Source organism: Punica granatum, chromosome 3, assembly GCF_007655135.1.
Source record: "Punica granatum isolate Tunisia-2019 chromosome 3, ASM765513v2, whole genome shotgun sequence".
NCBI classification, from domain to species: domain Eukaryota; kingdom Viridiplantae; phylum Streptophyta; class Magnoliopsida; order Myrtales; family Lythraceae; genus Punica; species Punica granatum.
Window position 1 is genome coordinate 32888781 of NC_045129.1, and position 273795 is coordinate 33162575.

At 38.5% G+C, this 273795-nt stretch overlaps 39 protein-coding genes, 1 long non-coding RNA gene, 2 other non-coding genes and 1 pseudogene across 69 annotated transcripts in view; 21 read left to right on the forward strand and 22 right to left on the reverse strand.

Annotated features, from left to right (window-relative positions):
- Positions 1-5035: 5035 nt before the first annotated feature.
- On the forward strand, positions 5036-8851 carry LOC116198646 (transcription factor GAMYB-like). Of its 2 annotated transcripts, none has more exons than XM_031528843.1 (4): positions 5036-5483; positions 5780-6145; positions 7037-8078; positions 8187-8851. In XM_031528843.1, the coding sequence occupies exons 2-4, from the start codon at positions 5789-5791 to the stop codon at positions 8321-8323; spliced, it is 1536 nt and encodes a 511-aa protein (XP_031384703.1). In that variant the 5' UTR covers positions 5036-5483; positions 5780-5788; the 3' UTR covers positions 8324-8851. The 2 variants fall into 2 exon arrangements, with proteins under 2 accessions (XP_031384703.1, XP_031384702.1); XM_031528842.1 differs by having other exon boundaries at positions 5036-5417.
- Positions 8852-12907: 4056 nt separating this feature from the next.
- LOC116200990 (E3 ubiquitin-protein ligase RZF1-like) lies at positions 12908-15113 on the forward strand. Its single transcript, XM_031532033.1, has 2 exons — positions 12908-13064; positions 13793-15113. Exon 2 carries the CDS (start codon positions 13853-13855, stop codon positions 14861-14863), a length of 1011 nt encoding a protein of 336 aa, XP_031387893.1. The 5' UTR covers positions 12908-13064; positions 13793-13852; the 3' UTR covers positions 14864-15113.
- An 11253-nt stretch (positions 15114-26366) lies between these two features.
- Positions 26367-30761, reverse strand: LOC116200774 (tyrosine-specific transport protein). 2 transcript variants are annotated; one of them, XR_004155735.1, is made up of 15 exons: positions 30278-30761; positions 30136-30176; positions 29639-29731; positions 29478-29552; positions 29225-29274; positions 29052-29141; positions 28903-28959; positions 28502-28571; positions 28236-28337; positions 28088-28140; positions 27783-27933; positions 27567-27651; positions 27333-27467; positions 26995-27237; positions 26367-26892 (listed from the first exon to the last, which is right to left on the reverse strand). XR_004155735.1 is itself a non-coding variant. In XM_031531673.1 (14 exons), the coding sequence occupies exons 1-14, from the start codon at positions 30744-30746 to the stop codon at positions 27050-27052; spliced, it is 1659 nt and encodes a 552-aa protein (XP_031387533.1). In that variant the 5' UTR covers positions 30747-30761; the 3' UTR covers positions 26375-27049. The 2 variants fall into 2 exon arrangements, 1 of the variants encoding a protein (XP_031387533.1); XM_031531673.1 differs by having other exon boundaries at positions 26375-27237.
- A 7-nt stretch (positions 30762-30768) lies between these two features.
- On the forward strand, positions 30769-36641 carry LOC116200773 (protein DGS1, mitochondrial). Of its 3 annotated transcripts, none has more exons than XM_031531671.1 (14): positions 30771-31078; positions 31532-31646; positions 31728-31931; positions 32132-32269; positions 32416-32565; positions 32975-33169; positions 33979-34079; positions 34279-34368; positions 34498-34570; positions 34661-34689; positions 34795-34918; positions 35291-35401; positions 35948-36048; positions 36163-36641. In XM_031531671.1, exons 1-14 carry the CDS (start codon positions 30855-30857, stop codon positions 36281-36283), a joined length of 1776 nt encoding a protein of 591 aa, XP_031387531.1. In that variant the 5' UTR covers positions 30771-30854; the 3' UTR covers positions 36284-36641. The 3 variants fall into 3 exon arrangements, 2 of the variants coding, with proteins under 2 accessions (XP_031387531.1, XP_031387532.1); XM_031531672.1 differs by having other exon boundaries at positions 31535-31646; XR_004155734.1 differs by lacking the exon at positions 36163-36641 and having other exon boundaries at positions 30769-31078; positions 35278-35401.
- A 1564-nt stretch (positions 36642-38205) lies between these two features.
- LOC116201756 (translation initiation factor eIF-2B subunit gamma) lies at positions 38206-42184 on the reverse strand. Of its 2 annotated transcripts, XM_031533149.1 has the most exons (13): positions 42020-42182; positions 41786-41881; positions 41303-41380; positions 41105-41185; positions 40801-41017; positions 40663-40721; positions 40277-40326; positions 40081-40168; positions 39733-39993; positions 39524-39616; positions 39245-39349; positions 38973-39089; positions 38206-38891 (listed from the first exon to the last, which is right to left on the reverse strand). In XM_031533149.1, the coding sequence occupies exons 1-13, from the start codon at positions 42083-42085 to the stop codon at positions 38820-38822; spliced, it is 1383 nt and encodes a 460-aa protein (XP_031389009.1). In that variant the 5' UTR covers positions 42086-42182; the 3' UTR covers positions 38206-38819. The 2 variants fall into 2 exon arrangements, with proteins under 2 accessions (XP_031389009.1, XP_031389011.1); XM_031533151.1 differs by lacking the exon at positions 39733-39993 and having other exon boundaries at positions 42020-42184.
- A 91-nt stretch (positions 42185-42275) lies between these two features.
- TRNAA-UGC lies at positions 42276-42348 on the forward strand. Its single transcript has one exon. It is a non-coding gene; the product is annotated as a tRNA-Ala (tRNA).
- Positions 42349-42953: 605 nt separating this feature from the next.
- On the reverse strand, positions 42954-48117 carry LOC116202080 (stomatal closure-related actin-binding protein 1-like). Of its 2 annotated transcripts, none has more exons than XM_031533599.1 (13): positions 47893-48117; positions 46989-47278; positions 46539-46667; positions 46213-46305; positions 45833-45973; positions 45662-45730; positions 45411-45494; positions 45135-45318; positions 44382-44498; positions 44150-44208; positions 43754-43888; positions 43468-43617; positions 42954-43350 (listed from the first exon to the last, which is right to left on the reverse strand). In XM_031533599.1, the coding sequence occupies exons 2-13, from the start codon at positions 47262-47264 to the stop codon at positions 43303-43305; spliced, it is 1485 nt and encodes a 494-aa protein (XP_031389459.1). In that variant the 5' UTR covers positions 47265-47278; positions 47893-48117; the 3' UTR covers positions 42954-43302. The 2 variants fall into 2 exon arrangements, with proteins under 2 accessions (XP_031389459.1, XP_031389458.1); XM_031533598.1 differs by having other exon boundaries at positions 46989-47283.
- A 1002-nt stretch (positions 48118-49119) lies between these two features.
- Positions 49120-52342, forward strand: LOC116201428. Its single transcript, XM_031532668.1, has 3 exons — positions 49120-50010; positions 50734-50897; positions 51000-52342. Exons 1-3 carry the CDS (start codon positions 49398-49400, stop codon positions 52092-52094), a joined length of 1872 nt encoding a protein of 623 aa, XP_031388528.1. The 5' UTR covers positions 49120-49397; the 3' UTR covers positions 52095-52342.
- A 4518-nt stretch (positions 52343-56860) lies between these two features.
- Positions 56861-59969, forward strand: LOC116200005 (tubulin beta-4 chain-like). 2 transcript variants are annotated; one of them, XM_031530646.1, is made up of 4 exons: positions 56861-57017; positions 57724-58125; positions 58330-58599; positions 59064-59969. In XM_031530646.1, exons 2-4 carry the CDS (start codon positions 57732-57734, stop codon positions 59738-59740), a joined length of 1341 nt encoding a protein of 446 aa, XP_031386506.1. In that variant the 5' UTR covers positions 56861-57017; positions 57724-57731; the 3' UTR covers positions 59741-59969. The 2 variants fall into 2 exon arrangements, with proteins under 2 accessions (XP_031386506.1, XP_031386507.1); XM_031530647.1 differs by having other exon boundaries at positions 56879-57017; positions 57719-58125.
- Positions 59970-61929: 1960 nt separating this feature from the next.
- On the forward strand, positions 61930-63679 carry LOC116201054 (blue copper protein). The gene is made up of 2 exons (XM_031532128.1): positions 61930-62303; positions 63061-63679. Exons 1-2 carry the CDS (start codon positions 62108-62110, stop codon positions 63555-63557), a joined length of 693 nt encoding a protein of 230 aa, XP_031387988.1. The 5' UTR covers positions 61930-62107; the 3' UTR covers positions 63558-63679.
- Positions 63680-63798: 119 nt separating this feature from the next.
- On the reverse strand, positions 63799-65802 carry LOC116201055. The gene is made up of 4 exons (XM_031532129.1): positions 65546-65802; positions 64917-64987; positions 64728-64814; positions 63799-64431 (listed from the first exon to the last, which is right to left on the reverse strand). The coding sequence occupies exons 1-4, from the start codon at positions 65646-65648 to the stop codon at positions 64159-64161; spliced, it is 534 nt and encodes a 177-aa protein (XP_031387989.1). The 5' UTR covers positions 65649-65802; the 3' UTR covers positions 63799-64158.
- An 8027-nt stretch (positions 65803-73829) lies between these two features.
- Positions 73830-75356, reverse strand: LOC116198684 (10 kDa chaperonin, mitochondrial-like). Its single transcript, XM_031528908.1, has 3 exons — positions 75142-75356; positions 74798-74937; positions 73830-74125 (listed from the first exon to the last, which is right to left on the reverse strand). Exons 1-3 carry the CDS (start codon positions 75244-75246, stop codon positions 74077-74079), a joined length of 294 nt encoding a protein of 97 aa, XP_031384768.1. The 5' UTR covers positions 75247-75356; the 3' UTR covers positions 73830-74076.
- Positions 75357-81644: 6288 nt separating this feature from the next.
- LOC116201419 (hydroxymethylglutaryl-CoA lyase, mitochondrial) lies at positions 81645-86975 on the reverse strand. Of its 2 annotated transcripts, none has more exons than XM_031532660.1 (9): positions 86777-86975; positions 83818-84001; positions 83522-83729; positions 83242-83421; positions 83051-83131; positions 82791-82954; positions 82567-82703; positions 82196-82311; positions 81645-82105 (listed from the first exon to the last, which is right to left on the reverse strand). In XM_031532660.1, exons 2-9 carry the CDS (start codon positions 83985-83987, stop codon positions 81857-81859), a joined length of 1305 nt encoding a protein of 434 aa, XP_031388520.1. In that variant the 5' UTR covers positions 83988-84001; positions 86777-86975; the 3' UTR covers positions 81645-81856. The 2 variants fall into 2 exon arrangements, with proteins under 2 accessions (XP_031388520.1, XP_031388521.1); XM_031532661.1 differs by lacking the exon at positions 86777-86975 and adding an exon at positions 84693-84750 and having other exon boundaries at positions 81754-82105.
- Positions 86976-90213: 3238 nt separating this feature from the next.
- Positions 90214-93111, reverse strand: LOC116200975 (Holliday junction resolvase MOC1, chloroplastic-like). Its single transcript, XM_031532005.1, has 6 exons — positions 92482-93111; positions 92188-92293; positions 91711-91763; positions 91013-91144; positions 90850-90922; positions 90214-90660 (listed from the first exon to the last, which is right to left on the reverse strand). The coding sequence occupies exons 1-6, from the start codon at positions 92911-92913 to the stop codon at positions 90578-90580; spliced, it is 879 nt and encodes a 292-aa protein (XP_031387865.1). The 5' UTR covers positions 92914-93111; the 3' UTR covers positions 90214-90577.
- A 648-nt stretch (positions 93112-93759) lies between these two features.
- On the forward strand, positions 93760-95249 carry LOC116200974. 2 transcript variants are annotated; one of them, XM_031532003.1, is made up of 2 exons: positions 93760-94887; positions 95039-95249. In XM_031532003.1, the coding sequence occupies exons 1-2, from the start codon at positions 93995-93997 to the stop codon at positions 95106-95108; spliced, it is 963 nt and encodes a 320-aa protein (XP_031387863.1). In that variant the 5' UTR covers positions 93760-93994; the 3' UTR covers positions 95109-95249. The 2 variants fall into 2 exon arrangements, with proteins under 2 accessions (XP_031387863.1, XP_031387864.1); XM_031532004.1 differs by having other exon boundaries at positions 93767-94934.
- LOC116200973 (F-box protein At2g32560-like) lies at positions 94973-96937 on the reverse strand. The gene is made up of 5 exons (XM_031532002.1): positions 96218-96937; positions 95880-95959; positions 95597-95775; positions 95428-95502; positions 94973-95339 (listed from the first exon to the last, which is right to left on the reverse strand). Exons 1-5 carry the CDS (start codon positions 96737-96739, stop codon positions 95149-95151), a joined length of 1047 nt encoding a protein of 348 aa, XP_031387862.1. The 5' UTR covers positions 96740-96937; the 3' UTR covers positions 94973-95148.
- Positions 96938-102269: 5332 nt separating this feature from the next.
- Positions 102270-103621, reverse strand: LOC116201897. The gene is made up of 2 exons (XR_004155962.1): positions 103075-103621; positions 102270-102628 (listed from the first exon to the last, which is right to left on the reverse strand). It is a non-coding gene; the product is annotated as an uncharacterized LOC116201897 (long non-coding RNA).
- Positions 103622-108919: 5298 nt separating this feature from the next.
- LOC116201542 (splicing factor 3B subunit 6-like protein) lies at positions 108920-109624 on the forward strand. Its single transcript, XM_031532802.1, has one exon. The coding sequence runs from the start codon at positions 109050-109052 to the stop codon at positions 109422-109424; it is 375 nt and encodes a 124-aa protein (XP_031388662.1). The 5' UTR covers positions 108920-109049; the 3' UTR covers positions 109425-109624.
- A 3532-nt stretch (positions 109625-113156) lies between these two features.
- On the reverse strand, positions 113157-121875 carry LOC116200281 (flavonoid 3',5'-hydroxylase 2-like). Of its 2 annotated transcripts, XM_031531119.1 has the most exons (5): positions 121588-121875; positions 114924-115322; positions 114602-114817; positions 114173-114502; positions 113351-113983 (listed from the first exon to the last, which is right to left on the reverse strand). In XM_031531119.1, the coding sequence occupies exons 2-5, from the start codon at positions 115269-115271 to the stop codon at positions 113351-113353; spliced, it is 1527 nt and encodes a 508-aa protein (XP_031386979.1). In that variant the 5' UTR covers positions 115272-115322; positions 121588-121875. The 2 variants fall into 2 exon arrangements, with proteins under 2 accessions (XP_031386978.1, XP_031386979.1); XM_031531118.1 differs by lacking the exon at positions 121588-121875 and having other exon boundaries at positions 113157-113983; positions 114924-115372.
- An 11929-nt stretch (positions 121876-133804) lies between these two features.
- On the reverse strand, positions 133805-136588 carry LOC116199009 (calcium-dependent protein kinase 34-like). Its single transcript, XM_031529293.1, has 8 exons — positions 135758-136588; positions 135534-135677; positions 135290-135442; positions 135093-135208; positions 134840-135007; positions 134593-134720; positions 134330-134429; positions 133805-134138 (listed from the first exon to the last, which is right to left on the reverse strand). Exons 1-8 carry the CDS (start codon positions 136410-136412, stop codon positions 134043-134045), a joined length of 1560 nt encoding a protein of 519 aa, XP_031385153.1. The 5' UTR covers positions 136413-136588; the 3' UTR covers positions 133805-134042.
- A 1191-nt stretch (positions 136589-137779) lies between these two features.
- On the forward strand, positions 137780-140274 carry LOC116201879 (pentatricopeptide repeat-containing protein At1g62350). The gene is made up of 2 exons (XM_031533322.1): positions 137780-138272; positions 139307-140274. Exons 1-2 carry the CDS (start codon positions 137898-137900, stop codon positions 139724-139726), a joined length of 795 nt encoding a protein of 264 aa, XP_031389182.1. The 5' UTR covers positions 137780-137897; the 3' UTR covers positions 139727-140274.
- Positions 140275-144599: 4325 nt separating this feature from the next.
- Positions 144600-154930, forward strand: LOC116200011 (rho GTPase-activating protein 7). Of its 3 annotated transcripts, none has more exons than XM_031530656.1 (22): positions 144601-145329; positions 146446-146482; positions 146784-146860; positions 147472-147542; positions 147648-147726; positions 147882-148026; positions 148159-148278; positions 148917-148994; positions 149128-149183; positions 149275-149344; positions 149441-149528; positions 149885-150128; positions 150304-150522; positions 150858-151199; positions 151418-151467; positions 151586-151646; positions 151735-151818; positions 152682-152795; positions 152882-153051; positions 153356-153425; positions 153845-154039; positions 154139-154280. In XM_031530656.1, exons 1-22 carry the CDS (start codon positions 145276-145278, stop codon positions 154178-154180), a joined length of 2466 nt encoding a protein of 821 aa, XP_031386516.1. In that variant the 5' UTR covers positions 144601-145275; the 3' UTR covers positions 154181-154280. The 3 variants fall into 3 exon arrangements, 2 of the variants coding, with proteins under 2 accessions (XP_031386516.1, XP_031386515.1); XM_031530655.1 differs by having other exon boundaries at positions 144604-145329; positions 154229-154930; XR_004155642.1 differs by lacking the exon at positions 154139-154280 and having other exon boundaries at positions 144600-145329; positions 152882-153055; positions 153845-154030.
- A 2288-nt stretch (positions 154931-157218) lies between these two features.
- On the forward strand, positions 157219-159172 carry LOC116201857. 2 transcript variants are annotated; one of them, XM_031533291.1, is made up of 3 exons: positions 157219-157409; positions 157898-158606; positions 158726-159172. In XM_031533291.1, exons 2-3 carry the CDS (start codon positions 158012-158014, stop codon positions 158851-158853), a joined length of 723 nt encoding a protein of 240 aa, XP_031389151.1. In that variant the 5' UTR covers positions 157219-157409; positions 157898-158011; the 3' UTR covers positions 158854-159172. The 2 variants fall into 2 exon arrangements, with proteins under 2 accessions (XP_031389151.1, XP_031389150.1); XM_031533290.1 differs by having other exon boundaries at positions 157220-157409; positions 157930-158606.
- A 6435-nt stretch (positions 159173-165607) lies between these two features.
- Positions 165608-171593, forward strand: LOC116199386 (protein SMG7). Of its 4 annotated transcripts, none has more exons than XM_031529721.1 (8): positions 165608-165792; positions 166591-166707; positions 166791-167381; positions 167508-167630; positions 167908-168122; positions 168205-170163; positions 170257-170397; positions 170968-171593. In XM_031529721.1, exons 2-6 carry the CDS (start codon positions 166642-166644, stop codon positions 170138-170140), a joined length of 2931 nt encoding a protein of 976 aa, XP_031385581.1. In that variant the 5' UTR covers positions 165608-165792; positions 166591-166641; the 3' UTR covers positions 170141-170163; positions 170257-170397; positions 170968-171593. The 4 variants fall into 4 exon arrangements, with proteins under 4 accessions (XP_031385581.1, XP_031385580.1, XP_031385578.1 ...); XM_031529720.1 differs by having other exon boundaries at positions 165609-165792; positions 166575-166707; positions 170266-170397; XM_031529718.1 differs by having other exon boundaries at positions 165609-165792; positions 170266-170397.
- A 1843-nt stretch (positions 171594-173436) lies between these two features.
- Positions 173437-175308, reverse strand: LOC116201643. The gene has a single exon (XM_031532933.1). The coding sequence runs from the start codon at positions 174972-174974 to the stop codon at positions 173682-173684; it is 1293 nt and encodes a 430-aa protein (XP_031388793.1). The 5' UTR covers positions 174975-175308; the 3' UTR covers positions 173437-173681.
- Positions 175309-183004: 7696 nt separating this feature from the next.
- On the reverse strand, positions 183005-187773 carry LOC116201651 (plant intracellular Ras-group-related LRR protein 5-like). Of its 3 annotated transcripts, XM_031532952.1 has the most exons (6): positions 187088-187773; positions 186821-186872; positions 185617-186286; positions 185118-185417; positions 184878-185016; positions 183005-183444 (listed from the first exon to the last, which is right to left on the reverse strand). In XM_031532952.1, the coding sequence occupies exons 4-6, from the start codon at positions 185397-185399 to the stop codon at positions 183020-183022; spliced, it is 846 nt and encodes a 281-aa protein (XP_031388812.1). In that variant the 5' UTR covers positions 185400-185417; positions 185617-186286; positions 186821-186872; positions 187088-187773; the 3' UTR covers positions 183005-183019. The 3 variants fall into 3 exon arrangements, with proteins under 3 accessions (XP_031388812.1, XP_031388813.1, XP_031388811.1); XM_031532953.1 differs by lacking the exon at positions 186821-186872; XM_031532951.1 differs by having other exon boundaries at positions 185617-186872.
- A 3485-nt stretch (positions 187774-191258) lies between these two features.
- On the forward strand, positions 191259-193234 carry LOC116200545 (annotated as a pseudogene).
- Positions 193235-194012: 778 nt separating this feature from the next.
- Positions 194013-194552, forward strand: LOC116200546. The gene has a single exon (XM_031531385.1). The coding sequence runs from the start codon at positions 194013-194015 to the stop codon at positions 194550-194552; it is 540 nt and encodes a 179-aa protein (XP_031387245.1).
- A 7017-nt stretch (positions 194553-201569) lies between these two features.
- On the reverse strand, positions 201570-203458 carry LOC116200824 (geraniol 8-hydroxylase-like). Its single transcript, XM_031531740.1, has 3 exons — positions 202938-203458; positions 202367-202795; positions 201570-202297 (listed from the first exon to the last, which is right to left on the reverse strand). Exons 1-3 carry the CDS (start codon positions 203403-203405, stop codon positions 201686-201688), a joined length of 1509 nt encoding a protein of 502 aa, XP_031387600.1. The 5' UTR covers positions 203406-203458; the 3' UTR covers positions 201570-201685.
- A 5135-nt stretch (positions 203459-208593) lies between these two features.
- LOC116201636 lies at positions 208594-210895 on the reverse strand. Its single transcript, XM_031532925.1, has 4 exons — positions 210587-210895; positions 210179-210306; positions 209825-209929; positions 208594-209418 (listed from the first exon to the last, which is right to left on the reverse strand). Exons 1-4 carry the CDS (start codon positions 210662-210664, stop codon positions 208968-208970), a joined length of 762 nt encoding a protein of 253 aa, XP_031388785.1. The 5' UTR covers positions 210665-210895; the 3' UTR covers positions 208594-208967.
- Positions 210896-212014: 1119 nt separating this feature from the next.
- On the forward strand, positions 212015-213719 carry LOC116199562 (ankyrin repeat-containing protein P16F5.05c). Its single transcript, XM_031529958.1, has 6 exons — positions 212015-212175; positions 212285-212372; positions 212790-212854; positions 212971-213039; positions 213234-213283; positions 213427-213719. The coding sequence occupies exons 1-6, from the start codon at positions 212101-212103 to the stop codon at positions 213536-213538; spliced, it is 459 nt and encodes a 152-aa protein (XP_031385818.1). The 5' UTR covers positions 212015-212100; the 3' UTR covers positions 213539-213719.
- A 47-nt stretch (positions 213720-213766) lies between these two features.
- Positions 213767-219913, reverse strand: LOC116199561 (pentatricopeptide repeat-containing protein At5g01110). Of its 2 annotated transcripts, XM_031529957.1 has the most exons (4): positions 217401-219913; positions 217050-217301; positions 216398-216516; positions 213767-214672 (listed from the first exon to the last, which is right to left on the reverse strand). In XM_031529957.1, the coding sequence occupies exon 1, from the start codon at positions 219789-219791 to the stop codon at positions 217578-217580; it is 2214 nt and encodes a 737-aa protein (XP_031385817.1). In that variant the 5' UTR covers positions 219792-219913; the 3' UTR covers positions 213767-214672; positions 216398-216516; positions 217050-217301; positions 217401-217577. The 2 variants fall into 2 exon arrangements, with proteins under 2 accessions (XP_031385817.1, XP_031385816.1); XM_031529956.1 differs by having other exon boundaries at positions 216398-217301.
- Positions 213985-214671, reverse strand: LOC116200547. The gene has a single exon (XM_031531386.1). It carries the CDS (start codon positions 214669-214671, stop codon positions 213985-213987), a length of 687 nt encoding a protein of 228 aa, XP_031387246.1.
- Positions 219914-222413: 2500 nt separating the features above from the next.
- LOC116201648 (PH, RCC1 and FYVE domains-containing protein 1-like) lies at positions 222414-231537 on the reverse strand. Its single transcript, XM_031532939.1, has 9 exons — positions 230950-231537; positions 229982-230068; positions 229621-229710; positions 229117-229197; positions 228746-228940; positions 226520-228655; positions 226073-226219; positions 223581-223948; positions 222414-222976 (listed from the first exon to the last, which is right to left on the reverse strand). The coding sequence occupies exons 1-9, from the start codon at positions 231019-231021 to the stop codon at positions 222853-222855; spliced, it is 3300 nt and encodes a 1099-aa protein (XP_031388799.1). The 5' UTR covers positions 231022-231537; the 3' UTR covers positions 222414-222852.
- Positions 231538-234168: 2631 nt separating this feature from the next.
- LOC116201649 lies at positions 234169-238983 on the reverse strand. 4 transcript variants are annotated; one of them, XM_031532943.1, is made up of 9 exons: positions 238590-238982; positions 237552-237659; positions 237127-237435; positions 236776-237042; positions 236069-236142; positions 235231-235635; positions 235060-235146; positions 234843-234938; positions 234169-234659 (listed from the first exon to the last, which is right to left on the reverse strand). In XM_031532943.1, exons 1-8 carry the CDS (start codon positions 238594-238596, stop codon positions 234870-234872), a joined length of 1326 nt encoding a protein of 441 aa, XP_031388803.1. In that variant the 5' UTR covers positions 238597-238982; the 3' UTR covers positions 234169-234659; positions 234843-234869. The 4 variants fall into 4 exon arrangements, with proteins under 4 accessions (XP_031388803.1, XP_031388802.1, XP_031388800.1 ...); XM_031532942.1 differs by having other exon boundaries at positions 234169-234710; positions 236776-237435; positions 238590-238983; XM_031532940.1 differs by having other exon boundaries at positions 236776-237435.
- Positions 238984-244898: 5915 nt separating this feature from the next.
- LOC116201438 (integrator complex subunit 3-like) lies at positions 244899-248644 on the forward strand. 3 transcript variants are annotated; one of them, XM_031532682.1, is made up of 4 exons: positions 244899-245118; positions 245242-248026; positions 248153-248229; positions 248316-248644. In XM_031532682.1, the coding sequence occupies exons 1-2, from the start codon at positions 244978-244980 to the stop codon at positions 247894-247896; spliced, it is 2796 nt and encodes a 931-aa protein (XP_031388542.1). In that variant the 5' UTR covers positions 244899-244977; the 3' UTR covers positions 247897-248026; positions 248153-248229; positions 248316-248644. The 3 variants fall into 3 exon arrangements, with proteins under 3 accessions (XP_031388542.1, XP_031388540.1, XP_031388541.1); XM_031532680.1 differs by having other exon boundaries at positions 244900-248026; XM_031532681.1 differs by having other exon boundaries at positions 244900-247933.
- Positions 248645-248818: 174 nt separating this feature from the next.
- Positions 248819-251203, forward strand: LOC116201440 (annexin D8). Its single transcript, XM_031532686.1, has 6 exons — positions 248819-249460; positions 249544-249689; positions 249797-250015; positions 250129-250341; positions 250520-250603; positions 250734-251203. The coding sequence occupies exons 1-6, from the start codon at positions 249388-249390 to the stop codon at positions 250941-250943; spliced, it is 945 nt and encodes a 314-aa protein (XP_031388546.1). The 5' UTR covers positions 248819-249387; the 3' UTR covers positions 250944-251203.
- TRNAR-ACG lies at positions 248924-248996 on the reverse strand. Its single transcript has one exon. It is a non-coding gene; the product is annotated as a tRNA-Arg (tRNA).
- Positions 251204-253688: 2485 nt separating the features above from the next.
- On the forward strand, positions 253689-257515 carry LOC116201439. 2 transcript variants are annotated; one of them, XM_031532683.1, is made up of 4 exons: positions 253689-254517; positions 255774-255940; positions 256021-256221; positions 256576-257515. In XM_031532683.1, exons 1-4 carry the CDS (start codon positions 253932-253934, stop codon positions 257287-257289), a joined length of 1668 nt encoding a protein of 555 aa, XP_031388543.1. In that variant the 5' UTR covers positions 253689-253931; the 3' UTR covers positions 257290-257515. The 2 variants fall into 2 exon arrangements, with proteins under 2 accessions (XP_031388543.1, XP_031388545.1); XM_031532685.1 differs by having other exon boundaries at positions 255849-255940.
- A 54-nt stretch (positions 257516-257569) lies between these two features.
- On the reverse strand, positions 257570-259293 carry LOC116201441 (mitochondrial fission 1 protein A-like). Its single transcript, XM_031532687.1, has 5 exons — positions 259121-259293; positions 258418-258556; positions 258216-258337; positions 257900-257963; positions 257570-257806 (listed from the first exon to the last, which is right to left on the reverse strand). The coding sequence occupies exons 1-5, from the start codon at positions 259211-259213 to the stop codon at positions 257721-257723; spliced, it is 504 nt and encodes a 167-aa protein (XP_031388547.1). The 5' UTR covers positions 259214-259293; the 3' UTR covers positions 257570-257720.
- Positions 259294-261372: 2079 nt separating this feature from the next.
- Positions 261373-264891, forward strand: LOC116198607 (protein TIC 62, chloroplastic). 3 transcript variants are annotated; one of them, XM_031528794.1, is made up of 9 exons: positions 261373-261718; positions 262098-262210; positions 262358-262411; positions 262590-262674; positions 263081-263186; positions 263280-263366; positions 263511-263608; positions 263696-263805; positions 264097-264520. In XM_031528794.1, exons 1-9 carry the CDS (start codon positions 261430-261432, stop codon positions 264154-264156), a joined length of 1002 nt encoding a protein of 333 aa, XP_031384654.1. In that variant the 5' UTR covers positions 261373-261429; the 3' UTR covers positions 264157-264520. The 3 variants fall into 3 exon arrangements, with proteins under 3 accessions (XP_031384654.1, XP_031384653.1, XP_031384655.1); XM_031528793.1 differs by lacking the exon at positions 264097-264520 and adding an exon at positions 264570-264891 and having other exon boundaries at positions 261374-261718; XM_031528795.1 differs by lacking the exon at positions 264097-264520 and adding an exon at positions 264570-264891 and having other exon boundaries at positions 261476-261718; positions 262103-262210.
- Positions 264892-266480: 1589 nt separating this feature from the next.
- Positions 266481-269524, reverse strand: LOC116201512. Its single transcript, XM_031532774.1, has 4 exons — positions 269234-269524; positions 268922-269131; positions 267474-267813; positions 266481-267258 (listed from the first exon to the last, which is right to left on the reverse strand). The coding sequence occupies exons 3-4, from the start codon at positions 267786-267788 to the stop codon at positions 266671-266673; spliced, it is 903 nt and encodes a 300-aa protein (XP_031388634.1). The 5' UTR covers positions 267789-267813; positions 268922-269131; positions 269234-269524; the 3' UTR covers positions 266481-266670.
- A 1707-nt stretch (positions 269525-271231) lies between these two features.
- LOC116199749 (serine--glyoxylate aminotransferase) overlaps positions 271232-273795 on the forward strand; it is a 3812-nt gene continuing 1248 nt past the window's right edge. The window contains exons 1-4 of the mRNA XM_031530225.1: positions 271232-271394; positions 272199-272447; positions 272910-273194; positions 273280-273646. Coding sequence (XP_031386085.1) covers positions 272243-272447; positions 272910-273194; positions 273280-273646 — 857 coding nt within the window. The 5' untranslated portion in view covers positions 271232-271394; positions 272199-272242. The remainder of the gene's footprint in view (positions 271395-272198; positions 272448-272909; positions 273195-273279; positions 273647-273795) is intronic.

Sequence of the window (273795 nt, forward strand, 5' to 3'; positions counted from 1 at the left end):
GTCAATGCACTTCGTGTAAAGATCTAAAATATCGAAGTGTAAATTTAACATGTGACCTTGTAAAATTCTAACTTAGTTTAGCTCTGGGAGTGGTTCGATTTGAGATCTTGAGTGGACGATCGGTTCTCTTGGCCATCCCGGCGTAACATCAGCAGGGGCCACTGCCTCTCATGGTAATATTACCAGTCCGGCCCCGTCTCTCCTTTGCATGCTTTTGTTTCCAAATTTGAACTAGCTTGGAGGAGTAATGATGGAAAATTGATGCTTAATTTCCATGCATAAGTTTATGTTCACATTCAAGATTATTATTATTATTATTATTATTATTATTATTATTATTATTTTAAATATGCAAAAAAGATATTATTTTTTTGAAAATATATAAATGTTTTAAAAATAAAGATGAAAATTTTAAAAAATGAAATTGAGCTCCAAGTTCCACAAATCTATATTTATTTATTTTTAATATTAAAATAAAAATTAAAAAATAAAGAAAACTCATAAAATCAATAAAATAATGAACAATTCCACAAATTTATAACTATATATTTCTAAAATTCAAAGTTTTATTATTTAGAAAAAGTTCAAAAGATCAAGAAAATTCTATTCAGAAACAAAATGTTTTCGGACCATTTGGCATGATCCACTTTTATCCTGCTTTCATATATATACAGATAGGAACTTAGACATATTATATTGCAAAGACATTAACCATGATAAAATAACTATTCTAGCAGAACTTGTGTCCAACGAGTTGAACCGTACTAAAATTTTATAGATGTTGGTGTGTACAAGTTCTGTTAGAATGATTATTTTGACACGATTATTGTTTTTGTAGTATAATATTTCTAAGTTCTCATATTACTTAATGTGATAACAAATATAGACACTTTTTTATTTGCAAATGACAAACTTGTAACTATTCTAACACTCATTTTCTATTAATTTTTTTTAACATTCAAATCCACATACATATATATAAGTCCCTAATTTAAACTTATAATTATTTAAAGAAGTCATATTTTAGTAGATGTGATTTTTGTAAGAAGCCATATTTTGGTAGATGAGGAAATAAAGCAGACTATGTGATTTTTTAAAGTTATTGATATTTTGGTAAATGAGGGAAAATTTATTGATATTTTGATAGTTGAGGAAAAAAAACAAACTTTGTAATTTTTTGGGTTAAAAAATTTGTGGCATCTCATCCACGTAGGCAACTGTCTGCCACATCAATGCCCTTAACGATCACGTCAGCAGTTTTGACGGCCCAATTAAAAGATTCGTAGATTAGAAAAACGGAGGCAAACGTTGTGATTTTTTTATGCTAAAATTTTAAAAAATTGGTAGATCAAGAAATTTCATGAAAATAATTGATTTTTCAAGCTGTTTCCCCAAGAGATATATCTCTAAGTAGTATTTTAATTTCAAAAATTGAAAATTATGTCTTCCTAATTTTCTATTGCATTAATTCAAGAGTATTTATTGAGTAGCATTTATTGGTACTCAAGTAAATTTTACCTATATATACAGAAAGATTATTTTTGAGCGATCAATGTCAAAATGTTATTGGCACATGTTTAAAAATACCGAAGCATCATCATCCACTATTGTCTCGAGAATTTAAAGTTAATTCGATGCATCGGATTGTTCGAATTGGTGATTGATCTAATTACATCATACTAGTCTTTATTACCTGTGAGTTGTATGGGTAATTTTTATGAAATTTCATTTAATATTTTGGATTCAAAAGTAACAATACACTCCTTAATATTTTCGAATGTAATTAAACTTTTTGGGTTTCAAAATAAAGTAAATTCATGTAAATCATGGTCCAAAGTATAAATAAATATGTTATAATTAATTTTATGCACTTGGAGAATTTTTGTTTCACATAACATGAAAATTGTTTTTCATACTAAATTTTGTAACTTAAACTTAGAACGGAGATTTGTAATATCAAAGTCTCATTTCAATATTTATGCATGGATAATTTTTTATGAAATTTCTTTGAAAATTTTGCATTCAAAAGTAAGATTACAATCATTTACATTTTCGAATGTAATTATACATTTTGGGTTCATATAAAGTAAATTTATGTAAATTATGGTCCAAAAAATACATATATATGTTATAATTAAATTTATGCGCTTGGAGAATTATTTGTTTCATATAGTATGAACACTATCTTTCATACTGTCTTTTTTATATAAACTCAGAACGGAAATTTGTAACATCAAAGTCTAATTATATACTAATATTTTTTATATAAATTTTTAGTTCAATTATAAACTCTAAAGTCATCTATCACTTCAAAATTAATTTTTTATAAAATATTATTTTTTGGAGTCCTTATAAAAAATATGATTCTTATTTTAACCCGTGTTCACATAGAGTAAATGTCTTGTGTAGAATTTGGCCAAAATATATATGATATTAAATTTCTTTTGATTTAATTAAAATTATTTCAAAAATTAAAGGAATTTTTACCTAAAATGACTCATGGTTTACCCGTTTTGTCAAATCTATCATATGTTTTTTTTGTCAGATATATCCAATGATTTACTTTTTGCATCAAATCTATTCCGGCGTTATCTTTTCCGTCGACATCTAATAGTCATGCTGACGTTGCACGTGGAGAGATAGTGGGCCCCACTTGCCATGCGAGCGCCACATCAGCACGGCCATTAGATGTCGACGGCAAAGATAACGGCGAGATAAATTTGAAGTAAAATGTAAACCATGGGATATAGCTGATAAAAAAAGCATAAAATAGATTTGACAAAACGTGTAAATCATATGTCATTTTAGGTAAAAATTCTAAAATTAAATTAAAATTTTAGATGGTTTGAGTTTACCATTTCGCCCCTACTTATTGCATGGGATACAACTTTATATATATATATATATAATCTTTCCATATATATATATATATATATAGACAACTTTACCATATTAGAATATCAAAATGTCAACATACTTCCTATCCAAGAAAAGAAAATGTCAACGCACTTCATGTAAAGATCTAAAATATCAAAGTGTAAATTTAACATGTGACCTTGTAAAAATCCGATTTGATTTTATGCACTAGATGTATTAAATTGTGATCGTTCGCTAGATTATCTAAAAAAATAATATAAATATTTGGATACAAGTGCCTTCCAGAATATTCTACATATCTACAAATATCCGGATATATCAACTCTCTTAATTCGATAAAATAAATAAATCATAATCACTGTTAAATAATTTGAAATTTTGCAAACTAGAGAAATACCGAATGTGAATCCAAAACACTCGAAAGATCCAAATCCTTGCCATTATCGAAATTCAATTACAATCATGATTTGAGCTTTAATTGATCATTTAAATCTGAATTACAATTTCCGAATAAAATTTGACATCTTTTTTTATTATCTTTATTATCTTAGGATCTTCAGTTCTTTGATCCTATCGTGAATAACAAATGCAGTGTAAGATTTTTTGATAATGAATAAATGAAGTCTACAGGCCAGAAAGAAAAAGGAAAAAGAAAATAAATGAAGTCTTCTTATTGCCAAAAGAAAAAATTGAACTTTGAACTTTGACCGACTTAGACCAGGAGCCGAATTGAAACACGAACATAAGTTTGGGTACCTCGGCGTGAAAAACCAATCCCAGGGACCCACCCACCTGATAATCAGTCATCGCTTTATTTCTTGGTCAGCTCAGCCCCTCCTGATAATCGGTCATCGCTTTATTTCCTTTCTGTTTGAAAAATTTACATAATTATTATTCCTGGGCTATTTTAAATAGTTATTGACAGTTAGATTAATGTATTTCAATGTCAAAACATTATTTTTACATGTTTAAAAATATCAAAGCATATCGTCCAATATGTCGTCATTTTGGTTCAACTGATTTTTAGAACTTGTGATCATTCAAATTAGAATATATTATATAATCAATAGCTAATCAGAGTATCTAAATGTGAACATACTGCATGTATATATCTAAATGTATATCCAACCGTAATTTTAACACATCTCGAATTCTGACTTGATTCAATGAACTACATATATTAAATCGTGATCATTTGATTTCTTAATTAACTAAAAAATAATAAAAATATTTGATAGATACAAGTGCCTTCTAGAAAATTCCACGGTTCTACAAATATCCGCATGTATTAGTCCGCGTAATTCTTCAATCAAATCACAACGAGAATCTAGATAAAAAAAATTAAGTAAAGAGAAGCATCTCATCCTTATTGTTAAGTAAGTTAAACTTCTACAAACTCGAGGAATACCGAATGCGGATCCAAAATAATCGAAATATTCAATTCATCTTTATTATCGAAATTCAATACCCGCTACCATGATTTGGGTTTAAGTTGATCATTTATGTATGAGTTACTTAACTCGAATTGCAATTTGACCCATTTCTTTGATATTTTACAGGATTTTCCATGCTTTAATGTTCGAATCGTGGACAATTCTCAAGTCATGCTCTTCGAGATTTCCTGATAATGATTAAATGAAGTCTTCTTACGGCCAAAAAGGGCAAAAAAAAAAAGTTGAAGTTTGAACCGACTCGGACCAGGGACTGAATTGAAACACTAACATAAGTTTGGGTATTCAGGCGTGAAAAGCCAAACCTCAGGGACCGACTCACCTGCTTTACTTGGTCATCTCAGCTCTTCCTGATAATCAGTCATAGCTTGACTCGGTGAAAGCAACCGAGTCCGTACCCCCTCCACGTACGACGAAATCCGACCACTCAGGAGACGACGCGTGTCCCACCCAGCGGCCGCGGCTCCAACGGCTCTCCCTCCCTTCCCCCCCCTCCGGGGCGCGTGGCCTCCACGGGCACCCGCATTAATGAGGAACCCCCATTAGCACTTAATCACTTCCCTAAATGCGCTTAGCGCAGATCAAATCCCAGTCAAAAAATCCCAAGCCGCAGTGTGGGCCCCATCGCACCCCCGGGCCCACCACCCCCATTTTCCCTTCCCTTCTCCTCCCCCCTCCTCCCTTCCCTTCATATATCTTCTGTTCTCCTCTTTGTTTGAGTTCTCAGCTGCTCAGTGAAAGGGGGAGAGAGAGAGAGAGAGAGAGAGCAGAGAATAAAGATGGCGAGATCTTCTCCTCCAAAGATTTCCCGAATCCGCTCTTGTAGATAATCTGTACATACATCTCTCTCTGTGTAGATATATATAACTTACGGCTGCTACTTACGGAGTCCACCTGCTGCTCTGCTAATGCCCTTGGGTGAGGTTTTGAGTTTTGAGTTGAGATTTGGAGGGGGGGTTGAGTGCTGCTGAATGATATCATCGCTTCCGCGGGGGTCGACTGATATGTTTGAGGAGCTCTGGGAGTGGTTCGATTTGAGAGATCTCGAGTGGACGATCGGTTCTCTCGTACTGGACTCTGCCTCTCATGGTAATATTTCCAGTCCGGCCGGTGCAATGCAGCTTCAGCATGCCACTGTTTCCAAACATGAACTAGGTTGGAGGAGTAATGATGGAAAATTGATGCTTAATTTCCATGCATATCTTTATGTTCACATTCAAGATTATTATTATTATTATTTTAAATATAAAAAAAGAGATTATATTTTTAAATATATATATATATATATATCTTTTAAATAGAAAGATGAAATTAAAAAAAAAAAAAAGAAATTGAGCTCCAAGTTTTACATGCACAGTAGAAAACGGCATGGCCAGAGTCAAACCGAAGCCGAAATGGGGTAAGATGAATTTCGGGATAAGATGAATTTTCTTCTTTAATGTGTGGTGCAGTTGAATGAGATGAGAAGAATGAAAGATGAGGGTGAGGACAAAAGAATCCGCAAGCAGCGGAAGAGCTCGTCGTCTAGCGATGAAGGTAGCGACGGGGGTGTCGGTGGGGTGGTCCTCAAGAAAGGACCTTGGACTACAGCGGAAGACCAGATCCTGGCCGAGTATGTCACCAAGCACGGCGAGGGCAACTGGAACGCTATCCAGAAGCACACCGGACTCTCTAGGTGCGGGAAGAGCTGCCGCTTACGGTGGGCGAATCACCTCAGGCCTGACTTGAAGAAAGGCCCTTTTACTCCGGAGGAAGAGCGGCTTATTGCTGAAATGCACGCGAAGATGGGGAACAAATGGGCTCGTATGGCCATGGAGGTTCGTTGCTTTATACTTATCTTCGACATAAGTATTGCTTTAATCTTGTTTTCCATTCTCTAGTTTCGGATTTTAGTCCTATGCTGAAGCCTAGAAGTATTGGTCTTGAATACACAATGCTGTGATATCAATGTGGAGACGCACACAGATAACGAAGAACAATTCATAAGACCGAAAGGGAAATCTTGTTGATCAACTTTTGTTTCAACGATGCAATCCCAATCCCGAGCCAAGCCCTTATATTCTTGATCCACCATTGCGTGGAAATCATGTTGATCGACTTTTGTTTCTCCTATGCGAACCCAATCCCGAGCCAAGCCCTTAGTTCTTGATCCACCAATGCATTGTTACCCAATTCATACCCATCATCACAAAAGCCACTACCCAGAGCTCCCGCACCCAAGAACGATAGAGGTGAAATTTTTTTGATGAATAAGAGGAATCAAGACGAAGAAGAAAGCAGTTTTCGTATCAAACTTAAACTCTTCCGACGAAAGTAACATTTTAGCTTCTTTTCTCATAAAAAGAAAAAAGAAAAAGCAATGATGAATAATGATTGAGCTGAACAGATTCTTCTTCTGATTTGCAGAAAAAGCTCTGGTTAACAGAGACCTTACAATGAAAATTGTTTTACATTGCAACAACATGACTTCAATCCAACCAGTTATCGGGATTTGGAAACGGGTTGAGTGATGCCTGACCCTGTAGGCTGTACTTTGTCTTGGATCTGTTTTAGATAAGCTCTGCATTAATGCTTCTGCAAGATCATTATGTTAATGCATTACACGTTTTCTCTTCTACCGCCTTTAAGCTTTTGACGAAGTTATGTCATTTTTGCCTTTCACTTTCCTACTGAAAAACTCATACATGACAAATTTTTTCCTGCCTTAGTTGCCTGGACGAACCGATAATGAGATAAAGAATTACTGGAACACAAGAACCAAACGACTCCAGCGAGCTGGGATGCCTTTATACCCTTCTGACTTGTGCCTTCAGTTATCAGCTGAAAGCCAAGAAGGTCAGAACATGGTTATCTTTCCTACGGGTGGCAAAAACCATCCTGATTTATTTCAGGCAGACAATGTCAGGATCATCCCAGATGTGGGTTTCAAAGGTCTCGAACTCGGTAACCGAGGCTTCTCATCTTATCTGTCTACCTTGTTTCCAAGAGAAGCGGTTGGCTTCACGAACTGCAGCACTCCAATCCAAGCAAGTCATCCAAGACAAGCGGTTGGCTTCATGAACTACAGCAACTCGTTCCAAGCAAGTCATCTACCGAAACACCCTCCAGAATGGGAGACCCCATACCCTGTATTCAACAGCAATGGCTTCCCTCCTTTTGGTGAATCTTGCAGCGAATCTTATGACAGAAACTATGAAGCTTTTACCTTTTCATCGTCATCATCCTCTTATGTGGATGATCTCGAAATGAATAATCAATTGCTTCCAGATGTTCCTTTGGGCAGCCATGCCTATATAAATGGCAATCCTTCTTCTTCGGAGCCACTGTCATGGGCAACGAAGATGGAGCTCCCTTCACTCCAATATCTTTCGGAAACTCAAGTAGACAATCCCTGGGGTCAACTTATGACCCCGCCTCTGACTCCTCGTGAATCAGAAAATGTACTAATCTACTCTCCCCTGACTGAGCAAACTCATAGAGATTATCCTTCACCGCGAAGCAGTGGTTTACTAGAAGCAGTTGTTCATGAGAGCCGTGCTTCAAAGAAGTCTGAAGGAAGTTTTTCAAGAACTTGGAATGTTTCTAACTTCGAAGGATCTACCTCGCCTCCGGATCATACTATTACACCATGGGATGCTCAAAATGTCCGGAATCCTCCTTTGAGTAGCCGTGCTGCATCACTAACAAATGGGTACTATCTCATGAACAGAAGCGCCTTGCAAGAGCCAAAAAATGCTGACACTATGCTCGGTAAGATTGAGATCAAGTCTGCATTGTCTTATTTGATGGTTTTACTGAATCTGGGAAGCAAAGTAGCCAATTTACTCATTGCAGCTTTCCTTTATTTGTCTTGCACAGGACATCAGGTTATGCCCAAAGCAGGCGGGAAGTCCTTGGCCAATTACGGTCCAAATGAAGAGATGATGAATCATCTTAGTGCTACAAGCCCCGATGCTTTCCTCGACATGGCTGGGCTGAGCGGTCCGTATGCATAGGAGCAAAATGCCATAAAAGAAGCTCTAAGGGTGCTTCTTGGTGAAGATTTCAAGCAAGATCACGAGCAAGTAATTGGTGTAAGTAATCAGAGAAACTAGTCCAGTGACATGATCTTTATTCCTTTCGTCCTGCAGCCTCTTTAGACAGTTAGTTTAAGAACTAGCCAGTAGTTTCGGTAGTTCTCGGTTAGGTGCTTTATAGTCTGCATAGCTTCTAGTTATTGTCTGTTCAGTTCATCGGCATATCTGCTGTCCGGGGCCTGTTCATATGTTTTAGGCTATAAATTGGCATGAGAATGCAATGTTTTTTTCCGGTTGCGCCATGTTATTACGTTCATACTAAGAAGCTGCTATTCGATCTTTGGAATCATCTGTGTTACAATGTACCATTGCTCGGACATAATCAAGGACCGACTTGCGCATCAGATTTGTGTGCGTTGACTCGTGAAAAGTGCGGTTGGACGCTGGATGGAAGTTGATCTATTGATTTGTGTCATAATGATATGAAGACAAGGATTCTGGGGCTCATATCGTTTTATCGCAAGGACCGCAACTTTTCGCGGGTTCGATTAATGATATGCATTAACTTCTTATGGAGAAGAAGAGGTGAAGTTAATATGTTTTTTTACTACCCTAACAAACAAGTCAATGTGCATTATTCAAGTACGTCAGCTGAATTTAAGATGCGAAGTTATTTATTTGGGTGAAAATATGGGGCAGAAGCCCAAATGCATTAAAAAAATTAACGAATATGAAGGTGAGCATGGTGATCCCTATAATGTCCACACAAAAAAAAAATTAACGAGTACAAAGGCGAGGCGTGATGGCCTCTATAATATCTAAAAAAGAACAAGATCGAGCTCATGCGGGTAGGCGCTAAGTATATGGGAGTGTCAGCGCATATTCCGTTAGTCAATGCGCATATTTATTACCTTCCCTATAAACATGTTCTACCAAGACTGTACAATTCCAAGGAGTAAAGCTTGAATATCTCTAACGATGGCATCATTGGCGCTACCCTGCTCTCTGTTCGAACAAATAAAGAAAAAGACAACCTCAGAATCGACTTCGAGTACTACCTTCCTGGCTCCCAAGTCCCACGCTAACTCGAGTCCCGTCTTAACCGCCTAAAGTTTTGCAAGGATTGACGTGGCAATCCTTATATTTTCTGCGAAGCCCCCTAACCATTTGCCATTCTGGTCATGGATTAGGCCACCTGCACCCGCTAAGCCAGGATTGCCTTTAGCTGCACCGTCTGTATTTGCCTTTATCCAACCAACGTCCGGACTACTCCAATCAACTAACTTCCACTCTCAACATCCCTGTGAGCGACTATTAGATACATCAGAGTTCGAGCAAATAAAATTCTTCACCACCTTAAATATAGCTCCCACAGGTTCGTAAGGATATGTGAATCCTAGCTCGAATAACGACTTGTTGCGCCAATTCCAAGAAAAGCAACAAGTTACAGCAAATATAAGAGCCCACGAGATGTCATCCGGCACCGGAACCGAGCAGGAAGGGTTACTGATCAGCCATCATTCCCTTTCATCTGTAAAGAACGACTGCCTCATGTTAAGAGGAATAAGATGCTCCATATCAGATTCACGCGAAGACAGTCTCGTAGCACATGCATTACCGTTTCCATCTCACATTCGCATATTATCGCAGAAACCTGAGCCTCCGAGCCTTCTCTGTAGACGCATCTCATTGGTGAGTAATCTTCCATGTCGTGAAAGCCAAAGAAAATTCCGCACTCACTGCGGACCTTACCATTTCCAAATATGATTCCAAATGGCACTTGTATGCAATTCATCCTCTCGCACCAGAAGCGTGTATGTAGACTTCACCGAAAACTCTCCATCGACCTTAGCTTCCAAAAAGGCCGGTCAGGCCCTCGATTCGTTGCTGGCGGCGGCAAAGAAGAAATATGTAAGAGTGTTTGCTGAGGAATCAGATGGGCAAACAACTTCCATTTCCATCCTGTCTCGTGGTCTGCATACACACTAAATGAAGCATTCCTCCTTTCATCGGCAATCTGTCCAGTAGCATGCTCATCTAGTGAACCATGGTGGGACACCCAATTGCCTCTCCAAAAAGCGTGTCTTTTTTTTTTTTTCCCGATTATAAGGGAGAATCATGAGCTTAATACATTGAAATATAAAAATTTAAATATCTAATAAAGGGGCACGGATGATCCCACTGGTATCGGACCTGAAACATTTTGATCACTAAGTAAGAGGTGCGAGATTTATATATATATATATGTGTGTGTGTGTATCTATGCAAAATACTTTTGTATAAGTTTTCATCTATATCTTGAATTGAAGGCCTCGCTACTGACTAATGACAAGGCCTGCTACCTTTTCTCTGCGTTCTTTTTCTTTTCAAAACTTTCTTATATTTAGTATAAAAATCTTTTTAACTCTCTTCAAGGTCCTCTATCTGCTTCAATATATAAGTGGAAAATGGAGATGATGAAGAGTCTCTCACACTATACTAGGTAAGAAAACTGCGTGTCGCATGGAGTAACATCGAATACATTTATTTGAAAAATCGAATAACTCAATAAATTTACATTATTTGAAAATTTGACAAATGCAAAATATAATATGTATATATATATCAGTAAGAATTTGGAAAATTTTGAACATATATATAGGATAAATAACCAACTCATAAATTTGAAATTTACTAATATTTTGAAAAGTATTTAAAAAATCATAAACTTGAGATTTATTAATAAATAATTCGTGGTTTGTAGTACTTGCATCATTGCATTATTGTTTTCTTAATATCAACTTTCGAGAGTATTTTCATAATTTTTTCCTTATTTGGTGAACAAAAACAAAAGTGAAGAACTTAACTTTCAAGTTGTGTGTTACTTAGTACTTCTTACTAATGATGAAGTGATAAACTCAATTAAAGAATCCCACAAATTATTTATGTAGACATCATATCTGTCATAATATTATTTAAATTTTAAAAGAAATGGAAAATTGAACATTTAAAAATCTTCCAAGTTTCACATAGAAAGGTTATTGGAAAAACATGTTCAACATAACAATTTTCAAAGGAAATAATTTTATATTTATTTGTAAAAATTAAAAGTTTGAGAAATTTCTAAATAGAGGCTCGCACATGTTTAAAATATTTATATAAAATTTAAATTAAATATTTATGGTAGGCATATACATCTTATAGATTATGTTTATTTATTAAATAATTCCAATTTCAAAATGTATTTTATAGATTACATAACATATCATCAAGTATATTTCTTTGCAAATGAAAATTTCAAGTAAAAAAAATGGGTAAATATCTTATATATAATCATCTTATCAGATTATATTTTTTTGAAAATTTTAAATTTGGAAAATTATCACATCTTATGAAATATATTTATTTGTAAAATAAAATTTCAAATAATTATTAAAATAGAAAAAAATAAATAAGAAGAAAACTCCAAATAGTTGTTTAAGTATGAGATCATTAGGTAGCCGTCTCATCTCTGCGTGTATATATATGTATGTTTGTATGCATATTTATATAAAGAAAAGAAGGGAATTGTTGTAATTGGAATCGTCGACGATCATTGAAGTTATTGACGACTCTAATTAAGGGAGTTGTGGCCGTCAATAAGGCCTCCATCTCTAACCCCTTTTCCCTTTCACTTTCACCGTGTATATATATATATATATATATAATTCGTGTGTATTGGGGTTTCATCAAAGGCTACTCGACTAGGCTATGATGGCTGTTGGCAAGGCCCCACTATTGGTTTCAAGAATTTTTTATTAAAAAATTCTCTCAAGCCATTCGATCAACCTTTATGAGTCATGTGGCATCTCACATCAACATATCTTATTAAAATTTGTGGAAAAAAAGTGACATTATGCTAAAATTGATTTCAAATAGGTAGTTGTTGAATTTCATGAAAAAATTTGGATTTATTTTTTCTGGTTATTCACCTAACTTGTATAAGATCGATTTATTTCATTAATGAAGGATTATTTTACAAAATAAATTTTCTTGGATTTCTTTATCTCCAATTGAAACCTTTTGACGATTTTGACCGTCAAGTAATGAAATCGCACTCCCCAAGCTATGATAGCCATTTTTAGTTTTAAGTCCAAAGAAAGATTCATCAATGCTACAATTAGTATTTTACATATATTTATATAAAAATTATATACGCCCAATTTTGGAGGATGATGTGCCGAAAATTATCCTTCAATTGGTTAGATATAATAATGGTAATAATAATACTTATATTGGATGAGAAAATCTCAATCTTGTTTCTATTTAAATATAGATTATTGTGAAAGAAATGTGCATTCGAAACTCAAATAGTTCTTAAATTCTTAAGCACGTTAAAAGACAGAAAATAAATATGTAATTGAAAATAAATCAAAAAGAAAAGAGAAAGGTTTCGTTCAAAAAAAAATCCTGCTATAAAATCTTCATCATTTTTCTCCGGTAAAAAAAAAGGGAAAAAAATTCCTGACATCATAATTGCTCTTTTTTAGGTAATTCCTAATTAATTATGTACTGATTGGTCGAAATAAGCAAAAAAAAAAAATTTTAAAAAACCACGAAAATGAAAAAGACGTCTACTTCAACTTCAAAGCCTCTCTCACCTTCCACCATCAGTCCGACAGTCAGCTTCCTTCTTTTCTAGGGTTACGATTCCATGATTTGAAGGAATCGTCTCCCCTTATCCTCTTCCACTCCACTCTCGGTAAGCTCTCCTGTTCGATTCCTCCTAGATTCTTTCTATTCTATTCTATTCTATGAATCTCTAGTCGATTGGAGCTGCGAACGGCGATTACCATTTCTTCGTTCGGTGTCTTCTTGTTGCTTGATTATTGGATGGATTCAAAAGTTGCATCGGATTTAGTTCGGTCTAATTTCACGATTTTTCTTGGATAATTCGATGTTTGTTGCTGGAAAGATGTGGCTTTCTCGACCTTGATTGTGCGATTTAGTATCGGTTGATTAATGTTCTTCCAACTGATAATTGTTTTATCAATCCCAAAATTACGCATAATTGTTTCGTCCGTGTGATTTCTAGAGATTAGTTAAACCCATGGAGCTCAAGTTCTGGGCCGTTTTCTTGTTTTGTCGATCGGGTTGAATTTTTGTTTGCTTGAGGAACCGTGTGATCAAGCAAGTATTATCAGCTGCTTGAAGATATTGGTTTTTTCCTTATTATCAGTTGCTTATAGTATTATTGCATATTGTGATATCAGCAATACCTCGTGGCACAGGGCTGACTTTGATCTTTTTTTAATCCTAATCCCATCTTGGTTTTTTGGGTTCTCGCCAATTCCGTTCCAGTAAATGCTTATTTCTAGTACTAGTTTTGGCTCATTGCTACGAAACTGTGATGAGTCGGTTTGTCAGTCTCGTAATTGTTTAGTCCGTCATTTATTTTGATGTGATTGAGCTTCTTTCCCTCTGCTACAGAAAAGAGAGACAGTTTTATTTCGGTGTTTGGGCTGATCTATCCAAAAGGAAGGAATAAGGATGCATAATGGAGCGGAGACGCACTGGTGCTATCAGTGCAATCAGTCATTCGGGCTCCGAGGTCAAGAAGTAATTTGTCCCTACTGCCATGGAGGCTTTGTTCAAGAACTAAGTGAGATGCAGGGCTTTGCATCAGAAGAAGATGCTTTCATGACTAATCAGAGAGATCTCCCTCCCCGGGTGCCCCGGATATTCGATGCTATGTATGCTCTAATGGGGGAAAACGGCCTTAATGGGAGAAGCAGACTGATGCAGTTTGTTGACCTGTTGACGAGAGAGGAAATGGCTGGAAGAAATCCTAATTTTGATGTGCGAGGACGGTCGGGATTGGTCCCGGACCGCGGATGGGAAGACGAGCTTTCTCCAAGTTCCTACTTCGTTTACCAGGGGCCGGTCTCTGGTTCAGCATTTCCTCGCAGCGGAATGGAAAGAGTGCCGAGGCATGTTGACCTGGAAGAGTATTTCACGGGCATGGGGCTGCAAGAACTGATTGAACAGCTCTCACTGAATGACCGCAGGGGGCCACCCCCGGCCCCACGATCTGCGATTAATGCAATGCCTACAATTAGGATCACGCGGGCCCACATTCAGTCTGACTCACAGTGCCCTGTATGCAAGGAGGAGTTCGAGATCGACTCAGAAGCAAAGATGATGCCCTGCCACCATATATATCATTCCGACTGCATCATTCCTTGGCTGGTCCAGCACAACTCCTGTCCTGTTTGCCGATACGAGATGCCTGCTCAAGGAACTGTATCTGAACTCAATCCTGGAACTGGCCAAGGGATCCAGAGCCCTAGCGGTCAGAACAGAGGCACTAGCAATGGAGGTGGAAGAGAAAGCGGCCATCAGAATCCGGGTAGGAGGACTCGCTTCCCCAGGTGGCCTTTCCGTCCATCGGGCTCCAACAGCAACCAACAACGCACTGAGTCGGGAGGGAGTGGTGGGTCTCCAAGCATTCACGAACCGAATCATGAGATGAATTACAGTGGCTGGCCTTTCGATTACTGAGGCGGGCCGTTCCGTGCTCTGTCAGTATAGGGGTTGAATAACAATATCGGTATAGTGTTTTCATACAAGTTGTTTAGGTTTCTTATGTTCTGCTTCGGGTTTTCATTGGACTTTCAGGCGACAGTCTCTTATTTTCTGCATGATGGATATGTTATGTCTTATGTATCTCTATGCTCTGCAAAACCTTTTTGGGGTGAAACTGGTCCAACAAATTTGGTCAGACAGCAATGCAGTTGCAAGTTTAAAAGTTCGTTTGAGAATGCGGTAGTAGGTCCCAAACCGAAGGTTAATTCTTATAAATCTATATATATAGATATATAGTAAAAAGAGTGCTAGTTTCATTTATTTGAGGTGGACAGTGGACTTCAGCAGAAACAAGCTTCTGGTATGATCTGAATATGGTATCCGGAAACTATGCCCACTTATTCTCCATGATTTGTGTGAAATCTCTCCTGATAGTGTAGATCATGCAATGGGAAGAATTAACAAGTGCGAGCTGGTCTATGGACTCGGTATTGGCCGAGCCAACTATGAGATGGCCAGATAGGCAGGGGAGCTCGGGGACTGATGGGGTCCTTCCCCAGCGCCAGAGCTGCCATTGAGGGTCCTCCAATACCCATAACAGTGCTCTCCATCTCTGAGGGACGGATTGTAATGGACCTTGGCATCTTGTCCATCGAATTTTGTGAGCTTAAATCGACCGTCGATCGGGTCTGAGTCGTGAATGTAATGATGGAAAGGGAGCTTCACGCTTGGAACAGATTCTCTTTCGTGGAAGTAATGAAGGGAAAGGATCTTCATCGGCCTCCAATTTGGAATATCTCTCGTTATATATGAAAGTTCTTGCAAAATCTAGACATCAATAATTCTGTTTGTTTGCTAGATATATATAAACATGAATAAATTAGGTCGAACTTTCTTTGTGAAATCTATATTTATATGTTTTAAAAATTTTAAAAATAAAAAAGGAAAGAATTCTTTTCAAAAGGCATCGTAAAAAATTGAGAAAACAATGAATGACTTACAAATCTATATGTATGCATTTTAAAAAATCTAAAAATTGTTCTTTTAAAGCTATAAAATCCGTTTTGAGGCCTTTTGAAACCAAATCACTTACATATACATATATATATATATCTTAATAAATCAAAACCAAATCATAAATAATATTATTTTGTGAAATTATTACTCATTTTATCCAATACCATTTTTTGCAAATCAATTATGTTCATGTTCTTCATATTTCTTCTTCCGATCGATTGAATTATGACTCTAGATCACAACCAAACTTTATGACTATAATGAAAAAGAGTTTACTATACTCCATACAAGCTCTCCGTACTTCATTACTCCCTGATAGAAGTAAGATATGTGATGGTGGCGCTTTGTAACGGATTTGTAACAATAAAGTTTCTTTAAGTCGTGTAGAAAATTACAAATATTTTCCTCGCAAAACGCCGGTTAATGCAAAAGAGAACTTTCGGAAGCCCTGAGATATTAAAAAAAATAAAATAAAACAGAAAAATACGAAACGGGTGCAGGAAGAGAAGCACGGAGATATTAAAATAATTTTCGGAAGCCATCGAAAAATAGTTTAGGGGTAAAAATGCTCACAACCTAAAGTACAGGGGTGCCTTGGAAAAATAGCTCATAATTCATAACATAAAATGAATAAACAGATCAAATCTCATCCAAATCTTCATAATCACCTACATCCTGTCCGGGACAAACATAGCATTCTTTCACACTTCGCAGCAACCAAGCAACCAAGCATTCTTTCGCAGAAACCAAGTAGCAGTCAACAGATTAAGCAACTTAGCATTCAACAAGCAACAGAACAAGGAAAGAAAACATCAATTCTGCCAATGCTTATGAGGCGCTACGGAACCTCCATCGTGCGAGCGCGTTTACGGAAAGTGGAAATCGAAGCAGAACAGTTTCGAGTGAATGGGTATTGGTAGCTTTCGAGATAGAGTCTTTACGGTTACAGTAGCAAGTGGAGAACAGATCTGGAAAATGTTGACAAAACATTTTCGCACCGAGCCGTTCGCATTCAACACTCGGTTAGTAAGTGCGAAGGAAAAATAGATTAGATTGGAAGGGATGGACGGCCCCTACCGAAGGAAAAATATCGATCGGTGTTGCGGTGCTACCGGAGGGATGGACGGCCTCGATCGAAGCTCGGAAGTGCAGAGAAAGTAACTGCAAGGATGCAAGCTCGGACAAGCTAGCTTCTCGGAAGAAGCAGGTGGTGGACTGTCGATTGAAGCTCGTAGAAGCAAGCAGGTGGATTGAAGATTTCGTCGAAGATTAGGGGTAATGGTCGAAACCTTCGAAGGTTCGACTGGAAGGATGAAGGAGGGGAGAAATTACGGTTCATCTGATTGGAAAGAAGGAAGAAAGGGCGGGCGGGAGAGGGCTTTCGGGTCTGGGCTTCGGCCCGCTTTTCGGGCCTGGGCTTGGGCCGAATCTGGCCTGAACGTAGAATCGCAGAATCGGGCCAATTCTTCGATTCAGTGCGCGATTCGGTCACGATTCCACAATCACGACTCACCTAGCAGAATCGAAATCGATGACTCCCCCTTAAATCGTAGAATCGTACGATTCTACGATTTGAATCGCGATTCTGACAATCATGATAGCAGTGATGGATAGAAGAGATCCATTGCTTAGTATAATAAAATATAAATCCTAATAGCTAATAAAGGAACATGAGTAGTCTTATTATAAATATTATATCTGAAATCTCTTAAGACCATGTTTGGTTTCAGAGTTAGATTTTAACTTAACTTAACTATAAACTTTTTAGAATTAAATAATAGTCCCACAATTTTTTCATTTTTAGAAACATGCCCCAGTTTCTCTCTCTCCTCTCTATCACCGTACTGTTCATCTTCTTCCTCTCTCCATCACCGCATTGTTCATCGACGCCGCATCTCCTCCGCCGCCATGGCAGCCTACTCTTTCCTTCTCCATAGAAACCTCAAATTTCGGCAAAACTCCCCATATCCCACAATCGCGTGCGCTTAACCCATCCGTTGAAACATCTATGTGCAGGATGAAAATGGCGATCAATGCCACGGAACCGAAGCCCTTGAGAATGGCGAGATCGTCATCCTCGAGAAATTCGAAATCTTCATCCCTGGGAATCAATTTCACGAGCATCAACTTCGCCGATTACAATTCCAGTTAGTACAATTACTCCTCAAAAGATTCCCGCTCAACCCAGCCTTCTCTCTCCCGCCTCAAGGACCAGCTCTTGTCGATAAACCCCAACATCTACCACTTCTCTGAGATTCGCGCCGCCACCGACGGCCTCTCCGCCCGACGGTTCTCCTCTGCGTGGATTCGAAGCCTAATCGAAGCTCTGGTGTCCGTGTCCATCTCCAATGCCTCGAACCAAAGCCTAATCGAAGCCTTACTGATATGATTTGAGGTAGAGAGGGCTTCGATTAAAGGAACATGTCAGTCATTGAGCTCGATCTAACTTCAATTGACAGAGCATGTCAGTAATTGATTTTGATCTAGCTCCGATGAGCAGTGCGGTGATGGAGAGAGAGGAAGAAGATGAACAGTGCGGTATGGAGAGGAGAGAGGTGAGCTAGGGCATGTTTCTGAAAATGAAAAAATTGTGGGACTATTATTTAATTTTAAAAAGTTTATGGTTAAGTTAAGTTAAAATCTAACTTTGAAACCAAACAGGGTGTTAATTATCAAGTGAGAGCATGCACTATTACACAACATCCTTTTTGATCTCATTCTTTTACCTTTTCCTGCACGTGGCCCACTTTTCTCCCCTTCGCATGTCCTTTTTGAACCTTTCTCATGTAGTTTTTCTAACTTGAATTTTGTTATTAAATTATTTGCATATGAAAATTCTATGAGCACACGACTGGCATGCATGATCTAGTACTACATAAAAGCGGACTTTGTGTCCCTCATTAGTTACTTTTAACTTGATTTTACCTTATTTTCCACCATATTAATAACTACATTGAGTGAAAATAAAATAGAATGATAAATGTATAATTAAAATTGTAAAACCTATATAAAATAATAAAAATCGGAGCGACGCACCGGAATGTGTTACATAGAACGAAGTATGTCTCTCATTGTGATATCTTGCGTGTCACCACCAATCAGGATATCACAATTGGTACCATATTATATTGTCACGTTGACTCTAAAAGCCGAAAACACTTAAACATATGAAAAGTCACATTATCATATATCTAAAATTATTCATAATAAATTGAATTTGATTATTGTGGACATAATCGTGTTCCAAAGAAAGAATCCATATTTGGGCTCTACAATCTCCAACATGGAGGAAAATTTGAAGAGGAAAGTTTTTTTATGACTTGTAGAAACCAAAATTACATTGTAATCATAAGACTCCTCATTCTCTAGAGGTAAGTAAAAATATTATATATAGATTAGAGGGAGATGATTTTATATTAAGTAAAGACCAAAATTTTAGTTTAGACAATCGATTGAACTATCTGCAAAATAGAATCTTGTAATATATGAAATATTTGGTATATTGTTAATTCTTATTTTTTTTATTTGATGTACAAAATAAAATATATTCATTGGAGATTTTTTTTTGAATTAGAGGAGAATTGATATATTCTTCCAATGGGTTAAATACTAGTTTGATCACTCAACTAATCAAGGTGAAAGATTGTATCGACAAAATGTTATAGATATATAAGTACCCATGCATATAAAAAATATTATTTCGTGGTTGTTTATATACAAATGATAGGGTTTCAACGAATTATGGAAGAACTCATATTTTGCTTGTACTCTTCCTCTTCTGCCCACCGTGAAGGTGCCCCAGAATAGTGAATTAAGGTCTCAATTAGTATCTTAATAGTCCTCCATAAACGGGTCTCTTTTTTTTTTTTGTATGAGCAAAGACATAGATATACCGATTGGCTTAACTAGGAATCCAGGTGAAATCAAAATGGTCTTGGCTATCAGCCCAGGCATTGATCTATATATATAAGCAAGATATGAAGTGGGCCGTGCCTGATGGCCTTGGAACATTCCGTTTCTGAATGAAATTTTTTCGATTTTTTGAGTTTTGAAAATTTTAAATTATCTTTGATTATAAAATTAGCAATAAAATCTTCTGAAATAATATTTCATTAAAAAATCGAAAATGCCATAAAATCTTTTGGATACTATAGTGATACCCAATTGAAGACAATATGAATTTCCTAAATGAATTTTCTATGTTTACAAATTTTTTTAATTTTCGGAATTATTTTTAATAAAAAATATTTTTTAAAAGATATCTCATCATAAAATCTAATATCTTGATTTCTTTAATTTTTATAATTTATATATTATTTATGTTGCGTTTGATTTCATAGTAGGATTTTAAAATCAGATTTTGATTTTGAAAAATAGTGGTATAAATGGGGCACACCATTTGACTTTGTATGAGTTATGTTGTTTTATTGTGGAAAAAAATGGTATAAATGGGGCCCACTCTTTGACTTTGTATGAGTTATTTTATTTTGTAGTGGGTAGAGTTAAGTTAGAATTGTTATTCTAAAATAACACTCACAAACTAAACAAGGCATTAATAATCTTGAATTTTCAAATATGAAAGTAAATATTTCATCCCATATGGCCTTAGAACTCTCCATTTTTTAATGAAATTTTCTTTATTTTTGAGTTTTTTAAAATTTTAAATTATACTTAATTATAAATTTAGCAACAAAATCTTATGAAATAATGTTTCATTTAATCAAACAAAAAATGCCATAATTTTTTTTGCATAATACAGTGATTTCCGTTGAATGCAATATGAATTTTCTAAATGGAACTTTCTAGTTTTCTAATTTTTTTATTTTCGGAATATTTTTAATTAAAAATATTTTTAAAAGATATCTCATCATAAAATACGATTTTTTTTTAATTTACTATATATTATTTAATAGTTTTGAATTTTTTAAATAAAAAATAATATTTCATCACATAAATATTAACATCAAAATAAATAAATATTATTATATATTCATGCATAATATAGATAATACAAATATATTAATATATGGTTATGTGGACAACTTTTAGTATATATAATAAGAAAAAGTATATATGAATTATATTGTTTTATAGATATCTATTTTTTAAAAATAGATTAGATAATATTATATAGATTTATATGGAATTTTCTAGATTCAAAATTATTTTTTAATAAAAAAATATTTTTATAAAGATATCTCATCGAAATATCCCATTTCTTGATTTCTCTAATTTTTATAATCTTTATAACATAATGTATTTGAAATAAATGAGAAGATTTTATTATATGTATAGATATTATCTAATAATCTCGAATTTTTTAAAAATAAAAATTAATATTCCATAAATGAATTTTAGCACCAAAATAAGTATATATATTAGTATATATTCATCATGCATAATATAAAATATGTTAATATATGGTTATGTGGATAACCTTTAGTATATATAATAAAAAAATTATATATGCATTATATGTTTTTATAGATATCTTAAAAATAGATTAGATAATATATATATATATATAAATTATATTTTCTTTTCAAAAAACAAATTATATTCGCTCACCGGAACAAAGAAAACAAATCAGATTATATTTTATCTATATTATATATGATAGTTATACATATGAATTATTACATAGAGCCTATTCAGCTCTTAAAGAATACGTTTACAACTACACACGAGCTCGTCAAGTTATATCTCTCTCTAAATGTAAGTGAGTTGATTAAATTTATACTTTGATTTTTCTCTCATTTTTATCAAAAAATTTCATTCTTTTATTTTTCTCTAGTTTTTGCTTTTTCATATTCTTTTTCAAGATTGCATGGTGATGTGAGTTTCAAGATATTGCTACTCATATATACAAACTCTTAGAAAGTAAGTTCTTCTACAACTAAACGCGAATGTTGTTTATTTATTTTATTATTTTTGTTTCACTTTTGATTCTCCAAGCAATTTTTCATTTTAATTTTTAATTTTTTTCAAATTAGTGGAACCATCCCGTGCAACGCACGAGCTTCACAACTAGTTTTATATATAATAAAAAATTTCTAATCTATCGAGTACGCTTATTGGGGTATTTGGCTTCGTTTGGTTTTTTGGATAATAATCCAACTTTACCCAACTCAACTCTATTCTTCCACAAACTCAATATTATAATCATTATTCTTTTTTTTTCTTTGATTTAATAATAATTATACTTTCCTTAATAATTTTTATAATCAATCTTCTAATAATGAATTTTTTTATCTACTTTCACATCTATATATACATGCATATATATTTTTACATATTAATATGTTTTTCAATACTTGCAGTCATTGCACGAAATCAAGAACCAAATGCAAGCTTAATAATCTATATATAGTTGGAACAATAGCAAAGTAAAAAGAAATTAATGCACGAATCTATGCAATCTTAGTATGCCTTTCTAATACTGATAATCTGATATACGAAGATACGAAGATTAGAAAGAATTTTCGGTAGATTATATAAGAGGAAATAAATTGTGACGAAGGAAAAGGATATTGATGCATTAATTTGTGTGATCGTAATATGCCTTCCTAAATCAATTGATACCTACATACAATATTGGGAAGATTTTTTGGTAGATCATGATGGAGGAAAATTGTCCATTCATCGCCGTTGAAAAGGAATATTTAATGTTATATCAATTGGAACAATTACAAAGGAAAAGGTAAATTAGTAAGTGAACATAATAAATTAAGAAAGAAATCGAAAAAAAGCTGTGCCATTGAGAAGGAAAAGGAATTTAATTGACGATTTGTGCTCAAGGTTCATTGGACACTCTTATGACCGGAAAAAATTAACGATTTGCACGACTATATAAACAAACAGAGAAAGAATAAATACTTCCAAAGAAAGAATAAATACTTCCAATGATGCTGATTAATTTAATGGCTGAATTACTCCACGTTTTCACTTCATCGACATCTTCTTCTCCCTTAAAAGTACTCTATAGACTTTCTTCATCTTCATATTTCAACTCCTGATCTTCGTCGTCATCGTTGTTATTGTTCTTCTTTATATATCTAAAGTGGTAATAACTTAATTGTCATCGATCACTTGCCGGGTGAGTATGAGAAAATCTCCATCCGCCGTACACCCGATATACGAAAGCGAGGATTGTAATGCTTCCGATTTCAATGCCAAGGTGGCCTTTGTTGAGGTAATGATATGATCAAAACTATTTTTGATACTTATAGTTCATTTCCTTTAACATATCCATGCATCGTGCTTGAACATTTTGTTGTTTCAATTTGTGCTTTTGGTCATAGCTCTTGAATGAAGCTAGGCAACACATGATCAGGTCTTACCGTGTCGCTTCCTCCCCGAACAATAGAGAACATGGAGAACTATATATCCGCAAGAAGTCGTGGAAGAGTTCTCTATTCTCATGCTTGAAATCTGCAAAGAAGAGCAACTCTCGAGTTCAGCCTGCAATATCAGTGAACAGCATTCGGGAACTTGAGGTAGTGGCCCGCGGCCGGCCAACAGCACCAGCCCCGCTTTCGGGTCTATTCATTAACGCAAGGAGATCAGAGAATCAGTCCCAATACTTGACCCCATATGGACCCATGTACTTCGTAACCTAGTGTGTGGAGTGAGCTCTGAGCATAGGACTGTTGGAGGACTTATTAGCTTCAGAGGTCGTGAATCATTCTTGTGCCGAGACAATGCTTTTTATGAATAGACTCCGGCAAATAAAGTCACACATTGATTAGGAAAATGCTATTCGATGAAAGCTTTGCCATCGAAAAAAAGAAAGGAGATAATCGACGACAAGTGATATTCTGATGTGGTTTTTTTCTTTCTTAAATATACAGCTTGCTCAATTTATGACGGCAAAATATCATCTAGTATGGGACTGATTGCATCTCCTTGGGCGAAAATAACACAATCATTACCTTTTTATATTTATTTTTTCAAATTCTCACTCATATTTTTTTCTTATTTATTATTATAATTGATTTTTTAATACTAAATTTTTTTAATTATTCAGTACTTTTTTTTTCAATTTAATAACACAATCATTACTTTTTTATCTTTTTATTTAAATTATCTCACATACTTTTCTCAGTTATTTTCGTCTTCATCTCATCAAATCAAACAAAATAAAATTAAATCAAATTTGACTTTGTTACCAAACGCTACATAATACCTTGTTTGGATTCATAGAGATAGAGAAAAATGAGGCAAATGGAGCAGATGGGCAAAATCGATTATATGTATTTAAAGTAGACTCTTGCTAACGAGAGCTCTCCGCTCATTCTACGAGAGTTTATCGTTGGCCTTCCCCTTAGCTCGTGATGAGTCGTTCCTTCACGTTCCCTATACACATGTATCATTCGGATAGTCATTCAAAGTGATTTTGAAATATATTCTCCAATGTACCTAGATAAGAGTTCGTTGAATTAATTTTTTTTAAAATTTCCATGTGAATAGTAAAAAAACACTGACTAAATAAAGGAGAGAAAAGAGATGGAATAAAGATTGGATCAATTATTCATGCATGCATTCCTCCGAGGCATGAATGACCCCAGACTATTTTCCTAGAATTTTCAGTCACGAGGTGATTGGGTGAGTCATATATGTTGCTTCTCGCTTAATTATTAATACGTTCATTTTAATCTGTGTTAAAATTTCTCGACTCTTATCTATTTAATGCAATCGAGAGTTGACGTGTAATAGTTAGTGCGAAGTATGCACTTACAGAAAACAAGTTATACGTTCTAATTTCAACACATTTTGAAAAACTAAATTTACGAAATATTAATTGAAAAGTAAAAATGCAAGGCCATGTGCAATGCTCGAGTTAAAAGACTAGTTTCCATACAAATCCTCCTCTTCCCTTCTGTTCTCTTTCAATCATATTCCATAACTCAAACAAAAAGATAAAATCGATCGGTTTCCTCAGAGGTTGTACCCGTGCTTGCACGGGAGCACCCATACTTCTGTACTTTTTTAATTTACATTATGAAATCGCTAGTATATAAGTAAAATTTACTTTAATAGTAATAAATGCTACTCAATAAATGCTCTTGATTTAATGCAATTGAAATATAGAAAAAAAATTACCCTGTCGAAAAAATATAGAAAAAATTAACCAATAAAAAAAATATAGAAAAAATTAATTTGAAATTTTTTTAAATTAAAATGCTACTTAAAAATATATCACATATGTAAAATTAACTACTTTTTACGGTAAATGCTATCAAGAAATGTAACAATCATACTTAATTTTGTGAACAATAAATAATTTTATAAACAAATATCAGAATAGATGTAGAATATTTTATATCCGAAAATCATTAGTTAATCATATGTCTATATTATCACAAGGACACCAATTATATAAATTTACTAGCACATCAAAAAATAAAATTTATCATGTGAAAATAAGGATTTTGATTGCAATATTTCAAGAAATGTGCAAAATTAACTATGTATATCTAAATGTGATGTCTTCAATATATATTTGTATTACATTAACAATACTCAGCATGAGTCGAATAAAATACTTAGTACTTAGGGGTTGTTTGGAAATTGAGTTGAGTCATTCACTATGTATGTGCGCGCGCGCGCGAGTATATATATATATATATATATTTATTTAATTAGGTTGTAATAATAAGGTGGAGGGAAAAAATAAAAAAAAAGTAATGATTGTGTTGTTGAATTATGATAAAAAGTAATAAATAGTTGAGAGAAAGTAATTATTGTGTTGTTGAATTGTGGAAAAAGAAATGAATAGTAGTTAAGATAAAAGAAATTGAAGAAAAAAGAAAAAGTAATAATTGTGTTGTTGAATTGAAGATAAATGGAATAAAGTAAATAGAGTTGAATTCCAAAATCAAACGAAGCCTTACTTTTACGAAGGATTTTCAAAAAAAGAAAAAGAAAAAACACATAAGACTCTAATTCTACGAATGTAGGAGCTACAGTAGGTTGCTTCTTAGCACCCCCCCACAAAGTACAATTCGAACCAAGAAAGGTACAATTAACAGCTGTGGATCTTCTAGTAAGCTTGCAGTCGGCTCAATCAGCATCAACATAGGCATGCATACAAGTCAAGAGAACTCCGAGCCAAAAATGCGAAGTGCCAGATCTAAAGTCCCATGTACAAAGCGGAGAATGCGTTTCCCCATTTGATAGTGAGCTCATTGGAGCATTATGCATATGTTGGTAAACAACATCCACAGTGAAAGAGAGATCTGACAGAGTCAATGTAAATTAAGTACGAAAAAGCTTCTACTATATATGCTCTGAAAATGGGATGGATCATCAAAGGCTATCACCTCCTCTCCGCGGCGCAAGGAAGTCATGGCCTCATCGGAGTAGCAAAGGGTTTACAACATATCACTCGTGAAAGCTCGAAAGGAATATTTCTTCTAAGAAAGAAACAACCTATCTTGTGAGCGGTCAGCTTCAATGCCAAGAAAGAAATGGAGCGGTCCAAGATCCTTCATTAGAATCGCCCAACTACGAGTAGCAATGCGACACTTTAAGACCGAATTTGAGTGCCCATAAGTATGATATCATCCATGTACAGGAGTAATAGAATGGTATGATTATCCTGACGATAACTAACAAGAACAGATCCGAGACACTCGAAGTGAATTAAGCCATGCATAATTGATAAGAAAGGCACTAAATTTGTCAAACCAAGCACGAGGGGCTTGCCTATGTCCGTATAACGCACGCTTAAGTAAATAAATAATCATGGTGAGGCCAGGATCGGATGGAGATGTCTTGGGAGGCTGCTCCATATAAACGGCGAGAGCGAGATCACCATGTAAGAACACGCTTACATCCAACTGCCAAATCGGCCAGCTACGGAACAGTGGCAACAGTGAGAACAAGATGAATCATTCCCTGCTGGACAACCAAACTCAACGTCTCTGGAAAATCAACGTCCGCTTCTTGATGAAAGACTTTAGCCACAAGGCGTACCTAGAGCAAGCCTATTTTGGGTCGTCATAGGCCAAAAATAAGATTCAGTATAGGCACTTCTTTTGGTAGGGATTATACGAAATCCCAGAGTTGAGATTTCATTCAATTCGTACCATTGGTATGTGCTCCACTTTGGTTACAGAACAGGTTCCACACTATCACAAGTGTCTACGTGCGGCTGAAGTTCTCCAATAGTTCTGACAAAATCACGAATCCTGACCCTCCTATCAATACTGCAAGGGTCGTCCTTCCGCCTGGAACTAGCTTGGGTAGTCTAAAGGATGAAGAAGTAGATGAACTCGAATACTGATCTGACCACGACATTGCAGCTGGGAGGATCCCGAACAGCACTAGCACTGACATGAACATGGAAACACAAGCGTTCGTGTCATATGCAAGGTCATATATTAGAATGGAAACTTGGAAGAAGTCTTGCTCGTCGTCGTCTCACCTCCATATGTTCCTGCAAAATCCAAAGCTTTGAAAAAAATTTCGGGGTCGAGCAATGCAAGAATTAGAGGCGGAACCAGAGTTAAGACGTATGGGAGAGGCCGATTCTGATCCTGCCCTGATGGGAGTTTCAGCACTGCAGGTTCAAAAACAACAGGTTGCTTGGTTCTTTCAGTAGCTATGTTGCAAAAGGAGTGAGGATTTTCGGTGATTGGGAAGAAAGATGGTTACTTACAGTCGGCCAAGAAGTCAGAGAGGCCGAGAACGAAGCCAATGTAAGATGTTGCAATTGCTAGGAGGGAAAATGCCTCAACAATAGGCTGTAACATTAAAAAAGGGAAGAAAAAAAATATAATGAAAGACCGATGACTCAGAGGCCCTTCTCATAAGGTGGATACAGTGTATGGGGACTTCTGGTCGACTGGAGAGAAGTTGCTCAGATAAGACTTACCCCGACAGTTCCATTGCTAGCTCTCAGTTGCTGTAACGGGTCGATGGTCTTATCTGCATCCATGTTGAAATCTGTTATGGTTCCTAAAATTACACCATTCCATATGAGGAACAATGCCAGAGGTATAGCCGTTCCAAGAATGATCGAAGTCCTGCAAATAACAGACTTGATGTTATACAAAAAAAAAAGTAGAATAGATACTATATAATCAACATTTCACCAGCAATCTTTTGGAATCTCTTATACAATTAAAAAAAAATTCACTGAAAATCTAGAAGTACGTCCAACGTTATAACATACGTCACCTTACTTTTGACAGGTCTCCTTCCAGGTTCGTACAAAGAACAGGTACTACATTCTGATAGAACCGAAAGGCGGGTTATTATGACAATTCCATCTTCATTCACAAGGGAGGTCTTAATTTTAATGCAGAAAACTATTCGTTCATCTTGCCTGATAAACAAATGAAAGAGCAATCACGGGTATGCTCATCGGAACCGCTTCAAAGTTGGCTTTCAGAAGAGACTCCCAGTGAATATCTCCGCTTGCAACTGCCTAAGAAAAAACATGCTTGTTTACTGCAATACCCAGAAAAGGAAAATTCTACATCAAAAGCATCACTTGCAAACACAACAAGAACTGGAAGGTTGTTTTGGACAGTATTTCTGGTTCTACGGTGATGTATCAAAAATCACAAGGCAAAAGAAGCTTGAACATACCACGAGTGCCGCAAAAAAAATGATGATGCCAAGCACTAAAACTCCATTCACAGCCCCAATTACCCGCTGGCTACAAAACAGGATGATTCAAGTCGCTTCACTTTCACCGTAGAGGAATCAGGTCAGGAAGGTAATACAAATTCTGGTATCAGTTCTATCAAATACAAGGCAGACAGATATCGAAGTTTGATCAGATCTCTGCTGGATGCTGCAGAGACTACTGAACAATGATCGCAAGTTTCTCACTTATTAGAGCAATTGGAAATGATTAATTTCATGTGGGAACTCCATTCAACTGGTAAAGAAGAATGAAAGCACATAGGACGTTCTTGACTCGAGTTGTTCCTTATAGATCACAAGAAAGCTAATTTATCAAAGTAGAGACATGAAGCAACAAAAACCTGCCAAAGTAGCAGATCCCTCCCATTACCACCGAGAACAGGGCTGCGCTCCCCCATCTGAAATCACAATACTGCCCATCAGAACCTATCAGCATGCAGAATCTTGTAATCAAGAAAGAGATGAAATGCCAGAGAGAAATGAGCTGTACAGTGGAATGCCGAGAGCATTCGTCAAGATATCTGAAGAACGAGCCACATAAGCGACAAGGAGGGCATAATGAATAAAAATATACGACCAACTGCGAGAAAGCAAATGCATGTCAATAAAAAGAAAGTATACTTTACTCCATGAGTAATCTAAGAACATGAATGTATTATCTACCAGGCAATTTGCACTCCGACTTCCCCCAATGTTCTCCTGGCCATTGATACCTGAAAACCCGATGCCATAACACGGTATCACCTTTCAATAAACAGTGCCATCGGACTAAGAACGGAAGTTCTCATCCTTGTATTACTCAACTCATAGTGAAAAGAGAGGGGCTATCCAATGGGGAAAAGGCAATGAAACCGATCCTTAAGAAAGTTAATCTCCATTTAAGTGCTATATTCACAATGTTGAGTAGATTAATTACCAGTGACACACCGCCCGAACCCAGTTCACACATGGTGTTCACGTTTACTTCTGCGATCAACAAGCCCGTTGCTACCTGTATAAAGTGCGAAAGGGAAAATGATTTGATGGTTTGGTGAACTTAAAGAGGCTAAAGGAACATATAAAAGATGCACTAACTACCATAAAGACCCAGCAGATGATACATGTAACTGCAGAGGCCAGAAACCCAGATTCTTGTGTCACTGCAGGAATAGCGAGAATCCCTGCTCCGACCTGTGAAATTTTCACTAGAAATCAACGACAGTAGGTTACACTGGAACATGAGCCGACGATACTTCCGAATGATCCAAAGAAGTACAAAAGACAGGAACCTATACATTAGTAAAGCGTAGACTGAGCAGGTCCATTTTTCCAACTGATCATCAAATGATGGTAAAATAAAAACTTCGGCAGTGCCAAGATGAGATCCTTTTGACGAAGAGCAATCACTTTAGCATAATGCACTCGTGATGGCAATTCATGCCAAAGCTGACTCATTTCGAATGTGGAGAAATTGAATCATACATGTAAAAGCTTATCCTCAGGAAAGTTTCTGGTCATGTTCATGAGCCGAAAAAATTTATACAAGAACATGTTTTCATTGCGTAAGCAGGAAGATCCTCCGTTCCGATCATTACCGTAGTGCCGGCAACGAGAAAAATTGCACTTGACAGGCTCCCTGAAAATAACAGAGGAAGGAAAAAAAAAATTTACATCAAGATCAGAATTTTATTGGATTTTGGGCTATGGTACAGAGTTTTACTGCATTTGCTTCTTTACCGGGTTCTCTCTTCAGGGTGGCTTGATTAACATTAGAGAACAGCCTCTCCACCTCGAGCTCCTCCGCGGACTGTCTAGGGGATGAAGAGCATCTAACTGGTTCCAAGTATCCCTGCCGGAGAGGTCTGCAGGGTCCGAAGACTCTGGACACTCTCGAAGCTGGAGGAAGAACGGGCGAGAAATGCCGGCACCTGGGTGGGGTTGGTACAGAGGGAAGAACTCGAGGAGGATGTGCAGGGGAAGAAGAAACCGCCATTGCTGGAGCTTCCAACTCCTCAGCTGAAGAGGCGCCAATGGCGGGATCAGTGATGGTGGTTGATGAGGATAATGTGGGGTCCACTCGTTCTTGGATCGGATTTCCGTGGGCTTGTTCTTGGGCCTGGGCCTGAGGAAATGTTGGGCTTCCATGTCGGTTTCGGATCGATTCGACCCGATATAACCGGATCCACAGAGGACAAGTTCCGTCCATGGGGCCCTTCGCTGGCCGACTTCTTCTTCTTCCTACTCCTACTCGGCCAGTCCGCCATTGAAGAGAGCTCAAAAATCCGTCGCTGAGTAGGAGAGAAGAGGACCGTCAATGGAGCCACCGGAAGCAGGACCCGAATCCAAGGACTTCGGAGCTCTGATCTCTCTCTACTCCAGCTACGTGTGGAACAGGCTCTTCGGTTCCCCTCCTCCTTCGGATTCCGGCTTCCTCGCCAAATTCTCGCAGTTCTACCGCCGGAAACCTCACCCGCAACCTCGAAGGCGCACTCCGTGCTTGCCTCTCCCTCTGCCTTCCAACTCGCTGGACTCGTCGACGTAAGAGCTCGATACCGCAATGTTCATGCTTAGCTATGTCGGTATCCTACGGTTCCACTGGTTTTGCTTGTGTTTTTCAGCCCTCGTATCCGCACATTGTTAATTTGGTATCCGATTTAGTATGCTCATTATAGCAGTTAACTGATATATATCTGGAATGGCAAAGTATGGTCCGGCAGCCATGACTTTACTATATCATTATATCCCGGAAACAATTCGAATGTACTTATTTTGAAGATATATTGCTTGTGCACGCATATCCTCGACTGGATGTCAGTTTATGTTGACACAGGGCTCATGAAAGTCATAGCTTATAAATTGCAGCAGGTTCACCGAGCTATGTAGCCTTAGAAAGGCTGACCGATATTATCGGCAGTGACTGCTGAAGTTTCAATTGTTAATATTCTGGGGGATTTCTACATAAATACTTATAGAATTGTCGGATTTGGACAGCAGTTTTAAAGACACATCTAGGATTTACAATGCCTTGGAGGATATTATGTTGCACGTCTACTCAAATTTGCATGATATTCAGAAGAATTTGCAATTTTGGGAATCTAGGGCTGAGGTTAGTGATTTGCATTTTCTTTTTTTTGAGTCCATTGCGATCATTGTTGATGAAATTTATTCTTGTTTCTCATGAGTGTAGGGTTCTAATGCTCGTAAAGCACGTTTCATGCTTTTCGAGAGAGGGCCACGGGCTTTTATAGATAGTTCAATTAAGTTGGTTAAGGACTCGGTCAGAGAGGGTTATTCCATCCAGCAGCTTTGCCATTCGGCATCATCCCATATATCCCAGAGGATAACCATCTTAAACGGCTTGAGATGCGCACTTGCTACTTTTTTAGCCCAGGTTCTGCATATTACTCAATTGCTTTTTTTGTTCACTGATATTGCTTATCATGTTTTGCCTAGTTTTCTATTAAGCTCGTATATTTTTCAAGTAGCATTGTAGTTTTAATGTCTATGCCAGCAAATGTTGGAATGGCCGAACTTTCCTGAATCATATGCCGGGATGTTGTGAATGATTATTTAGTTTCTTGGTGCATGTAGGTCTACATTGAAGTTGATAGATCAGTAGAAGAGTTGGCTAAAGACCCAAGAAAGTCATTGCCGTTGTTACTTGTATCTATGAACGAGTTGTTCTTAAATTTGGAGACATCTATTGGTAATTTGAACGCATTTTATCAGGTAGTAAGCTCATCTCCTTAACCACGCATATTTAACCTACATATTCCTTTCTTTGTCCCCACTCCTGTTTGCGGCTCTTAGCGGATACAATTGGTTATAATTATACTCTAAAATTTAAAATGCTGTTGGATATCTTGACAATGCAGAGTAATTTTCCTGATGGTGAAAGGTTACATGATCCACTTATATTTGAGAGATTGCCGGTAGTAAATCAGTGGACGGACTCTGAAGTTGATGATGCCATTAGCATGATCTGCGAAAATCTACACAAACTCGACTCTTACCTATCTTCAATTGTAAGTCCAGTTCTACGGCTTTCTTTTTTATGTCGTGTAATTATCGCCTAGTTCATGATAGCTGTTGGTGACCTTATAGTACTCTGTAAATTGTTTTTCCAATATCATATGGATGTATATTTGCACATATAAATAAAATAAAATTTAGTATGTTGCTGATGAAAAAGTTGTTTTTTCTCTATGGATTATGGATGATTTATTATGTTTTCTTTTCTCTTGGAATGATAAATATGGGTAACAGAAAAGTTATATGATATCCACGATCTTCACCAACTTAGTATTTGTTTAGATACCGAGCTTTTGTAATAAACTTTTGTGGTTGGTTGGATTTTATTTCAGAGTCTGATTTTTTTATTTTGGCTTTGCTTGCTGATTGTTTCTTGACTTGATTTTTGCCTTTCTTTCATAGGTGGCCAAATATAAAAAACCTCAAAAAATTACTCAATACTGGATCCACTACTCATGTGGAGCAGTTGGGATAGCCGTTTGCTCCATGTGGCTGATCAAGCACAGCAGTTTGATGGGAAGCCCTGATATTGGTAATTGGATTCAGACAGCAAGTAACTCCACAGTCAATTTTTTCAATGATCATGTAGAACAACCGGTATTGTCTAATTTGCCTTTCTCAATCTGTTATTGTACGAGATGAAATTGAATTTCCTTTCTGCTTTGTGTTTTCATGAGTGTTATTACCCTAACATAGTTCAAAGCCTTTAGATGTGGAGATTTCAAGACCCATATGTAATGGCATTAAAGAACCAAATATCTTGCAAGTAAAAAATGCATGCATGTATTGGAGGGTGAGGAAATTCAGTAAATGTTTTTTACCTTATGAACAGACACAATCAATCTGTGAATTAGATTTTTCATGAAGAACTTCTAAACTTGTATTTGCCTTCTAGAGGGTCAGATAACTTTTTTTTTTTTTATATATGATTCATAAACCACTAAAGAGTTACCAGTATGCTATTTGCTACTCTGTAACAACTATCTACTCTCCTAGAGACTAAAATATTCAGTATAAGTTTTTCCCCAAAATAAGGTATTTTCCTATTAAGAAATGATGCCTAAGATAATTTGTGACTAGCCAAATATTTTTCACTGCGATATTCTCTCAACATTTACTGGTTGCTTATAGATGTCTCTTTTCAGCTAGTTGGATTTATAATTAAACTGTTTTTTTTTTTTAAATCGAACTTGAATTGAACTGCTGCTTATCGGCATCACCAACAAGGTTGCGCATGCACATGTTTTCAATCTCTCTTGCTCTCTCATGCACATAAAGAATTGGCCCACGTGCATGTACTTTTCTACAAAATCCTGACCTCCATGATATCCACTAGTCATTAGGTTCTCCAGATTACTGTATGGGGATCTATGTTTGAGGCGTGGCCTGATATTATGCGCCAATAGCTTCTGGATATCAGGGATGAACTATTTGAGACCTTCAGGAAGAGACACAAGGGCGTCATGGAGCTTGAAGAAGTACAGTTGACAGCAAATTCTCTCCACAGGTCAGGCTTTCTCACTAGTCATGTGTCTTTATGCTTTAAGGGGTGGTAGTAATTTGAAGATTTTAAATGTGTTTGATAATTAAGGGTGCATGATTGTATTTGGGAATCTCTCTCTTTTAGAATGTTGATTCTTCCGTAGACAGTGTTATGGAACTTTCCATGTTGCTTTCTATTATAACACAGGTATTCTTTTTAGCAGAATGTTGCTAGCTTTCAGTGAGCAGACAAAAGGCCAGAAGTTCCCAGAGAATGCATCTGACCAGGAAATGCTTGAAATTGTGATGGCTAGGTATGAGTCTCTTTTTTTACCTATTACTTGTGCAGGATTTATGTAGTTTAGTAGTGCTCTTCTATAGTTTTATCTCTTTATTGATGTCTATCAAATTTGGCTACAATTTTGATTGTTTCTCAAGTGCAGATATGAGAAGGAACTCACTCATCCTATACAGAATCTTCTTAGTGGAGAGCTTGCCCGTGCATTGCTCATTCAAGTACTGCACAATATCTTGCCCGTGCTTTGCCCATAGCCTGTTCTTTTATTCTGTGATGTTGATATGCTAATGAGTTATATGGTATTACAGGTTCAGAAACTTAAGCTTGACATTGAAACGTGAGTTCTTTAGCAGTTCTGAAGTCTTATCTTTTCAATCAATTTTCTGTTAAATTATTAATTAATTGTTTGCTTTAATGATTGTTGTGTGTTTATGGTGAACAGCGCAATGCTTGAGCTTAATCAGATCCTAAGAGCAAATGAAATCAACTTTGCCATTCTGGCAGCCTTACCAGCATTCTTCCTCTCTCTTCTTCTCCTCATGGTAATACGAGCATGGCTTAAACAGGTAAGAAGTTTGTTGCTGTTTGATATTGTTGACTGAGTTCTGTAACATTCAGAAGAGCGGGTACTTTCGTTACTGAATATGAAAGGTCGCCTTCTTTCTTAGAGATTAGGTGAGATTTCGGTAAAGCAGAGGTAGTTTAGTTTAAATATATGTTCCAATGATCTTCACAACCTTTTCTTTTCCCGGGCTAGCTTAATTGTACAAGCTTTGAATTCGTCACGACTCTTTTGTCCAACATTCTGCCCTAATGCAAGAGGAACTTCGGGCCCTTACTTATTACATTGGTGTTTTCCTTTCGATTTTCTGATGGTTCTGGTTTGCATCTGATATCTTTCGAATATAGTGCTGAGCTTCACTAGATTCCATCCACAGGATACGAAAGCTGAAGGGAGAGGAAGAGTAGCCCGTATTCAAAGAAGGTTGCTCATTGTGGAGATCGAGAGACGGATTATGCAATATCAGACTTATCTTGACCAAGGATCCGTATGAAATTCATTCCATTCCCTTCTCTCTTTTAATTTACTTCCCTCTTTTTCTTGGACATGTCAGACGGATTGCAGTGGTTTTTTCCTGAAAATGGACCACCTTTATGCATTTTTACCTTTACTCTTTAGGCTTATATATGAATGTTGCTGCTCTATTCTCACCTGTGAAATAAGGAAACCGTCTTGGTGGAAAGATGGAAAATGAATGTTCTTCTCCTTCTCCCTTGCCTTTCCTTAGGGCTGAGAACTGGAACCTTAGACTGTGAAGTGCATAATCCATACGTATAATTCGACAAACCGAATTAGAATTCCTGCTTTTCTACCCCTCGCCTCCTTTGTCAATATTTTAGAATTGAGAGTTTTGAAAAAATCATGATGATCGTCTTAGACAGCTCTCTCTTTTGGTTCTTTCAGTTCTTTTCCTTGTGCCATTGTGATAAAAATCAGCATAAGCCAGACTTTATATCTGCGTACAGCATTTTGCTTCTTGTATTCTGTTGCTCTAATCTGTTTTATAATATGCTCGTTGGTTGCATTTCCACAGGTAGCTGATGCTGAATGCACGTATGGGTTGATGTTGTACAGTCTGGACCGCTTATACTGTGCCGTCGAGAGGCATGCAAAAGCAACAGGAGAATGGGAGTGGTTCGTTTGTTTACATCGGCACCCTCTGATTGAATTTGATTGTCCTTTGTGTGCATATCCTTTTATTTTGGGCTTTCTGTGATTTTCAAATGTGGAGGACTTCTCGACTTGCAGGTTGAGACTGGACCTCATCGATCTGGCGAAGCCTAAACTTCAGACTCCAGATAAGTTCAGGGTCACCTCTCGCCTGGAGCAAGTATACGACTGCTTGCTCCCTGTACCCAAAAGCCATTAACTCATTTCAATGACCCCGGCTTCTTTGGTAGCTGTAAATCTATCGCGGCATTGGATTGGATTGTCCAAAACTTTTTCTGAGCTTTTGAGCCGATCGTCGTCTTTCATACGAACATGAAATAATATAAAATCTTCGAATACGAAGAGGGGGAAGCAGTGCATTGATGAACTTGTACAAAACTGATCTCTTCTTGGCAACTGTAAAAATTTTGTTTGGCGTGCATCTTGCGGCACATTGGTCTGCTTGGCATGTTGTCTTCGGAAATTCTCCTTTTGGATGTTCAGACTCTGCTTAGTGCAAGGGGGAATTATCACTTTTATCATTAGTGACACCGTGATGATGACAACATTAATTTTTATTTCGGTCCGTTGGTCATGACGAAATGCGAAGATCATGTCTTAAGTGTGTCTCCTAAGGAGTCATATTCAGTCCTAACGCACTTGTTATATGGAACACGATGAAATACAAACTATTACATATAACAGAAGGATACGTTCCTTTTCTTCCAGTTGCATAGGTCTACTAGGGAATATAGGGAGGAGAAATAAAGGGATACAAGTTGAGTCAATAGTGAAAAATCGATTCCAGAACCTCTTTGTTGGAGGTTAGGAGAGTGTCACAGCACTTTTCAGGCCTACTTAATTTGGAACAGCCCATCCAACACCTTTTGGGCTGCACTGACGAGGCCCTGAGCAGGTCCATCTTCCTTATTTCGTGAAAGTCGACTACAGCATTAACTTGCCCATCCGAAATCTGACATTACTTTTCTGTTCTTTTCTTTTTCAATGACATTTGATTGAAACTTTGTATATACCATCTCGGTGTATTGATCTCACATTATATTCTCTTAAACGGAGAACATATATATATATATATATATTTTTATTTATTATTATTTTTTTTATAAGTAATGTGATTCATATATAAAAAAATGCGATTACACTAGTTTTGGATACCCTTGAAAGGTACATAGTGGGTGAAAACTTGACAATGAGCCATATTGGCCCAAGTCATGAGCTAGGATATTGTTTGATTTAGGGATCCAGGAGCAAATCCAATCCGTAAAGTAATTGAAAGACATAATAATATCCGAAACTATATCTCTAATCTCCTACGGCAAATTTTGTGGGTGTAAAATGACATCGACCAATAGCAATGCGTCGTAGCGCAGTCATATTTTCTTTGATCCCCTTTCAACAACAATGTTTAGGGCGAGAAGGGCTGCCTGGACCTCTGTTTGGATTGGACTTGCCTCATTTGAGATTTGGAACCAAGATAGTGTTGGTGACTAGTTCGGAAAATGTAATACTCCCGATAGGCATGATATGACCATATTCTAGGATGCATCTGTACTGATGATGGTCCAATCAGGTACCGATGATGGTCCAGTCGGGTCCAGGCAAAGAAAATACCCTCCGTATGTGCCCCTTTAGCATTTATCTGCATACTACTATGACTATGAGCACGATAGAGCTTTCACCGCGAAAGAGCCTCAAATAAGATCACAGGAGACGATCGGGAACTTTTCTGATCACTTTGAGAACTCCTCCAATCATTTTAAGCAATAGTTACTTGTAGGTTTGATATATTAGTAGACGCACTGAGAGCAACCGTGACCCACCATTCGTAGTGATTTTAGATATCGTATTATTCAAGTAAATGGTTACTTTAGTTGTCACGCTAGGTGAGTCGCTCTACCGAGCCACTCGAAACAAAATAGGATCGTACGGGGAATATTTAGCAAAGTTGTTTTAAAACCCAAGTGAAAGCTGCTGAACAACAAGGGGAAAGGCAGCAACTTCATGGCAAAAGTGGCTCAACAGTATAATGCACCAAGTAGCTTTTAAAAAGGTCACATGTCACCGCGATTCGCACGAATCAATCCACATTCAACGCGATTCGATCAAATCAACCCAAGCACATGCAGAAAAAGAATCTCCCGTCATATATTATTGAAACCCAGATAGCAATAAAGACAGTATTCCTGCTCATAAAGCAGAATCGATCAAACAGAAATTTCCCCAAGAATCTCACGAACTGGAAAAGGCAAAGGATTCCTCTGGAATCAAAGAGACATTCCAAGGACCCCTCAATATTGCATGCCAAGATTCAATCAGTTCCCCACTAACCCCGACATTAATCTACTGTGCGAGAAGCAAGATCACCAATCACGAAGAACTATTTGATCACGAGTACCTCAAAACAAGATCAATTTATAATACCATACTTTCTTCCACAAAATTGATGCTGATTCAGCTCCCCCTCTCTAGTCTATAGAATCATTCCGCGCAGCCTCAACCCCTCGAAACAGCATGATACCCTAACTAAATTGAAAACAAATTAAATGAGGAACAGGAAATATACACTCACAGTACCACGGCATTTCCATTTGCCACAGGGCAGGTGTAAGTTCGACTTTGCCTTCGCTGTCAGCAGCAATCACAAAATCTTATCTCAATTGGAGCATGGCAGACGCATCTAGAATATCTCCCTGCAAAATTTACCCCAAGTCTCTTCCCTCCCTGTAATTCTCTGGTCATTTCTCCTTCTTCGCTAAGGACTCGCCTCTATACTCGCTGCCAGCAGTAACAACATAACTGGCTCCAACCTGGAAGCAAATGAGATAGTGATTATCGATCCCTCAAAGAAGACGTGATTGCATGTGTCTTTAACTAGCAAATTAGGATACCTGACAGTCTTTCAGTGTTACACGCTCTTGAAGCTGTACATTGCTGCAGACAACAGAACCTTGTACTGAACAACCATCTCCAATTGTCACATGGTCCATAACTACTGAATTAACAATCTGCAGTTGAAATTAACAAAGCAGGATAAGCTTAACATAATCTAGACAAAAGTGTTATGACTTGTTTCCACACTTAAAATATTATTTATAATATTCAAAAGTTATATCCATAACAAAACCAATCTTTAGGATCAAACTTCAGAAAATCTCCGCACCTTCACGCTAGACCCTATCCGACAGTGACGGCCGATAACTGATCGCTTCACACTGCATTTGTCTCCCATTTGCGAACCTTCCCCGAGCAAACAATGGGGTCCCACCTGTAGCAATAATACTATTAACTAACTAACAACCAAGTTTGCCTTGATTCAATACCATTCTCCCAGCCCTCAGCAAATGAATGCTTTTAAACTTCCAGATTCAAAAGGGCAGAGTTTGTTGCTGCTAGAGGAGCTTATGCACTAAATCACAAGTGTTCAGAAGTGCTGACTCACTGTAGTTTTAGATCCAAGCTCTGCCGAAGGATGAATGAGATTATTGTGAGCAGAGAAAGAGTAGCCTGAGAGATGATTAGCTTCTCCTGTTACCTGACATGTATGCAAACTTACATAAAAAATCAAATAAACAAGAGCACTTAAAGAAAGATCACAGCAGGAAGTATATGAATAAAAATGGCAAAAGACTATAAACTGTAGAGGCCCACATCTCGATTAATGTCGCTGAATGCTTGAATGGAGTTTAGGCGTGCGCAATACTTATTGTTGTTTGCAATGTAAACACAACACTTATGTGTTCTTCGAGCTGAGGCAGAACCATCAGGACCAAAGGCATATAGCTCATGAAAGCTTCTGTTTGATGCATTAGCCAGAATCTGTGACTGCGTTATTCGTTTGCTCTGGGAGTTAACTTTGTCATTTCCATTCTCTTCTACTTGAGGTGCACCATTTGATAATACCTCTGATTTCTAGCATTCATCGCTTTATATGTCAGCTTTGGGTAAAAATGCTGTAAATAATGAATGCTAATCTATGCCAGAAATGTCCAAACTGACCAGCTGGCTCCGGACAAGATAGGGCAGTACATCCTTCTTTATGCTTTGGAATGTCTCCTTCTGATCTAAGACTTCTAGTAGGACAGACCTGGGAGAAATTAAATACAAAATAAGCAGCAAAATAAAAGTCGACAAGCAATATCATTTTCATAAAGAAGAGGACGGTCAGGGTGGTGGTCACAGAGCAGAGATTAACCTTTTGATTGCATATAAATGAGCGTCCATGAGATCAGCTCGAAGTTCCATCTAGTTAAGCAGAGATAAAGCAATAAGAGAGAGCTAAACAGATGACAGATAAACACAAGCAATAAGAGAGCTAAAAAGATGACAGATAAACACAAGCAATAAGAGAGCTAAAAAGATGACAGATAAACACATACTCCTAAGTCCACTTCTTCTTCAGTAGCAATCTTTTTGCTAATGGATTAATCTAAGAAGCCTAAAATCGAATATTCTTTGGGAGAAAGATACATGGCTTAAAGAAGTATAATCGAAGTGATGTCGCATAAGCAAATGACCAACAAATCTATGTGTCATCGGTTAATTCTAAGCTGTGAGAAATTTAAAGATGAAATTCATTACCTCACCTACTGCACGTAATATACTCTTCTGAACTCGCAAGTCCTTTTCAAGCTCGGCCCCTATGCGTCGGGGAAAAAAAAAAACGTTGAGGATCAAACTAAGCAGCATGTTAATCACAAGATTGACAAATTTATGAACCTGCAGCAATGTGTAAAAGAAACTGCCTTGACGGATCTAGCCCTATGATGTTGCGTCCTGGCTTCTTGGTTTTATCCTTTGCCCCAGAGGAACCTGAGTCTGCGGGTCCACTGACAGGATTGGAGCAAAGCGTTGCTGTTACCACGGCATCATGCCGTCTATGAGCAGCTGCCACTGCACCTGGAGGAACATCTGAGACAAGATCACCACTCACAACCTGCACAAACAGAAAAAACAAACATCAAGCTTAGGTAAATCTCAAGGAAAAGGACACTCTTTCAAGAAGCACGAATATAATGCCCACCAATATGTCTCTTGCAGTAAGGTGATGGGAAATGGCTCGGAGGGCACCAGCAGTTCCAATATCCTCAGGGACCGGAGCAACCTTCGAAAGAAAAAATATTGGAATTTGTCAGACAACTAACTCATAGCTCCTGAATAAATTCTATGCTCCTAAGCTACGAATCAAATTGGTTAATGATTGAGCCGGGAGATCTCATACATCAACATGTAGACGGTCCAAATAAGCCGCTGATATCCAACCTCCAACTCGAAAAGCTGCATCGCTCCCTTCGACAACCTGAAATCGTAGATAGGAGCAATTACAAACCCTGAATTATGTAGATCATTTCTCTGCATCTAGACATCAAACATAAGATTTATGCAATACATAACATTCTATACCTCAACCCACCTTAAGAAGAAAGCAAAGTAAAAACAGGAACAGCACAGTTGCATTACACAAGCACTTCACATACAAGCTTTCAAGTGGTATCCATACTTCACCTCTAATTTCACACAGGCAAAACAAGAATAGGCCCAAGGTTTTCCACCAAAGTATCAAAACTGGATTTGAGAATGCTCGTCCCATGAGAAACTTGATGAGCCAAATACGGAATTAAGGTAGGTAGAGAGAGAGAGAAGGGGGGGGGGGGGGGGGGGGGGGGGGGGGGGGGGGGGGGGGGGGGGGGGGGGGAGGGCTTACAACGATGAGGTCCTTGAGGTTGCTCTGCTCCAAGAGGTCCAGTACGTAGGAGAGAACGGGGCGGTTCGCCACGGGAAGCAGAGCTTTGGGCACCTCCTGCAATCACAGAGGGAAAGATGTCCAATTGAGATGTGGAATGAAACCGACGGAGACGGCGGCGGGGCAGAGAAATTGGACGGCGTTTGGCCCCGTCGAGGGAAAATATTCAGGAATGAGAGGGGGAGAGAAACAGACCTTGGAGACGAGGGGGACAAGCTTCTTGGAGAAGCCACCGGCCAACACAACGACCTGAAAATCCATCACCACCGCAGCAGCAGAAGAAGCCAAGGCAGGAAGGGTTTTGCCACAGTGATGAGAGAGAGAGAGAGAGAGAGAGAGAGAGAGAGAGCAGTCGTCCTCTTCCCCTCTCCTCTCTCGGTAGTGGCTTGGCACACGAAAACGAAACTTATCTGCATACTAGTAAAATTTAATCATAACAAAAAAACCGAAGGGGGATGTAGCTCAAATGGTAGAGCGCTCGCTTTGCATGCGAGAGGCACGGGGTTCGATCCCCCGCATCTCCATTGTTTTGTTTTTTGTTTTTTGTTTTTTATTATTTCTCATTTTAATTTGTGTATTTTGAAGGATAATAAAAAGGCTGAGATCGTTTTCTTGCTTTTTTATTTTTAAGAAAAAAAAGGAGAAAAAGGTCATAAACATTATTGTTATTGTTGTTGACATAATAATCAGAGGAACTACTGTCTGGTTGGTTCGTTAAAAAGTTGTCACTGTTTAAGCCCAATGAAGCAGTCATGACAGAAAAGAAAATGGGGTCCATTTTTTAGCATTGACCTAATTATGTTTGACCTTACTAATATATGTGGGCTCTACATATGCAGTGTGCCCACATAGGATTAGGAATATCCTTAGAAACATCAAAATTACGGAAAATGATCAGGTCGTTGACCGTCCTAGGTCCAGCTAAGGGATCCTAGAAGGGAAAGTCCTGCTGAAGGATTGTAGAAGGAACAAAAATTACGGAAAATGATCCGGTCGTTGGACCATCCTAGGTCCAGCTAAGGGATCCTAGACGGGAATGTCCGGCTAAGGGTCGTAGAAGGAACAAAACAGACTTTGTCGCAAATAACAAAAGAAAAAAGTCGTGTGAGAGAATGAGAGAGACGATGAATTTAGTAAACAACAATCATCAAATCATCTGCTGTTAGTATCATTCACAAACGCCTTAACAAACCTGCACAACTCTCAGACCCAGAACTCTGTTACAACTCGGAGAAATCAATGACCAAAAACACAAAGAAAAAACAAGGAAAAGAAAAGAAAAAAAAAAAAAGGGTGCATCGTCAACCGGATGACGAAATGCAGGTGAATCAACAAAAAAATACGAGGGACACCAAAAAACGAAAGAATGTGAGGCAACAATTTCAGAGGCAAGTATATTCTCGCAAGCTTATGATACATGGGAACCAGCGGGACTCAGCTTAATTACACTTCACAAACGCATTGAATCAGGGAACTGTCTATGCCGTCCCTTCAGGGGATCTATCATTTGGTCCCACGAGTGTGATCTGGCAAAAACATTGAGAAATTTACCATAGAAGTGCATGAGAGAGATATGATGCCGGAGCTTAAAACTCAGTATTTCTATTAAAGTTCACATTTTCAGGTTGGAGATGTCCACTTACATTGCAGTCAAAAGCGAACCTCCTTGCAAGCATAATAGCAGCATTTCTCTCCCGCTCTGATTCGAAGGCTAATATGAAGGACACTCCTCTGCAGGCTTGCCAGAACAATGCCTGAGCAGCAGCATTCCCACCCCCTCGAACTCCACACAGCTAACAACAGACATGAAAATGAAAGCAGTAACGACAATTCAAACACTCGACAATTTTCAGAATATGCCCATTTTGGGTTCCCACGTTCACTGAAAATCCACAAACTTCAAAGAAGGCAAAAGAGATTCCATGCTACCTGCATTGAGTTGGAATAGAATTCCTTGGCTATGGTTGTGTTGTCTTTGGAAAGCTTCATTCTCATTTTGCCGACATGAAGGACGTGAATAGATTCTGAGGGTTGCTCTATGCCATTCTTCTGTGTGATGACCACCTGTTTAAGGAAAAGATGTACTATGAAATAATGGATATTACACCTTACAGGGTAAACTAGGAATTTGCGAGCCCTAACTCCAGTGGTTTGGCAAGATTTATATGTAGTAGGGCCTCGATCTTCTATTATTCTTTATCAGCTTTTTAGAGCTATGGGTTTTCATATTTTGTTACAGTAGCTTTTGTCATTACAAAGAACTTGATATTTCCGAATTGGGGCTTTCACTAATACTAAAGAACAAAGCTAAAAAGTGCAACTTACATTAAATTCAGTATCATGCTTGCGCACAAGTAATTCCACATAACTTCCTAAACCGGGAGCTGCAGAAATGGACTCAAGTCAGAAGACACGTACAAGGAGACAACACGTAAATCAATACAAAGCACATATTGATACTAATAACTACTGAACATGATTATGATGATGTGCTTGGAAGAGCATGAAGGCCAAACAGAAGATACAAAGAAGTTGGGGAACCAATAGAGGGTCACACCTGGATCGATCGGACCAGTAGTAGTTAATGTAACTTGCCAACCATTGGAATCTATAACAGCTTGAAGCTTTCGTCCAACATCCAAAGGTTCCGGAGCATAAATTGCTTTAGTAGCTCCTGATTTTGTCAGAAAATCAAGGCGTCAATTCCAGTAAAGGAAACTTAAAAGTATTCGATCATCTTGCCATGCAATCAAGCCTGCCCCAAATTTGTACCAGCATACTGATACCTATGATGCATTTGCACAGTACACATATCAGTGTAATATAGATGAGAACAGTTTACCACACAAAACCTTTATAACAGTGATTGTCCCGCACCAAGAGAATCAATATAAAAGACTTCTAAGAGCAGACTTCAGAAAAAATAAAGAAAAAGCTACTCGGGTTTTGACAACATATGTCTACTTAGAAACTCTCAGATCTCCTCTACACACTTACGCCAATATGAAATAATCTAACAATTTCAATTGACATATAAAATGCGAGTTAATCACAAAAAAATTAAGTATAACCCTAAAAAATACTCCACCAAATTTAAGATACCTTTATCGATTTCAATAGTTATGAATAAGATAGAGGGAGAAAAAGACGCAAAGGTAAGAGCGGGGAAGGGGGTAGCAGGTGGTTTTATTTGCTCTAACATTCTTGTCCTCGTGCTTAATTAAAACGTTCCTACAGAGATTGGTGTGGCATGCACAATTTTAGAAAGAAAAAAGTGAGACAAATAATAAGAGATTTCTGCTCTAGATACCTGAAATAAGCTCCCTTTTTCCACCTTCACAAGACACCTGGTACCACTGAATGTGAATTGAACATTTCGACAACTCTGGGGCATCATCAGAGGAAGGTTGAATTTCCAAATAAGAGCCCAATGCTTCAGCACCATTCAGCTCATACAAGAGCGTGTTCCTCTCCCCTTTTTTGATAATTGCCAGCTGGAGAATGGAATAAGAAGCATGCTATACAATTACTTTCCAGGATTTCCATCGAAGTATATAGCAGCTAAAGAGTAACTACAAAATGAAACCTTTTTCTGAAGCTCGACTGAGCGCTTGGTCTTCTCTGCAAGTTGACTCCTCAAAGCTTGAAGCTCATGTTCCATGTCCATCACCTACATTTGCAATCAAATCCATTCATTGTTAACGTCAATTTGATATTGTGAAATATAGATATATAATTAAGATGACAACTGATACAAGTCAATTACTTAAGATAAGAGATCTTATGCGTTCATCAGTGGAATAATGACTTGATAGCACAAATAATTTTATCACATACCTTACTCTGTCGATGAAGCATTTTGATCAGCCTTGCCTCTTGAACCTCCTTCATTAGTTCTTCCAATTCCTAGAAGACCCGAAAAATGCAAACTCTGATCATGAAATGCAAGATCACGAATCAAGGTCTACGAGCAACTAACGACTATCTTGTTAGTATTATGATGCATACCTCCTTACTTGGGGATCGAGAGTTACGTTCATGCTCTCGGAGTGCCTCCTCTACTCTTCGAACTGCAGCTTTAGCGCTTTCGATCTCAGCTCGTGCAAAGGCCCTTTCCTCATTAACGAGTTTCTTAGCATCTTCAGAGGCCTAAATGGGAATAACTACTTTGTTAGGACATAGGAACACCAGTCATAGAGTATCAATTCAGGTATCTTCGGTAATCCTCTCTGTTATAGGGCGTGCCTTTAGTTCATTAACTCTTACAATTTTTAGATTGGACCATAAACTCTTGTATTTACTAATAGATGTTTCATGCATTAACAACTGGTTTCTTTCGCAAAGGAGAAAGCAAACTTTGCTAGAGTTGTACTGGGAAGAAAAAATACCTGCTTGAGAAAATTGGCCAGTTTCTTCACTTCTGCCTTCTCCTGAATTAACTCCCCTTCTCTTTGTGCCAATTTGACAGCTAAAGATTCCACCTGAAGGATTTAATCTTTTCAGCCGGTAGCACAGCAGGTAATAAAAACATCTAAAGGATTATGAGAGAGGAGTCTTCAATAACAAAATTAGCAAATTCCTCAATGAAATGTCGCAGAAAATGAAATTTATGCGATATACAGAACATATACTGGAAGTCAAACTACCATGCTTCGTACCACCAAGAGATTGTTTCAAGAAAAAAACAGAATAAGGAGCAGGTATGAAAACTAACCATATGTATAACTTCTTGAACTTCAACCTTATTTCCACCGCCAACTCTTCCTTTGAGAGATTCCAAAGAATCCCTAAGCTTCTTCAGAAGGACGTGTTTCTCTAGTGAAGCAGCCTCCCTGAGTCGAGCCTGAATTGTACAAATGAAAGGCTCATAATATTGTCACAGACAGATGGGAATCATGAGATGTTGAAGTTCAGAAATCAAGACCATATCACCTAAAACAAGCAAAAGGATCCTAAAAAACAATTACGAGCAGTAGCGGCCTTAAACTTTAGGAAACACCTAGACACATGCAGACAAAAATGATGGAAAAGTTGTGCCTTGACAAGAAGGGGCATCAGTTTCGTAATACTAGTATGCAAGGGACTTTGCCAATTTCCCAAAATATGCATCAAACAAACGAAATTACAGGTCCAACCAAGCATAAAATCTTCAAAGGTTACCTACCTCATCAGACAATCTAGCAGCAGCAGCAAGACCCCTCTCGAACTTGCTGGCGAGGTCACGGACTGACAATCGCATCTGCTGTTCAAGCAACTGAGCTGTCTCTCGGGCAATAACTTCCTTCATGGACGTAATCTTTGGATCATTTCTCGCGTCAAACATCTGATTATAGGCCCCAATCCTGTACTTGCGGCTGGAAGCAAATATCACATCAGCCGACATCCCCGGCACTACCGGTTTTTCGATCATGGTGCCAAAATCACGCGTCAGCCGCATCATTCTTCTCCAACTCTCTGCTCTATTGCAAAGAGAAACTCGGGTTTAGGAATTAGAAAAGAAAAAGAATCACTAACAACGGGAAGGATTCTCATTCTATGACCAAAAACAAATCGTGGGTCGGGTTCGATCGGGTTATAGCAAAAACAATCAAGCATACCAGTTCTCCAGTAATTCCATTTAAAGTGCGGGATAAGAAAATAGCAACCTCTAACAGACCCTCATCAGTTGTAAGGCCAATACAATAATTATGGCTAGTAGTACCAGACAATGCCACCAAAAACCAACAAGCAAAAGAGCCAAACAGCAATTACGAGAGCTCTAATCGTAAATCAAGTTCGCGAATTTCCGGATTAAATGCACAATCAAACTCATTATAAAGAAAACCCTTTTGTGTTTTCCTCTTTAGCAAATGATTAATCTGTACGGGTGCCCTGATTGTGTACATGATCTCCACATGTTTCGGCTGACAACAGCCGAGGAGCAGCTAAATTTGTGGACCTAGCCCAGAAAATGAAGCACATTGTACTAGCTGAGACTCAAATACTAAGCGAAGGGCTCCGAGGATGAGGGAAAATGGAGGCCATTGCAAAGCAGTACGGAGGCAAGAATTGGGAGGCGAGTAACTTACAGAGCAGATCGCGAGAAGCAGGGAGGTGAGGAGGAGAGCTTGGTTGCTTCAATACAGCGAATGTTCCGGGGGGATCGGAGGAAGCGGATTGAGAGGAATGGACAGCCACAGAGGTGGTTGTGCTGTTGGTTTGCTTTGCGTTGCTTTATCTGCTCTGTTGTTGAGAAAAGAAGAGGAAAGCAGAGGAAAGGGGTCAGCAATGAGTGGAGCCCTGCATGTGTATCCAATCTCTCTCTCTCTCTCTCTCTCTCTCTCTCTCTCTCTCTACTATATAAAATATATATATATATATATGTATTTTTTGTATGTATGTATATATTTGAAGAGGCTTCATGTTTACGTGGGTACTGATATTGGAGGGAACATTCATTCAATGCCGTGCTTCTTGTTTATAATATTTCTTTTTCTTATTTTTTTTTATAAATATATTTATGTACTGATACTCCATATATTCCATTAAAAAAAAACTATTGATAATTGTACGGTCACTAGTGATTTGGTGAGTAAATTTAAAAACTCTATTCTATCAATGTAATCGACTAATTATTTATCGAGAAAAAGGTAGATGTCGTACAAACATTTACTATCTTGTCATATATTCGTAACTATTCAAGTTTAACTTTACGCACTAAAGGCTAGTCCATCCCCGAGCCAAGGCAATCTACGCAAAACCTAGCACATTCATCGGAATTACTTTCCACAACGGTCTTTCAACAAGATCTAACTCTAAGTTTGAGAGGTGACATGGTATAGTTGATTAGGCCATTGATAATTTGCTTTGAAGTCTAAATTTCAGGAGAGGGGCCTGGGCTGTGCCCACTGCTCTTAGAGGCCCATGAGGCCCAATGAAGTTACAACTAGAAGCCCATGGAGCTGCACTGTGGGCTAAAAGATCCGATTTCCCGGGAACAGAAGCAAAATCCTGGTGGTCATAATACTGCCCGTCGCACTAATTTTTCTTTTTCTCGTAAAGATAGCACTCTCGAGTGATGAGCCCTAATATCAATCGAGCTAGATCGACCTTTTATATGAGTAGTAGGGGAAGAGGCCGCCCTTTCCTAGTGTCCAGCCTTGGCAACCTAGATGAACCATGGGTCGGTTCGGCATCGGTTCTGAAGCCGGAAAGAAACATTAGGCCAATTGGAAGACTTGACAGATGGTGAGGTTAGTAGTAGATGACCGAAGTGAATCTCACTATGTAAGTGAAGAGAGAGCAAATGATTGGATCAGGATGCATACGAGAAGAGGGACTACATTGAGAAACTCGTTAAACTACAAGGGCCAAAAATGCATATACATTCTTCACACGTGACAGATTCCGGTGCACGTGCAATTGCCTCCGCGGCGACCGGCCGGGAGAAACTGCCTCCGTTCACGCGGGAAGCTCACTCTGCCACCCGATCTCCTTCCCTGCATCTCTATCTGTAGATCTTCAAGAACCGCCATGGCCGACAAGGCGATTCCTCTCTGAAGCTCCGCAGACCGTACCTATAGTTAGAGTATCGATGACCCCGAAGAGGCGGACCTTGCCTCTCCTCCTCCTTCTCCTCCTCTCCGTCGTCGCCGTCTTCTTCTACGCCCACCTCAACACGACCTCCATCCCCGTCCCCGCTCGCCGGAACCCTACCTCGGACGTCGCCCTCGGCTCCTCCCCCAGAGGCTTGAGCTTCAGTCTCATCATCAAAGTCCTCGCCTTCAACCGCCTCGACTCCCTCTCCCGCTGCCTCCGCTCCCTCGCCGCCGCTGACTACCTCTCCGACACCGTCCACCTCCACGTCTACGTCGACCACTTCTCCCTCGACGACAAATCTTCCACCACAGATCAGGATTTGGATAACTCCCGCCGGATCTTGGACTTCGTCGACGGCTTCAAGTGGGGCTTCGGGGATAAGCTGGTGCACTCCAGGACCCGCAACGCAGGGCTGCAGGCTCAGTGGCTGGAGGCGTGGTGGCCGAGCTCCGACGACGAGTTCGCCTTTGTAGTCGAGGATGATCTCGAGGTTTCGCCCGTTTACTACAAGTTTGTGAGGGCTGTGATTTTGAACTATTACTACAATGCCTCCAACTTCAGCCCTTCAATCTACGGGGTGACGCTGCAACGAGCAAGGTTCGTCCCAGGTAACACACTCAACTGAAGTTTTGCATTTCGACATTGTGGCCATGATACTCATTTGATTGCTTCAAGGATTGAAGGTTGAGCTTAATGGCCTCATACTCAAGCATAAATTAGGAAAATTCTTGCCTTTAGGAATGCCAGAAGCCATTAAGATGAATCTTGTTTTTTGGTTCTTAGCAGAGTGATTAGCTTAGATATCGAGCCACAATGACCAATTGAAGACCGAGGAATGTTGATTCTGCTTTAGGTTAATTAAGGCCATTGGTGTGGAGTGGAGATGTTTGAGGAAATTAACGACTTCGAGATACGGATACTGCTATCATTAGTTTGCTGCCCAGGTTATTAGTGAATTATAGTTTAAGTGTGCACAAACAGAAGCGGTATTAGGAAGAGGGAAGAAAGCTCCCTGATGGTTCCTTATTCGTCATGTTTATGTTTCAGATATTTGTTAGCATTTCATCTAGTTGGTTGGATGGCATTCTCGACCAGGAACTATGGTGCTGTCTTTTGTCAATCATAAATTGTGGAATGATCTTTGTCCTTTTTCGCTTCTAATTTCTTAGCATTTTTTTCTTTCTTTTTTTTGGGATAAGCGACAACTTCATTGATCACCAAAAAATAAATACATAAATGTTAGCTTTCCTAGCATGTTAGCTTTCATTACATCATCATTTTTTTATGCAACTTAATTCTTGCTCGAGTATGATGTTAGCAATAATCTGCAGGCAAACATGGTAACAAGATAAAACTGGATGATGGGACACGGGTTTTCTTATATCAGTTGGTTGGGACCTGGGGTCAGATCCTCTTCCCAAGGCCATGGAAAGAGTTCAGGAGGTGGTATGATGAACATAAGGCCAAGGGCATCAAACCGCTTATTGATGGGATGGTAATCTAGAGCAGTCCTACTCCACTGTTGTTATTCTCTTCAGTGTTGTTGTCTTGTTTTCCTCTGTTAGTTTCTGAAATAAGCCTGAAAATACAAATGCAGGTCACAACCGGGTGGTATAAAAGGCTGGGAGAGAAAATATGGACTCCTTGGTTTATAAAATTCATTCACTCTCGTGGCTATTTTAACATCTATACCAACTTTATACATGAGAGAGCACTCAGCGTTTCACACAGGGATGCTGGTGTTAACTACGCGAAAACAGCTGGGCCTGATTCCCAGCTGTTGGATGACAAGTCTATTGATTTCAACAACTTGGGTCTTCAGCCTTTGGGCAACCTGAAGTGGTATGATTTTTGCTTCCAAGAGGTATTTACCGGAAGAGTTATAAGGAGCTCCCATGACCTTGCATCCCTCCTTCCTTCTGTACAAAGAAACCAGACCATCATACTCACGAACCTTTTCCAAATTTCAGAATCTGTCACGAGGAACTTGCTCTGTCACTTTGCAAAGCTAAATATAAGGAATTATATTCTCATGGGCCCTCAGTCGGACTTCTTGGTTGATCTGGCAAGAAGGGGACATCCCATGATTGATGTAGACAAGTTCCTCGGCAATGTTGGTGTTCGAAATCTGATTGTATCTAGGGACTCTGGGGAAGAACTTATCAAGGATATTCTGGTGAAGGCATATGTCTTGAAGAAATGCATGGAGCTTAAGTACAACATTTTGATGGTCGATGGGAATATGGTCTTTGACAATGTCAATCTGCTTTTTCAATCGGCTGATCTTTCCTCCGACTTGACTTATGGGAAGAACTTGGGATATTTATTTCTCCGGTTTTCATCTTCTGCCCAGAAGCATTGGGCTGATGTTTTCATCCAAGAAGCTCAAGCAGCGGTAAGCTCCCTGAGAAAGAAGATTCCTTTACATGGTGAGAACGGAAGAGTGCTGGATATGGTGGTGGAGGCACTAGAAAGGAAACGAGCAAGGATCAGGAGGGTCGAAGATGGAAGTTTTGCAGTTAACATTGCTAACAGTAATATGGAGTTGTCCTCCATCACAGTTCGGAATAAGGTCCTCTACTGGCCCAATGATGCAAGCTCGGAGTTAATTGAGAGACAGCTTGCTGGAGCCGGAATGTGGTCTTTAGACAGTGATTCTTCCTGCAGTGCAGTTGTATGTCATCAATCATAGCATCTGTTGGGATACAATTTTCGTGGAGGAAATTTTGTTTTTTTTGTTGTAATTCATATTTCTCCACGAAAGTTCGCAGTTCAAAAAAATGGGAAATATGTTCACTTATATTATGAGCCTGTGTTAAAATGGCCCCGAATTCCCAGCTCGAAAATATTGAGTTTTGATGTACCAGGCTTTCTCTGCTTGGATCTTTACATCGTTGCAACAGACTGTTGAGTCGGATTACCGGCGTTTTGAGTCTTAAAGACATCAGGACACCTCGCAAGTGCTTCTGTTCTGGTGCTGTTTCTAATCGAAATTGCAGTCACAAAATTGCCTTGACAGGTTTTTGCACGTATGCTCTGCGACTCTGCCAGATTGGGTATGGTCTGCGGAGTCAGCGAGATTGGTTACTTCCATCAGTTTATCGAGTATATGATTCTCAAAGTACACCATGTTTCAAGAGAGCATGACGTGCTTAACCTTGCCCGGTAGCACGAGCGAGCTGAATTTTTTTGCATCTCAGAATTCGAGTTGGTATTGGTACTTATATGCGATGGGTGTATCTCAAATCGAACTACAGCATTTTCACTCATAATTCTATCCATTCGCTATTACACTGACCAGTTATATATGGTGGAATGGACATATCATCTAATCCTTCAGCAGGACGGTCTCTTAAACCCTCTCAACCATTGAATCAATGCGTAGTTAGACGAGTCCTATACTAATCGGAACGGCTACCGTGGGCTAAGAGACTTGTCTCGATAGAATTTTCTGTGAGATTGATAAAAAGGGCTTCTTCATTGAATCTATCAAGTCTTTTTTTTTTTAGATGAATGGCGAATTTCATTAATCAAAAGTGATTACATTTGAGGCCATTAACCCAGTACAACATGAGAGACTAAGCCCCAAACTCTACCCCAAAATAGAACTAATTAGTTGTGAACAAAATCAGAAGAGTTAAACATGTGACCGACTAACGTAGCATTTTCAATTTTTTGTGAGAGACGAGGGTAAACACTCAGTTTCGCTTTCACATCTGCAAAGACCTTCTGAACTATTGCCGCTGGAGGAGAGATATGCTTTTGGTAAATTCTGACATTCCTCTCTCGCCATGTACAATATATGTAGTGAGTCCAAAGAAGCTTGAGGCAAATGACATCAAGCTTCTTCCCTCGAAGGGAAGCAATCCAGTTGATTTCCGTATTCCAACTCACCGTAGTTCGGTGCAAACCGATTCGAGCTAGCAAACTTTTCCAAATTCCTTGGGTAACAAGACATTCAAAAAAGAGATGATCACGAGTCTCCCTCTGCATACTGCAAAATTCGCACTCAGTTGACGCAAGCTGAATCCCCCATTTTGATAGCCGGTCTTTAGTAGCTAGTTTATTATGAACACTGAGCCAGCTAATCTATCAACTCTTGATTTCATTCACCTAAGCCAGCAAGCATTTCTTGGTTGGTAGTCACGCCCAGGAAGCCCAGCATGTCTGCTTGGTTGGACCATCCACTGCAAGTGCAGACAGTAGCAACCTATGACCCAGATATTTGTACCCAAAGATACATAAGTAATGGTTAATTCCGATTCGTACCCTGTGGTCCTCGTGGGCTGTCTCATTCTGCCCCCGATAACCGATGCTTTTAAACATTTTGGACGGTTTTCTCCGTCAAATCTCAAGTATGTAAGCTAGCTAAATTGGGGACCTCACAATTATGAAAATTTATCACGGTGTTGAGATTTTTTATGGAAAAAAAAACTCGGCTAGCGGATCTTCCTCAGCTTTGGATCACTGAATTCTGAACACCCCGACTTTCAAGCACGTGCGATATACTTTCCACTCTTCCCTTGGCCCCAAGGTCACATGAGCGGCGTGTGACCGAATTCCATCGTCAAAAGATTAATGGCCTCGATGGTCTTGGGCAACTTGGGGTGATTCTTTTTTTGAAACAACTTAAATCCATAAGGGGCATGTTCAGGCAGCCGGCATACTACAAGGAGGAAAATGAAATTATACCTAATAATAATTAATTAATATATAGCCAGCGATAATTAAACTCCTTGCATTAATTAATCCAAACTCAAATCTGGGGATTAATTTAATTAATTAATTAATTATCCCATTATCTAGATCTGCCAGATATTTTAATATCGGACTGAAGAGCATGTGGGCCCAAGCAGGAGGGAAGTTTTGTCTTTGCCAGAAATGATCAAATTGGCCATCTCTGTACTCTGGCTCTCTTCACATGCCATATGCAAAGGCATCTGAGCATTAATACATTAGGTGAAGAATTTAATATCATCCCACGAAAATTATTTAATCAAAACTTAATTTTGCGAATAAAATCATATAGACACCCGGCCGATCTAACCGAGACCAAGTCCATGAGTATGCACCAGAACCTCACACTCTCCGGTGCATGTCGCAGAGTCGATCGGTCGTTGATCTGTCCCGGTACCGATCCCGAACTTTAAGCTTGGATTCTTGACATTTGATAAGGAGATTGCATCTTCCTCTTCATTGCATGAGGTTTTGTTGGGAAATATTGTGTCAAGAAAGCAGGGCACAGGTGTTTTTCTTGACAGCTGGATCAGATCATCTTGAACTTTTAATTACAGTGAAAGCATACTTGTGCAAACCAACATTTTAAAATCATCACCTTTCTGACTAAGTTGATCTTATTCTTTTATAGGATCTTCTGATTTTTGTCCATTCATATAATGCTCTCCGATGTTACGGGGTCCATCTCGATTAGACTCTGCTTTTTGATGACCCAATCTGATAAGAAAGAATAAGTAGTATTTCTAAAAACTAGGTAAAATCACGACTCACCATTTGCGTACATGGCGGGTCATGATCTTATCATCTCTCTATGCCAGTATAACGAGTATCAATCACATACACAACCGCTCTCGTATCTTATCACGTCCGTGAATCTCATGCATGAGTTGACGCTGCCTTGAATCGTCGTCGATGTTTTCGGGACTTGCCGGCGACAGTAGCAGGACGGGGAGTCCCTTTTCTATTAGGGAAAAGAGTTAAAACAAAAATAGAAGGTGGGGTGGGACCATAAGCATTGTTTCCTCATCGTGACCTAATTGAAAGAGATGGCCCAACAGAAAGCTGATGATCACGGCCACAGGTCATGTAAGAAGCGGGCTTTGGCTTTACTTCAACTTACAATAACCCGAAATTACCGTAAGTTCTTAAAAAGTGGACACATCGGATGTAACGATTCAACTCATTCAGGTCAAATTACGAGATTCTTATATTAGATAAAACTGTGATTTGCTCAAAGCATCGTTGTAAAGAACGCCTCGCGACTTAGTAATGGCGGGAGTGTGGGTGTAGATAGTAGTAGATGGATTGGATCGGGTGGTTGACAGGTCACATGGCCACGATTGATATCTCAATGTGTGGCCCCATATCTCATCGCACTACCTTTAGTCCTCCCCTTGTGTCCGATTTTCATTTACATGGATTAAAAATTTTATATATTATTACAAACGAATAAAATATCTTATAAATTTCTTGAAATTGAATCAACAGTGAATCCTCTAGACTGCCGTTTTATCATTTCATAAAGACCGAATCTTATAGAGTGCGTCAAAATCTAGATTTTGAGTTGAGTTGAGTTTTGGTTTTAATTGGGTAATGTAATGATTAATGATTGTGTTGTTCCCTTGTGCAAAAGTACTGCCTAATTGAAAACCTTTCCTCTTCCCCCTTGCCTTGCCTGGTTCCCCCCTTTTCCCCCGAACCCCCCCTCCTGCTTGTGCTGTTGCCTTGCCTCTCCGTGGCGTGCCGTTGAGTTGAGTTCCCCCCATTTTTAAAAACCCCACACCCCTCGTGTGTTTGTTTGGTTTTAGAGTTGAGTTGAGTTAATTTTGATTTTAATTGGTTTGTCCTGCTTGTGCTGTTGCCTTCTCCGCCCCCCTGTGCCCCCTCCTGCCTCGTTGAAACCCCGTCCTCCTTCTCTTGTTGCCTTGTAGCCCCCGTCCTGCCTCCTTTCGCGCCTTTCTTCTTCCCCCTTCCCTTCCCTGGTTCCCCCCTCGCCCCCTCCTCCTTCTGTTGTTCCCTTTTGTTGTGTCGTGCGTCCCCTTCCCGTTCGCCTTCCCCTCTTAAAACCGGATTAGAAATCAAAGAGATTTTTAAAATGTTAACAAAACTAAAGATTTATTGATATCACGGTGAGTCGTGTGGAACTACTTCAGCCATGCTCCTCTTCACTAGGGAGGCGACTTAGTTCATCCACTTGGTAATGGAATCTCTTTTAATCGGATCTGTTTCCGTCACTTCATCTAAACTAAAATTTCTCGATAATCTCATTATTTGCATTTAAGCTCTTCCTAAGATGTATATTCGCGGATATACGATTACACGCTCGGCCCCGTCACATCACTTGAACAATTTTTCAGCATTACACACCAACTTTTGTCCTCCAGCATCATTTTAAATTTTTCGTAGAGGCAATACAATAATTAATTTGTCCAATGATAAAATATATGTAATTTCCTAAGATAATAATAATATAGAAATAAAAAAAGAAAAAATCTATCTGCCGTCCCTCCGCTCCGACGTTAGGAGAGGGGCATATACGTCAATATAGTTCCCACCCTGATATTTCAGTTCCAATTTTCAAAAAGAACAGAAAATCCGGTCGCCGTCAAATCCGGCCCCATCCCCACCGTTAAAGCCCCTCCTGATCCAACGGCTCCCAACCTTAAAAGGGAGGGAATCATCGAGGACCGTCAGATTTCACAGCCTAGAACTCCCCTCCCCCTCCCCCTCCCACTCTGTATATTAATCCACATTTCTCGCTCTCCTCCCCTGCACCCCTCTCCTTCCCTCCTTGCGAACCCGTCCCATCTCCCCCTCCCGGGTTCGCCTCGCCGTGAATTCCCTCCACCTCCGCCCCCCTCGCCGTCGAAACCTCCCGGTAAGTTCCGTTGCCACACCTGTTTCTATGTCCTCTCTCCGATGTTCGACGTTTGGTTCAGGCGAAAATGTCGTGTGTAGTATCATTTCCTTTTTGTTGCGGTTTCTGCTGTTTTTGTTTGCGCATGGCGGCGGATTTGAGCCTGATCGAGGCGTTCGATTGAGTGTCGCCTTTTTCATTGGCAGAAGGCATGGCTTGGATCTTACCTAAAGTTTATGTTTTGTAATTCTCATGAATTTCGTGATGGAATCTCGGAGAGACTCAGATCGGATGAACGTTTTTACGATGATCAGTTTGAGATTTTAGATGTAGCGAGGCTCGTTGATTGGATGAAAGCTGTGTTTCCGCTGCGAGCAAAATTGGGACAATGATATGATTGGAGTTCTGTTTCTGCTGCATGCGATTACAGTTTTTAAATGCTGCCGCTTGATTGTGCAAACTTGCAAAATGCGCGGATGTGTCTGGAAATGAGTTTTCCTGCATGGCCATTGATGTACATCAGTTATCACAATTATGATGTCCGGATGAGTATTCATATTCAACATTATTTTATCATCGATCCTCCATTATTATGATATTTAAAATTTATTTGTCAAGAATTTATGTTTTAACATTTTTGTGGTTTTGTTGTTCTTTCTTGCGATAAGTATCATTAATGTGTTATTGCAACTCCTGAGCCTAATCCTCGTATATCTGTATAGTGCAGATTGCAAAATGAGAGAAATCCTTCACATCCAAGGTGGACAATGTGGTAACCAGATCGGATCCAAGTTCTGGGAGGTTGTCTGCGATGAGCACGGGATTGATCCCACTGGACGTTATACCGGTACCACTGATGTCCAGCTTGAGCGGGTTAATGTCTACTACAATGAGGCTTCGTGTGGGCGATTTGTTCCTCGTGCCGTGCTTATGGATCTGGAACCTGGGACCATGGACAGTGTGAGGACTGGTCCTTATGGCCAGATCTTCAGGCCTGACAACTTTGTGTTCGGGCAGTCTGGTGCTGGGAACAACTGGGCTAAGGGTCACTACACCGAGGGTGCAGAGCTCATTGATTCCGTCCTTGATGTTGTGAGGAAGGAGGCTGAGAACTGTGACTGTCTTCAAGGTATAAATCTGGATTGTCAACTTTGGTGCATTACTTGCAATTTTGTCTCTGGTAACCTGTTTGCAGAAGTAACCTTTTAGTAGTTAAACAAAAAACAATGTGCCCTGATCATAGTAGACAGTGGCTTAACTGATCTTGTAACTTAGTATTTCACATGACCTTCTGTGAGGATTATAAACTTAGAAATGCTGTTCTCTTTTATAGGTTTTCAAGTATGCCACTCACTTGGTGGTGGAACGGGTTCCGGAATGGGAACCCTCTTAATCTCAAAGATCAGAGAAGAGTACCCAGACAGGATGATGCTTACTTTCTCAGTGTTCCCATCACCCAAGGTCTCAGACACCGTGGTTGAGCCGTACAATGCCACCCTTTCAGTCCACCAACTCGTGGAAAATGCCGATGAGTGCATGGTGTTGGACAATGAAGCTCTGTACGATATCTGTTTCAGGACCCTCAAGTTAACCACCCCTAGCTGTAAGTATTTCTTGCATTGCGTATTAATTTTGTGCTGTTTAAATCTGGTATGTGCTAGTTTATGGGTGATCATATGAATTGTTGAATCTGAGATCGAAAACCATATTTATCATACACATTCAGTTGACACCTGGGATTGGCTAATAGTTTTCTTTCTTTCTCTATAAGTACTTCCCTAATTGCTTTTTTGCAAGATATGCACCTTTAACATATAATCCTTGCCTACCTCATGTACATGAAAATATCTTCAGTATAGAAAAGAACGTAAATAGTTCTTTCATGGATCATTTGCACTTGCAACCTTCAGAGCTTAAATTCCAAATCAAGCACTGTGGAAGTTTTGACGGGCATAGTTTACAGTACTTTCTTCTGCTGAATGATTGTGATATTATTCCTAGGCAGCTGTATGTGTTGATGGCTTTTAGTGAGGACAGTGTTAACTTGTTCGTTTTGATTGCTTGCAGTTGGTGATCTCAACCACTTGATCTCTGCAACCATGAGTGGGGTCACCTGCTGCCTGAGGTTCCCGGGCCAGCTGAACTCTGATCTTAGGAAGCTTGCGGTTAACCTCATCCCCTTCCCCCGTCTCCATTTCTTCATGGTTGGCTTCGCCCCACTGACGTCCCGCGGGTCTCAGCAGTACCGGGCCCTCACAGTCCCGGAGCTGACCCAGCAGATGTGGGATTCCAAGAACATGATGTGTGCTGCTGACCCACGCCACGGGCGTTACCTCACTGCTTCTGCCATGTTCCGTGGCAAGATGAGCACGAAGGAGGTCGATGAGCAGATGATCAATGTCCAGAACAAGAACTCCTCCTACTTTGTCGAGTGGATCCCGAACAATGTTAAGTCCAGTGTCTGTGACATTGCTCCGAAGGGTCTGTCCATGGCTTCCACCTTCATCGGGAACTCCACCTCGATCCAGGAGATGTTCAGGAGGGTGAGCGAGCAGTTCACTGCCATGTTCAGGAGGAAGGCTTTCTTGCACTGGTACACCGGTGAGGGAATGGACGAAATGGAGTTCACTGAGGCCGAGAGCAACATGAACGACCTCGTCTCGGAGTATCAGCAGTACCAGGACGCCACCGCCGATGACGAGCTCGAGTACGAGGAGGAAGAGGAAGCCGAGCACGACATGTAATGCGACATCGAGAACAAGAAGAAAAAGCCTCATATTTCCGTTCAGCTATCCGGTTTTCGCAGATTCGGGGGAGTCCGAGAGATGTGCCTATTATTTTCAGACTTTTTCTTTACTACTGTTACCGGGGAAGTTCGTGTGGTCAGTATCGTGTGGTATATGTGAAATCTGTTTGATCATGATGAGTTCACCTTCACAATGCAAGATCATTATTACTTCTATTACGAAATTACTCGTTCCAAACTATCGAATGTGTATCGAATTTTTTCAACATAACCACCTGGACGATTTGTTTGCACAGATCGAGTCATCGGCCACTGCATGAGATATGTGCTAAAACCCGGAATAAAAGTATCCCGATCCCGGGATGATATAATATGGATTGAGGTGTGTGAATATATTTGGGCACGTTGATGATCATAATGGGGAGATGTTTGAGGCCCATCTGAGGATGGAGTCGATCATCACATGAGAGAACATGGGGCGGGCCCCACGATCAAGGGGCGTTGTCAGTTTCGCGGGAGAGCTGAGCGAAGGCCAGAGAAGGAGGAGGAGGAGGAGGAGGAGGAGGAGTCTAGTATACGTAAGGCATCTATCCCCACGTGAAACAGGGGAAGAAAGCGGCGACCGTATCATACCGCTATTATTATTGTTATCATCTATCACATGAATTGACGCTATACTATCCAATTGCCTTATGATCACTACCGACGCTCTAACCCCCCCCCCCCCCCCCCCCCCCCCCCCCCCCCCCCCCCCCCCCCCCGGCTCAATCAGTTTATTATTACATCCCCTAGGAGTCAGAGGCACCCAAAATATCGATCGAGCGAGCAAAGGATTGAATTAGACTTCAGTACAATGTCTATCTAACGTACGTTATGTTGGAATGTGAAAAATTCTATCATGAAAGTAAGGAAATCGGAACCCTATTATGGGCTTATATTTTTATCGGGGCCGGTTCAATAAATTTGATCCGGTTATTTGATTGATCATGCGAGTCCCGCCGTGACCGGACGCATATAATCATAACGAACATGCGGTGATTGAGCTGGGAAGAACAATGGATGATTAATCCCGGGAGCACTTCCGGTGGTTGCGTTGTTGTTCCATAGAATTTATTCTCTTCCTTTTTTCTTTTTTTTTTTCTTTATACCTTTGTGAACTTCTCATTTTTCTGAAGTTGCAGCCCCGAAAATGCCATCCCTTGAGAACGTATTTACTGGAGACCCATCGCCATCTCTAGGCAATAATTGTTTCACGTAAGGGTAAATTTTAAGGGGTAAATTCTTAGGTGGTGTTTGGTTTTATAGTAGGATTTTAGAATTGTGATTTTGATTTTAATTTTGAGTGGTATAAATGGGGTTCACCCTTTGACTTTGTAAGAGTTATGTTGTTTTGTTGTGGAAAAAAGTAATATAAATGGGACCCACTCTTTGACTTTGTATGAGTTATTTTGTTTTATAGTGGGTAGAATTAAGTTAGAATTATAATTCTAAAATACAACTCTGAAACCAAACAGAGCCTTAGATTTGGAAGTTTGACTTTTCAATTGTTACATTAGGTGGAGACAGAGAGAGATTATTTAATATGTCCAAAAGCTGTCCAATTCTCTTAACTAAACATTTTCAAATGATAATCGCAGAAACAGAGAGAGATCTGTTGTTAGGACGTAGCTGTTATGAGATATTATTATCTTATCAAAAAGTAAAACAGCTACTCATATATATAGTCTATGTTCTTGCATCAATCACATGATGACCCAAAAAGAAAAAAAAAATGATAATCCCATTGCATTTTTTCATACAAATGAATGAATGATTTAGTTAGGCTGTAGTTAAGACAAGAAGTCCACCTCACTGACATTGCCATGTGTCCCTCTTCCATTGGCGCAATCATCTCGATTTTCATCCTGATTATGAACCTAAACCGAAGCGATGGAAACTGTCGCATGTTATGCCCGACGTTCTTCCATTGCAAAACCCTGTGCTTTAGAAGATTATATATATAATTCGATACTCGAGTGATGAAAACTGTCGAATATTAAGATCGCATTAATCTGTTTATTGTCATATTACACAGAACATGCAGGATTAAAAGCACCATATGGTTTTTGGTAAATAAGAGGAAAAGTGGGGTCATGTATATGTATGTGTGTGTATATATATATATATATAGAGATAGAGCTGGCCCTTTTTTATAGGCTGTGTACGACTCAAGGGAGCTTCCCACTTCTCCTTTCACTTCTCTCTCTCTCTCCCTTTTTATTACCCAATGAGAGCATCTCACTTCTAACAAACCCGCTCATCAACATCACCCATTATTGTCGTCTCCATCTCTCCCCATCTTCTCAATTGCAAAGAAGATCAGGCAATGGAACAGAGGATGATAGAGTCCAACAAATTCGGGCTCCTCCTTCTTCTTCTTATCGTCACACTCTCGTCCGCCGAAGCTTACAAGAACTACACAGTCGGCGACTCGCTAGGCTGGTACGACACGACCGTCAAGTCCAGTGTGGATTACCAGAAATGGGCTTCCGGCAAGAACTTCAGCCTCGGCGATTTCCTCAGTAAGCGCCCCCTCACCACCCAATTCCACAGTTTTGTCTAACTATAAATAGCTCTTGTCATCAGGACCCGCTTTATACACATTCAGCTCTCCGGTTTTCGATCGATCCGGAGAAATCACGATTTGTTTTACAGTCCGTAGGCGGTAGTTCGTGTAAATCTGACGTACCGAGATATATGTAATGCCAGAAACCTTATGATCCAACGAGCTTAGTTTTCAGATCTATTAGGCCCGTAAGGTCAAATCATGACTTGTGTTAGACTGAACATCCCAATTATTTGAAAGAATTTCTATTTTGATTATTGAACTGAATTTTGACCGTAATTAAATATTAGATTGCTAACTTGCATGTAAAGCAGCGACATTATCCATTTTCTTTTTTCTTTTTTCACTTCGGGGAGAATTGCCTGGGACCTGGGAGTGCGCAAAGATTGCTTGATATTTTGCTCCTTAAAGGATATTATTTCTGACAAGGTCGGTTGCTGTCAGTGTTTATGTAATTTTCTTATATATATATATATATATATATTTATTCGAGCAAAAAAAATATATTTATTATTGTCTTTTTAATAACTTGATCCAATATAATTATTTATTTACAAAATTGAAAATAGAAATTACTTTATTTAATGATTAGTTTTATATGCATTAGACATGGAATTTGCAGATTGACGTGCACAACGGACAAACTTCTATCAAAGTTCACTATACATCAATGGCTAATACGTGTGTAATTCTTTGATTTCCGATACCGACAGTGTTTAACACCGACACGAACCACTCAGTCGTGCAAACCTACAACTTCACGACGTACAACCTCTGCAACTACGAGGATGCCCTTGACAATGACACGACCCTATGGTCGTCCGCGGATCCCTCCAACACCGCCACACACCCAGTGACAGTGGCTGTCCCGCTGCTGAAGGAGGGAACAACATACTTCTTCTCAAACGACTACGACGGGGATCAATGCAGGAGTGGGCAGCGGTTCCAGATCAACGTTACGCACGGGCAAGGGCTGCCCAAGAGCCTAGCCGATGAGCAAGCCCCAGCTCCAGTCGACCAGGTCTCTGGGGACGATTCGGCTCCAGACACCATCGTGCCGTCTAATTTTAATAATCCACGCGACGAAACTGAAGACGACAGGGGTGACGCGTCTATGGCCAAGTCGATTCATCTCAAGTCCTGGCACAGGATACTGAGTGCAAGTTCCATGTTCTTTTTAGGGTGTGTATTTCATTTTTTCATGGGTTGATTTTTTTTTCCTTTTATAGGTTAATAATTTATTTATAATGTTCTTTTATAGTTTATAATACCTTATACATGTATACATACATATGCATGATATATGTAGGTCTTTGAGCTCCTTTCAATTAATACCTGTCTCGGGTGATTTAATATAGAGAAAATAATTAAAAATATTATATCTTTTTGTTTAGTTGATAATTAAAAATTTCCAACTTGGTTGCAAAAAATGCAGCTCTCCTTTCGGGGCATCAACAAAATAAGAAGATTGGATTTAATTAGGTCATAAAAATTAACAATACAAGTAGAAAGGAAAGTCCGACTCGATGCAACACATGTGAACTGATCACTGATCAGAATCGCAAAACCACAGGACTTTACATTAAGCCGATTGCAGAAATTAGTGCTCTGTATAGAAAAATCTATATTTGACACAACATTGTAACCGGTGTTCACAACTGAACAACTCCTTAGAATAAAAGAAAGAGAATCGAATGATTCCCCGGGGAGAAACAACTGCTAATAAACTTATCCACGTCGACCTATTAGCACTCTACACCGGCTAGAAAGTATCTGCAATTGCAGGTTTGCTCCGATGGTTAGGGACGGTTTTAACGTCCACCTTTGCCTTTCTTCTTGCCACCGCCCTTCCTCTTCTTGCCTTTTCTGCTGTAAGCGGTTGGAATAGTATTGTCTCTTCCTTCTCTCGAAGATGAATTAGGCTGCAACAGATTCTTCACGTTGAGGACTCCTCCCCTAAAATGTCCTGCGGTGCACTTCAATGCTCTGTCCTTGGGCTTGTGCTTACTTTCGCCACTCTTTGTGGTCGTAAGAGAGTGACTTGCATCCCAAGAATTCCCTCCCGATAGCCCGTGCTTCAAATTCTGGGGAGAATAAGAAACAATGACAAAACAAGTCAACAGAGGAAAGAAACTAGAGGGATGGCCAAGTGGATGACAAGAGATCTAGGATGAGGGATGAAGGAAAGAAACGCAGCTCATAGTCGGTCCTGAAAACCCTATCAAGTGGAGTCCTTTCTAAAGGACCGTGAAGTTGCAGTTACAATGAAAACTCAAAAGTAAAGAATCAAAAAGATTTCCGTGATAATTGAATTAACACAATCAGAAACACGACACCCGTAAAGCCATAACACAAAATGCGGGGCCTGAAGTTAGATCACCTTTTGTAGTTGTCTTCGTTCTCTTTCCCTCTTCTTCTTCGTCATTTGTAGGTGCACAGCTAATGTTCTCTTCTCCCCCTTGGGTTTCTGGGTGAAAATCATCAGACAGCTTGCTAGTAAGTAAATAAACTCGTTGTGCGAACACAGGGCAAGGCAACTAAATGATAGAGGAAGCAAAGGAAAGCTCACTCTTCCACCCAGCTGAGCAATCTTCTCTCGTTCTTGTTGATTCTTGTCCTTCCACAAAGTATGCTGGTTCACTGGAAGCAGAAACAGTACACAGAGCACTCATCATAACACAACTCCGATAAGATGATGCTACAGAATTTTCAGAATTCAGCCAGTTCAAGGAAAGATGAAGTCCAAAAGGAACTGGTGACATACACGAACAACCGTCTCATTCCTCGACAAACAGGAAATCCCGAATCGGAACTCAAAATCGCAGCTTCAACCAGATATATCACTGCTCTCTCATTAGCAACACCCGTTCACTAACAGAACTTGGTTTTGTGCTTAATTGCATATATATATATATATATCGGGGATCCACCTCTATAAGACAACGTTATCATCCTTCCTTACTATCATTCATTCATATACCACTTTATATGTTTCCTGAGCAGGATCAAATATCGAGCAATTCCGCCCAATGGATATTGAAAAACAAGCAAACTGACAATAGCAGTGAACGATTGCGAGTAAATTCAAGTCGAGAAATCAGCGGCATTGCTTAATCAAACTGAATCACTCATCATACTTCAGCCATAATTTGCACTGGAACATATTAAAGGGACCGAAAGGACCAAGAAATCAATTACCGAGGTACTGAACGTCTTTCCTAATCTCCCTGATGGTCGGGACGGTCACTGGCGCATCGGCCGCCGGTTTGACAGAACCATCCTTTTTCTTCTTGCCGTGCATAATTCTCCGGCCACGAACACGTCTGAATCAATTACTTCTCCGGTTCAACTAATTGAGCTGAAAAGGAAGCAGAGAGCTTGCCACTGGAAAGGATCGAATCGACGAGCAGAGCACGGGAAGAAGAAAGGGAAGAGATGCTCCGGCAAGGTTAGGGTTTATCATCCGAACTGAAGAGAAGAGAAGATCCTGAGATTATGGGCCTACTAATGGGCCGATATTTTATTTTCTTCTTGATGGGCCGAAAGCTTTCGGCTGAGTTGGCCTTTTTGTGGGCCCAAGAATTGCTTCGGGTTCAACAAGCAAAGCTACGAACATAAAAGATTAGAAACTGTAGTTGGTACAATAAAAAGAGGATAGAAAGAAATGTTTGGAAAACATTAATCTAGAGTAAAATTATAACTACAGTTATAATCTAGAGTTTCGTTTGGAAGTGCAGCGGGAGGTTTAATAAAGGCTTTTTTAAAGTTTTTAAGTAGAAGAAATATTGGAAACACACTTACAAAATCACGGTTTCTACTAATTTTGGCAATTAACAAACATAGGTACATACGAAAATTGCTCCTACACATTCTCTATTTTAAGCACTGATTTTAATTTCGGCAGCTTTAAATTAATGTCTCCCAAACATTTGATTGTGTTGTCTCATATCTCGGCCAAACGAAAAGTGCATGCATGTATCTATTACCCTTTTTACTGTGTCGACCTAACGCACATATATTGAAAAATCGTTTTTTTTTATTACCAGAGAGAATAACAGTGACTTTATAGTAATATGGGCCGAAGATTTTTTTTTTTTTTGGGTTACGAGAGAGATCTATGCACCTAATATATTGAAATGAAAATCCTAAATATCTATTAAAGGGGCACGACTAGTCCCATTAGGTATTAAACCTGGAACCTTTTGGTCACTAAGCGAAAGATGCGTCACTGCGCTATACCTTATGTTGATGAAAATTTCCATTTAATTGAACTATGTAGGAATGATTTAATTTAGGGTAAAATATACTCGCCTCCTTGAGATTTTGCACGACGACACTCCATCCTATTATTAATTAAAATAGACGCTCCATCCCATTGAGCTTGTTTACTTAATGAGATAAACTTCTTTAGACCCTTGGCCTTTATTTTCTTTTCACTTTCATCCTATTTGTGTTCTTTTGAATTATTTTGATCTTCAACACCACACGGTTTATTCAATTTAGTTATACTGTTTGAATTTGCGATAAACTTATTAATAGTGTAATACTTTTAAATATATATATATATATATATATTCAAATAAAAAAGAGAAGAGAATAACTTGTCAGCAACCATTAGAGCTGTCAACGGTCTACAATAAAGGTGTCCATTCATCATAAAAATAAAGCAAGGGTGTCCGACGACCAAACATCCACTCCTCGAGATCAATATTTAGAATCATTACACTTCACCTCGAGAGATCATGCCCATACCAAATACTCATGTTTCGCAGTGCCACCAATACTCTCATGAAATTACGGACGACTATTTTCACGACCAACATTGGCCCAAAACTGAGATTTTCAAGGTCCTAATTTAAGATATCAATGTTATAAGTAGAGCCTCACTAATGGCTAATACTCCACCATAGGTAATCGAAGGCCTTAATGATCATCGATGATCTCAAATGGAATAGTTACAAGCATTATTTTTCTTCTTTTTTTTGTATTTTCATATTTTCAAACATTTTCATCCACAAAAAATTTGCATATCAACAGATTTATTGATGATTTAAATAATATGACCCGAACGTAGACTAACTCTATCACCTTGAAACAATATTGAAAAATAATATGAATTAGGACAAATTTGAAACATAAGTTAAAGATTGAGCAACAAAAAAAAATTAATTAGGTCAATTAGGTCAACATGGACAGCGGGGTGGATTACCAATTTTACTATTAAGAACGGAGTGGAGTGTTTATTTTGATCAAGATTGGGTTGGAGTGTTATTAGACAAAACCTCAACGGAGTGGAGCGTATTTTATCCTTTAATTTATATTTATGCTATATACATGAAAATGGGAGTTTCCCAATAGCAAAACATTTTATTATTTCAGTTGTTTTTTTTTTTCACCTTGTGTACACCATTTAATATCCAAAATCTCAACTGGTCCTGACTAATTCATGCCCGAGCCAAGTCAGGGCCTATTAAGAGGTAAACTCTCATAATTGTGAATTTTGTCCAATCATAAGACCCAAACCAAATGCTTTATATAATGAGAACAATTGTCGAGTCACTTGAACCGACTCAACACCTTTTCATGTTATTATTTCAAAATGAATTGCCATTTTATACTCTCATTTTTATCATTAATATCCACAATACAAAAATTAAACAAAATAAAGGAGCGCACAAGTCTCACTAACGAGAAAGTAGTTATATATTATATATATATATAAAAGCCGAATGCGGGGCGGCCTCTTGGTTCAAGTGGCGCTTTGTACCAGCGCACCTGCGCTAACAGCCTTTCTAATTTCTAAACATGGCCCGAAATGGGCTTGTCCTGCAGCGTCGGTGATTTCGTCTGCGAGCTCCTCGCAACCCAATCCCTCCTTCTTCGACAATGATATATTCAGATGAATGAAATAGACAATGACAGGATCATTTGCAGATTAATGCAGAGTCATTGCTCGATGCGGACTCCACTCGGTCGTAATATTTGTTCATACAACCCAATATAGATCACTGCTCAGTCGTAAACCCGTTGTCAATGCAAGAACTCTAATGTTTTTTCATAGACCAAACTATACCAAAAGCAAAAGAAATAAAACCGATCGAATAATTGCTCGGTAGCAACTAGTCTTCTCTAGAGAATCTGGTCCGACTTATTGGGACTGTGTGGTGCATCCGTTTCCGATTTCCCATCGTACCTAATGTTTTGTAATCGCAGGCCGTGATGGATTGAGTTTGATGGTTGTGGAGTGTTTCTTTTCTCTTTCTTCTTGCCTCTGCTGCGCTTTCTCTTCTTGCCCTTTTCGCTGTGAGCCGTCAGACTCGTGTCATCTCTTCCTTCTCCCGGTGAAGGAATCGGGCTCTGGTGCAGCATAGAGAATGCTTCCTGTTGATCGTGCTTCCCCGAGCAATGCCCTTCCCTGCTGCCAGGTTCCCTCCTATCTGGCTTGCGCCCACTACCTATGCGCCTAGTCGGGGTTATAAAAGGGTGGCTTGCCTCCCAAGAATCCCCTCCTGACAGCCCGTCCTTCAAATGCTGCATAAAAAAAAAAAAAAGTAACAGAGAAGTCCAAATCCAGAATTGACATGGATGATGATACGAACGGGAAATCAGACAACTGGAAGAGATGACACGAGGGAATTTCATAACATGACATGAAGCAAGGAGGATAGCTATGAAAAAGAAACGGAGAAGTCGAAATCCAGAAATGTTATGAAAAAGAAATCCACGAAATTCTCGACAAAACGAACTGAAAGACGAAGGAAAACAAGGGCAATTCGTGGCAAAGAATCGACAGGTTACAAAATATCCCGAAAGCATCGATGAAAAAAATAATTAACAAAGATGTTAAGTACCCCAACAACTGAATTCACATGACAGAACGATCTCGAAACATAAAACACGTTCTATACGAGATTGAATATAAGCCAGCGGGTGCGTATATTATCACCTGTTGCTTCTGTTTTCTTTCCCTCCCCTTCTTCGTCATCTGAAGATGGGTTGCTAAAGTTCGCTTCTCCCCCTTGGGTTCCTTAGAAAGCATCAATTTAATTAGACAGTTTCCGTAGTAAGTGAAGGAACTCCATTTCGCAAGCAAAGCGTATGCCACGGCAAGACAACTAAAGAATGATCGAGGCAGTTCGAGCGAGCTCACTCACTCTTCCTCCCAGCTGAATAAGCTTTTCCCGCTCGAGTCGATCCTTCTCCTTCCACGATGTCGGCTGGCCAGTCCAGTTTGTCAGTGAATAAAAAGAACCCGTTTCGCACAGTTCAGGTAACTAAAGCACGGAGAGGCGAGAGATGCTCACTCTGCCCGTGGGCTGAACGGCCTTGCGCGGAATCTGTGTCTGAGCTTGATTCTTGCCCTTCTTGGATGATTCTTCCCGCCTCACTGAACCAAAATGTACGAGAATCAAATTGACGTGATGCTAATGCTACCTACACCCTAAGACCGCAGAATGCAGTCAAAGATTACCCGAGGACCGGATTTCCTTCTGAATCTGCCTCATGGTCGGGACCGGCGGGGGAGTCTACCACCCCTCTGCTGGAATCGTGCTTTCTCCTCTTCTTGCCCTGCATAATTCTCTCACTGGCCGGGAGAAAGGGTTGGGGGAGAAGAGAAGAGAGAGAGAGGGAGAGTGTTTGGGCGGGATGAAGCTTTATTTCGTTAGTTCACAAGACCGTTATACTCTCTGTTCTGCCTTCCTCTGTATCAACTGTCATCTGAACAAAACGGTTATTTGGGCGGGAAAATTACCTTCTATCAAAGTTCACTATACATCAATGGCTAATGCATGTGTAATTCTTTGATTTCCGATACCGACAGTGTTTAACACCGACACGAACCACTCAGTCGTGCAAACCTACAACTTCACGACATACAAGTAGAAGGGAAAGTCCGACTCCCATGCCTCAAAATTTCCTTGCCAAGCTACACGAAAGAGATTTCCGGAAGTCCACAGAAAAATTATTGCTAATTGCCTAAAATGAGAAGCAAAAATATTCTGATAATGTCGTTCCTCAGTAATATCGTCAATGTAACACTTGCGAACTGATCACTGATCAGAATCGCAAAACCACAGGACTTTGCATTAAGCCGATTACAGAAATTAGTGCACTGTATAGACGCAAAATTGTAATCGGCGTTCACAACTGAACAACTCCTTGGAATAAAAGAAAGAAAACCGAATGATTCCCCGGGGAGAAACAGCAGCTAATAAACTTATCCACGTCGACCTATTAGCACTCTACGCCGGCTAGAAAGTATCCGCAATTGCAGGTTTGCTCCGATGGTTAGGGACGGTTTTAACAGCTACCTTTGCCTTTCTTCTTGCCACCGCCCTTCCCCTTCTTGCCTTTTCTGTTGTAAGCGGTTGGAATAGTATTGTCTCCTCCTTCTCTCGAAGGTGAATTAGGCTGCAACAGATGCTTCACGTTGAGGACGCCTCCCCTAAAATGTCCTCCGGTGCACTTCAATGCTCTGTCCTTGGGCTTGCGCTTACTTTCGCCACTCTTTGTGGTCGTAAGAGACTGACTTGCATCCCAAGAATTCCCTCCCGATAGCCCGTGCTTCAAATTCTGGGGAGAATAAGAAACAACGACAAAACGAGTCAACAGACATGAAGAATACTGTGACCAACTAGAGGGATGGCCATGTGGATGACCGGAGATGGAGGATGAGGGATGAAGGAAAGAAACGCAGCAATTCATGACATATCATGGCTAACTAACCTTCCTCAGCTCATAATCGGTCCTGAAAACCATATCGAGTGGAGTCCTTTCTAAAGGACCATGAAGTTGCAGTTACAAAGAAAACTCAAGAGTAAAGAATCAAAAAGATTTCCGCGATAATTGAATTAACACAATCAGAAACCGGACACCCGTAAAGCCATAACACAAAATGCGGGGCCTGAAGTTAAATCACCTCTTGCAGTTGTCTTCGTTCTCTTTCCCTCTTCTTCTTCGTCATTTGTAGGTGCACAGCTAATGTTCTCTTCTCCCCCTTGGGTTTCTGGGTGAAAATCATCAGACAGCTTGTTAGTAAGTACATAAACTCGTTGTCCGAACACAGGGCATGGAAACTAAATAATAGAGGAAGCAAAGGAAGCTCACTCTTCCACCCAGCTGGGCAATCTTCTCCCGTTCTTGTTGATTCTTGTCCTTCCACAAAGTATGCTGGCTCACTGGAAGCAGAAAGAGAACACAGGGCACTCATCATAACACAACTCCGATCAGATGATGCTACGGAATTTTCAGAATTCAGCCAGTTCAAGGAAAGATGAAGTCCTAAAGGAACTGGTGACATACACGAACAACCGTCTCATTCCTCGATAAACAGGAAATCCCGAATCGGAACTCAAAATGGCAGCTTCAATCAGATATATGACTGGCTCTTTAGCAACACCCGTTCACTAACAGAACTTGGTTTGTGCTTAATTGCATATATATATATATATAGATATGGACTCTACCTCTATAAGGACAACGTTATCATCCTTCATTACTATCATTCATTCCTATACCACTTTAGACGTTTCCTGAGCTGGATCAAATATCGAGCAATTCCGCCCAATGGGTATCGAAAAACAAGCAAACTGACAACAGCAGTGAACAATTTCGAGTAGAAAAAATAGAACTTTTAATTCTTAGCATAAAAACTCTGAAAGCAGGAGCCTTTTCACTCGTATCAATCAATCAGACAGTGACAACGAGAATGCAATCAGCAACCACCGGACATGATCCATTGCAGTATAACAGATATGACAAATATATGCAACTAGCGTACGTGCACGAGAATGGTACGTAAAACGAAAGAGAGAGTCGAATCAGAAGTAGCACTGACATAGGTCCTGAATTTCTCTCTGAATCTTCCACATCGACGGCATCTGTACTGGCTCCATCGGGGCCTTCCCCGAGTTTCGGCTGGAATTTGAGGAAGGGACGACCCTTGGCCCTCTGCTGCTGAAGCCATTGACATTCTTCCTATTCTTAGCCATGTGTTCTTCTCAGCTGAATGCCGATCGATGTATGTACAAAATTGCGGTAGTCGGCCGCCGTCTCTCTTCTTTATTATTCTGCTTCTTCTTCTCCTTATATATTCTTGGCAAGATTTTCCAGTTTGTTGTTATATGCACGGGATATGATTCTTTGGAGAGATATATTGAGAGATTTTTGGTTTCCATTTAAATTTCTGCACTCGTTTTCTGTTTGTAAGTTAGAATTTAAATGAGCTAAAAGATATCAATAGATATCATTGGAAGCTAACTTGCGGCCGATACTAAGCCGATGTATGCTGTCAATGGATTCGGAACATGTACTAATATGTTTGGCAACATTCAGACCCACAACGCCAATCGATGACTTGAAGACCTGCAGCACTGTGCCGATGCTCCGACCTTATAGCATATGATTTCGTAATGCTTAATTTCAATTATTAGAATACTACATCTTTGAATAGAAGATAGAAGATGTTTATGAAGATAAAGGGGTATTTTAGAAGTATCTTTTCCATTAACATATTTTGATAACGCACAAATATCTTTGGGACGAATCTAATCCGTTTCATATATAAGATTAGAGGAACATTTGATCGGAAAAAGGTATTTTGAATCTGTTTTCATAAATGAGCGTCGACGGACGTGCTGACACGTATATCTACCAATATATGTACATTATATGTGTGTGCTTGTGTGTACATATATGTGGTGTCCCATCCTCTCCTTCCCTCAGAATTCACTTCTTCACATTCACTTCTTTGTCCCTGTAACTATATACAAGGTCATTGGCCGATCGAGTCCAAGATGTTCTTCCGGTGACGGCAGTAAATTGCTGGTACATATTCAATCTACCAAAGGGGACAAATGACCCGAGTTTAATCCCCTAGGTCCGTTCCATCTGGGTGTCCGTCTCTAGCGTCTGTCACGGTCATTCTCGCACGGCTTGCTTTTGTTCCGGGACTGCCTCGAGCTTCCCAATGCCGGTTGCTAATGATCACTCACGGTGCTTGGCTTAAGATAATCTATCTGGCTGCAACTAGGTGGTGCATTCGAACATTCCGACCAAGACCTTTCCCTCCGCTGCATCGGATGGAATGGAACCCGCCACAGTGACTCTCGCCGCACGCGCAACTTATGTACGCTCTCAGAAGGTGATGGTGTGCACGTGTTGCCGATAATTCTTTTTTAGGTCGGCATGTAACAATTTTCGGCTGTTTGAGCCTCTGCTAAATGCTGCCTTCAATGAAATTTCTATGCCATTTTTTTTGGACATTGACCGAGTTGTCTCAATGCGAGTTAGGGAATTGCTTGCTGTTCATTTAGGTCGAGCCTATGTTTCTCCTAATCCATTCATTGGCCATCCAAGACTAATCAAGAATTTCAGGACGATAACTTAGTCGAGCCCTGAGAATTTTCCTCACCGTGCTTTGCAACAACGAGTACTATGTTATATAGGGAACGGGATCATGAGAACAACTACAAGTGCGAAATCAAGAGAACTTATGCAATCAAATCCATTCTAATTGCAAGAGGAAGTCTGCTTCCAAAAAGAAATAAAACAGTGCATCTGTTTCGCACGATCAAAACAAGGACATGACTTTATGAATCGATCTCACTACAATTCAGGAACGCAAGCATAATCGAACAGCAGATTTTGTTTCAGAAGCAAACTCCATATGAGACAATTGTTAATACATCTCTTCTGGATAAACTCGTATGGGGGAATAATCGAGCATGCTAATCATGTAGAGTCCCCAGTATATCATCATCCCGGAACAGATGATACCTGCAAGGACATAGAAAGTTAAGTAATCGAGCAATGACCCAAAAAACGAGTGACTACACATTTCTCTCTCGTCATCATTTGTAGGCAGATTGCTACAACACACATTCACAGGAAACAGAAACTACATGAAATGCATATAATGCAGCAGACATTTGATGATCCTAAACTTGGTCGTTCATGCTATGTATGACTTTGACATCAAATGGCATTCGTACAGGGCAGAAAAGCTGTATATGCAGGATTCTACTACGGCCAGGCAAGTTTATGGTTAACATTGAACTCAGAAAGGGAAATCCAGTTCGAAATTCGCAAACGACAATCGAAGGGGAACTCCTACAATCTCTGAACAGTATAGCCGAAGTGCAACAGATTTGTTCCCGTTACTGATTTACGTAAAGAGGCAAAATCCTGTCAGCTACACTTCTTCTGGTAAGATCTCATATGGAATGGAAGAACTTTCAGTGCGTAAAATCCATCCAACAGCCAAGCAAATGCAATACCGGATTGAAAAACGAACTTCTTTGTGTTTGCATCAAGAGCAGCGATCATTCCGAAGCGATCGGTTTAGGCAAATAGAAATCAATGCATCCCGGCCGATGCAATTGAGAATATGAGCATTTTGAATTATAATTGCCTCTCAGCTTCTAGCAGACTGAGGATGGAAGAACTTACTCCTTGTCGCCGAGCTTCACTTCAGTCCCTCCATACTCCGGCAAGAGGACCGTGTCGCCTTCCTCGACACTGACAGGGATGTGCTTCCCGTCCCTGTCCCGGGCTCCGGGACCCACAGCAACGACCTTCCCGGAGTTCAGCTGCAACAATCACAGGATTGCAAATGCAGGTGAGACCAAGCAACATAGAATCCGAAATCATCACCAATGACAAAGATAGACAACAAGAATTCAAATTCATTCAAACGTCATGTGCTGGACTCAGATAAACCAATCAATCAATGCACAGAACCTTCAATTGACAAATATACAACAGCTCGTAAATCAATGGAACTGCGGGAGAACCTTGGAGGTCTTCTCCGGGAGGAGGATCCCGGTGTTGGTCTTGGACGGAGGCACGATTTTCTCAACCAGGATGCGGTTGAGAGTCGGAATCAGACGCTTTGCCATTGGAGATCTCCCGAAGCAGCTTCCGTCGACGGAAGGAGAGGAAGAAGGGTTGACGGTGAGCTACTGGAACCTTCTGCTCAGTCTGTCCTGCGCCATTTCTGAGCTGGAGAGTAGGGTTTTAGTGGGATTTACGGTTGGTGAAAGTACCGAAATGCCCCTGGCCGGAGTTACCAGAACCTTCTCCGCTGGCCGCGGCACTCCCGCGCTGAGCTAGCTAGGTTTGAGATCCCGCGTTAAAATACGAGAATGCCCTTGAGGATATAGGGGCCCAGTCGAGACCCATCATCACATACAGAAAATTGGGCTAACCTGGGCCTAAGCCCAATCATAATGTATACATATATATTTTTGGATAAAATGTAATCTCCCTTAATATACGGAGAAATGACACTTTGTTGAAAAGATATGCACTTAGTTCATTTTGACTTATTTGACTAAAAGATTATTTTCAGCGAGAATATCCAATTGCGATCATAACTTTTGATTTTTCTCTTCTTAAGACTACATTTTTCTTTGAATTAATAAGACCATATTACATAAAATATTTGTATAAAGCATTTCCTATTTTAAAAACATTTTCTTTAATCTAATAAATTAAATTTTAAAATTAAGTAAAAAGAGACTACAAGCTTTAAACAGAGAGGAAGCGCTGGTGCTAGTCGGTTGTCTACCATCGGCCACCATCGCCCCAATCGATGATATTGGAGTACTTAAGAGACCTCAGAAGTTCCGTAATAGAAACATGAAGAATTGCTCGGATGCGGATGAGTCAAGCTTATTTGTGTCTTATTCAAAAAGCGTTGGCCAAACCTATTGATGGTCGAGGCGAATTTTTTGCTTTTGATGGGGAGGTTGTGATCACAGGCGGGCCACCTAGGATGGCAAGGGTACAATGAGAAAATCGTATCCTTAGATAACTACACCATTTCTTCAGCTGCATAACCTCATCAAATGATTATGGACCAATAGTGACTTGTCGTCGATGACCACCGGTCATCCTAAGCAACTAGGAGCTTCTTTTTCTTGTAATTTTTTTGTTTTATTTCTTCATATTTCTATTTTAAAATTAAAAAATATTTTTAAAAATAAGAAAGATGATAATATTTTATATAATGCAGTGCCTTTATTCAGTAAAAAAAAATTATGAACTCAAGGAAAAAAATGTAAAAGTTATGCTCCGAACTGGTATTTTCATAAAAATCAATAATTTGGTCAAATAAGATTAAATTTTTATAATAAATAAGATTATGTATTATTTTCTCGAATCTCAAGAGAGATAATCACATATAATTACATTTTACCCTTTCTTTTTTCTTGGTGAATTTTTACCCTATATTTTTTAACACTAGAAGTGCTTATGCAGCTGAGTTTTTTTGGGTGCAACTTGGCTGTTCATGTTATTCGAAAACGTTGTTAATGAGCTTGCCTTTCTTCAACGAAAACGAATTAGGAAGAAACTTCTTTTTCTTAAGTACAACCACCGCGACCACGAGCCACCTCAAGTACGGATCTCGATATCTTATTAGTAACCCTAGCCCGCTCGGAGATTTGATTCGGTTATCGAACCGTTTATGAACCCCTCGTCAGCGTTCGAATCGATGTGCGATGGTTATGGTTTAGTTATTGAGCATCAGATTTTTGCCAGCCTGTTAAACTGTACCATGTTCCCTGTCTACAGGAACACTACATTCTGAGAACTTCATCAGAAATTAAAATAACTCGTATCACACTGTACGGATTACGTACGTAACTTAAAATAACGGTCGGAGAAAAATTAAGTACCGGGACAACTACATTGCAAAGACTCTGCGAGTAATCGCTGTCCCCAGCCTATTCGATTTGGTGGGAGCAGTAATGGCTCCATTCAATTTTCCCTGCACACTACAGTGGGCAATTGCTGCTGAGAGCTGATCTGAGCTAAATGAACAGCACAGGATCAGGAAAATGACAGGGTTTAATAATCCATTTTTTCTCCTGTCATTTGATCAGATCTTCTTCTTCTTTCTACCCATCACAACCCAACCACCGAAAGTTAAGACAGGGAGCAGACAACAGAACACTAACCTTGACAAACAAACAGACAGTGACCCAGGGGGGAAGGAAGCCATCATCTATCTTAACAACCCCATCAAAACCAATGGCACCAATCTCAAGTTACCACGCACTGCTTCTCTGCCCATTTATCTGTTAGCAGAAATGTAGCAATCTATGTGCAAAGGAGGAATCTTTTTGCTCCTTTTCTCATTTGCTGCAATGATGGTCTTATAACATTGATTGAGGCACTGATTGATCCTATCAACAGGGGACATACTCAAACTCAACCACCCCGTATATGTACGGAATCAGGGAAAAAAAATACAGTACACAATTACAATCAATAGGAAGAACAAAATTACAGTGCTCAACTCCAAGTTCCTTCTCATGGGTTGAGGTTGAGGTTGAGGCTGAGAAGCAACTCAGTTACGATAATCGCCGCGGTCATCGCCGTCGCCGATTGTGGAGAGGGTTCGGACCGGTGTAGACCTTTCTCTTCACATCTCCAAACACTGCACTGGAAGAGGAGCTTCCATTTGATGTGCTGAGAGGGCTCAGATCAGAAGCAGAGGGAGAAGAGGGGCTTGCTGTCTTTACGCTCCCAAATCTTGCAGACCCATCAGAGGAAGAAGCTCTCAGCAGGAGGAGCAGGACCAACAGCAGGAGCAGGGAACAGAAAGAAAGCTCCTTTCTTGAGCAACCCATCAGCTTCATCTCCTCCAAAGCCACAGTCTATCCCATTCATGGAAGAGGAAAAAGTCAGAATATTCCCCCAACCTCTCAGCTCAGAATCCAAGGAAAGGAGGAAGTCGCATAAAAGGGTTAAGGGTCTTTCTTTGCCCCCTTTTTGTAGATGTCGTTCTTCTTCTTCTTCTTCTTCTTCTTCTTCCCTTTTGGGATCAGTTGAGTTTCTTCTTGGGCAATGAGCCGTGATGGGGGATTGAAAAGGGGAAATGCATGGGGTTTGGTGCCTGAATGGGGGAGTAAATGTGGTGCAGAAGAAGAGGTGGGAGGAGGAGGAAGAAGGGAGATGCTGTTGCTGTTCTCTGTGCTGATTTCAAGGCACCATTTTTCAACTTTGAAATAGACTTATAGAGAGAAAGAGTCAAGCTAGCGTTACTGTTTGTATTTGGGACTCGGTATGAAAATGCCACTCTCTCTCCTTCAGGTGCTCCCCCCTTTCCTTTTCTTTGGACAGATTTACACTGAGACAGAGAGAGATAATCTTCTGTATCGTCAGCATCAATTTTGGTCCATAGGGAGAACCCGGAGAAGAATCTATATATATACATGACATGATAATGAATAAGAATCATAAGATTTATCTAACTAAAACCACTAGATATGATGCAGTTGATAAACTGCGCTTCCAATCAAGAGTTCGAATTCCACTCAAAGAATCATAAAATTTATCTAACTTAAACCACAAGACATAGTGCAGTTGACAAATTACACTTTTAGTCAGGAGTTCGAAACCTACTGAAACTACTTCATAATCATGACAAATCCAATGTCTTAGTAGGAGTTGCATCTCAGACATGGTTAAAAATATACCGCGGCCCCACCAATAAGAAGAATTATATGAATAGGATCTAATCGATCTATGCACCGAGATATTGAGAGAGAAGCGTATGACAGAGAGGGATGAGAGTGTCTCTCGATGTCCAATCCTCCCTTTGCTTTCCTACATTTTTGGAGTCCTTTGATCATCTTTTCATAATGTTTACAAGGTGAGAAATAATGACATAATTAAGAGAAAAAAATGTATGAGGATTAGTAAAATAATTAAGGGCAAAGACCAAATCAAGAAGATGAAGAAGAAGAAGAAGTGGAAATAGTCAAAACGGTGAGGTTTGACTTGACGTGCTGGACAACAGAGGAAGGATTGGAGTGGTCATTTCTCCTTTTCTCTTTTTTTGATTTTTCCATGGGGAAAATGATGTTGTCTTGTTTCACCTTTATTTTATTTATTTATTTACTTTCAGGAGGATAAAAATAAATAAAGAAAAATCTCCATGAAATTCATTTCCCTTGAAAGTTGTTCTTAATTTCAGCATACTCCAACCAACATAAGGGCCCACGGCATGAAAACTCGGCAGATTCAATTCAATACAAATATCTTATCAATATTCTATATATAAAAATTATAAAAGGTCGAACCATTCTCCTTATTTTCATATTCATCGAATTAATGAATGAAATTTGACTTAATATGGTTATAACACGTTTCAATTCATTAAATATAATAAAATATATATTATGATAGAAGTTAGAAGATTTATATAATTTAATAAAAAAGAGCTTTTAAATTTTTCCTTTTCTAAGATATTATTAAATTATTCTATTTTATAATTATAGATATGAATAATATCAAAAATTAAAATATGTAGCCATCAAAATCTGTAGATCGCACATATGCGCAGTCTCGTTCGTCTAGTTTTGATATAAATCAATGGACTTTCAAGATTATATATTTTTCCAGCATAAACAATATTATATATTTATGATTGATGCTCTTTAAAGTTTCTCGAGATGATTGTATACCACTCGTGGTATAATACAAAGAGATTATTCAAATGAATCGGACGGGGTATTGTCCCTCTTATTAGTCGGTGTTTATCTCGACGTTGATATGAGATCTGCAAAGCCGTCCGGACATGAAATGTGGAGCTGGAGCATCTAAGAACATGTTGAAGCCAACTTCCATCTTGGAACTTAGACATTCATCTTATTAATGAAAAGGATTTGTATTTGATACAAACAAATGGAAATAAAATGGAACTGATTAACTGTATAAAATACATATATAAGTATAACAGTTTCATTCTGATTCATTTTTATTTTCTCGTGTCTTTTTGACATAAATATATCTTTATGAGTTTAAGAGAGTGATTTGACATGTTTGATTTACAAAAACAACCATTAATTCAAATTTACATAATTATCTTTTTTTGGGGTGCATAGATAATTATGTTTGAGTTCTTCAAATGTCTCTCTCTAATTTTATCCTTTTAATTAATTTGCATTTATGTTCCCAACCAAAGACCTATTTATATATAAAAGTCGGCAAATCTTTTTTCTTTTGCCAGTTGTCAATGCCACAAATGCACTGATGGGTTTCTTTTTGTATGAAATCTTTCATAGTTTCAACACCAAGGGCAATTCATATAATGATTCAATCAGACCAAAATAAGGGCAATAATGACAATTTTGCGTCTCTGCATGGGCAGCCCAACATCAAGTACCAAACCTTGACCATGGAAGATTCCCTTAGAACGTCTCTTCTCTCGTACTCGAGTCACTCGAATATGATAAAGCCTTCGTTCGATGATATTAAATGTTCGAGACGACGGTTCCCGTCCAATGCGGGGAGTCGCAAGCAATACAACAAGGACAATCTTCACATTACTATTGGAAAAATTAAGGAAGTAGCTAATCAGTTGTTCAACTTTGATCGTTTATACTGTAAAACTCATTTGATTAAAATTATATATCCTGTGATTTTACAGCGTATTCATTTGAATGGTAAAAATTAATCGGATAAATTTAAATACTACTCGTCATGAGGGGAAAAAAGAAAAAAAGAAAAAAAGTCTAGGGAAGCGGCCACATGTTGCTCATCATGAGTTGCACCCAACTCTCTTTTCCTTATAGGCTTGGGAGAGATTTCGAGTGAATTATATGCTTTGAAGGAGTGATGAATAAGTTTGACTGCGAGGACATCAAAAGATGAGACAATGGGGCTTGTGAGTGTACATTAGGCATCATTAAGGCAAAGAAATATATTCATATTTGGGTGGACAAGCAATTATCAGTTTTCCTCCTTTAATTTCTTTGCCTGCCCTTCCCTTTTACTCGTCCGTTGTATACTCGGTTGATCCGATTCTACAATCCGTCACTTCACCGCGTAAGGACGGACCGATTATGTTTAGCGAAGGGACGGCTCGACCCGGTTGATGCGATGATTTTTGCCGGTGCCATCATTAGCTATTCGACAACCACCCATAGAACAACTACTTGAAAGGGAAGGCATTTTGTCACTTGTTCATGATCTTTCCAAAAAGCAACCCCTGTCCAATACAACTAAAAGGTGGTATTTGATAATACTATATAAGTGCTGAAATTAATGTTGATCATCACTGTTCAAACATGGTCGCCGGTGACCTCTCAATTCGTCGGTGACCTTGCCCAGGGAAGTAGAGGTTGAAGTTGGAGCTGTCACTGCCTCCTCCATCTCTAAATTGATCTCAAATTCCCTTTTCTTTTATTTAATTTATAATTTTTTATTATTAGAAATTTCGAAAAGTAATAATATAGTAATATTAAAAGAATCAGATAAAAGAGAGGAATTCAAAAAAGAAAAATTCACTTAATCAATTAATCAGTTATTCATTGAACGCTTAAAATTTAAGCACCTAATTTTCAACGCTTCGAAATATGACTAATCAAACAACATCACCCGAGTTTTTCTTATTCGTAATAGAAGAGGTACCGTATAATTATCGTTTAGCCATTTCCGGGTATAATGGCATAATAATGTTTCTCGGAGACTCCCTAATCTGCAGGTCTCATTTATCTATATCTTAGAAACATCGGCTGTGATGCGGCCCAAGGCAATGGCCGTCTTCGAGCCCGATGGGCAGCCCAAATGCTTGCTGATGAAATCCCCAGCCATCATGAGCTTTGAGAGGTCCACATTGGTTTTCACGCCGAGCCCGTTGAGCATATAGACCACGTCTTCGGTGGCTACATTGCCCGTGGCTCCCTTGGCATATGGGCACCCACCAAGCCCCGCCACAGACGAGTCTATCGTGCTAATCCCCATCTGAAAAAGGAAAGCAAACAGGACACATCTTATCGATAGGAGGAGGTAACATATGAGGAGGATTTTCTCGGTTTGGTCATCGAGTTATACCTGAAGGGATATCAGAATATTGGGGAGAGACTGCCCGTATGTGTCATGGAAGTGGACCGCCAGTTTCTCGGCAGGAACGGCAGCCATCACAGCTTCAAGCATCGGAGCTACACTACCTGCAATATCAACATCTAAATCAAATACGATGAAACGGTTTCTCGGGAAACTATTTGGCTAGGAACCGGCATCTTGAAACATTGGAAGATAAGTTTCATCGAGTGATGAATCGAGAAATGATTTCTGAAGCTTCAGGGAATGTCAGAAGACATTGCAGTTGGAACTAGAAGAATTCAATAGTCATTTCAAGAAGTCAGGTTCATATGGGCAAACAAAATATAAGAGCACAGAAGAATGGCAGTCTCGAGCATTACCTGGAGTACCAACCCCGATCGTGTCGGCTATGGAAATTTCAAAGCAACCCATGTCGTAAAGCTCTTTTGCCACATATGCGACCTTTGTAGGTGAAATGGATCCTTCAATTGGGCACCCAATAGCACAAGAGACATATCTGAGAATTCCAACGAGAAATGCATTCACCTTATGATTAGCTCAAAAACATAAATCAAACTGGTCGAGAGAGAGAGAGAGAAATTACCCACGAACGGGGATAGAGCGCTCATTAGCGGCACGAACAATAGCACGATAACGAGAGAGGCTCTCTCCAATGCTGCAATTGATATTTGCCTTTGAAAATGCTTCAGAAGCAGATGCAAACACGGCTATTTCCTTAGCCCCAGCTGCAACAGCTGCTTCGAAGCCCTGGAAGACAATCATGAAAGTCAAAATCACTTTGCCCTTGGGAAAAATACTATATTCGGATTCTCTTGTTTATTTTTCAAATTTGAATTTGCTCACTTTCATATTAGGAGTCAGAACAGGCAACCTGACGCCCTCTATATCACGAACAGCTTCCATGACATCCTTTGCATCTGACAGCTGTAGTTATAGCAATCAAAATGCATGAAAATCAAAAGAACAAGGTTCTAGGGATATTTGCAGATAAATTGCACAGCCAACTTCTTTTGTTTTTAGAGAAACAATGTTACCTGTGGTACCCATTTGGGTGACACAAAACTTGTAGCTTCGACCACGGATAGCCCAGAGGACACTAGTCTTCTTATGAGTTCAACCTTGATAGATGTAGGCACGATATTTTTCTCGTTCTGTAAGCCATCCCTTGGACCAACTTCCACTATCTTCACAAACTTTGGTATCCCCATTAAAAACTAATTTCATCGAAGAACAACAGATTCATCAGAATGACTATCTAATAAGGGATTACTCGAACCAAATTCAGCACGTGACAGAATCAAGCTACTGAACTACCTTGTTGGTCACATTGAGGGAGTCTTTGTTGTTGCACTTGGAGTTGAACTCGTGGCCATCTGAAAAGTATCTGGACTCACAGATATTGCTATACACAAAATGATTCTTATCGAAGCTGCAAGTCCGGTTCATATGGGCCCTCGGCGACCCATCCTTTGTTTGCCTCCCCCAAGGGTATGTCTCTCTTGGGTACTCATCATAATCATCGCTGCAATAAAAAGAGGGCCGCATTTAGAGTTATAAAACAACCGTGGTAATCACTTCAAATCAAAGGAATGAAATGTGGCTTCTTTGACCTGCAGCTGCTGGAAGAGCTGCAGCTCCTTCCCTCAATCCAGAAGCTCCCCATCCCCATATAGTCTCCTCTAGGTCGGCAAGCACCGGAAGAGACCCTCCGGATCCGATCGATAATGGTGCTCACGCTGGGCAACTTGTCCAGACCAAGAGGCTCCTCCAAACTCGACATTGTGGAAGCAGAAACTGCAAAAGAGAAGACAAGGGGAAAATCAGCAGAAGAGGGTAGCTAAACTTGTCGGGCAAGACTTTGCAGTCCTGGTTAGGTGCATTAAGCCCCCTTCCTGATCTTCCCTTTATGAGCTAAATTGAGACTGGCACCAAATACAAGCCTCAAAGTATACGAGCAGAATCCAAACTGCACCTTCTGTCGATTAATGATCCCCTAAATTTCCTCAAATCTATAACCATCCCACCCGATGAAAGGCATTTATATCTGATCCATGGAAACTTATGGAGTGTGTTTTCCAGTGAATATGGAAACATAAAGAACTATCCCCGATTTTACACGACAGGCATTGATATAGAGTGAGCAACAGACGAGCCGAAGATAACAGAGCAACCAAATCCAATGTGCTGCGCTCCACAGCATTTGAGTACTGATCAAACATTCCACTGAACAAAGAGGTTTTCTCGACACCCAAAAAATGGAATGGAACAATAGATAATGAAAAATCAAATCTTTCCCCTTCAGCTCGTATGTTCTGATTGAACAATCCCCTTTTCCACAAAGAACTCACCGACCCAGCTCCCCAAAAAAATAAAAATATAAAAACTTCCTCAAATTTCGGAATTGACAGACAAAACTTGATTGACAGAGGAACTTGAGAAGGGCAACAAAGCCAAAGGAGGGACCTGAGGGGAGTAAGAGAAGTACCCAATTGAGCGAAATCCCCTGTCTAGGGTTTCCCGCGAAATTTGGGAAATTGGGGGGGGGGGGGGGGGGGGGGGGGGGGGGGGGGGGTCAATTTCTTGATTTATCTCCGTTGACTACTGCCCTTTTTGTTGGGGGGGTTGGTGTTAGATGGAAGAAGAAGAAGGATAAGAAGAAGAGAAGGTAGCAGAGAGGGGAACGTGACGGAGTTGTTCAGGGAAGCTTTCTTGTTGAAGTTGGTGGACGAGAAGAAAAGTTTGAAACTTTGAGGAATTTTCTTGATTTTCACCACTTGTTTTATTTTCTTCCAAAAAAAAACAGATTTTTTTTTGTTTGCTCTTTGTTTCAGTGACATGAATATGAATTGAATTGAATTGCATTGCCCACAAATCAAGTCAGGAACTAGAGGATGGAGGAAGGAGGAAGGAGGGGAGAGGGGTGGCAGGTAGTTTTCAGTTGGAAGCTTCTCTCTCTCTCTCTCTCTATCTTTCTCTCTCCTCCACCAATTTCTTTTTTCATTATTTTACTTATTAGTATTTAAATTCTGTCTTCTATGCGACTAGACAAAATAACCGAAGCTTCAGAAATTCAACCAGACCTATGAATCTCTTTGAAAACCCATAAAAAAATAACACATAAAAAATTTGATTTAATAGATTTGGTTTATTAAAGAGGGATTAAAGAAGCTCATGCTAAAATTATAATTTTTCCGGATAGGATATATAAAACATATATATTATATACATAAGAACTTCCAATATGACACGGTGTCATGGTATAAAAAAAAAGAAGTGGCATGATTAAATGCGCATTAATTGCTAGGTGGAAGGGCACATTTGATCCCGAGAAATGCAGCGCAGGCGTGTCTAATGACATACGGTGTGTTTGTCTTTTTTCCTGGTTAATTTAAGTTTTAATTGATTCGAAATAAATGTACTGAACCATAATAAAAATATTTGAAATCATATATATCATATTAATAGAGAAATGTTAGTGACCGGAGAGCCACAAGAATCCAGAGACTTTAGATTTATTTGGGCCATGGCCTAGCCGTATGATACAAGCATGAAGCGTGTGTTCCAGAAGGTGGCCTGTCACATTCAATTAAAAGAGAATGAATGGAAAAAAAAAACAAAAAAAAAATCGTCCCATTCAATGACAGTTGCTTACCAATTGGCAAATGAACGTCGACGGCGGGAAGGAGGAGCAGATATATCGGTAATATAAAATTTTGTCCATGACTTAGATTTATAGAAAATTAATTTTGTTTGTTCTGTTTACAACAATGTATTTGGTTAAAGTTTAATTTATAATACTTATTGACCACATTTTGGTTTAAACTTGCTTATTTATGGAAAAATACAAAAACTTTCATTATGATTTGGGGTCAGGATAAATTGCACCCGTGCTTTTGTTAGGAACAATTAGCTGCCAATCGGCGACCTCGAATCCTCCTTTCGATTTTCATTTTAGTCCTCTGGCTAACGGAGTAATTTACAGGGGGCTAATTGTTTCTAACAAAAGCACAATGGAATTTTTGTTTTTTTTTCCTTTTTTTTATCGTGGGGCAAATGGTGTTTACACAAAACAAAGGTCAATTGAATGTTCATTTTTGTGCATTCTGCAACTACAATTCATGAGGATAGAAGAGTTTTTGTTTTGATCTTGTAAAGATACCGAGAACATATATTCACAAATATTGAGCTCTATTATAATATATATATATATATTTATTTATTTATTTATTTATGAATAAAACATTTTTTTAACTTATATAATTGAAAAAACTTTGATTTTCCATGCAATGTGACACGATTATAGCACGTTAAGTAACGCTTCATGATTGGTGTGGGAACTCAAAAAATGCCCAACCATGAGCTACTTATATATCCCACGTCGCTAACATCCTAATTTCTCACCTTAACGTATTTGTCCTACTAGTTACTACATGGGTTTATTGGGCCGAATACTTAAAATAAAAGGCCTAAATAATCATTCAAGTGGGTGTACTGCAGCAATCCCCTAATCTTACCCCTAGTACCCATTTAGAAGTCACAAATGGAACGATCAAGAGTTTGAGAGATTACCCAAGTCGCAATCCGAGTCGGGGGACGGTAATGGGCACACTACAAGAAAATCCGGAATTTCAAGTGTCTCTTCTTTTCCGAGACCGGGATCAGGATCGAAAAATCGGTGGGTTTCGGGATCACGCTTAGTAGGCGGTTATCTCCCTAATTTCCTTCCGATTCTTCTTGGTGGGTTCCTTCTCCCGGTGGGTATGCGAGTGTGATATCTCCAGCATTTATAGGGAAGGCAGCCAGGGATGAATTTGCAAAATAAAGAAGAAAGCAACGAAAAATAATAAAAAAGGAACAAATTTAAAATACCTTTTACCCCCTACACTACTGATTGGGACAACCTTTGTTCCATAAACAATTTTTTTGGCACATTTACCCCCATCAACTTTGCCGTAGAAAAATGTCTCCTTCACCTCGGTGAGATTTTTCGATTCGGTTTAAAAAACGCTCAACCGGACATACTTGGCCGGTTGAACGCAAAAAAACATAACATTGTGTTCGATCTTCTTTCGATTCTAAAATTTCCAAAATTATAGTGTCTGCTTGACAATTTGTAGATCCAAATTTTAAGACTAGGGAATTGGGAAAATTATTCCGCAATGCTGAGGTGAAGAAACTAGAAAACCGATATTACTGTAAAATTGATGAATTAGTTTGATTTGAGGAAAAAAGATAATGTGAATTTTGTCTTTCATAATTTATATATTTAATTTTTCTAAAATTACCAATTGTGTAAATTTATATATACATTTTACAGTAGAGAAAACATATATGAAAAGGCTCTTGAACAATAGTGCACTTTCTCGCTTGGTAATCAAAAGGTTCCAGATTCGATACTCATATGGAACTCTCATGCTCATTTATTAGCCATTAAAATTTCTATTTCATTATATTAGATTTATAAATCTCTTTTGTAACCTAAACAAAAATTATAGTAGTTTGTATCCAATAAAGATATGCGTCAAGAGATTTCTTTTCGGGGAAATCAGGTCTTATGAAGCCGTTTGCTTCCTCTATGTATCCGATCGATTCAAAAGGTAATTATTGGAAAAATATCGAAGGTAATGTTCAGTGATCTTAGTCAGTACTTATAAAAAGGGGTCTTATTATTGGGCTTTTGCCCGGTTTCCTTACCCAAAAGAACAATCTTAATTAGAACTAAAACAAAAATTTGCATGCCACACTTAAAATGCCAAGCGACTGCTCAACTACCCAGCCATAAAAACGTGGGATTCGAAAAATCATTTGTAGACAAAAGAAAACCAACCATCCACATAATTCGCATGTGAAATAATGTGCATGAAACACGTGTAATTGCATGTTTCTTACAACAATCAAACCTATAAAATTTTAAAAATAAAATAGCGTGATTTCAATTTTGTTGAGAAATAAAATCTCATATTGAAAAATCAATAAGAAAATTATGGGTTCAGAAGATGGTTGGGCTCAGATTAAAAATGATCTCAACCGTTTATTTGCCTCATAAAAATTTTATATGGTATCATAGCATAATTTCGAAATGTATTAATAAGTTCCATGCGACGGGGCATCAAAGCTGTTCCGGTCCATGTGTAAGAGAATAAGTAAATACACTCAAATCATTCCTTACAAAATTAACTTTTTTAGATTATACGGTTGTGGTATCTCAAAACCTGCACATTGCACGATGCATGAGGAAATTACCCAAAGAGTAGCTTATTCGATATTTGTCTAGAAATTGAAACAGTTCACTGAGAAAATGTTTTATTTTCGAAAAAAATTTTAATTTTATTCGTGATTTGTGATATAATAATAAATTCCATAATTTTGATAGGATTAAAATAATTAAAAATTCTTGGCCTTTTTTCACCCAAAAAAAAAGAGTAAAAATTCTTGGCCTTCTACCGAAAAAATCCTTATGATTCGGTCCTGTATTCGTTCACCCATTGTGACACTTATAATTATATATGATAACTGATAACTAGTCAAGTGAATCACGATAAGAGACTTAAATACCATTACTTATCGGTTAAAATAAAAGTGAGAGCTCCACTAGTGACCTCTGATCCTCGACCAAGTTCGACGACTACCTCGAAGACCACTGACGACCTCGGCGAGGCTCGGTGATTGCTGACGAGGGCCCAACTACCCCTTTCACCATCAGTCCTTTCATGATCATTCTTTTGAAGTTTAAAATTTTCATCTAATTTCCTGATATGCCTCGTCGATGAAAACGTCACACAGGAGTTGCCACGTGAATATTAATTAAGAATCAAGCAATCGTCTTAATTTGAGAAAAGACGAAACCGCGTGATTTTTGTTTTTTAAAAATTCAAATGAAGACATGCTCCATGAGTTTCGCTCTAGTGGAGATTTCATTTCGTGACTTAAGGTCTTATGGAGCCATTTACTTGTTCCATGTATCGCATTGAATAAAAGAATAATTATATGAAAAATATCGAAGCCAACGTTTGATGATCTTAATCAAAACCGTAGAACAAGAAATTTGCATTGCATAGTTTGAACTGGCAATGGACTGCTCACCCAACCAGCCATAAAAATGTGAGACTTGGAAAACTTTCATAGGCAAAGCAATGCCCCACATAATAAAAGATCGTCCATCTGTCGTACACTTTGCTTTTCCGTAATCATAAAATTTAATAAAAAGAAAAACTCAAAATTTGGAGCCTCTATATAGTGGGGCCTACTTGAGAGATTCCAACATATAGATCTCAATGATGCAGCGAGCGGCCACCAGCATGGTAACCCAATGGAACGGGTTTTGTCTTTCAAAGGAGAGGTCAATGGGTCGAACCTCGACTTAAATACGAAAGCACTTGTATTAGTAGACCCTTGTCCTCTACTATATAAGAGTTGTTCTAGTCCATTACCTAATCGGACGAATGGAACATTTCATGGCAATTGAGATGTTCCTCTGATCTTTCCAAAAGAGGGTTGCTACGCTGGTTTTTCATTTCCAGCCTTTTATTCAGCAAAAAAAAAAAACGATGCTTTGGTGGAGTCATCTTTATCCAATCAGGCGAATGAAACATTTCATGACTGCTGAGGAGCTCCTCTGGTCTTCCCAAAAGAAGGTTGCTACGCTGATTTTTCCTTCCCAGCCTTTTATTCAACAAAAAAAAATGATGCAGCGAGTGGTCTAGGGCCCTCCCGGCTGCTGCCACTTGTCACACGCACTATCACCCGCTCGCACAAGGTGCAAATTGGGAAGACATTTTTCTTTCAAAAACATTGCCGGGTACAACTCCCGTTTCGATCCTTATTAGAGAATAGAGACTGAACAAGTTATGTCGATAAATCTCGCTTTTATGTCCGATATTCTACAGGACCTTGTGGAGTTTGCCGGGGTAAAGAAGAGGGTCAGGAGGTTGAGAACGGTAGGCTGATGGCCGCACAAATCGGGCTAACTTCACTAGGAAGGCATGGGATATGCATTCAAAAGTACGGGAAGAGAAGCATGATTTGGAACATAAATTTAGATTGCTATTGAAGAATCCGATGTCGTGAACATAACATTCTTACAGACACTTGAAACCAACATTTATAGCCAATGACAACGTGTGCAGATAGCCGTAAAGGATAACTGCTTGATGGCCTTTGAGATGTAGATGATGCTCAGACTTCTGGGGGGCGCCATTCGTGTAGTAGAGAAAGAATTTGAAGTTCCTCAAAGGGTATTCCATATTTGATATTGCTCTCAACTCACTCCCCTTCTTCAGGTTTAATCACTGTTAAGAGCATTCCTTAGCACCCCGCGTGAAGTTAATGGGGCAACACGAATTTGAAGCCAAAGATTCCCAGAAATAACAATCAGTTTTTGGAAATGGATGGCAGATCAAATTCCACCTTCAACCCTTTGCCATGGGCAGCAATAAGCAGAGCCTCGGCTCTACCTGCAAGTATCGTGATCAAGAAGATGAAGCACTATATAAAAAGATCAGGAGTTGCAAGATCCTTACTTACCATGCAATGCAAGGTCTCAGTCATAAATCATTGGATTAATCAAATCCATTATATAGCACAGCCTGACACGGAAATTCTCATGCATAGAATCATAATCGGGGAAAAACAAAGTCAAGTACCATGATCCTTCTTCCTCTTCAATTGATCACTCAGAGAAGGGAATAATTTTGATGCAAGCAATCGGCTATCATCCTGTCAGAAGGATCAAACAGTTCAGAGTCCTATTCTATGCAGCTCGCTCTAAACTTACTAAAGAAAATGTTAAGACAAAATTAAACAAACCTTGGTGGATCTACTTCCGGAGAGGTCGAATCCATTCTTCCACAGTAAAGATGGGACTGGAACAACGGAGAATCCTGAGGTCACCAAGATCCCGATCCATAGCCCATACCCGAATCCTCCACTCCACCACCCCTTCATGCACATAAAGAAACTCTCACCAAGAATTAATGAAAATTCTTTTGAATGGGAGAGCCAATAAATGAGTTACTTAATATATTTGTTGTTTCCAGGCTTTTGAAAATACACTGAAGCTACTGGTGTCGCCTCTCAATAATCGTTCTCTTTTAACTCCTCCCATATAAAGTCATTTATCACTAGATGAAGCATCACCTTGCTAGTTACTCGAAATAGTACGATGAATGATCTTCCTATAGTTGCAAAAATCATTCATTCAGAATGATGCAGACATTCTTCATTTTTCCGTGGACCCTAGAACCCTGAAACCATCTGAATGTATGTTGCCTCTCAAGACAATCCTGACGCTCCAAAAGGATTCTTAAGTCATAACACATACAATCCTAAGAGCAGACAGTGGAATGACAGCTTAATTGAGCAGGTTTGAATTGGACCTCCATTCCGATATTGTTTTTACTCATGTCACATGACTTTTGAACAATCACCAAGCGGAAGAGACAGCAAAATAAGCAACAGTTAGAAGAGAAACCCGTAATGTATGCAATACTGTTCGTTTAACTAACCTGTTTTCCATCTTGCGGATATGGAATTGATTGTTCTATGTATGCTCTTGTTCCTGAAGTAACAACACTAAAAGCCTCAACAAAATGCCTGTTTTACCCTCCTTTAGCAAGTAAGATGTAAGAAATTAAGAAACTTCAAGTAAAAGATGGCTAAACAAATTGATAATTTTGTGTATATACATACATATTATCCTTTTATATAATAGCCCACATATTGAAGAAGCTGTGAGGAACATATCATAATGATAAACATAGGGTGAAATGAAGAATCGACAGAAAATATGCTAAAGTTCTTGGAATGAAATCAAAGGACAAGAACATCGATCAGGCAAGGAGAAATATGCCAAGCTCGCATGAACATACTAAGCTATATGCTGATTAAACATAATATATTTTACACTACTTTCCATGATTAATGCCATCAAAACTAATGAAGTATTCGCAGTATAACAGAAATAATGCAGTTGTTAAAGATACCGAGTGGGGCGTCTAAACTCCGAAGCAACTGCACAATAGACTTGGGATCCAACCGCTTCCGAACCTTTTTACCAACAAGTACTGGAATAAAAGGAGAATCAAATACCTACATGAGTTAAACTATACGGGCTCAATAAAAATGCCTTTGAAAACCCAAAACAACAACCAAAATGACTATGAAGGAAACTGCAATCCGGCACATAACATATTGTTCCTACGAGAACAACACAATGCCCAATTACACTTTGCTTTCGAAATTAGCTCACGTGTTGCCCAGAAGCCAATCCCACACACCTGAGCCGTACAGCCCAACTCGCTGGGCTTCAAGACCGCTACTGCGCCCGAGACATCCGGGTCGATGCCGAGAACCCAGTCCAGCCCGCCCGAACCACAACTCACATCCCCACCGCCGTCCGCAATTGGGCAAGACAGAGAGTCAATCCAGTTCTGCTTCAGCTGAGCGTCGCTGACCTTAACCCTAACCCTGTCCCCAACCCTAGCCCTCCCATTTCCGCTGCCACCGGAACTCCTCTTCCTCGCGGCAGCATTGTCCGTACCCTGAGTCTCCGAGACCGCGACTTCAGCTAGCTCCCGAGCTAGAGAGCAAGAGCAGAAGAGGGACCTGAAGCGGAGGCTCGCTGGTGGAAGCTTCGGTCGTAGCCTGGAGCAGAGCGTATTCATGTGCTGAGTTCGGTGGCGCAGAGGTGTGATCCCCAGCGATTCCATTAAACTGACAGTGAAGGAGAGGCGCTGGACAAGAAGAAGTTCATGAATTGGGGATTTTGCCGCTAATTGAGTCCTGTCGCTTCCGTACCGCCAGTAATACTCCGCCACGTGCCCCTTGTCCTTTGATGCAGCCCATTGGGCTATGGTTGAATGAGATGAGCTGGACCGAGCGTAATTGGGCCCACCAACTGTATTGAGTATGGGCTCTTGTCGGCCCGGTTCACAGAATAATCTCTCCTCAGCGGGCCGCCAAAAATGGGAAAATGAAATAAATAAATAATACCAAAGTCAAAGTGAGGCTAATACGGTGTATAGTCTCGGTCTTAAGAGAGACCCGTGAGACTAGTCAGATTGGAGAGTAGGAAATCAAGGGGTATTGAAAGCCCCGTTGATAAGAATGGAACTTAGAATCTCTTATTACTAAGTCAGAGACGAGTGCTGTGGCATGGTATCGATTTTCCTTCTTGATATGTTATGTATTTCTTTTCAGTGGACAGTATACATTATATATTCTATGTTTACTCTGGCTTGTGCGTCACGGGTTGATTACTTGATGCTTAATTGATTAAGTGGATCATAATCCAGATAATATCAGCCATGATCCAACTCCGTGACTTTGGCACCAAGTGACCTCACTTTCCATGTCCCCGCCTGATTTTCTTATGCCATTTTTGGGTTCCAAGTCTTGTGCTTCCCGACACGCCGAAGTCGCAGGCCACACATTTCCACAACCCGGCGCATCATATCATAGGTTTTCTCATAATAATAGAAGTTGTCTGCTAAGTAACGCGATGAAAATTATTAGGTAGATTTAGTTCGCTACTCATGAGAAGCAATATGATTTTCTTTCCTTGTGCATTGGACCCCTCAAATCACGACTCGTGCTGTTTGTTTGTACATGATACGTGGGACCATGCCAACAAAGGGTTGAACATAAATTTGGAGCAAAAGAAGTCCTTAAATTCAGGAGCAAAAGGATAGGCACGCGCATGCTTATGTTCTTGTATATGAAACTGCTTTCTCACTTTTCTGCTGCCTTTTTACGTAGTCTTGAGTTTGGTCTAACTTTCTGCGATCATCAATGGCGATCATGTCTTCTTCCTCCTCTTCTTCTTTCTACGTGAGTGCGCCCACGAGCCCCGAGAAACACCTCCTGAACGTTTTGCTACTCTACTCGCACGAGCCTGAGACCAACCCGCCGACCCCCACATGTCATGAAGGGACAGGGTCAAGTCTCGATGGTTTCGAGTTCGAAACAAGCAGGAGGTTTTGTTACGTCGAGGATGAACCGCGAGAGGGAGGAGGGCAGGTCGTGGCTTTTGCTGATGAGCTCTTCTCTGGTGGGAAAGTCCTTCCGCTGAAGCCTCCGCCGAAAATGGAGACTAGTAAGGGCTCGGGGCGTTCTTCCCCTAGGACTTTATCAAGGAGGAGTCTCTGGAACGATGATTTCGACCCGTTCGAGGCTGCTCTTATGAATGTTAGAAAGCATGAATATCAGAGAGGCAGAAGGTCAGGAGAGTGCCTGAAAAGGAGGGCGAGGTCGCTATCTCCATTCAGGAGCTCGGTACTTGACGAGCCATGTGATGCTGGATCGAGCTGGATGGACCGAGACATGAAGAAGCCATTGGGATGTACGAGTCTGAGCAGGGAGCACATGGGGCTGACGGGACCTAAAGAAAAGGCTGTTCGGAGCCCAAAGAAGATGATTCGACCGAGAGGAGTTGAGTTTGCACGGAGAGTGAGACTGGTGAGGTCAAGGAATGGTGGGGAAGTAGAGGATGAAGGATCCATTAACGAAGAAAAGGAATCGAATAGGAGGCAGAAGAGCAAGAAACTGCCGCTGAAGAGCAGCAAACCGATGACTGGGAAATCAGAGAGCAGAAATGAGAAGAAGATTGAGATCTCCGGTCGCTCCAACGAGAAGAGGAGGCTGTCGAAGATGGTGAAGATGGCTATCGTCCACTACAGGCCCAGGTTGCTCCTCTGTTTGGGTCGCGGGCGGCATTAAAACTCGGAAAAGTGTATAAATCTCAGTTTAAAGATGTAACTGTTTACAGCATTTCGTAGTTATGCGGAGTCATCTTTATCTTGCATTTAGTCTTTTTTTACTCTTTCTTTTGTGCAGGAAACCGATCGAAGAGGCCAAACAAGATAACACGGATCGAATCCGATGTTCCTGCATCTGCAAGACGTGACGGATGATACATTCGAGTTGTGATTCCTTTCTGTTTTTCCTTATTCCAATAATAATTCAGAAGGCCAGAGCTGTTTCCACATGGAGATCTCCTTGAGAGTGTAGAGCTTTCTGATTCCTCCATAGAACCCGTTGATTTCGTTCCCTTCCTCTCTATGGTTCCTTCGGTTTATAATTGCAAGCCTCCACCTCGAACCCAGGGAGTACTGCTTGAATTCAAGCACCACATTGTCTGCTTCGACGAATCAATGTTAAGTCAGTGTTATCACCAAACAAATGTCAGTGCTCCAAAGAAAACGGGGATAGAATAAATGATCTACCTGACTCGTGACAACGGCAGTACTTCTCATTCCCATTGCATGGTTCCAAGTGACCCACGACGCCGTACCACCACCCTGTCAAGATGCATTTCATAACAAGCTACGAAGTTAAATCCTAATTTACCGATGACCTAGTATAGGATGCATGGTTCAAGAACTAGAGGCATACCGTATGGGAACTCTTTGTTTCTCCTCCATTGAATCTCGATGTGATCTCCAGGACGCAGATCATGCAGACAATCCGATGAGTGAAGATCATGTGCAGACGTGCCGACAGGGGCAGGTCTTATCCTGTCCCAAGTGATCCCTGCCTCTATTGAATCTGCCCTCCTTCCATGAGGTAGATACCTTAAAATCATCAGAACAGAGGTTAGGCATTTGAACCAAAGCAGTTTGACTCGTTTTGCAGAGAACGTGAATGTAGGGCCGTTGAGTTGTTCCGGTTGAACTACCTGGCTGTGAAAGTGTCAGTTCGATGGTCATAGCTAAGCTCGGCATCGTAGCATGACAACACGAATCCGACATGCCCATTCTGCATACATTTGCAATGAGTACTGTTCTATTAGAATACCAAAAAAGCACCTCCTATGATAATGTCCAATTCAGTAAACTATGTTTCTTCCATAAAAACACAAACCGAAATATCTCTTTTTTTCAGAAATCGACATACTAAGATTCCAACAATAAACTGGTGAATGATTTGATAAAACCGGAATTCTATAAGCACGACATAGTTAACTGCAAAAACACGGAAAACCAGAAATACGAGTATGGTTTTACGATTAAAGACCTCGCGGTTGTAGACCTGAGCAGGGAACCAAAACCTGCCACTCTCAAGAGCCAAGAACCAGCACATAACCGAACCGCCGGGCTGGATGTCGACTTGCTCTGACCTTGCATCTGCACTCCCATGACAGGAAGCCTTCCCTCTACCACTAAGCCAAGGCAAGAAGCCGAAACCCAGCAAGAGGGACACCAACCTCATGACCGGAAGCAGACCATCCCGCTGCTTCCCTCTCTCGTGGTTGCAGAGTCCCTTCGTCGCGATTTCAATGACCTGCCCCTGCCACTTCCTCTGAGCAGCTCCACCAATGACCTCCCCCCATTTCCTCCTCAGGTGCCTTTCCCACAGGTGATCACTTCTGCATTTGCCTCTCAAGAAGCTGCAAGTCCATGACATGTTCAGGAGCCCCACATGCTCGAGCCTCTCGAGGATGCACTCCAAGGCCAGCTCAGGCAGGTCCAACAATGATCCACGGCTGCCCGTCTCAGAGCTGTTCTTCTCCCCTTGTCTCTCTTTCTGATGAGCCATCTTCTTCAAGGAGACTGTGTGGGTGAGTTTGAAGGGAAAGGACTGAGCAAAGTGGGCTTTATGAGGCGTTGGATCAGGCGATCAAAGAAGTGAGAAGACAGGTGATCAAAGAAGTAAAACTCTCACTTTCATTCTCTACATTATTGCTTCATAACAAAGGGAGAACTGCTGACTGAAGCCGGAACGAGCGATCCCCTGAACGGCAATTAGTCTAATGGCAATGAGATGAGAACACGTCCTGCTCTTACCGAAAAGAGAAATACTTTTCGAATGATGCTCAATTAAATTGGACATGGTTAAGGTGGAAAGAAGAAATTAATCAATATCAATGTGAATTAATTCATATAATTCGATGATTATTTCCTTGAAATAAAGTCTTAGGTGGTGTTTGGTTTCATAGTAGGATTTTAGAATTGTAATTTTGATTTTGATTTTGAGTGGTATAAATGGGGCCCACTCTTTGACTTTGTAAGAGTTATGTTATTTTGTTGTGGGAAAAAGTAATATAAATGGGACCCACTCTTTGACTTTGTATGAGTTATTTTGTTTTGTAGTGGGTAGAATTAAGTTAGAATTGTGATTCTAAAATATAACTCTAAAATCAAACAGAGCCTTGAATTTAAATTTTGTAAATTGAGGAAATTCACTCTTGGAAGATAGTGGATCGACTGGGATCGAACTTGCGTTGATTAGAGTCTATTAGACTTCAGAATGGCGGGTGTTCACATCACATTGGAGAAAGAAAAAGGAATGGAACCAATTGGCTCTCACTCTTTGGGCTCTGATATTGCCTTTGAACATAATCATTTCGAAGTAATTGTGGGGTTCTTTCATCGCCCACTAACCCTAAAGTAGGGCCCCCAGGGATTAATTATGAGCTTAATTAGAAAGGGTGAAGCTACGACCGTAAAAATCGTATTTTCTCCGAGCCTATTCAGAAAATAATGAGGGGAAGCCGATATTTTCATTAGGTAGGATCTTATTTTGATAAATTATGAGTTACTTTGCGAACGAACACATGAGGTGAGAGGATCATGTCGAATCACACTTTACTAGGTGCACCAATTCACTTAATTGTTTATAAACAATAGGTAAGACCAGGTCAAAGACTAGAAAGAAAAGAGCAAAAGCTAGGAATCGTGCCGTTCAATTATTAGCAAAGAGAAAAGGTCGAACTGACTTATTCAAATTTCGAATATAAAAGAATATTAAAAAACACACACACGCAAGATAAAAGGCTTTTTTTTATTTCTATTCATTAGAAAAGCTTAAAGAATCCCATCTATTATATTATTATTATGGACGTGTAATTCAAAGTTACCAATATCGTGCCATAGGAGGTCTCTATTCGGGTGATAAAATTGTGCCACATCAGCGATTTGATAAATTTGAGAGTCTCACAAGAATAGATTATTTATATTCTTGCATTATATTTTTGGGTCTTGAAAGTGATTAAAAAAGTGATAAGTAAACATAAATTTGTTGATTATGTAGTGGTAGAGATATGATTATTTATGCCTACCATTGTCTTGTATTTGAAACTCTCTATTCAACTTTTCTCGATCTTATTATTTCTTTCTTTCCTTTTCTTTTATTTGTGGCATATTAGACTCCTCTTTTCTTCTTCTTCTTATTTTTTGATATCAATACCTTCTCTCTTTCTTTTGTTTTCATTTTCACGTATGCCCTTATTACAAATAAAACTAACAAATTGAATATTATTATTAGATAATTTACTAAACCTTAGGCAACTTTCATACTATGAATATATAAAGTTGTATAAAAATTGGTAAATGTCTATCCTTTTATTAAATTAATGTATTTTATATTCTTTTTTTCATCATACGTTTTAATTTAAGTATTAACATAACTTTTTCCTATATAAGGATTATTTGAATTTTGCATACCTAAATCGATAAATGGATCTATATACAATTTTTAAAATTTTTTGGTCAACTTTCGGTATATCAAAGTTGGTCTTAATTATTTTATGAGAAAATCATGTGATAATATCAAGACTTTTTTATTTTATTTTCTCATATATAGTTAAAGTAGGATTTTACGAACGAGTACCCTTCATTGGATTTACGAGAGCCTTCAACATCCGCTTTTCGGGCATTCTCATTGTCTGACTCTTCGAGTCTTCATTATTTAATATGAACATGAATTTTCACAATTAGTGATTAATTTTGCATTTTCCTATGAAAATTTGATAAAAATAATTATGAAAATATATTTACATCATTTTTAGTTCATGATCACATAAACAATAAAAAAATAATAAATGTAAATTCATATTATCTTTAGTTCATGATCACATAGACGGTAAAACACCATAACCATTTCTTAGTTCATGTTTGTATGATTTGAACATGTTTTAATAAGTTTAAAGATATTCCTATTGAAATTGTGTTTTATTGGATTGTTAAAAATTCGAACAACCGTTAATGACCGCCCAATGCGCGGATTTCAAGGCTAGTTTATACATAATAAAATAATATTAAAGGAAAAAGACAAAAACTCCATGAGGAAGAGGAAGCAACTTATTGATTTTGTCAAAGGGTTAACCAATATAATTATTCACTTAGTTTAATAATTAAATAAATTTGTTGTTTGATAAGATAACTTATGATTTAATACATTATCAAATGAATATTATATATATACATATATTCAAAATAATATCTTATCTAGTTCTTTTCCGATTGATAATATATGTATCTACTAAAATAACAAGTCATGATGCTATATAATACGTTGAGTTGTTTTTATTGTTGGCTCCTTTCTTGAATACGGAAATTAATTCTCGCCGGGAATTTTTTTAAGAGAAGACCCTTTTGACTCTCTCTATGTAAAAATAAAAAAATAAAAAATTGCTTATTCTTCATGTAATTATAGAATTTCCATATGTGAGCAATTCGACAATGGCGGATTCAGTTGTATTATTAGGCTCAGTTGGTCCGGTGGAATAGATTGGAATGAAATAGATTGTGTATCATTGAGTAAAATGTAATGGTATTGAGAGAAAAAGATGATTGAGTTGATATAGAAAATAATATAATGATATCCTAAATACAATAATGCAAAAATTCATCTATTTAGTTTTATTGTTAAAATTTACTGAATTGGTGGAACAAATACTCCTTAATTTTTTGAAAGGAATGTTCATTCTATCAAGTTGAAAAAGAAAATGATTATCCCGATAGAATGAGGATTCCAACTTTTACAAGTGCAACTAAATGAAAATATCAATTGGAAAATTGAAATTTTATTCTATTAGATTTCATTTTATTTTTGTATATTAAACGTAACTTAAAAAATAATAATAATGGGGATCTAATTAAGTGAGGGTATGGCAGCACACTTTCCCAACTAAGTGGGTGGACAAGAAGAGCTGGACAAAAATTTGACCCTCTAAAGGAGGAGGGGAAGAAAGTGGGGATCTCCTTGAAGCTCCTCTAAAGTGACACGTTGAAGAGGTTGATCAATTCATTGGTGGAGGTCACGTGGCACAATAGAAGTCGATAAGCTTGCACTTGATTTTCGAACTAGATAAGTGATCCAACTAAATTTAATTTTATACAAAGATTATTAATATTAAAAAATATATTGATGTATGAGAGTATATATATGTATATATATAGATGTATGAGAGTATATATATGTATATATATAGATGTAGATAGAAAATTTATTATTAAAAATTAATTTTAAAAATGGTTAGGAAAAAGTATGAGAGAGAAAGTATTATTAAATGAAAGTTTAAAAATGGTTAGGGGAAAATGTATTAAATGAAAAAAAGATAAAACAATAATTATTATATTGTTAAATTTTTTTAAAAATAGAGTTAAGATGGATAGAGTTAAATTATTGTCCGAAAAACAAAAAGTCTAAAGAATTTCGAGTTAATTTTTTCACGGATTATAGTAATGGTCGATAGAATCCATCAAAGTTAATGATTTTTTTTATGCAAACCCTGATATCGGAAAACTTAATTATTTAATCTAATCGAGCCGAGTCAGCCTATTAACGGTAAAGTTTTTCCAACGTGGATTTTTTGTATTCACAATAACTCAAACTCGAGACCTTTTTTAAGCTGAACAAGTGCCGATCCATTTTAACCAACAACATTTTTTGTTGATTAGAATAATATGTACTTTCGCATATTATCTGTTTTATGATCTAATCTAATTTATCAGAGAACTAGATCTGGTAATAATATTTAGACTGATGTTTGATATGATACAATATGGGAATATTGCAACCCAACCAGACAAAGACATTATCGTGACACGGAGTTTCACCACCATTAAATAGTGCAATGGGCCGCGAGACCCAAACACGAATTCCTATTAGCAAAATCCCATCTATGTAAACCTCTAAAGGCAGAAATTGCTTAGAAGTGTAATGGGAGCAAAGGGGAAGAAATTGAGGGGCTGTTTGTATTCAGAGTTAAAGTTACTTTTATTTTGATTTTGATTTTAATTATGGAAAAGGACAAATGAGATGTGATTATAAATTTGACTTGAGAAACGTGTGTTTTTGTTGTGTAGTGTGTTGAGTTAAAGTTAAAGTTAAAATTTTTGAATTGGAAAATGTATATTTTTGTTGTGTAATATATTGAGTTAAAGTTAAAATCAATACACTGTGAATCCAAACGGACCCTGAATATCTGTCCAATGGCCATTGGACAAATTCATGCATCTGGTGGAATGAATCATTCTGTCCCTTTTTGACATTGTTAGCTCATATTTTGGCATCTTATCCAATTGAGCTTTATCCTTTTACTTCCCACCTGATGAAAGAACACCTCTATTCTCTCTCTCCATCTCCCGTGGTGGAGGAGACCATGGATCTATGGTCATTAACAATGTCGATACAAGGATAAGATAATAAGAACTCCACGCATGGGCCTTCACTATTTTACCGTCTTCGCGTACATCCTCTTCTTGATTGATTATTCTAATACATATCGAATTTTCATTTATTATCTCTCAATTTTTTTATGGAGAGTTTTTCTTTGAGTTAACTGTATCAGCGTGCAACTAATATGTCGCATTCGAAGAACTTTATGGGCAAATGTATTCAGAAATTTGACTATTAAAACAGGTAATGTTGGAAGGATTCTATAGCCAGCAGACACCCATTTTATTCCAAAGACTGAGGTGGATCATTAGATGCTTTGTCTCCTAAAGATGAAACAATCGAAGCAGTTGCTCAATTATCTTTTCTAGACAGATCCAAATTCCCAATTGGTCCTCGTGGCCCGTGCGCCACCTATATATTGGATGCATCTTGCTTTACCTAAGCGGTCCAACCGTTCAAATGACCAAAATTAAACCTGCAGCCAGCCTCGTGACATCTAGTTTCTTGTTGACTGGTCGGTCGCTCTTTGTGGGGATTACTACGTCGATTAAAGTTATTGAAATCTCGTGGTGTGATTGCCTACTGAACAAGATCCTCAGTTGTGCATACTTGTAACTTTTTAAGCGTTGATTCCCAATTAATTCGGTCAAGCAATGCAATAACATTCGATGAAAATAATCAATCATAAAACCGAATTCAATCATTCAGCCTTTTTTATAATTACAATGTCAATGATTGCAACTCATAAAGGAAAAGTGAAATCAAGATTGGGATAATTTGCCCCTGCCATCATGGAAAAGGTGAATTCCACTGTGGTCTGATTACGGGAGGTGTTTATGGCAGTGGTAAGCCCCGCGTCACTTCTAGCATGAAGTCGAGGGTTCAATTTTCCGCGGCACGAGAGTCGGATTCTGCCTTTCACAGTCGATGGAGGATTAGCCCATTATTGGTAGGAGGTTTCTTCACCATGAAAAATTAATCAAATCTAAAAAGCGTAAAGATATGTCCTAATTATGAGAAAATCTGCAATAATGAGAGATGATTTTATGTTAGGGGACTGCTGTTATCGGCACATCGGACCCCCACAGTCACAGTAACCCCCTCTAGGAAATTAATTTGCAAATATTATGAAGTTTCCCCCCTTTTTTTTTGCGGAAAATAAAACATGGGTGGGTTCAATTATTTGGCTGCAGATTCAAACCAGATTTGAAGAAAGACAATAAGGTTTAAATTTTTTATTTTTTTTTATAATAATTTGGTATAATAAAGTTACGGCATTGGGAGCTTCTCGTTAAAATACAAAAATACAAAAAAAAAAGAAGGTAAAATTGAAAAATGAAAAAGAAAAGATGAAAGGTATAAAAATACCCAAGAATATATTCCATATATACAGGATAGTAAATGGACAGTATTACCTATTAAAAAGAAAAAGAAAAAGAAAAAGTGTAGTTAAAGGCAGAATAATATACCTCCCGTGGGACAATGGCAACCGAAAGGCGAACACTGCTAATTAAGCCGGTGGAGGAAAGCCTGGCAGGGGCGACCTGAGAACACATCTCACACGACACGGAGTCCGGGAAGATGTTGATCCGGCCCCGGCAAGAACGCAAAGGGCACATGTGGTCTCAGGTCAACCCTGTGGGGCTCATCCACCCGTGACATCGACGATGTTTTGGCTCCGATCGGGGCGAGAATTTGATGATATAAAATTTCCGACGAGCATCCAGACTATAAATAGGCAATAGACGTAACCATTGGGCTGGGAAGATTGGGGTTGCGAGTGTACTCCCCGCAGCACAACTTGTACTTGCAAAGGCAAGAAGAAGGAGATCGTTGGAGATTGGGGTTTGGGCTTTCAGCTTTGGGAGAGTACATTGAGGTTTCGTACTCGCCTCGTACAGCCGCGTCTGTACTATGAATTCGTTTGTACTGCCCTGCAGTTGTTGTTGTACTGAGCAAAGAAGAAGAAGCTTACGTGGGGGCGAAGGTTGGCTGCTAATTGGCTCTTTGCTTTCGATGGCTGCTGCCGTTCTTATCATACATGAGTTTTACCAGATGACGACATCGTCTTGACATTGTATCACCATTGTGTCCCACATTTATCAACATCGTCCTGTCCATCGAAATGTGTACTTCGAATAGTTAGACATCGCCAAAAACTTGTCGTGTGAATGGAATTAATTCTAGCCGATTGTCACTTTGGATTTGCACGATTCGCTGTTGGTCCGTTAGCCCAATGAGTCGGTTTCGTGTTTAAAACGAAAACATATCGATGGCACTAATATTGATTTATCTCGTATTAAGCTTTGCAAGTTATTATATATATCTATTGAATCAGTCGCCAAACGTTTTATTTGTCAATTACGTGAGTAGTTTTTTTTTATTATAAAACAACACCGAACATGACAAAAATTATGTATATATATTTGTTTGTAATCTATAATCTATCTATATTATATATATACATATATATATATATATATATATCCTACGTGATAAATGGGGTTAAAAAGTGATTATATATAGTATAAATCATAACGGTAAAGGTCTAAATAAACAATTATAAATGTATTTACAATTAGGACTGAATTAGTAAATGGGGTCATCTATTTCAATTTTTTAGAATTTGGTATTTGATATTATAATTCATTTTCTAAATTTTTTATTATATGCACTAATATTTGAATATTTTCAATTTATTAATATATATATAATTTAATAAAAATTTCAATTGTGATGTCAAAATTTTTAAAAATTCATCTAAAAATAACCGATTAAACAATAAATCGTGCATCTTACATGCGAAAAAGCTAGTAATACATAAACTTAACAACACCCTAATAAATAGGGTTAGAATAGTTAATATTTTAATAATTTAGCATATTGTAAAGAAATTAAATAACAATAATTGTTATTATTGTAATTAAAGAAAATATGACCAAAAAACTTGAAGAAAGATGTCAATCACTTATTGTTATTTTATTAGTAAATAAATATAAGTAATGTCGAGTAAAATAAGAATTGTTTAAAATTATATTAAACTTTTTTTTAAAAAATTATTATTAGCCTTATCAAAATTTGACTTAAGTAAATCTCTCAAGGAAATGCTTAGTCATTTTATCTTAGATTATTCATATTCATAAAGCTTAATATATGAAGTATGAGGGATTATAAGACGTACAACAGTGAATACTTGACTTTAACAATTAATAGGTTTTATGATTATCATTATTTCTTTAACTAAATCTAGGAATTTTGAATTTTTAGGATTATTATTTTCCTACAAATTAAATTGATAATTGGGATTATATATCTATGACATTTATTGTTTTACATAAATTACTTGCTTATGAGCTCTTGAATTACATTATTTTGCGTAAGTTTAAAATTTATATAGTATAAAATAATTGTTTGTACATTAATATAAACTATAAATCGATATAAATTATTTTCTTAATATTTAACTTCTCATGATAAAATTTTCTATGCAACAACCATGCAATGCATGGGGTAATCTATATATATAAAGTTGTCCCCTCGCCCAATTTAATAGGGATAGAATAGTAAATGTCTCTATTAAATAAGGGTAGAATAACAAATGTATTAATAAATTAGTATGTTATATGGAAATTGAATAAGATTAGTTATTATTGTAATTAAAGAAAATAATTCAAAAGAAACATTATGGAAGAATTCCAGTCACTTATTGTTATTCTATAAGCAACCGCTATTTTATTATAAAATAAATATACATAATTTTAAAGAAATTAAGAATTGTCAAATTTTACTTGATATAATAATCATTATTCACCTTATGAGAGTTAATATTAAGTAAATTTCCCATCGAAGTATTTAGTCATCTTATCTAAAATTATTCAAATTTACAAAACTTAATATATGAAATATGAGGAAAAGACAATAGTGAATACCTAATGTATATATCTATACTATAGATATATATATATAATAATGTTGTATTCCAAAAAGAAATAGAGTTAGAAAAATAATTTTATATATAGTATAAGGTCATAAAAGTAAATATCTAAATAAACAATTATAAATGTGTATACAATTAGGACTAAATTAGTAAATGCATATAAATCATTAAATACGTATGAGACATTTGGTAACGGAGTAAAGTATGATTTGATTTGATTTCAAATTTTTTAAAATTAAAAATTGACCCATAATTTGTTTTATTTTTTCAAAAAATGCCCCATTACTCTCTCTCCTCAACTCTCTCTGTTGCTATTCTTCCCATCTCCATGAAGTCTGATTGAATCCCCATCTCAGCCGCTACTTTTTCCATCTGGGTTGAGGAAGTTCACGGCCTTGTCGCTTGGAGAAAGGGACAACCACAGGGCCATTTGACGACACCGTAGGTGCCTTCCTAGGAGGGGGAGACCCTCAAGTAGGCGAGAAACGAGGGTCCCCACGCAAAGAACACGAGAGGCGGTAGTGAGGCAGTGGAGGACAGTCTAGGCTGGCGAAGGACGGCCGTTGAAGAGTGAGAGGGAGCGCTTCGAGTTGCAGGCAAATGCGGCGATCTCCGGGAGCGAGAGGAAGGAGAGAATGCATAGCTGGACGTCCTCTAGGAACTCCGTGAAGGGAATCGCGCGGGAGCTCGAATCCATGATTGATTTCTCGGAATCAATAATCAATTTTATTGAGTCGAATTGAAAGCTCTGAAATTTCTTAATGGCCAAGAGGAGTGAGAAGATGAACAGTGGACAAGACATGGACTTGGAGGAAAACTGTGGAGGAGAAAAGGGGTGGGGCACATTTTAGAAAATATAAAAAAGTCTGGGTTGTTTTCAAATTTTTAAAAGCTTGTAATGAAGTTAAACTCGCAACCAAATAGACTTGATTTAAAAAATATAATCTCAATATAATTTATTCATAAAAAGGAATTTTTAAAAATAAATATCTATAAAAAAATTCGGCATAATAAGTAACTAAAAGAAAATTTTACAATATGCAATAAGTATGTTTAAATATTGAACTCTATTGAAATATTAAAAATTATTCTATTTAAAAATTATTTAAAATAGATTATTTGCACTTCAATTTTTCTTACAAAATTCATGGAGGTCATCTATTACAATTTTTTAGCATTTGATATTTATGAAAAATGTAATATGTTTTCTAAGCAATATCATTTTCTTCATCTATATTTGGTATTATAATTTATTTTTAATTATTCTGAATTTGTTATTGTATGCACTAATATTTGAATGCTTTCAGTTTAAGAATATATATGTAACTACTCTAAAAAATAACTCGTGCATTGCACGAGCAAGAAAGCTAGTCCATATCCATATATATTAAGTAAAATTGACTCCTGCATCATTAAATGCTTCATCATTAATAAAATAAATAATTAAAAATAACTTATTTAAAAGATTAATGGAGATGATTTGAAATAATCTATATATTTCATATCATTTATTATTATAATATATGAACTTATTAAAATATACAAATAACAAGTAAATATTTTAAATAAAGATGTCATAAAACTTTATATTTGAAAATATGTATTTAAATTTGTGTAAACATGCAATATACAATGATTAAATAAATACACAATACACAATAATTGAGTCCATTCCTTGAAAATATTTATTGAATCATTTAAAATTAGTCTAACTTTATTAATTAATTATCGTATGAAACATAAAATTAGCATTAAAATATTTTACTATGTTAAGAAGTAAATGTATATCTAAAAAATTAGACTAATTATTAAAAGATACGATATATATATATATATGTGTATATATTAAAACGAACATATATACTTATATAATGCAAATGTTATAAGGCTACACAAAAATTAATTGATTATATATAGAATTTATATAAAAAAATTACGATCCTATAAAAGAAAAATTTATGACATAGCGTTATGAACCTAGGCTTATAAATAAAATAAAAATAAAACTTAAAAACACGGATCTTCTAAACAATGTTTTCAAAAGGACAAAACAAATTTTTATCCTGATTATAAAACTTAATATATGCGATAAATCTATATTAACAATCAATTTAAAAATGACACATTATTTGGAGTAATTAATGAAATTATTATTATAATAATTAATTTACTCTAATTTATAACAAAAAAATATTGAAGATTATTATTTGAAAATTAAAAATTAAAAATTAGTATTATCTTTAAAAAGAGAATTGGTGTTTCAAAATGTAAATAATTACAATAGTAATGATGTAGATATATATGAAACGAACCCGTGCAACATACGAGACCAAAAAAACTAGTACATATAGTAAAAGATAATTTGTACATTTATTATTTGTTCAATATTTTAGTGTAAATAAATAATTTTATTTTCTGAAGAAATTTAATTAAATTTGTAATTTTATTTTCAAGGAAATGCTTCAATTAAAAAGATGTTATAACTCTTCTACACTAATAATAGGGTAAATTACAAAAAAAACCCAAATTTTGTAAAATGTCTCAATTTTGTCCTAAATTTTGTTTTGTAACAAAAAAAACATAAGTTTTCTAAAATATCTCAAAAATGACCTCCGTTATAACTTCTTTTATGAATTGGGTTGGTTTTATGTGAGTCAGCGTTTGTTATACTTTGGTACGACCTCAGATATGAGTATTGTGATTGGAGAAATGCACGATCGGGAGAGCTTGATCTCTTAATTGGTCGACCTCACTCGAGCCAAGATTAATTGAACTTAGTGCTCTTCCAAATATAAGTGGTACACACCGGAAAAATCACAATTAAAATGAGACTACTTAAATTGTTGACGAATTAAAATAGAACATGGGTTGATTTTAGGTGAATCAGCAGTTGTTCTTAAGTAAGAAATTGGATGCGAGTCTTGTGATTATAGAAAATTGCATATCTCTTCATGAGTCGACAACGCTCAAATCTAGATGAATTGGATCTAGTAGACTTCCATGTATCAAGTGGTATAAACTGGAAAAAAAAAAAAAGAAGAAGATATTTATATACTTAAAATTCAATTGAATTTTTTTTTTAAAAAAAGAATGGTGGGATGGGTGGCTGAGAGTGAGAAAACCCATCCTACTCGCACCATTATCAAACCCTCCAACAACAGTTTTACTTGATTTTATGATGATTTATGACTTATGATGATATGATATGATTTGTGATTTATGATGTCCGTGAGGAACACAAATGGAGCAAATGGGGCATGGGCCCGTAAGCCCATTTCATCTTTACCGCCTACCCGAAACTTATGCCCGACCCGTTAGGCCTCCGGCCAGGCCGCCATACTCAGCATCTAAATTACGTATATACCCCGTCGGAGCTACAGATTTGCAGGCACGTCCACGCTCTCTCCAGAGATTTTTCCTTCTCCTCGGCGTTGCTCTGCTGAACAAACCCTAATCAGTGAATTTTTCTGGAATTTCTCTCTTCCCAATCAGCGAAGCTCCCTCCACATGGCGACTATCAGTCTCCGGAAGGGCAACGCCCGGCTCCCACCGGAGGTGAACCGGGCACTGTACGTGCGGAACCTGCCGTTCAACATCACGAGCGAGGAGATGTACGACATATTCGGCAAGTACGGGGCCATCCGGCAGATCCGCATCGGGACGAGCAAGGACACCCGCGGCACGGCGTTCGTGGTATACGAGGACATCTACGACGCCAAGACCGCCGTCGACCACCTCTCCGGCTTCAACGTCGCGAACCGATACCTGATCGTGCTGTACTACCAGCCCGCGAAGATGAACAAGAAGTTCGACCAGAAGAAGAAGGAGGACGAGATCGCGAAGATGCAGGAGAAGTACGGTGTCTCTACAAAAGATAAGTAAAAAAATGATTTTGTATGATTTTTTAGGTTTTCGTATGAATCTCTTATTTTATGTAGAACAGTGCCTTCTCTGTGTAGTGTGCTGTGGGATGACATGAGGAATTTTAATACAGCGAAGCTTTATGTGGTGTATATGAGTCTGAGCTTAATCAGCATCCTTCTGTTTCGATTGTTGTGAATTATTGAGATCGAAGCCTTCCATCGGGTTAAGGGTTTATGCTAATAGTACTCAGTTGAAGGGAAAAAATTGGATTTTTATGCATATGAATGGGAAATTGAAGTGGAAGAATTGATACTGTCGATCAAGCAAGAAGGCATAATTTTGAATTCCAAAATTCTTACGAAGCTGTTAGTCAATTGAGAAGTACAGATGATCCCGGGAAGGTTATTCTGGTAAAGGGATGAGTCAATAGGAAAACTGGTCTTGTGATTGTTATCGATATTGCTGATCTCCAATTGGTATAGCTTAGTGCCTGAAATGGTTGAGCTTGATGGCAAAAGAGACATGATATCTTTGGCAAAAGAAGGTGTTGGTGGTATCATGTGGCTTGCTGCTGATGTCTTTACTGTATTGGTAGGTCTCGAAACAGTTCTTTGTTGGCCTGTACGTTATAGAACATTCGGAACCTAATGTTGCGGCACTGGCATTTTTGCATTGTGAAACTATAAAACTAGTCAGTTAGGGACCACCGAAGAATGACTAATGCTCATATCGGCAATTCATCATCAGCTCTCATTTATCCGTATGTGTGATGTAAAAAGGGTTACCTACTAGTTTCTCCATTTTAGGCATTCATGTGAAGATCATGTGTCTGGGAGATTTATTTTGTTTTTGCTAGTCTTTGGTAGGCTTGAATTTGCATGGATAGGCTTAGAGTAGTGCTACCTGCATCCTTTAACGAAAGGGGATTTGGTGCCATATCTGAAAGTGCTGGGCTGTTGTGAAGATACATCACTTACCCTGTTACAAATATCACTGCGTCTTTACCTAGATCGAGAATTTTAGGTTGGATCCATGTGATTTTGGAAGTGGAAGGGCATGGAAGTTTTTGGTTGCGTGACTTCTGGCGTTGCGTGTTAGTTGTCTTTGTCTATGGAGGCTTTCCAGGACTCTGTTTTTGTGCTAATCCGATGTATGTTACATCCAGTTTCTGTTTTTGGCTGTATTGGTTGAGAGCTTAGGAACGTGATTCTGTTTCTAAGATTAGCGAATGCTGTTTTAGGTCATTGAAGTGGCTAGAAAGATATTACCTGGTAACAAAGAATTGAGTTTTCGTGGAGTCAAGATTGATTGATGTGAAACATTTCGTCTCTTACAAGTTGGGAGAAGATCTTTATTGGCATCGGTTTGATATCTCTCCCGTGGAGAATTATCGCACTTGAAAAAGTTTTGCATTTGCACTAGATGTTGCTGTCACAGGCTATTTCTCTCAAGATGCTAATGGGCCATATGGTTGGGTAGATGATGCTCTCCATGGTCCCTGCTTTTATTTTGCGACTCGCCAGATGATTAAGGGTGCATTTGGTTTTTAAAAAATTTTCAACTCAACTCCACTTATCTTCAATTCAACTTATCTTCAATTCAACAACACAATCATTACTTTTTTCAATTTTTAAAATTTTTTTAACCATTCAATTTAATTTTTAATATTAAATTCTCTCAATTATTCATTACTTTTTTTTACAATTCAACAACACAACCATTACTTTCTTTCAACTATTCATTACTTTTTCATACTTTTTCTCATAATTCAACAATACAATAATTACAAACCAATTAAAATCAAAACTCAACTCAACTCAAAAACCAAATACATTCTAAGAGTTTCTATCTATGGAAAAGTTGCCTCTTAGCAGAGGACATATGTAGTGTACTATCTTTCCATTTTCTGTCGTGGGTCTTGAGTTGGAGAGTTGTACAGAAATGTAGTAGTCGGATCATTCATTTTCCTGCAATTGTGCAGTCGTGAATGTGTTGTCCGCAATAACTTCTGTTGTTGCCATCAGGTTCTTTTTATGGACGACGGAAAATTGTATCCTACAGTACACCCACAACTGCATCGAAGTTTGATTGCGGATGATTTAGGACTCTGATCATGCATGGTAGCACGGAACAAGGGATTTGTCATACAGGGTATCCATTTCTTGATTTGCACTGGGCACAGGCTGAGATCGTTATGTACTCAGTCTTCACTGGGCACAGGCTGGGAATTAAGGATGTCGGGGATTGTAGAGTGGAATCGAACTTTGAATAGGTGAGGCAGTTTGGCATTAAAATAATAATCCTCGTCGGATCCTAACTCTCTAATGTCATACTAAGGTTGTGTTTGATAATTCAAATTAAGTGTTGAAATTAAATTTTCAGCACTTAATTGAGTCAAGCTTGTTTAATAGCACAAAAGAAAAATTGATTTAATTTAATGATTCAGACAAAAAAGCGTGATGATTGAGTAGATGGAAACCTACTGAAGAGATTCGTACGCGTAGTATAATGAAATAGAAATGTTAATATCTAATAATGAAAAATGGATAATCTTACTGAATATCGAATTTATAACCTTTTAATTGTGAAGCGAAAGTTTTCGCTAATGTGTTACATTCTTTTAATAATTATTTAATAAATTTATGAGTTTACCAAAAGGATGATAAGTTAGGGAGGAGGTCAATGCCAGTTTTGAGAGATGCCACATGGCGTCTCTTGCGTAAAGACCCCCATTGTCGAGAGACGTTTGAGGAGCTGCCGCATGGTGGCAGCAAGCCCCATGCGGCAACTTTCCCACCTTTTTTTATTATTATTATTAAGGCCGTTGGACCCTCGACGGCCTTAATACTTGTAATTTACATTTAAATTTTTTTTACCTATATAAATATCCTATTTCACTTTCAATTTTCTACTCCTACGTCAACTTCACACTCAATTACCAACTTCAACTCCGATTTCACCTCAGATTTCCTCCTCTATTCTTCGATTAAAAAAATAGCCGATCCAAACAAATTGAGTTGTTTAAGATATTATATGTTGAATCTGAACTTCTCCCAAAATTCAAATTCCTGACCTTCTGACTCCTCCAACGACCAAAACCGTAATCATCTCAATCAACCACTCTATTCACACCCGTATTTTTTCGTTGCTCGTGTATTTTTTTTCCCATCATGTAAGTTTAAAATTATTTTATGAATTTTATTAAGCATTCGTAAATTATTTATTATTGATTAATATCAATTAGAGCGTGGAGTCTATTAAGAGATTTGAACTCAGAGACTGTGACTGGAGTTGCAAGTCTTTTTTTTGGCGAGTGAGTCTCTGTCTAATGTGACGTTTATGTGACAACAGCATGGCTCGGTTTAAAGACCCAAAGAGTGGAGATAGTCTAATATAATTGCAACTAATTAAACATAATATATTATATATAGAGAAAATATTTAATGAGTATCACTCATTCATCAATCAAAATGCTTGTAAGCGAGAATCTGTAAGCCTATTGTGGGGCTAGTTTTCCACCTTCATGCATTTTCATTGGGTGTTACACTTCAAAATAAATTAGTAATACTCGTCTAATATTTGCTCATATATATGGGCACCGAAGTCTCACCCTAAAGTGAAACACTTCTTCATGGTTATTTGTGTTAAAACGTTATCTGATCATTCGGTCAAATCGCTTCTCACCTGCCATACTATATATAACGAATGCATCACCAAATATAGACTGCGCCAAATAACACTTCGGAAAGCTAGATAAAAAACGTAAACACGTGATCCGCGTAATTATATGAAATTAATGAAACATTACGTGACAGAACAACTCACTGACCCTTACAGCACAGGAGCCTAGACATAGTCATATGTTTTTATTTGTGCGCATAATTGACATATATGTATATATATATATATAGTTATTAATATAATATGATAGGATGATGATTTGATTAAGATGCATACGCACTAGGAGAAAGCCTAGGGCTACAGAGGGCCGAGAGAGGCACGGCCTTCTGCAACGCCAGCCCGAACGCCTCGTCCATGTTGAGCTCGCCGACGCCGCTTGGTAGCTTCCACTCGAACGAGTGCAACAGCGACCCCAGTATGTACTCGACGAGCACAATTCCCATCCTTGTCCCGGCGCAGATCCTCCTCCCAGCCCCAAACGGGATCAGCTCGAAGTCGTTCCCCCGCGGGTCGATCTTGGAGTACCTCTCGTCGAGGAACCTCTCCGGGGTGAAGTCCAGCGGGTTCTCCCACACGTCTGGGTCCCGCCCAATCGCCCAAATGTTAACACTCAGCCTGGTCCCCTTGGGGATGTAGTACCCGTTGACCTCGCACGGCTTGGTCGAGACCCTGGGCAGGTTCAGGGGCGTTGAGGGGTGCTTCCTCATGGACTCCTTGCAGATGGCCTGAAGGTAAGGGAGCTTCGGGATGTCGGACTCCTGGAGTCGCCGGTTGCGGCCGATGACCCGGTCCATCTCCTCATGGGCCCGCTTGAAGATCTTAGGATTCATCAGCATCTCCGCAAGCGCCCACTCTATGATGCTCGACGAGGTATCGGTCCCCGCAGTAAATAAATTCTACCGGCAGAATAATTACGTGCATAATGAAAATTAAGATTTGATCCAAGTATAGTTGTAAAGTCCATTTAATGTGGAGAAATTAGTAATTGTAATAATTTTGTCGAGGACCTGATTACGCTCAAATTTTTTACAAAAAATCTCCAAAGGAATAATTTGACTATGTTAAGGAACATGAAAAGGACATACCAAAAGGAGTGCCTTAATGTTAATTACAGTCAGTCGCTCTCCCTCCGAGAGCTCGGAGTTGGCCATCACGACGTCGAGGAAATCGGGCTTCCCTTTGCGCTCGCGGGCTGTTGCAGCGTGCTGCTTGATCATTTTCGTTATCAGCACGTCGAACTTCTTGTGCAGCTTCTTCATCCCTCCCTCGATCCCCTGCAGGTCCATCCACGCGATGGATGGTATGAAATCCCCAATGTTGAAGAACCCCGCCGAAGTCATCAGCTCCACCACCATGTCTTTGAACTCGTTGGATTCTGATCCCTTCATCACGAACACCCTCCGGCTGAGTATCACCTGCTCAATCAGATCATTTCGATCAGCATAAGTCAAGTCATGTTTGCATCTTAGCCGGATGATCAGAAAAAGGTACAGAAAGCCTAAGTGCATGTATACCTGCCCGATCATGTTTGCCATAGCGTAAGTCAGCATCTCGGGCACGACCACGGGCTCGCCGCGTTTGCTGACTTCGCACATGGCTTGGAGCATGTGCCCGACCTCAAACTCTCGTACCCGAGCCCAGTCTTCGAGGGCCTTTCCTCCGAGCATATGTAGGTTGCTCAGCTTCCTCAGCAGCTTCCACCTCGGCCCGTAGTCGGCGAAAACCATGTCCTGCACGCGGCATAGATTAGTGCACTCCAATGTTATAATGTCTCAAATATTAATTTTAATCCGTTATTATGTTTGGAGTTTCAGATATACGTTAACTCTTAGCTACCTGTGCATTGTAGGCCAGGTGGGTCGCGCCGGCATTGGGAGGCCGGTTTGAGAAGTTGATGTCCAGGGTTTTCAGGAATGCCCGGGCAGCATTTGGGGTCGAGGCGACAACCATGTTGCAGGTACCCATCTTCAGGTACATCACCGGCCCGTACTTCTTGGCCATCTTGGCCAGGGCAACGTGGGGCATGCTCCCCAGCAGTGGCAGGGCCCCAATGATTGGCCACCCTTTCGGGCCCGGGGGCAGCTTCCTTGGGCGCTTCCGGCTGGAGAGGGTGTTCACAAACAGCCTAACGACGAAGAAGAGAAACGCCGCAATGGCGATCTCCCGGAAAAGGATTTTGTTCATCTTGGCACACTGACACTATGTCCAGCTAGTGCTAGTGCAGGTGCTACTACACTTTACAAAGACAAACCTTAGAATTAATTATGTTTCCCTATGAAGAGAATGTAATGAGTATTTATAGAGAGAACAAAGGTCGGGGACAGTTGGCATCCTAAGGCTACCCGGGTGGTCTCAACGGCCGGTGATGATCATTCGTTTCTGGTCTCAAGCTTGTTAGGGCAAACACATTCTCATATCACGTTTTTCCTAATCTTAGAGATCTACCGGTCCAAATTATTAAAAAAAGAAGAAACAAAGATCAACAATTGCTCAAATAAAAGGGGTAATTACACTAGTGGTCCAAAAAGTTTTTTTTGCTACTTGATAGTACAAAATGTTTCAAAGTTGTAATATGATAGTACAAACCGTTATCTCGCCATTGACATGGGTGGACCTTTAAGTTAATTAAAGAAATATTTTATACCATTATGTTACATTTGTAAAACATTTTGGATTATTAAGTGATAATTTCAAAAGAGTTTGAACCATCATGTAACGTTCCACCAACTCTTAAAAATATATCAGAGCCATGTGTCGGCCACGTTTCGGCCACGTCAGCTTCGCTTGACAGTGTCAATGGTGAGATAACGGTTTGTACTATCATGTTACACTTTTGAAATATTTTGTACCATCAAGTAGCAAAAAAAACTTTTTGGACCAACTTGATATATTAGTGAAACTTTTTGGACTACCAGTGTAATTACCCCAAATAAAATAATAATAAAGAAACAAAATTTTAAAATCAATCATTTATATATAAATTACGACTTGTAGTTCGATTGATAAAATATGCATTGTCATTGGACAGATCTTATTAGTAGCACAGCGGTCGAATCTCAATGGAAACAATTCTTTGCTAGGATAAGCCCACACCAGAGCAAGAAGTAGCATCTTCAATAGAATGAGAATATTTCATAGTCTCACAAAAAAAATATTAAAAAAAGATGGATCATATCTTTTCGGTTATAAGGGAAATTCGTAGGCTTAGTAAAGTGAAATAGAAATTCTAATAGCTAATAAATGGTACGAATGGTCCCACTGAATATCTAATATGCAATTTCTTTATAGTAAAGTGAGAACATGCGTCACTGCATTGCACCTTTAAATTGACGGCGTGATAGATTTGGAACCAAATGTAAATCATAAGATATTTTGGGTAATTTTTAAAATATATGATAGATTTAAAAATTTGGTGAAACCATAAAATCCATGGGTAATAACCTTTAAAAAGAAAATGTAATAATTTATGATATGTTTAGTAAAGAAAGGAGGGAAATATTAAAGATACAATTTTCCAAACGTCTCTTTCCAGAAATTATTGGTTTTAATAATTTGCTATTTCTGCCACTTGGATTGGCATGGCCAACATAAAAGTTGATTTAACGAAGTCAAATCCTACATTACCCATTTTAAAATAGTGTGATGGAATGTCTAAAACAATGGAAGCATATCGAACCATCGGTATGAACACAACGGAAAACCCGTGATTTCTTTCCAATCGGAAAAGATTCTTCAGGTCGAGCAAAAAGAAGATGGAGGCGGACACCGTTCGTGCTAAGATATCTCCTTTTATGAGCTTTTTTTCCCGTGAAAAAAAGCAAAGACAAAATTGGGTGGAAAAAGAAGACTTATCCATGAAAGGGAATTATTTTTCCACTTGCATTAGAACCACTGCTTTCTCTGTTCGTTTTTTTTTTAATAAAATATCCATAGGTACCAAAATCTGACTCAAAAAGGCAGATTGCCATGCAAATTCTTTTCAAAATTTGCTTTTTAATATTATATATATAAATATTATATGCGTGACTATATCTATATACTTGCTCCCCTATTTTGGCTGGCAATGCCTTTCCTCTTGATTTCTGGCAAGATTACTCGTATATTCCCGGCTCAGGTTTCTACTTGAACTTGACGGGGTACTAAAAAATGCCCCGTGCGTTGCTTTGTGTGGATTTCCTAAAACAATTGTATTGTTTGAATTATGTTGAGATGTGTCTCATATTCAATGAAGAAACCGAAGATCGGAGTGGTAACGAGATCGGATGAAAAAGGAAGGGACGAGATCACAGACTCTCCCGAGATTATACTTCTTATATATCTTTTAAATATTTAAATATGAAAATTACTCTAGGCCCTAGAGATAATTTAAAATATCTTTAGAATATTTCAAATGAGGAAATATTTAGGATTATATTAAGATATATTTGAGATATTTAGAATGTATTGTATTTATTTCAAGGGGTGAGGGTTTTGTATCAAGACAACACATTGTGTGAAAATCACCGATAATCTTTTTGGAAATTTTCGGGTTTACTCTCTTGGAGTCTGTAGGGTTCATAGAGTGAGATAGTGGTGAGAATTGAGAGGATTGTAAGGCTAATCACGGGTCGGGTCTTGTAACAGGAGCTACGAAACACGAGTGTGATCTTAAGTATGTAATCTTATGTTTATTGATCTAGTGAAATCTTCTTGCTTTGTTCGTGAATGTTTGCCTCACCCTGCGGGTTTTATTACGTATATCCCAGTGTTACTTCTTCTCTTTTCTCGGTCTAAATTTCTCGAATTCAGCATCTTCCACAACAAATTGGTATTAGAGTGACGTCTCGAAGAGGAAGAAGATGTTGGAATCTAAGTTCGAGGTGAAGAAGTTTGACAGATCAAATGACTTCGAGCTATAGAAAATCAAGATGAAGGCTTTGCTAGTGCAGCAAGGCCTTGAGAGAGCACTAGAAGGAGGGAGGAAGCTACCTGTGACCTTGTCATTAGAGGAGAGGAAGACGTTGATGTCGAAAGCTCTAAGCGTCATTCAATTGAACCTGTCGAATAAAGTTCTACGGGAGGTATGCAATCAAGACTCGGCACCGAAAGTGTGGTGAAACTGGAATCGCTATATCAGCAAAAGTCCATGATGAGCATGTGGTACTTGAAGCAGCGACTGTACCAGTTGAAGATGAGTCCAGAGACCTCCATAAGTGGTCACGGGAACCTCTTTAATCAAATCGTGGTGGATCTCGCAAATGCGGAGGTCAAGATTGAAGACGAGGATCAGACTTTATTGTCGTATTCTCTCCCGGAGGCATAAGAGAGTTTCATGAATACCATGCTATATGGTAAGCATCACATTGGAAGATGTCAAGGTTTCGTTGAACTCGAAAGAGTTACAGAAGAAGGTGATGGAGCACTATGGAGACAACAATAAAGGCCTAGTAGAAATGGGCCGATTGAACAAGAAGGGGTCTCATGGTCAGAGCAAGTTAAGGGGTAGAACATCGATTTGCTGGAACTGTAACGAAGAAGACCATCTCAAGAGGGACTGTCCAAGGCGAAGAGACAAGAAATGCGAGCTCTCGAGAGATGAGGTGATAGCCGAGGAAAGGTACAAAGGAAAAGATATTCTTACAGCAGCAGGTAATAGGAATGCAGGTACCAAGATTCTCGATACATTTGGCACATCACGTATATCATGGATTCTTGATTTCGGATGCACTTTTCATATTTGTCATGATAGAGGATTATTTTCTATTTATTGGTTCATAGAAGGTAGGAAAGTCTTTATGGCTCATGGTGACACATGCGATGTTGTTGGGGTGGGAGAAGTGCGAATCAAGCTGTATATTGGTTGTGAGATGTTACTAGGTGATGATAAGCAATTCCCGAGATTAAAGAAAAATCTGATCTCGTTGAGTGCACTTGACAAGCTTCACTATAAGTACAGGTGCCAAGGTGGAGCCGTAATAATCTCGAAGGGCACTCTCGTGGTGATAAAGGAACTATTGCAGAAGGGCTTATATGTTCTGCAAGGAATGGCTTTAACGACAGCGGTCGAGTGTCTGGCTCCTGGAGAAAAGTACTTGGAGTCACTGGAGGAGGGTGGTGACTTGCTCAGAACCGATAAGATTGAGGGCACATGTCGAGGATAGGTGGAGAAGCTCGGGAGGAAGGTAGAGCTTAGGTCAAAAACTCCGACAACTCTGCCTAGTGTAGAGGTTATTCATGGTAGATCTGAATGGAGGTTGAAATCTCTACGGTGGAATAGCTAGCATGCATGAGACAGGCAGAGTGAGCAATTGAAACCATGGGAACGCTGTGGACTTGCGAAGTTGATGATCTCATGTGATGCTGAAGTTAAGAATACAACTTGTCATTGGGTCAGCTTTGGAGTGCGCACAACTGGAAAGCTAAGGAAGCCCGACATCTTGGAGGAGCCCAAGTGTGGCTTGGACTTGAGCAATCGCATAGGATGATGTGGAGCCCGTGAATGGTTGTGACACAGCAGATTGAGTCTAGATCGATGCGAAATTGGCGGAATATGAGCCAATGTGGAGATCTGTTGAGATGTGTCTCGTACTCAGTGGAGAACCCGAAGACCCAAAAACAGGAGCGAAAATGAGATCGGAATAAAAAGAAACGGGCGAGATCTTAGATTCTCCTAATATTATATTTCCTATTTTGTAGGGATTTCATTGTATCTTTTAAATCTTTAAATAGAAAAACTATCTCTATGGGATGTTAGAGATAATTCTAGAATATTTTTAGAATATTTCAAATGGAAAAATATCCCAGATTATAATATCTTTGAGATATTGAGAATGTATTGTATTTATTTTAAAAAAATGATCTAGCATCAAGACAACACATTGTGTGGAAATCACATGTAATTTTCTTAGGAATTCTCGGGTTTACTTACTCTCTTGGAGTCTCTAGAGTTCATAGAGTGAGATAATTGTGAGAATTAAGAGAATTGTAAGGCTATTCTCGAGTTGGGTCTTTTGACGAGCAATGGGAGATACAAGTGTGTAATCTCCAGTTTATTGGTTTAATGGAATCTTTATGTTTTGTCTGTGGATGTTTCCCTCGCCTTGAGGGTTTTACTACCTAATCTGCCGTTATTTCTTCTCTCTTCTCGATTTAAATTAATTGAATTCGGCATCTTCCATGGCATATTACATAAGTTTAAAAATTGTTATAATTTTCTTAATTTTTGTAGCTTAATTTTATTACATAAACTTCGCAAAATTTCTCTAACTCATATATGAGTCATTATTAATTATTTTAAAAAAAGTACATGTGAAGTTCATCTATGTAGAGCTTAGGTTGTCGATTATGGTATACACCTCGTGGTTGGCTAGTGATACCCTCGGAAGAAAAATTTTATCCATTATTCATCATTCCCCGTGTGATCAATACTATTTAATTTAAAAGATTAATCTTATTAAATATGGTATTATTTATTTGTTACTCAATATCTCCTCTCACAGTGTGTTGAATTAGTTTTGAATAAATGAGGGGCAAATACGTGGGTGGCCTAACTTTTCGAACTTGTGTTCTGATACCAGGACTGTCTAATATAAAAAATTAATCTTATTAAATATGACCCGTTTATTTATTTAATAGCTTTCTGCTCTATTTTTTATTTTCTTGAAAAAATTAATTGTAGCCTAATTTATTTACATTTAAATTTCTTACTGAAATCTGAACTCTTTTTCAGGGATCATGAAGAAGTAGGTATGCTAAAAGACAAATATTTCGATGTGTAAAGACGAGAGAGCCCTAATTTTCTTTAATAAGATACGAAAATGCAATGTTCGTCTTCTTGGTATTTCGTATTTGCACTAATTTCAATTATTATATAAAACCTCTCTAACTCCTCTGTTAAGAATATATAACATATATACATTATTTGATCATTTATGATATTTGATGATTCGATTGAAAAGTCGCTAGTAATATTTCAAGCATGACTGTATATAGGATAATTAGCTAATTAAGTTTTATACGTAAATATAGGCATCCAAGGAAACACTCTTGTTACATATTTATATTGGAGTTGTGATGACGAAGATCAAAGCCATGATACATACTCGAGCAAAATATATTTGCTTATAGCGAGATAAAGATTCACATCGCGATCAGCACAATAATACTTATTTGCCAATCAAGACGATCGCGTCATTTTCAGATCCGTCCCCTCCATTCTATGGTGTCAAATGGAGCCATTCTTCGATCGTCAATAGCTGTCATTGAAATGATGGTTCCTGTCATTATTTTGATTATTCTATTACGAGGTAACTTTACTAGATATGTCTAATAGATTGAAAATGGGGTTCTGATACCAATGTTAGAAAGCCCTACACCGAGCGCAGCGAAAATAGAAATTACAACTTTTAAAATTTGAAGTTTGATCTCATCAAACACTACCCTAATATAAATTGATATGGTAAGCACTTCCATCGAATTAGACAACAAGAAAACAATCCAAAACGGGTTTACCTTGTCTTACCTTTTGAATCGATCGGATTGAAATAAGTCGTTCAAGTGCTTGGCCTCTAGTTCGTCCACACGAACGGTTACTCGCCCAGAGAATCGTCCACACGATCCTAGGAACTCCAGTCCGCGATCAACAACACGATCGGAATCCCACAGACACGAGGAGGGAACGACTGTCAAGGAGGGATCCTTGGCTGGCCTCAGCTGAATTGAGGGGAAACGGTTACCTAGGGCAAGACTCGGCCGACTCTCTCTCTCTCTCTTATTTAACGACTCGCTTGATTGGTTTTCGATCAACTTGTAATGCAAGACGACTACAAGTGTATATATATATAGAGTCTTAACATAGCCCTAAGGACTAAATAGCAATTATTATTTAATCCTCATTAATTAATTAATCACTATTATGTCCTTGCATTATAAGTTATCTCATAACTAGTCACAAGCCATACAAGTAAAAGATCATAATGTCCTTGACTATAGTTTCTACTTATAGACAATCTATTTTAGGAAACTTTTAAAGAAACTCTCATATTTCCCTATTTCCTTGTGAGAAACTCACCCATGAATCGATATCAACTTCGAGATGTGCTAGCATCCCTGCAATCACATTGCAAGTCATATTCGACGATCGATCTCCAATTAACTGCCTTAAATAGAATCGATTCGATCTTGGCTTTCATAGGTCCTATTATGTGTAATTTACTAGGTTCATCACTGAGAGGCAATAGGGTTATAACATCAACTCTTTGACACTACCAGAAACTCTTTCTGAAACCAAAAGCACAATTCGCAAAATGCCCTTCGACTTCCAAATGTCATGAGTGACACCTAACATCATATCATAATAATCCTAACAGTGACGAAATGTATAATTAATACACTGTGATGAATCAATGGCTATACATCATATGCATGCATGTCCCTTTACTATAGAATCCCGATCTAGCAAGAGTCATGGTGAATGTCAAACTCTATAGCCGATCATATGAATCTTTGATCTCCATTCTTAGATGACTAAAAACATAAACTCTTTCCCGTTTAAGCTCAACTACCTTGGCCAAGGATTACTTGATCCAGAATCGAACTCATATCCATAGGATCATTTCCCTGCTTACTCAAGTTAATAAATCATATCTTAATCGATCACCTGTCTTCATATATAACTAACTAGGACCACACTTGTCGGTTACCCATGTAGAGCACAAGTATGTGCAACAGCAAATCCTAATCACTTATATACGAGGCAGCCGTACCATCTTAGGTTTAAGGACTATATACAACGATATAGTCTAGATAATGTTCATTGACAATGGTGACGATACCATGTGAACAATATCTATACGTCATGTTTGATTAACTTATCATATAAGTGTCCACATGTCTGCCTGACAACCGTCATCACATAGCATGAGACTCACTACTCCATTTTCATTAGTATTTCTATACTAATCATGGATATAGGCAGAGGTGATGATCTATCCGAAGAAATAATGTCTAGTTAAGTCTCATACGATCGCGAACAGTTTAAAGATATTCTTACCAAACTACTCCGTCACTCATATTCTTAACTCTTTAAGAATGGAGCATTTAAAATATCTTAATGACTTTATTTTAATAAATATAAACAATATATGAATAATAGAATAAATTTCATTGCCATAAAAGGATTTATCTGAAATACATAAACGGGCTCTGGGAAATATCGCTAACAACTTCTCCTGTCAATAAGTTTACTTTCTGGTATTTAAACTTACATTCTCCTCTTTAGAGGTGGGGTTTAACTTTAACATGCACAACACTACACCACATATATGATATAATTTTAAATTAAAACAAGTGAGAAACGATAAGGTGGTTACATGCATTCGTGATTTATAAATTTTGATATTATTATGCAAATTCTATTTGCGTATTTTGATATCTCAATTGCATTATTAATATCATCCTTGAATGAGAACCTAATATCGCCAAAGATAATAAAACATACAAATATGGTAAATTGCACTGATGGTTCAAAAAGTTTTATAAATGTTTTAATATGGTACAAAAATTTTTTTTGCTACTTGATGATACAAAATGTTTCAAAGTTGTTTCAGTATAGTACAAACCGTTATCTCGCCATTGACACCGTCAAGTCGACGCTGATGGTGCAAAATCGATTTTTGTGAGACGTTACATGATGGTACAAAATGTTTTGAAGTTGTAACTTAATAATACAAAATGTTTTACGTAAGTTACATGATGGTGCAAAATTTACAGATCTTGTAAATGACGACTTGACGACGTCAATGGCAAGATGACGGTTTGTACTATACTGAAACAACTTTGAAACATTTTGTACCATCAAGTAGCAAAAAAAACTTTATGTACCATATTGAAACATTTGTAAAACTTTTTGGACCACCAATGCAATTTACCCATACAAATAAGGGAAAGTTAACTTGGTGGCATTACAATTAAGGATAATAGTTTTAGAAATATGTTAAATGTTATTCTTAGAATAGCTAAAACTATTTCCAACTCAATTTTAAATTTGATTTATTACAAAATAAATATTATAATCGTGTGTTGACCATAATTTCTAAATAACTAATTGAAAAATGAAAGTGCAAATAAAATCTTATAAAAAATCTGAGTATAAAATACTTTCAAAATAATATTAAATAGTTACAATTTAATTCGAAACAATCATATAATGATATAATAAAAATAATTATGTGGATACTCAAAGTGTTTTTGAAAAAGTAACCGACCAATATTAGAATTTTATTCAATGAAATCTCCCATTATTTAATTTTAAAATTTTGTTATTAGTAAATGAATAAATTAATACGTGCGAAAAACTGTTGCAATACACGGAATGAACACTATCATTACCCAAAAAATCACTCAATGAAATTGATAGAAAATTTTGGTGTAATGAAATAAGTTATTTTTCACTTATCGGTGATCTTTATCCCTCACAAAATTTATCTCATCTTTATTCATTCTCCCCTTCTTTTTACATATTTCTTCCCTTAATTAATTAATTAAGCACTTAATTTATCAAACACTAGTTTAGAAATCAAACACTAGCTTAGTAAGTAATTGTCATCCCAAAACCATTGGAAATCCCGATGGCAACGTTGGCGTTTGCCTCACTTATAATTAGGTTATGCGTATTGTACTTGCAATATAAGCTCGAATACGTTAGTGCTCTTAATTAAGTCTTTCGACCCTTCTCATTTCCCAAGCAGTGAGATTTTCATCTAGAAATTAGCATCTAATTATTCTCAGCGTATCTCAGCTCGTAATTAGTCCTCCCTTGATTTCTCATATTCAAACATAAACTTTTGGACATGTAAAGAATCAAATAAATAGAATGCACCTTTTTTCTTTTTTTGGGCTAAGTATATATAATGCACATATCTTCATCATTCTTCGCTGTACAAGAGGACATACATATACGTAACAAGTTATGCAGATAGATTGTTATGCCAATTTCACGTTTATTAAACTTAAATGATCGCTTAACGTTCGTACATCATCGAGTTTTTTTTTTCAATTGTAAAAGAAGTCTATAGGTCTAGTATAAGGGTAAAAAAGAAATTAAAATAAAAAAATACATAAATTTCACTGGTGAATAGCGAATTCAAAACCTCTCTTGATTCCGAATTGGTGGCTTATGCTATTGCACCGACACTCCTTTGTCAACATCATCGAGTAATTAATCTTTTAATTCTGAAACAACTGATGACTGATTTGACCAACCCTTTTAACTGTTTCTCTCCTACATATAGTTAATTAACACAAATCACGAAAACTCGAGGTACGGCTTCAGACATTAGCAATAAGCTAGAAAAGACTTGCTAACTACCATGACTTGAATATATGTATATAGACTCTGACATGTTTAATAATGTGATCAATCGCACTGTCTTTAACTTTGGAGTGAGATTATTAGTACCGTCCGTTTCATGATAATCTTTTATGTCTTCATTTAGTTATTTGATGAGACCACTAGTCCTCTTCCACTATTCAGACAAATCATTTCACATCGAAGTACTAGATTCAGATTGTGCAAGTAAAGTCTAATCACTCTTTAATTTCAGAAACAACGAGAAGGAAGGAAATTATCTTTCATTTCTCAAGATAATAATAAATATTTTTAAAAGCATCGTGTTATACGTGGAGATTTTTTAATAAAATAAATTAATCATGTCATTTTACTTCACTTGTCATTTCTAATCTAAAAATGAAAATAGAGACAAAGATGAAGACTTTTCCAATGCCGGCTGTTAGGTGGCTACCTCGTGAAGAAGTGAAGCAAAACAACCACTCCTTGCATCCCTCCATTGGTCCAATTTATACGCATAAATGTACATATATCTCCATATGTATATGTATATGTCAAATTAGTCAGCCAGCCTTTTTTATTTTAAATTTCCCCGTCTTTCATTATCTACTTATGATTAAATATAATTAAATTTCTGGATATATATCTTATCTGATCTTATCTATATCTATATCTTCTATATAATTAAGCTAAAGGAGAGTAATAATGGATTCCTCCCAAGCCATCCACATGGCATAGTGTACTTTAAGTTAATATTTTAAAAAATCTTTCAAGTACATCAGCAATATTAAAGTATAATTTAATTCAATTATAAAATATATATATATATATATCATATTAACCCACCCATCCCTATTCTCATATAATGATACTTACTTAAGTTTCATATTAATCAATTAATATATAGTACCAAAATGTAATATAATTTCATGGGTAGAATGCCTCTTTCTTCACATTCCATTTCTCCCACAATTTCCATTTTATCAACTACCAAATTGATTAAGCCCCACATTAAAAATACACTGTTTTTTCCCTAAAATATTATTCATATGTTTTACTTTGAATTATTTTTTATTATTTACTTATTTATTTTGGGGGTAAATTACACTGGTAGTCCAAAATATTTTACAAATGTTTCAATATAGTACAAAAAGTTTTTTTTGCTACCTGATGGTACAAAATGTTTCAAAGTTATTTCAGTATAGTGTAAACCATCATCTAGTCATTGACGCCGTCAAGTTGTCATTGTCTGTAAATTTTGCACCATCATATAACTTACGTAAAACATTTTGTACTATTAAGTTACAACTTCAAAATATTTTGCACCATGCGATGCACGAGAATTATACATTATGATAAACTTGCACGGGAAGTATTACTAGTCATTAACCCCGTGCAAATTAAACTTCCCGTGCAAGTTTATCAAAATAAACTTCGCGGAAATTAAATTCTTGAAGAGTAATTTATTTTCCTATGTTTGGTAGTGTGTTGGAAAATAAAGATCGACAAGGAAGAGAGAGGAAAAAAATGTGTAAGGTGAAGAGAGAGAAAGAGAGTGTGAGTGGGGAGAATGAATTCCTTTATTTTTTTAAGGAATTCATTTTCCAAAATTTTGTCTTGTATTTCCATGTTGATCAATTACATTTGTGTTACCAAACATACGAAAAAATGATATTCATTGTCCTGTAAAACACTTTCCCCGAAACAAATGGAGCCTAAATTTTTTTGGTGCGTACCCTGATATTGAAAACTCTAATGAGTCTCAACAATTCAGTTCGAGTCAAGTCAGACCGCTAAGAGGTAAAACTCTCCCAAGCAATAATTTTCTCCATTCACAAGAGTTATTATCTAAATTAACTCTTACAAGTCTCAATTTTTCTAACAAGAAAACCCATAATATTATGAACGACCATACCTCTATAAATTATGGTACTTAAATAATACGAAGAGGAAGACCCACACTTTTGGATGAAAAATTTTAAATTTATCAATTACATTAAAATATGTTTCTAAAATTATTTTTTGTTTATCTATTGACCCGCACCTTATATAACGAGTGTAACCTATCAAATGAAGTATGGCGTAAGATAAATACGATAAATGGTATGTTGGCTAAAGATAAAGATAGTAAAAATTCTATGATATATAAAAATAATTATAATATTTTCAAATATAATAAAAACTATCCTAAATTTTTACATTCAAAAAGGCTCGTGAATTTTTTATAAGACACATGAAATTTTCAAAGAATGATAACATCAGTTACTTTACAAATATAATTTAATCTATATGTATATATACATAAAGTTATATCTCATTCTATTAAATAGAGGTGGAATCGTAAATGTTTAATAAATTAGTATGTTATAAAGAAATTGAATAACATTAATTAATGTTGTAATTAAAGAAATATATATCCAAAAGAAACATTAAAGAAGAATCTTAATCACTTATTGTTATTTTATAAGCAATTGCTATTTTGTTAGTATATATATATATAGTTGTATCTCACCATATTAAATAGGGATGGAATCGTAAATGTTTAATAAATTAGTACGTTATATAGAAATTGAATAACATTAATTACAATTTTAATTAAGAAAATATATCCAAAAATAATATAAAAGAAGAATTCTAATCACTTATTGTTATTTTACAATCAATTGTTATTTTGTTAGCAAATAAATATGCATAATTTTAAAGACATTAAGAATTATTAAAATTTACTTAATTAATTTAATAATCATTATTAGCTTGATAAAAGTTAAATTAAATAAATCTCTCATCCAAGTGATTAGTTATTTTATCTAAAATTATTCAAATTTACAAAACTTAGTATATGAAATATGAGTTAAAAAAATACGTGTGAATACTTAATGCTAAACTTTTATAGAGTCTATAATTATTAATATTTTCATTGATAATAAACTAAATATAAATTTTTTTGGATTTATAATCATTTTCTTATAAATTGAATTGATAATTGAGATCATGTCTATGAAATATTTTACATGAATTATTTGCTTATGAGCTCTTAAATTACTATTATCTAGCGTGAGTATGAAATTTATCATATTAATGTGTATATTATATAAGAAGAATTTTTCTATTTTCTATATATGAATATAATCTATAAATCAATATTAATAACTTTCTTAATATTTAAAGTTTCATAATAAGTTTTCTTTAAAAAATGGATAAATTGCACCAATGGTCCAAAAGGTTTCATGAATGCTTCAAGTTGGTCCAAAATATTTTTTTGGTAACTTGTTGGTACAAAAAGTTTCAAAACCGTTTCAATATAGTACATTCCGTCAATTTCCCCTAACGACGTTAACATTTTGCTGACGTGGCGCGTCCTATGTGTCACTTTTGACACGTGGAACCAATCACAACACGCCACGTCATTTAAGAGAAAATAAAATTTGAAATATCCATTAAAAATACAAAAAATAATAAAATAATACAAAAAATAGTAAAAATTTAGAATAAATTTAGAAAAATAAAAAAGTTTTTAAATTATATTTAAATATTTTTTATTTTTTTTCTAAATTTTACTTTTTTTATTTTTTGTATTTTTATTAGACTTTTTCAAATTTTATTTTCTCTTAAATGACGTGGCACATTGTGATTGGTTCCACGTGTCAAAAGTGACACATATGACTCATCACAGCAGCAAACTGTTAACGGCGCCGGGAGAATTTGACGGAATGTACTATATTGAAACGGTTTTGAAATTTTTTGTACCAACAAGGTACCAAAAAAACATTTTGGACAACTTGAAATATTCATGAAACCTTTTGGATCACTGGTACAATTTACCTTTAAAAAATTCATGCAACGCAGGTGTTCGATAGCAAGATCAATAAATGATCTTTCTTTGTTTACATATTTACTGTTCATTACAATTTAAGAGTTCATTGTTAATAGATACCAAAATCTGTGTATTTATATATTATTGACAGATCTATCGTGCTTTACAATATGATATGTTATTGAATAATTGTGAAGCTTACAAACAATAAATAAAATTAAGTCAAAAAATTTTCATTCTGATTATTGATTGAGTAATCCGTTCGGCTCGCAGCAAGGCGCGAGAGTTGTGTGCCTAGTATTATATCATAGAGAAAATCACACATTAATGTAAGACATGACCCCCGAGCTGAGCGTTTGTAGAAAGATAGAGACTAATCAATGATTGCTTTCAAGTGGCAATTGAAAGCAGGACGGTTATATTTTCAATCAATAGATTTTTGTATCCATCCTTTTATTTTTCTATATTTTTCATTATATATGTCTAATATAGGATCTTTTAAGAAATCCTTTTTCTGTCCAGTGTGGGATGCGAAATCAGATGAGATGCGAAGTTCACTCTCTATAAAATAGAGATGAAACAAGGTGTGTGGAGATATATGCAGCATGAGTGCGAAAAGGGACTCATATGTAGCTAGGTAGCACGTTTGATTGTGCCTGCATGAACGTGAAATCACATTGTGCTAGGGCAAAGTGCTGCACAATGTGGCGGGACTAAAATAGTTTTTATTCAACAATATCGTAATTGCAATTTATCCAATGTTCGATATAATACATAATCTCAGGATCTAATAACAATATCATTAGAATAATGAACTATTAATTCTTAGTAATTTACAATATGATTAATTAGTAACTGAAAATTCATGGTGAAATAAATATATATGAAGACAATATATGATTACAACACAAAACTTTATGTGTGCCCAAATAGAAACTTAGAACTCATTATAAAAGAAAATTTATCAATGAATAAAACTTGACAAAAAAAGGAAAATTTTTCTATAATTATTTGATATTTGTGAAAGTAAGAATATTAACAATGGAATATGCTAAAGCTGGAAAAATGTCAAATATATTGGTGAAAAACATAAGCACAAGGTTTTAGGGGATGAATTCTTTTAGTTTGTTGAATATTTTATGATATAATTGTGAAAATACAATTAGAAATGATAAAACAACTTATGACACAATGTGGCAACTTAAGATGGTTTCACAAAAAAGCAATTTTAATTTATTATATAGATAGATACAATAAAATGTGAAACTAACAAATGATAGTATTTATATGTTAATTTTAATAAACTAAATAAAATATATGGCCCCAAGATTATTTTTGAACATCTATTAGTATAATAAAATTATTAAATAAATTGCTAAGAATATCAGTCGCTATTTAAAAAAAATTATTAACTCTCTCGAAAGTTGGAGCCGCATATATAACCAAATAAATTAAGTTTAAAAGAAAATAATTAAAGACCTTACTCACAATAACCATCTTTCTGTCGGCCATTACCTAGCAAAAAAAAATCTTTCTGTCGGCCACTACCCCTGAACCCATTAAACTCCCCCCTAACAGTAGCCCACTTTAGCCTAGAGCACATATTTTAACCAGAAAAAGAAAAAAAAAATATGTAATTACTTTTTTATATAGGTAACTATGCAAGTACCTGCCCCTATTAAATCACTTTCCTTCCTATAAACTTATAAATTAATTTTTACTTATTATAATGCTTAATTATGTATCGTTACCATTTGTTTTTATTTTACCGCACGTAATGGATGTGTTTCCCCTATTATTATTATTACACAAGAAATGAAAGCAGGTCCATCCTGCCCGCGGGGAGAGCAGGGTGGGTTTTCCCACCAGCGGGGAACCCACCCTGCTCTTTTTCTTAAATTTTTTTTAATTTCATTCAATTTATAATTTAAATATGTTTTTTTTTCGTGTGACGTCATGGTATTTTGAAATACAACGAGTCCGATTAATCTATATTCGTGCCAAGTTGCAACCACCTGATATTTGAAAATTTAACGATTCTGATAAATCTATGCTTCGGCGATATTGGTAAGGAATAAATCTCTCATGATCGTGGATTTTCTTCGAATTCCACTAGGGACAAACTCTTCAGATGGTAGATTTTCTTCGAATTCAATGGCAACCTACCACCATTTTTTAAAAGATTAAAAAACATTTTTAATATTTTTTAATTTTTAATTTAGCTATATAAGCTTTTTTTTAGTGTTCGTCACCTGATTGTCGGAAGTTCAATGGATACGACTAAATTAGCTAGGTTTGAGCGAGGTCGGTCCCCCGAGGTCTCCTGATCTTGAATTTTCTTCAATTACGAGACTCACGGTCGAGACCTTACTTCAGAGGAATTATTACCGAATAACTAAAACAAATCCATGTTGGTAAAAGGTCTATATTTTACCAGTTTAAGTAGTATTTTTATTTGTAACGTTAAAAGTGTCTGTATTTTTCGATAAAACTCAAAGTTACACCAGTATCTTGATTGACATTAATTATCGACTGGGTATTACCTTCATTATCATTACAAGATGCTTAGAGCTTTTCCCACTCGCACTCTCTTTCTTTTAACATTTTAAATATTTTTATAATTTCCAAAATTTTTAAAATTTCCATTTTTCTTCTTTTTTAACTTGCAATTTTTTTATGAAATGTTACATATGTATGTGTGTGTATATATATATATATATCAAATACAAAGATGGTATCATATTGAAAAGGCTATATATTTCGTGATATCTGATGACATTTTTTTACGTGATAGACTTATGACGAATATATAATTTAATGTACTTAGAATAGATTAGAACATTCGCAATAATAATTCGCATATCCTCCCCGCAGCACTGCACGGGTGCTCTTACTAGTACATATGAAGGGAGAAAGAATACTTAAATAAACAATTAAATTAAAAATATAAAAAAGTAGCGTAAGTAATGATGGAAAACCTATATGCATGAAACCATGCGTAAGAATACTCCCTTCAGGAGCAATTGCATGGCTTGTGTGGCAAAATTTATCTATCCCGTGAGTATGCAAGGTGGTCAAGAAAGTTGTGGTGAATAGTCGGACGAAGACTGGACACCTCCCGTTATTAAGGAAGTATAAAAAGAAAAAATTATAAAAAAAATAAAATGCAAAAAAATATAAAAAGGTGCCACATTAGGGATAGTTGCTCGACCCGTATGACCGGACTTATCTGTTCCTGAGCTTGCAGGATATTCAGGAGGTTCGTGAGGAATAATCGGATGAAACACTGACACCCATCCATCAATATAAGAAAACGTATAAAAAATTGTAAAAGAACACTAAAAGCATAAGAACACTCCATTTAGGGGCAATTGCCGAGCCTATATACGCGGTCGAACTTATCTGTCCCATCAGTGTGCAAGTGGTCAAGAGGTTTGTGATGAATAGTCGAACGAAATTTGAACAACCCCTATTATAAAGAAAGTATAAAAATATAAAAATATAAAGAAGAAAATTGTAAAAGGAATAAAAAGAGTGCCATGTAAGGCCAGTTGTTCAGCCCGTATGGTCGAAATTATCTATTCTAGAGCTTGCGAACGAAACCCGGACACCCCCATGATACAAGAAAAAGTATAAAAAGAAAAAAAATATACAAGAAAATTAACGGCAAAAGAAATTATAAAAGGGCAAAAAAGGGTTACCGATGGAGAAAATTTTAAATGATCTTACCTCACATTGATATGATGAGGAATAACCAATAATGAAGAATAATTATAGCATTATCCGAGTGATTAATCTAATTTCTCTGTTTCATGCAACTTAATTGGTACTTTCTCGTGCCGCGTGACAATGTAAGATCATTCAAGGACTTCTCGTCGCGATGAGAGCGACGTGGAGCTGTTTTAATTGTCTAGTTAATAATTAATAAATAGTTAATGTTTTGTTAATGCTTAAGAGCTCACGAGAGCTTACTCGGGGATGCTTGCCTTCAAAGGCAATTTCAAATGGCATTTCGAAAAAGCTGCACTCTCGTTAGCTGGTCTTTCTCTTTCGACTATGCAGTTGGGCTTTAATCTCGTTATTATTGCTGCTGCTTGCTGTGACATTAGGGGCAACCTCTTGATTAATTTGCTAATTGGTCCTGCGTTTCTATAAACCGATCTTGACTCTAATCCATTTTAAAATTTCAGTGGACTTATCGGTGTTGAATATGTCCCATCTAAAAAGTTTAATGGATGAGTGGTGGTACCAATCTTCTTATATTTCCATTTGTTTATATAATTTCGATGTGAATTCTTAACATTTGAATTTAACGAAGAGACTAATGAATGCTTTCGGGTGGCAATTGAAGAATATGGAGACAATAGTCACGTCGACGAAGCTGTGTTATATAGAGCTGAGATTTTAATCTTCTAAGGAAAATATGCCCCCATCCCGTGAATGTTCTTGTTAAAATTAACGAAATAGCACATGCGGTGCTGTGAGATCGATAGGAAAAAAAAATTATGCTAAATAAATAAAAACGAAAGTACTTAAAGGGGAAAAGAATTGCGTTATAACCCCCTCTTTGTCAATCAATCCATCTCCCAAATTCTCCATTTTCCATAAGCTAAATAGCATATAATTTACATTTTAATTTTCCCGGCTTGGATCATCAAAGTCACCAGTTTCAGTGAACTATCCTCCCATAATGTAAATATGACATTTAAGCATACAACTTACCCTTCACTACCCCTCCCCTAATTATATGGATGCTGTTGAATGCCCTTCAATTAATCCATATTATACACTTGGTCAGTTTTTCATTAATTTAGCATCATACAAACACGTTGTCCCGTCGCTTCTTCGGGTTCGCCTCGGGATTCCCTTTTCTCATCATTGCCACAAATTCTTCGTAATTGATCCGTCCATCCTGCAACAATAAATACAAAAGCATTCAGTTTCATCATCTCTTCTGCAGTTGAAATTGGAACCGCGGGAACCATCGGTAGCGATGACATCTGCCAGTTAGTTCCTGTCAGCCTCATGAGGCCCGGCACAGGGCCTAGATCAGCAGGGGAAGTTCAAGAGAGCGAATCGGATTAGCATTTGTTTGCAACTTACATTATCGGCATCGACTTCTGAAATGATTTCATTGATGTCCCTCCCGTCTTGCATCCCGTACTCTCGAAGAGCTTGCTCTAGTTCCTCGGTCGTAATGTATCTGATTTTACAGTGAAGCATGCAATTTTTAAATCAAACAGAAACTTTTGGAATTGCAGAATCGAAGGAACAGCATTAATTTTTGATCAAATTTCTCAGAAGATATCCATTGTTGCAGAGGATACGTGAAAGCAATATAGATATACAACTCTGCTCAATCATACCCGCTGCTATCTTTATCGAAATACTGGAAAGCGGTGTAAAGATGTTCCTCTCGGTCCATTCGGTTCATGTGCATTGTCGCCGTGATAAACTCGTCATAGTCTATTGCTCCGTTCCCATCAGCATCGGCCTGTTTTGGCAACAAAGAAATTGATCTTCCGATATTGGTGCGAAACTGACTGATGCTAGTGGATTGTTTGTATTAAAACTAAATCCATGACAATGGATTAAAAAGTAGATTGAACTTACGGCTTCCATTAATTGTTTCACTTCATACTCGGAGAGCTTAGTCCCTTGCTTGGAGAGACCTTGTTTGAGCTCCTCGAGAGTTATCGTGCCGCTGTTATCAATGTCCATTCCCTTGAACATCTCCTTCAAGCCCCTGATCTCTTCCTCCGACAAGCATCCAGCGATTACCTTCAAATCATGGAATGGTAAATTATATTAGCTGACAACCTCAAAATCACCTTCTGTTTGAAAGTTGGGGTTCGGCGGGCAGTACCCTAAGAGCTACTTTCTTGAACTTGTTCATCGCACGGAATTGTTTGAGCCTGTTGAGCACAGCATTATCAAGAGGTGTATCGGGCGCTTCTCCATCCTCCTTGATCCACGGATGATCTGTAGAATCAGAGAAATTAGCATTACATCATTCAGTGGAAGATCAAAGTTCTTAATTTTCTTTGGGTAATTAATACTCACTCAGAACTTGGAAGGCAGTGAGTCTCTGCTTCGGGTCCGTATTCAACATCTTCCGAACAAGATCCTTGGCTGCGGGTGAAATTGCAGGCCATGGGTCGCTCGAAAAATCAACTTGGCCTCGTAAAATCGCGTTAAAAATCCCTTGTTCGTTTTCTGCCAATCCAAAATCTTTGTTTATCCTCATCTCATTTTTTGAGACACGTCAAACCGGAAAGTGCTCTGAGATCACTCTAAACAAATTTACCTGCCCAGAAGGGAGGAACGCCGGAAAGAAGAATATATAGCATGACTCCGATGCTCCAGATATCAGCTTCGGGTCCGTATCGCCTCTTCAAGACTTCAGGGGCAATGTAGTATGCACTCCCGACGATATCACTAAATACATCCCCTGCCAGGAAAGACGACTCGTCATTTATTCGTTTTTGAATTATCAGTTTTATTATAGCATATACTCAGGCAGGCATGCACCTGGCTTGAAGAACACGGAGAGGCCAAAGTCGGTGGCCTTGAGCGGCGAATTCTCGTCCTTGTTCAACAAGAGGAAGTTCTCAGGCTTGAGGTCGCGGTGGATGACACCCATGGAATGGCACGTGTGCACGATCTGGACGATCGTCCGTAGCAGGGACGCAGCCGCCCGCTCCGTGTAATGGCCCTTGGCGATAATGCGGTCGAAGAGCTCCCCGCCGGCACAGAGCTCCATGACGAGGTGCACCGAGTGCTTGTCTTCGTAGGCCCCCTTAAGCTCGACGATGTTGGGCTGGCCTGTGAGATGGTGCATGATCTGGACCTCCCGCTTCACGTCCTCGATGTCCTCCTTGTTGACGAGCTTCCTCTTGGCGATGGTCTTGCAGGCGAACTGCTCGCCTGTGGCCTTATGTGTGCAAAGATGGGTCACCCCGAACTGGCCCCTCCCAAGCTCCTTCCCGATCGAGTACGTGGCTTTGATGTCCTCCATGGGCCGTCCAAGGACCGGCCCAATGGGGGACTGCTTGGCGGGCTTGGAGCTAGCAGGAGGGTGCTCCGGGGTCGCCTTGTTCGACGACTTATCGGCATTCCCCTTCGCTGATGGGGGTTTCTCAGTGTCAGGGGCATCCCCATTGCTGCCGGAGCAACAATTGCCCATGATTATTGGATTTACACCAACTATATATGGACTAATTGTTGGGTTTTTGAGCTTCCAAAGAGGGTTGAAGGGAGGGAGGGAGGGAGGGAAAACCAATGGAGAAAGAAAGGGAATTAGAAGGATTTAGATTTGGTGAGGGGGATTGCAATTTTTAGGATTTCGAGGAAATTTAGGTGCGTGTCTGAAATGTGTTGAAGGGGTCAAAGATTTTAGGCTTTTCTGTCCCTTTTCTTGGGCTTATTAAACTCCTTGGAGGGAAGTTGCTTTACATAGGTTTAGAGGATTTCCCGGCAAAGTTCTCAACGGTTTTTTTGGATTGTAGGGACACAATAACGAACTAACGGCTAAGGAAAAACACTCTCTTCGGTATCTGATAGACCAACGAGAGAAATTAACGATACGTTACAGCTATTCAGGGTAGTTACGCTTGCCGTAAAACCCACCCACCCTGGAAAGAAATGTTTGTAGTGATTTTAATAAACTAAACTGAAATTGAGAAATTAAATCAGGGTTTCGTTGATATTTAAGAAATGAAGATGTTAAAACCCCTGAAGATTTTTCAATTAGATTTCCTGCTCGTAGGATTACGCGCGAAAATCGTTAGGTTAGAAAGACATTTGAACTTTCAGCGAGCTTTCATAATCAAGTAAAGAAGTGAATACACATCGTATCATGGATTTTGATCGTAGAACCTAGAGAAATTTTCTATGCTCCGTTTGTTTTCAAAGTCGTGATTTAAGATTTTAACTTTAACTTTAACTCAAAACACTACACAACAAAACACACATTTCAAAAGTCAAATTGGTGGGCCCCATATATTATTAAAATACAATCCCATTATAATTAATTATCTCTACCTTCCATTCATTTTATATTTCAAAAGTCAAACTGGTGGGTCCCATATATTTTTGTCTTCTTCTACAATCACAATCACAATCACAAATTCGTGACTTTAACTCCGAAAACAAACGCATTGTCAATGTTTACACTGGCAAAGTCCTTGTTACTAGAATAAAGGAAAGCATTATCTGAAATAGGTGTATTGTCAAAAAAAAAACAACAATCATATGTCGGATCGCTTGAGAGTTTTTACTGAGGATCGGATCACCGTAAAAAAAAACTCATCTAAAAAGATCAGAAGCATAATAGAGTTGCGTACACATTCTATACTCCTAAACGTGTCAACCGGTGTCCGTGTTAAATACTTTTCTCTCCTTGGTATGAGCTATTACTTTATTGGTTGGACATTGAAAGGATCTCATATCGTAAGAATTCAAACCAAGTTATGGGCCAGGTCCAATAGCATAAAAACATGTCTCTAAAATGGCCCAATGCCAAAGGCCCAATGGGCTGAAATGCATCCGAAAAAGCAAAACAGAAGAAAGCCGGTGAAAGAGTGCAGCTGCCAGCAGTTTCCCTTTTCGGCCAGCCGGAGCCGGAGACTTCACTTCCGATGAGTGGGGCCGACAGTGCGAGCCGAACCTGATGCTGCGCCTCAGTCTTGGTCTTCTCCGGCGAAGCACTTCGCGAACCCAGGCCATAGCGGAGGATTGGCCATGGCCTTGCGCTTTCTCGCTTCAGCAGCAGAGCAGGAGCAGGAGCCTACCCCATGCGCAGGTAAAGGGGGCGGCGACCTACATAACGAGCTCGGCCTCGAGCCCTAGCCTGTCGATATGGAGGAGGAAGAAGGAGATGGGGAAGGAAGGCCTTATCGTGGCCAAGGAGCTCAAGAGGCTGCAGTCGAACCCCGTCCGACTCGACCGGTTCATCAAGTCTCACGTTTCTCGGCTGCTCAAGTCGGACCTCGTCTCCGTTGTCGCCGAGTTCCAGAGGCAGGACCAGGTCTTCCTCTGCATGAAGGTTCGCCATATTTTCGCTCCCGATGCTATCGCCATGTTTTCGCTCCCGATACTATCGCGATATTTTCGCTCCGGATGCTATCTTCTGCTATGCTTTTCGATTTGCGGTGTTAACGCAAGTAATTTGATCTGAAAGAAATTAAGCTGCGGAAGTGAAACAAATAAATTGAAACTCGAAAGCTCCATTGTTCCGGTTTTCGATTGATGCGACTTTAGTTGGGAGATATTTTCGTAATTCGAATGTGCTAGCTAGTGGATGATAACTACCGATGATATGCCACTCCTATGACTATGAGCTCATTTTAAAGCGGTTTATGCTGTGATTGCTATTTTGCTGCTTCATTTTCGCTGTCTCAATTTTCGTGCTGATGATACTTATGTGTTTGATCATTTCCGTTGAGGCAGAGCTCAAAAGATTATGCCTGAGTGAGATTGTTTGGCTCGGGATTGTTGGAACGCACCATTTGCCTTCAATCTAGAGATAAGACGGAGATTGCATCGGATGTAGCTCTTTTTAGAAGTTCGTAAAAAGCATGTAAATTGGCAATGCCAGTCGAGGGGAGATCCTGCTCATTAATATTAAAACTTCTTACACGAGAATTTCCACTGCGAAGCATTTTGAATTGGAAGACCGGTATAGGAGAAAGAAAACTCTAGTCTTGGCTATTAAACTATCTGTCCCAGGGAGTAATGTCTGGTTGTAACGTCCATCTAGAAAGCTTGTGCTTTCTTTACTGAGATCTCTCAAAAAAATCCATGTCTGAAAATAGTGTAGTTTCTATATTCGTCATGCCTGTATGTGCTTCTTGGTACATGTAATGAACCTGCATGTTCGTTTTGCTATTCGTGAGACGCATGTCGAACAATGTCTTGCTCAATGTTAAATCTGTCTGAAGTATGGACTATTGCTTTTGTATCTTGCTGGCCATTTCTTCAAGAATTGTTTTTGTGAGGGTGAAATTTGGAAAAGCATGCCTTTTAATTGTTTATTTTTTGGTTGCTGAATTTCCTCTGGTATCTATGACTGTTTTACAGTTGTACAATGTGGTGCGTAAAGAGATTTGGTATCGGCCCGACATGTTCTTCTACAGAGACATGCTCATGATGCTCGCGAGGAACAAAAGCGTGGATGAGGTTATGCAAGTCTGGGAGGATTTGAAGAGGGAGGAAGTCCTATTTGACCAACACACCTTTGGCGACATCATGAGAGCCTTCTTAGACAGCGAATTGCCCTCGCAAGCGATGGAAATATACGACGAGATGAGGAGATCTCCCGAGCCTCCGCTGTCTTTGCCTTTCCGGGTGATACTGAAAGGGCTCATCCCTTACCCGGAACTCAGAGAGAAGGTGAAGGAAGATTTCTTGGAGCTTTTCCCTGGGATGATTGTGTACGACCCTCCTGAGGACTTGTTTGAAGATCATGACCCAAGGAAGGAACGTGATGATGATTATTAGTAATGATCCGTGCCTTCGATCAGGGATAGGAGAAACCAGGTTATCAATCCAAGGAGGCTGTTCAAGGATTCTTTAATCTCTACATTGAAGATTCAATCTTGAACACGATCCATTAGATGAGCAACGGATGTCAATACTCGAGGAGTAATTTTCCATGGGGAACTGGGGTCAACATGAGCCATACGGTCCTTGAGACCCTCGTGTGCCTATCCGATCAACTTCGACTGGCTGGAAGGAATTTGCCACGACTAATCTGATCGGATCTGGTTAAAAGATTTTATTTTTCGGCATCATAGAACAGATCAGTGCCTGGTCAAGGAAAGGCTTGCCGGTGAGTCATTACAATGCATTTTACATGGATTCGGTGGATCGCTTCATGGAGAAACGATGAAGCATGGACATTTTAAGTAGAAATGGGTTCGTGTCGAATACTTTGCGTGGCTGAGGGAACAGAATGTGAGCTGCTTTTTTGGTTTCTTGTCTATTCAGAACCTTTCTTTTGTTATCTTTGATCTTTAGTTCTTTTGAATGGTCCGTTCTTTACTATCCATCTCTCCAAGCATATATAATCTAAACAATTAGGGCAGTACTTGCGAGCAAGAGAGGCGTCTGGCTTGGGGGTGAAACTCTATTTGCAACAAAACAACTATCAAAATTTTTACAATGATAGAGACCGCAGACTTGACAAAATCTTAGATGGTTCTTATTCTTTTATTATTACGCCGAAGCATGATAGGCAGCTGTATGCTTAACCTGTCATATTCGAGTTTGCTGCAACTTTATGGTACTTTTTCGTGCCGTATGACAGGTAAGTTACGAAGAATTCCTCATGGGATTGTGTAGTATACATAAATAAAGAATATAAAGACCTCATTTTTTGTGTGCAATATAGTATTTAAAAGTTTAATTAAAATTCGATTAATCCAGTCGAATCGAATTGGTTTATTAATGGATAAAATTCATAATATTCGAATCCGAGACATTGTTTTGAAAGTTTCGTTATTCATTAATTAGGTTGACTTGAAATCTCTGAGAAACGTATGTAAGAAGGTAAGTTATGGGGACCAAATGTGTCCCAATTGCAAATGACGGGTGGAAAGTAAATCGGTAGAAACGACATCCCAAACTGATAAAGACTGGACGATCTCTGTTCTGGCCGAAATGGACAACCCCTCGCAACTAGGCCTCCCCGGTTACCGGGTTGGCCTGTTTGTAGAAAACTTTAAAGATTAGTCCCTCTACTGCGCCACTTGTTCTAGTCTAGTCCCTGTGTTGGTTTGTGGGTTGCATTCCATGCCTTGAATGGACACTCTTCCTTACCCAAAAAAAAAAAAAAGAGAATGATCAAAGTTTTAAGTTCAATACTCATATGAGATTATTCATGTTCTTTTATTAGATTTTTAGGATTTTTATTTTATTGTATAAGACACATGGATCTTCCTTATAATAAAAAAAAGAGAGAATGAATATTCTTTCTAATCTCTTGACCTCGTCGTCATTAGTCAGGGGTTTCTTTGGACTAACTACACCCATGAGACTATCACTTTTTTCTCAATCAGGATTAATAATAATATATTATTACACTACTTGAGTATTTATATTCTTTAGATACATAGATTTTCCTTGCAATAAAAAAAAGAGAGAGTGAATATTCTCTCTAACCTCTTCACCTCGTAGTCATTAGTCAGGGGTTTCTTTAGACTAACAGCACCCATGAGACTGGCACCTTTTTTCTTAATCAGGATTAATAGTAATACATTACACTATTTGAGTGTTTATATTCTTTATTTGTGTCTAATTAAAAAACTTGTCTCGACTATAGAAAACAGTCGAATGTGCTAATATTTGAGTATGACAAAACTTAATAGCCCGTTTGGTTTTAGGATCGGTTTTTTAAATTTTGACTCTAACTTTAACTCTGCTCACTACACAAAAAAATTAATAATACAATTATTACTTTTTTTAATTTCTTCAATTTTTTTAACCATTCAATTCAATTTTTAATACTAAATTCTCTCAACTATTCATTACTTTTTTACACTTTTTCTCATAATTCAACAACACAATCATTACAACCCAATTAAAATCGAAACTCAACTCTATTTAACTTTAAAACCAAACGAACTGTAAAAATTTTTTATAGTATTTTGGAGTTGAGTGTTCCCCGCTGACCTATAGATCCTTTTTTTTTCGATACCGAGAAAAGAAAAACTCTATTTCAGTGACCCGAGAGAAGGATTTAATAGAATTTTATGTAGCCCAACTCCAGCAGGTTGAATCGGGCTAATATGAACCAAATGATAAAGTATAAGGACCTTCTTGACATTTTATAAAAGCTGTCTTCTCCTCCCCTAATTTTCAGGCAGAAAACATCATAACCTCGGTGGGGTCCAACACGAAAAGGACACCTGTGATTGCGGGATGACATCACGCGCTATCAGCGCGCGTGGATGTAGGGGTTCAGCTTTCACCGCTGTTGAAAATTTTGTCCCCAGTTTCAACAGAGAAAATTTGATCATTTTCGGTTCCGATTATCTGCAGCCGGTTCCACACTAGAAGAGACAGAGCAGCCAATCGAGCCTTGCCAAATAAGGCATGTGGTCCCCACACCAGGAAATGATTTATCTACCGTTGTCAAAGATTTTCTAATTGCCTGGTTCAGGTTGGTGTGATTTAAAGTAAATCAGATCATTATTATTTTTCCTTATGGCATGCGGAATTACTGATATTTCCTTTTTGGGGACAATGAATTAAATAATTTTTATCCATCCATTTTTTCTTATATAAATACACATTGGTGGAATAAAGAAGGGTTGCATTTTAATTTTCAAGTTTGAATAGTCATATGCCTAATTGTAATAGCTCAACAATAACGGTCTTTTCGTTGTGATTATAAAGAATTTTTGTCAATGCCTTGACTTCATTAAAACAATAGAGGATTTATTAAGAGCTCGAAAATGAGGCCAAAATTTTACCATATGTAAAGTCAAAGGTACAATGTCGGTTATAAAAAGTCTCTTCGGGATGGATTTGGTATATCGTTAGTATTATAGTGAATGGCGATGCTAGTGATGCAAGATCACTATATTGGATAAATGAGACATGTTAATAATATGCTATAAGTGATATTAGATATTCGTGTTTAGTGGAGAAAATAAATGAAAATGACTAATGGATAGAGAAAATTACAGCTATTTTTTTTTTAAAAAAAAAGAGAAGATACATTGTTCAAATGAGATTTTAGTATCTAACTTATTACAGGACATAAGTAAAATGGACAATATCCTTTGACATTATATTTGATATGCAATATTTTATTTGTTAAAGTTGTTTATATATAGGATATACACATGAAATTTGATATCATATTTGTTATTCTATATTTCACAACGTATATTTCATATTATACATATTAATAGAAGATCTTAAATATGATTACTAGAAGGATATAATTCAATATATGTGATTCAAAATCGATAATGCTTAATTGCCTTGTATTATCTAGGAAAATTACCCATTATAGGCTGAGAAATGTATTCCATGATGAAAATATCATAAATTAAAAATTAGAATTATCACGAGATAACAAATACACTCTCAATTTTGTTGAAGTATTCAACTTTTCACCTTATTGGTAATCTTATCTAATTAAAAACTTAGGTATAATAATGGGAAATGATCAAATTTTGTAGTCAATTATGGTATGAAAAGAATAGATTATAAATCCAAGAATATACTTATTGGATACATAATTCGATCGCCTATTCAAGTTCTCCATTTAATTCTCATATTGCAGCCAACGTAGATGATTCCTTCTAAATCTTACTTAAATATTGAATGAGTAGAAGTTTCTATAAAAAAAAGCATTATGAGTGAAAATTACTAAAAGAAGATAGTAAGTTAGTAGTAAAAACATGTATTATTGTAAATTATATGTTATATGTAAATTGTTTTGAGTGGTATAAAAATAATAATTATTAACTATTTATATTCTTCTTCTTTTTCCTTTTTTGAGTGAGAATGTAATAGTCTGTTTGTTTTCAAGATTAAAATCACAAAAATTTTAATTTTAACTTTAACTCAACACACTGCACAACAAAAATACACATTTCTCAAGTAAAAAATTTTAATTTTAACTCTAACTCAACACACTACACAATATTTGTCCTTTTTCACAATCAAAATCAAAATTACTTTAATTCTGAAACTAAACGCACCGCAAAATTCTATTATGATAAAAGTTTGTGGAATCAAGTCAAAAGGTGAGGGACACATGTTTTATGAATAATAATCCAATTTTAATTAATTCAACTATATTCTTTCCTAAATTCAATAAATTACTGTTTTATCATTTTCTTCCATTTAATAATACTTTCTTCCTCATACTATTTCCTAACCATTTTTAAAATCAAAATTTTCATCTATTTTCACACACATATATATATATATTTATACATCAATATATTTATCTACATTTATAATCATTATTGAGTTGGATCACTTATCCAACTGGAAAATCAAATGCAAGCTCGACTTTTTTTTTCCTAGATTTCTCAAAAGTTATATATAATTAATAAAATTATCTGAAACAATACAATACTTAGTATGAGTTAATAGAACCAAAAAAAATACTGACATTTCCAGCAAAGAAAGGGAAAAGAGAGGAAAATAATTTATCGGAGGGGGCTCAAATTTAATATACCATTCCAAAGTAGAAAGCTCCAAGACTTTCTATCCACGTGGCGCGTCCCTATTGGATGGAAACTGTCCAGGACCAGAAGCTGACTTCACACGACTCCTCCCCACCTCCTCCTCTTCCTTCTTCTTCACTGAACCCGACCTCTCCCCCTCTTTCTCTCTCTCTCTCTCTCTCTCTCTCTCACTAAAAAACTTCACAGCCAAAAAACAAAAAGTGGGTGAAAAGCAGAGAGAGAGAGAGAGAGGCTCTCCCTGTGCTTGCCCTTCTTCGTTTTACAGCTCCATTTCACTGTCCTAGAGAGAGAGTGTGAAGGAACCACTATTTCTCTTCACCTAATCCGGGTCTGCTTCTTTCTCTCTCTTTACAGCGAGAGAAAATGGCGAGAAAACCATAGAAAAATTGTGGGGCAACAGTGGAGAAGCAGCAGAAGGCGAGAGAGAGGAGAGAGAGAGAAGGGTTGATTAAGGAAGCTCCTCTCCACGCATGCCCATTAAAATACTGGGGCGGTAGCTCAGGTTTGGTGCCGTTTTAGCGTCGTAATCGAGTGCTCAAGAGCTGAGCTTGGAAGTGACAAAGAAAGTTGGTGGTTGGTGCTGGTTCTGTTTACTGGGCCGTCAAATCGGGACCCCAACCCTAGGATTCGGGCGTTCTGGTTGTTGGGCGTGATACCCTTTTGGCAGTTTAATCCAGATCTTTGACGCGCCCACCGATCTGCTCCGCATAGCTGCCGCATTGGCTCCATGGGCGGCTCCGCCGATTCATGGAGCTGAGATGATTTGGGTTCTGGGCAACTGTTGGAGATTGATTGGGGATGATTGCAATGCCATAGGTCAGGTGGTCTCGTGCGCAAATGTCGGCTTCTTTAGCTGCCTTCGAGCGGCCGAGGCTCGGAGTCTCGAACACGGTATGGTCTTTGTTCCATGTTTAGCAGCGGGGATAATGCAAAGGACAGCGAACTAGTCAACTGGAAGTCTTGGGGGTCCTAGTTTTTTGTTTTTTGTTGTCTTATCACTCGAAGATGCTGTCAGGGGGTAATCTAGGTTGCATGAATTGGTTTGTGTTTCTGCCTGTTCTTGATACCCTGCAAGTGCCTGCTGGCATATGGCGGAGATTCAAAAGAACTGGTGCCTCGTGCTTAGTGGGGACGGTCCCTTCAGGGATTGTATTCAAAATTCCCAACATTTTCGTCCCAGTGTTTCTCAAATGATTGAAAGAGCAATACCACTTCCCAGTGTAAAAAGATGGCATTCTAATTTCAGGATATGTACTTTGGAGGCTGTAAATTATTAGTCTTGTCTTTCAGATGTTTGGGATAATTGAGAGGGTTAGTTTGAAGGACTTCAACAACAAACATCTGAAAGAAAGGCATGTTTGTTTGCATAATGTCATGGCCTTTCTTAGGAAGAACTAATGTTTGCAAAGGCTTTTTTGTGGTAGTGAAGAGGCATTCCTGGGCTTATGAATACTTTTCATTTTCTGAGTTGGCGTGCTACTGGGTTCTCTTGTTTTTGATCACTAATGCGCATTTTTTATCACTAATGCGCATTAGCATTCCTCCTAATGTGGTATGAAGGAAAACTTTTGTGATGATAGTGCATAATTTAGCAGTCATCTCCACTGTATGGGTCCATGATGGATTTTCTTAGCATGGGCGGTTCACATTTGCTCGGAACATGTCAATGTCTAACATCTAGACATGTGGCCTCATTCTTTTTTAAAAGTTGAAAATTTCTGGCAGCACTCTCGTTAATAAGGAATTATCCATAACCAGGAGAATCTCACGTGAAAGTGTTGTATTTTGTGGTTTTAATGTGAGGAATAGTGGGTATATTTATGTGTTACGGAAGGGTTGAAACAAAAACAGTCAAATTTCTTAGTATTTCCCTTTTAATTACTGAATAACACCATGGTTCTTTTTAGCTTTTCTAAACTTTTCATACATGTAAACGGAAACTTGTCTCTTTCAGCATTAGCAATCTTTACGTATGAATTTTGTTTCTAATACAAGGATATTTCTCAGGTGTTCAAGAGTGGCCCTCTTTTCATATCTTCAAAAGGTTAGTGAGGATTATCTATTTTTCCATTAGTGTTCCTTTTCTATGTTGTAGCTTGGCACTTCAACAGTATTCCAATCTGAAAGTAGCATTTTTGGGTGCTTAGGATTGGTACTATCACATGGAATAGTTGATACCTAGGATTGTTTTGAAATCATCAACAGTCACTCTCCTACTATTTGTCGTAGCTTAAGTTGTCTTGTTACTGGTTACTGCTGTTTCTGGTTCCTTTTTCAGTGATGTAATATAATTATGCAGGATTAGTTTTGTTATTCTTGTCACCTAAATGAGCAAATTATTGCAGGAATAGGATGGAAGTCCTGGAAAAAGCGGTGGTTTATCCTCACACGCACTTCATTGGTGTTCTTTAAAAATGACCCTGTGAGCATCCCTATGTTTCTAAATTTTCTTTTGTTTTCCCTTTTGGATTTCTCTTTAGATTGTATATAATAATATGTTTTTTTACTCAATAAAAAAATCATTGTTTACCTTTTTAGTTGCATTCTCGCATGAGCTCCTGTATTGATATATGACCATTTTGGAAGAGGCTTGCTGGTTATACTTGTTTGCAAGTAACTCTGATTGGATTTATTGTATGATGGGTCCATCACTTGTTAAATGCCCTTTATTTTGCTGCTGTCCATGCTGATTTTGTTATTCAGTGTAGCTCCATCTAAGCACTTTTCACCTCTTTTAGTCCTGTTTTATCTTCACTATATCCTGATGTTACATAATGATTTCATACCATGATCATGTCACACACAATGGTATTGCAAAAACTATGCTAAAAAATTTGTGTCGTTTTCTGATGTGGCTGCTTTGAGAGATAGTTCTTACAGTAGCCCTTCTGTTTATGGTATCACTTAAATTTTTTTATTTAAAATTTAGGGAAATGTCACTCTCTGTAACCTATAGCTAATGGGCTTAGCATTTATCAATTGACTCTTCCTAAAATTTGTTTTTATTTTTATTATTTTTTTTTTTGTGTGTAGAGTGCACTTCCACAGAGAGGTGGAGAGGTGAATTTGACCTTGGGCGGCATTGACTTGAACAATTCAGGGAGGTATGTAGGCGTTGTTACTAATTGAGATTGTGCTGGTTCAATCATAGAGGTATCAGGATATCTTCTGAATAATCTAGTTTCTTATTTCACCCTGTTTATTGGCAGTGTGGTTGTTAGAGAGGATAAAAAGCTTTTGACTGTTCTATTTCCTGATGGACGCGATGGCCGAGCCTTCACCCTTAAGGTGTCTCATTTGTTTGAAACTTATTATTTAGTTTTGTAGTTATTGTAGCAAGGTCCTCGCACTTGGGGTGTTTTCTTCACTTTACTCCTGTAGTTGCTCATTGTACTAATTTGTCTTAGTAAGTGGTGCTCTAATTCTAACACTTATTATTCCAGGCGGAGACACTAGAAGATCTATATGAATGGAAAACTGCCTTGGAACATGCTCTTGCACAAGCACCGAGCGCTGCCCTCGTAATGGGTCATAATGGAATTTTCAGGAATGATCCCAACGAAGCAATGGATGGATCTTTTAATCAATGTTCGTGCTTTTCCATTATTGTCTTTTGTTCCTGTTTGGTTGATGGTACCTTGCACTACAAAGTGCATATAGACAGACAAGAAGGGGCTGTTCCATATGTCCTCTTTATCTCACAAGGAATTTCAATTACAGGGAGGGAGAAGCGACCAGTAAAATCCCTGGTGGTTGGGAGGCCAATTTTGCTTGCTTTGGAAGATATTGACGGAGGTCCATCTTTTCTTGAAAAAGCTCTTCAATTCCTGGAGAAGTATGGTAAGGTTTTGTCCCTAATTAGTCTAATGTAGATTGTTTTCACTGCTGAATCTTTATAAACAAATTATCGGGCAGCCCAAAAAAACAGCAGGTGTTAATTAAGCTGTTAAACTGTGCTTGATAGAGATCTTTTAGAAGAGAATAATTTAACTGGTACTTGGGTGATCCAATTCAAAGTTGTCCTTGTTGAGAATAGTAGACTAATAATTTTAGCTCAAAGGTCTTCTTCTGCTATTGTTTAATTTGGCCTGTTAGTCTTAAACCTTTAATAAGTGCCTTTTACTAGATTGAACATATTGTGTAAAGATTGAATAAATTTCTCATTTGATTGCTCATATTCGAAATATAGTTCTCTATCAAAATAATCGTGTTTCACATTTTGTTGAGCGCTTTCATTAAATAGAGTGAAGTGTAAACTCTAAGTTTCATTAGGTCGTGACTTTTAGTGAAGAATCCTGTGTTCCGTGACTTGAACCTAGATAAAAGTCTAAAAATAATGCGAGTACTAAGTGGCAATTGTTGGAAATGTAAAGTTAAGAGTCCCATTTTGGACTTGTGGAAACTTATAGTAAAAGGTTTCTCATCACTTCTGTACTTGATCTTAGTCCAACTCATATTTCCACTCTATTCTCTTATAGGAATCAAAGTAGAAGGAATTCTGAGGCAGTCTGCAGATGTTGAGGAGGTAGATCGCAGAGTACAAGAATATGAGCAAGGTATCTGTTAATTCATTTTTGGCAAGTAATAATTCTCAGCTCTCTCTCTGGTATGTCGGAAACTATGTGTTGTTACTTCTTCATGCTAATTAAGTTTGGTTGGGCACTCCCTAATGGCTGTTTCACTTCTCAGGCAAGACTGAGTTTGAACCTCAGGAGGATGCTCATGTTATTGGGGACTGTGTGAAGGTATTCCTTCTCTCCTATCTGTTTGTTGGTAAGCAGAGTTATATGCAAGCATTCAGTCTAAAATTCATGACTAGACTTGTATCATTTGCAGCATGTTCTCCGAGAGCTTCCATCATCTCCAGTTCCAGCATCCTGTTGCACTGCACTCCTAGAGGCTTATAGTAAGTTGAACTTTCTTTTTTCCCGTCAAATATCTTGATTTTCAACTCTACTATGGTTTATAATAGAAGTGCTTTCCTATTGCTCTGTCTTGTAAGAAATTGATCGAAAGGAAGCTCGTGTCTATGCGATGCGCTCTGCTATACAGGAGACATTCCCAGAACCAAACAGGCGTTTGTTGCAGAGGTGCAGTTTCTTCGCCCTCCTCCTCTTCCATCAGATTCTTCTATCTCGTTGATTGGTATTTTTTATGTTGTCTTCCTTGCTGTTAATGGCGATTATAGCAATGATTTATTTAACAAATAAGGCAACTTCCAGAATCCAGTTTTTAGATGACTTGAAGCTTTAAACACTAGGCGAGGTTGCCAGCATTTCTTGGCCTTATAGCTTGGACAATTGGCTTTTTGTCACTAGTAGAATCTAATGTGTTCAAGCGATTAATTCCAATACTGCTGCAGTGATTTCTTTAATTTGGCGGTTCTTATCTGTTTTCCCATCCCTTATCTAAATGAACAATTCCTACTTTCCACTTGCTTTTGCAGACTTCTGAAGATGATGCATACCATCTCTGCTAATGCCCATGAGAACCGCATGACTGCATCTGCGGTTGCTGCATGCATGGCACCTTTGCTTTTGCGTCCTTTATTAGCCGGTGAATGTGAATTAGATGATGACTTTGATGTAAATGGTGATAACTCAGCTCAGCTTCTTGCTGCTGCAAATGCGGCTAATAATGCACAAGCCATTGTTACAACCCTTTTGGAGGAATACCAAAATATTTTTGATGTAAGATGTTCTTGGTTTTGCTCTATTTTTCATTCATTCGGCCACAATGCTTTGTTATTCTTCATATGTGCTGCTGCATGATTTGATGCAACAGCTATTCATTGGATTCAATATTTTGTTTTCTTCTGCTATGGACTTTCAATTCTCCCAGAGCTTGACTCTATCTGTTGTTCAGGATGAAAATCTTCAGAGATGCTCTATATCGGCCGACTCTCAGATTGAGAACAGCGGGAGTGAAGATTCATCTGAGGATGATTTGGATGGTAAAGACAATGGATACCACGATGCAGAGAATGAAGTTGATCCAGGAACTGATGAAGACCCAGAACGGATAATAAATGGAAAACTAAGTGAAACAAGTGGGTACAATGGAGGTGATTTATATGATTATAAGGTTCGTATGCTAGAGCACATGATTGGTTTTATCTGTTCACTTGTACCTTTTATTGGTTTGATTCCTGAATATTGTGCAATTTCATAATGTTCAATCGAGGGTAAGCCATTGCATGTTCGTACTGGTACAAGAGCGACTTTGCAGCACTTGCAGCCTGTAGGTCGTAAATAGTTTCATGAGTCTCATAGTGCTTTTTTTCCCCCTTTCTAGATTGTTATTTGATCTGCATCTGCTTGCATATTAACCTTATTAGAGTGGTGTGGTTCTTCTGGAGTTGGTAGTATTGGTGCCTTTCCCACACTACCTCTAAACGGACGTTCATTCCCTTATTTCAGGCATTTGGTTCTGATGATTCAGATGTTGAACCCACTAGAAATAATCAAGCCTCAGCTGGGAATCCGAACTTACTTGTTGATCCTCAGCCAAGTAGAGATTCAGCAATAGAGCAGCAGAGAGAACAGACTAAAGATATTGACAATTCGTCCCATGAAGCTGATGTCCCAATTGTCTTACCTGTTACTGAACATTTGCAATCTGTGGGAGAAATTTTATCGTCCATCAGGCCAGGGCATACTCTTCCTGTCTCAGGACTAGAAGGTGGGGTGACGAGGCCCAGTGGTAAAACTTCAGGTTCCAGTATCAGCTCCAAGCGGTCAGCGTTTTGGGGTAGAAATACTGTAAGTGGTTCATAAATTCAGTGTTTCATTATATTGTAGGCAATAACTAGGAATCAATATATTGATACTCTTGAGTCTTGGGTGGAATTGTATTTTCTCTTTCTCATGAAGGAAGACGACTGAATTTTTCTGTTGGGAAAATTTGATGACTGAATTTGGAAATGAGATAACTGGGGTGATTATAACATAACATAACATATTTCTGGATTTTGATGCAGACAAGAAAGACTCCATCAGTAGAATCAGTGGATTCTTCTGGAGAAGAAGAGTAAGTCTATAACAAAATCATGTAAAGCATAGAATAACTATTCTACCGTCATGTATTTTCTTTTCTCTTCGGGTTTCTTTTCTGTGGCACATTATTTAGATTGTTTTCTCTTTTGTAGGCTTGCCATTCAGAGGCTTGAGATCACAAAGAATGACTTACGACAGAGGATTGCTAAGGAGGTATTCTTGATTTAATGGGAACTGGTCTGTGGGCTATAGCATTTGTCACGCCCTTACTTATTGACAATTTTCCTTTTTATTATTACAGGCTAGAGGAAATGCAATATTGCAAGCTAGCTTAGAGAGGAGAAAGCAAGCACTGCATGAGCGGCGCCTGGCCCTTGAACAAGATGTATATGATTCTCACTCTATGCATACTCCTATAATTTACTATTATTTCACTTTTACATATATATGCTGTGGGATTATTTGGAGAGCATAGAATTTGCAACCGGCAGAAAAGTACATGGAGAAAATTCCCATAGCTAAGCAGTATCTTTAGCATATTCTTGTCCTGACACAGCTTCTTCCAGGCAGTCCTGTTCTATAGAGGTTCTCCGAGACTACTTTATACTGCATAGATAATAGCTATGTTTTTCATTCTTCTGGAATGAGTTACTGGGACTAAACTAGGCTGCAAATGAACTCTTAACGCCAGCCATCGTATAGCTTATATACAGTAAACTTTTCATGCTTAATACAATCCCTAGGGTTAAGTTCGAGTTGCCTTGAATGTCTGATTTAGCCTAATGGTCCAATGACACCTCCAATCATGACTTAAAGCTTGTGTTATTTGCTTGGATCATTGAAAGAAAGTGCTGGTATTCCTGTTGAAATACCTCTTCGTCTTTGGAAACCTGACCCTTGAACATGTTGAAGTAAATGTTAGGTCTTATTGATTTCTATTGACTGAGGATAATGCTTGCAGCTCAGTTTAGTTATGGTAAAACACTTTTGTGGAATTTGCATATAGAGCTTTTCTACTTTCAATTATGTCTGTTAATAATGCCATTGAAATGCCCTTGGTATAACATCTAATAATGGTCCCGCAAATTATTTCCATTATTTAAGGATGTTTAGCATTTTTAAGCAGTTAAAATTCTGCAATCTTACCTTGTGTTGTCTCCATTCTTTCACTTCCGAAAAGCCCAAGATATTTTAAGTTATCATAGTGTTCGATGATTGCAATCCTTTAACCTACAAATGATCATGCAGGTCTCAAGATTGCAAGAGCAGCTGCAGGCGGAAAGAGATCTCAGAGCTGCACTAGAAGCTGGTCTGAGCATGTCATCTGGGCAGCTCTCTAGTTCACGAGGCATGGATTCTAAGGTTTGTGTTCTAACATTGTGATTTTTTTTTCCCTGTTTTTGGTCATTGCTTTTTTACAGTCTTATTATGATTTTCTTGTTGTGTAGACAAGGGCGGAGCTCGAGGAGATTGCTCTTGCTGAAGCAGATGTGGCAAGGTTAAAGCAGAAAGTTGCAGAACTTCACCATCAACTAAATCAGCAAAGGCAGCATCATTATGGGTCCCTCTCTGATGCATCAGAACGCTATCAACAGGCACAAAATCATACTCCTCCACAGTGAGTGCGTGAAACTTAATTCTCATTTGTTGCTTATTGTAGGTTTTTCAAAGAGTAATCATAGATTCTCAGTTTTTCAGATTACTTTTTCCCTCAATTGATGTCATTTCAAATTGAGATTTAAGTTCAACGCATGCAAAAATCTTGTTCGTCTTATTTGATGTCACTCTTGAACGTCGCGTTTTAGTATTCTAATCATTGATCTGGTGGTCGGATCTTGATGATTTAATCTGACATAGTAATTCTCTTGTTCCGGCTTTCGATCTTCTTTTTCTCTGAATAAATCATCTTCAATTGTTCGCAGGAGACTTCTTCAGCAAGATTTTGATTCCACCATTTCTTTCTATAGTCAGGAAAGGAGACAAAGAAGTGAGGTATGCATTATTCTGTTTCAAGGCCTCCTTGCTATTTACATGCTTCCTAGTCTTTTACGAAGACAGGGCGGTACCCATCTCACTTCTCTCCAGTTTATTTCTATTACCCGACTTTACTATTCATTCACTTGCCTTCCCGTGCATCCACAAATATGATCCTACTATCGGCCATACAACTTCACTCATTCCTTTTAGTCTCAGCCTTTCTTCCATTAGGAGTAAATCATCCACTGTCGGCCTTCTCTCGGTAGGATCTGCTCTGGACTGCCTTACCTGTTCATTTTGGTTCTTGTGGATCCTGCCTTAGTCACATTTACATCCCGATCTAATCAATCTTGGCACTGTTCCATCTATGAGAATCCATTTTTAGATATGTTATTATACTCTGTTAATATGTACAACTCCTGATTTTGCAACAGGAAACTTTGCTGGGGGATTGGAGGAGACAAGTATTAGCATGTGGGAGCAGCAGTAGGTTGCCTTCTGGGAAGCAATTTTTGGAATCAACACCCCCGAGCGACTCTAGAAGTACTGAGGCCTCCACAAGTTTATCCTTGGATGATCTAGGAGCTGTGGACTCGGGTTCTCTGCCCTCGACTTCAAGACCAACCGAGGTAATGGTTCCCCTGTTATCTCTCTTTTATGAAAAGATTGAATCCAAAAGGGAATTTATATGGGACTTTTCACCTGAAAGAAAAAAGAAACTGTTGCAGTTTTGGACCAAACAAACATGCGGTCCAGTTCTCCGAGATTGAGCCCTTCTGTTCTCACCCTATGCCGTACTTGCGTGCTTTGGTTATCAGGCTATGGAGTACCCGAGACACCCATCTGCAGCATCGTCCACCTTAGTGGAACTGACGACCCGTCTCGACTTCTTCAAGGAGCGGAGATCGCAGCTCATGGAGCAACTCCACAACCTCGACTTAAATTATGGGACTGCCTCTTCACAGGACTTACCCTACAGACCGTCGTCTCCACCGTGGAGCTAATAACACGCCCACCATCCATATAAGGCCCACGGAAAGAAGACCTACGCTTGGCGGATGTGTTGTATATTCTTCAAAGCTATTTTGCACATAGTTTCAGCTCTCACCTGCCTTTCTTATTCCAAGCTCAAAACTAATAATTTTATTATGTTTTAGTTTTTCTTCCTTATTTTGCCCCTGTAGCGTTTGTGGTTTTGGGAAATTACTGGGGGCATTTTCGTCTTTCTACTCCAATAGCTTGATTCTTGACCTTGACCCCCCAGACTGTTCATGGCTATCTGGACTATGGAGATTTTAGGGTCGATAACGTGACTGTTGGCTAATCAGACCTCTCTGTAGAGAACCCGACCCCAAAAGGGGGGGAAAAAAAAAAGGCTGTGGCTTGTGCTTTTTAATTTTTATGTAGATTTTGCTTTTTATTTTTATTTTGTTTTTTTGTGTACCCTATACTATTACTCAGTGTTCTGGATATATAAATTGTTGTACGACTTTGTTCGGAGAGCAGTCGTCTTGAATCGAGTTTTGTTCGCAGCGGAATCTCGAGCTGATACTATGTTTAGTGATTTTATCGTTAAGTTTGATGGTGCTAGTACTTGAACATTGCGTCGCCAGTGTTCCGTGCACACACATAGCACAATGTTCGGGTCCCTGCTTGAATTAGGGGGTCAATGTCGTCTCGCGGAGCCATTGTTTTTTATCAAACAATGAAAACATGTGGGATCGAAGAATTTGTACTTTATGCAAATTTTGAATGCGTTTGGTAAGTGGGAATGGAATGAAATCATTCATTATGAGTACTATGCTATTCCTTTCCGTCCACGCCGATCAAGCAAGACTCGCGAGTAAAGAAGTAATTGATTGATCAAAAAGTTGAGATCTGCTTAGGTGGTGGGACCATGAGACGTTACGGTGGTCGGCCATGGAGATGTTCCATTGGTCATAGAAGCTTCCTAGTTTATATATATTAATTAGTTGACGCTCGCGTATTACGCTGTAAATTTTTATATTGGATATTTAACATATATGATGATGTACAAACGAATATAGATATAAAAAAAATTATATAATAAAAAATCATATATTTTTATCAAGTAGGCATAATAAATACTATAAATTATGAAAGAGCTAAATATCATGATGGCAAATAAATATGTAATCGAGTCATATGATTATATGCAAAGATTATAGAGTCAATAATCCTGTAGTTTTAACCTAAAAGTTGGCACGCATGGTTGGCGGACTTTTCCCATGGGTTTGCTTAAAATTCATTGTATGGTTGCAAGAATTAGTTGGGTGAAATCCGAATACTTGGTAAAATCCATATGCTCCTTGTTATAGAAAAATATATTATAAATGTATAATTTGTATTGGTGTAACAGAAAAATGGGCGATTTAGAGCGTATGAAAAAATTGTCATGTATAAAAAGATGATGAAAAAGAAGAAGTATTTATAAGGCATTTGGACATTGAACTTGAAAAAAAAATATTCATATGGAGGAGTTCTTTCAAAATATCGAGAAATCTTTTCATTTTTTGAAAAAATAATTATCTATATTATTATATACAAATAATATGAATGAGTAATCAAAGTACATTGAATATGACTTAAAAAAATATAGTAGAATTCATTGAACTGAAATTGAAAGGTTAATTTAATGTGGATTTAAGGATTATATAATGGATTGATTCAAGAAAGTAACGCCATCAGTTTTCAAATGGAGTTATCACATTTCGCACTTCAACTTTTATATATTATGTATTGATGTTGATTGATATCTTTCACTGCCTTCAACAATGGATGAAAGTTATAAAAAGGCGGTACTTCCTTGTATGAGATATCATAAGATTTGGTGTAGATATCTCAAGGGATGGATCGCGAGAGTCTGAGAGGAACGGTTCCTCTTAAAATTTTGATGTTTCAAGAAAATTTACGTATCAAATTTTGATGAAATTATTTATATTCATCAATTAATTTTTAAAAAGAAATCTTCTTATTCACTCCTTCAAGGATCTCGCCCTCTCCTGATTCAAATCCTACTTCTGTTCGTAATTCTCTCACGTATCTATCGTTGGCAATGAACTTGGAATTTGCACCCGAACTCCATTAGGACCATTACAAAACATTTCATTTTTCAAAATTATAGCTTTTTGAATGGAGCTGTTCAAAATGATCTTACTTCATTATGTGATACGAGGAAATATCAAGAGGATTGTAAAGATGGGACTAGATAATATGTATGTGTGTATATACATATGTGTGTGTGTATACTTAAGCTAAAGGTAACATATTTCACCGGGTTATCGGTCAGTTAAATTTTTTTTTTTATCTTTTCCAAAATTTTCCTACATTATTGTCTCTCTTTTTTTTTTTATTAGTCCTTCTAATTTTATCACATATATATTATTTTTCTTTTCAACATGTCAAAAAAATCTACATGATATTTTGCTCAATGAGTTAGTGTACTTTTATGCAAGTACGAACTATGTTTTTCAAATGTTTTATATTTCTACATTTTCTTCAAGTTTGTATCTTACTTTTTTAAAAATATTTTTAATTCTTCCGCCATCATTTAGTCGTTGAATACCATAAAAACATACGAAGGAATATAATCGGATATATAACATATTTATTTAATAAATGAGTTAAAGTAATTTTAAATTAATATGATTTTTAAATTGATTCGAGAATTTATTTATCAAATTGAGTAGATGGAATGGGTGGATGGCGTGGAATGCTTCTTGGATAATACCGGTGGGTCCCACAGTCACCCATCCGTGTTTTGGATTTATGACTCAGACCTCACCACCCGCACGCACCCACCCAATCAGAGCCCACCACCGTCCACCTCCTTCCTCCTCCACCGCCACCGCCACCGCCTCCCTCTCTCTCTCTCTAGAATATCTTATGCTCTCGGCGAGCATACTCGAGCTTACGACAGCCATCGCTTCTCTTCTCTTCTCAGTCTTCTCGGCGTCGGTGATCAGAGCTTCAGCTCAGGTAAACTCCCCAACCTCAGCAGCTGCGCTCCTCCATCCTCCGTTTGTGTCCCTGCTTTTTCTTCAATATCGACCTCGCTAAATTTCTCTTCCATGGAAATAGAGCTGAACCCCTCCTGCTCGCTGTCGGCGTTTTTGATAATTGTATGTATATGGTGAAAGTAATAGACGTAACAACGCCAGGTTTCCATCAGCTCAAAGCTCCTCATTAGCTTCTGCTGCTTTCTTTTTCTGGTGTCGCAATCGGCCTCGGAGAGTTAAAAGGAACTGTAATTTCTGTCATTCTGCATCGGGCGAAGCTTGCTTTTCTCCATTCAATTTGTTTCTGGAACAGAATTGCCGACTGATAGACAAGGCAGTTCTTCCTATCATTTTGAAATTTGGGGTTCAATTAGGATTGTCTTGGATGCAATTTCTAGGGTTTTCCTGGCCTGAGGAAGACAGTTTACGGGCTGACATGTAAATATTGAAATCACTTATTTCTGGCAGCGAGGTTGATGCATAGGTGAAATTGATGACAGGTCTTCGGCGGGCTGGGTGATTCATGTCGAATTTGGATGGTTTAAATGCGTGATTCCGTGAAGCTTCTCTAGGTTGTCAGCGATGAACTTCGAGTTCCTCAATAACATCCCGTGGTTTAGGGCCCAGCCAAACAACAATGCTGGGTCGAACTTTGGTTCAACCACGCTTGTCATTGAGCAGCCCGTTCGGAAGTCTCGGTTTGATATCAGACTGTGGGGATGGTCCGTCCTGTCTGTTGTTCCGTGGGCTGTTCGAGGCAGAGAGAGGATACGTGCACCGACCACTATAAATCGGCGGTTGAAGAGGAAAGCTGATTCTCGTGGGGCTGTTCAGAGAAGCACCAGTACCACCCCCCTGCGGTTCAGGCCGTATGTTTCTAAGGTTCCGTGGCACACTGGAGTGAGAGGTTTCCTCTCTCAGCTGTTCCCGCGGTATGGCCATTACTGTGGCCCCAATTGGTCGAGTGGGAAGAACGGTGGGTCTCCTATTTGGGACCAGAGGCCAATAGATTGGTTGGATTATTGCTGCTACTGCCATGATATTGGGTATGACACTCACGACCAGGCGAAGCTTTTAGAAGCGGATTTAGCATTTCTGGAGTGCTTAGAGAGGCCGAATTTTGCAACAAAGGGAGATGCCCATGTCGCCCATATTTACAAGACAATGTGTATTACAGGTATATGCGACTCTGATCACGATTTATCTGTTTAAATCTCTATGATCTAGAAACATTGATATCTAAGTATTTATGTTGTCCCCTTTCATTGACTGGTGATTAATCTCTTGAAATGGCAGGTCTCAGGAATCTTTTGATACCTTATCGGATGCAGCTGCTGAAATTAAGCTCCAGGCAATGGCCTCTGATCGATTTTGGGTGGCTTAGCAATGTGAGATGGAAGGGCTGGAGTGCTCAGAAAACGTGATGAGAGCAGAGATTTGGCTTTAATTGAAACTCCTCTAATACGAACTGACCAAATACGGTTCACCGCTGCTTTGGAAAGGATCATTGTCCTCTGATTTCCAATGCTCTTTCTGGCTTATATCCAGGCCGAACCTCCTGGAGAGTCGGAGTCCGTACTCATGCTCGAAATGCTGTAATTTGTTTTGAGCTTATCTGGTTGCCTCGAAAAATGCATATATATTGTAAATAACTCCTGTTAAATAGGCTGTATCAACAACTGTATTTTCTAATCATATATGGTTAATGTTAGCTAGTGAGTCATAATATGCTTTATCTCGAAATGTTGTTCGTGTTACTTGTCTATTTACATATGCACGCATAATGTAGATCTTGATTTGCGAAGGCGTGAGTTTCTCTGTTCCCTTTAAGACGTCCCGTGTCTATATAAGCCAATAAGTCTATATAGCGTACTAATGCAAGCAACGGTTTCTTGAGGGAATCGGATAACTTCCGCAATTGCATTAGAGTTTTATAGCTGTACTAGCTTGAGCTCATTCATGTCCTCGCTTTACATTGCTGAACCGGCTGCCTCTTTTGTGGTGAGCCGCCTCACGGCTGCATTCGGTCGTAGGAACATCATGGTGCTAGGCAGCAGCACATTCCTGGCCGGGTCGGCCATCAGTGGTGGTGCTGAGAACATTGCCATGCTCATCTTGGGTCGAATCTTGCTTGGGTTTGGAGTTGGGTTCGCTAACGAGCTCACCTTGTGTGGTCCAAGCATAGTATGCAAGATCCCTCGATATCTTCTATGAGGACCAGCTTTGACGGACTTTAATCATGGATGACTCGAGCTGTCTGACTCGGTGAACATATGGGCAATCGAAACATTGTAATTCACTTTGATAGGTCACTAAGTTAACGTGTTCGAGGCCTCGGGTTTGGTTTTCAAAGTATGGAGAACTGGATCCAAGTAAGAGTTTTTGATGATAGAACTCGTAAGATGTCATCGACCAAGCCATCGAAAACATAAAAAATATTAGGTGTTTATCTTAATTAAAACTAGTCCTGAAGCTCGCGCGTTGCGTGAACGCTTACGATTATTTGAATTTTAACAATTCACTGAAACATAGGTTTGAAAAGAATATATTTACATACTTAATATTTTATTTAAGAAAAAGCATATAATTATGGTTTTTGCTAAGTGTTTTTATAAATCGATGAAAATTCAAAAATCTTAAATAGACTAAAATGATTGAAAGATATATATATATATATATATGCGTATATATTATATAAATAAATAAAAGGAAAAATATACTTTTTATCATATAAATTTAAATACTTTTATGTTTTAGTTTGTTTTTTTAAAATTATTTTTTGAACAATTTTTATCCAGTACGTTTAAAATTAGTTTGCTTTCTATTTGTGTCCATTTGATACTAACACCGTTAACTATCACTGAATCTGAGCCACAAGGCCGTTAAGACCTTGCCACATGAAAATTTACTTTTAAATATTAAATATGATAGAAAGAAAAGTTAATCGGCGAAAACGCTATAATAACAATAATGAAATTAAAGCCAACAACTTTGCAAGTACCAGAGGTCAAAGAGCCACACATCATCCCAACGTATTAATCTTCTTCTTCTCTTCTATTTCCTACACCGTCAACTTCGAGAATCCCGATTTATCTTCTGGATGGTGAGCGCATGTTGGTCTGGGATATGAGGGAAGAGGAAGGTTGACTCCTTCCTCCACGCCTTCCCCGACTTCTGGTATTGTGTTCAGTTCGATCACTCGTACCTTGATTCGGCTTAATTTGGCTGGAAATAGTCAGTGTGAACTCCATAGAGTTCCTAAGCAGTTGTTTTTTATTAGCATGACTTTTTGTCAGAAAATTTGCTCGAAAACAAACAAATTCTTAATGAATTTAACTATGTTAATGTAAAGTTGATGTGCTGACCGTCAACTTTTTTGTCAGATTTTTTTTTGGCCAATTTGCCAAAGATTATGTAAATTCCACCGAGCAATAACACATATTCTTCGGTAAGAATGTGGACTTCTAAATGTTGGATGAATTCCACAGAGTTGAAGTGTTCGAGAGAGAGAGCTTACAAGGCTGGGCTTCGAAAAGATACTCCTTCCGACTCCTACAATGAATTTTCAAAGCATTTAAAACAACCAATAAATAACATGAATTGAACAAAAGAACCAACCCCTCTCCCTCTCTTTCTCTCTCTCTGTTAACCGATCATATAGAAAACACCACAGAAATCTGAGCAAAACCCACCACAACATAAAAACAAATAGAGACACGTGCAGAGAGACGAACCTCCTTTTTTCTTTTTTTTCTTTTTTTTTATCAATAAAAGGTAGAGAGACGTACCTCGTTGAAGCATAATGCGTAGAGGGAGGCGGGTGTGTTTGTTTTCGCAACAAAGTTTAACTAAACTCAACTCAACTCCACTTATCTTCAATTCAACATCATAATCATTATTTTTTTTGATTTTTTTTAAATATTTTTAACCATTCAATTCAATTTTTAATATTAAATTATCTCAACTATTTATTACTTTTTCACAATTCAACAACACAATCATTACTTAATTATTATTTTTTCTCAATTATTTATTACTTTTGCACACTTTTTTTCATAATTCAACAATACAATCATTACAAATCAATTAAAACCAAAACTCAACTCAACTCAACTCTCAATCCAAACACACTTTAAAACTCGGCGGGGAGAGGCCACGCATGAAGAGGTAGAAATGACGCTCATATATTTGTGTGTCAAAAAAAAAAAATAGAGCTATGCTATTTCTGCCGACCAAATATGCCGAACTTGGTGCCGAATGAGGGACAGTGGCACCTGTTGCAATTTTAACGAAGTTCAAGGACAAATACATTATTATCTCTTGTTTGGGACATTCGGCAGCATTAAATGTAGGCAGGAAAAGCATTTTTGAAAAAAAAATACATTCTCATCTTTTCATTTTTATGGAGAAGTCATTATTTGTAAACTTGTTCGTGAAGGTAATCTTTAGTCCTTGCGTCTTCTTCTTTCTCCATCTTTATGGAAAGTCAATATCCTTAATTAATTATTATTTTAAATACAAAAAATATAAGCTTGTTTTTTATTTTCGAGTTGGATCATGATCTAATTTAACTTGATTTTATGTAATAATTATAGTATTGGTAAATATATGTATGGGTGAAAAATATATATATATATATATAAAAGTAAAAAAGGAATTTATATTAAAAATTATAAAAATAATTAAGAAAAAGTATAAATGAAAAATTGTTATTAAATAAAGAAAAAACAAAATAATAATGATTACAATGTTGAATTTAAAGAAGAATAGTGTTGAGTTTTGATTTAAAAATCAAACAAAGCCATAGATGTACAAGGAAAATGAATGGACATTGTACTACGACCTGAGGATTTCCGATATTTTATTAGGAGATGAGGATTTTCAAATAGAGCTTTCACGACTCTGCGCTTGAGCTTTTATGTATATTGATTGATTTATTTATTAATTATATTGATTAATATATTGATGCATGGTGGGACTGACATGTGTAGCTAGTTGGCATGAAATTGGACCATCTTTAAGCTTTTGATGGTTGATAACAACTATAAATTTATGATAATTCATTATCATTATTCTTCTTCTTCAAAGAAAAACAAAAGAACTTGACTTCTGGAAGCCAAAGGCCAAAGACAACATTGAGTAGGCATCACGGTTCTACCGATGTATGTCTTGTTTGTGATCAAAGGCGTCGACTGGCTTCACTTTTTTTCTTTTCTTTTTTGGCGGAGGTTGATATTTGACTCATTACAATGTTGGAAAATCACTTTCATCCCCATGAAAAACTAATTTATTATTATTATTATTATTATTATTATTATTATTAAATGTGTGAAAAAAGAAAGTCGACTTTCACATATTCATATATGTTATTGTTACCTCAATTTGATCATATTTCTTCATATTTTAATCACCTCAATAAATAAATCTAATCAAAGGAACAGTAGGACAGTGATGCACATTCTCACATTATAATCAATAAGTTTAATAACCTCGGTACTCATGACGGGATTACCCATGCCACTTTGTTACTTTATTAAGATTTCTATTTTATTGTTCTAGATTAATAGACATTCTTTGTAATTACAAAAATAAATCCACGAAAGAGATTGTCACTCATCGACAATTTTTCCTTAATAAAAAAGAAGAAAGAGAAAGCTAATTAAAGTTTTCTTTTTTTTTTCTTTAAAAAGATTGTTTTTATTTTATTTTGTTTTCATTTTTCTTGAGATAAAAAAGAACTTTCTCATGGGAAAGCTATACTTTTGATCATATTTACTTTTACCTACTTTTTTTTATTTTCATCATTTTTCTAATTTTTTTCTATTTCCGTCCAATACCTTACATTACTTTTCTGTTTTCATTCTATTGTTAACTTTTCCGTTAAGTGTGTTAAGTTGGATCCCCACAGACAACTCACGTCATAAAAAAGATCTACCTTGATTCATTTTTTCCTATTGAACAGAACTAGTTGGGCCTATTTAATGATTTTGTTCAAAATCCTCTCTTTTTTTTTTCTTTTCAACATTTCTCTCATCAAAACTTGAATATTCATCTTTCTCCTATCATCTTAATTAATTTGTTAGAGAAAAATTAAATAAAATCAAAAGAATGAAAAGAATCAATGCACACAGAAGAGAAGACAATGAAGACAGAAGAAGACGATGAACATTGAACAATAGCGAATACATAAATGCAAAGGGCTTCCTTCTCTTCTCCCATATAGAGATGCAGAACCATTTATCAAATTCAAAAAAGATATAAGAAAACTAATCCAAACAAACAAAATTCCTGACTTATCAAAGAAGTCGATTAACAATTTTTTTGTTTTTCTACCACCAGTCAAACTTCCAAGTCATATAACCACGATCAATTACATAAAAAATGTATATTGATAAAAAAATTCGATGAGCCATTATCGTGAAAAATCATCTAAATAACAAGATAGTTCTTTGATTATGGAAAGGCCGCAGCTAAACGGAAATCACTCGATATGAGCAAATAATTTTGTGAATTCCAGAAATTAGGTTTTCAATCCATAAATGTCAAAAAATTAAAAATTTTGAATTGTAGTAACATAAAGATTTCCCTTTTTCGAGTCAACAACATCGAAACCTCGATCAAGTGCCATTTAACTTGGATTGGGGAATAGTAATCAGGACAAGGTGGGACATTCGCTTGAATTTGGGAGGTCGAAGAAGACTCCCCCAGTGTTGTAGATTCACCGACCAATGGCACTTGATTTCTCTGAGCTCAAAGTCATTCAAGATTGAAGGATTAAAATTTACCTATGTTGAGTCTTGTGGAGTTTTAATCGGAGGGGAGTTGAGAAAAATGTGTTTGGAAATCAAGCAAGAATGGGGGTTGTAGAGAAGATTTTTTGAATTCATAAATAAAATCAGTATTTTTCCTTTGAAGAATTGTGACAAACCCAACGAAGAGGAAGATGTAAATGTGGAAATTTTTCATGACATGGATCGTCTACGGGGATCTAGCTCAGCACGCTTAACGGAAAAGTTAATGGTAAGACAAAAATAGAAAAATAAAGTAATGTATAGGACAAAAATAGAAAAAATTAGTAAAAGGATGAAATAGAAAAATAGGTAAATAGTTTTCCATTTTAGAAACAACTAAAGCAAATGATTTCAAACCTTGGGTCACATTTTTTTTTTGCTTGATAATCAATAAATGTCCATTGAGATAAAAAAAAAACCAAGTACAAGAGAAAATGCCCAAGAGGATACATTATAGAGAAAGAAAATACAGTAGATCCTCCTAGATCACTACAAAGAAAAATACATGTGACCAAGCACATTGGATAAAAACATAAGTACAACTGCAAAAATCCTTTCAATTGTCGTAGTTCGTTCTCAACCTTTTGAGACTAATTTCTATATGGACCCTAGTAAAGATTGGGAAGCTGAACATAGCGTAATCCATATAGAGACGACTACTACTAGAGAAGTCGAGCAAAAAAAAGTCTTGGGCCGGTACTCGGCGCAAGAACCTCTCATAGATCATAACTCTTGATCTAATCAGCCAAATTAATCCTAAACAATCTCAATCCCGAGATATTCAAACCAAGCAGCCAAGCTTCCAGCTTTTCGATTGTGTTATCCATCATGTTATGCTTCATTCAACGGTTGCTTCTTCAGTGCGTTGAAGAGATTAATATTAGCGATCTATAAATGTTATCAAATTTTCATGACAAGTCACATTATAAATGTTTAATCCAGCTGTCATTAGGGATCAATAATTTTAGGTGAAAATCTAATTCAATAAATTAACAAACAAATTTTTTTTTATAAAAATCTAAAACAAGAATACCTTATAATTAATTTTAATGTATCAGACGAAGCCTCAGATTAAAGTCATTCCATAAATCATGTATGCAAATATTTCCTATTTGCCAACTTGCAAGGTTTGTGACGTATGGCTGGATTTACCTGTTCCGTGGGTTTGCAGTGGGATAAGTCGAGCGAAGATCGGACATATTCATAATAATAAAAACTTCTACTATAAAATATAAATAATTAATTAATTTTAATAAAAAAATAATAAAAAATAATAGAAAAAAGACCTCCAAGCTTCGGCAAGAAGATTTTTATACGACGCCGTCTCGAGATTGCCGCCCGAAACCCAAGCCCCGGAATAGCATAAGAAATTAAATTCCAAAAAAAAAAGAAAAGGAAAGAGAAAGAAAGACGCAACACGTTGAATTTGTGAAACCTCATCTCTCTCTCTCTCTATCTCCACGACTCCGTCTGGACCTAAAACAGAGAAACCCCAACCCTAATCTCTCTCTCCGCCCTCTCTCTCTAAATTCATGGATTGATTCATCGTGTTTGAGCGGATCTCTGTCTCCGGTGAGTCATTCCCCCTTGTAGATTCTGTTTCTCCGGTTGATTGTGTAATCCCGTGTTTCTTCGATCTGGGGCGATTCTGTTGCCTGTCGCTTTGATTTCTTCGAATCTGGAGTGGCGTAATCCGATTGCCTCTTTGTGCCGTCAACGGATCTGTCTCAATCTCCATCCGTTTGGTTTTTTGGGTTTCTCTCGACTCTGGGTCTTTGTTAATTCTAGCTGCTTATGTTTGGAATAATTGTGACTTAGTACTTCGTTAATTTCTGTTTTGGATGTATTCTTCTGGGAGTTCAAGTTAGGTTTTTAGGGCTCTTGGTCTCTCTTCATGGGGGTCTAATTGCAGGGTTTGGACTGGGGACAATCATCATTTGAATGTCCCATTAACTATTGGTACTTGTTTCCTGATTGTCTCAATTGAATGTTTGGGCTATTAGGTGGTTGACTTCAATGGGCTTGTTACATGTTTTAGGTTCTACTGTTTGCAGTGATCTTCAAATTGTTGTATTCGTTGGATTTTATGCTACAAGCTTTACTAATTTGCTGGTCTCTTGGTATTTCAGATTTATATCCATAGTGATCAGTGCGTTAGGAAAAAGATTAATGAAAGTCTCCTTGAGCCTTCTAGATTACACAATTTGTCGACATTGCTTCGGACATAAATTATTGGTCCATGTGCATGCAAATCTTTTGCTTATTCACTTTTCAAGCATGTTTATCCCCAGTCTCTAGTATCTGGTGTTGGCTGACTTGCATTCCTTTTTGCTGTTTGTGGTTGATTATTGAAGTGTGCATCCGCTGTAGGTTTGATGTTGAAGGGAGAGTTGTAAGCAGCATCGAAGTGTTTTATGGATCATGATAGTACAGATGGATAAAATGTCTGCTCCACCACGGGAGATTGCACAACGCCTTCATGAAAAGGTACGTCCGGGTTGTGTCATCTCTGTTGCATGTATATGTGTCAGCATAGCAGTGTTGATGCTCATATTTCTTGCTCTTTTCAGAACATTGAGCTGGATAGCAGGCGAAGGAAGTCTGCCCAGGCACGAGTTCCGTTAGATCCCAATATCTGGCAGCAGATGCGTGAGAACTATGAAACTATAATTCTTGAGGATCATGCATTTTCGGAGCAACACAATATTGAGCATGCCTTGTGGCAGTTGCATTACAAGAAAATTGAGGAATTAAGAGCGCACTACAGTGCTGCTCAGGCTTCTGTTCAGGGTGGCAAGGGACCTGCAAGGCCAGATCGGATCGCAAAAATAAGATTGCAGTTTAAAACCTTTTTGTCTGAAGCAACTGGGTTTTACCATGATTTGATAATGAAAATCAGAGCAAAGTATGGTCTCCCACTTGGATATTTCTCTGAGGAGTCGGAGAACAGGATTGTCATGGAGAAAGATGTTAAGAAATCTGCTGAGATGAAGAAAGGCTTAATATCATGTCACCGCTGTTTGATATACTTGGGTGACCTTGCACGTTACAAAGGATTGTATGGAGAGGCTAACTCCAAATCTCGTGAGTATACTGCAGCTTCAAGTTACTATCTGCAGGCAGCATCTCTTTGGCCATCAATAGGAAATCCCCATCATCAGGTTCTGATTATCTGTTCAGCTCTATTTATATGTAGCGACCTTGTTGTTTAACTTTTCTGTTTCTGAGTCGCTCTTTCGGCTTTCCACTGTAGTGTTTCTTACCCTGCTGTTGGCTCTTTATTACAGCTGGCAATTTTGGCTTCTTATTCCGGGGATGATTTTCTGACTGTGTACCGATATTTCCGGAGTCTGGCAGTGGACAACCCCTGTTCAACTGCAAGGGATAACTTGATCGTGGCATTTGAAAAGGTATCAGTTCTCTTTTTTAGCTGTTGGTTATCATCTATAAAAATTTGTAAGAGTATGCTCCTTGAGTAACTTTATGAGTCTCCTTTTTCATCAGAGTTAAAAGAGTTTTTGATTAATCCACTGAAAGTTGAGAACCGTAAATTGCTTATATTGTTGGATTCATGTGGAGTCTCTTATTGCTCTTGTTTTTATTTTTGCATTTGCATTGATGCTGTTTGCGAATGGGAGCAGTTCCATAAGGAATCCTATCTTCCTAAATCTCTTCCCTGATCTGCAGAATCGTCAGAGCTTTGCCCAACTGCCTGGTGATATTAAAGCTCCCGTAGTGCGCTTAACTGGTAGGAGACAAGGGCGGGAAGTCAAACTCGCATCTAAAGAAAATGATGCTGAAGCTGGTTCTTTAAAGGATAAGACATCCAGCACTCCTGATGCCTTCAAATCTTTCTGCATTCGGTTTGTTCGTCTGAATGGTATTCTGTTTACACGAACAAGGTATAGTTTCGAGTGTTTTGACCCATGAATATATTGTAAATGGCAGAGTAATTCATAATTGACTTTCACATTTCTTGTGCAGCCTGGAGACATTTGCAGAGGTTCTCTCCTTGGTTAGTCTGGGTCTGTATGAGCTTCTTTCTTCTGGAAAAGAAGAGGAGTTGAAATTTGGAGCAAATGCTCGTGAAATTGCACTTTTCTTTGTAAGGCTAGTTGCCATTCTCATATTCACTGTTCAGAACTCGAAAAAGGAAAATGAAGGTCAGACCTATGTTGAAATTGTTCAACGGGCCGTCTTACTCCAGAATGCATTCTCTGCTGCTTTTGAGATTGTGGGCCTTCTGTTGGAGAGATGCGAGCAATTGCAAGATCCGTCGTCAAGTTACCTTTTACCAGGTGTGTTGGTCTTTGTGGAATGGTTGGCTTGCTGTCCGGATGTTGCATCTGGGAGTGATGCAGATGAAAAGCAAGCCATGTGCAGATCCAACTTCTGGGCCCATTTTGTTTCATTAACAAATAAGCTCTTATCTACTGGTTCAATATCTGTCGAGGATAATGAAGAGGAGACCTGCTTTTACAACATGAGCAGATATGAAGAAGGAGAGAATGAGAATCGGCTTGCTTTGTTGGAAGATTTTGAGTTGAGAGGATTCCTGCCTCTTCTTCCTGCGCAAACTATCCTGGATTTTTCTAGGAAGCACTCTTTCGGGGGTGACGACCAAAAGGAGCGAAGTTCTCGAGTTAAAAGGATACTTGCAGCTGGGAAAGCTCTGCTTGGGGCAGTTAAAATCGACCAGAAGTCAGTTCATTATGATGCAAGGGAAAAGAAGTTCGTCGTGGGTGCTGAGCCTCCTCGGAGGTCTGAGGATTTTGATCTCCCTGACAATTCGATCATGCCACCTGCAAATTCGATGATGTTGGAAAGCAAACCGGAGAGAGCTGTAAATTCAGGACTTCTATGTCCAAATTCGCACTCGCATATGGAATTTGAGGAGGAGGATGAAGTGATTGTTTTCAGGCCAACAGTTGCTGAAAAGCCAGCAGATGTTCATATTTCAAGCTCCTTGCCCTCTAATGGACTGGAACCTGGTATAAGTTTATCTGGCAATCATAAGCCAATCTATGGAACTTCTGTTTCGGGTCCCCCGGAGAATGTTTGGCAGCAGGCTGCTTCTGATGCTTTTCTAGCAAAAGCTGCATCTATTCAGAATGCAAGTCCTGTCCCCCAACACTTGCAACCTGTTGAAGTTATTCCTAATTGGTTATTGGAAGAAGAATCTTCTATTGCTAACAGCTTTCAAGATTTGAGGTTGATGGAGAATGGACATGGGATCAAGTCTGAGGGACAAAATATTGGCAACTTCCATCCTGCTGCAGTTTTGGACCCAACCCCACAATCTGCCATTACTAACAGTATGAACATGTTTTATAGTCAGTCAAAAGCTCCTGAACCTGTTTTGCCTACTTCCAGGATTGGTGCTGTTACGTCCATCGGATTTATTGCCGAGAATTTGGCCGTGAAGACATCTGCCTCTCCTCCGCCAGGGTTGAAAAAGAATCCTGTATCTCGGCCAGTTAGGCACGTGGGCCCGCCGCCTGGGTTTGGTCCTGTTCCTAAACAAGCTAGCGGACCCATTACTTCTTTAGACGTTACTTCTGAAGACCCAATAAATGATGATTATAGCTGGTTGGATGGGTATCAGATGCCGCCTCCTGGGAAGAGCATTGGGCTCAGCAACTCTATTGCATTTTCATCTCAAGCAAACTCTCAGTACGTCAGTGGCAGTACAGGCTTAACTGGGGCAGTTGGCTTCCCCTTTCCTGGGAAGCAAGCTCCAATTAATCAATTTCAGATGGCGAGAGAGAATGGCCAACAGGATTATCCAAGTATTGATTATGTTAAGCTGCAGCAGGAGCGACATATGTTGCAAGCAAATGGAATGCTTACCGGGAATCATGAGATTGCTCAGCCCGAGCAGTACCAAGGATCAGTCTGGGCAGGTCGATATTTCGTGTGAGATTGCTATGATGGAAATTGTTGGTAAGATCTGTTTTTGGCTGATCCTTTCACCTAATGAGTCAAAAGTTTTCTTCAATTCTTCGATATGCTCCTGACTGAATTTGCTTTTCTGAGGTCCTAAAGAGTGATTGTGGAGGGTGCAGTCATCCTTTTGCTACCATAATCGAGCTCCAGATATGCCGGCTTCTCATTGTTGAGTATCTTGTTGGAGAATGGATGGCCTTGGCTTCTTGCTGGCACTTTGGTACTGAACAAGTAGGTCTCACACACACTGCTCAGCTGCTTTTAGAAATCTATCTTCCTTTCTCTCATCTGGCTAGTGGCTTTACAGCATTTGCTCAGAAAGTCGGCATATGCACAAAGGATGTGCTCAAGGATGCATATCTTGAAATATGTTGGAACACATCTTGAAACATTATATATATATATATATATACACATACATACATACATATATATATATATATACATATAGAGAGAGAGAGAGAGAGCAAAAATTTCTTCTCTCGAAAAGGAATCTATTGATTCGCTCCCAATTGGTTGAACAGCGAAGTTCATATAGGATTAGTCGATCCAAGACATGTTATTAAAAAAGGGGGGTTAAAAAAAAGGATTATTTCGTAAGTGGAGTGGTGGCTGGGGTCCAAATTGTTTCTTTCCATGAAGGTTAGGCTTTATGGTGGATGGATATGGATGCATTGAGCCCTATCTGTTTCTTTTTTCTCTTACACGTTTTGCTTTGTTTTAAGAGTGAATTTACTGTTAAGCTTTGACCTGCCACGCCTCATTAGGAAATCTACTCTAACACTATGCCTTGGTCTTAAGTAGGTTTGCCCGCTCTTCAACTCGGGAGATGGGTCTTGGAACATCTGGGTTATGGTGAAAAAGTTCGGGAAGGAGTGCCTCATCTGGGTTACAATGGAGATATGTTATGCTGTGTAAGATTGGTCATCAGCTAGTTTGAGCATCACGTCTCAACGGGTTTGTGGAATAAGTGATGGTGTCCGATGCTATCTTAAGCCGCTTCTGCACTTAATAGTCTAGCTGTGTTCTGATGTGTCAAATCTTCATTAGCTGCCTGCAGCTGGTGAGGATGGCTAATGTATATAACAAGGTGGGCTTCGTGTCTGCACTAGAGCGGGAGATCCTCTGGAGCTTGCCCCGTGTATATGGGGGTATCACTGCGAGGGGCAAACATAAGTTTGGCTTTAGCGTGATGCGCTTTAGCCTATTGTGTCCATGAAGATTTCCAGCGTGCAAACGGGAAGTCTCTCGTCTAGTTACGTGTCAGATATACTGATATCGTTCCTTATCTATAGTGTTGCATTTACTTTCATCTCGTGTCGATTATGACAATGTGTTGCCTGAACTACCTTTTGAATAAGTTGCCACTGGGTGTTGTGTCCTTAAGTGTGATACACTGAGTGGAATCTCATGTTTATATTCGGTTATTACTTGCGTGGGTGCTGGTTGGCGGACCGGATGATTGCATGCAGTTTTGTGCTGTATATTCGCGCTGTGCTTGATTTGCACTGGACTGCTTGTCACGCCGCAAGAAATGAGTGAGGCGGGATCCTTATGCATGATTTGGTATAAAGGTTTTCACCAAGTCATCTTACTCACTCAGGTGAAATCGATTTTGTGGATGGAGGATTTTATACTTTCCTGAATTGAATGAAAAAGTGATGCCGCTCTGGGAGAAAAAGGATCGGACTTGAAACATGAAAGCTCCTATCGAAGTCGAGCAAACTGAACCTTTCCGACTTGAAACATGAAGCCCCATATCCGTTGGAGGCTCGAGCCAATATAAGGGTAAGGCATTCATGGGTCTAAACTCGCGATTTTAATGCTTTGAACATTAGAGTAGTGTCCTCACAAAAAGTCCAATTTGAAGGAGATGTGTTTGAATTGGAGAAATTTCCACGGTTATGACCCCTTAGACATAACGAATTCGTCATTCGGGACCCACGGACCACCTTCGCGATGTGCGTAAACATGCGGTATACATATTGTAACGACCCCCTTTCTGAAGACGATGAAATGTGTTCTTGTTGCGTTAGAATTGTTTGGATGATAAGTCGAATCACAGACGTAGCAGAATATAGCCGTAGAAGTTGGAGAACAGAACCGATATCGATTGGCTCCTCGGATTCTCTTTTGCAAAGCTTTAGAAGGGCAATGGCATTATAGTCACTCCAAGAGAAAAAGGGCAAAATACAAACCCACCCCACCGTCCCCAATTTGGTGTTGGAAGTATAGGTCATCTTCAGTCCCCACCATTATACCCATTTCTGCCCCAGTTTTCAAATCTTGATCATGACCCATTGAAGAATATTCAATCTCCAACCCCGAGGATATGGTATAACGACAAACCGAGCTTCGAGTGAGCAGATTTTACCTACAGCGCATTAGTTCAAAACTCACGGAAAACATCTCATGATTTGAACCAAATTAATTCCCGAACAGAATTCAATTTCAACCAATGCATCCAATAGATTGATGGCACAGTTTGATTGAGAAATGAAAAAAAGAAATTATTCAATCTCCTTGTCAACATAAAACTATCTGTCGATGCATGAAATTGATCATAAAGCAGTGTGGGACAGCTAATTGTTGGTGAGAATTCACTGTGGAAATGGAGTCCATGTTTGCTGTCATTAAGAAGTTTTCGAAATTTCAGAATGAAATCATTCGTCGGAACAGCACAAAGTACTGCCCTTCAGAACAGTGCAGAGCAGAAAAAGAGGAAACTGTTTTCTGCGTGAAAAACTTGAAACATCGGTTAAGACTGTTATGAGATTAATCTTCTCGACAAACGCGTTATTTATCATTTAATACCCGATATTTCTACGTAAACCCAGTTCGTCAAAAGGAGTTTATCGACCGAGGAACAGTATGGACATTGGCCATTTTGTGCCTAATAGATTGACCGTGGAACCAGCAACTATCAACGATCCAAAACCGACTACCGACAATAGTTATCATGGGACCAGCTTGCTAAAGGACTTGCATAGGGAAAATTGGTGGAAGAAGGGGCCTACATTTTGGTTGGAGTTCTTGGTTGTTTTCAATTGATTAGTACTAGGAAATATCAACTCCCGTGACCTTATTGATACAATTCCAATGAACCTTCCATATCGTGACTAACCATCAAAAAACAGATAAAGGATCATTTCCAACCGTAAGAATATTGTCGAAAATTTTGGAACATATTGAAAGGGTAACTAGGAGCCTCTGTCAATTCAGTCCTTGAAATAACCAGACAACTTGTCCGAATGAGATTCCTAAAAGAAGTTGGTAGTTAATTCTATTCAAGCATGATATTAATTAAAGTATGAGAAGTTTAATAGTTTACACTAATACTACAAGCAAATAATCTCGTAAATTAACAATGATAAAGGTAAAAAAAATCAAAATGACTCTCTGGAATCAGATTTCGTCGTGTGAATAACAACAACGAGGATCATAGGGGAAGAGACGAGGCAATTAAGGCCTAGTAAATTAAAAATCCGAGTAATCCGTGAATACTAAATATTTAGTTAGAAGAATGCTCTGCTACCATAGAAGACTCTCGATCCGTCCTTCTTCGTCTGCCCGAGCTCCAATTTCTCTTCGCGTTCGAGCTTATCCAGATCCATAGGGAGCTTCATCTTGGCAAGAGACTCAGTGAACTGCTGCATGCTTGTCATGTACATTCCCACAATCTGTTGCTGCATCGCAGACTGCTCTGCTTCGAGATTTGCCGAAAACACCTGCCCGAAGCTGTTGTTATTAACAGGACCACTCTTCCCTTCTTTGGAATTGCTTCCCTCTCCTTCGTTGGGATTATTGGGCCCTTTCTCTTTTCCCCCTTCATTCACCTTCTTCGAGGTCGGGGTGTCGGGGCAGCAGGGCATAGAGCTCTGACTTGGTTCCGGGTTTGGCGAAGTTGAAGGTTCCTGGCTTACTAGAATACCCTTCTTCATGATCGAATCGGATGAGTTTCTGTCGTCGCTTAGGCTTGTGGTGGTGGAGCTCAGGAACCCAGAGTTCTGGACACTCCCTTCAGGGGAAACGGAGTTGTTGTCTGAAGAATTTCCGGTCATCTCATACTCGAACAGGGGATGCTGGTTGATAGGACAAGAGCCCAAATGGAGAAATGAGGCGATTCCATTAGGATTATTCCCGGAATTCGAAGTGAAGTATTCAGAAACCATCTGCTGGTTTTCTGCCACCACATTGATGTCAGGGAACTCGATCCTAGAATACTCGACCGGGTCCAAATCAACCTCTGAGATCCTCCTATCGAGCAGGACAACTTCTGAGGTGATGGAAGAAGTCACCGGCAATGGATCGATCGGGAGGGATGTGGCATCCAGCGAGAGGCCGAGTCGGACGGTTCCTGCAGGAGAGTGGAACAAATCGGTCGAAGAGAGACTGTAATCAGCTGTAACCTTCCCTTTTCCAGCAATCTCCGATAAGGGGACTAATGCAAACCCAAGGAGCTGATCTTCCATATAATTCCTAGCCCTGCTGAGCATCCACATCTCGCACTTCAGGACTGAGTCAGGTTGGTTGACCTTGAACGATAGTCTCTGATCGAAGTCCGGGTTCTTCCCGCCTCCCTCAATGATCGAGGTGGACAGAGTCTCGTCGGGGTTGTTAGTGAGAGAGAACTTGGCGTACACGTCCTGGTTGTCGTATATGCAGATGTTGTGGATGTTCCTGGCGTGGTGGATGTGGATCTCAAGGACCGCCGAGAACTCGGAATCTCCGGTCTCATCCCCAAGGGAGGAGCTGGGTTTCGGGTCGTAGCAGAAACCCGATTGGTGGTGATGGGTGAATGAGTCCATCTTGCCCTAGAGCAAGGCCTATGAAGGATTGATTTCTCCTCTTCAGTATCCTTTTTCTCAGTGGAGTAGTATTATTGGGAAAGAAGGTTGACTCTCTGGCCCCATAAGTGATGAGTGATGATCAATTTGGCAGCAACAAAATGAGAAGGTGGTCAGATCAATCATCAATGTCTTCTTCTCTATTGTGAAGTGCTTCCCTCAGACCTAATGATTTTTGACTCCATGAAGAGGTAGAGAGAGAGAGAGAGAGAGAGAGAGAGAGAGAGAGAGAGAGAGGAGACTTGGAGTAGAATGAAAGAGCTAGTTATGGGAGTGGAGTTGCTACGAGTTGTGTACTTTCACTCCTGCGTTCTTATATCTATATAATGATTTCTTATATCTATATAATAATACGATAGACATAACCAGTCACAGTTTAAAATTCACGTGAAATTCATTGTCTTTCATATGATAAATCCTAATCGTATTACACAAATAGGCCGTGTTACGTGAAATCTCGGTAGTGACCCGATGACGACTATGGTTTCGGGAAAGATTAAGGCCCATGGTGGTAGGTGGTGATATTGAGGGTTAGAAGAGAAGATAAAAAGAGGTGGGGGGAGGAGATGATGTAAAATTGGTGGTTAATTATGGCCACTTTTTTCAATGTTTCTCCCTACTTTTTGAGAAGGGGGAGTGGGTGAGGGGATTGAGTTGGAATTCTTTAAATTTTTGAGGGTGGAGATGGGACTTTCCTTTCCATGGCTTTGCTTGACGTTGCAGCTTCCACTCTTAGTGAATCAGCGTGAGTTAAGCCTCCCACCACTTTGCAACACATTGGAATGGAGGACCCACCCTATTGCCTCTCATGGTTAATATTATCATCCTTGGACGATTAGGAAAGCAAGAAATCCAATTAAACTTGGACAGACAGAAAGTTATATCATGGGATTCCATACCGAATATCGGGTCTCGAAAGCTAAAAGGTCCGGTAATCATTTCATCTCCGAGAGCAATGCGCTTTTCAGTCGGTGGACGGTAAAAACTCAATGAGCCGATTTATGATCTTCTTTGATCTTTCCCCGACCGGTCAAATATCCCTTATGGAAATTTTCCTCTCAGGTGAAACATTCCAATTGCAAATGCGTCCCACGCAATGATAGCCTCTAGAAAAATATATCGGCACCCTTGATCAGCGGTAATCGAAAGTTGTCAATTCTCGCGCTGTAAATATGTTAGGGGGTCATGCATTTGAGCTATGACTGTCCGCGTGTGGACTTTCCAGTCCGAGAATGATGCCCAGCCTGTGAGCATTGAGAAGCTTTCAAGCATGGCCATGAACAAGAAGGCAGGGCCCACAACAATGGCGTGCTTATTAATGTAAAGCAAAGCTTTCATCAAACAGAAAATAGTCGACAGTGTCTGAGGATTTAAGCACAAGACAGACATGTTGGCTCTCTGATCAGTTTCTTCCATTGCCCGCGATTTCATTTCTGTTTCCGACCAATTAATTGAGGTTCCAGCAAAGAAACGTCAATCATCTTTAAATCTAGCGCTAATTAAGTCGGATTAGTCTACGTAAGGAGATATTTAATAAAGTGTCCATCGAGATATTTGGATTGTATGAATTAACGCGAATATGAGGAGTCAACAACATAATTGTCATCTCATAAGGTCGAAGTTTATAATGCAACATCTCTATTCACTGCCAACACATGCATACAAGCCCAAAGGAAAGGGAATAGTTCGCCTAGCTAACCAGTCGGCATAAGAGTTCGATTCCGAGAAAGCTATTGCTACGGAAATAAATAATTTACTAATTCGAGTTTGAGCTGATTTTAACAAACTTGAATTTTGCTTCATCTAATCCTTGACAAAAGGACCACTAAAGAACAAGAGACCCCAACTTCTCTAATTGTCTTCTTCTAATCGATTTATTGTTAAACCGATGACTTAATCATCGTTATTAAATTAATTAAGATTCTTGCTCGGAAACTTGTAAGAATGGATCACTCACCTACTTCAGAATGTGGCCACAACTGCTTACGTTATTACAAACAGATCAAAAGGACTAATTGCTGACTAATCATAGCCAGAAGTCTATCAATTATTGAATGAAATGTTTCCATGCGAAGTCAATCTGTTTTCTTCGTTGGTTATCTTTTGAATTCGAATATCTGATTTCTTTTATATCAGAAATGGCATCAATAGCCATTAGCTACACAGAAACATGTGATGGCATCAATAGATCCTGGGATTACGACTTACGGGTGGATCGGGTGATCTGAGACAGGCAAATTATATGGTGAGACTATATATCTCTTTATTTCACTTTAGTTTATATGTTCATTTACGAATGAGCAGAAAAGGAAAAAAAAGTTTATAACAAAAAAATAAAAATAAATAAACGATGAGTAATCTGCTTTCATGTAGACACCATTCAGAAAACGCGTTGGCCTCTTTGAATATTCTCTCTCTAACTTTAACAAGTTGGCACATAATAAAACGTTAGGCAATATCCATACGAGTGATATTGGAGATGCACATCAAGCCTAAGCGCATCTAATGCCATCTCTGGAGTCGATTCACGAGCCAGTCTGTGTCAACTGTTTCTTTCTCTGTAAGTATAACGAATATTAGTTATCCAATCTTGCGGTAGATAATTCAAAATCAAACCACTTTTTTTTTCCAATTATAATGGAGGTTTATGAGCCTAATACAAAAAAATAAAAATCATAATATAACTAATAAATGAGTACGGATAATCCCATAACGAGTACCAAACTTGAAAGTTCCCTGCCTAATCAAACCATCACCTCGGAGTCCAACTCAAGAAAAGGTCCCAGGCAAGCTCCCAACCCGATTTTGGCTGCGCAAATAACTGCTGAGGACCAGCCCACACAGCCTAAAATAACCCAAACATTAGTTCCCTGTCTTGTCCCGAATGAGGCCTCCTGCTCCCGCTAAGCCCGAGTTCCCTGTTGGAGCCGCTCCATACGAACGTGTTGATTTCGTTATCCATCATCGCATGAGGGAACGAGCAACTACGCGGATGACTACGCCCACTTCATCACTTAGTCGGACAAACTGCTCAATTATTGGTCTAATTGATAGAATGGCCACATGCAAGTTGCATAACGGGCCCCTCTTAATTAAAATCATAGTTTTTTTAATACACATTTTGATATTACTGATATAACGGGCCTTTCTTAATTAAAAGCATAGTTTTTTTTTCATACACATTTGATATTACCGAGACAAGCGCTGAAACACTTTAATCAACCCACATTGATTATCTACGTCATATAGATAGATCAGATTGGTGGGTCGAGTGAAACTCGATCTATGCTAGCACTCTGTGCATGTTTGTGATATGCATGTTAAATGTGTTATATAATTGATCTAATTTATGTTGAGAGAGATTATTTTATACGGAAAAATTAAAGAGAAATTAATGAGTTTATAAGAGATTGGGTGCCATAATCAACTAACCCGAGCTTTCAGTTGAAGATGGACCCAACAGCTTAAAGACCCAATGGAATTTTACGTGGTATCAGATTGGGTTAGGTTTCTGCGTGCCAGTGTGGAGACTCACACTACCCCAGGCAGTGTGGAACTTGTGGCTAGTGAAGTCCAAGTTCGAAAGTGGAAGCTCGGCTCGTAGTTAGTTTGACCCCTCGCCTGAGTGTGAAAGAAGAAACCGACCTCGAGGTAGTTAAGGCCCGAGTTCGGAAGAGATGAGAGCCCAGCTTGAGGTAAGTTGTTGATGATGAGTGTTTAAGTGTTCCCCTGACACGTATAGGTAAAGAGTGAGATGAGAAAAACCACACGTTTCCGTAAGGGCGGATATTAAGAGAGATTGTCCCATACATAAAAATTAAAGAGAAATCCACGGACGAGAGAACGCATCCCAGGTCCTTCCAGAAATGATTAGGCAATCTTCCAAAGTTGTTCCACAATGGTTATACTGCAACATCAGCATATACAAATCTGGAGACTTATTAGAGAGCAGCTTACGGTGGCAAAGTCAAAGATCTTTCTATTTACACACATGAGTTACGGTGGAAAAAATCACCTGCAGCGCTTAAGCTGATGAGAGAATCAGCATCAATTGCTTGCCAGGTACTTTCATGTGCCAAAATTAAGTCTTAGCTTAAGGAGAAGTTCGGCTCGTAGTTGATTTGATCCCCTCGTCCGAGTGTGAAAAAGGAAGTCGACCTCCAGGTAGTTAAGACCTGCATCCGGAAGGGAGGAGAGCCCATCTCGAGATAAGTTGTTGAGGACGGGCGTTTAAGTGTTCATATGGCACGTGTAGGTAGAGGGTGAGATGAGAAAAATCACACGGTGCCGTGAGGGTGGGTGTTAAGAGAGATTGCTCCGCACGGAAAAATTAAAGGGAAATCCACGGATGAGAGGAGAACCCGACTCGAGGTAAATTGTTGAAGGCGGATGTTTAAGTGTTTACGTGACATGTGTAGGTAAAGGGTGAGATGAGAAAAACCATACAGTGCCACGTGATGATGAGTGTTGAGAGAGATTGTCCCACAAAAAAAAAATTAAAGAGAAATTCACGAGTTTATAAAAGATTGGATCCCACAACTTACTGGCTCGAGCTTTTTATTGAAGATGGATCCAATAGCTTATAGATCCAGTGAAATTTTATAATATACACGAGATCTGCTCTTATTCGGATATGTATCTCAATTTGTGTTGGTGCCCTTTTGCATAGAAACGTGTAGAATGCTAAAAAATAAAAAATTCTAACTTTAGTTAAGAGTCATTTATAGAAAGTCTTCTTCTTCCCCTTCTCCGGCCCCTCTCCCTGCATAAACTAAGAAGAATGGAGCGTGATATAGTATGATACGTTCTCACCTTGAATCAAAAAGTTTCATGTTTGATTCTCGTCAATGAGAGTTTTGTTATTTGTCTATTTAGCTATCTTTCCATTTGCTAGACTAATGGACTTCCCTTGAACTCGGAAAGGAAAGGAGAATATAAAACAAGCTGTTTGCTTTAAGCAATTATTACAAATCGTAGTATTATATTTTAGGATAAATTGCACTGGTGGTCCAAAATATTTTACAAATGTTTCATTATGGTCCAAAATTTTTTTCGCTACATGATGGTACAAAATGTTTCAAAATTATTTCATGATGGTACAAACCGTCAACTCGAGCTTGACGCTGTCAAGCTGACGCTGATGTGGCCGAAAAATTTTAAATAATTCTAAAAATTTAAAAATTTTAAAACTTTTAAAAATAATTTAAAATTTAAAATTTAAAATTTAAAATTTTTTTATTATTTTAAATTAAAAATAATTTTAATATTAAATTTTAAATTTTTTATAAAATTTTATAAAATTATTTTTTAAAATTTTAAAAATATTAAATTAAAAATAAATTTAAAATTTTCAAAATTTAATTTTTTTTATTTTTCTTAATTTTTACTCTTTTTTTGTATTTTTAATTATTTTTTGTTTTTTTTTACTTTTTAAAATTTTATTTTCTCTTAAATGACGTGGTGCACTATGATTGGTTCCACGTAACAAAAGTGACACATGGGACGCGCCACGTCAGCAAAATGTTAACGGCGTTAGGGCCACTTGACGGTTTGTACCATCATGAAACAACTTTGAAACATTTTGTACCATCATGTAGCGAAAAAACACTTTTTGGACCACAATAAAACATTTGTAAAACATTTTGGACCACTAATACAATTTACCCTATATTTTATTGGTTCAATATATATATATATATAATTTTTTATACTAATAGCTAGTTATAAATGAAAAAATGAACCAGGAGATTGTAAATTCATTTAATTAAATGATCAAAATAGATTTCATATATTGAAATTAGAGAAGTATGACAAGCCAAGACAACATAGGTTTTTATGCAACTAAGTTATCATATTTCTATCTGGCATTTGTGCATGCTTATAAATGCTCCATTCATATTATCTTTTATTTTAATTTTAATTTTAATGTTGCTATTTCATTATTTTATTCTCGATTTACATCGATTTTGTGGAAAATAATAATTAATTAACTAACCTTTATCCTAAAATAGTATGATATCATTTCAAATTTTGACATGTTGAGCTATATTGGGAAAATTTTGGTAAATTTCGTGTTTCATATAAAAAAATTAATATAGTTAGTGCAATTATTATTATAATTTAACTAGTCATGTAACCCGCGCATTGCTTGGGCATCTTCAATTCTTTTTTAGTCAATTTTTTCAAGTTGAATTTATTAAAATTAATCTAAAGTTGATATATTAATTCAAGATGTCAAGAAAAATAGACATCTTAAAATATGGAATCTGATAACATGAGAGTAAATTATTTCCGAAACTCTATGGAACAATCTATATAAAATTATAATTGCGAGACATTCACCATTACACGCCATTCGTCAAAAAATTTGAAATGTGGGCTTTTCATTTATCGACTCTTCACATGCCTAATGTTTCCATAACTTCCACAAAAATGATGATGATGATGATTATTATTATTAAGCCAAATGGAATGTATATAATTATTCGGGGCGTTCACCATTGTACGCCATTTGTAAAAAAGTTGGAAATGTGAACTTTTTATTCACTGACTTTTCTTATGCCTAATGTTTCCATAACTTCCACCACAATGATGATGATGATTATTATTGTTCCACCAAATAGGATGTACATAATTATTGTTGAGCCAAATCTATATATAATACAAGGATAATTGCGCCATATAATTTAACATTTGAAGGAATTCTTAGTTCTAGCCCAAACTTGATCTTTTACTTGAGATATCCCAACGTCGACATGTTGGTTTCACATCTATCCGAACGCTAATTTCCCATCCAAAATTAACGGAATTGCACACGTGGCACGTTAATTTTGTAACAAGTGTCGGGATAAATATGAAATTAACGTGCCACATGTGCAATTCCGTCAATTTTGGACGGAAAATTAGCGTAGGGATAGATGTGAAACTAACACGTTAATGTTAAGATATCTCAGGTAAAAAATCAAGTTTAGGTTAGAACTAAAAATTCTTTCAAAGGTTAGGCTATATAGTGCAATTAATCCTATAATATATAATTACTACTGCATTCACCGTTTTGCGTCATTGGTCCAAAAATTCGAAATGGGGGTTGCTCACTCACTGACACCACCACTACGATACCTTTCCATGTAAGGTGTTGTATTTCGCCAATAAGAAGAATCATTCAAAATTTTAAATCCAATTTAAGATTAGGTATTATCTAAAAGTAAATTAATGCAAATGTTTGCGTAATGTGCGGCACGTGACTAGTTATATATATATATATATATATATAGATTATGAGTTCAATATAATTGTTCTATTAATTTTTTTCCTATTAGAATTTAGTGTTTCTTTCGTAAACAACATCTAGAATAATTTCACCAATTAGCTCTGAAAATTCTTATTTTGTGGTTCTAACATCATTCCTCAAACAAAATCCGAAAGAGAGCATAGCATCTACGGTCAAGACGCTCCTAAAAGAGCTCCAAAAATTGACATTTTCTCTTTGTGAACTTCTTTAGTGTATAGTTTGTGAGATAAATACCGTAATTCTCACTAAATTTAGAGCACACGATTAATAGTGGAAGTAAGAATTTAGTATTACCTCCAACCATTGATTTTAATTATGGTATCTGAGAGACCAGATTGACCAGATTATAACTCGCAGGTAATCACTAGATAATCCACGAGCCTAGTGAACAATCACAGTCAAACTGGTGGGAAGCTCTGGCGGAAATTGGCAGACATGAGTGTTTTTTAAATTCAAGACCCTCAAGTAGGTGTGCCCCTCAATTTTTGATGGAATCTCTGCGAGTGATTTACACCACCTAGCATCCAGCACTTCAAGCCTCTTCAGCATCCCGCTGGAGGATGGCAACTCCTTAATCTTAATTCCTATCATCCTAATCTCTCTCAGCTTTTTTTAAATTCCCAATAGAATCAGGCAGTTCAGTAATTTCGGTCTCTGATAGATCAAACCTAGCTAGCTTCTTTAGATTCCCAATAGTATCAGGTAGTTTAGTAATTCATGCTTCCGATAGATCCAACTCAGCCAGCTTCTTTAGATTCCCAATAGTATCAAGTAGTTCAGTAATTCCTATACATGATAGATACAACCTAGCCAGCTTCTTTAAATTCCCAATAATATAAGGTAGTTCAGTAATTCCTGTACATGATAGATCCAACCCAACCAACGTCTTTAGATTCCCAATAGTATGAGGTTGTTCAATAAATCCTATACATGATAGATCCAACCTAGCCAACTTCTTTACATTCCTAATAGTATCAGGTAGTTCAGTAATTCGTGTCTCCGATAGATCCAACTCAGCCAGTGATCTTCGATTCCCCAGTGAATCTAGAAGCTTCTCCAACCCTTCACAACTACCAAAATTGAGGAACACAAGCTTCATTGGTCGTCCAATTCTTTGACGTAATTTGACAGTGTTTATATCTGAAAAGAAAGACACAACTTAACAAATGATTTCATATGTAACACACGTGTAATGATAGACGCCGAAGTCTCACAAGCATACCAAATTTTTATGTATAAGAAAATACTGCGAGAGCAATGCAAGTGTCTCATGGATCCACCATCCAATGTTTTTCTTCCACCCAATTCCTCACAATTTATAATAATATATATATATATATATGTATCTTTTTTGATGAATTAGTGAGATAAGTGGTTTAGAACTTATATTGTTGGGCGATATTTCTAGGGTCTTCATCTCCCGCTATCTTATTAGCTAATTTTCATTGCTCATTAACCCTATTTACCCACCAATAATAATAATATGATAACCTTGAAGTTTAACTTTACACGTGTCAATATATCTGCAAAATCTCATAAGCTCATCAGCATATCTCGCCGTTTTACTTTTGTGCTTTTTATATGTGACCTTTTCCATTTGTTTCACATATTTCAAACGATCTTCAGAAATTGTGTGTGAGAGAGATCAAGAGATAGAGAGTAAACCAGAGCATTGAGTACAAAAAATTGAAAATTATTACAGAAAATTAGAAATCAATCATTCTTCGGTATTAGACGTGAAGATGAGTTGTTCAATATTTTTAGATTTTTTTCTTTCACTTCTAATTATCGATCTTAAAAGTATGAAAATTGAAACCTATCAAATCTCAGGTTTTTTCCATCCTCTTCCACTGATTGACGAGTTCTCCATGGAAATTGCTAGTCTTCATCATCTCTTTGTGTTTTGTTTGCTATTTAGTGTCTATAGATCATTGATGATTCTTAAAGATGAGTCGAAGGTTCTTTTTCTGACAGTTGATTAGTACGTAGTCCATCAATCTTATATATTACTTATATACTTTCATCTTGCCATGCTCGGAATTTTTCTTCTTAATTTTTTATTCGTAATTTATTTCTTAGGAAGATCTAATAAATATATATTTATACTTATGATACAACTATATGTTTTTACTTACTTTATCGGTGAAATTCAATTAACATCAGTCATATATACCTAATATAATATATATCTTTATTGATTGTAGATTGTGATTTATAATAGTTTGAAATAAGCATATGGCATATAATAAAATTGACTAGATGCAAAAAAAAAAAAAGACATCACATTCTAATCCGTGCACGTAAAAACTCACGATATCAGTGCACTTAAATATTTGGGATATGACATTGCATAACAAGACTTATCAAACAACAGCAAGGATTTGGAGATTTAACAATTAATTCTGGGATTCCGAAAGTGTGAGACTCTAGGGGATGTCTCTTTTGGGAAGGCATTGGCCAATTTGAATGATGATGGACAACTTCACGGCTGTCTCAACAACATAATTCTTCGGGCAATCCTTTCAGAGAAAAGCAATACATGAGATCCAATTGTTTTAGGCCTCTCAACTTACCGATCGATGGATCTATTTCAACCAGGTTTGTGCACTCCTCAAGAATCAACCTCTCTAGACTCGAATACTTAGAAAAATCGGGCGTTTTTATCAAGCCATCGCAACATCTAAGGTCAAGAACTTTCAAGCTGTTTCTCGTCTGCAAAACAAGTGAATATCATAACGTCAGATAGGCAATTGTTCGTTGTACGTAGGAGACAAAATGAGTGGATGTACCGACTGCTATATGTGAGACTTTACCCTAATCTGGCTCCATCCACCCCAAGTTTCGCTTACAGAACTCCACGAGAGGTCAGGAATGACAAGAATCCTCAAATATAAATCAGTTCCCATGAATTTCCTGGGGCAATGTCGCCAAGAAAGCCACATTAGCTTCGGCAGAAGATGCTTCAGGTGTCCTGAAATGTTTGCTCCAAAGCATTCCAGATATCTCAAGTTTCGGAGACTTGAAAGTTCTTTCTGCTTGAAGATGTATCCATCTCCCTCATCTTTTAAGTAATCATAAGAGTGAGCGCACAGCATCCCAATGTTTCATTTGTCCTGTGAAGAATGTGAATTCAGTGAGGATAGAACATATAATAAATCCTAATCAACTACAAAAACATACTAGGGGAGATGTTACGCTATTTTTTTTGATGAATTTCGTGTGGGCCATTTCTAAGAACCATTGTTGCAATAGTAAAGTGCGAAGTCTACTCAGAAAACGTATCGAAATATAATTTCTCCAATTTCTTTTTACCTCATTTTGCTGGAGCACTTCTAAAGCATCCTCGGGCATCCATAATCTGGTGCAATTTACAATGTTCTTGAAACTCCCATCAGTGACGATTTTCCTTCCGAGGTTCCGCAGCTGATCGTGGATCCATAATTCTTCCATTCCGTAATCTTTTATGATTTTTACCATGGACATGTGGAAGAGCACTTTCAGTCCTATCTTTGGATCGAAATCACAAGCTTTCCACATGTAACTTGGATATCTTTTGTCATGGTTGATGAAAAAACACGCAATGTCGAGAAATATCTGTTTTGTCCTAGGATCTAAAGCTTCGTAGCTAATCATTAGATTTTCTTGGACATCTGGTTGAGGTACCCTCTCCGACCTCTTGATTGTGTCAACCCATTCTTTACAACACTTGTCCCGAAGAAGTGAACCTTAGACCTCCAAAGCCAAAGGAAGTCCGCCGCTACTTGCAACAGCCTTCTGTGTGAGTCTGAGGTGGGTTCGGAGGGAAGTCCTTTTCAAAGGCATGCATGCTGAAAAGTCGAAGAACTTCTTCAGGTTTCATTTCCTCCACTTCCAAAATGGGAACTCTCTATCGTTTGATCTCTAGAACACGCTGGTCCCAAGTAGTGAAAAGAATTCTGCTTCCACAACCAAACCAACTAGCATCCCCTGCTAGATTCTGAATCTGTTAAAGAAAATTGGGGAGTGTGAGAGAACAAAGTGTCCCACACCGGTTGAAAAGAAAAAAATGGGGAAAGTTTATAAAAGATAAAATGCTCAGTAACTTATTGGTTTAAGTTTTTTGATTGCAGATAAGCTCAAATTCAAATTAGGCCCATTTTATTTGAAAAATTTATCTAACTAGTATCAGCGCCCATGGTTACAATTCTGGGCGTGTAAGGCTGCCTTCCTGCGGTGTAGAGCGCGTATGCGTGAGTCTATACGACCTGTTGGCTCGAGTATAAGCGTAGCGTGCGCCTCGAGCAGGCACCCATTGTGTCCGATGTCGGGACTTCGTAGTGAGGGCGGGTGTTGGGGAGTGTGGGACCCCACACCGGTTGAAAAGAAAAAATGGGAAAAGTTTATAAAAGACAAAGGCTCAGTAATCCATGAACTCAAATCCGAATTAGGCCCATTTTATTTGAAAAATTTGTCTAACAAGATCTTCCACTTGATCATCCCTTTGAACTAGATAGTCCTTCCCACATTTATGTTTCACCTTCAACTTCATGGAAACCTCTCTGGCAAAGAACCTAGCAAATTCTCCATGGCTGCAAGAGAGAGATGTCTTAATTTTATATTGAGATCAACAGCTCGAATTGATAGTTTTCTGTGAATTATTTTTCCCTTTTTCAGAATGTTCTGATTATCTAAGTAGAACAAGAGAAAAGGAACAACTGTGTTTACATTTGATGGTAGAATGTCTAGAAAGCCAGAAAACAATAACAGTTAGAAGAATTAAAAAGTTCAGAGATAAGAATTTTACCCTTCATCCTTCAGTTCCTATCCCTTGATTTTTCCTTCAGTTCCTATCCCTTGATTTTTCCAGCTTTTTGAAGAGCCTTCTTCTATTGCTTCACTTCTCTGTGACTGCACTTCTTCTTGTGTTCGAGTGTACTCAGAGCTTCAGCATACAGCTTCGTCTTGAACTTGACATCGTGCACGCGTCATAGAAAATGGGCAGAATTATCTTCTTGCCAATCGATGCCTTCTAGGACTTGAACATCTTGGCGAGTTCGATCAGGCACCACTTACTGGAAGCATAGTTGATGGAGAAGATTGGCACGAAGATCCTGGATTCCTCGATGGCTCTCAGGATTTCTTCACCAATATCCTCGCCTTTCTGGATCTCCTCATCATCTCTGAAGACACGAATTCCTGCATCTATGATAGCATAGTACAGGACATCCGTGATTCCCTGACGGGCGTCGGGTCCTCTGAAGCTCAGGAAGACCTGGTAGGTTGTTCCTGATGTTCTCTCTCTATTCGGAGCCATCAACAAGATCTGCTTGTGAATTCAGTTGCGTCTCAAGGGAAACTCAGGAAGACTTTCAGCTGGCGGGAAGAGTTCAGAGTCAAAGACTCAAAATGAAAGAATGATTGGAGAGAGAGAGAGAGGAGGAGGAGGAGCTTCATCATCTTTCATCAAAACAAAGAGAAATCATCCAATTTTATTTTAAGAACGATTTATTGGTTTTGGAGTGAAAATATTCACTCCACTCAATTTTACTTTCTTTTTAATTTAACGACATAATCATTACTTTTTTTTCTTTTTAAATTTTTTTCTATCTTAAACACCATTCAATTTAATTTTTTAATCATAAATTCTCTCGACTATTCATTTTTTTTTCAAATCGAACAATACAATCATTATTTCTTTATTTTCTTTCTCAACTCTATTATTATAACCTCACTTAAATATATATATATATACTTTTTCACGAAGCTTTTTACCTATTTCAATGGAAATTAAGCTAAATTTTAAAGTTTGACTCTATTGCCAAACCCACCCTAAATTGTTTTATAAAATTAACTCGCAATAAAGCTTTAACTCATTTCTAGTATCTATCTAGCTATCATCTTCTTCTATCTAGTATAAGCTAAAGGAAAGTTCAAGAACTCTTCTCGTTTTGCCATCTGTCCATCATTGATAAGTGCAGTAAAAGAAACAGGAGGTGCTAGAGGGAGGAGAGAAACTGGTGAATGTTTTCACTTTGAATACAAAAAATTCCCCATCTAAAAACAAATGCATGAAAAATCCATATTTTTTTTGTTACTTACTAAATTTTTCTATTTATTGTTTTCGGTGGAAATAAAATTTTCTATTTAAATTGCTGTACTTGTACATTAAATTTTTCAGTATCCAAAAATGCTAAGATGCTCAATAATTACAATTAGTTACTCAAGTAAAATCTTTCCCTATATAGGATTGCATGAAATAAAGAATTAATTTGAATATAGAAATTTACTTTTATAATTTGATAAAAGCTAGGGATGGAGCCGTACGTTGCACGGTATTCTACGTGATCAGCTTTTCTTTTTCATCAATTTTATTATGCAATAATAAATGCATGGTTTATATGGTTGAAAACTGTATTTTATAATTAAGTATACCATTATATATATTTGATTAATGTTAGTTGAATTTAATCAATAAGATGAGAAAAAATAAATTATAAATTATTACGTTAGTAATTTGATACACTTACCAGATAAAAATACGAAAAAATTAGAAGTAAAGAATTTATTTTTACGTCTTCTGATAGCAATATTATCTAATTATGAGACTGATCACAATATTTGAGTACTATTTCTAAGGATAAATATCACGTAAATCCCTACAATTTCATAAATTAACACATGCAACCCCTTCTTATAAAATAGAACAATTATCATCTCTAAATTTGCTAATTTGTCAACTGATAAAGCACCAATGTTCAATCCTACTGACGTGGTAATTTAAATATATTTTTTAAATAAAATTAATATAATAACTAAAAATTTTAATAAAAAATGCATAGGCCATAGGAGAAGGGTGGAGGGACAGTGGGGGTCCCTGCCTGCCATATTAGCAGGATTGCACATGTGGCACTACAACTGCCAAATCGGCAAATGCAAGGATGGTGAATGTTATATTTTAAAAAGAGTGTGCAATATTTTATGAAACTATAAGGGGCACGTGGTATTTACTCAATTTCTCATTTATAATATGGTAATAAATCCAAATTACAAACTCCTTCAAAATTTTAAAAATATTTTATTTTGCTCGGATCTTATCATAAAATATTTTAATAAATTTAAAAATTTATTAAAATTATAAAAAATGTAAAAAAATCTCAAAATAAAAAATATTTATTTTAAAATAAAAAGTCGTGCTTTATTGAATATTTTCATAAACAGAAGCACTAATGTGAAAATTTGGAAAATATGTTGTTATATTTGGATTTTATAATAAAATATTGGGAAAAAGACAAAAACTCCTCTTGTGGTTTGGGGTTAGGACAAATCGCATCCTATTCTTTTTTTTGGGACAATTAGCCCTCTGTGGTTTGCTCTGTCAGACATAGAGGGTTACGACGTTATTTTTTTTATTTTCAGTCCTCAATCTTTAACCTTGTAATCATTTTGGTTATAAATCTTTTTCTTTTATCGTTCCTATCTAAACTTTTCATTTTTGTTTCAGTTTAGTCCAACGATGAAAATCGGAAGGGAATCGGGATCAGCCCGACCCCTCCATCTTGGTCGCCGGTGACCTCTGTGGGCACCGGCGACCTCGGTGGAAGTGTCGGGGTCGCCGATTGGCGGCCTCGACCCCGAATCCACCGGGGACTCCGACTTGGGGTCCTAGGTCGATTTGGGGTCGAGGCCGGCAATTGGCGACCCCGACCCCTCCACCGGGGTCGCCGGTGCCCACAAAGGACATCGGCAACCTCGGTGGAGGTGTCGGGGTCGCCGATTGGCGGCCCCGACCCCGAATCGACCGGGGACCTCCGAGTCGGAGTCCTCGGTCGATTCGGGGTCAGGGTCGCCAATCGCGCGACCCCGACACCTCCACCGAGGTCGCCGGTGCCCCACAGAGGTCGCCGGTGACCAAGGTGGAGGGGTCGGGCCGATCCCGATTCCCTTCCGATTTTCATCGATGGACTAAACTGAAATAAAATGAAAATTTTAGGATATGAACGATAAAAGAAAAAGATTTATAACCAAAATGTTTACAAGGTTAAAGATTGAGGACTGAAAATGAAAAAAAATAATGCCGTAACCCCATATGTTTGACAGAGCAAACCACAGGAAGCTAATTGTCACAAAAAAAAGAACATTGTGCGATTTGTCCCAACCTCAAACCACAAGGGGGGTTTTTGTCTTTTTCCCTAAAATATTTTTGAAAAAAAAACTTCAAACTTTGTTGTCATCAAAAATATTTGAAAACTTAAAAAACTCAAAATAGAAAAATTATTTATGTAATTAAAAAGTGCTTTATTAAGTATTTTCATAACTAAAAACACCTCATGAAAAATTAGAAAATTATTTTATTTTACCCAGATGTTATCATGACATATTTTTTCATTGAAAAATTTAATTTTCTATTGAAATTATTTTTATTTTCAAAAGATTTTAAGAATTAAAAGAAATTAGTTTCAATGTAAATTTATTATTAAATTTAAAAGAAAAACTAAAAAATTGAGAAAACTTCATTCGATAATTTGAGCATTCTAAGGCTATAGGCGGGGCCTGTATCTGCTTTTATATATATATATATATATATATATATATAGATATTCATAAAATTATATCTTTAAGTTTTAATAGTTGATCCCTTGAGTTGAACGTTTTTTTTTCTTTTGAAATCTCATGTGTCTTTGCATGAGTCGTTTTAATGAAAAGATTTGTCGGCCATTTATATAAGTCTTTTTTCGGTGTGAATCATGATATCTGGAAATTCAATTGGGTCTTGACTAATCCAGTCGAGCCAGGTTGACCCACTAAGAGATAAAACTCTTACAGCGTGAATTTTTTGCATTCATGAGAACTCGAACCTGAGATCTTGCTTAAGCGGAATAAGTATTGAATCGTTTGAACAAATCCATATTGATTATATTATATAGCTCTTCATTGATAGACTCTGGAGTCTGGACTACCACATTTGTGCCTTAACAATGGCTCCACTCATCCCAATAATTGATAAACTCCCCTCTAGGGAGATTGTCTTGGCGGTTCTACTCCTCTTCATTGCTCGATTCTCCCATAGTTATCTCTTTCGAAATCGTCGTCCCCTGAGACTTCCGGCGGGCCCGAAAGGATGGCCAATCGTGGGGGCCCTTCCTCTCCTAGGGGACAAGCCTCACGAAGCCCTGGCAAAGATGGCAAAACAATATGGCCCCGTGATGTACCTCAAGATGGGCACAGCTGACATGGTCACGGCCTCAACTCCCTCCGCAGCCCAGGCTTTCCTGAAAACCCTAGATGCCAACTTCTCGAGCCGTCCCAAAATAACGGCCGCCCGTGTAACCTATGATGCGGAGGACATGGTTTTTGCCAATTACGGCCCTAGTTGGAAGCTGCTGAGGAAGCTGAGCAGCCTCCACTTGCTTGGGGGGAAAGCTATCGAGGACTGGACCTGGGTCCGTGAGCAAGAGGTGGGGCACATACTCCAAGCCATGTGTGGCATAAGCAGTAGAGGCAAGCCCGTGGTCATGCCCGAGATGCTCTCGTGTACGTTAGCAAACATCCTCGGGCAAATGATATTCAGCAGGAGAATGTTCGAGCCAGGGGAGTCGAGTCCAATAAGTTCAAGGACCTTGTGGTGGAGAATCTCACTTTGGCAGGTCGTTTTAACATTGGAGATTATATACAGTACGTCAGATGGATGGATTTACAAGGGATAGAACGTAAGATGAAGACGTTACATGAGAAGTTTGATGCATTGCTGAATGAGATGATCGAGCAACATGTGGGGACTGCTCATCAGCGTGTAGGGAAGCCTGATTTTCTTGATATGTTGATGGCTGATAAAGTAAATTCAAGGGACAAAAGACCTAGTTTGATCAACATTAAGGGTCTTCTCGAGGTATGCTATATAGCATTTCGGAATTTCTATCATTAATTTTTACTATCGATATAGTTAAATTGAGTAAAAATTCTGCTTGAAATAATATGTGCGAAAGGGCTAAGTTTAGCATAAATAATCTGCTTGGATCAGTCCGTATGTTTTTCCCATTTTCGGTGGAATATGTTCTTTTCCCTTTAAGAAAACGTGAAAATAGTTGAAAGTATGACATAATAAGTTTCCAATCTCATTATTCATTTTAGGATCTTTTCGTTGCTGGGACGGACACAGCATCGAGTGCCATAGAATGGGCACTTGCAGAGTTGTTAGCATCCTCAACCGTGCTCTTGAAGAGATGGACAAGGTCATCGGCCGGGAGCGGCGCCTCTACGAATCCGACCTCCCAAAGCTGCCCTACCTCCAAGCCTTATGCAAGGAAATTCTCCGGAAGCACCCATCGACGCCCCTCATACCCCGTCTTGCGGCTGAGGATTGCCAGGTGCATGGCTACGACATCCCTAGAGGCACCAGGCTCGCCGTGAACGTCTGGGCCATAGGGAGAGATCCTGAAACATGGGAAAACCCCCTGGAGTTCATGCCTGAGAGGTTCCTGAATACTGGGAAGAGCGCTGGGATCAGTCCCTGGGGTAATGACTTCGAGCTTATCCTGTTTGGGGCTGGGAGGAGGATATGCGCGGGGATGAGGTTCGGGATGTTGCTGGTCGAGTACATACTGGGGACATTGGTACACGCCTTCGACTGGAACCTGCCGAATGGGGCCTATGAGCTAAATATGGATGAGACCTTTGGTCTCACTCTCCAAAAGGCTGTACCTCTTTCAGCTATTGTCAGTCCTAGGCTGTCTCCTTCTGCGTATGTGCCATATCCCATATGATTAAGGAACCCTTCGAGTAGCCAGTTCCGTGAAGCGTTTGTAAGAGAACAAATAAATAACTACGCCATAACTAATAAGGTTAATCCTTTTAAATTAGACGGTTGTAACATCTTAAAATATTGCAGCGTGCTCTCGAATGGAATTAATAATTGAATCAGCATTTGACATTATTTTTTGTATTGATATCTGGAGATGAGCTATTGTGTCGGGATGAGCCATTGTGCCTGTACCACACGACAAGTTTGTAGACATATATGGACATATGGTATGTAGCTAGAGTTGAAGAGACATGCGCGTCGTAAGAGAAGTCTCGAGGCCCTAGCACAAAAATTTGAAGATGTAAAAGCATTTTGGCACGAGTCATCTCTAATGTCAAAAAATTAGCTACGTGGTTCGTTCTTCTCCTAATCATTACCCCAGGAGGAGAAGCAGATCACCAGCACCGTTCAATAGGCTACATCGCCATAATCATGGCCCCTCTCTCGATCCTTAACACGACCTTCCCTCACAATGCTTAGAGAGACGAAATGGCAGTAGCCTTGGCTCGCGGCAACACTCATCAGAGGCTCCGCTTCTCCCCCCGGTAAATATTCACCTGGAAAAGTCCCCGGTGGCAGTCGTGGTACCAGAAGTGCACCTCCTAATGAGGGGCACTGTGAGTGCACAATATCTGAGGTCGCACGATATCAGACTCTGTCGGTCGCACGACACACATCAAATGTTATATGACATCCCGGTTGCTCAACTTGGCCCTCTTGCCATTTCCTCTGTCAACCTTGTTAATTATATGGATCCACCACAAATTGATAATGAGGACGCCTTCACCGGCCGGATATCCTCTTCATGACAAAGACCCGTCCCCTCCCCCCCCCCCCCCCCCCCCCCCGAGAAAGGGCAAAGGGAATAACTCACTAGCTCCCCTTTGAAAATGCAATCGCAACCGACTCGATTGGACGTCGAGGTGGGATTATGCTGCTCTGGAACTCAGAGGCAGTCACTATCGAGATAATTGGCTCCACCGAACAAGAGATACATGCAGTGGTGAAGGTACCAAACTCTAATTCCTCTTGGCTGCTCTCCGCCATATATTCTAACCTTAGACCGTGTGAAAGACTAATTTTATGGGATAATCTTAAAAATGTCTACGATGGTTGCGCTCTCCCTTGGCTTGCCATGGGTGATTTCAATGAAATTCTCTCTGAATCTGAAAATTTTGGTGGTGGGCTAGTCAATTTTAATCGCTCTCTTAAATTTTCTGACATGCTTAATTCCTGCCATCTATCTGATTTGGGTTTCTCGGGCCCCCGGTTCACTTGGACCAATCTCAGGGATGCTGGTGGCCTCGTCCAGGAACGTCTGGACAGAGCTGTAGCTAACCCATCCTGGAGACTGACCTTTCCAAATGCCGAGGTTGCCCACCTTCCCAGAGTCCACTCGGACCATTGCCCCATTTTACGAACCTTTAATCCTGTAACTCAAACCCCGTTTACCTCGCCCCTTCCGGTTTGAAACCATGTGGATGTCCCACCATACACTCCCGACATTACTCAAGTACTCTTGGAATGAAGGTGGCAATATCCTCGATCCTGCCATCTCTTGTTTTTCTCTTAATGCAAAAGTTTGGAACAGAGATACTTTTGAAAATATCTTTCATAGGAAAAAAACGGATACCTGCTCGTCTTAATTGTATCCAAAAAGCCCCTGCTGTTAATCCCTCGCTCTTTTTTAACTAATCTCGAGAAGGATCTCAGAGAGGACTATCGTTCCATCCTTGAAAATGATAGAGACCTTTGGTTGCTCAAATCAAGAACCGAGTGGATTATGGAGGGGGACCGTAACACTCGCTTTTTTTTTTCCGTGTTTCTACTCTTATTAACCGTAAAAGGAGCAAGATTCCTTCTCTTCGTAACTTGGCTGGAGCCTGGTTCACTGATGCTATGACTATTTCTTCCATGATCCAATCCTTTTTCATCAATCTTTGTCTCTGAGCATGTTGCTGGCTCTCTCACTCCCGATTTCTCGTACCTTCCCGCTAGATTCATCTCCCGGGAAGCCCAACTCTGTCTCAGGAAATTTGTTTTTTGATTTGGAGATTTTGGGAGCTCTCAAAAGTTTGAAGCCTCGGAAAGCTCCTGGCCCGGATGGCCTTCGCCCAATTTTTTTCCAAAAATATTGGGATATTGTTGGAGTATCTGTGATTACATTTGTTTTTATTTTTATTTTTTTTATTTTTGAGGGGGCAGACCTTCCCGAGAGGGTCAATGACACCCTTCTCTCCCTCATTCCCAAGTGTGACACTCCTGAAACTATCTCCCAATTCCGCCCCATTAGTTTGTGCAATACTTCCTACAAGATCATCACCTACGGCCTTTCCTAAGTGATTTTATCTCTCCATCATAATCATTCCTCTACGACTGCTATCTCTTGGACCCTGCCTCCCCAATCCTGGATAAAGCTCCACATTGATGGTTTAGCTAGAGGCTGTCCGGGTGCTGCGGGAGCAGGGGGAGTTCTTTATAACTCTCAGGGAGGCTAGATTAGGGGTTTCATTTGCCCCCTTGGAGTCTGCAATCACTTCATTGCAGAAGCTTGGGTCCTTAGAGAGGGAATTCAAATGGCACTAGATCAAAGCATCCAGTTTCTCATTACGGAACTCGCTGCTAAAGTGGTTTGTGATCTTATCCTGAATCTTTCCTCCACTAATCTTCCAGTAATGCCCATTATTTCCGATTGTAGGAATCTCATTCAGCGCTTCGCCGGATTTAGGATGCGACGCACTTTTCGGGAAGGCAACAAGGTCGCTGATGGCTTGGCTCATATGGCCAGTGATAAACAATATTGTAACTCGAGACACGATATATTTTGATTCACCTCCTCTGGAGTTGTCTAACCTAGTATTTAGCTGATCTTATGGGACTCTCGAGTTCCCGCTCTACCTGTATCGAGGCTTATACTTTTCAGCCTCCTGTACTTCCTCCTTTTGGTTGATTAATATATGCCTGCCTTTTCTACCCAAAAAAAAATATTAGCAATTTATTTAATATCGTGTGACTTATTTTAAAATTGATATAGCACTCTAAATTCGAAATTGTCTTGATTTAGTAAACACATGGACGTGGAGGAAAAAATGAGAATCTTAATTAGACAACGCGATAAGAAAGTATAAAAATGCAAAAGTTTATATGAAATATTAAATATAGAGATACAATTAATATTTTAAAAATTAAAATATTAATTCATGCTTTGTAGATATAATTATACCATATCTATTTGTAGATTAGGCATAGTGTTGCCACTATATTTATTAGCATATAATTCTACTTAATTGCTTTGCATTAAGTATCTCATATTTTTTTATATGTTACTATTACAGCATGTCCTTATTGCAATATATTTCATTTGATTCCGAGATATTTTTGATACATGATATCATGCTAGAATGCACTCAATTATTATCGAGATTCTTTATTTTTTTGTAAAATTATGAGGAATCTTTTATTTAGTAATAAAAAGTAAAAAATATATGGGGTGCTTTATCGCGTTTGAAAAATATATATGCACCATATTATAGTAATGCAGCAAATTTATAAATATGAAATATTATAATTTTTATTAAGTACAAATTTAATGGAAAACTCATCATTGAGAACTCCATTAATTTTAAGTGAACTTCAAAATTTATTTAAAACATTTTGCGATCAAAACCAACTCAAGCGAAAATTGTTAATAATAGGCTAGAGCAACATCGTATTTCACCGAAAATTGGTGGCAACTTAAAATAAAAATTTTTATTTAGGTAAATAAATTATTAATATATATATATATATATATATGTAAGCTTTAGATGAGATTATAAGCTAATATCAAAAGAATCAAAATAAAAATAAAATAAAAAGTGAAAATTTATTAGCTTGATATATGTCCAATCAAATGAGAGTTTTAGTTTTATTTATGGATATGGATGGATGGATGGATCACTTTCCTATTTTGTTACATTGAGACTCGGGATGGCAACGTACCATTTATGAGATATTGGAGATTCTCCTCCTGTGATGGATAGGTCCCACCACCAGTCGAAATATCTCAAGCCAAGACAAGGAAGAGTATGAGTCGTGCAATCCAAGCCTCTCCTAATTTGGCAACGTGAGTGAAAACCTTTCGCCATTATTGTCATTTTATCTCTTTACAGAAGAGTATGAGTCGTGCAATCCAAGCCTTTCCTAATTTGGCAACGTGAGCGAACACCTTTCGCCATTATTCACATTTTATCTCTTACGGTAGGTGCCGCACGTTGACTGCGCGTTATTATTAAATGAAAAAGTTTATAAGGTGTGGGTGGTATGAGATCAAAAGTATCGTATGTGACAAGAAAATCGGATGCTGAGAACAGATGCAGGCCCATCGAAATTTAATCTCGGGACCAACAGGCAACAACATTGTTTGACTAGTGAAGAATAGATATGATCATGCTTATATGGACAGAATTAAATTCCAACTGATATTAAATTTGCTTGCTTATCGCCTCACATATATGTAAATTTATTTGTCTAATGCATTTGATTTTTTCGCTTTATATTGGGTTTTCGGTGAGTATGATTTTGGACGAACTTCAGTTATAGAGAGGCCAAGCAAAGCATGTGTGGTCGATAAATTCCAAATGGGAGAGGATTTTAGAGCAGAGTAAGAAAAATCGCTACACTTAGACAAGAGGATCACTCCATACGGGGTGGATAATATAATTTTTATTGGGTATTTTATTTTCGGATAATTTTTAAAGAATGAAATGCAATTGAGATCCACATTTCAAAGTTGGATTGTATGATATAATTTTTATTGACCCATCGGAAGACTATTTAAGCTTGTGCATTGCTCGTGTTTACAACATATTAATTTGTTTCTTATTTTCTAATAAAAGTAAAATTTCATCATAAAAAAATTTCTTTTATAAAATTCTATATTTTGGGTAATATAAAATTCTAATTTTTTATAAATTGTTTTTTAAGTACTTAAAATTTTCATATAATATTACATAAATATTTTGAACTTAGTTACACTTTTCTTTTAATAATTAACTGATTGCAACATCCGATTGACATGATTTCCGTCATAAATTTTGCACAAAATATTATTATCTTTTTCAATTGTACTTAAGAATAGTTAATTAATATATCAACTTCTCTACTAAAAGAAAAAAATAATTTTGCATTTTATCATAAAATAATAAAAATTATTTCACAATAATTAACGATAGGGTTCCTTCTCTTCTCTTTTTTTTTTGTTGTTGAAATCCTTTGTGAGAGATATTTCAATTTGTTTCTTTTATTGGCATAAATGTTATTGTCTTTTTCAATTTCGCTATTGTAAAACTGTCTCATCACAACTTAATTAGTATTTAATAACATCAATAATTGCTTCCAAAAGAAATTTTACTATATATAGATATATTTTTCCTCATTTTATAGTATACGTAAAATTCAATCATGAAAAATTTTCTTATGTGAATTTCCATTTTTCATAAATCATTTTTTGAAGTACTTAAAATATTTATACGATATTACATGAATATTTTAATCAATATTACAATTTTCTGCAAATATTAAACTAATTACAACATCTAATTAATATGATTTTATTCATAAAACTTGCACTGAAATGTTATTATATTTTCCAATTGTGCTTAAAAGTAGTTAATTCATATATCTAACTTGTTCATAAAAGGGAAAATATATTTTATTATAAACCATATAAATTATTTTATGAAGTACTTAAAATATTCATAAATACTACATGAATATTTTAAATAATATTATAATTCTTTGCGAATACCTAATGGATTACAACATCTGATTAAAATGATTTTCTTTATAAAAATTGCACTGAAATGTTATTGTTCTTTCCATTTATATATTGAAAGTAGTTATTTCATATTTATCTATATATATATTGTGCGCACCCGAATTTCGTCTCGTCAGGGCACGCATGCGCGCGCCTAAATGCAACGCGGCTTGGGAGTGTCTACCTTCCCGGGGACATGCGACGGACGCACGTGAGAAGGAGTCGCCACTACCTGTTTACGACCCGAAGGTCGAGGGCCGGTGAGTTGTCCGGTCTAGGAGTACGGGGTACACCTAATTGTTAAGGCATATGGTCTGGGAAACCCGAGGTTCCGAATTCGGGAGTTCTGTTACATGCGAGCCTATATCTCGCATGCCTTATCGGTACTCTAGCTTGTCTAGGCTTGCCATTTTTATTTAATTACCGCTTAATTAAGTTCCGCTCATCTTACGCGTTTTGACACCGTAAATTCGAATAAACACTCTGACTGTCCGCTCTCCGACCGGGGTTCTTACATGAATAAGCGTACAACATAAATCCTTACATTGTTCTCTCAAATAAATAAAATACAAATTACAACAACTAAATCCCGGTCGGTTCGCGTTCGGTCATTATCCCACTCATGCTCACCGTGTGGTTTGAAAAGACTGAAATTGAAATTAAGGTGCGCACTCGGTGTTTAGGGGATTAGATCCCGTAATCTACGATTGGGGCGTTGGACCCCATGTGAATTGTATCCTAAAGGATCGGACTCGACCCGCATAACAAAAAAATGTAACAAGTAAGCGCAAATAAACAAACAATGAGATTTTGTTGTTGCCGAATTTACGTGAGTTAATCAATTATTATCCGGGATATCTTGGCATACAAATCCTACCTTAAAAAACAAAAAAAAAGATGATGGATAGGGTATGTAGCATTCGGCATTATTTAAAACGGACCCGATAGACATGACGTCTGTGGTCGAGTCTCGAATGTGTGGGTTATTTTTAGATTATTCTGTATCGTGGCAATATGGCTTTTATAGATTAAAATTGTTTTCACCTAAAACCCAAAACCTAGCCCTCTACTTGACTATTTGCCCGTGTTGATTATGCCGAGTTTGTGATTAATCCGTTTTTTCATGTTTTAACCCGTTCTAAACACAAACCCACACTAGAGTGACGGCAGGACAAAAACCAGTAATCATGCCCTTGAATCGGTAAATATGTGTGTGTATGAAAATCAAGATTACGTTGCACGTATCTCGGTGCTTTTGAAATTGTGAATTTGAAAAGGGCATGGCTAACAGTTCTTGAACTGTCGACGTGATTACAGATTATTAATCAATTCGTACCATTTATTTAAAAGAGTCAAGTGATTTAATTTAGCCAAATTCAACGTCCCGATTACCCCGTATGTAGAATTTTAGGTTAATTAGAAATTTGCCGAATGCTTTGATTTACGGGTTTCGAGTCGTCGAGATAGCCATTTGGTTGACCGCCCGATAAACTCTAATTTCCGACATGGTCACGTTGCATACATATAATTACAAAAATAAAATATTTAAATGGGACACATACATTGTGGGTGGGTGATCCAAGTAGGAAAGGGTCGAATATTTTTAGAAGGAGGCAACGGTTGGTTTGACCGTTGACTCTGACACACCCTTTTTTTTTTAATTCGAAAATTCAAATTTAACGCGCGTGGAAATTAAAATCTCGTCTTTACAATTGGATGTCCAAAAAATGATTCGGGACCGGCATTGTGTTCAGAAAAATTTATGGATCAATATTATGCAATAAAAATTTTTCTGGCCTTGAGTTTTCTTCCCGGATTTTGAAAATTGACATCGACACGCGTGAAATTCAAAGACATCCCGTAAAATATTTTTATAAAATTGATGTTAAATTAGAAAAATGTCACTTTTTCAAAGGCCATGGATGCTCGAGCAATTTGCTAGAAATACTTCCCTCATACGGGGTGACGATTTTGTCACTTTGGAGCCGGTAGACCGAAATGGGGTGCTGACATATATATATATATATATATAACTCGTTTATTAAAAGAAAAAAAATATTTATATTTTAATATAAATTATATATAATAATATTATTATTATTATTAATTATTTCCCGATAATTGATGATGGATTTCCTTGCCTTTTTACTTTTTTTTTTCATTTGGTCAGACTCATCTGTGAGACATTTCATGTTTTTCCTTCGCCTTTTTCAATTTCACTATCATAAATATTCTCATCACAACCTAACTAGGTTGCGTTTGGTACACCGAAATAGAATCGAATAGAATAGAAATTGATGTATAGAAGGATCCCAACGGATGCAAATTATGAAAACTATCTTATTGATGCAATTTGTCTATTGCATGGACAAAATTGTCTCTTTGCTCTTCTTTTAAAACGGTTGCATTCGATTCCCTATTGATTCCGAGGTTGAACTAATCAAAAGAATTGAACTATACTCTAAACTCTAATTCCATTCCAATTATTCCCTATCAATTCTAATGCCTGTCAATTCCTATGCCGTGATCCAAATGCACCGTTTAAAGTTTGTAAATTATTTGTCGTTACCAATCATTATTTCCTTCATCAAAAATGACCCCGAACTCCCTTTAGAATGGTCCTGCTCCAACCAGAAACCTCGCTTTCCACACATAAGTTCACTCCACACATAAGTAGTCAGTCTAATCAAAGATGATGTAATGCAGAACTATTTATGCTCTTTTATTAATTATTATAATTTTTATTTCATACTACTAGGCACATGAGTCTCTTTTTAAAAAAAAAATAAAAATACTCAATCTAAAATTTATTTCTTGATCGGCAAAGGCACGGCTCGGAGAGGTTGTGCCTTTTGTAATGTGATCCCGAACTTATCCCCCATTTCCATTGTTTCTGGAGTAACCCCGTCTTCGAGCTTCCAATCAAAAGAGTTAAGGAGCGATCCAAGCATCAGGTGCAACATTCTCATGGCCAATTGTAGGCCTGGGCATATTCTCCGCCCTCCGCCAAACGGCAAGAGCTCGAAGTTCTGCCCCTTGACATCGACGTCTAGTCCCAAGAATCTCTCTGGAATAAATTCGTCTGGGTTCTTCCACGAGGCCAGGTTCCTGCCTATGGCCCAGACATTGACCAGGACTTGTGCGCCCTCAGGGATGGTGTAGCCGCCAACCTGCACGGTGGCTCCGGCCCTACGAGGGAGCAGCAGTGGGGCTGCTGGGTGCATTCGGAAGGTCTCCTTCACCGTTGCCTGTAAATACGGTAGTCGATCAATGTCCGATTCCTCGATAGGGTTGCCCCTGCCCATCACCTGTTCGAGCTCGGCTTGCGCTTTCGATAACTTCTCAGGATTGCGAAGCAGCTCAGCCATCGCCCACTCCAACGTGCTTGAAGTGGTATCAGTCCCCGCACTAAACAGATCCTGAACATCATTGAGAAATTAAAAAATATTCGACGAGGAGGAGAAATAGATGCAGAAGCATAGGCTTACGAGGAACAGGTGCTTCATTAGAAACAGATCCATGCCCTCCTTTTTATCTTCAACGAGGTCAAGCAGAGTATCCAACATATCATACTTCCTGACGGAGCCAGGGACCTCCCTGACCTGCAGCCTGTCATTGATGATCCTATCGAAAACATCGAACATGCGCCAGTTGTAACCAGTCGTCCTCCGCCTCACACCCTGCGGGTCCATCCTCCTGAGCACTGGGAAGTAGTCCGCCAGATTCGGCTTTCCTACCTCTGCCATTATCTGCCACACTAACTCCTTGAACTCCTTGGCCGACTCCGATGTGGGGTCTGCCAGGTCCATGGAGAGGGTCGTGTTTCCAAGAAGGTTAAGCGTAGTCGAGAATCCCGCCTCGCCAATGCCCACCGAGCTTCTCGTCTCACTGCACTTCCCGATGTAAGCCAGCAGTTCCTAGTGCCAAATATATACGCCAATTTTTCATATATAAAGAAGAAGACAGACAGAACTTGCAAATACCATTGGAAACGCTCGACAAGCCACCATTAATTGTTTATTGTATATAATCTTTTATTTATATATAATTTTCAAACACCTGGATTTTTCGGTGGCGGAGGTGTTGGCTTGAGTCGATCGTCTTGAGCGCAAAGAGGTGCACGTTGCATATCCGGCGGAGGTTCCTCCAGAGCGGAGCAACCGGGATCCAAGGCAACCCGAGCTCATCGTGGCGGACAGCTGTTACACTATCGGGGCTCATGCGGTTGCAGAAGGTGACATCATGGGTCTGGAGGATCTCTCGTGCCATCGAGGATGAGGAGATGACCACAGTGGTGATGCGGCCCAGCTTCAGGCTCATGATGGGACCATGGGCACTAGCAAGCTTGGCGAGGGACCTGTGGGGTAGGGAACCGAGCTCGAGTAGGTTCCCGATCACCGGGAGCGGCCTCGGACCTGGCGGCAGCTTCCCAACTTTGTTCGATTTACCTCTGTTTGCAATGTAGACGAGGGCTTGGAGCAACCCCCAGGAGAGGCACAGCCCCAAAATCAACAGCAAGAAGTCCATTCTCTCTCTCTCTTTCTGCGGGACATGGACTGCTGGCTATCTATCAACTAAAGCGATCAACCATATATATTATGTTACAAGAAGGATAAGGAAGCCCAAAAAGAAGTCCCTCTCAAGCTGGTAACAAATAGAGCAGAAGTACAGTAAAATGTTCTATATCTTTTTTTTTCTTTTTTTTTTCTCGAGATATAATAAAATGTGCATGAGATGTTCTATTTGTGAGATTAGAAGTAAAATAGAAGAGCAGGGTGTGTTGTAAGTTCAAGTATAAAAACTTCATTTTGCAAAAATTTTAAAATACTGTGTTTTGTAATTTTCTTATCATCATAAGTTAAATTTTACAATTATTAAGTGACCATAATCTCGTAAAATGAGCGATTTGTGAATTTGTTAGTTATCCAATAAATATTATATTATCCATGGACAATTTTTTGCAATTAATTATTAATTTATTTCAAACTAGTAGTTGAGTCTGTGAGTTGTACGTGATTAAAAGCGATCGTTCTTTAGCTAATTTTATTATATAAAGTACTTACTATAAATGTTAAAAATAGTAATTTACAATTAATAACAGTATATTATTAGACATATAAGGCTAATGATAATGTTATTTTAGATAATGAAAAAATTACGTAAAGAGAACTTAATATGAATCTTGAAAAATCCAACACTGTCAAGATTATACATAAAAAATTGAAAAAAAAATCTTACAATGTCAGGATGAATTTTTATCTTCAACATTATTAAAATTTAACACTTAAACTACATACACAAAATTGAAGAACCCTAAGATTCTACAAAAATTCATGTGTGAGAAAAATTTAAAAGTTGAAAACTCACTTCCAAAAGTCTATGAACTTATCTAAAATAAACTTACGTGCCTGCGAAAAATTGAAGACATATAGTGGGGTAACAATATTTTCAAACTCAAATTGGTCACGATTTATATGTGAAAAATTCACTAGTTATAGGTATCATCCAAAAATATAATATAAATAGTAAATCATATCTTTATCTATAAAAATATATATGATATGATTTGTTTTTCAAGAACAAATAGAAAACACATCATAACTATAAAAAAAAATTAAATATATATATCTATATATTTAAAAAAATGTGTTTCTCACAAAAGCTCAAAAACCGGGAAAATAGCCATCGGTCCCAAAAAATCTATATCTATATGTTTTAAAAATAAAAATAAAAATAATTTTTTCTAAAAAATCGAGAAAATAACGACCGATCCCACAAATCTATATTTATATATTTTTAAAAATCCAAAAATTCATTTTTTAGAGAAATCTCAATAAATCAAAAAAAATTCATATAACAACAGAGCATTTTGAGGCCATTTGACAAATTGATAAAATTAGTAACTTGTGACGATTTGTATATATGTTCAACTGATTTTTTTTTGTAGATTACTATTCACTTTCATATTTATATATCGTATCAATGTTTTGTATAATAATAAATTTCAGAATAAAGGTAGTTTTCATTCATAATATTGAATGATAAAATAGCATTTATTAGAGTTATTCACAGCATGTGTAGTTCATTTTATTCTGTATATATAGACATAGCTTAACTGTTCTTTGTTTTTAGGACAATATTCTCTTCGCATGATTTGTGTTATGCATGTTGTGTTATATATAATTAATCGGCAAAAACAGTTCCTATAAGTTTAGCATTCGATCAATTTTGATCTTTTAAATTTTAAAAGTACCAAATTAATTCTATACGTTTGATTTGTAAGGCAATTTTGAATCATTTCGTGACTTATATGACCAAAAATGTCTTCCTTTTTTAAAACTTATAGGACCACATTTTAATTAAACTCCAAATTATGAGACCAAAAATGTTTTTTTCAAAACTTATAGAACCGAATTTGTCTTACAACGCAAACGCATAAGATTGATTCGGTAGTTTTAAATCTTATATGACCAAAACTGACCGAATGCCAAACTTATAGGACAAAAAATATATATTTTTCCATAATTAATCTAAAATACATTATATCGCTCATTGGTTGTAATGTTGTAATAGAGATTTCAACATTATTGTCAACGTAACCAGTAATCTACAAAGTCATACACGATGGTTGAGTCGATTGGGATAATTTTGGGACAATAAAATCGTGTAATACAAATTAGATGAATTAAGGTGCAAATAAAATAAATCGAATGTTTAATAAGACTAAACTTATCGATTAATTGGACTCTAATTTAATAGATCGAATAGGCTCGATTTGTATACGAAATAAAGACACAGGGGCCCCAAAATACGCACCACTTGACGCCTCCATGGCAAGCCACATAATGCCATTTTCACAATCAAGTGTGCTCTTGAGCAATATTGCATATCGTTGTTATTGTTATCGTTAATCGAGTGTGCTCTTGAGCAATATTGCATATCGCTGTTATTGATATCGTTGTCATTGCCATTAGTTGTATTAATATCTGGATGAGCAAAAGCGTTTTGGTACGATTCATCTGATCTAAAGTACGTGGATACGAGTCACGATCAAAAGCATTTTACACGGAATATCTTAACGACACACACTAGGAATTTGCGAAGAAATGAAATTCAAAATTAAGTCCTTTTCCTTTTCCCACTTTTGTTCTTTCCTCGGTTCCGTAGTCACCCTATCACGAAGATATTTTAGGATCGATCACAACCTTGTTTCAATTATCGTATTTGAAACCGACTAAAAATTCGATAAAACTTTAAATTTTGAGGATATTTCACGAATATTCCCTTGTTGGCTGGCTCCCAGTCCTATCTTAACCGGTCGTTGATCGAAAATCGACCCCCCACACTTTGAAATACACCAAAATCGGTTTCTCTACTTTACCATAACATGAGAATACTTTAACACTGTCTAATCATAGAATCGACAAACAGTCAGGGACTTCGAATTGTCTCGCTTAATAAGACGCGTTAATTATTTTTCACTTAATCTCCTTTTTTTTTATGGGTGCATGACGAAGATCATGAGTGAACTACACACACATTCATCACCCTTACCTTTTGTTATGAAACACTAAAATCTTGTCACCATACAAGTTTTCCCATTCGATTTTAAGCCACTAATCTAAAGCCTTAACTGACCAAGGTTTTGATCGACATGAAGAGGCTGTCATCTCCGAAGCCATCTCTATGAAAATCTACTGCTTGATTGTTGGGGACGGTGGGGAGATGACAATTGGAGGAGACTCTTCTAATACAAATTACGAACCATAACCACGAACCACATAGAACTTGAACAAACATGAAATTGGGGAAGCCTCGAGGCACGGGTCAACGCTTTTCAAAGAGTAAATTTGTCCCCACACTTAGTTGCTTTGGGTTTTTGACCAAGTACTCTTGGAATACAACGAGGCTAGAGTTTATCGAGAAGCAAATTCAGAAACTGACTCGCTCAAGCTCTCTCTCAAATTTCTGAAATTTCGATGTTATCGATTAATTGATTTTGACACAAGCGCCAATTTTTTATATAGATTGAATGGGCACGAGAATGGTGTCCTTTAATTTGGGACATGCCTCACAAAGAGACATATTATCATGCATATGTATAACAATCGGCTCCATTTAACCGTAATCAAGCAACGACACTTTTCATTAGTGTTGGTCAAAATTATTTGCCCAGGCGTTGACCACCTAATGAAATAACTGCCGCCCCTTCAATTCAAGGAACGGTCAAAGTACCTTTGACTTCTATATTTATATAGACTTACATTCACTGTTCTACTCGATATATACATATATATATATATATAGATATATATATATATATATATAACCCCATCTCATATATAAACCAAATCTGTTAATTTCGTTCACTTAGTTTGAGAATTACACCAAATAATTTATCGGAAAAACAAGCCCATTGAATTTGCAATCTATTATACTCATCATCGAAGGGCGTAATGGCATACCCGATATGACGATGCAACATTAGGTTGGGGGCTTACGGTCATAGGCTGAAGCTTCAGAGGAACATCCAGTAGTCTACTACTCCCAGGAGATTGAACAAGAGCACCAGAAAGGAGATGATGCACAACCCCGTTTCATCCGATAAAACTAGGGGTGTGCACGGGTACCGGGTATATCCGGAACTGATTGAAACCTATCTTAACGGGTATGATCTGGGTAGTTCGTATTGAAAATAGGGTAGGTTCCGGATATTAAAATTAGGAACCTGTGAAAATCGGTTCCGATTCCGGTTCCTGCCTACAGGGTACCCGGAACCGATTATTTATTAAAAAAAAAAGAAAAGAGTAAAGTTACTATCTCATCTAATGAATCAGAACATAGACACTTTATTGTATGAGATCGTATTATGGATGTTCAAATTTATTGATGGATTGATGAGACATATTATTATTTCATTGTTGTGAATTAATCTAAATTTTATTGATAATCTATTTGGCGTGATTATTGATTATATATGTGATATTTTCGATTTTATTTAGCGAGAGGAAAAAATTTACAGGTTCCAACAGGGTACCCGGAACCTGTGGTATAATATAGGTTCCGGGTAGGTTCCGATTCCATGATTCAACAGGGTTGGGTCTGATTTTAAAATCTTGGAACATGTTCCTTATAGGATAGGGTCCGAGTATTATGAAAAATACAGTGTACCCGAAACCGATCACCCATAGATAAAACAAACTATTTATGGAATCTACTTGAACTTGTATTGGGATTTTATTTTGTAAATTTGGTTCGTTCTTGTGGTTTCATATTATTTACATTCAAAACGGGATAGGATTTTCTCTATTTCAACCCATATAATTGATTACACAAAACTAAGCTAGCTATCAATTCGAGCTTTTAAATTAAAGATTATTGCAATTAATTATAAGCCCTATGAAAATTATAGGGATTTGCTAGGTATTGTGTATAGGATTAAGAGATTGCATAAGAAGTCCCACACGAAAAAAAGAGAGATGACTTAGCAATGGATGGCAACTATCCACGAGGAAATTCCAAACCCGATTTTTATTATGGTCTATTGTATCATATAACCTAACATAGACAGATGGTCCCAATAGCTTTTTTTTTTTTTTTTTTGAGGTATCACAACGTTACTATTTTTGTTTCACTAACTATTCACTAGACTAGATGATGACATTAGATTAACAACGTTAGGATAGATCTATAAATATTTGTCAACGTTAAGTTATATGGCGCAATACACCCTTTTTATTATGTTGATGGCATAAAAGATAAAATATCCAAAGAGCGAAATCCTCTGTTCGACCAACTTAAAGGCTCTTCTTCTGTAAGAGTGCGCTAATGCAGCACTCTAACATATGCAACAAAAGAGATGCCTAACTAGAGATACATCTAACATAATATTTGATCCTATCATATCAAAGTCATCATGAAATGCAATGACACCACGATACTACTGTACAGAAGTATGTCGTCACTGGAACAACCTAATCGCAACTAGCTTCCAATGTCAAATTATTTCACATTCAGAATATCATTGAATGAGACACTGTACATAGCACATCTTCAGTTCCAAGGGCTTACTCGGCTGGTCCAACAGGATCACTTCCTGCCAAGCCTTGTCAGATGCTGCTGGTGCTTGTGCGCTGCTTGCGCTGCTGCCGCCTTGTCAGCAGCTTCACGCTTGAGCGCTCTCTTCGCACGCCGCCCAGTAGCCTCCTTAGCAGCCACTGGTTCTTTCTTCTTGGCTTGACGGGATGACGAGCTGGAGGAGGCTGCCTCCTGGGCATTTGGATGATACACAGGCCGGGCTTCCTGCCGCCCTGACCTGACATATCCATTGTCTCCCCAACGGCGATTCCCAATTCGAAGACTTGAGCTAGGGAAATAAGCTTCATTGAGATCTTCATCCTCGTACTCATACTCATACTCGTAAGGGTAATAGTATTCAGGCTCCTCCGAGCGATCTTCATGATTATGAACAGTTAGAGGCTCAAACCACGGGGCTCTCAGAAGCAGGCGGACACTCTCCTCAAACATGTAATCAAGGATGCTGCAAATGGAACACATAATTCTGTCAGGACAAGAGTAAAGTAATAATTATCAAGCTACAACTAAGAAAACTGGTTAGATGCTGAGTTCAATATATCAATGTATTCTGATCTTAAAACAACTATGTCAAGGAGATGCAGAAAAGGGTATGCTATACTCGAATGCCTTGCTTCAGTTTGACTAGAATACTTGAAAAACAACAAATTCCCACATTGGAGCCTGCTAGAAAACTTGAGCTACCACAACTGAACGAACCTTAAAATGAAGCTCGAGACCTCGTTCCCTAGAAATAATTGTGATGTTTGACATTTTCCTTTTTTATATACTTTAATCTACAAAGCCACTCTAAACAAAATTTCTAATCGATTGCCCAGATAGATGAAATTGATAAGAAGCACATAATGTACCTGCCATCGAGAGCGCGATGGACATTGAGGAACTCAAATGGGAGTTTACACTGAGGGCAGGTTGTATTCTCTTTATATGAGGCCCAACGAAGGATGCATGTCACACTGCAGAAGAAACACAAGAAGAAACCACTAAGACCGAGCATAACAGCTCTAGTAGAACATACCCAAAGGTTAATCCAACATGTAAATCGCATCGCGTGATATAATGATTTGTTGAACGTTTTCTTGTCAAAATGCCTCAAAAGCTCAATTTTGCTAGATATAATTACTTCACGGCTAAGCTGAAAGCCGTAAATGAAGCATATTCAAAGGCAAAACAGTAAAAAGAGGATAGGGAGTTTTTCAACAAACCAGTAGGCATGCTCGCAACCTTTTACAAGAGCCGTCTCCTGAAGCGCAATACTGTCCAAGCATATAGCACAGACCCCTCCATGATCGCCGCAGCCCATTCCATGACTCTTATGGGGACATGCTTCTCCCTTAAAAATCACAAAACAAAAAGCTCAATTGAATAGAAAAATCATACCTCAAGAACTGCATTCTGTCAATTAAGCAGATTACGAAATGGTATTTTTTTTCAGTCGCTATTCAGAACGCTCAACAAAATTTGACCAAAACAGAGCCATTTTACCGATGAAACAAAACGGCAACCGACATCGACAACCAACCAACCAACAGTCACAGACTGACCAATACAAATACGTCCAAGGTAAGAAAAGATTGGACTTGATACAAAAGGAGAAGCAGAAGAGCGCGTACCTGATCTGAGATGGAGAGATCGCGGAGACCGTCGACGAGCAGCTGGTCTCCGTCGGAGTGGGGGACAGTAGCGGCCATGGGGATTGACGGATGGTAGGTTAGATGAAGTTAGGGTTATGTACAATCACCGTGAAAATGGAAAAAGAGAAGAGATTGATGACCTAATCTACAGAGAGAAGAAGAAGAAGACGATGGTGGTGGAGGAAATATGCTGAGGAATAAACCTGAGAGACTCGGAGAGAGAGAGAGAGAGAGAGGAACCCCTTCGAGTCGAGAAGGAGCCCCACCCACCGAGAAGAGACAGTCTCACATGTGGATCGTATAAAAAGCCCTCAATTTTTATTTTTTTAAAAAGTGTTATATAAATATAAATGAATTTACAAATTTTTAAATAATTTCATTCAATTCTGGCCTTGTTGTGCAAGTAAACCGAAGATGTTCCCCACTAGTCGTTGGCGCACATTCAAGTTGCGTTTGGTTTCATAGTAGGATTTTAAAATCAGATTTTGATTTTGATTTTGAGTGGTATAAATGGGACCCACCTTTGACTTTGTATATGTTATGTTGTTTTGTTGTGGAAAAAAGTGGTATAAATGGGGCTCACTCTTTGACTTTGTATGAGTTATTTTATTTTGTAGTGAGTAGAGTTAAAGTTAGAATTGTGATTCTAAAATATCATCTTGAAACCAAACAGGCCCTCAACTATCAGATCTAATCTAGCTACTGTCTTATCTATTTTATTTCTTTCCGCTCTAAAGCCAACTCAGCGAACCCTAACTCTAGTAACTTTCATCGACGCGTCCGCCTTCGAGCGGGCACGTCTGGCACCACTGCCAAATAGAATTTAATATGGATTATGGATTGGACAGATAATCCCTTCCTAGTTTTTCTCTAAAATACATGTATAATTATTGTAGAAGGTCGCAGGATTACCGTGAAGAATGGATTGCTCCAATTGAGTTGCGTCTATATGATGTATTTATTACATGTATTTTTCTTAGTTATCTCGAACCGAGATCTGCCAATTTTCCTATTCTCGTAGTCTCTCTCTTTGGCATTTTCTCTCTTGTACTCGCTTTTTGCTGTGGTACAGATCCTCGTTTACTTGCCGATCAAGAAAAAGGTTGGTTCATGCTTTTTGAATAAATAAGAGGCTTAAACGACGTCTATCTTGCTAAACGACCCGGGACGACAGACCGATTGGATATGTCGTGCTTGGACCGCTTGTCTAACACCCTCTTCGCGTAATGGGGCCTCTGCCGGGTCAGCTCGTGTTTTTCTTCTCTGGTGCTGGCGGGCTTAGCTCGAGCCCAGGATGGGCTTCATCAGGCTTTTCCAGGCCCAGGCCCATCGTTGAGGGGCTGAAGGAAAATAATCAAACTTATAGGGATGGAATGATATAAAAATAAAAATCGAGGGGTGAATTAAAATATACCACGAGTCCTTCCTCCGCCTCCCTCCGCGGTGTGCCCTCTGAAATTGAACTGGAAGCACTGGGAACAGTGGACTGAGCCATGGTTGAGGAGGGGAACGTAGCGGAGCGTGCCGCCGGCGAGACGTCGGAGGAGGACATCGAAGCCTTGCTTGACGTAGGACTTTGCCCACCTCTAGAGCTTTCAATCTGTCGATTCTCTTCTAGGACTTTCCTCACCGCCATACTTGTCTGGATCTTCTTCTTTTGGTCGATTGAACTGACAGGCAGCGAGATACGGAGATTTGGAGGATGTCACGAGGTTAGCAGAAGCCGGTGTCTCCATCGACTCCAAGGACGAGTACAGCCGCACCGGTCAGTTCCTGTTCTCGAGAGATAAATCTTTTTGTTGTTTTGTAAATGAAACTGGATGATCTTATATATCGATTGGGGATGATTCTATGAAAGTGTGTTTGCTTGGAAGTTGGAACGGACTGAGAGTGACCATGAAATAGACAAAGCTGTAAATGTCTTAAGAATTTTTCTCGTACAGTATGGAAACATCGATTTCAATCCTCGAAAGCTTACTAAGCAAAAGCCTTCATTTGATGAACAACTTGAAGCTCAAATTTTTCTGGAGTTTCCATTTTGCTACTGTGAATTCGATGGACTTACCGGCGCATTGTCTATTGCACTTTCAGTACAGGCTCCGGAGCTGATAGAATATGCTTCGATTCTGTTTTTGCTGTAAGTGCTCGGATGTGAATCTGTTTGTCATGTTTCTTGGTGCAGCGCTTCATATGGCAGCAGCTAATGGGCACCTTGAAGTCGTGAGCTTCCTCATCAGTAAAGGAGCGGTGAGGAACCCATGCTCAGAACTTTTTCCCTACGGTTAATCTAGTGGCCTGTGAGCGTGATTGGTGATATGATTTCATGGAAGATTGCTTATTGAGTCTCGGTGTCTCGGTGACAGGACATTAATGCTACTAATGAGGAGAAGAACACGCCTCTTCATTGGGCTTGCCTCAATGGCCATGTTCAGGTAATCCCTGCTGGATGAGCGAGTTCGACATTTCCAGAACTCAGTTGATATTCCTTAGGCTTCAAACTTTTAGTTGGAACCCGAATCCTGAGTTTGATGGTTATAAATTTCTTTGCTATTATTAGTGGAAGAAATGGAAAAATGTGTAATTCACATCATTGAGGGAATTTCTGATTGAATATCTGGCGTTCCAGGTTGTAAAAGATCTGATTCTTGCAGGAGCGGATGCAAGCATGCTAAACAGGTAGGTTTCTTTCTCTGACCGTATATATTCCCGAAAAAATGTGCATTCTGGGTTTGCCTGTTGTGGCTTTTGATATATATGCATATATATATGTATGTACATGATCTTTATATTATATACTTATTGATATCTGAAAAATGCAGCCATGAGCGGACTCCAATTGACGAGGCCGTGGGCAGGGGGAAAATGGAGATCGTTGACGCTATTAACGAAACAGCAGCACAGGTTGAACTCAACAGTGCCAACATGTCCTAACGGGTGAAACTTGAGCGAGCTTAGACATACAATACAAGCCATGCTTTGTGGGGGAATCTTGTAATACCTCGCCATGTAATATGAGCTTGTAATGAGACATATTTTGGTAATATATGCTTTGGATTAACTTGAATTATATGAACAGATCAAACATTTAAGAGCTTGAATCGATTACTGATCAGTGGTAAGTTTAGCAGAAGATTCGACAATGACAATAAACTTGCAGTATAAATATAATAACTGGTAAAAGAATTTATTGCACTATGTCATTAAATATTGTTACTTTTTGTACATTTGCTCGATGAATCGAAGCGAAACAATGATCAGTATCTAATGTCTCTGAAAGAATAATTCATAAAGGAACAGACTGCATTTTGACCTAACTATTAGTGTGCAAAAATCGAATTCCGAACTTCTGATGCTGAATGGATCTGCAAATGCAATGTTCAATTGCCCTTCTCCTTCTGCTTCCGCTCCAACCTGATAAATCTGCAGGGTGAGTGCCTGATCTTGTGCTCGGAAATGGTCTCGAGCTTCGGTGACCAAACCTGCTCTCTGCACCCGACCAGCTGCTCATACTGCTTCCTTAGCTCAGGCGTGCTGCAAAGTGATGATCTTGTGCCACCTTCCCTAGCCCGGTCCTTCTTGTCATCACCCTCCTTCCCCTTCGTAATGATTCTCATGATAAAATCAGGCGAGACCTTCATGAGGAGCCTCCCATCCTCTCCCTTCACGTACTGGAACGGGCCATCCTCACCGAAGTCAATTAGGGCCCGCTTGGGGCTCACTGAGGAGGAACCCAGAATGGCGAGGGTGGAAGCGGAGAGGATATAACCAGAGCAAGAGGACGGAGATGACGATGGAGGGAAAAAGTCAATGGGGAGAACAAAATAGGCCTGACCAGGGACGAACTCATCGTCAATGGAGAGGGACGGGATTGGGCGGCCAAGATAGAAGGAGTCAGCATGGCACACCATCTTGTCAGGGAACTCAAACATGACCTCACCGGCTATGTGGCGTGACTTCTTGGACCGGCCTCCCGACAGCGTCTTCACTGTTCCTTCCCAGAAGATAAGCTTCACTGACTCAGAGTTCTTAGCAGGGTGGAAGCATGGAGACACTGCATTGCCCATTCTGGAGAAAGACAGAGGATAGGTAGATCACAGAGAGTACTACCCGATCGAGTTGAAGGATATAAGTGGAGAGGAAGGGGAGGATGGTGTAAACGTTGAAAGAGAGAACTCTGTTGACTTTGTAATAATTACCAGGATTGAAATAATCATAAAAATTTCAATAATGACAACATAAATTTTATGATAATAATAATAATAATAATGAATTATAAATGAAAAAGAGAAAAATAAAAGAAGATGAAGAAAAAGAGAGAAGGGGGCCGGCGCGTCAGGGTCAGGGTCAGGGGTCAAGTAAGCCGGCTTTGAACGGACTCTTTCCGCTCTCTAAACTGTGGCGCTGGGCCGGTGGTGGTTTGTCAAAAGCACATGCTTTAACTAAACACCCGTACAATCATCATATTGTATGCATGCAATAAACGTACATATATAAATAATACTTGACCTTGTAAGTCATACTAAGATGGTCATATATCTATAGATATATAAATAACATACGGCTTTGATAGAGGAAAATAAATATTATTCGTATGTCTACCTAATAGTCCCATGCCATGATTTTAAATTTCAAAACGGGCGGACGGGTGATCCTGAAAATAGTTATGCTATAAAGCCACCTGCCCATGCCCGCTATGCTGGGACAGACATTTGAAACAGGCGTCTTTCGGGATATGGCAGTTCCTACTAATAAACGAGAAAATATCGAGCTTAATGACTTCCGTTTCGAGGGATGTAGGGGGGCCTCAGTATGATTGAGATGGGCAACACTATGACAATGACATTTCAATGAACGCGTTTCCTCCCGCTAATAACATCATATCAAACCCTCTCCAACTTACAAACGCAGACAGCTATGCTTTCTTCATTTTTCTACCCCTAAAGAAAAGGACCCAAGCAATCGAAACTCTCTGCCGTTCGATGCAGTTCTCTTTCTAATCCATCATTAATCGCAACTATTTAGCATGGAAAAGAGGGAAAAGAGTATCCTCTTGGGTTTTATTTCAACTTAATCAAATAAATGCTTAAAAATTAGTTATGTAAGAAAATGAATGGGAAGAGTTGGGGAAAATGAGATATCATTTAATGATTAAGTTGAAAAATATTAATGAGTGAGTAAAAAAAATTAAGTTAATATAAAATAAGTCATTTTTCACTTATACTAACTCATAAATAACCTCTCTTTAAATATCTTTTCATCCTTATCCTTCTTCCTCTCTTCCTATATATATTTAACTAATTAAGTGTTTATTTTTTGAACACTCTATGAATCAAACATCACCTTGACTTGTGTTTTCTTATTGCCTGCACCGAACCACATAAAGCTCCGACCACTGAGAATCCCAAATATGTTTTTGAGCCCTTAAAAATATTAAGGTTAAACCGAGGCAGGAGTAAAATTTCTTTTTCTAAAACACTACCAACTTAATTGTCAGCTATAGGTTTCGTCACGAGCGTGAAAAATGTGCTCCTTATATACAAGTCAGTCCCCCCTATATACGTCAACCAATGTCTTTTCTTTTTGGACCAAATCAATTCACCATTCACATTATCGTATGCATTATTGTATTATTATTATTATATTATTATTATTATTATTTTGTTCTGTTACTGGTCTTAAGTTTGATCTCCTAATATGAAAACACGAAAAAACAATCAAATCACTCAGCTTGCTGACCAAAGAAATGATACTCATAAGTCGTGTAAGTCAAACGAAGAAATTCATATTTACCTGCAGGCATATAAATGAGCGAGCAAGGTCGGGTTCTTCTATCATTCTCGGGCAGGTTCTAAGTTACTTGAGCTGCTTCGCTTCGACCACCATCGGGTTGGTTTTCTTCTGTACCCACACTGCACAGTTTGAAATTTATCACACAATTTTATGCATGTCAAAACGTTAGGTTTCATCTAAAATAGAACTTCAGAGAAACAGCATACAATCAAACGATCAAGTTAAGCACATAAATAAGCTAATTTCCACTAAATTCCTATTTACATTGATTACATTCAGACTGATCAGACCCCAATGGATTTCCTATAGTGTAAAAACCACCCAAGGACCAGTCTGGGACTGGCTTTCCCAAAAACAAGTAGTTTTCAATTTGGTCTAATTCACTAATTCAGGCAGTTCGGTTTTTGGTTCATCCGATATTTGCTCACCTCCTAACCTGGCCTTAGAAATTCTAACTTAATATTCACTGGACAAATCTTTTAAGCCAAAGATTTTGGAAAAGGAAATAATCAGGCATGCATCATGACTGTTGTGAAACAAAAACAAAGGGAAAGACTGATTATATCACGCAATATCAGTAAAACTCGGTCCTAGTTATAACTGACTTTTAGAAATATTTACAAGTCTGATTAACATCAGTAAGAAAACTTACCGCCAGCTCCCCTTTCTCCTTTGCAGTCTCACTTAAATTAAAAACTAATCACCTTCACAAGTTCTAATGGAATAAAAAACAAGAAGATAGATGCTCAATTCCTGTATAAATATAATTCAATACATTCACAATAATCAAGCCGTCTCTCTCCTTTGCAGCAATAGCAGCTAAGGCTCCTTTGCTTCATGAATCAAGCTCAAGCTTCAATATATATATTGCCTCATTTCCTACAAGCTCCAAATCCCTGTGCAACTGACAATGAATAGATAAATTGTCAACAGAGAGAAAAGTGTCAAATAAGGATCTGCACAAATAAAATAATATTGCTCCGCAGGGAGAGAGCAAGCGAACCTCAATCACGTGCATCTGATGGCCCAACAAGCAAATTTTAGCTTCAGCCATCAGTATATGCTAAAAGTGCCTTCAGAGAGTAGTAAGGTTGCTGATGAAGGCTCTGATCCTTTTGTGAAAATTTCACAAAACCAAATCACTCTCACCAATGTCCAGAAAAAACTAAATAAGTTGGAATTAGAAGTTATCGTCAGGCACGAATCCTCTCCGCAGCATTTCGTCATGAAATCGAAATGCCTCCTTTAGGTTTTCCTGACTGACATGGCCATTGATCAATGAAGTATAAGTGATTCTGTCTGGGTTCACACCCCTCTCAATCATCTTTCTTAATATCAGCTCAGCCTCCTGCATCCTACCTTGCCTGCAGAACCCACTGAGAATGACGTTATATGTGTATACATCAGGAAGAAGCCCCGTAGTCTCCATTTTATTGACTAGAGCAAATGCTTTGTCCATATTTTCCAGTTTTACGAGCCCATTTATAAGGGTATTGTATGTGATGCTATCAGGAGCAACTCCTCTCAAGATCATCTTGCCCAAGAACTCATCTGCTTTTAGTGCATCGCCTGACCGGCAAAATCCTTTGATCAGGGTGTTGCATGCAATCAGACTAGGTTTAATACCTCTTTCGATCATTTCATCCCACAATCTAAGAGCCTCAGAAACACATCCCGTACTACAAAATCCATTGATGAGAATGGAATATGAAATATGATTAGGATGAATTCCACTAGCTACCATATCATGCCACAAGTTATTAGCTTTCTCCAACTCACCCGCCCTGCAGAAACCATCCATCAGAGTGTTGTATGTCACAACATCAGGTTTGAGATTCCTCTGAGTCATTGCCTCAAACAAGCTCAATGCTTTGTTCATGTTACCATCCTTACAGTATCCGTGGATGAGTGTAGTGAAAGTACAAAAATCAGGAAACACACCCCTTACACCCATCTCATTGAAGAGATCTTCTGCCTCGTTAAGCGTCCTATCCTTGCAAAGACCATTCAGAATTGTATTGTAAGTAACGACATCCAAAGCACAGCCCTGTTCAAGCATTTCATTTCGTATCTTTAGAGCTTCCAAGATCAAGCCATTTCGACAGTACCCATCAATCAGAATCGTATACATTACATTGTCAGGGACCAACCCAGAGCCCTTCATCTGCCTATAGTACATCAGTGCCCTGTCAAGATTTCCCTTCCTTGAGAGAACCCCAACAATGGAGCTGTAGCTAACCAGATCAGGAGCAACAGCTTGCTGAGACATTTCCCTGAAAATTGCTTCAGCTCCCAGTATGTCGTCTTTTCGGCACATCTCAACGAGCAATGCATTGTAAGAAGCAGCATCAGGACTCAAACCCATTTGCGACATCTCGTTCAAAACTTCCCTAGCCCTGGTATGTCTACCCCCTTTACACAGACCATTTATAATAGCATTGTAAGTGTAAAGACCCGGTCTTAGACCTTTCTCAGACATGGAAGTCATCAACTTGAAAGCTTCATCCAGGAGCCCTTCCCTACAATAAGCATTTACAAGAGTATTATAAGTCACGATGTCTGGAAAAACACCTTTCTTCTCCGTCTCCAACAGAAATGACTTCACATCATCGATTTTACCATCCTTGCACAACGCATTAACCATTATGTTCAGAGTGTAGACATTCAAGTCGACACCACTCGCATCGACTTCTCCATAAACTTCCCATGCTAGATGAACCCACCCAGCTTTGACCAATCCACCAAGAAGGCTATTACATGCATTGATAGAGACACGGAATCCTCTACTTCTCAATAACCGGAACGCCTCCGTGCCTTCCCTTAACTTCCTAGCTTGCACATAAGTTCTGATCAGCAAATCAAACACCGAATCATGAGAACCACACCCACTGTGCGTAGAAATCAAAGAATCCACAACCTCAGCTCGCGAAACTCCGCTCTTCCTCACCATCCTGAGAATCAGAGCCTGGGCATCCGACGGTCTCCTGCTGCGAACCAGCATGTGGATCATTGCGCTCAGAGACGCCGACGAATGCTTCAAGTGCGGACAGCTCGACGCAAGCGAATCAATAAATTTCAGGGCCAACGGTAAGTTGTCGCGACACCGGTAGAGAACCTCGATCACGGCAGAAGAGTTCAAGCGTGAGAAATGACAAGGCGATTGATGGTTCCTACCCCGCCGTAAGCTCAGAAGGACCTTCTCCACCAAAAAGGAGTCCATCGAAGGCGGCGCCGGTTCGAGATCTCCGCCGGCGGCGGTGGTCGGAGTGGCGTGCAGCGTCCTGAGACCATAGGTGAGGAGACTAGGGTTTGCAGGAGACAGGCGGACCACATAGGAGAGTGGGCCTGCTCTGTGATGATGAAGTGGGAGTCTCCGAAGGCGTTGAAAGCTCATCTGATGGTTTCTCCGATTGCTCGCAGTCGCCCGGTGATCGGAGGAATAGGGAAGAGAGAGAGAGAGAGAGAGAGAGATTTCGAATTTCGGCGGTTCCTCAGAGAAAGCCGGAGAAATCTCCCGGCGGCGCCAACGAACTTTTCTTAGAGAAAATTACCCTTTGGTCCCCAAACTATCGGTAATTTTCAATTAAGGACATGTACGGGATTATAATGTAGGGAAGTGGAGTGGATGTACATTGACGTACGAAATTCCAGTTTATGGTGAAAAACGGAACCCACGTTCTGATGAAAATAACTTTTCACATCATCTAGTCTGTCCTTCCCAGATGATCTCGAAGGTCTGTTCAGTCCAATAATTACCAAAGTGGAAAATATTAGGTTGACTGAGATCCCGTCGACGGAAGAAGTATCATCAGCTCATAGATCCATCCCAAGCCTAAAGGTGTCGGGCCCCGAATGGAATTCCTTCCTTATTCTACAAATGCTATGGAAACACGGTTAATCCCCTTCTCATTTCAGTTGTTCAAAGCTTCTTTCGCGCGGGTTTCCTCCTCCTCAAGGAATGGAATGGTACCTTCATCACACTAATTCCAAAGACCCAAAATGCCTCCACCTTCAAGGACTTTCACCCTATCGGCCTCTACAATGTATCCTACAAGGCTATCTCAAAAATCATAGCGGAGCGCCTCAAGCCCTTCCTTCATAAATTGATCTCCCCAAACCAAATGGCCCTTTTGAAGATTAGAGTGGAATAATCGACCACTCCCTAAGGTGTGTGTGTGTTTGATCAATGATTTCAGATGTCGGTCGGTCGAAGATATCTAGCTACGTGATCTTCTGGATCTAATTAGGCCTGGAGGCATAAATAAACCAAGTTGATATGCCACATTAAAAGTTTGATCTGTCACTATACATCAGATCAACCAAAGAAGGTGGTGATAGACACCCAATTCTCTTGGCGCATCATATTCTTCATACACAATTGCGCAATCAAATCTGCACATCTATTAGCAGTATCCTAACCAGGCTTTTCTTCAACTCATCAAAATCAGATTTCAACAGCTCCATGCTCTTAGGAAGGGGTGTAATCACCCAAGGAGAGTTATCAGTCTTCCTCTTCAGGCTCTTCTATGCAACTTCAGAGTTGTCTCAAGAATCATTGTCTCCCATTTCCTCTCCTTCGCAAGCCCTTTCTACCTACTAAACTACTAATGATTTATTGGAAGAGTGCTTTTTGAACATTAGTCAATTTAGTAAGCCGGAAAGGAGGAAGGAAAGGAAACGACGCCAAGCCAAGCTCAACCTCCGATGGGCGAAACCAATGGGACGTCGGCGCTAAGGCTTCAGTCAAGGTTGATCGCCCTGGAATGGTGAATTTGGGTATCCCAGCAATTTTGCACTGCAGCCTGAGGCCGCCATTACCAATAGATACACTGGCAGAAAAAGCACACAATCAGGAACATTCCCCATTGCTCATTTCTTTCTGTTTCCTCTGCTAATGTCCCGTTTGGTTATGGAGCTCTTTGTCCCCCATGATGTTTGTTAATATTTCCGACAGTTTGACGAAATCCGCGTTGCTTATTTCGTTGTGCTTGTCCCAGGGATAGTGATGGAATCATGCTGCAGTGTGGGCGATTCTGGGAGAGATGGTAAGGGTTTGAGCTGATGGAAAAAAGTTATCTCAATAGGTCAATATTAGTGTATACAAACATTCAATAGAATTGAGCAATGGTGCACGTCAATGAAACATCAACATGACTCTCGATTTTTTTTTTACTATAAAGCTTTTGTTCGGTGTGGTTATGTTACATGTACGTAATTGTGGGGGCAATATGGGTTTTGATCATGGCACTTATGAATGTCTCTCTTTCTCAGAAGAAGAATGGGTATAATCAGGGCACTAGCATGGCTTAGTGTGGAGTATGTCATAAGGAGAATCTTCTATGTATTCGGTTATTTTTTGGAAAAATGAATTTGGAAATGTCACGTCATAAAAAAGGACAATATTATGGATGGATGCTAGATGTGGGAAGGAATTCAAAATTGATGTATTCTTATGAGGAAAAGAAATGGTTCGGGAAAACGGTCCAAATTCATACTTTTTGAGGCAGTTTTCCCTCATATAAAATTACTAGATGTTGTATTGCTAGCAGCAAATCTAAAATTATGCTCTCATGCTCAGAACTTATGAGTAAAATGGGGTGGCGAAAGGAAACATCAAGGCACGATCGAACCGGGTCTTGCTAACCTCAGGTACGTGATGCCACTGGATGGAAGCAATATCGAATAGTGAACGTCATGATGAATTGAATGCCTTCTAATAATTTGAAGTTCTTGACCAAATACGCAGTAGAACTATGAAAATTAGTTTGATTAATTAATAAATGGTAGAGCCCAGTCCAAGCAACAGATTTCACCAACCTAAACCCGAGTCCAAGATTTTGGTATCATTTGGAAATCTTGGGAGGAATGTTTTGTAACATACTCTCTCATTATCGACTCATCTTCCTTCTTTTTTTTTCTATACTCTCTTTAGAATTTTTATTTCTGCATATTTGAGATTGCGGCGGAGGCTATGGGAGGTACTTCACTTCTGTCACGAGTTGAAATCGATTCAATATGTCGAACCAAATAAGCCTATATCGTGTTTTCAACTCAGTAGAATCATAATTTATGAATTTACAAATGCAGCTTCTTCAATAGGAGCCCGCGTGCTAAGTATTTACATTCCCTTGGCGAACCTCTCCACACAAATTTTTTTTCACTCTAAATGAAAAATAAGAAAATCAAATATAAGAAAATTAAAAAAAAAAAGAGAGTGGGATAAAAAAACCCGCGAGGATGAGGAGAAAAAAATACAAAATCATCAATTGAAAACCCTAAAAGATATTTCTCCCCAGCCTCCAATGCCGATCAAACCTGAAAGCTTCTAACCCAACTAATCAGTGCATTGTCCCGAGCTGCGACTCGGAGGGCAATGTGTCGAAGGATGTCATTTCATTTACAATACACGATTGTCTTCTTTTTCTTTTTCTCTGCAGGTATCTCAATGAGCCAAATCATCGCTCGCTCCCGAGAACACTTCCTGATTTGTCAGTAGCGCGAACGTTGTATTGTTCGTACACTCTGGCTCGGTTCTCAGCCCACCATTGTTCGGCTTGTTTCTCGCTGAACCGTTTCCGACTGCAAGCACCAAGAATCGTTATCACGATCATTATAATACATGCTTCAGTAATAGTAACAACAGGTAGAATCACATTGAGGCTGTTTGTTTCGCTTAATTGTTTTTCTCATGCTCAGTTGCACCAGTAGGTAATATTCTTGTTTCCCCTCAATTGCACGTTGAGGGCCGCCGCAGTTACACTGCCAAGGCTGCTGCCGCCACCAACTGTGGGGGCAGCCACCACCTTGCTCACACCAGCAACGATTAGAACTAGACTGGCAGCCACTTGGTCATCCAGAGCCAATTCTAACCCCAGCGGGGCCGCCAGTGGCCAATCCCAACTTGGGGTCAGTCTTGTCTCAGAATTGACCTCATTAAGGCTGACTCTAACGTCGGAAACAACAGCACATACCCAATCATCATAGGAGCGGTGGCAGCTGCTCAGCCTATGGCCAATGCCAGTCACAATCCACATCCGGGAACACAAGAAACGTATGGGAGATGTTTGCACCTACTCTTGTATGAGAAACTAATCTCCATATCAACTTTTAAGAATCATTCGCATAGTATCAGATAAAATAGTCAAGCTCGATGCAACATTTGTTTAGCACTAAGAAACCATACCTGAACCGGACTCTCTTGAGATCTTTGGCACCACCTGGTAGGGACGTCAGTGTTATATAGACACCCGGCTCATCTTGCTCTACCCATTCAGTCTCATTATGGGAGTCACCTTCTTTTGTCTTGCTATTCCCATTCCTAGTGGTTGCTTCTGAATTGCCTTGCCTGCTGTGACTTGAACTGTGGTTACTAGAGGCAATCGAGCCATTAGAAGGGAGATGACTACCTGATGTGTTCAAGTCTAGCTCTTGACCATTCAACCGTTCTACAGAAGGATAGCAAATGTCAAGAGAAGCAAGATTTGAGCCCAAGACGGGGGATTTCACGTTCCAAGCAGCTCCCACAGGCAACCTTTCAGCCATGTCCTTCAACTATTCAAATTAATGACATACAAAAAGACATGTGGAATCATCAGTAATGAACAACCAGTAAGTCATCAATAGCAAGGAAAAGAATGCATTCATTGCTGCAATGTCTGAATTTTGTTACTAGTTCCCCCTATTCTGAAAGGCCATTTTTCAACGGACCTGCTGCCTTAAATTTCATCCAAAAGATGAAAAGTAGAAGCGCAGAAAGCAGAGGGAGAAGCGGAGATGAAAAATGGCAAAAGAGGCAGAAAGGGAATGATTGGCAAATGGAGTCGACAAGGACGAACTTTACGATCCATATATGCTAATAACATATAAAAATAATACACCTCATTCTCTCTTAATTTCCCCAAGATAACCATCATGATAACTTCACTGACCAACATCTAAGGAAAACTTTTACCAAAAGAAAAAAAAAAAAACAAAGAAGCAAAATACAAAAAAATTAACTAACCAATTCTAATCTAGGTTGGTTAATATATTTAGTAATTCTAATTCATAACCACCTTACTCTCTGCAGAGTTCTTGCCTAACAAACGCAAAGCCCATGAATCCTATCTTAATAACTTCCCAAATTTTCTTGTACTTTTTTGTTGGCCAAACAAAATTACTTTGTTCGTAAGATACCTCAAATAAATTACAATGGATGTAGTTATGATAAACTCATAAACCAAATAAGAGAAATTTCAAATATAGGGAGAATGTCTATTAGGCCGATATTGATAACATTAGGCTCTTGCTATGCGTAGTGTTACACATGCTTTCAAATATTATATTCAATAGCATCATAAATAGCCATCAAACATGAGCCTCATTTTAATAATATATAGTTATTTTCTTATTTCTTTCTTTTTCGATAAATCAAAAGAGGATAAGAGCCCTCTAGGGGAGAGTTTTAGGTAACTCAAAATTGGAATATGTGTGTGTGTGTGTGTCTATATAACAAAAGGGAAAATTAATTAGTTGGAGTAACTTTCGTCATCCTTATATGCCCATTATAATAACAAAAATTATAAATTACAACTACTCAAATTATGAGGTAGTTAAAAGGACATATTAGTAATTTTATTACTTCCTTTAATCATCCATTTCACCACTATTTTCTCTCACCTTCTCTCTCCCCCCCTCCTCCCTCCCCTCTCTTCCCCATTTCTCTTCTCTCCTTCCGCAAACATCTATCTTTTTTTCCAAAATAAATGTATTTATTAATTAATTTTCCAAATATTAAAATTGCTATATATCATATTACATATATTAAGATTTTTTCTTTTACGTAAACTTATATTGTAAGATGAAGTTTACTTTAGTAATTTTTCTGGCCAAATTATTTTAGTAATTCAAGTCATATAACTCCCGCGTGTAGCTCGAGTACACCTCTAGTGTATATGTATAATATATATATATATATATATAAGAGAATGGATAGTTATCAAGAGAGAGAAAGTGAGTGATAAGTGGAAAAAAAGTGGCAAGTTAGTGTGAAGAGGCGCAATTTGCTATATTACCCTTAAATCCAACGGCTATACCTTTTTTTAATGAAATCGTTGAAGGACTTTTTTGGAAATAAAAAGTTAGAATTTTTTTTTTTTTTTTGGTTTTTACCCCACTTAGTATATACTGAAAATCTTTTGTTCTTTTATAGGGGCTTCTATTTTGCATTGTTGTCCTTGTGTCAATAATCGGTTGGGCTTGAAAACGTTAAAGGTGCAAAATTTATATATAACTATAAAAGCAGTGCCATAACCAGAATCAGATATTCCTATAGAAATTGACGAATAGCTAAATGGGCCATCCGGAAACCGAGGAAAGAACAAAAAAGGGGGTCTTGGAGCAGTTTGGTTAACTGGTTTGCCAGCCTTTTCGGGTCGCTGACCACCCCATATGTTAATATCAGATCTTTGCATTCCATCCTTTACAAATTTCCTCCACCTCAAGCTAAGCAAGTAATATTAGAAAACGTTTCAGGGGAGGGAAAGAAAGGTACTACCAAAAACAGCATATATGCACAAAGGATCCGTTAGGGTGAAGATTCAATGCTGAACAAAAGTAAGTTCACAATTGTCTCATCAGAAATGCCTCCGAAATCAATACCTTGTACAGGTCAGTTCAAATATATAAAGTTCTTACTTGGGCAGTAAGCGACTTGATCACTTCCTTGGCAGCTTTGCATTTTGCACTCTCTTCCCCAGCAATTGCAACTGCATCCTTCAGCTGCTTAGTCAATTTTTCTAGCTCAAGATCTTGGAGTTGGGCTTTGCGATTCAAAGTTTCCACCTAATAAACAACTATTCAATCAGCTGCTATGCATGACAATGATCTGCTACGACATCAAGCAGAAGATGACTGAAAATGGTAACTTTAATATTATTGCAATCAGACTGAGAAATTCAAATATGTAGCGAGCAGTAGCCTAGAATCTGCCCCATGATAAAAGGACTTAGAGTCTAATTTATTTGTGCGTAAAGACACTAAGGATGATAGGGCTCTTCCTATATAGCAGGTGAAATGACGTCAATACGTCAAATTAAGTAGCAAGTTCAATCAAATCAAATAGATAAATGTTTTACTCTGTACCTGAGCTCTCAGTTGTAGAACCTCTTGGCTTAGGCTATCGTTTGTCCTTTTAGCATCATCTACAACAATTTTAGGTGAAGTGAGCCCACCTAGGGTTGGGGTCGGTGTAGTGGAGCGAGGCGGGCTTGGGCGCCTTGATATTGGTGATGTTGCCCGAGAAATGATTCTGGAGCCAGGAACTGAAGCAGAAAAGAACTTTTTGGATGACCCAAACACAGGATTGAATGATTTCGAGATGTTAAGTGTTCCCCATTGGGAACCACCACCATGCACGGGCGAGACACGACCGCTGTTAAATTCCAGCTTCTTATTCTTCTTGGAAGATCGGCTTTCCGTCTGCTTTAAGGACTCCATTGATGAGAACCTAACGAGCTGGGAACGAGATCTAGTGTCCAACTTCTCATCTTTATCAATCAATTCGTTTAGTCCCACATTGATGCTTCCTCTTCTACTTATTGAGGAGTGAGACGACGCATCAGTCTCGATAGCTTTCCTTAGCTTGTTATAACAACTATCACAGACTCGATAAGGCTTGCTAGGATTTGGAGCCATAGAAGCCTTGAGTGATTTCTTACTGCTACAAGAGTGACAAAAAACAAGTCCGCAGTTGTAGCAATTATGGCGTTTTCTCTTGAAATTAAATGGTAGGCGACAGCCTGAACACATCGACTGATCGATTCCTGAAACCCATTTGTGAAGGCAGATAGCTGCAGTGAAGTAAGTCCCACAGGCAACACTCTTAACTTGCTTGTCTTTAAGGGCCTCAACAAGAGTGGGAGAGTTTCTATCATCCGAGTCCCCATGGCCTAACCTACCATTGGCGCCTTTTCCCCAAGTATAAACTTCTGTTCTCGAAGTTAAAACAGCAACATGATAAGCACCGCAAGCTATCTCCTCCACAAAACTCTTTGCAAGCTTTCCTTCTACACGAGTTGGGAGCTTTCCATCGGAATGTGGATTTCCCAACTGGCCATAAACTGGGCTTCCCATAGTGTATACATGACCCGATGTTGTAAGAGCTACTGTCAAACTATGCCCACAGGCAACTTGACAAAAGTTGGGCTCAACCAAAGCAGCAACGCAAGTAGGCACAAGTTTTGGTTCCTTGTCACCATGCCCCAGTCGACCTTTATCTCCATCACCCCAAGTAAAGAGCTTGCCAGATGAACAATTGCTAGAACTCGAATTCCCAACCATTACTTCTACAACAGCAGCTGTGTGCCAAACCCCACAAGCCGCCCGAACAGTTCGAAGCCCCTTAAGTGATTCCACTTCCCTCGGGATTGAAACATTTCTACGATCTCCATGACCCAAAACACCGAATGTCCCATCACCAAAAGTAAACAACTGTCCTGAAGAAGTTACAACAGCAGTGTGCCAAGGACCGCAAGATATAGAGGAGACATGAATACCTTCTAGGGGACCATTGACTCGTTTTGGCACCCAATGACTCACTTCATTCCCATGCCCGAGAAGACCATAAGTTCCATCACCCCAGGTGTATAGATCACCAGAGAGAGTCACTGCACAAGTGTGGTGGTCCCCACATGCTACAAGCTCTATATTTGTGTTACTGAGGCCATCAATTAACTTCGGGTGTGGAACATCAGCATCAACTCCATGTCCGAGCCTGCCTCCTGATTCCTCACCCCAGGAGAAAACCTCTCCTTGTTTAGTCACCAATGAAGCATGTTTTGCACCACAAGCAATGTTCTGAACATCAAGAACTACTGCAGATTCTAAGGCTTTAGGGAGGAGGAAATCCATTTTAGCACCAGAACAACTTCCTATCCTATGAGTTCCACCACCTAAAACACCATCCCCAGTGCCTTCTCCCCAAATAAAAACATCACCAAGGGCGTCTCCATCATCATGACCAGAGCCCTGACTTGATGAGCTCACAGCACTCGATAAGCTATACCTAAAAGCATCCATCGCCATTGGCCTCATCTGACCGTGGACGCTATCTGAGCCTCCTGATGACAATGAATGGACAGAACCACTAGCAGAGTCCGAGGGGAAAAAACCACCCTTGGCAGGTGCAGCATACAGTGCCATACCAGAGAATGCCTTGTCAAAACCATTCTTAGGAGGACTTTCGTATGGGCTGTGAAGACGAAGATGATCTCCACTGTCCTGCCTCATCCAAAGAAATTTGCCAACTTTGAGAGCTGAGCTTGTGATGATAGCAGGAAAAAAGAAACACCATAAAATTCCAAACTATACCTTCTGGAAGCTGTTGTTACTACCAAATGGAGAATTCAATGGAGAACTTCGTCGCGTATCAGTTCTCGGACTATTCGCCTCGGATGGAATTTCATCACTTCTTGATTCTGTTCTCCACTTCCGGTTATGGCATCGCGAGATTAATGCTTTTAAGCCACTAAACCACACCTCAGCTTCATCTTTATCCTTGCATATCTGGAAATAAGGCCAATTCTCAGCACATAGAAACAATGAAAAACTTTACGCATTACTTCTCAAGATACAATACAATACAAACAAATAGACAAAAGACATCCTGATGAGCAATTCAGGCTCTATGAAACTCAAATGAAGTGCTGTTAAAAAGAAAAATAGAAAATGTACATACTTACCAGATCCAAGGATCTGTCACTGTAAATAAGAGAAAATGACTGGTACTCCTTCTCCGGCCTTGGGTACCTTTGAAAGATTGGCTGAAAAAAAAGGTTCATTTTTAATCAGCCCCAAAAGAGAAATGTACTGTTGAGAAGTCTTTATAAAAGTCAATGGAAAGCATCTTTAACCGAAGACTTGAGCATATGAGTGTTATGTGAGTGACTTTCACTAAAAAGTAATCGGCTAAAAACATACTTGGGACTATAATCATTACCAAAACATTTAAGTAGCAGAAGGGAAAGCAACAGCAGATTCCACAAATAACAGTGGATCCATTCAACTTGCAACAGTGTGAAATAACATCTAAATTTTAATAAGTAATTGAAATGAAATGGATTTATTAACAGTAACAGATAACAAAACTGTTCATAAGCTAGCAGAAAGAAAAGAACGTATTTTAACAATAATCTATAAAAATTACAGCCTATCAAAAGAGAAAGTTGCTCTCAAACAGGACTTACTGTTCGCTGCCCAGATATTATTCTTGACACATGGCTTAGTCTTAGGTGCTTCTCCATCTTCCCAGAGAACCATATCAAAATGGACTCATCCTGTTAACACCAAACAGTGATGCATGTATCATTCTACACAGAAACACATAAACATCCTGTTCCACATGCCACAAGCTCGAAATACAGTTTTGAAAGACCAATACTAGAGAGAAAAGCAATAGGCTAGACTCAGAAGAATACACATGTTGATAAGAATTGTATCATTTGATCCTTCCCACACAATAACATTTAAATATACCATCGCGATCTATCATATGCTACTTGTTCCTCACTACCGACATTGGTCCAGCAATTGAAAAAGTGAGCTTACATTGGAAAGTCGGAAAGGACAAAACTTAGGCTTCCCCCTTCTTCCATATTTGAGCAAATAAGCACCTTTCTTCAGAGCAGTAATAGCCTGTTTTATAAAAGGACCATGAACCCATCATCATACTGCGAATCAGATCACAAATAGTCTAGCAATGTAAACAAGCAAGGAAAAAAAATGTTTTTCATCTTCCTCACTAGTTGCATGATTAGCAAGATACTATCATGCAAATGACTTTATACTCCATCAGAAAGAAATTAACAACTCCAACATCTATGTTCCAAAACTAGAATGCCATGTTGGTACGGAAGAATTGAAACATATTTGGAATAGAATCTCAAAAAAAAATGGTAAGAATTTATAAATTTATTCCATCCCATTCCTTTCTCTATATACCAATTCTTCAGTAAAAAAACAGAGCGGATGTCCATCAAACATCAGATTATCTGAAAAGAAGATCCCCGAAAAAGGCAACCACTTCAACTCTTGAATGTCATATCTAGGAAGCTCCCCCATTCTTACTCTTTCAGTTCATGCCAGCTCTCATCCCCATAACAAGATCGACGTACCAACATCGGTTTAATTCCTGGCCTTTCCCGGACCACATCCCAACTGAATCAAACTACCAACTACCCCATGTAATAAATTTTACTTCCCAGCTCCCAGGTAAAAGTCATGCCGATCAGGCACGGCAATATGCAGTTTACACTACTTACAGCATTCCATCGCACTGATTAAATAAAAAAAAGGATACGGCATTCTATGGTAATACAGAAAGCCCGAAGCTCATGCAATGCAACCAATTTACGGCTCGGCAGCTCCAGAGTTTCCTAAACCTATTGTCAATATCTATGTTGGAAGAAAAGGGAACCATTCTAAGTTTCCTTCGCAGCCATATGAATTGGCAACCACACCAATGCCAAATTACAGTAAAGTGGCGAAGTGTAACTGAGAGACGAGAGAATCATCACCTGCTCAATGTCCCTCTCGACCGGGTCGGACCTGCTGAGATCCGAAGCTGCAGTTCTGTCCGCCCTCAACATGGCCCGGAAAACCCCTCTTCTCCCCCAAACGAAACCCCACAATTTTCAGGCGCTTTCACTACTTCGACCATTCACTAAAACCCCATTAAGAAGCTTCGCCAAACCCCATGCGAGCTCCGAATTCACGCGCCCGGCCCACGCCCAATCTGTTGCAACGCCGGAATCGAGCATAGCTGTCGCTCAGCTCAGGTCAGCTACAGTCCAGGAGGTCAAACTCGAGTCGAAGCGGGAACAGCCCGAAGGTTCACAGTCACAGCTGAAATCGGAGGAAAGGAAGTCTGAGGCCTGCTGGGGAAGGAATTGGAAAGGAATCAGCTGGGAATGGAGGAAGAGTCGAAGCAGTGACCGAGCTGCAGAAGAAGAAGGAAATGCGAGGGAGTTGTGAGAAGAGAAGGGCGTGGGGGAATGTGATCTGAACGAACTACAAAGCAATCAGTCGCAGGAGAGAGAGAGAGAGAGAGAGAGAGCTCTGAAGAAGAAGAATGGAGGTGTCGTCTATGGCTGACGAGTGAGGAACGAGAGAGTGAAATTAGTAATAATAATTACTATCATTATCATAATTAATATTATTAATAATATAATATATAATAACAACGAGAAGAATAATGAATAACCCTTAGATTTGACCTAGTGATTAAGGTACGCATAAATTTATATCCGATCCTGGATTCGAATCCCCTTGATGCCACCAGAGCGCATTTAGCGTGATTATCCGCTCCATGTTTCGCCGGAGATCCATCGATTCCCCGAAAATTAATTAGGTAAAGCCTAAACACCTCGAGTTAGTTAAAAAAAAAAAACGAGGAGAATGGAAAAAGTACGAGACATGAAGGATAACTGTCCCTCTCAGTGTTCTCTTTTTCCTTTTTTCTTTTCAATTTTGCTTTTATTTTCTCTCTTCTTTTTTTTTAGTTTAGGTTAATTTATTTTATTTTGTTTTCCGTTAATTATAGTCATTAGAGGACGACACGTTGTATATGGGGTTTCCACTTTTCCATTCCATTTGACTCTTTAATTCATTTTTTTAGGGTTATTTTTTTCAATTTCTAGATTTGTTTGATAAAATGAAGTCAACAAAAGTCAACTCATCGAAACCTTGTTAGCCGGGGAGTTTATTAAGCAAAATGAATTATTATTTAGGGTAGGGAAAGACCACAAGCATTCCAAGATCATCCAAGGAAAAAAAAAGCAAAATAATATGTTACCAGTCGTAAAATTTTATTTATAGAATATTCAATATTTTACCTTTTTGATATGGTTTAGAGATTAGCCAAGGATTTTTAATTTAGTAGATAAATCAAACTGTATTACTCTGTAAAGAAATTAAAAAAAAAATCGTGTTGTATAGTATAATTTTCAGGTGATATCTCACGTTCACACTTTAGGAGAAAGAAAAGGGTGAGAGGGAGAACATGCAAATGGAGGCCACCCAAAGAGGAAACTAGGAAAATGCGTTATGTGGATTTTAGTTATTGCATGTGCAAGAAAAGTTGAAATGAATAATAATAATAACAATAAAATAATAAAATAATAATCAAGAGAGAATATAGTGCAGTGCCAGTGACGTACCTCTCTCCCGGTGGTTAAAAGATTTCAGGTTTGATAATCGTCTCTTTTCTAATATTTTTTTCTCTCATACCGAATCAGAAAAATCTCCACCTCTGCGCGGCTTGATAACACGATTGTTTATAAATAAAAAAAATTATATAAAATGCTTCAAGTTGGACGTTGATTGCATAAAGGTAAATCTTGAATATATCTGCACACCTTATTTCTTCTCTTTTTACTATTTAATATCTTTCAATATTATCGAAATACTTATACTAAGAGTTATTGAATGGACATAATTATAATTTCACCGGCATAACTATCTCAATCTCATTACCTTTTTCTTTTCTTTTTTTACTTCCTCTCACTTTTTTTCTCTCTTTCTCCCTCCCCTAAATCCAAGGTTATGCTAGACCTTTTCTAAAAGAAATATATACAATATATAATTTTTTTCATAATTTGTTACGAGACCTATTGAAGAAGTCATTGTTTTGCTCGATATTATAAAGGAGTCATGGGAATTTAGTTATGAGGAGAAGAACATGAAATAAAAACGGATATGATATTCCTCATTAATAAGATTTAATAAAACTCATGCGTAATGCGATCGGTGCCTGACTTTATTTCCACGATCGTGGAGGGATTACGAATAGGTTTTGTTTTGAGCTTGTCCACAAACAAGAATCGATGGCGATTATTTGAACTCTAACCATGAGCCTACGTAGGTTGCTAGGACTCTTAAAATAAGGCACTTCTATTGTAGCTCTTAGAAGATCATGTCTCCATGATAAATTGCCCGTTCAGGAAAAAAAAACAAAAAAACCTCGAGGAGCCGTGTTTGTGACGATTAGACGGAGTCGACCGCGATTAGTTGGTTGTGGCGGGAATGAATTTATTGCCGTCGACGATGATCTCAAAGAAAGCAACCGCTCACGATGGATGAATTGATTGAAGCCATGCCAACACCACGCCCCATGGGGCCAAGCTCTCGTTATTGCACTACATGAAATTATAGGAATATAACAATGAACGGGGGCAGCCATATGCAAAATGGCTTCACTGGGACACAGATTTCTGGTCCCCTCCCATAAGCACACTCATGCATCCCATTTGCAAACGTGCGCTCGTGGAGTGAAGAGATAAAGGTGAAAGCTCCACTTTTCTAATCACATACCACGAGCCTCGAAAGAAGAGGTTAACTCGATACGTCATGATAACACGCTGTAGATGTTGTTGGGACCAAAACATGACTGTAGACGTTGGTGGAACTGATCGGTTGACAGGTTTTTTTTTTGGTGAATAAGAAATTTCATTAATAAAAAGTAATGTCTACATTGTTCAATGAATCTAGGATCGGATACCCTTCAAAAGTACATAGAAAAAGAAAATTTGACATTGAACCGAAGTAGCCCAAGTCACGAGCAAGGGTATTTTCTGCCCTAAAGATCCATGAGCATAGCCGGTTGACAGGTCTTGGTCAAACCTTTTTCAACCAGCTGGAGTGACAGCTCAATCCGATGTGCTTTCTAAAACAATAGTCGGGATCTGAACCATAAGAACCCAACCGGTATCAGTTGCTTCAAAGAACTGGTTAATAAATCGGGGAGAAAATGGCAGTATGCGAGATGGATTGAAGGCTATGTACACTATATATACATTCATGAGTCCACAGAAAAGCAAACAAACTAAGGTTATCAAAGATGCAAACACAAGGTCGAACCGAATCTATTTCATCATCACCACTACGAGAAGCTGCGGCCTCCAATTATCGACAAATAAGCTCGTTCCTCTCTCTCTATCTCCCAAGCATCTTGCTGCAAAAGTATGCCTTCCCACAAAGAACAATTGTCCTGGCCAAGCTTCAACTTTCTTTGCTTCTTTTCTCAGTCTAGACGCTAGATCACTAAAACGAGTTATATACAGGTAGAAATTTACAGATTCGAGGAGTTCTGTGATGGAAACTCCTCGATTAGTTTTCGCTCAATTGGATGCCCTTTCCGCGATATTCCTTTAACATTCGCGTTTGTTCTTTGTTTCCCAAGAAATAACATTACCTAGTCCATCATTGAAGGCCTCCTTGAACCACAGATCTGCTCCTCCCTTGCAGAGCAGATTCAAGTTAGGGCTGAAAATGTGCAATACTGCAGTGCCATATTTGGCGTGAAGGAATGAAAATGTTCAGGAACGGATCTGCGATATAAAAATCGGACAGTTCCATCCCATCTTTCGTGCCAAATTGAATCTAAGAGGTTAAGGGAAGGGTACGAACTCACCCCCTCATCCAATTTCTCTACACTGTCTCATCTATACATTGAAGCTTCTCCTGCGTAATCTTGCAGAGGGAATTCCTTTCTGACCCGCTTTGCCATCTTCAAGACCAAGATAAGGCATCATTAGAAAAATGATTAGTATCAAGTGCACATATAAGCTATTTATAAATCGAGATAGGAACAGAATAACAGCTCAGCACTGGGTAGTGTAGAAACTCACTGGAATTTCCCTAGTTGGATGCTTCTTAACTTTGACGAGATCATAATAATCTGACGCCGCCTTCTTGTCATAGTACTGTTTTTCGTCCTGCATGTCATATTGCATGTATTAATATCTTAAATTAATCGGCCAACTGAAGAAGATAGAGAAGATGGCAAATAATAACCAGACCTTCTCTTCCCTGACTTGCCCTTTCTTCTTCAAACTCGCACTTCTAGATGTTGGACCGACTTGGATATTCCCGGGGTTGAAACTCCTAAGGCCTCTCTTGTCACTATTACTTCCCCCATCGTACTGATTATAGACAGATGTTCCCATCTCTTCCTTATCCCTAGAATTGAGCCTATAGTTCCTTTTCTGAGAATAAGCAGAAACATGATCTCCAGAATCTTCTAGCATGTCTGAAGAAGGATCCAGAGAAGAAAATTGTACTGGCTGACGAAAAAGAGAGTGCTTTTCTCTCAAGTTTGGAATAGATTGATAATCCTCAAAATCGTGACTATTCGTTCTGCTGAAGTTTGCTCCTTCCTTGGGCGAAATCTTAGAGCTGATCCTCTGATCATATAGACTGTCTCTCTAAATAAGGAAAGAAACACAATAATCCACAAATAGTACTAACCACATAGAAGACATAACAAAAAGATTAGCAGTTTTGTTATCAGTAAAAAAAGCAAGATCACAATGAACAATCTTCATCCAACTTCATCACGTATTACCATAATCAGCTTCCATGAATGAAATAATATGAAGTTGCTTCAACACTTATAAAAAAACTATATCTGCTGGCAATTACTTTAAACAATTCCACATCGAGCGATTAACTGTTTGAACAATATCAATAGCTTTCCAGGATGAACTGCATTAATCTGACACGGATTGCAAATTCGAAGCATCTTGAAAACTACTCAGGTCTAGCATAAAGCATCTAGCCAGGAAACACCTCCATCAAGCATCAACTTATAATAAATTTGTTAGTCAAAAAAGGTATGTTAGGAATCAGGAAGCTTACTGTAGTTACACTGGTCGGTCTCCATAACCTGTCAGTATCTGGAGAATAAGTACGATCACCACCATAGTAAGATCCTGCCAAAGGTTTCACAAAAGAAAACATCAATCAAGTCATCTGCTAAAATTCCGGGTTAAAAAAAATTCTCTGGTTACAGAAAGACTCAGAGAAGGTAAAAACAAGTTAGTAAACCTCCCTCAGAATAAGAGAGAAGGTAGTTTAGAGTAAAATTAGAATTTATTTAACCAAGAAGAAACTCGACTGGAGAAAAGTTGACAAGTATGAAATCTTCATATATCATAACCATTTTTCTTTTTTTGATAGTTTCATAAGTCATAACTGAAGTTCTGTAGATTGATATACATCCAGCTGCCACTCCCAAAATTTTAACTTATTTTCCTTTTTGCATCTTTTTTCTCTCTGCTAATTTCATGCAAATTCTTACAGCTCTAAATGCTCAGAGAAATGGCAACAAACAGTGCGCAGTAGATAAATAAGATGTCATTGAGAAGGACAAATCCACTGCATGCTAGAAATAGGATTAACTATTCAGTGAACTTGTGTTTAGGAGAAAGCAGTTGAAATAAAAAAGCTAAAGATTGACTTACAAATCAGCACATTTCGCTCAACAGATCATACTCATTACCGAGAAATGAGTAGACTCCCTGGAAAGTAATATATTATGAACTCATATGCATAGAAAAACTGACCAGGTGATTCATCCCTGATTGGGAACTCAAAAGCACCAGGAGGAAGGGGATCAAATTCAATGCCAAGTGGTGGGCCATCTTCCCGGTAAAGCCTCCCCAGTTGCCGCCTAACAGCGGTTATAGCAGCATTTTCGGAATCACACTTCACTTTCAGATATCCGGATGGCTTATATCCTCCCATGCTAAATATATTCCTAGCATCGCTAGTAGCATTGATTCCGTTATGTGTGAGATACTTTGGAACATTCACATTTTTTAGGCTTGTGCCTGCAGAATAGAGCCGTTCCTGCGAGTGTGAACTACTTCCTGAAGATGCATCATCCATATCACCAACATTTCCAGCATAGTTACCTCTAGGTTCATCAGAGATGAATGCAGCAGGAGCATTGTGGTGATGGAAACTACGGCTTTCAACCTCTCTCGGTTCAACAGGCCAATGATCCCCTTGTTTGGTGCTGCCACACGAATCTTGCCTATGTCCACTTCCAAGATCCTGAATAATTCCACTTGAATGGTCCTGCCGTCCATTTGCTAATGCTTCCTGTTTCACCCTTTTGTCTTTCAATCTTCTGTGACAAAACCAACCAGATACTTGTTTCTCTGTCAACCCTAACTGTTCTGCAATTTCTGATTTCATTTCTTCAGTTGGGTACTTGTTCTCTGGGTAAAATTGGAGGATTATTCATCAGAGAAATAATAGGGAAAGCGTTCAAGGATGATGATGAAATAGGCTATGAGCAAGGGGGAAAATAACTTTGAGAAGGAATTATCTGTACCATTATAAAACTTCTCTAAAGCCTTGACCTGATCTGGAGTCTTCAACCTTCTCTTCTGATTCTTCTCAGAAGATGCCTTTCTCTCACCAGAGTGTATCTCCTTCGATTCTAAAATTTCACCAAAAGGAGAAGAAAAGACCAATTATCACCAGAATACGAATTTCAATTATGTAAAATGCATCTGTATACAATACTAGACAGGAGGAGTGCTAACCTATAGAGGCCAAAAAAACAACAAAAGGAAAAATAAATCATGATCAACCAGCAGATAATATAAATAAAGAAACAAGATGCTAGCTAACTATAGAGTGAAAAATTATGAAAAAAGCAAATCTCACAAATAGTGCAGCATTATGTTAACCAAAAATAAAATCCTCCATTCACTATCCATGACTGCTTCTCTCTCCGACTTCGAGCTTTACTTTACTTCTTCTGAACCTAAGAATTTTAAGGAGACTACATCCACGCCAACTTTTCCAGGAGATCAAATCTCGAGGAGACGACGTGTAACAACCACAAAATGGTTAACAGAACTTGGATTCCTGCATCACATACAAGACCCCAAAAATGCAAGAAAACCCTCAAACTCATCTCAATTCCTTCAACAGTGCAATGAGGCTACTCCACCTCCGAGAGATGATCAATCTATCTCCAAATATCTGCTACTTCATATCAAATCACATTTAAACTCCTTTTTCAAGCACGTCCCTCCTTCCATGGCTTCTGGAAATGCTCCAGTAACGGAGATGCAAAATGTTTATACCATTCTCCTCTCTCTCTCTCTCTCTCTCTCTCTCTCTCTATATATATATATATATGTATGTATATATCGTCAACTCCACAAGAACCTACGATGATGGAACAAAAAGGATTCACCCAAAGGAAAAAAAAAAGTTCCTAATTCACAAGGTTCGCTTCAAATGGAGCATCCTACAGCCATCCGACGAAATTCGTTCACTCCAAGCATCAATTTAGCAAAGCCTGCCCATACAAGCCAATTGCATTGCTGATCCATGAGGCCGAGAAGAGTATACGCACCTTCCATGACTGCACGTAGCCCGAGAAACCTCTCTCTCTCTCTCTCTCTCTCTATCTCTCTCTCTATCTCTCGCTCTAGGCTACAGCCCCGATTGACAGAAGATAGAGAGAGTGCGGGAGACGGAGACGGCAATCGGTTTGACCGAGCCGGGACACCAAACGCCGGCCGATTTGCAGCAAACTCCGGCGGAAATTCACCCGGAAGTGGCGCGAGGAAGACAGAGGATCCGATGGAGGAGGAGGAGGAGGAGACGAGGGGGAGAGAGAATCAACTTCCTTCCATGGATTTGCTCCATTGTCATTCGCCTGTTCATCGCCGTTAACTTTTCCGGTTGGGTTTTCGTCTTTCTCTTCCCTTTTTCTTTTTCTTTTTCTTTTTCTTTTTCTTTTCTGTTTTTTTTTTAGATATATTTCTTTTTCATTCATTCATGTCGATGAATATTTATTTAATTTAATATATTTAATCCGTTTCTGCTCTTTTACGTTCGTTCGTTCGTTCAACCGATCAATCAATCAATCAATCAGTATAATTGCCAGCTTTTCGCACTCTCTCTGGGCAAATTCAATTCCAACGTTGAGCCAATACCATGCGAGAACTCGCCCCTAGAAAATGGCCAATTTTCTTATGTTTATATATATTTTTAAGTAGTTGGCACGAAAGGTCCAGTCCGATTCATCCAAAGAGTCGTGACGGGGAAACTAATGCACCGATTGGTTTGCAAACATCATCGTTTTCGACTTCTTTTACTCTCCCATATGGGATAAATTTCTTGGCCGTGGTTAGAGCCCTTAATCGATCCATCAAACGATTGATATGTACATGGAAGTGGAACGCGTGTCTAGAGATATCACTCCATACGGAGGGTTCAATAGAATGATCTTGTATGACCATTGGGATCGAATTTATTCGAGGAAAAAATGAAAAAGGAGCGCGTGAAAATAAAGAATATCTTGGACTGAATTTATTAGAGGAAAAGGAACATATATGTAAAATGAATAATCTTGTACTAATCATTAAGGTTCTGTTTAGTTTTAGAGTTGAATTTTGATTTTAATTAATTTGTAATGATTGTGTAATTGAATTATGAGAAAAGTGTGAAAAAGTAATGAATAGTTGAGAGAATTTAATATTAAAATTTAAATTGAATCGTTAAAAAAATTGACTAAAAAGAAAAAAATTAATAATTTTGTTATTGAATTAAAGATAAGTTGAGTTAAAGTGGCGGGAGTGGAGTTAAAAAATTTTTTGAAACCAAATGGGGCCGTTAACGCTTTCAACTTATCAGGTTCTATTACATGCCATAAATCTCGTGATGAGCATGGATACGGTTTACTAGTTACATTGTCCGTGCTTTGCACTGTTGTTATGCAATAGATATTATTATTTAGAACAGATCTTTTCAACCATAGATGGAAAGAACATATATAGATTGTAGCAGAGAGCAATGCATTTGCAAAGAAATATTATGGTTAACTCTATAAAGAAATATAATTCGAATCTTTATAAAATGCTTATTTTTTATTCTATTCATGTGAATTAAATTAACACCTAATTTTTTTCAGAACATATATATTAATTTTATTATTTATTTACTTATTTGATAAACATTTTATTAATGTGAATTAGTTGTATATATATTTATAATGACACTACTATTTAATGTACCCGTATTAAACTTTATATGTATACATTGATATATGTACCATTCTAGTGTTTATATATATGTATATATATGTTCTAAAAGTTCGAAATTACGTAATTATAGAAACAAAACACGTACTTATTACCAAGAGACATCTCTGGGAAAGAGGAACTACATGCATGATACCATACTCTTGATATTTATATGGTGTATACCAGAGTTTTACGCACGCGCATTGCACGGTGAATTTTATAAAATTTTCATTTTCGCCTTTTGACATGATCAACCTACATCTTGACTACATGTCTTGGTATTAAATAAATTTTTTATAAATAGATATTGCATGGGTAAATTTATAAAAATAAAAAAAAATATGGGTAAAATTAAAAAATATAAAGAAGAAGAAAAAGATATATATATTTATTTATTCATTTATTTTTGCTGAATAAAGATATAAGACTTGAGGGAGAGAAAGTAGCAGAAAGAAAGAAATTGATGGGAAGTTGAAACTTGAAGGGAAATATGGGACACATGTCAATGAGGGAATGGGAAAGACAAAAGAAGAATGCGTGTAAAATTTGAATTGTTTTACCATTTTGTCGGTGCATTTATTGTACTATTTTCCTTATAAACAATATAATAAAAGATATTGGGGACAATGTTGTAAAATTATGCAAACAGTAATAGTCCGGAAATACCAAGTTCTCCATTTATATATTAGTATAAATATATATTTTAATAAGAATTAACATAAATATTATTTTGATATTTACTATTCTAATCATATTTAATGAGGTGGAATATATCTTTATATATATACATATAGATTAGTTTAAAAGGAATGGAGGTTTGATCGAAAGTCCAAGCTTGATCTACACCCCACTCGGATGTTTTGTGATTTTTACTCAACATAGAAAATCCATCATAAGTAATGTTTATACCTTGGTTCGTTACATGCTAGCTCGAGTTTTTACTCAGTATCAGTATCCAAACGGCCTTCATAAAGAGCATCAAACGATGTGACAAGACTGACTTTCGCTGGCGCGAAGGAAAACCTCAAATATACCATACACAAAAAAGCCCAGCCTCAAATTCATCGTCAAGTGCCAACATTAACCCAAAATGATTAAGGCACATCCCAGTAGAAGTAGGTGCATGTTTCACTGAGCATAAAAATTGAGAAACCTTTGTGCGTTTGGTTTTAGAGTTAAATTGAGTTGAGTTTTGATTTTAATTGGGTTGTAATGATTGTGTTGTTGAATTATGAGAAAAAAGTATGAAAAAGTAATGAATTATTAAGAAAAAGTAATGATTGTATTGTTGAATTGTTGAAAAAAGTAACGAATAGTTGAAAGAATTTAATATTAAAAATTAAATTAAGTGTAATGGAGTTGTATGTTGGTTTATATATAGGGTTCACCTTTTGAATTGGAATAGTTGATTTTTACTGTGTAGTGAGTAGAGTTAAAGTTATAGTTAAAGTACATTTGGATTGCGAGTTGAGTTGAGTCGAGTTTTGGTTTTAATTAATTTGTAATGATTGTATTGTTGAATTATAAGAAAAAGTGTGAAAAGGTAATAAATAATTGAGAGAAAATAATGATTAAATAATAATTGTGTTGTTGAATTGTGAAAAAGTAATGAATAGTTGAGAAAATTTAATATTAAAAATTGAATCGAATGGTTAAAAAAATTAAAAAATAAAAAAGTAATGATTGTGATGTTGAATTGAAGATAAGTGGAGTTGAGTTGAGCTGAATTGAACATTTTTTTCGAAAATAAACACACTAAAATCTTAAAATCATGTTGTAAAATCAAATGGGGTGTAATATAGTTGTTGTGCTTTGGTTTCGTTATTTCACACGAAACCCTCTATTGTCTCCACGTGGCGGATTAATCTACCAGGCATGCCATAGTGCTTTCTCAAGGGCGTCGTCGCACCAGTCGGCTTCACTAAATCTAATGCATTACAACTCTTCCCCTGAGGTGTGAAGGGCTAATTGGCATATGGATTTGATGTTTTAGTTCAGTTGAATATTTGAAAGTTGCTCAAATGATATCGCCACACAAGAATTTAGCCACTTTGATTCTCCTTGATGCAATCACGATCCCCTAAAGGCTCGTGACGCGTGAATCTTGGCCGCAAACAACCAAGAGAAATGGACCAAGGCCCGAAAGCTAAGGCTTGAATGGAGTGCTAGGCCTTTGAAACTCTAATTAGGTCGAGGGATAGATCATAGAGCCAACGGATTGGCTTGATGCTTAAAATGTAAATGCAATAAAAGGAGATTGCAAGGAATGTAGAGGTGCGAGATATTAAATGAGGAAATTAAATGAGGGGAAATAAATATGCAATAAAAAATTGTTATGTATATACGTGTGTATGTCTACACTCACTTTTTACACTTCGCGAAAATATAAGCGTCAGGCGTGATTATGATCGAGATCGCCGAGTCATCAAGTATATAGTTTTTCAATGGAAAAACATTAGTTTTATTTTTTTTTTCAGTCATAAGAGAGACTCATAGACTTAATGGAATGAAATAAAAATCATAATAGTTAATAAATGGTACGGATAGTTCCACCACAAATATTGATCCTGTAATATCTTGATATTAATAAATAAGATAAAGTAATTATAAGGGTGAAAAGCAGTTTGCTCTCTCGCCTTTGATGACATATAACATTTACCCTCGACCTTAAAAAGTTTACACGGTGCCCTAACCTTTTTGAAAATAAGCACTTTGTCCCTACCGATCAATTTTTTGACTAAAATGAGTCATGTGCCACTGATGGGCAAAATCGTCATTTGATTTCCAACACAAGAACTCAAAATTGGGGGTAGGAGGCACCCCCCACCGACCACGCCAACCCTTGAACGAGGTCGTCAGCTGGCTTAGTCCCCCTCAGGTAGTCGGCGGGGCGCTCCCTATCTCAATTATAGATATGTCAATTAAGACGCACACCCCAATCCGCATATTTGGTGCTTGGGATTTTCTTTTTCTTTTTTAAGTTCATTTAACATGTCTAGAGTTGAGGGTGGAGGGTGGAGGGTGCCTTGCGGCTACCCCATGCCCCAAACAAGGTTGAGGGCACCTTGTTCGAGGGTAGGGTGGTTCGCGGGGTGCCCCTAATCCCTCTCAATCTATTGTGTTCCCCTCTATGTCTTTTATTTTAAATTTTTATGTTCATTATTTTTTAATGAGATCAAATGACAATCTTGCACTTTAAAAAATTGTTACACACACGGCACGTGATTCATTTCGGAAGGGCTTGCCGTGTTTTTAAGTTCAAACATTACTTGTTATTTAGAAGTGATGAATGAGCAAATTGCTTTTTATTTAGGATTGTTTGGATCGGTGTAATTTAGGGATGAATACGAGATTCCCCAATATTACACCGGAAATTTCCACGTTAGGTGGGAATCTCAAGTCAGTGAATCTCAAAATTGTAATTCTCGAGCTTTGATGGGCCTTAAGAGATTACACCCTAAGAGGTAATCTCAGAATACCATCGTCGAGGGTGGTATTCTCGCGTAATCTCTGCCTTTTTTTAATTATTTATTTTCCTTTTCAAAGTGCAATTCTTTTTTTTTTTTGTTAACTCTGATTTTACTCTTTCTTTTTATGTTTCTTGTGTTTATATAAATATATATGACCCATTTTTTCATATGAAATGATGCATATGGTATATATATATCAACATGTAGCAAATATTTATATAATAAAGGCAAATATATTTATAATTATAAATAAGAATTAAAAATTAACTTTTGAACAGTAACCATACAAATCAAGGGTAATTATATAAAATTACTTCACTTTTCTATCGATTTATTTAATATACCAAACGTATCAATCTCACATTGCCTTATACTTTTCCAAATACATAATAATTTACAAAACACATTAATATCATATTTTTTTATAATATGAATTTTCAGACTTATTTTCCAATCAATCTAACATTTCCTATAATATAAGGGTCCACTAATCAAAGAAGACATGAACACCTTGTTTGGTTTTGCAATCTGATTTTATTATGGTGTATTTAGTTTTATAGTTAAATATAATTGAATTTTGATTTTAATTGAGATGTAATGATTGCGTTGTTGAATTATGAGAAAAAGTGCAAAAAAGTAATAAATAGTTGAGAAAAAGTAATGATTGTGCTGTTAAATTGAGAAAAAAAATAGATAGTAAAGAGAATTTAATATTAAAAATTGAATTGAATAGTTAAAAAAATGAAAAAAAAAAGAGAGAGTGATAATTGTATTGTTGATTTTTGTTGTATAGTGAGTAGAGTTAAAAATAGAGTTAAAATTTTAAAAATATGATTGTAAAACCAAACGGAGCGTAAAATTTTAACTTTAATTTCAACTCTATTCACTACACAACAAAAATCAACTCTTTCAATTCAAAAAGTTGAACCCAATATGTAAACTCACATACAACTCTATTATACTCAATTTAATTTTTAATATTAAATTCTCTAAATTATTCATTATTTTTTTAACGATACAATCATTACGCAATTGCCATTTTCTCTTAACTATTAATTACTTTTTTATATTATTTTTTTTCATAATTTAACGACACAATCATTACAATCTAATTAAAATTAAAATAAAATTAAAACTCAACCCTAGAAAAGGGGTGAAAATCGAATTCGGGCCTCCTGATAAAGTCCAGGGCGATGGTTGGACCAAACCTTCTACGTTCTTCTTCTGCTCGGAAGACTCGTCCATGGCGGCAAATCTGCTTCGAATCGCAACCCACGAAGCAGAGAACCAACTGGCGCTCTCTCTCCGACAAGCCTTCCTCCTTCTAGAGAGCAACCTCCGACCCCCCTTCCCCCTCACGATCCCTACTTCAGAAGAATACCAGGTCCTCAATTGCGCAATCCTCTACGGGATTTTAACGCAACCCCATCACGCCAAAACTCACATTAAGCACTTACACGCCGTCGTCTCCGACGGGTACGCCTTCTTTGTGAATCTTCTCGTTCAGGTAACCAATGAATTGCTCGAGAAGCTCGTCGATTCGGCGAGGAATCAACTCCTGTGGGTCACCGGGGAGATGGTCGATGTTTCGGCCGTCGGGTTTGACGCGCTTCTGGTGTCGTTGTTGAGACAAGTCGTCGGGGGAGACTTTACTGATGGTAATTTGTGGCTCTGTTTCGAGGTGGCGACTCTGTTTCTGAGCAAATGGGACAGTTTGCTGGAGGAAGAGCCCATGGTTTTGACCAGTGGGTTGTATGCGTTCTTGCGGTTGTTAGCCGATCACTGTCGGGTGTCGAGTCGGAACTCCAAGTTAGAAGCTTTAGTGAGGTTAGAGATCGAGTTTTGCTTAAAGATGTTGAGGGAGCAGTTCCATTTGTGCTTGAAGGTTGGGAGGGATGTTATTAGATTGCTGCAGGATTTGCATCATATGCCTGAGTTCCAAGCCGTGTGGAGAGATTTGGTCTTGAATCCCACTGTGTTTGGAACCTCAGGATTCTTGGGCATTGCACAGTTTTATTCCACTCGTACTTCAAGTCGATACTTTCTGCTTCGGATTCCTCCCATGATGGAGACTCACCTGCGGTTCTTGCTCACCCAGGTGAAGCTCGGGGGTCAGAAGAGGCACCAGGCATGGTTTGCTAGCAAGTACTTGTTTAGCCCTGACAGAGAGACTCTTATATGCGACATTGTCCGCTTCATATGTTGCACGCACCACCCAACTAAGGAAATCATTCAGTCAGACATCATCCCTAGGTGGGCTGTTATAGGCTGGCTCCTTAAATTTTGCAGGAAGAATTATGTTGAAGCCAATGCGAAGCTGGCATTGTTCTACAATTGGCTCTTCTTCGATGAAAGAGCTGATAAACTCATGGATATCGAGCCTGCCGTGCTATTGATGGTGTGTTCCGTGCCTAAGTATGTTGAAATCACGAATTCCCTCCTCGAGTTTCTGTTTCTTCTCGTGGACAACTACGATATGGAACATAAAGAAATGATCACGAGGGGAGTTTTATCATCTTTCAACTGCCTTATCAGTAAAGGGGTAATTCACACTTTTGATGTTTTGACATCTTCTGGAGTAATATTTCCTCTCCTGAGAGAGAGGCTTGCAACGTTCTTATTAGGTATGAAAGCTGGGATTGCTAAAGAGTTACGGCCAATTGGCGTTTCAAATCAATGTTTGCCAGCTCTGAAGTTTCCCAATTCATCCTGCATTGGAACCCCCACTCCATCACCTAAAAAGCAGCAAATGGGCGTCCAAGAATCTCAAATCGGAAGCAATTCTATTGATTCTGTTGCACATCCTAGAACTCTTATTGAAGATTTAGGGAGTCTTGTTCAGAATCTCGTCGAGGCAATCAAGAAGTCGGATGAAGCTGGTCTGTCCATTTTGCAGAAAATTCTTGACTTATATGTTAGCATTGAGAACTTGCCTGCAAGTGGTCCAAACTCTGTGAGAAGTTTATCTGCAAAAATCTCCAAGGACTTGGAACACAAGCTGTTCACGCCTGTTCAGTGTTTTCTTGATGAAAGATATTCTGGGACCGAAGTTGAGTCTGTTACATCCATAATCATTCGTAAGTTTGTCTTTTCCCAAAAGGAAAGAACGCAAGAAATGCTTTCCTGCTGGTCTATGGATGGGTTTCCTGTGGGACCGTGCTTGTTATCGTATGCTTCAAGACTTGCCTACGAGGCAAATAAGTTGGATAATCTGGGTAAATCAATTGTTAGTGATAGCCTTCCTAAGTTGAAAGATTCTCAGGTCCCGCTCTTGAAGTTTCATGTCAAAGATTGTCATAATCCTTTGAATAGCAATCAGAAATGTTTTGAAACATTTGATTCTTTGTCTGAGCTTGACAGAGAATTAGTTGCTAAGCTCATAGATGACGTGTTTATTGCTTACAAATGCTTTCTTTCGCATCTAAAAACCACCTTCCATAATCGCGAGGGTGAAACGACTCTCTCGAAGCTCCTTTTATCTGACCTAATCTCTTGCTCAAAGTGGAAGGGCATGAGATTAAAATACCTGTGTCAGAGCCTTTTTTCTCATCTTCCTGATTTAAGTGTCGGCGAGGAAGGCATCATTAGGCTGCTCATGAGTTGCTTGGATGATGGAGATATCCTTGATGTAAAGTTCGATATTGGACTGAGAAGGTACTCTCTATTCGGGGAGAACACTGAAGCCATTCTAAGTTTAATCAAGACCTCTCTGAAATGGGAGTCTTTAGAGCAGCATAAGTTCTGGGGTTTGCTTGGGGTAGAGCTAGCAGTTTCTGGGGTCCGTCTCGAGAAGCTGATCTTAAATTTCTTCTGCTCAGCCGAAATCAATGATCCCAGTTTGTGTTCAACTGCAGTAGGAGGCCTTCTGTCAATCTGTAATTCTCGGGCTCCAACTCCTGAGCTTGTTGGGGCAGTTATACTGTTGCCGAATCACGTGTTTCAGGCCTTTGCTGCAGCTGTCCTCTCAACATGGGCTCACTTGAATGCTTCATTGCTGTTTGATAGTTTAGCAGAGTTCTCAGAGAAACATGGGTCCCAGAACGGGGAATCAATCTTTTCTAACCCTACCGGTGTCATGGTTAACCACTCTGCAATCTTATGGTTGTTGAATTATTTCGACGCCCGGGGAGTAAACCTCTCATATGTCCTGGGCGGTAGCTGATGATAAAGGAAGAAAGGTCAGCTACATCAGTCAGAAGGTAAGCTGCTGCGGCTTCTCAGATACATCAGCAGCTCTGAATTTTGGGAGTTGCATAGCTCTCAATGCAATTCGGTGACTCGAGTTTTTTTGGGTAAAGACCAATTTGGATACACATTTAGATTTTCCATTGCACTGCCGCTATCTGCATATGTCCTTGTTAAGATACAAAGTATTATCTGGGTCATAATTGTAAAAATCTGCGATTTTGCGTATTCAGGTTGCAATAATCAGGGAAAGAAATGAGGAGGAGGGAGCTACAACATATTGATCCCTTATAAATTAAGACGTCACAAGGTAGTGCATCCAGCCTTTAATTCTCTGAACTTATTGATGAATCCTTTCTGTGACAATGGGTTTATTTCCTCTGTTGCTTTATGCAGCAAACTAGCACAGAAGGCGTCTCAATTGAGTCACTTGCATCTCGTGAAATTTGCCCGTCCAGCATGTAGAATCAGTGTGGATGCGTCCCAGAAATCCACTGAGAGGAGTTTTACTGTCAGTGGGAGTTCTTCCTCTTAGGGGACTCTGTCGTGAGGATGCAACGGAGTCGAACCTGATCTCGCCAAGTAGAATCAATCTTATGATTTGATTTCAACCCAAAGTTTTATCCACTTCTCGCCCTGTTGTGTTGGCCAATTGCATATCCTCGGGACAGAAGTGTACAGGTTTTTTATTCAATATCGTTAATATTAAGTTGTCATTGCCTGTATGTCTCGACGTGTTTGGCTACGTTTCTCCAGTAATTCCTTGTTACATCCGAAACCCCAGCTGCTTTTGCTTGGCATGCAAAGGTCGACCGTAGAATCACTCGAAAACCGGACTTAAAGAAACCAGTTGTTTTCAATCCAGTTCGGCTCTTCTTGCATTTCGGTATTATGGCTTTCTCCATAAAATGAAAACGGGCTGGAGAAATGCAACTCTCTCTCTATTTATTAATTTCAATAATTATTCTAACATCCTAGGGAAAAAAAAAAAGGAAAATGAGAAGCGACTCCACTGGGGATCGAACCCAGAATCTCTGGTTCCGTAGACCAGCGCCTTATCCATTGGGCCATGGAGTCATTGTTGCAGTAACAACGCAAATGTCAATTAATCCTACAATTATTCCGCAGGAACATTTGCGTTGCTCTGCAGTTTCCGAACCTGCCTTCATTAAATTTATGAAACAGTATCGATCATATTTCTGCTTTGATATATATATATGTGTGTGTGTGTGTGTGTGTGTATGTATACATGTATGGTGGCAACACAAATGTCCAGTCAATGGGGACAATTATTCCGCAGGAACATTTACGTTGCCCTGCAGTTTCTAACCTGCCTTCATTAAATTTATGAAACGGTATCAATCATATATCTGCTTTGATATATATATATATATATATATATATATATCTATTTGTGGAGCTGCAGGTGGAGACAGAGAGAAGTGGGAGAGTTCAGAATTGAGAAACAATGGCGACGCTGATTGCTCCAAGGGACTTCTCACCCATTGAAGATGCAGAGAACCTCAAGAAGGCTTGTCAAGGTTGCTTTTATATCTATTTACGTACACGTTGTATAATTAAATTGTCGTATAGATGTATACATGTAAGCTTTGTCCATGTTCAGGGTGGGGAACTGATGAGAGCGCCGTGATATCAATCTTGGGACACCGCAACTTGTTCCAGAGACGGCTCATCAGGTCGGCTTATGAGGAGATATACCACGAAGACCTCATCGCGCAGCTCCAGTCCGAGCTTACAGGTCACTTCGAGGTCAGGAATATATGGTGTCACTCACATTTATGTGCCGGTTAGTTTTGTGCGAGTCGGGTTTTTTAAGTTTATGAAGGTTTATGAATGACTGAAAATTTCGAGAGCAGAAAGCAGTGTGCCACTGGATCTTGGACCCTGCAGATCGTGATGCTCTCCTACTTAATTCTGAGCTGAGGAAGCTCGCTCCCAATCATCGTGTCATAGTTGAGATCGCCTGCATTAGATCCCCTGAAGATCTCCTCGGGGTAAGGAGGGCTTACAGGTTCCGGTACAAACAATCGCTCGAAGAAGACATTGCTTGTCACACCACCGACACTCTTCGGAAAGTAAGTTCTTTCATTCATACGCTCTGCCCGTTTCATGTGATTCGACCAAAGGGAGAATATTTATCTTCCCATTATTTCCCTTACATATCATATACAATTTCCGGTCCGTGCAGATTCTGGTTGCACTGGTGAGTGCTTATAGGTATGATGGAGATGAGATCAACGAGGAAATGGCGGAATCAGAAGCGAGAATCCTCCATGACGAGATCCATGGAAATAATCCTGTTCATGAAGAGACTATCCGAATACTCAGTACGAGGAGTAAGGCTCAGCTCAATGCCACTTTCAATCACTACAAGGACATTTACAAGACTTCCATCACCAAGGTACACATATGTAGGATGGAATGGTTCCGGGCAATGACACAAAACCTTTTCATGCTTTCCACTGGAATGAAACGCGGAAAGCAATTATTTTCCAAGGAAACATATGCGTCCTCCTCCCTGCTTTCACCAAGAGATCGTGTTTGTAACTACTTACTGGTTTTCGCATATCATCTGGCAGGGATTGACAGGAGATTCCGAGTATCTACCAATGCTAAGAACTGCCATTCGGTGCATCAACGACCCAAAGAAGTATCTCGCCAAGGCACGTAAATACATCATATTAATCTACTATAAGGCTCCCAGTCCTAGGCGAAGTTTCAATCACAGACTTGCAATAGATTCATGATCTTGCTTAATCTTACGAGTCCTTGGTGGTTTTACGTGCACCACAGGTGCTTTGGAGCGTGATAAATACAGTGGGAACCGATCAAGAGGCCCTGAGCAGGGTGATCATCGACAGCGCGGAGAAGGACCTGAAAGGCATCAAGGAAGTTTTCTTGCGGAGGAACAATGTGCCCTTAGAAGAAGCAGTTGCCAGGGACACGACAGGAGATTACAAGAACTTCCTCCTTGCTCTGTTGGGCAGTGAAGAGGCCAGCTAGGTAGTAATCAGATGTGATTCGAGTTAATTAGAGAGAGTTCCTAACTATTTGTTTCAGTTCTTCTCTTCTTTATTTTTATTTTTTCCTCGATGAGACATGAGGTGTCAGATCATATTGGCTAGACCAATCCATGTTTAGGCATCGGCTCGATTCGATAATTAGAGTTTTCTTAGGCGCGATGCGAAGAGTCGTGTTTCATGTTATTGACTATGGCTTAATTGCAATAAAAGTAAAACTAGATGAGTTCTCCCTTTTCGAAATCGTAACATGAGACTCGAACCGTAGTGCGAGGGCTCTTGAAAATTGTCTGGAAATCATACACAATTTTAATATGTTAGTTTCTTTGTGCTTCAATCGTATTTTCAAAAAATAAAAATAAATCCTCGTCCTCCACCCCCCCCTTTTATTTATTTATTCCATTTTTCTCCTAAGTCCTACCTAAACAAAGCATTAAGCTGATAAATTGGCGACGTAATCTCGGTCATTAGAATCCATAACTTGTTCTAGAGACGATCTCACCGGGTCATAACTCGCGAATCGATTGGATCTGATAACTTAGCTCCAATCCAAGCTTTCAGGCCACTTTGAGGTTAGATAAGGTACCTGATGTTCATATCAAATTAATGTTTTCATCAATTTAAACCGAGTTATATATTTTAGGGCGAGTTGGGGGGCATTGGATTGTTTATTGAATTTTGAAAAGAACTTTATTAAATTGAATAATGTGCGATTAGATAATTACCACTAGTTAGGGAGATTATTAATTTAATTATTTGATTTTCTCTTTTACGATTAATTAATTAAGCCATTGCTTGTGTTAGACAGAGTTGCTAAGGCCATGACTTAAATATGGTTTATTCATTATCTTTTTAATATTCAATTGGAGAAATAGTTAACTTTTGCAACAATTTTTTTTTTATTATGTTAGAATATGTATGTATCATAAGCAATAAATATATGCTAATCATATCATATATCGCGTTTTATTTTATCTATATTTATCTGTTTTATTGTACATTTCGTCTCAAAACTTAAGTTATATGAGTGTCATTTCTGCATGGGGAAATTAGATTGATCTATCTTGAAAGCAACTAGAAAAAAAATAATAATTTAATATGTTAGTAACTTACATAAATTTAGATTTATTATTGCGTCATATCTTTAATACTTTCTAAACGTAAAATAATAGATTGGTAAATGCAAGTAATTAAAAAAAACTTAAATTTTCACATTGGTTCTAAATTTAGTAAGAGAGGGATAATATTAGTTTTACTATTTAAAATTTTATTTTGATTTTAACAAAAATTAACTTAATTGGTCGAAATAATATGATGTCTCATTCAAAATTTTATGAATATTCGCTCTTTTAAGAAACAAAAATAAATCACTATCCAAGATAAATCCGATAGCTTGCCTCGGTGGATCCGGGCACCAGGCCAGGCCGCGATGTAGTCTCCGACCACCTCTCATAAAAAGAACCAATGAACTTAGACTAGATTAGTAAACAAAATTGAAGATATAATAATATGCTTTGTTTAATTTCTTCGTTGTTTTGTTGGGTTTTGGTCATCACTCGTCGTCACTTGTGATACCAAAAGTCAGTAGTCAATCACTTTTCCAAAATCCTGAGACAATGCGCGTAATCGAAATTTTTGTTAATAACCAAAAAATCGTTAATGAACAAAACAACAATTTAAAATAATAATAATAATAATAACAAATTGAGAAAATTACAATTTTGCCTCGAGTTTATCGCCTGTGACAACCAATTTTTGTTAAACAAATAGATACTGCAGCAGAAATTCGAAAGGATAAGGTTGTTATTCGATAGTCCCTTAAGCTAGTGGGACTTGACAATTTATCCCCTAAACTTTATTCAGAGATGTTTTGACCACTGAACTTTTGCCTCCTGGGATATAGTTCCAATAACTCGTATCGTCAAGTTTTCCATCCATATAACTCGACCGTAACATGTGAATTGTAATGAGCATGATTTTTCAAGGTTGAGTTTTGACCTTTTAAAGGCAAGGTAGAACTCACTAGGCCAAATGTAGCATCGCCGGAGCACCTGGCGGGCTTTGACTTAATCTGATATGGTCAATAAGTAGCTTCCGGCAAACGAGAAGATTGAAGCGGGTCATCATAGTATTCCAGCTCAACTAGCATATGGATCAAGTACAATAATAGAGAAGATGAAATAAAAGAGTACATAATGTCTCATTGGAGACTTCTCGATTCCGAATCGATTGCAATGCCGCTACATTAAACTGCTATTCTCCAATTAAAATCTACAAATCGTGCTAGATTTAAAAATAGACACAAACGAGTGAATTCTTTATGTAACCAACCATTCCTCAGTATAATCCGGAGTCTTTCGGAATCGAGAATATTGTCACTGCATTAAACTAACTTTACAGGCAAGTTGCATCTATAAATTGGAACAAAAGAATCTACCGGGATAAAAGGATAAATTTGGAAACAACAAAAACGGATAACTATAGACAAAGTACAAAACCCGGCCATGACGTGGCACCGCGGCTCCGAAGGGGCAAAGACTTCCAAGTCAATAAAAAAAAATTATAATTTCAAAAATAAAAATAAAAAGCCTTTCCGGCAAAATAATAAAATAATAATAATAATAATTCGTTTTTTGTCATTTTAAGGATTTGTCGTATATTACACGTGCCGAGGCGGCTCTTCCGCTTTTTCCTCTGAACCGTCATGTAACTCTCTCTCTCTCTCTCACCGACAACCCCTTCCCTCCCCCCCCACCCCAACCAACAGCACCCACCGTCGCCGCCCACCCCGCTTACCCCCCTTCTGCTCATGTGAGGCGGTGAGTCGCCTCCCGCCGCCACCGCCGGCGACCGATCGACGATCTCTTCCTTCCAACCTCGCTGAGACTCTTTTAGCCTCCGCATTTCTCTCATTAGCCGTAATAAAAACGAATTCCTCGGACGAAATTTGGCTGGAAAATCGACAGTAACGATGGAGTCTCCGAGTGCCTCTGCCTCTGCCCCCGCCCTCGATCAAATCTCGAAGTCCGCCGCCGAGATCCTCGCCCAGTGGAAGCAGTACGAGAAGGTGACCACCTGCATCCTGGGAAGCGGCACCGCCGCAGCCACAGCCGCTGACCTCTCTCCGAAGACGGCGGCGGCTCGGGTCCCCACGCGGAGGGTCCACGCGAAGGGTTCGAAGAAGGGCTGCATGAAGGGGAAGGGAGGGCCGGACAACCTGAGGTGCAGCTTCAGGGGAGTGAGGCAGAGGACTTGGGGGAAGTGGGTGGCCGAGATTAGGGAGCCCAGCAGAGGAAGCCGCCTCTGGCTTGGGACCTTTCCGACTGCCCTCGAGGCTGCTTTGGCCTATGACAACGCGGCGAGCGCCATGTACGGGCCCTTCGCCCGGCTCAATTTCCCCACTAACGGTAACGACGGTAACGACGCCGTCAACGGTGGACCTGGCGGTGCCTCGAACAACACCTCGAAGGACTCCTCCAAGGACTCTTCTTCCTCCTCCGTGGCGGCTCCTTCGGCCCCTCCGCCTCCTTCTCCTCCTCCTGAGGCAGCTAATAAAGGTTATTCCTTTTGTCTTCTTGACTTGCCAATCTATGGTATTGTGATATAGAGAGATACGGAGCCAAGACTGGACATTTCTACGAAAAAATTTCGAGGGTTGACTGGGAATCAGGGGATTGCGCTGGGAGGCTGATTTTCTATCGGAAATGATCTACGAGGTGTCACTTGCGAGATTGCTGGAAAGTTCGCCAATCTATCTAGTTTTCTGATGTTATCGTCGGGTTTGAAGCAAATTATGTCGGCTGATTCTCTTTTGTACTCGATTGTCTTTCATGTCTCTTCCAACAGTAGGATCTAAGTTTGTACCCTCAATAGATTCTTACATATTTAGATTTGGCTGTAGGTTTGGTTGTGTGTTGGATATAGAGGGCATCTGTTTAGGATCTCAGTGAAGCATTTGAGTTGCCTACTCTTCCAGAGCTTTTAGGAGAGATTCCATTAAGAATCAGAGGGTGGGCCTTAGTTGCTAACAGTTAAGTTTCGAGTTGGATCCTAGGATGAGGTCGTATCACTCATTAGATCAATGCTTTCAAAGCAAACTTGTCGCGGAGTGCTGAAGAGACAGGGCCAAGTGTCAATTGACAGACGTAATTCAAGCTGTTTGTTCTTTTATTGAATGTAGAACTGCGAGTTTTGGACAGATTATCAGTCAATTAATAGAATGCACAAATAAGGAGCAAATCCTCGGGAGAAGGCAGAGCAGAGAAAGAGCAGAAAACTGTGGAAGATGGTTACGACAACCATCCACAGTGAATTGCTGGTGTAAGATAGAACAGATTACTGAGTCCTGGCATCCTTCTAAAGAAACTTGCTCGGTACCTGGGTGATGGAAAGTTTGACATGTATAGAGGATTCCAAGAACTGTCTTCTAAGGTGAATCTGAATCAGCCAACTTCTTGGCATTTTAGATACGGATCACTCCTTAGAATATGGGAGGTTCGGACATATTGCACCTTTTGATATATCTTTTGAGGTTCAGGAATCATCCATATGGTGCAGAAAAAGGAGGCTGGCCACTGCCTAAATCTCTTATCCTATCACTAGTTACTTTGATTAGTTCAGTAAATTTTCAGAAACAAAATCTGGTCTGCCGTTTTCTTTTCCCCCCGTTCCTTCTTTTGGTGAATCACTGCATTGATGAAGATGATGGTGAAGCCTCACAGTGGCTAATGTCATATTAGGATTGCTGAGGACCATGCTATATATGAGCTTATCAGAATCTCATGAATATTACTCTTTAAAATCTCATTTGCAGATGCATTAAATTTAGATGGGCCATTCCCTGTAAACTCTCAATTGGGAGGAATTTCACTCGATTTGGGCATTGCAGAGCGTCCTAGAAAACATTCGAAGACTTCTGGTTCTTCTTTGTCAAGAGGTGTGTCATGGCCTCTCGATGGCAGCGAATCTTTGAAGATTGAGGTATGCTTCCATCATGGCCTGAAAATAGAAATTCTTTCTGGTGAAGTCCTAAATAAAATTTCTTCTGTTTTTTTTTTTAGGTAACAGTACAGAACGGAATCAAAGCAGGAAAGGATCATGATAAGGAGGAGCCAGCTGAAAAGATACTCTTTGATCTGTCCAAATCCATCATTAGCATCAAGGAGGTCTCAGATAAGATTGCTGCAGATAAGGCTGAAGGGTCTGCCGAAAGTTCGGCCGCATCAGAGACCACCTTTGATTCTTCTAAATCCGTCGACATGGTACTTCCCCATTTCTTGGTTGCCTTTTTTCATCCTATTCTTTTCTTTTTCTCTCTTTGCTTTATGGGAAGGGGCAGACCCTTCACTGAACCAGAAAAGTGTCCAGTCGCGATTTACTGGTTTCCTTACTTGGAGTGGTTGGATGAAAATTTTAAATTTAATAGTAAAACTACCCCATTTGATGGTTCATACGTGCCTTGATGAGTTCAAAAGCTGAAATTGTTTTTGAGCATACTATTGGAGCAGAGAAGGTTGTAGCTTAAGATTGGCACGGCTATTCTTTTGTAGCTGAACCAGTTCATTGTGGTTACATTTTCTCCCTTAATTTAAATAATTCTGTCGGGTATTTTGTAGATTGCTGCTAGCAGCAAAATAACGCTCTCCGAGAGCAAAGACCTGACGAAGTGGTTATCAAACATGAGAAAACTTATCCATGGGAAGTCTGCAGAGGTTTCTGCAGAGACAGAGCTTGCCAATCTTGTCAAATCCAATGATGAAGAGATTCAGAAGGCAAGGACCGTCCTTAAAAGCTTGAAATCAATGGACTTCAAATCTGTCTCTGAGCTGGAGTTCTCAAGGAGCTTGGAGCGAGCTCTCTCCACCCTTTTGTCCGAGAAAAGTCCTGCCCCTAATCGATGCTCGTCTCTGTATAAAATCTGGGAGCAGATTTCATTCCTGTGCTCATACTTCAAGCAAGCTCAGTCCGATCTAATGGAGGTGACCAAAATGTACACCTTGAAGGATTCTCTGCAGGCGGAGCTCGATGCAAAGACTCTGAGATTTGAGAGCTTGCAGAAGAGAGAGACCGACTGTGATCGAGAGATCAAGAGCCTTGAGGTTAAGATCAGCAAGTTGCAGGCTCAGCTCAGGGAGGTGAAGGAGATGAAAGCTGATAACTCATTTGAGATGAAGAAGCTCTACAAGGAGACGGAGGAGAAGGGGGCTGTGTTCAGTCAGTACCTTCAGGAGGAGCCCAAGTGGAGGCTGAAGAAGAGGAAGGCCGAGGGAGATATCGAGAGGGTGGAGAACGATTGGGAAGATTTGAAGAAAGATCTTCCATTCTTCTGAATAAGAATTAGTTTTTCGTTTTGATTTTCATATTTACCTCTTAGTTTGACTCCATGGAACGACGAGTTAGTTTTGCTTTTTCATTGCTCATGGGTCGGCCAACAGGGTCCTCTTTCGGGACCTTTTGCGGTGTTAGTTTGGTATGTACGTTGTTAGCTTGTACATCTCATGTGTTCTTTCAGGAACATTTTGTTGTATGACGAGTGCTCTTCATTCCAGTTTCGAATGATCTTGTACGGTTTAAGAGATTAGATTCGTTCGGAATACCAAAAGCAGAGGATTAAACAAACAAAAGAAGATAATTGTATGCATTCAGAAGAGCAAAAGAAACGAGTACAAGTTGAAGGTTTATAACAGAAAGGAGCAAAACAAGGTCTGCCGAACACATAAAAAAGGATGTACAGGAGTGAGTTTGGACGGGAAATCTAGAGTCAGTTTTTCCGAGCAAATGCCGCAGCGAGCCCACCAGCCAGCACTCCCACTGCAGCTGCAGCTATGCCAATGCCGATTATGCCATCTACATTCATGAAGAGCAAAGCAGAAGATGACGGCGGATGATTTCTGGTAGAAAGAGCAGAATCCAGCAATAATTGTCAATATGAACTATTACCTTTGGTAATCTTATCTTCGATTGTTTTCTGAAGTGTCTGAGCCTGTCTCCAGTCGGGGGCAATCTGCAAATATATATATTAACCACAAATAAGATTCCGACAACCATCAACTTGAAGAAAGGAACTTTTCCGGTAGAACTACTATTCACTTCAGTATCTTAGTTGGTACACGAAAATCACTTCTAGCATAAAGGAATTTATCCCATATTATCTGAAGCAATGATGGAAGTAATATCAAGTTAAAGATCTGAAGGGAATGGCCAATATGCATGGACATCCTTATTATACTACTAGATCAGGGAACTCGATTCTGACCGACAGGCACTGCTCCACAAGCTCCCTGCTTCTTGAATAGTCCCCGCTCCTGTAGTATCCGACTGCCAGAAGATAAAGCTGTTCTCTCATCTGAAGCGGGCTTTTCGCACCAGAAAGAGAAGCTGCACATAGAACGTTCAGATAATCACGAGAGAGTGAGGGGGCGGGGAGAGAGACTTCGAATTCTATATAATTGCTTTACCTTCAAGCATAGCTATCCCACGTTGCACATCTTCCGGTCGCCTTGAATGAACAAGGGCCCAGGAAAGGCGCATAATACACTCACTCTTGAACTCATCAGAGGAACCCTTCTCTGCCTCAGCAACCTCTCGCTCACAGCCCTATCGAGGCAGCACTTCTCCATGAGAATCAAGATGACCATATCGATCACTATCACTATATTGATCAGTATCGCAACAAAGAACAAACAAAGGCCAAGACTAGTTGCCGAGCTTTTGCCATAACAAAAGCAAATGGCACGACAAAAAATCGGAAAACTAAATATAGCCACAACAACTGTACCACGTTATCGGCAATCGCCAAATGTCAGGAAGGGCATATCATATAGAGTACAGTACATTTCGAATAGAAGCTTTTGTTCAGACGACGAAGCTGTTGTGCTTCAATAAGAAAAAAAAAGAAGATCTCCCCTTCAACTCTAATAAGTCTCTACGGCTGGGCTGGAAATTGTAGCTTAGTGGAGGTGATTGCGAGTTAAACACCAATTCTTCCACCAGGAACCTCAACAAGAAGCCATTAACTCTTACATGGTACAATTTCCGCCATTGGAGAGCCATGATGAAGCAAACCACTCGCTCACGGAAAACAGGACACGAGCGTATTACATAAAGCTCCAGAACACCGAAATTTGAAGAGAGAGAGAGAGAGAGAGAGAGATTACTTACAGCGACGATATCGCGGTCACACCATGGGATCTGATCGGCTCCGGTGAAGAAGGTGGAGACGGAGTCGAAGAACTTCCCGATCTTGGCGTCCATTTGCTTCCTCGTGTGTGTCCGCCGAATCCAAAACCAGCAAGACAGAGCGAGCTTCGAGCCACCTGCCTGTGATTGTGAATGTCACACTAACGCCGACGAGAGAGCAGAGAAGATTCCACCTATTGGGCCGGGCCTCTCGTAATGGGCCTTTGAGGAGGCCCATTTGTAGTGCTCACGAGCGACCAAAGGCCCAACTTCATGGTGCATGTTATTGTCGGGGACCAATAAATCCATCCGATGTTTGAATTATCTCCTTTCTTTCCCTCCCCCCCCCCCCCCCCCCCCCACCCCCCCCCCCCCCCCCCCCCCCCCCCCCCCCAAAAAAAAAAGTTCAATAGTACAATTCTCTTAGTGTTAATATTACAATACTTATTAATCTTTTATCATGAAAAGCCACGTTGTTAATCCATGTTGTCTTAATTATAAGTAGGAGAACATAATAAAAAGAGACAAGATAACCGCATTAATCGGATTTGATGAAAACTCGTGTATAGCACGGCATTGACGTAATTATTTCCTAAAGAGCCTATGATTATTTCTCCCCCCTCCAAAAAGCTTATGATTTCAAATATTTATTAATATGAAAAATGTTAGCGCCTCTACTCCTTTACTCGTTTTCCCCATTCCAATCCTTCAAATTCGAATCTTTACAAAGTCAGGATCGATGGCTGTTGGTTATCCCAAATTCTATCAAGGTCTACTGTCTCCAGCGATATCGCTATGACTCTAAGTGGTTGTTTGGATTTCTAGTTATGACAAATTATGGAGGATTATAATTTGTATAGAAACTCTCCTTAATCTTTTATAAGCTGCCATAACTCGCAATCCAAACAAATTATAAGTATTGATCACTCTTTTTTAACACTATGATGGATAGATAAATAGTTTCAAACCTTTTGAAAAGTAATAAGTAAATATAATGTTTTATTTTTCCTACACTTTTACTAACATGTTTCACTATTATAACAATAAAAATGATAAAATTTGATGAGAAATATGATGAAATTCCTTCTAAACAAACAAACAAATTATAGAAACACTTATGCTATAAGTTAAAATGTTAAAAGAGTTTTTTTTAATTGAGATCATAAGATATCTTCAATTTATTCGTAAGATTAATCCTTATTCATACATCATCTTATCTAAAATATAACGTACTACCAGTGATTTCCCGTTTATCTGTGGTTTCAATTTGCCAACTTCTTTATTCTCCTTCAAACATAATCCCAAGCACTTCGCTCATTGACCTTTGTGAATTTCATTGTTAATCCTCCCGTCTCTTTTGTGCGATTATTACCAGATAGTTCTTCATTTTGCTTGTATGGTGCCCTCATCTTATATCATTTATGGAGCTTAAGAAATGAAGTCTTGTTTGCAGGCAAAAGAAGTGACCTATCTGACTCAACTCGTCGAATCAAGCGGGCCTTCGAGGAACATATTAACAAGACAAGTTACTACTGCAATCAGCACAACAGCGAAAGTGAAGCAACTGAACCACAACACAGCTTGCCTCAGTTGGATGACCTGCCAAGCACATCGATGCACACTGGCCGATCATCAAGCAGCACTGTTCGAGATTGGATTCAGATCAATACTGATGCTGCATGGACCATCAGTTGAGCCTGCTTGGCAGGTATCATGAAATGTAACAACCAGTTGATCTCCTACTCATGGTTCTCCCCTGTTGAGGCATCTTCACCCCTGCAAGCTGAGCCAAAGCTGTCTTGTTGGCTTAGCCTTAGATGTGATGCTCTCTTGCTAGTTGATACGATCCGTAGTCCTTCTCATTCCCCTTGAAAAATTAGAAGCATTGTCCTGGATACTATCCCTCTACTTAATCGTTTAATAAATTGGGAATGTATTTGGATTTCTCGTAAAGATAATCCCCAAGTTCACGACTTAGGTTAATTTGATCTCAAGTCAAATTTTTGTATCTTGTTTTGTATGCTTGAGGGATATCCCGATATGTCTTAATATTTAGTAATGAATCTTCCTTATTTATAAAAAAAAAAAAGAAAAAAGAAAAAAGAAAAAAGAAAAAAGAGAGAGAGACAATGATGGAGATCCCGGGAGCATATCAGAACCAACGCTAAACTTAAGGGACCAAAAGTTAAATTTCCCTTAAAATTTTAGAACCATAAGTATTATTATTATTATTGTTACGGTTCATTTGTCCCTCTCGTCTCGTCTCGGCCCCTCCCCTCTGCAACTCCGCGATGGCTGCAGTTCCCTGGTCAGTTCCCGAGCTTCCCCTCTTCCTCGAGCCATCCTTCAGAACGCCTCACCGGTCACCTCTGCTGACCTACCGGCCATTGCAGAAGTTCCATAAGCCATTTACTTCCTTTCAGACTTCTCGTTCGAGCTCTAAGCGGAGAGCGGTAGTGCCGGCAGTTACCTCCACGGTAGTGAACGATGAGGTTACCGAGTCCCCCAGTTTGGACGCTGGAACCGCCGTTCCTGCATCTTCTAAGGTTGTCCTCGTCCTCGGAGGCTCCGGTGGTGTTGGTAGGTCGAAACCTTAATGTTCTATGCGCCATTCTTTAGCTCAGACTCTGTAGCCGTTGAGATGTTAGTGGGTACAATCTTCAGAAATTCTTTTGAGGTAGAACTGCTCGCCGCTGCTGTCATTTAGTGAGGGACAGACGGCGGACTATGATTTACATCTGAATTTTGTGTTGGACGCTATTGCACCTTCATGTCGGCTCTGGTTGCTTGCATCCTGAAGCTCTGCAATGATATTAGTGAGATGAACGCGTTGGACGATCCAAATTAGGCCTTCTAGGAACGGAGCTGCCCTTTGCATGATTCTAAACTATGGAATGTGATGGAATTTACATTAGAAGAGATTCAGTTTTGCAGTAATTTACTCCTGCTTCGGTTTCAGGACAGCTGGTTGTTGCGTCGCTGCTAAAACGGGATATTAAAACACGGCTCATACTGCGAAATCCCGAGAAGGCCGTGTCTTTGTTTGGTGAACAAGATGAAGAGAAATTAAAGGTTCCATCTTCTGTTTTGGTTTTTGTAATGCTTTTCTTTTTCCCCGATCAATTGATCAAATTTCCCGCGAATTTTTCTTACAACGAGTGCCTTATAAACTTTAAAAAGGAACTTGGTTGCAAAATGTAAGCTTGTGACATGTCACAGGTATGGAAAGGAGACACTAGGAACGCGCAGGATCTCCATCCATCGATGTTTGAGGTACGGTTTCCATCCATCTATGTTTAAGGGCGATCTCTTTAATTTCTTTTTTAATTGTTTATCTGCAAAAGTTTTTGAGACATTGAGTCACGAGTGTGGAACAGTTTTTGTTTATTAATCGCATATCCGGGGAGACATTAAGTTTATTGCCTCTTAAAGGTTGAACTGTTTTTTGCAGGGAGTCACACATGTGATTTGCTGCACGGGAACTACAGCCTTTCCTTCGAAGCGGTGGGAAGGGGACAATTCTCCGGAACGTGTAGGTTAGGCTTAGTATATAAGTATAAACTGCACTGGACATTCTTTCACCGCATAATGTAATTAAGCAAGATACAATTGCTTGTTACCTCCTTATTTTTAAGATTTCATCACTATTCTAATCCCAGAGAGAGAAGGAAGTAATTGGCACTTTTGACTGCATAGTCCATCATACTTTTGTCCAATCAAGTTCTGCAGATCTCTGCCAACTTCTAGCGGAGTTGGGATCCAATGGAACTCAAGCATGTTGGAATAATATTTTAACCAATCATTTAGTATAACAGAACCTTAAATTTATGCCCTCTGTTTGCCTCCTGTTTGTTTATGTTAAGCTGTAATGTCTTTCTACTGATCTGCTTTGTCAACTCAATGACATTGTTTGTTGATTTTATTGTCATTTTTCCATAAAAGATTGGGAGGGTGTGAGAAATGTTATTTCTGCTCTGCCGAAGTCTTTGAAGAGAGTAGTTCTGGTTTCGTCAGTTGGTGTTACTAAGTGCAATGAGCTTCCATGGAGGTTAGTTGTTTTTTTTTTATCTTTCTATGCTAAATCATGTTTTTTCAGCTACCTAAAAATCAATATTGCAGTAATAGTCTTTTCTGTTCACAGCATTATGAACCTTTTTGGGGTTCTCAAGTATAAAAAGATGGGGGAAGACTTCCTTCGGGAATCTGGCCTTCCTTTTACTATACTAAGGTATGTGCTAGCAATGCCTTTTTTTTTTTTTTTTGGGGGGGGGGGGGGGGGGGGGGGGGGGGTGTAAGCAACAATGGCATGTCTCATATTAAGTTTTGCCTGCTCGAAACTCAACATACTTTCTTTTTTCCATGTATATGTTAGACCTGGTAGATTGACTGATGGACCCTACACGTCATATGATCTGAATACTTTGCTGAAAGCTACAGCTGGGGAACGTCGTGCAGTTGTAATCGGTCAAGGTATGAACCTCAATCAGCTTTACTTGAACTTTCTGCACCTTTTGAAATGACTGCTAACTCTAGTAACTGGTTTTTATTTGCAATTAGGGGACAAGCTTGTTGGAGAGGCCAGTAGACTTGTCGTTGCTGAGGCTTGTATACAGTTATTGGACATAGAATTCGCTGAAGGCGAAGCTTATGAGATCAACTCTGTTGTGGTATGTACTACTCAGAATCTTTCTTGTTTTTCTTTTGCATTGGCGGGTTGGTATTTTGCTGCCAAAGTTTGCTCTGATGAATTCAATTTAGTCGATTATAGGTACTCCTTATTTGGGTTCAGCCCAAGGTTTAGTTTGACTAAAATTTCGAACGGTTGGAATTGATGTTTTTGGGAGTTTTTACTAGTCCTCCGGGCTCATGTTCTATTTTTGAACGGGGCTTATCTCTGAAACTCCTTACTTTGAATGCTTTCCTAATTCAATACAAAATTCCGTTTTGTATGGTTCAAGTGCGGAAGGAATTATCACTTATCAAAAGAAAAAGTATGGAAGGAACTTCTCACTAGGTAACATTTTCTTCGCCAAATGCCAAGATGAGAAAATATATCCTTCAAGAACAGACTTATCTAAGGGTCGAATTTCCTGGAAAGAAAAACTACCCAGGCGGTTTCACTTAATACATGCACTGATCCATTAAAAACCCGTTGCTTCTTCCTCAAAGAGAAGGAACTCAATATGGCTGTTGTTACACCAAGATCCTGATCTTAAGAGATGTTTAATGTTGATGAGGTCCAGTTTGTTAAGTTCATATACTGGTGTGAGGCTCAGATTAGTTCAACCCGATCTCTTTCTACTTTAGTTCTGTTTCTAAGTTGCTAATGCTATCACGAAAGCGGAATTAGAACGTAATTGATCCGCTGATGGGTTATCCTACCGCAACTTCAACTCTGCTCTTATTGCTTAATTGTTGTGTTCATCCACAGGGCGAAGGTCCAGGAAGCGACCCGAAGAAATGGCGAGAACTGTTCCAAGCTGCCAAAGCTCAATGACCCTTAATCCCAGGTCTCCCGAACTTACACAGTGTATACGTACTTATACCTACACGTCTCCTAAATGACAGAAACTTTGCCAAGCCAATGAGCTCGGCGCCAATATATTGTTGCATGTATGTTCTGTATAGTTACAAGAACGTAATTTTTCTCTCGGGGTATGAGAAGAATGTAAGGTTGTGTTTGGCAAATGAGTTAAAAAAACTCAACTCAACTCATTTACACTATAAGACAAATTTTTGTGTGTTTTGCAACTCATGGTGGGCCCCATGTTGCCTTTTGCTTCCAATTTCAATTTTCCTTCCAATATCAATTTACTTTCAAGACACCATTTAATAAAAATTTGACACTTTCAATAGCAAAACAGTACAATTCGCTCACTACATTCAAATACAAATAAAAGAGCGGGTCTATCATCGCCCTCCTCTTTCTTCGCGCCATAAGCGATTAGCGATACGGTCTCGCACAACATTCATTTCGTCACTACTCATATCCACTTTAGTTCTAATTCCTTTTTCTGGCGGTGGACTTCGAAATTCATCGTATTCTGTCCACGCATCGCTGTACTTCGCAAATAATCTGTCGTGATAATTATTGCGTCGTATAAAATTATGCAAAACAAAACACGCAAGGGCAAGTTGCCCTTGTCTTAACGGTATGAAGTTTGGCATTAATCTTAGTATGGCAAATCTCCTCTTCAAAATACCAAAGCAACGTTCGATGACGTTGCGCACTGATGCGTGACGCTGATTAAAAAGCTCCTTCTCTGTTGTCGGTGGATTGCGCCGTCCGAAATCACTTCGGTGATATCGTTCCCCCTTGTATGGAGCCAAATATCCAGAAATGTTTGAAAACCCTGCATCGACAACATAATATTGGTCTGGGAAGAAAAAAAAGGAAAATTGTTCAGTTAAACATGTTATGGTTGAAATTTTATCGAAAAGAGAAAAGTAACCAGTAAATACTAACCACCACGTGGCGCTGGAAATTGCTCCAATGTAGCAGCTTCGGAAAATATTCTTGAATCATGTGCCGAACCCTCCCAACCTGTCATGACATATGTGAACATCATGTCGTGGGAACAAGCGGCCAATATATTTTTGTTATCTCAGCATTTCTATCGAGATATGGTACTCTATTCTCTCTGGGGATACATGCAGCCACATGTGTTCCATCAATTGCTCCGATGCAATCCTGCGTGACAATACAAAATTATTATGTAACTTACATAATTTTACGATATAAATTATTCATAGCTTGGCATTATTAGGAAAATACCCTAAAGAAACGCCAACGTGGTTCCCTTTCAATTTCCGGTTGTACAGCTACGTTCCTCGGTCGAATATACTCGGGTGATAAGGCTAGTATACCTCGGAGAATTTTTATGACTGATCGTGACACCGTTTCTTTTGAATGTTGATACCTTTCCGCCACAATTGCATAGCGTGAACTATGTGAAATAATCAATAAGAACATTCCTACCATCTCTTCCACGGTGATACCATTCCTACTGTCAGTGATACCACAGCGCAGCCGAAGTGTGTCGCAAAGATTTCTAAACACATACGGTTCCATTCTAAATGACTCGAAGCATCTAACGTCATTCCCCAAAACTTCAATTGTGTATTGTCTTCCCTGAAGTGCCGAAATTCTGCATGGGATGTTCCTTTGAACCACTCGTTCGGCCTCCATTAGTTGTACCATCAATAAGAAGAACCACCACTGTCTAACAACGATCTCGTCATCGTCAGAGTTCCCGGCATACCGTGCAGAATTGCTATTCCTTGGCATATTGAGAATTGCTACTGTACGCCTATAACTGTTGTAAGAATAGCACACTGTACGTTAACATTTAAAAACCACATTTCATACCACACAAGACAGTCAAAGCACGCATTAAAAATATTCAAATGAAATTATTCCAAACACCCGAAACAAACATTCTGGGGATAAGAAATGTCATAACAAAGTAAAGTAAAAGCAATTAGCGGAACATGTTCAACTAAACGTAAACCAATATACTTTACGCGTCGATTCAGGAGTCGGCAAGGTTCTGCAGCCATTCAATTCGCTCGTCCTCGTCTAAGAACATGAAAACCTTCCTTATTTCCTTATCTGCCAGCGCCATTGCGGCTTTCACATAAAAGCGACGCGGGACCTTCTCCTTCAATTTTTTCAACTCTAACATGGCTTCGTTGACGCTATCCTTCTCTGGCTTATCAGGGCTTGATACGGACTTGCTTCGCTTTGATGCCGATGGGGTTTCGAGACCATTCTTGTTGAAGCTATCCCTAAACAATTCCATGCACTCATGTATTATGGACTTTTCCGATGAAGCTCTTTTAGACACTCGACGTCGGGACTCTGATATTATTGGATCTTCAACATTGACAGGGTCGTCACTCTCGTCGGAGCACTCCACGATGTTGACAGCCTGTTTCTGCTTTCCCCTCGACGCTGATATGAATGCCGCATGCAGCCGTCGTTCCTCAGATGAAGTTGTCGGTGGATTGGTGGAGGAGATGCGAAGAGCACCGGTAGCAGTTGAAGAACTGAAAAGCTCATTCAATAGGCTGTAGTGCTTGCAGCCTTTGGTCCGGAATGCCTTGAATGCCCTGTTCTTCTGCACATTGAGATACGGTATATGTTACGAGAACAGTAACAGTAAATAGTGAGGAACTATAGAAAGCCAACGACATCCCGTGAAGGACATGCCAATATCTAGAAAATTGAACAACCAATAGGCATTTTAAATAAAAGGAATTGTTAGCATTGCATAACTCATATTATGAACTCATCTTCAAGCACAGAAGACAGTAACATATTTGAAGCGTGTACCTTGCTAAACATATCCCAGACATCGGGACTGGCCTTGATGGTGTTCGTGTCTGCATCCCATCCCACTCCAGTGTGGTTCCTTAGCTCAGTGAATTGCCTGTATGTCCCTTTCAATCTAGCACACTTGTCCCTTACCTTCGTCCAACAAAGTTGTGCTTCAGGAAATTGCTTCTCTATTTCCTTAGTCATCTCTTCCCAATGAGATCTCTTCCAGGAAGTCGTTTGGGTCACTTTGAAGACTTCAAGCATGATATGTATGAATGCCAACTCCATCTCATCACTCCATTCCAGTACATTCTCACCCTTTGGAGCCATTATCGATGCAACTTTTGGACCACAACTTCCACACATAATAGGTAAAAAATAATATTAACAGACCAGAATCAAATTGTGTAAAATTGGACATCTCCATAAGCAGAGAAGGTCAGCTATCAAACATAAGATTCAAATGACACTTCCTATGAATGAAGACATACACTAATTACTTTGACAAAGAATTAAATGGTCTTCAAACCATTCAGATAGTAAGCTACAGGACATATGACTTCATGAGAAACTTACAGAGTGAGTTGTCCTAGAATAATTGGACATGCTAAAGATATTCAAAGAACATGCTAGGAAATGGACCACAAACTACATTAAAATAGGAAGACAATCACAATACTAGTAGATAGTTAGGGAGAAAGGCTTTTAGGGATTTGACTGGATGGGATTGCAGTGCCAAGGAAAAGGCTTCAATTGAACTTCTCCCTATTAAGATGAGACCAAACATGATTAACCAAGAGAGACCCATTACCATTCTTCTCTAATAATTGAGCATGCTAGCACCCGAGATGGGCCAACCGGGTCCTCGGAACCTATCGGATAGTAAGAATAGCACTCAACAAACAGAAAGAAGAAAGAAGAATAACAACTTCACAGAAAGAAGAAAGAAGAACAGCAGCTATCGGCTAGCACCCGAGAAGCCAACCGGCTTCTACCTTTCAACTTTGGATGTACTATATCTTGTTGAAATGCCATGCTCGACCTGTTGAATGTTATTCGATAATATTTCTAAACTGTGGCTACATAATATTTCTTAACCGCGGCTGACTCCAATAACGAGTAATGTCCCCGATAATAATTTCGCGTACTGGTTTGATCTTCTCCCAAAATAAGAATAGCACTCAGCAAACAGATAGAAGAAAGAAGAACAGCAGCTTCACATTCGTATAAGAGCTAGACACAGAATCAGTAATCGACATAAGGCGATAAGCATAGCACTCAACAAACAGAAAGATAAACTGTAACTGCACATTCGCCGAACACGGAACAACAGAACAACCTTCACACGGGGTTTCAGCAAAACAAGAACAACATATTGGCTCTCAGTGACCAAAGAATGCAGTGGAAGCCATAAAATTATGCAACAAACATCTTCAACTGGCGAGAGGAAATGTAGAAATTACCTGAAATGCAGAATGCGTTCGACACCAGAGGAGACGCTGGGATTTAAAGCCTCGCGTGCTGGTGAATTTTAGCAGTGCAAGGACCCTCAAAAAAACCGAAAGAAGGGAATCTTTGTCCTTCTGTGGCAGACGTTGCTCAGTTGGGGGAATCGTATTCCTGACAAAGGGGGGCCTTTGCCCTGTTCTTGCAGGTACTTTCTACCGATTCTTCTGCGCAATCAAGACCCATAGGGAAAAATGTGCAAGATGGGATGTTATATCCGTGAAATCATCTATTGCTTATTGTAATTGCGAAATTCGGACATCGCTTACCTTCTTCGAGCGGCCGATTGCAGTGAATTCTGGACCGATTATGACTCGGCAATGTCGATTAGGAGGCTTCGCTGCCGATGTCGATGTCTTCTACGCGGCGACGCCCCTAAAATGGAGTTGAAATCGGGGCAGATTCAACAGCTTCACCACCGTCGAAGTCCGATTTCAAATCTCGGTTAGCAAGATCGACGACACAGAGGTTAGATGGAACTCGGCTGACCGTTCTGTCTGTGAAACAAAAAAAATTAGGGCAACAGAGGACGGAGAAGATGAAGGCTTCTGGCAGTGGGTCCCTCCATATTACCGTTTGACCCCCATTTTTTGTCCGTTTGCGAGTTGAGTTAAATTTTTTTCGGTTGCCAAACAGATAATAATTTTACTGTTGAATTGAAGATAAATGAAGTTTAAGTGGAGTAAAGTAAAAAAAATTACTGCAGAACCAAATATCACTCCTCACGACAATTTAAAAAACAGAAAGCATTATTTCTCTCTTTTTCTTATAAAATAAATGAATGAGATAGAATCAATCATGCTTTATATCATTGATTTATTTTTGTTTCTTTTCATTCACGATGACTATCAGATATGTACTAAAGAGTCTCGACACTTTGAATTGAAATGAGTAACTTTTCTTCTAATTAAACATCGAGATGGGTCATCTGATACGATATCTTGAATCGTTTGTACCTTCCAATCCGGTTACGAAAAAATGATGTCGAAAATCCATAAGGTAGTGAAGTTCGGCTATGCCAACTTATTTTTTCTTACAACATATGAAGGAAGATTGCAGTGAAGCTATCAACGGGTGGAGAGAATTGGGGGGAGGGGACCATTGACAACAATTGCTTTTTGTCTGTTCTGTTTTTATGTTATGTAAGCATGGAAGAAGACACCCAAGAATGTGGAATTTACTTACTCAACCATTTGGGTGAGAGGGAGGGTATGAGAGGTTGAGAAAGCAATTTGGGCAGATAATGTGATAATGGGGTCTCAACCACACCTCCCTCCCATTAACCTCCTCCACACACATCACTTGCTCCCCCTCCCCCCAAATTGTTCTCTTCTGCAGCCACCTCCTGATGATTCCCCTAATTGTGATGGCCACTTCTGTTGCTTCTTGACAATCTGTTTAGTAGGGCATGCAATTTCCCCTCAGGCATTAGCTCTTGTTCAAGTTCCGGTACTCGTGGATGCCGCTCATAAGCTCGGACGGATATGATGACGTTATGATCTATCGAGATGATATTCCGCTGTCATTCTTTGATAGTAAAATCAGTTAGGTGCAAGAGTACTAAGCTTGACGCATTAATAACAATGTCCTATCTTTCAAAGGTGCTTTTGTAAATCAGATTGCAATTATACTGTCAACCTTAACTTATAATACTAAGCGTGAGACATATCGACTCGTAAGGAGTAGAATATAAGTTTAAATTCTGAGAAAACATGCACTTGTTGTTTGGTATAACAAGAACAATATCTCCAACAATTTTATTTCATTCCATCCAGAAAAATAATAAGTGTGAGAGAACCAGTTGACGATACAAGCTTCAAATTATTTTCATTTTTCTTCAATTTTTTTTATCTTAACTACCATTCAATTCAATTTTTAATACTAAATTCTCTTAATTATTCATTACTTTTTTCACAACACAATCCTTATTTTCTCTCAATTATTTAGTACTTTTTCTCATAAATATAATTATTACTTTTTTTTTTTCATCTTATTATTACAATCTAATTAAATATATATATATATATATAGTTGGAATGGAGATTAGTTAATTTTCAAACGAGGGCAGTCTGTTTCTGTTTTGAGGAGTGCCATAATATAATATATAAATAGATAAATCCAACGGGGAAGCGTCGAATTTCCACGTCAGCGGTTCCTGCAGCCGCAAAATTACAACACGTAGCGCCCTTATCCGCCACGTGGAAGGGAAAGGGACCCACGTGGAAGGTCGATTGGCTCTCCCGCGCTCCCGTTATAAAACTCCCATTTGATCGTTTGGCTCTTATTGGCCCCCTCCCCCTTCCCTGCCTGCCGGCGCTCTTCTTCACTTCTTCTTCTTCTTCTTCTTCAGAGAGAGAGAGAGAGAGAGAGAGAGGCGTGCTGCAAAATCACTGTGACGACTGAGCTCAATCGACGTGTTTGAGCTTTCAGGTAGACATCTGAACGCACAAATATATATCTATATATATATATATATATATAATTATATGCATATATTTGCATGCATGTGTGTAATAATGCTTATGTAAGCATCTGTATAATCGGCATGGAGATGGGCTTGCTTTGGCTGTTTTCCTCTTACTCACTCTCTCTCTCTCTCTCTCTCTCTCTGAACTGAAGGCGTTTTGATTGATATAATCATATATATGTGTGTGTGTGTGTATCATGGGAATCATCGCTGGAAGTTTGGAGCTTTTGTTCGTTCTCTGTGTCTATTTCTGCTTACGCCACCCTTTGTTTATGCTCTGCTTCCTTTGGCTGTGTCTATTTCATGGGAATCGTCTTTGTTTATGATGTTTTATGTCCATAGTGTTGTTGTTGGGTTTTTGTCTCCAGACCTTTAAAAAGGTGCGTTCGTATGTTGTGAGAGAGAAAGAAGCGTCCATGAGGGAAAATATTCGAAGAAATATTATGATCGGGTTGGTTGGTTATGGAATTTGTATGCGCATGGCGACTATTTGATTGATTGTGTTTTTGGAACTTCCGCAGAGAACTTCTGTGGTTAAAATAGATATTCACATATATTAACTCCTAGTCTGCATCAGTTTAACGGCTTGCGCGGAAAAGAAAAACCGAGTGACAAAGTCGGCGAATACGTCTTTAACAAATGATGATTGATGAGTGTGTCATCATCTTATTTATGCTCTTCTGTTCATTACATTTTCGATCCCACAGTGATATATGGCTATCACTGCACGAGCAAGTTCGTATTTGTACTCACATAAGAACACGCAGGAACCGTCACTCCACATCTGCGGTGAGATTTTGGGAAGGGGAAGATGGATTACGTCTATGGACCAGGGAGGAACCACCTTTTCGTTCCGGGCCCCGTCAACATCCCGGACCCGGTCATAAGGGCAATGAACAGGAACAATGAGGATTACCGCTCCCCTGCAGTTCCAGCTCTGACCAAGACTCTCCTAGAGGATGTGAAGAAGATTTTCAAGACCACCAGCGGCACCCCATTCCTGATTCCAACTACAGGTACTATGTGTCATGTACAGTGCTAACTGCTACTTGCTGTTAGTATCATTCAGTCCGAGCCCCAAATCTAGACACATCCAAATGGAACTGATCCGGCCTAATTCAGTGATACTTGCATTTTAGTTTTTGTTCAGAGAAGAGTGTTTGATGACCTATTTTTCCCGAAAGCTTAGGTTTTAAGAAATCTTCTTATCAATATTGTGCTTGAGTATAGGTTCGAGTTTTGAACCTCAGGAGCCGCGTACTTGTTTACTTACTCTGTTGGTTTCTGAGTTATTCCAGCTTCTGTCTGCACTTGTCAAGTCCGAGTTTTGCAAAGAGAAATGTTAAGTGCTCCATCCTACAAGTTTATGCTTTTAGGAGAACTGATTATTCGGGCATAGAAATGTTAGAAGTCTTGCAAAATTCATGATCAGTGTGAGGTAGTTTCTTAAGCTAATGCTTCACTTTGGATGTTTGTAGGTACTGGTGCCTGGGAGAGTGCTCTAACCAATACGCTGTCTCCTGGAGATCGGATCATATCTTTCCTGATTGGCCAATTCAGCTTGCTGTGGATTGATCAGCAGCAGCGCCTTGGGTTCAATGTGGATGTTGTTGAGAGTGATTGGGGTCAGGGTGCCAACCTCGACATTATGGCCTCCAAGCTTGCAGCAGATACCAATCACACCATCAAGGCAATCTGCATCGTTCATAACGAGACAGCCACTGGAGTCACCAACAACTTGGCTAAAGTAAGAAAAATACTCGGTAAGCACTTTTACTGTAAACTTGGTTATTGCTGTGTATCTTCGGGCAAATTCTGTTTGTATAAAATGTATGGTGGATTATGCAGATGATTACAGGCACCCAGCTCTGTTGTTGGTTGATGGAGTCTCATCCATTTGTGCTCTCGATTTCCGCATGGATGAGTGGGGAGTGGATGTGGCCTTGACAGGCTCCCAGAAGGCTCTTTCTCTCCCAACTGGGATGGGTATCGTGTGCGCAAGCCCCAAAGCCCTGGAGGCTTCCAAGACCGCAAAGTCTTACAGAGTCTTCTTCGACTGGAAGGACTACCTGAAGTTCTACAAAATGGGAACATATTGGCCTTACACCCCTTCCATTCAACTCTTGTATGGACTCAGAGCAGCGCTCGATCTGATTTTCGAGGAAGGTCTTGACAATGTCATCGCTAGGCATAACCGTCTGGCTACAGCAACAAGGTAAAAGCCCATTCTCAGATTTTTATAACTGATGGTATATTTTGGATTAGCAGTTGCAGTTAAGCAAAGTCGAGTGACTCGAGTTACTACAATGCCACGATCTAGCTTGATTGAGCATCGTTTTGCAGATTTGGACCTGCCTCAAAAAA

Excerpts from the sequence above, each read along its gene's own strand:
- LOC116198646 (XM_031528842.1), top strand. Across the intron at positions 6,146-7,036 it reads GGGCTCGTATGGCCATGGAG|TTGCCTGGACGAACCGATAA; the intron begins GTTCGTTGCTTT and ends TTCCTGCCTTAG. Across the intron at positions 8,079-8,186 it reads AAATGCTGACACTATGCTCG|GACATCAGGTTATGCCCAAA; the intron begins GTAAGATTGAGA and ends TGTCTTGCACAG.
- LOC116200990 (XM_031532033.1), top strand. The coding sequence starts at position 13,853 with ATGCATAATGGAGCGGAGACGCACTGGTGCTATCAGTGCAATCAGTCA.
- LOC116200774 (XM_031531673.1), bottom strand. The coding sequence starts at position 30,746 with ATGGACGGAACTTGTCCTCTGTGGATCCGGTTATATCGGGTCGAATCG. Across the intron at positions 29,553-29,638 it reads TCATCTGCTGGGTCTTTATG|GTAGCAACGGGCTTGTTGAT; the intron begins GTAGTTAGTGCA and ends CACTTTATACAG. Across the intron at positions 28,141-28,235 it reads CTCTTTCATTTGTTTATCAG|AATGTAGTACCTGTTCTTTG; the intron begins GCAAGATGAACG and ends CGGTTCTATCAG.
- LOC116200773 (XM_031531671.1), top strand. The coding sequence starts at position 30,855 with ATGGAGCCACCGGAAGCAGGACCCGAATCCAAGGACTTCGGAGCTCTG. Across the intron at positions 34,080-34,278 it reads ACAGCAAATTCTCTCCACAG|AATGTTGCTAGCTTTCAGTG; the intron begins GTCAGGCTTTCT and ends TCTTTTTAGCAG. Across the intron at positions 34,690-34,794 it reads CTTAAGCTTGACATTGAAAC|CGCAATGCTTGAGCTTAATC; the intron begins GTGAGTTCTTTA and ends TATGGTGAACAG.
- LOC116201756 (XM_031533149.1), bottom strand. The coding sequence starts at position 42,085 with ATGGATTTTCAGGTCGTTGTGTTGGCCGGTGGCTTCTCCAAGAAGCTT. Across the intron at positions 41,018-41,104 it reads TTACTGCAAGAGACATATTG|GTTGTGAGTGGTGATCTTGT; the intron begins GTGGGCATTATA and ends CTGTTTGTGCAG. Across the intron at positions 39,617-39,732 it reads TCAGCGACATTAATCGAGAT|GTAACAGGAGAAGCTAATCA; the intron begins GTGGGCCTCTAC and ends CATACATGTCAG.
- LOC116202080 (XM_031533599.1), bottom strand. The coding sequence starts at position 47,264 with ATGATGCGGCTGACGCGTGATTTTGGCACCATGATCGAAAAACCGGTA. Across the intron at positions 45,495-45,661 it reads TGCTTCATCGACAGAGTAAG|GTGATGGACATGGAACATGA; the intron begins GTATGTGATAAA and ends TTGCAAATGTAG. Across the intron at positions 43,889-44,149 it reads AGCATGATACTGAATTTAAT|GTGGTCATCACACAGAAGAA; the intron begins GTAAGTTGCACT and ends TTCCTTAAACAG.
- LOC116201428 (XM_031532668.1), top strand. The coding sequence starts at position 49,398 with ATGACCCCGAAGAGGCGGACCTTGCCTCTCCTCCTCCTTCTCCTCCTC. Across the intron at positions 50,011-50,733 it reads ACGAGCAAGGTTCGTCCCAG|GCAAACATGGTAACAAGATA; the intron begins GTAACACACTCA and ends AATAATCTGCAG. Across the intron at positions 50,898-50,999 it reads AACCGCTTATTGATGGGATG|GTCACAACCGGGTGGTATAA; the intron begins GTAATCTAGAGC and ends ATACAAATGCAG.
- LOC116200005 (XM_031530646.1), top strand. The coding sequence starts at position 57,732 with ATGAGAGAAATCCTTCACATCCAAGGTGGACAATGTGGTAACCAGATC. Across the intron at positions 58,126-58,329 it reads GAACTGTGACTGTCTTCAAG|GTTTTCAAGTATGCCACTCA; the intron begins GTATAAATCTGG and ends TCTCTTTTATAG. Across the intron at positions 58,600-59,063 it reads CAAGTTAACCACCCCTAGCT|TTGGTGATCTCAACCACTTG; the intron begins GTAAGTATTTCT and ends GATTGCTTGCAG.
- LOC116201054 (XM_031532128.1), top strand. The coding sequence starts at position 62,108 with ATGGAACAGAGGATGATAGAGTCCAACAAATTCGGGCTCCTCCTTCTT. Across the intron at positions 62,304-63,060 it reads CAGCCTCGGCGATTTCCTCA|TGTTTAACACCGACACGAAC; the intron begins GTAAGCGCCCCC and ends CGATACCGACAG.
- LOC116201055 (XM_031532129.1), bottom strand. The coding sequence starts at position 65,648 with ATGCACGGCAAGAAGAAAAAGGATGGTTCTGTCAAACCGGCGGCCGAT. Across the intron at positions 64,988-65,545 it reads GAAAGACGTTCAGTACCTCG|TGAACCAGCATACTTTGTGG; the intron begins GTAATTGATTTC and ends TTCTGCTTCCAG. Across the intron at positions 64,815-64,916 it reads TTGCTCAGCTGGGTGGAAGA|AAACCCAAGGGGGAGAAGAG; the intron begins GTGAGCTTTCCT and ends ATTTTCACCCAG.
- LOC116198684 (XM_031528908.1), bottom strand. The coding sequence starts at position 75,246 with ATGGCAAAGCGTCTGATTCCGACTCTCAACCGCATCCTGGTTGAGAAA. Across the intron at positions 74,938-75,141 it reads TCCCGGAGAAGACCTCCAAG|CTGAACTCCGGGAAGGTCGT; the intron begins GTTCTCCCGCAG and ends TGATTGTTGCAG. Across the intron at positions 74,126-74,797 it reads GTGAAGCTCGGCGACAAGGA|GTATCATCTGTTCCGGGATG; the intron begins GTAAGTTCTTCC and ends ATGTCCTTGCAG.
- LOC116201419 (XM_031532660.1), bottom strand. The coding sequence starts at position 83,987 with ATGTCGAGTTTGGAGGAGCCTCTTGGTCTGGACAAGTTGCCCAGCGTG. Across the intron at positions 83,730-83,817 it reads AGCTCTTCCAGCAGCTGCAG|CGATGATTATGATGAGTACC; the intron begins GTCAAAGAAGCC and ends TTTTTATTGCAG. Across the intron at positions 82,312-82,566 it reads GATCGGGGTTGGTACTCCAG|GTAGTGTAGCTCCGATGCTT; the intron begins GTAATGCTCGAG and ends TTGATATTGCAG.
- LOC116200975 (XM_031532005.1), bottom strand. The coding sequence starts at position 92,913 with ATGGAATCGCTGGGGATCACACCTCTGCGCCACCGAACTCAGCACATG. Across the intron at positions 91,145-91,710 it reads ATCCGCAAGATGGAAAACAG|GGGTGGTGGAGTGGAGGATT; the intron begins GTTAGTTAAACG and ends ATGTGCATGAAG. Across the intron at positions 90,923-91,012 it reads CCGGAAGTAGATCCACCAAG|GATGATAGCCGATTGCTTGC; the intron begins GTTTGTTTAATT and ends TCCTTCTGACAG.
- LOC116200974 (XM_031532003.1), top strand. The coding sequence starts at position 93,995 with ATGGCGATCATGTCTTCTTCCTCCTCTTCTTCTTTCTACGTGAGTGCG. Across the intron at positions 94,888-95,038 it reads ATCGTCCACTACAGGCCCAG|GAAACCGATCGAAGAGGCCA; the intron begins GTTGCTCCTCTG and ends TCTTTTGTGCAG.
- LOC116200973 (XM_031532002.1), bottom strand. The coding sequence starts at position 96,739 with ATGGCTCATCAGAAAGAGAGACAAGGGGAGAAGAACAGCTCTGAGACG. Across the intron at positions 95,776-95,879 it reads ACTGACACTTTCACAGCCAG|GTATCTACCTCATGGAAGGA; the intron begins GTAGTTCAACCG and ends GATGATTTTAAG. Across the intron at positions 95,503-95,596 it reads AAACAAAGAGTTCCCATACG|GGTGGTGGTACGGCGTCGTG; the intron begins GTATGCCTCTAG and ends GCATCTTGACAG.
- LOC116201542 (XM_031532802.1), top strand. The coding sequence starts at position 109,050 with ATGGCGACTATCAGTCTCCGGAAGGGCAACGCCCGGCTCCCACCGGAG.
- LOC116200281 (XM_031531118.1), bottom strand. The coding sequence starts at position 115,271 with ATGAACAAAATCCTTTTCCGGGAGATCGCCATTGCGGCGTTTCTCTTC. Across the intron at positions 114,818-114,923 it reads ACCTGGCCTACAATGCACAG|GACATGGTTTTCGCCGACTA; the intron begins GTAGCTAAGAGT and ends TGCCGCGTGCAG. Across the intron at positions 114,503-114,601 it reads TGGCAAACATGATCGGGCAG|GTGATACTCAGCCGGAGGGT; the intron begins GTATACATGCAC and ends CTGATTGAGCAG.
- LOC116199009 (XM_031529293.1), bottom strand. The coding sequence starts at position 136,412 with ATGGGCAATTGTTGCTCCGGCAGCAATGGGGATGCCCCTGACACTGAG. Across the intron at positions 135,008-135,092 it reads TCAAGAAAGTAGCTCTTAGG|GTAATCGCTGGATGCTTGTC; the intron begins GTACTGCCCGCC and ends CATGATTTGAAG. Across the intron at positions 134,721-134,839 it reads TGAAACAATTAATGGAAGCC|GCCGATGCTGATGGGAACGG; the intron begins GTAAGTTCAATC and ends TTGCCAAAACAG.
- LOC116201879 (XM_031533322.1), top strand. The coding sequence starts at position 137,898 with ATGCTGCGCCTCAGTCTTGGTCTTCTCCGGCGAAGCACTTCGCGAACC. Across the intron at positions 138,273-139,306 it reads AGGTCTTCCTCTGCATGAAG|TTGTACAATGTGGTGCGTAA; the intron begins GTTCGCCATATT and ends ACTGTTTTACAG.
- LOC116200011 (XM_031530655.1), top strand. The coding sequence starts at position 145,276 with ATGTCGGCTTCTTTAGCTGCCTTCGAGCGGCCGAGGCTCGGAGTCTCG. Across the intron at positions 145,330-146,445 it reads GGCTCGGAGTCTCGAACACG|GTGTTCAAGAGTGGCCCTCT; the intron begins GTATGGTCTTTG and ends GATATTTCTCAG. Across the intron at positions 146,483-146,783 it reads TCTTTTCATATCTTCAAAAG|GAATAGGATGGAAGTCCTGG; the intron begins GTTAGTGAGGAT and ends AAATTATTGCAG.
- LOC116201857 (XM_031533291.1), top strand. The coding sequence starts at position 158,012 with ATGAACTTCGAGTTCCTCAATAACATCCCGTGGTTTAGGGCCCAGCCA. Across the intron at positions 158,607-158,725 it reads CAAGACAATGTGTATTACAG|GTCTCAGGAATCTTTTGATA; the intron begins GTATATGCGACT and ends TTGAAATGGCAG.
- LOC116199386 (XM_031529721.1), top strand. The coding sequence starts at position 166,642 with ATGATAGTACAGATGGATAAAATGTCTGCTCCACCACGGGAGATTGCA. Across the intron at positions 166,708-166,790 it reads CACAACGCCTTCATGAAAAG|AACATTGAGCTGGATAGCAG; the intron begins GTACGTCCGGGT and ends TGCTCTTTTCAG. Across the intron at positions 167,382-167,507 it reads TAGGAAATCCCCATCATCAG|CTGGCAATTTTGGCTTCTTA; the intron begins GTTCTGATTATC and ends TCTTTATTACAG.
- LOC116201643 (XM_031532933.1), bottom strand. The coding sequence starts at position 174,974 with ATGGACTCATTCACCCATCACCACCAATCGGGTTTCTGCTACGACCCG.
- LOC116201651 (XM_031532953.1), bottom strand. The coding sequence starts at position 185,399 with ATGCTGTGCGCTCACTCTTATGATTACTTAAAAGATGAGGGAGATGGA. Across the intron at positions 185,017-185,117 it reads GTGGATGGAGCCAGATTAGG|ACGAGAAACAGCTTGAAAGT; the intron begins GTAAAGTCTCAC and ends CTTGTTTTGCAG. Across the intron at positions 183,445-184,877 it reads TGAAATAGATCCATCGATCG|ATATAAACACTGTCAAATTA; the intron begins GTAAGTTGAGAG and ends CTTTCTTTTCAG.
- LOC116200546 (XM_031531385.1), top strand. The coding sequence starts at position 194,013 with ATGCTGCTCTGGAACTCAGAGGCAGTCACTATCGAGATAATTGGCTCC.
- LOC116200824 (XM_031531740.1), bottom strand. The coding sequence starts at position 203,405 with ATGGACTTCTTGCTGTTGATTTTGGGGCTGTGCCTCTCCTGGGGGTTG. Across the intron at positions 202,796-202,937 it reads TCCGCCACCGAAAAATCCAG|GAACTGCTGGCTTACATCGG; the intron begins GTGTTTGAAAAT and ends ATTTGGCACTAG. Across the intron at positions 202,298-202,366 it reads TAATGAAGCACCTGTTCCTC|GATCTGTTTAGTGCGGGGAC; the intron begins GTAAGCCTATGC and ends AATGATGTTCAG.
- LOC116201636 (XM_031532925.1), bottom strand. The coding sequence starts at position 210,664 with ATGGCCGCTACTGTCCCCCACTCCGACGGAGACCAGCTGCTCGTCGAC. Across the intron at positions 209,930-210,178 it reads GGTTGCGAGCATGCCTACTG|TGTGACATGCATCCTTCGTT; the intron begins GTTTGTTGAAAA and ends TTTCTTCTGCAG. Across the intron at positions 209,419-209,824 it reads CATCGCGCTCTCGATGGCAG|CATCCTTGATTACATGTTTG; the intron begins GTACATTATGTG and ends TTCCATTTGCAG.
- LOC116199562 (XM_031529958.1), top strand. The coding sequence starts at position 212,101 with ATGGTTGAGGAGGGGAACGTAGCGGAGCGTGCCGCCGGCGAGACGTCG. Across the intron at positions 212,855-212,970 it reads TCCTCATCAGTAAAGGAGCG|GACATTAATGCTACTAATGA; the intron begins GTGAGGAACCCA and ends TCTCGGTGACAG. Across the intron at positions 213,284-213,426 it reads GATGCAAGCATGCTAAACAG|CCATGAGCGGACTCCAATTG; the intron begins GTAGGTTTCTTT and ends TGAAAAATGCAG.
- LOC116200547 (XM_031531386.1), bottom strand. The coding sequence starts at position 214,671 with ATGGGCAATGCAGTGTCTCCATGCTTCCACCCTGCTAAGAACTCTGAG.
- LOC116199561 (XM_031529957.1), bottom strand. The coding sequence starts at position 219,791 with ATGAGCTTTCAACGCCTTCGGAGACTCCCACTTCATCATCACAGAGCA.
- LOC116201648 (XM_031532939.1), bottom strand. The coding sequence starts at position 231,021 with ATGTTGAGGGCGGACAGAACTGCAGCTTCGGATCTCAGCAGGTCCGAC. Across the intron at positions 229,711-229,981 it reads GTCCTTTCCGACTTTCCAAT|GATGAGTCCATTTTGATATG; the intron begins GTAAGCTCACTT and ends TGGTGTTAACAG. Across the intron at positions 228,656-228,745 it reads GTAACAACAGCTTCCAGAAG|GACAGTGGAGATCATCTTCG; the intron begins GTATAGTTTGGA and ends TGGATGAGGCAG.
- LOC116201649 (XM_031532942.1), bottom strand. Across the intron at positions 237,436-237,551 it reads TTTAGAGAAGTTTTATAATG|AGAACAAGTACCCAACTGAA; the intron begins GTACAGATAATT and ends AATTTTACCCAG. Across the intron at positions 234,939-235,059 it reads ATCCAACTAGGGAAATTCCA|ATGGCAAAGCGGGTCAGAAA; the intron begins GTGAGTTTCTAC and ends TTGGTCTTGAAG.
- LOC116201438 (XM_031532680.1), top strand. The coding sequence starts at position 244,978 with ATGGCGGCAAATCTGCTTCGAATCGCAACCCACGAAGCAGAGAACCAA.
- LOC116201440 (XM_031532686.1), top strand. The coding sequence starts at position 249,388 with ATGGCGACGCTGATTGCTCCAAGGGACTTCTCACCCATTGAAGATGCA. Across the intron at positions 250,342-250,519 it reads ACAAGACTTCCATCACCAAG|GGATTGACAGGAGATTCCGA; the intron begins GTACACATATGT and ends ATCATCTGGCAG. Across the intron at positions 250,604-250,733 it reads CAAAGAAGTATCTCGCCAAG|GTGCTTTGGAGCGTGATAAA; the intron begins GCACGTAAATAC and ends CGTGCACCACAG.
- LOC116201439 (XM_031532683.1), top strand. The coding sequence starts at position 253,932 with ATGGAGTCTCCGAGTGCCTCTGCCTCTGCCCCCGCCCTCGATCAAATC. Across the intron at positions 254,518-255,773 it reads TCCTGAGGCAGCTAATAAAG|ATGCATTAAATTTAGATGGG; the intron begins GTTATTCCTTTT and ends TCTCATTTGCAG. Across the intron at positions 255,941-256,020 it reads GCGAATCTTTGAAGATTGAG|GTAACAGTACAGAACGGAAT; the intron begins GTATGCTTCCAT and ends TTTTTTTTTTAG.
- LOC116201441 (XM_031532687.1), bottom strand. The coding sequence starts at position 259,213 with ATGGACGCCAAGATCGGGAAGTTCTTCGACTCCGTCTCCACCTTCTTC. Across the intron at positions 258,338-258,417 it reads TGGGATAGCTATGCTTGAAG|CTTCTCTTTCTGGTGCGAAA; the intron begins GTAAAGCAATTA and ends TTCTATGTGCAG. Across the intron at positions 257,807-257,899 it reads CGAAGATAAGATTACCAAAG|ATGGCATAATCGGCATTGGC; the intron begins GTAATAGTTCAT and ends TCATGAATGTAG.
- LOC116198607 (XM_031528793.1), top strand. The coding sequence starts at position 261,430 with ATGGCTGCAGTTCCCTGGTCAGTTCCCGAGCTTCCCCTCTTCCTCGAG. Across the intron at positions 263,187-263,279 it reads TGCAATGAGCTTCCATGGAG|CATTATGAACCTTTTTGGGG; the intron begins GTTAGTTGTTTT and ends TTCTGTTCACAG. Across the intron at positions 263,806-264,569 it reads ATGAGATCAACTCTGTTGTG|GGCGAAGGTCCAGGAAGCGA; the intron begins GTATGTACTACT and ends GTTCATCCACAG.
- LOC116201512 (XM_031532774.1), bottom strand. The coding sequence starts at position 267,788 with ATGGCTCCAAAGGGTGAGAATGTACTGGAATGGAGTGATGAGATGGAG. Across the intron at positions 267,259-267,473 it reads TCTGGGATATGTTTAGCAAG|AAGAACAGGGCATTCAAGGC; the intron begins GTACACGCTTCA and ends CTCAATGTGCAG.